Genomic DNA, 243,789 nt, shown 5'->3' on the forward strand with positions numbered 1-243,789 from the left:
TTGGATAAATACATGAGTGGATGTGGGTGGGTGTGAGTTGGACCTGATAGCTTGTGCTACCAGGTCGGTTGCCGTGTTCCTCCCTTAAGTCAATGTGACCTGACCTGACTAGGTTGGGTGCATTGGCTTAAGCCGGTAGGAGACTTGGACCTGCCTCGCATGGGCCAGTAGGCCTTCTGCAGTGTTCCTTCGTTCTTATGTTCTTATGTAACCACAGCCCAGCTGGTCAGGTACTGACTTGAAGTGTCTGTATAGCTCCCTCTTGAAGACAGCCAGGGATCTATTGGTAATCCCTCGTATGTATGCCTGGATCCTGACACTTATTGTAATAATTATTAACAGTAATAATTAGTAATTTACAGTAATGATAATTAACATAATTAAATTAACAGTAATAACTAATAATTAAAAAACTTACAAATATGTCTCTGTATATACAGTTTAGAAGTTAGTGCCCTTGACTGATGGTAAACATAGTCGACGATAACCTTCCAACCCAGTTGACCATCCAGGTTATTCAAACATTTTGCTTCCCAAATTTATCTATGATTATTTAGTCGACTTCACAGCACCCCATCCTTAACAGATTATACTGTATTTAATGTCAAGTTGAAATTGAGAACACACATTAACTTTATATAGAGGGTGCATTTTCATATACATTTTACCTGTATCAATTAGAAGGGAGGGAGGAGTTTGTCAGTCGGGAGAAATGGTAAAATATATCCAGACGCGGCTTTTTAAGGGTATCGTGCTCGGAGGAACTAGAGCTGCCCACCAAACAATGTGACTTGACTATGATGATGGGGATCTGGCTGCCTCAGGTGAACTTGTCTTAGTTTTCTTGTTTTTCGCTGTAACTTCTTGTTTATCTTTCCTGATAGTCTTAGTTTTCTTGTTTTTCGCTGCAACTTCTTGTTTATCTTTCCTGATAACACAAGCGGATTATATAGTGATATAACCAACAACAGTCCCGTCTCACTATGTTGCTTGAAGAGAATACTTTATTCCAGTTATTAACTCCGGAGGGTTAAAAATTCGGAATAACCCAAGTATTAGCGAAAAAAAAGAGCTGTTGGACTTTGTCCCTGCAGATGGAAAAATAAGGAGGAAATAATAAGAAAAGATCAGTTGACATTAATTTATTTAATAATTCTAACCTGAACAGTAAAAAAGACTAGCAAATGTCTCTTAGACACCCTGAGCGTCACAACTGTTTGGTGAGACATCAGTGAGATACTGTACGCATGTTCTTGTACAACCACCTGGAATCCTCTGGTGGGTAGTCCACCACAGGAGACTGGCCTTGATACTACAACTGTACGTATTTTAATAAAGACACATTACCCACGCTGGGACATCGGCCCCTTCTGGGGATAGACAGGCGAGTGAAGGCTGCCTCCTCTTAACTGCTCGGTGACTTGGGGCGGCAGGTGTAAGAGACTTTTTTTTTTTTTTTTATTCGCCGGTATTCTCCCGGCCCGGGTCTTTTCCAAGTAGTGGTGACCCGGCCTTGGCTCCCTATCTGGGGAGTGTCTCGAGACTTAAGTCTCCCATGGGAGGAGGTACAGTACCTCCTCATCTTTGGGACCAAGTGTCCCCAGGCCTAGCCACATTCCCCGCCCTCACAGGGCTCGTAGGGAGAAGCTAGGCCTCTGGTCTGCCATCTACCCCGCCTCAAAGGGGCTCGTGGGGATGGCAGTCTTATGAGCTGCAGATGGTAGCAAGCTCAGGCCTCTCTTGACCTTAAGTAAGAGACTTATTCGTTAAATAGTCGAGACTTTTCTCCACGTGTGGAGATGACACTTCAGTAAAGACAATAGTTAAGTAGTCAGATCACTATTTAAGTAGAAAAAATACGTGGTTGTGGACCTTGATTTTGTGTATAATCCATGGCCAGATTCATCAAAGGTAAGGTTTATACTAGGGATGGATGAGATGATACCAAGAGTTTTGCCGATATCGTTACTCAATTTTCGGCTGATACATAAGAACATAAGAAAGATGAAACACTGCAGCAGGCCTACTGGCCCATCCGAGGCAGGTCCAATTCTCCCACCGGGTTAAGCCAATGCCCTGACCTAATCAGGTCAGGTCACATTCACTTAAGGAAGGAACACGGCATCTGACCTAGTAGCACAAGCTAGTCAGGTCCAACTCGCACCCACCCACACCCACTCACGTATTTATCCAATCTATTTTTAAAGCTACACAAGGTCTTAGCTTCTTTGACGGTACTCGGGAGTTTGCTCTACTCATCTACAACTCTGTTACCGAACCAGTGCTTTCCTATATCCTTCCTGAATCTGATTTTTTTTCCAGTTTAAAACCATTGCTGCGAGTCCTGTCTCTGCTAGATATTTTTTAGCACACTATTTACATCCCCTTTATTAATTCCTGTTTTCCATTTATACACCTCAATCATATCCACCCTAATTCTACGCCTTTCTAGAGATTGTAGATTCAGGGTCCTCAGTCTGTCATCATAGGGAAGATTTTTGGTACATGGGATCAACTTTGTCATCCTCCTTTGTACGTTTTCCAGTGCATTTATATCCATTCTTTAATACGGTGACCAAAACTGCGCAGCATAATCTAAATGAGGCCTAACCAAAGACATATAGAGTTGAAGAACAACCTGAGGACTTCTATTATTTATACTTCTTGCTATGAAGCCAAGGATTCTGTTAGCTTTATTACGAACACTTATGCACTGGTGGCTTGGTTTCAGATTACTGCTAACCAGAACTCCTAAATCCTTTTCGCAATCCGCAGTATTAAGATCTACATTATTTAGTTTATATGTGGCGTGGTTATTTTCCTGTCCAACATTTAGAACTTTGCATTTGTCTATATTAAACTGCATCTGCCACTTCTCCGACCACTGCATCAGTCTATTCAAGTCATCCTGGAGTGCTCTAATGTCCTCATTAGAATGAATTGGACGGCCTATTCTGGTGTCATCAGCAAATTTGCTTATGTCGCTATTTATTCCCTTATCTATGTCCGATACTCTTGCTATTTTTTTATTTTATTTTTTAAAGTTATAATGATTATATTCAGTATATAAGGAAATGCTTATTTCACAATGGGTATTAAATAACACAGGAAGATTAAATAACTTAATTTCTCAGAAATGATGATGTCATTACTCACTACTTGACCCGTTGTGTTAGTTACTGGTTGTCAAAGGCATTTGATAGTATGTGTGTGGGGGGGAAGGGGGTAGAGGAGGAGCAGTGTAGTAGCAGCAGGCTGCGGCGGCGTAGTAGTATTAGTGTGGTTGTGGTCATGGTAGACTGCACCTACTGGCGTCTTCCAGCACCTGTAAGGCGTCAATGTCCTTCACGCACTTGCCCTTCTCGCCCAACACCTGCCTCTTTAACCTCCGGTTACCTGTGACATACCTGTGATCGCTTTTCAGGGTTTTTCTACCCTCTCAGCCCGGCCTGAGACCAGGCTTCATTAATGACTGCCTCAGCAATACTTGAACAGGATAAGCTCAACAGACGTGATAGGGCTCACTCTTCTGGATAAGGTTCGCTCCTCTTTAAGGAGGGTTGCCTTGATACTGATGAAGGGTTCTTGATCCAAGGAACTGAAGCAACTCCCTTTTGATTACCTCCCATTCCTCAGGAACAGCACGACCTTACGGTTTAGGGCTTTCTCGTGAATTTAATTATAATAAAGGTTAGCCATACTGGATAGGGAAGAATGTGGCGGTATTATGACTACCCTGAAGGCTAATTTGTTTGTCATTGTCATGGTGTGTGTTAGTTACCATTTGGTCCTAGGCACATGTCGATTAGACACTAGGCCTGTTGTATGCATGCATGTGTGTGTGTGTGTGTGTGTGTGTGTGTGTGTGTGTGTGTGTGTGTGTGTACTCGCCTAGTTCTCACCTAGTTGAGGTTGCGGGGGTCGAGTCCGAGCTCCTGGCCCCGCCTCTTCACTGATCGCTACTAGGTCACTCTCCCTGAGCCGTGAGCTTTATCATACCTCTGCTTAAAGCTATGTATGGATCCTGCCTCCACTACATCGCTTCCCAAACTATTCCACTTACTGACTACTCTGTGGCTGAAGAAATACTTCCTAACATCCCTGTGATTCATGTGTCTTCAGCTTCCAACTGTGTCCCCTTGTTACTGTGTCCAATCTCTGGAACATCCTGTCTTTGTCCACCTTGTCAATTCCTCTCAGTATTTTGTAAGTCGTTATCATGTCCCCCCTATCTCTCCTGTCCTCCAGTGTCGTCAGGTTGATTTCCCTTAACCTCTCCTCGTAGGACATACCTCTTAGCTCTGGGACTAGTCTTGTTGCAAACCTTTGCACTTTCTCTAGTTTCTTTACGTGCTTGGCTAGGTGTGGGTTCCAAACTGGTGCCGCATACTCCAATATGGGCCTAACGTACACGGTGTACAGGGTCCTGAATGATTCCTTATTAAGATGTCGGAATGCTGTTCTGAGGTTTGCTAGGCGCCCATATGCTGCAGCAGTTATTTGGTTGATGTGCGCTTCAGGAGATGTGCCTGGTGTGTGTGTGTGTGTGTGTGTGTGTGTGTGTGTGTGTACTCACCTATTTGTGGTTGCAGGGGTCGAGACTCAGCTTGTGTGTGTGTGTGTGTGTACTCGCCCATCTGTGGTTGCAGGGGTCGAGACTCAGCTCGTGTGTGTGTGTGTGTGTGTGTGTGTACTCACCTATTTGTGGTTGCAGGGGTCGAGACTCAGCTCGTGTACTCACCTATATGTGGTTGCAGGGGTCGGGTCATAGCTCCTGGCCCCGCCTATTCACTGGTCGATACTAATTCACTCTCTCCCTGCTCCATGATATTTGTCATACCTCTTCTTAAAGCTATTTATGGAACTTGCTTCCACTACTTCACTCTCCAGATTATTCCAGTTCCTGGCAACTCTAAGACTAAAGAAATACTTCCTAACATCCCTATGACTCATCTGGGTTTTCAGTTTCCAATTGTGTCCCCTTGTTTCTGTATCCCATCTCTGAAACATTCGATCCTTGTCCACCTTGTCAATGCCTCTTAGTATTTTATACGTTATTATCATGTCCCCTCTATCCCTCCTATCCTCTAGTGTCATCAGGTTGAGTTCCCTTAACCTCTCCTCATAAGGCATACCCCTCAGTTCCGGGACTAATCGTGTTGCAAATTTTTGCACTTTCTCCAATTTCGTGACGTGTTTGACTAAGTGAGGGTTCCATACTGGCGCTGCATATTCCAGTATAGGCCTTATGTACACTGTGTACAATGTCGTGAATGACTCCTTACTCAGATGTCTAAACGCCAATCTCAGGTTTGCCAATCTCCCATATGCTGCAGCAGTTATTTGATTGATGTGTGCCTCAGGGGACATGTTCGTTATAATGCTTACCCCAAGATCCTTCTCTTTAACTAACGTTTCCAGCTGTTGGTTTCCTAACCTGTACTCCGTCTGCTGTCTTTTGTGTCCTTCCCCAATCTTCATGACCTTACACTTACTGGGGTTAAACTCTTAGGAGCCATTTGTCGGACCATACTTGTAGTTTGTCCAGATCCCCTTGTAAGCTTAACTGATCCTCGCCCACTTGTATTCTCATCAGTTTCACATCATCAGCGAACAGTGACACTTCTGAATCTATTCCTTCCACCATGTCATTCACGTACACAAGAAACAGCACCGGGCCTACGACTGAACCTTGTGGACCCCACTCGACACATTCGCCCACTCCGACACTTCAGCACGTACCAACACACGTTGTTTCCTTCCTGTCAGGTATTCCCTGATCCATTTCAGTACTTTCCCCGTTATTCCTGCCTGCTCCTCTAATTTTTGCACCAGTCTCTTTTTGCAATCTAAAAAGATGCAATCTACCCATCCCTCTCTTCCTGTCTTCTGTTACCTTATCGTAGAACTCAAGTAAATTTGTGACAGGATTTCCCATCTCTGAAGCCGTGCTGACTGTCATGTATGAGCCCAATCTTTCCAGTGTGTTCCACTACTTTTCTCCTGATAATTTTTTCCATGACTTTACATACAAGTTAGTGACACTGGTCTGTAGTTTAATGCTGCCTGTCTGTCCCCTTTCTTAAAAATTGGAACTACATGTGCTGTCTTCCATGCCTCAGGCAACTGACCTGTTTCGATAGATTTACTGAAGATTGCTGCTAATGGCACACACAGTTCCTCTGATCCCTCTCTCAGTACCCATGGAGATATGTTATCTGGGCCCACCGCCTTTGAGGTATCGAGTTCATCTAGCAGCTTCTTCACCTCTACCTTGGTTATGTGTATTGTGTCCAGCGCCTGCTGGTGCACCCTACCTCCACAGTTTGCTGGAAGCATTCCTAACTCTATTGTGAATACTTCTCTAAATCTTTTGTTTAATTCATCACATACTTCTTGGTCATTCTTCGTGAGCTCCCCTCCTCCTTTCCTCAGCCTGATTACCTGGTCCTTGACTGTTGTTTTTCTCCTAATGTGACTGTATAACAACTTTGGTTCAGATTTGGCTTTAGATGCTATGTTGTTCTCGTATTGCCTCTGGGCCTCCCTCCTTATCCTTGCATATTCGTTTCTGGTTCTTCTGCTCAGCTCCTTGTTTTCTTGAGTCCTTTGCCTTCTATACCTTTTCCATGCTCTAGCACACTTGGCTTTGGCCTCTTTACACCTCCCATTAAACCATGGGCTCACTCTGGTCTTACCATTTTTTCTGTTGCCCTATGGTATGAACCTTTCCTCTGCCTCCCTGCACTTAGTGGTTACTATTTCCATCATTTCATTTACTGTCTTTCCATCTAGTTCTCTTTCCCACTGCACTTCATGCAGGAAACTTCTCATTCCTATGTAGTCCCTTTTTTTGAAGTTTGGTTTCTCTCTTTGTTCTCGTGCTGCTGCATTCTCCACTTTTAACTCTGCAAGATATTCAAAACTCAGGACATCATGATCACTAGCGCCAAGGGATCTTTCGTGGGTGATATCCCTTATGTCTGAACTATTCAAGGTAAATATGAGATCCAGCCTTGCTGCAACATCCTCTCCTCTCTCTCTGGTTGTATCCCTAACATGTTGATGCATGAAGTTCTCCAATACAGTCTCCAACATCTTAGCCCTCCATGTTTCTGGTCCCCCATGTGGCTCTAGGTTTTCCCAGTCAATCTCTTTATGATTGAAATCCCCCATTATAAGCAATTTTGTCCTACTCATATGAGTCCGCCTGGCCAATTCAGCTAGTGTATCCACCATTGCCCTATTGCGCACATCATACTCTTCTCTTGTTCTCTTGCTGTTAAGTGGTGGGTTATACATCACTGCTATCATCACCTTTGGACCACAAGTCTGAAGCGTTCCTACAATGAAGTCGTCTGTTTCCCTTCTTTCCATTCCTCCCATCTCCTCAAAACTCCACTGTTTTTTTTATGAGCAATGCTACTCCTCCCCCTCCTCTGTTCTCTCTGTCTTTCCTCATAATCTGATATCCAGGTAGAAAAATAGCATCTGTTATCATCCCTGTAAGTTTTGTCTCTGTTAGTGCTATGATGTCATGTGATGCATCAATGATGCTTTCTTGCCACTCTTCACTCTTATTTGTTATTCCATCTGCATTGGTGTACCATACCTTTAGCTTCCTTTCCATTACTGTATTTTGGGAGAGGGAAGAGGAGGGTACAGGCTGGGAGGGTGGGAGGCAGGGCACAATATTATGGGAGGCTGCTGTGATTGTGGCATTAGTGCTTGGGGGAGGGGGTAGCTATGGAGTGAGGTTCGTTTCTGTTTACTGTGTTTGGTTGATATGTGGTGGCAGGGGTTGAGAGGTTTCTGTAAGCATTTGTGTTTGATGTTCCCCCAAAGGCTGAGTTTTCCTGTCTGTCGTTGCCTGTCCTGTCTCTCTTTCCTTCCACTGGTTCTGTCTTGCTCTCATTTTCAGTTGTTCCCTTTCCTTTCGTGTTCTGTCTCGATTTAGGAACACTTTTTGATAATCTGGAGAGTCCTTTGACAGTGGTTTCTGTTGTAGTATCCTGTTCCTTACCACATCTGTCTTGAATGTCAATCTGATTGGTCGATTTTTTTCCCTCGAATACCCCCCAAGTCAGTGAAAATTTTCTACCTGAGAAATGTCCCTCTCTCCTGTTATTGCAATGATGTTCTTAATCTCTGTTTTCTCCCAATGCTTTCTTTCATTATATGTTTGCCTTTCAGCCTCCTGAAGCCCATGAATAATTATTGACCTCTCCCTCTCCTCTTCCCATTTCTTTTCCCTCTGTATCTCTGGATCTGATTTGAGCATCTCCTTTGCTGTTTCCCTAATCATCTCCCAGACACCATGATGGCCTGATATTACTGCTGCAAAAGACTGCCTAGATCCATCCCCTCCTTCAGTCCCCTCGCTGCCTGCTGATGTTCCCATTTCAGTCATCTTGCTCCTTTTGGACCTCATCTTTAGATCCTGCTTCAGCACATCCATTTCTTCCTCCAATCTCTGTATCTTTGCCTCAGCTACTACAGCTCATGATTCCCACTTCTTGCTCTCTGCAGATATTTGCTCTAGCATGTTATTGCAAAGCTCGTTTAACCTTTTCTCCCATTGTTCCATTTTGTTCTTGAGCCTTTCTACCCATTCTTCCTTTTCCGACCAGCCATCATCAGTTCCCTTGCCTTTACGTTCTCCCTTTTGAGAGCCCATTTTGTTTTTATCCTGTTGGGATGTTCTAGCTGCTTCAGCTTATCGTAAAAATGTGTGTGGTGGGGGGGATTTATGAGCTAATGTGTTAGGTTAGGTTTGTGTGTGTGTGTGTGTGTGTGTACTCACCTAGTTGAGGTTGTGGGGGTCGAGTCCGAGCTCCTGGCCCCGCCTCTTCACTGATCGCCACTAGGCCACTCTCCCTGAACCGTGAGCTTTATCATACCTCTGCTTGAAGCTATGTATGGATCCTGCCTCCACTACATCGCTTCCCAAACTATTCCACTTACTGACTACTCTGTGGCTGAAGAAATACTTCCTAACATCCCTGTGATTCATCTGTGTCTTCAACTTCCAACTGTGTCCCCTTGTTACTGTGTCCAATCTCTGGAACATCCTGTCTTTGTCCAAATTGTCAATTCCTCTCAGTATTTTGTATGTCGTTATCATGTCCCCCCTATCTCTCCTGTCCTCCAGTGTCGTCAGGTTGATTTCCCTTAACCTCTCCTCGTAGGACATACCTCTTAGCTCTGGGACTAGTCTTGTTGCAAACCTTTGCACTTTCTCTAGTTTCTTTACGTGCTTGGCTAGGTGTGGGTTCCAAACTGGTGCCGCATACTCCAATATGGGCCTAACGTACACGGTGTACAGGGTCCTGAACGATTCCTTATTAAGATGTCGGAATGCTGTTCTGAGGTTTGCTAGGCGCCCATATGCTGCAGCAGTTATTTGGTTGATGTGCGCTTCAGGAGATGTGCCTGGTGTTATACTCACCCCAAGATCTTTTTCCTTGAGTGAGGTTTGTAGTCTCTGGCCCCCTAGACTGTACTCCGTCTGCAGTCTTCTTTGCCCTTCCCCAATCTTCATGACTTTGCACTTGGTGGGATTGAACTCCAGGAGCCAATTGCTGGACCAGGTCTGCAGCCTTTCCAGCTCCCTTTGTAGTTCTGCCTGATCTTCGATCGAGTGAATTCTTCTCATCAACTTCATGTCATCTGCAAACAGGGACACCTCAGAGTCTATTCCTTCCGTCATGTCGTTCACAAATACCAGAAACAGCACTGGTCCTAGGACTGACCCCTGTGGGACCCCGCTGGTCACAGGTGCCCACTCTGACACCTCGCCACGTACCATGACTCGCTGCTGTCTTCCTGACAAGTATTCCCTGATCCATTGTAGTGCCTTCCCTGTTATCCCTGCTTGGTCCTCCAGTTTTTGCACCAATCTCGTGTAGAACTGTCAAACGCCTTCTTGCAGTCCAAGAATATGCAATCCACCCACCCCTCTCTCTTGTCTTACTGCTGTCACCATGTCATAGAACTCCAGTAGGTTTGTGACATAGGATTTCCCGTCCCTGAAACCATGTTGGCTGCTGTTGATGAGATCATTCCTTTCTAGGTGTTCCACCACTCTTCTCCTGATAGACTTCTCCATGATTTTGCATACTATACATGTCAGTGAAACTGGTCTGTAGTTTAATGCTTCATGTCTGTCTCCGTTTTTAAAGATTGGGACTACATTTGCTGTCTTCCATGCCTCAGACAATCTCCCTGTTTCGATAGATGTATTGAATATTGTTGTTAGGGGTACACATAGCGCCTCTGCTCCCTCTCTCAATACCCATAGGGAGATGTTATCTGGCCCCATTGCCTTTGAGGTATCTAGCTCACTCAGAAGCCTCTTCACTTCTTCCTCGGTTGTGTGCACTGTGTCCAGCACATGGTGGTGTGTGAGTGTGTGTATGTGTGTATGTATATATGTGTATGTGTATGTATGTGTATGTATGTGTGTATGTGTATGTATGTGTGTGTATGTGTATATGTGCGTGCTACTCTTTTGAAGATTATAAAAAATTTTCACAATCAATTCCTTATTAATATACACTAGTATATACTATATAATATTTACTGTGTACACTTGTGTTTGTGTGAGTGTGTTTACTAGCTTGTCGTACTTTGAAAAAGAGGGGGGGGGGCACGTTAACACACTACTGTTATTGTTCTTGATTCACCGGTACTCTCCCGGCCTGGATCTTTGTTGTTCTTGGTTCACCGGTACTCTCCCGGCCCGGATCTTTGCACACTAGGCTACGTTACTTTTTTGAAGATTGTAGGATTATTTCTTACTTAATTCCTTATTAATATATACTAATATTTATTATAATAATTACTGGTGAACACGTGTGCTTGTATGTGCGTACTTGTTTACTAACTTGTCGCTGTCGGGGGGGGGGGGCATTAGGCTACACAACTCTTCTGAAGATATTTAGATAATTTACTAAATATTATCAGGGTTACCACTATCTATCTCCTGGCACTCAAAGTTAGGAAGAGAGTGATGGTATAGCATACAACCAGCAGGGCGAGGAGACACAAAGACTTTAGACACTAACCAAAATTAACCACACATAGGCAAGTGATGTCGTCTGCACAACAATGGAGGTTCCTGCTGGTCGGCTGCTATCAACTCCTTCTCTTTTGTAACTCCTGAGGAACTTTATCATGCATTCAAGTTTTTATTTTCTTTTTCTTTTAAGACTTGGTATTCACTCTTTTTTCTTTAGTACAGTATTATGGTCATAACAAAACTGATGATATTAACTACATTCACAACACCAACAGCTGGGGATTGACTCCCCTCAAGGGAGGTTCCTTGACGGTAGTGAGGGGCTCTTGATCTAGGGAATTGGATCTGTGCTCCAGTTCCCTGAATTGAGCCTGAATACCTTCCATCTCCCCACATGCACTGTATAATCCTACGGGTTTAGTGCTCCCCCATAATTATAATAATAATAATGGGGATTGACTAATTTTTTCTTACTTTCAGTATTTACTTAATCACTCGTTTATGACCTTATCACTACACTGCTGCTATAACCGACCAATATCTGTATTTATTAATATTTCAGATCACACCGTTAACCCAATTAACTGTGTTTGGATATTTTGTGCCAACACTGCAGCCAGCAACGTCATCAGCTGACTGCTACCCTCCCTCACCCTTACAATTTAAATTGTAAAATTCTTGATCTTATCACATTATTCGCACTCTTGAAAGCTGTTATACTCTTGTAGGTATGTTCACTGATTCACTCACGTACGATGACCGCTAATAATATCTTAGGACAGCCACTAGAACGCTAAATCCTGGGAGCACTATTTAGCGATACTGCTTCACGTGTGTGTGTGTGTGTGTGTGTGTGTGTGTGTGTGTGTGTGTGTGTGTGTGTGTGTGTGTACTCACCTATTTGTACTCACCTATTTGTGGTTGCAGGGGTCGATTCACAGCTCCTGGCCCCGCCTCTTCGCTGATTGCTACTAGGTCCTCTCTCTCCCTGCCCCATGAGCTCTATCATACCTCGCCTTAAAACTATGTATGGTTCCTGCCTCTACCACATCACCTTCTAGGCTATTCCATGGCCTGACTACTCTATGACTGAAGAAATACTTCCTAACATCCCTTTGATTCATCTGAGTCTTCAACTTCCAATTGTGACCTCTTGTGTCTGTGTCCCATCTCTGGAACATCCCGTCTTTGTCCACCTCGTCTATTCCGCGCAGTATTTTATATGTCGTTATCATGTCTCCCCTGACCCTCCTGGCCTCCAGTGTCGTCAGGCCGATTTCCCTCAACCTTTCTTCATAGGACAATCCCCGTAGCTCTGGGACTAGTCTTGTTGCAAACCTTTGCACTTCCTCTAATTTCTTGACGTGCTTGACTAGGTGTGGATTCCAAACTGGTGCTGCATACTCCAGTATGGGCCTGACGTAGATGGTATACAGAGTCTTAAACGAATCCTTACTGAGGTAACGGAACGCTATCCGTAGGTTTGCCAGGCGCCCGTATGTGTGTGTGTGTGTGTATGTGTGTATGTGTGTGTGTGTGTGTGTGTATGTGTGTATGTGTGTGTATCTGCGTATGCGTGCACGCACTCGCGCGTGCGAAATTGGAGAAATTATAAGCAAAATTTGTCACTTTTGCATGGAGGAAAGTGCTGCTGGCAACTTTTACAAGTTCAGAATAGTAAGTCAGGTAGTGAGTAGACTTGGGACAACACCCTATTAAATTAATAGTCTCTAAGACTCCACCGTTCCTTAGATCAAACCTGAGTTCCTCCCGTTCTCCACATGGTGTGTCGCCCTTACGGGTTTAACGCTTCATAACAAGCCAAAGTGGTGACGTTACTTGCTATTCTGAATGATTGCATAGGGAATATTCCGAAATTTGTGCCGGGGAATATTCCCTACTTGTGCAGGGAAATAGTTACCACTTTTTCAAGGAGATCCCCTCAGTGGAGGTGCTTGATGCCTACGAGAGGCTCTTGATCCAAGGATCTAGAATTGTACTACCTTGGATCTAGCCCGAATGCTTCTGTTTTCCCAAGAGCTATGTGACCCTTACATGTTTAGCGCTTCATTCTGATTAAAATAGAATCTTCACTAGTACAGAAATATTTTGGTGTTCAGGGAAATATTCCCCGCTTGTTTAAGGAAATATTTTCCTTGTGCTCAGGGAAAATATTTACCACTTTTTATTGGTAATATTTACCACATGTTCATATAAGTGTTTATTTTTAACGCGGAGCAATATTCATAATACAAATATATAACTACGTCCTCACTACCCTCGCCAAGTGCCAGGTCAACCAAACTGTGGTAGCTACGTGGCTTGTGTGTGTAATGGCCCATGACTTCTGGTATTTCAGATAGTATGTCTCTTTTATTTCAAATAGTATCTGTCTCTTTTATTTCAAATAGTATCTGTCTCTTTTATTTCAAATAGTATCTGTCTCTTTTATTTCAAATAGTATCTGTCTCTTTTATTTCAAATAGTATCTGTCTCTTTTATTTCAAATAGTATCTTTTTTATTTCAAATAGTATCTGTCTCTTTTATTTCAAATAGTATGTCTCTCTTATTTCAAATAGTATCTGTCTCTTTTATTTCAAATAGTATCTGTCTCTTTTATTTCAAATAGTATGTCTCTTTTATTTCAAGTAATGTCTGTCTGTCTCTTGACTATCTAGTCCACCAAGTATTTTCTACTTGATAACAACATCCCCCTTTTGATCTTCTCTTCTGGGGTTGTTAGGATCATCTTCAGTTTCTTCTCGTAGTCAACTTCCTTAATTCTGATAGTTTTCTTTACTTGTTTGATCTTACTCCAAGACGGACTAACATACGAGTATTTCGTATATAGAGCCTTAAAGAATTCTTGCTAAAGTTTTTGGAAGCATTTGCTGCTCAGATATTTGAACCCATCTGTACATATTGTTACTTGCTTTTTCAAGATTTTATATATATATATATATATATATATATATATATATATATATATATATATATATATATATATATATATATATATATATTCATACATTACATGCATACATACACGAAAGTGCTCCAACACCCGTACGTTCTTTAGCTTCCTTCGTGGGCGATAAATCGTCTCTTTAACTGTAATTTTCATGTCATCTTCGTGAAAATGTTATGCATACCTCTGTGTGTGTGTGTGTGTGTGTGTGTGTGTGTGTGTGTGTGTGTGTGTGTGTGTGTGTGTGTGTGTGTGTGTGTGTGTGTGTAAAAGTGTGTGAAATTACTCATTTCCAGTTACAAGAAAATAGACTCGTGGCGCTGTCTCCAGTGTTTGGTGACTTATTTTTATAGTTTTTTTGTGGTTGAAGCACCAACTACTGTACCTCCTCTTGAATATCATTCATGCAGTCTGCCACACAGTCTGTAAAGCATGTATGTACTGTTGCAGTGATGAGTGGACGTGTATGTACTTAGTATTGCAATGTTCAATGGATGTATGTTACTAGTGCAAGGATGAAAAGAAATGTGTGTACTAGTGGAATGACGAATGGATGTATGTTACTGTTAGAGTTATGAATAGATGTATGCTACAATTGCAGTGATGAATGTATGTGTGTGCTGTTGCAGTGATGAATAAATGAAAGCTTGAAATATATTTTAAGAAATCCTATCAGCAAGTAATTCATATTGTCCTAGTAAAACGAAATCACCAGTATCTAATTGAAGCCGCGAATGCCCACTCACTTGTTGGCGTTTGCCATACCATGGTGAATGAACTCTTTGAGAGTTGGAAATAAATGGTATGGAAATAAATGGTATAAAATACCGACACAATGGAAATATAAACACATATGCAGTATAATGTGATCCTTTATTGACTACGTTTCGCCCACACAGTGGGCTTTTTCAAGTCACAAACAGAACTACCTGGGGTGGAAGGAACGTTCCTTCCACCCCAGGTAGTTCTGTTTGTGACTTGAAAAAACCCACTGTGTGGGCGAAACGTAGTCAATAAAGGATCACATTATACTGCATATGTGTTTATATTTCCATTTCCTCTTTGAGAGTTAACGATACGATATCACCCATATGGATAGCTATATTTGTATGTCGGAATCATGTCACCACTGTGAGTTCCATACTGGTGCTGCAGACTCAAGGATAAGCTTGAAATATGCCGTGAATAGTGTCGTAAGTGACTCCTTGTTGATCTTGCAGTACGCTAACCTTAGATTCCAGCTTCGCGTTTGTTGGTGTAGTCATTCAGTTGATCATATTTTTGGCAACTACAGGTGTACCACATGGACAGTGGATGCATACATGACTACCTATCAACTAAATTCATTGTAACGATGGATAAATATTATAATTGCTTTGCATATGTATGTTTTTCCATGAAATTCAAATTTTAATAATTATCACAGTTCGTATCACAAGCAATATAAATATTTGGGAGTTGCACAAGAAGAGAAAAATATAGACTGCTTTACTTGTATGTTTGATTGGTGTATTTTTAATTATTAAATAACCATATACTGTAAGCATAAAAATTATTAGAATATTTTTGGTAGGTAAGACACGTAGGCAACAGTTAGGTAACTTTATTCAGAAACGTTTCGCCTACGCAGTAGGCTTCTTCAGTCGAATACAGAAAATAGGCAGGAACAGTAGAGATGTGAAGACGATGTAATCAGTCCATCACCCTTGAAGTCGTAGATTTGAGGTTGTCAGTCCCTCAGCCTGGAGAAGTTCAGTTCCATAGTCAGGAACTATATCAGGAATTATTTTTCATTACCCAGTCAGACATACTATTTAATATTTAATCCTATTTATATAAAAATGTTTGATGTGGTTGAATACGATTTGTATGTGACCGGAAGGATTATAATTTTGATTATTTTGGGAACTCTCGGAATATAACCTCAGTTATTTTATGATAAATAAGACACATGTGCACCAGTTAGTTTATCCCCTTAGTCTGGAACAATGTTTCAGACTATGGAGCAAAACTTTGTCTCCAGGCTGAGGGACTGACCACCTCAAAACTACATCTTCAAGGGCGATGGACTGATCATATCGTCGACACACCTCTACTACTTCTACAGCCTCCTCTGTATTCGACTGAAGAAGTCTACTGTGCAGGCAAAACGTCCCGGAATAAAGATACCTAACTGTTGCACATGTCTTACTTTTCAGCTTGTCGGTATTGTATACTATTATCATATTTGATTCTTTTATAAACGGTAAGAATGCACTATCGAATGATTTATGAACTGTAAGAATATGATCTACATTTCCTCTTATGTGTAAGAATGTAATCCCAATTATAATTATTTTGTTTTATAAAACGTTTATTCACCATGTATATTTTTACAGCATTATGAATGAAAGCTTCAACTACTGACCAGTTATAATTTAAAGCATTTGTACATATTTACAGACAAAATATACGAGCAAATTCTGGCTATTATTGATAAAATCTACGTCGTGTGGCCTTACTGATTTGTAATGTTTATAAGCATCATACAACTTTTCCAGTTGAAGTTAACTCAAGTGACCTTGGAAGACGTCAGCGCTAGAAAGATCAAAGAGAAGTCACATAGTGAAAACCAGTGAGACTGAAATGGTGTTGGAATCTGTATTTTTTTAAGAGAAAAGAATAAAAACATTTGACAAAAGTTTGTGATTTTGGGGGTGTAACTTGATGGTGGAAAACAACGAGGGTAGCCGTGGGTAAAGGTGAAACTCGTTAATTGTAAAATAAGCTATACACATTTTGGGAAATTACTATGCGCAGATCCTTGTTTTTAAAAGGAGTGTAGAACCTAGCTTCGCTGCACAAGCGGACGTTTAACCACTTGCGTGGTCATCATCTGGTGACGACCCTTGTCAAGAGACACTTGTCCTGCTTCCTGACGAGCAAACCACTATCATCAACAAAACCAGTGTGTGTTTAGTATCTCCTATATTTATTATCTTGTGATACTTCATGAGCACAATCTCCGATGTAATGGGTCCTTCAGTATGGCATGTATGACATGCATGTTGCGTGTACCCTCAGCATGGTCAGGCATCGTAAGAAGTGTGTGACACTTCTGTTTTGGTTTGTTACTCCTTTCTCGTACCCTTTCCCTCCTACACATTGACTAACTTCATTCTTTCATAATATTTATCAGTTTTTCCTGTACCTGGCTTAGCCTCCCTTAACTTAATAATGGTCAGCCTGTGGGATAATAATGGTTCCAGATAGCGTAGCTTGGTTTTCTGTCTTGAAGTAAATCATGATGTAGGCAGCACATAAGCTACTCTATACCAGCTGTATCTCCTACTCCGTCTTCATCTCTTGACGTGACATTAAAGTAAACTGGCATCTCTGGGCTTCAGTCAAACTTTAGCTGTAACACAGTTTCACTTTTCCTATTCATTCATGTAGAAAGTTTTCCTCTCCATGTCCAATCCATTTATCATTTACGTGGAGTTGCTTCCTGTAACCCCTTGTCCTGGGCCCCCTGGAGTCCTCCGCGGGGGTAGGAGCCCCTTGCCCAGAATGGACGACCCCCCCTGGGAGTGGGGGTCGTCAGAACCACCTTCCCCTCCTCCCATTCCTCGGCTGGTGTACCAGCTGCTGCTGCAGGTAGAACTAGAGCTGTCACTATATGTGGCTGCTGCGGCGCTCCTTTATGCCTTTATGTTAGTCTTCCTTAACTCTGAGTGCCCACGTATTGTGGAGAAGAATCCCAGAAAGTTCAAGATTGATGGCGGCGAGCTAGCGGCGAGGAGGACCTTCATCGAACACACCAAGGAGGAGGTTAAGGTATGTCACTCTCTTCTACTTTCCTCTCGAGGAAGCCTTTTCATGTAACTTACGGTTTTCATAATTCGAGTACTTATAGGGACGTCAGGGAAATTCAGGGCAACTCTCTCGATGTTAACTATTCATTTTTTATTGTTACGAGTTATTTAAACTTTGTGATATTTTTTTTCTTGTGTAAGTGGTTGTTTTTAGTTCTGAGGGTTAATTTTAGTCTATGAGTTTTAGTGTGTATGAGTGTACTGTATATATAGCTGCCTTCTTATTGACGACAGTACTGAAGGACGTAGTATCAAGTTTTCTGTGAGTAATAACTTCCTTCCGGAATGTAAGGTCCTACTGTATATTCACTATCCTCTACCTTTCCCTCAAAGGAGGTTTCTTGACGCCATTGAGGAGCTTTTGATCCAAGGTATTTTACTTGCCTTCCTCTTCCTCGGATCGATCCTGATGGCCTCACATTCTCCCCAGACGCTGTATAACACTTATGAGTTTATTGCTCCCTCATGAATATAATAAATTATTCTTCCTTCCCAAGGGAAATGTATTCACCTAATTGTGGCTGTGCTTTTACTGTGGTAAAGTGATGTGGAAGTAAGTGCGAGACTGCACACCGGTACACTTATATGCCTTATACCTTTGAAGAGTTTCGAAAATTTATTATCTACTCTCTGAGCCCGGCCATGGGCTGCACACAGCTCACGTTACACATGTCCTGTATCCTTCCTGGGATGTTCAGAGCCTCAAAAGCACAAATAACCCGCACATATGAGAAAGAAACTTACAACGTTGTCATAAGTTTCCCTCTCGTACGTGCGGGTTATTTGTGTATTGTTCCAGTCACGGTATTGTGCATTTTTATTCTTCATAAGCTCCAAAACTTGACTCTTCGTCCTAAGATGTAATGTAACCTTTATTTGTCATATTTTCTAGACTCTTCAGGACAGGTCCTGTCACCTGTCCGTCTCTAACTTTCGTTGACCTGACAATATAGAATTACATTGAGCTTAAGAGCTATAAAAAATTGCAGACTATTTGCATTACATACATTATTATTATTACTTTCATAGAGAGCATTAAAACCAGTATGGGTTGTTCTTCAACTCTATATATCCTTAGTTAGGCCTCATTTAGATAATGCTGCACAGTTCTGGGCGCCATATTGCTGAATGGATATAAATGCACTGGAAAACGTACAGAGGAGGATGACAAAATTGATCCCATGTATCGAAAATCTTCCCTATGAGGATAGACTGAGAACCCTGAATCTGCACTCTCTAGAAAGGCGTAGAATTAGGGGGGATATGATTGAGGTGTATAAATGGAAAACAGGAATAAATAAAGGGGATGTAAATAGCGTGATGAAAATATCCAGCCAAGACACGACTCGCAGCAATGGCTTCAAGTTGGAAAAGTTCAGATTCAGGAAGGATATAGGAAAGCACTGGTTTGGTAATAGAGTTGTGGATGAGTGGAACAAACTCTCGAGTACCGTCATAGATGCTAATACGTTGTGTAGTTTTAAAAATAGGTTGGATAAATACATGAGTGGGTGTGAGGTGGACCTGACTAGCTTGGGCTACCAGGTCTGGTGCCGTGCTCCTTCATTAAGTGGAAGTGCCCTGACTAGGTGGTCATTGTTCTAGTCCGGGGAGGGGTGGCATGGACCTGCTTCGCATGGGTCAGTAGGCCTGCTGCAGTGTTCTTTCTTATGTTCTTATGTAACGCCTGGGGAATTGGGAGACATTCAGATTTGATTCAAAGACGGGGAGGACATCAAGGACGGGAGGTTCCTTGATGCCACGTACACCTCGCACGCTGTTGTGTACTGTACCACTTCTTTACCAGACATTGTACCACTTTGTTGTCAGACACTATACCACTTCTCTGCCAGACACTGTACCACTTCTCTGCCAGACACTATACCACTTCTCTGCCAGACACTATACCACTTCTTTGCCAGACACTATACCACTTCTCTGCCAGACACTATACCGCTTCTCTGCCACACACTGTACCACTTCTCTGCCAGACAGTGTACCACTTCTCTGCCAGACACTGTACCACTTTTCTGTCAGACACTTTACCACTTCTCTGCCAAACACTATACCACTTCACTGCCAGACACTATACCACTTCACTGCCAGACACTATACCACTTCACTGCCAGACACTATACCACTTCTCTGCCAGACACTATACCACTTCTCTGCCAGACACTATACCACTTCTCTGCCAGACACTATACCACTTCTCTGCCAGACACTATACCACTTATCTGCCAGACACTATACCACTTCTCTGCCAGACACTATACCACTTCTCTGCCAGACACTATACCACTTCACTGCCAGACACTATACCACTTCACTGCCAGACACTATACCACTTCACTGCCAGACACTGCTGGATACTATTAGCTGCTGCATTAAATATCAGTCATAACACTGACTACACACTATAGTACTAAATCCTCCTTGCATGACAAATTACATTGCTCACGGTAGCACATCACAATACTTTATTTTTATACAGTCTACCAGTGCTCTCTGAGGAATAATAATAATAATGTATACAGTGTGTAACTTCACGAATTCTGTACACTTCACGACACCATCATTTCACACTTAGGTATCAACCTGTCCTAAAACTGTCAGATTCTTACATTTCTTAATGTACGTTATTCAGGTTTGACTGGGTTAATTTTTTTTTTTATTGAGGAAATTTAACCAGTTATAACATACAATAACACAAGTGATATATAAAGGCGATCAAGACTTAATCCATGAATAGAAAATGGAGACCCACTGAGCAGACTGCAAGATAAAAAGAATTATGCATACAATTCAATGTCGACCTCCTTTTACAAACGATCTTCGGCGAAAGTAAAAAAAAACTTACGTTGCATGGGTGCTGCTCCTGACCCTCCCACCTTACATTAAGCATAACCATGCAGTTTCCTGGGGCACTCAGATACAAAATTCTGGTCTGCATCTCATCCACCAACCTATCTTCATTTTACAATCCTAGGTTTATTTTTACTTGATTTGCAGTATTAATTTTTGAACACTCCATGTAAACTTAAAAATTATTGTACTGTTTTCTTTACTTTAGGATAAGTTGCATAAACCTATAAAAATAGATATTAGAAAAGCAATTTGAAAAAGGCAGCAACATTGTGCAACACGGTGGCTGAGCAACAAGAGTAAGAAACGTTCAGAACTGCAAGTGTATCACTGTAGTGCGAGAATGAATTGTATCGAGACACATGACCCTAGCTGTCACACTTTCTAGACTGACTCTCACTAAAATATCACACTATCATCCTAACTGTGTACATGTCCAACATAAACTCTGTTAGTGATCTTAGCAATGCAGATACTGGTTGGTTGTTTAATATTACTCTGGATATATCGAACCCTTACTCACATTATTTAGTGTGTCTACTCTCTGTAAATCAAAGTTAGAGAGTGGTAAATGTGGCTTAGAACATTTTCTTGTATCATTTTGTCTTCTCGTCTTCAGTGTCTTCTTCCTTTTTTCTGACCCAGTTTGAGTAAACATTAGAATAGACTGCATTAAAAAAAACGTTAAGTACTGTATTACTGATGGTACTATTTTTTCCTTTCTTTTCCAGTCCATGAAAGAACGTCTCAACTTAACGAAGAAGGACAGAGACGTTACAGCAAGACAGATTCCAGAAGAAGTGGTAAATATTACTCATGATATATGTTATGTTTTATATTCCTCACTTCTATATTTTAGACTATCGTACAATATAAAAATGTTTTTGGCAAATGATTATCTCGTTATCTTTATTCTATGTAGACTGTGTATAGCATTATTTATTTTTTTTATTGTGCTAAAACTCTAATTGTTACAAAGCTCCTGGGGAAATAATGAGGGGGGAGGGGGGAGGTAAGCAATCAGGTTTAATTTGAGAAAGGGGTGGGTAGGTCCAATTACTTGAAATCCAGAGCCTTTTAGCAACCTCAAGATATCTACCCATCCTTGAAGGGAGAATATTGTATGTTCCACATTGTAGTTTCTTCAGCTTTTACTGATATGCTAGAGTTATGAATTCTTCATTTATCTTTCTGGTTTTTGGCCTTGTAGCATAGTTATTAGCATAATTTAATATAGGTATTTTCACATCTTGCATCTTAGGACACCTGTAGAATTAAATGTATACAATAAATAATGTTGAATCTGGATAAAGCAGTCATCATTATTAAAGTGTTTACATAAAGTAGTATACTTGTAATGTGTTGATTTTGAAATATTTGCAGTACATAATGTGAAAAACATGAAAAATGACAGACATACAGTGGACCCCCGGTATTCGATGGCATTGGTATTCGATAAATCTGGTATTCGATGCATTATATCGCAAAAAAATTTCCTCGGTATTCGATACGATTCGTACGAGACCTGTCCACATGTGGCCTGAACTGCCCCTTGTGTGCCAGTGTTTACAAGCCAGCCAGTGTGCGCGCATCTAAGGATACATTCGGTACATTCCATATTATCCATATTATCACTGTGTTTGGTGCTTGTTTCTGCAAAATAAGTCACCATGGGCCCCAAGAAAGCTTCTAGTGCCAACCCTGTGGATTAGTGCCAACCCTGAGAATTAGTATGGAAATTAAGAAAGATTTTGAAGGGTTTGGGGCTAACCCTGAGAAGCCTATACCAGTTGTGGAATACATTGTGCCTACTTCAAAAATTAAGGAAATGTGTGCACAGTGGGTTGAAGTGCAAACCTTTATGGATGAAAATCACCCTAACACAGCTATTACAATGACAATGTTGTGGCCCATTTTAGACAAATCGTAAAGGAACGGGAGGTACAGAGCTCTATGGACAGATTTGTTGTGCGACAGAGGTCCAGTGACTCGCAAGCTGGTCCTAGTGGCATTAAAAGAAGAAGGGAAGTAACCCTGGAAAAGGACTTGCTACCTCAAGTCCTAATGGAAGGGGATTCCCCTTCTAAACACTAACACCTCTCCCCTCCTTCCATCCCATCAATCATCACCAGATCTTCATTAATTAAAGGTAAGTGTCAATTATTTTATTGTTATTGTAATTATTCTATTGCATTAAACTTAATATTTCATGTAGTAAAATTTTTTTTTCATACTTTTGGGTGTCTTGCACGGATTAATTTGATTTTCATTATTTCTTATGAGGAAAATTGATTCGGTTTTCGATATTATCGGTATTCGATGAGTTCTCAGGAACGGATTAATATCGAATACCAGAGGTCCACTGTATTCTCCTTTCAAGAAAAGGGGTGTCTTTATGCTAGTGAAGGAGTAGTGATCCAAGGAATTAGAGCTGTCCTCCTTGGATTGAACCTGATTGCCTATCATTCCCTTACTCATGTATGATCCCTACAGGTTTAGTGCTTTCCTAGCACCACATCCTTTTTCTTTTCAATCTTTCTTCTGCACTTCTAAACTTGTTTTGTGAAATATTTTTGTATCTATTCCTTATTTCTTAATGTATACAGTGGACCCTCGGTTATCTGCCGTAATCCGTTCCAGTAGGCCGGCCTAGAACCAAAATGGCCGATAACCAAAATAATTATTCCCCTAAGAATTAATGTAAATACAATTAATCTGTTCCAGACACCCAAAAATATTCACAAAAAAATAAATTTTTTAGAGATTAATTATAGTTTTACATACACAAAACAATGAGAACTAATAAAATAAATACTGTACATGAAGAATTAAATCAGTATTACATACCTTTATTGAAGACTGTTGTTGGCTTACGAAGGATAGGGAGGAGAGTTTGTTTGGAAAGGGAATCCCCCTCCATAAGGACTTCAGGTATCAAAGCCCTATCTGGGGTTACTTCCCTTCTTTGTCTTTTAATGCCGCTAGGACCAGCTTGAGAGTCACTGGACCCCTGTCACACAAAATATCTGTCCAGAGAGCTCTATTTCTGGTGTCTCTCTAAGATTTCCCAGAAGTGGGACAAGGTTCTGTCACTGAACCTGTTACAGATGTAGCTTCTTTCAACTTGGTCAGCTTGCACCCTAGTCCATATTGCACAAATCTCCTTAATCTCTGAAGGCGGCACCTCCTTCACTTCTTCTTCCTCCTCCTCTGAAGCAAGTTTCTGAGCTGTGGTCTGTTGCTGTTCCAGATGAAACTCTTGCAGCTCTTCAGTGGTTAGCTCTTCCCTGTGGTCCTCCACCAACTCTTCCACATCCTCACCACTAACCTCCAACCCTATGGACTTGCCCAGTGATACAATGGATTCCACAACAGGCATAGGGTCCTCAGGTTCAGCCCCAAACCCTTCAGAATCCCTCTCTTGGAGACATTTTGGCCACAGTTTTCTCCAAGCAGAGTTAAAAGTTCTGGAAGTCACTCCCTCCCAAGCCTTACCTATAAGGCTTATGCAGTGGAGGATATTGAAGTGATTCCTCAAGAACTCTCTTAGGGTCAAATCTGTGTCCGAGGTCACTTCAAAGCACCTTTGAAACATTGCTTTGGTGTACAGTTTTTTGAAGTTAGAAATTGCCTGCTGGTCCATGGGCTGGATGAGACAGAATTCTACAGACAATAGGTCTACCAAGTTTGGAGGATGAGCAGGAGCATTGTCCAGTACCAGTAGGCACTTGAGTGGCAATTTATGTTCCAGGAGGTATTTTTTCACACTCAGGTCAAATACATCATTCACCCACTCTTTGAAAATTTGCCTTGTGACCCATGTATTATTGTAAGCCCTCCACATCACACACAATTTACTCTTGAAAACATTGTGTTTCTTGAACACTATGGGATTTTCAGAGTGATACACCAGTAAAAGCTTCACTTTGAAATCCCCACTAGCATTAGCACAGAACAAAAGAATAATCCTGTCTTTCATAGACTTGTGTCCAGGCAGGGCCTTTTCATTCTGCATAATGTAGGTCCTCTTTGGCATTTTCTTACAAAACAGGCCTGTTTCATAACAAATGAACACTTGTTGGGGGAGGAATCCTTTAGCCTCTACGTACCCCTTGAAATCTTGCACAGATTTTTCAACCAAACATTTATCAGAACTTTCAGCCTCTCCATGCCTTACCACACTGTGTATGCCACTGTGCTTCTTAAGTCTCTCAGACCAGCCTTTGCTGGCCCTAAATTCACTAACAGAAGCACTTGTTTCGTTATCACATTTACTTCTTTCACAATATCAGCTTTCTTGATTTGTTATTTCTTTGCCAGGATGGAAGTGATGGTAGATTTGTTTTTCACATACATCCTGGCAAAGTTCCAACACTCGCATACCACTCTCAAATTTTTCAATCACTTCTCTCTTAAATTCCATCGTGTTTCTCAATTTCTTTACCACAGGAACTTTACTAGGAACTTTCTTTGGGGGCCATGCTTACTTATTTCACAGCTGCATTAATAAATAACAAAGAAAAACATTGATTTATAGCAAAATGTTTGGATGAATGAGCAGAAGATTCCTCACTCAGCCAGCGACACAGCTACACTGACTCAGGAATGCACGAGCGTCGCCGGCTGATAAGCGTCCAATACGGCCGATAAGCAAAATAACAACCAATAACTGGAAGCTGAAAAACCGGCCGATAAGCGAGTTGGCTGATAAGCGGAACAGCCGATAACAGAGGGTTCACTGTATTAGCCAGTTGTTTATTTAAGCTTATTGAATAGTAACCTAATTTTTGTTGTTACAGCCAGTGGATGATAACAGCCCACTCAAGATGCCTCAGGTAGTGACCCATGGAGCTACACGCTACAGCCGCCTCGTCAATGAGGCAGAAAGTCCTAATAGTGAATTTATTGAAAGAACTCTTGCTCAGCAACAGGTGCGTTCTATGCTTGTTTTTTATTTTGTTATACACTACTAGAAGCATTATTTTAAGTCTGTATTTTCTAATAGAACTGAAAGTGAAAAACGTGGTGCCACAGTAAATCCTTGATAAATAAGATAATAACTAAAACAGAAAATTTGACCACACACAGACTAGTATATATATATCCATTTATTGGGGTGTGCAATTTAAATAGCCAGAGGTGGACCAAATCCAATGTATCCCATGGCTGTCCAGTAAAGTTGTACCCTTAATAAAATGGACCAACTCTCTTAATTGCAAGTGTGTCCATTATAGCACAGGCTTCGTCCTAGACACATCCATTTTCACTGTTCCTGGGTAGCAGAGCCCGTGTCTCAGCCCACATCAGTTTGTTATTGTCAGTGTATGCTGTTATATACCATCCATCATCATTTCGTCTCCAATATTCCTTGGACGTAGTGTTTTTACATTACAGTACAATACTACTCTATAAAAGTACCATGTACAGTTTAATAAACAGTGGCCTCTTAATTAAGCAAGTAAAAATGCCAGTAGGTGTGTGACCTTGACTATTAAGTAAAAATTTGAATTAAGCTTAACTGTCTACTAGAAAAGTTTAGAAAAATACTGTACTCTACATACTGTAGAGTACAGTTAAAAGTACATTTAACTCTTGCTTTGCAGGTATAGGTACAGCCGTACTGTACACTACTGTCTTGTAATATTGTACTCTACTTTATTCTTAGTATGTCTGGTAGTCCATCAGTATAGCAGGCTAAATACACTTCATTGGGCATTTTGGTGTCCAGTAGTTGATTGATTAAGCAGACTACATCTGCTTAATTGAAACTTCCAATGTGACTTATTTCTACTGAAACAGATACCCCTTTTCCCCTATTAGTCCATCTTATGGACGTTTCCTTTGTGTGAATGTACACTAATTTCATATTATCCTGTGAATATGTTGTACGTATATGGTATTCACCGAGTACTGTTGACATGATACAATATGTTTTTGTTGACCAATTTTATGATGGTGAAAGTGTTGAATGATGATGAAAGTTTTTTCTTTCCTTTTGGGTTTATCTTTTTTTTTGGGGGGGGGGGTCACCCTGCCATGGTGGGAAACGGCTGACGTGTTAAAATAAAAAAAAAAATAATAATAAAAATATTTAAAGTAAGACTAATACAGGAACAGTGGGACACAGTTTGTGACTCCTGCTTGGTGGAACTGGAGCATTACTTTATACTTACAATACATACACCCTTAGTACACCACAGAATAGGTATTTCTTGTGCAAATTATTATATTGGGAGATATCAGCAAAAATAGTACATTTATTTTTGTCATGCATGACTTCTCTGCTTCCAGTGATGGAGTAAGGGTTAGGTTATTTTAGGTTGTGTTGTGTAAAAAGTTCTTTTACTGGGATTTTTTTTTTTTAACACATTGGCTATTTCCCACTGAGGGCAGGTGACCCAAAAAAGAAACACTTCCACCTTTTTTCACACTATCATTACTTGGAAGTAGCTACTCTTAACTCAGGCACTGCTTGGCTATTCTTATGGTGGTGTATTTACAAAATATCTAGATGATCCCAAATTGGCATATAAGAGGTTACAGACATGTAGATTGGCCTTGGCATTCATCACACATCATTTCTCCAAGCAAGTTGGGATTTACTAGGAAAAATATATTATAATTTGTTCTTAAAACTTATCAGTACTTATACTGTAACATGGTAGTCTATAGAAAAATGGGTTTTGCTGTGTGTAAATTGAGCCTAGAATCTCTCTTCTCTGAAATGCGGTATTGCCACTTAGCAGTGAATGACTTTAATTTATACAGAGATTTGATTTTTATTTTTTATTTGTGATCAAAAATTTACATAGCTTGGTACATGTTACTGGGTTCAGCCAATTGATGTATCTTTAAGTGAGGGCTTATTCTTTCTTTCTTTCAACACATCAGCCGTATCCCACCGAGGCGGGGTGGCCCAAAAGGAAAAATGAAAGTTTCTCCTTTAACATTTAGTAATATATATACAGGAGAAGGGGTTACTAGCCCCTTGCTCCTGGCATTTTAGTCATCTCTTACAACACGCGTGGCTTACGGAGGAAGAATTCTGTTCCACTTCCCCATGGAGGTAAGAGGAAATAAACAAGAACTAGAAAGAAAATAGCAGAAAACCCAGAGGGGTGTGTGTATATATATGCTTGTACATGTATGTGTAGTGTGACCTAAGTGTAAGTAGAAGTAGCAAGACGTACTTGAAATCTTGCAAGTTTATGAGACAGAAAAAAGGACGCCAGCAATCCTACCATCGTGTAAAACAATTACAGGCTTTCGTTGTACACTCACTTGGCAGGACGGTAGTACCTCCCTGGGCAGTTGCTGTTTACCAACCTACTACCTAGGCGAGGGCTTATTTATACTAAAAAAAGAAAACATGTTTAAGTGATTCACGTTAAATGAATGTTGGGAAATAAAATGTCTGCTGCACTTAAATTTTTCTTTTCATTTTTTATGTACTGCAGATGATTATGAACCAGCAAGATGGGCAGCTTGACCAGATAGCATCATCAATGGGGACTCTCAAGAACATGTCACGTCAAATTGGCCAAGAGGTCGATGAGCAAGCTGTGTAAGTGATGTCTTCTCATTAGTCTTTCTTATTATATGTACATTGGTACATAAATAATTACTATAAATGTACCAATATTTTGTCAAAATTGCATTAAACTTGTGTGGAAGTTACAGTGAAGATTTTACTTTATACAGTATATGTTTAGGGAGTGAAGAGAAAGGGTAAAAAAAATATACAGTACTGTAAAGTTGAAGTTTGTTAGAACACCAGAAATATGGTAAAAAAAAAAAAGAAAAATAATAAAAAAAATATATATAATTCAATATGGTCTTGCCAGTAACAAGAAGTTTTAATGAAATATAAAAATCTTAATATGAAATAAAGTTTATTAGAAAATATAATACTTGACTATCCATTGTAATATCCAATACATGGTTTAAAGAAATAAATATGAGATATTTCAACCATATTTCACACTCAAGTATGAGTGAATAACAGTAGTAGAACAGTACAATATAAAGTACAGGGAGGAGAGAAGAGAAGAGAATGAATGAGTACAGCCTCTCCTCACTTAACGATGGAGTTCTGTTCCTAAGACCACATGGGTTTGTGTCAACCATCTTTAATATTTTTTTTTTTTTAATGTTACCTTTGCACCATTTATAACATTTCTGGTATATTATTAAATGTTTATACAGTATTGTACTGTATATTGAAATAAACAGAATAGAGGAAATCAGCTCTAATATACATTATTTAGGTATAAATACTGGTCAGAGAGCCCATCGTAAGTCTGAGGTATTGGTAAATGAGTATGTCGCTAAGTGAGGAGAGATTGTATTTACAGCTGGGTGACAGAAGAGGGCAGAGGGGACTAATGATCAGCTCAGGTGACACCACAAGGTTGAACTGAGAAAGGAGAGGTATACAATAACCTTTAACCTTTTCAGGGTTGCCAGGCCCTCTCTGAGACTTGTTCTCAGGGTCGCCAAATTTTCAAAAAAAAAAATTAGTTTTTCTTATGAAAAGATAGAGAATCTTTTCCTGATCATAATGACACCAAAAGTATGAAATTTGAAGTAAAACTTACGGAATTATGCTCTCGCGAAGTTAGCGGTCTAGACGATGTTTACGCATCGGCGATTTTGCCCACTTTGAGCCCTATTTTCGGCCAATTCCACTGTACTAGTCGACAAAAATCATAACTATTTCGCTAGAACTCCATTTTTTTTCTATCGAATGAGTACAAGAAACCACCCATTTACCGATTTCAACTATCCAATAAAGTCAGAATTTAGCAATTTTGCCAATTTCACACAAATTTCAAAAGTTACCAATTTCCAAATAGGGCCCAGAATAAACAAGAAAGACATTCCTGGCACTAAAATAACATTTCCTCTGTTCATTAGTCACGTCCCCACGACCCTCTTACATTCTTCTGCTTTCCACTTTGAATTTTTATTCTCACAAAAAATAGAAAATTTACAGTTATGCAGACTACTGCATTAGTGTAGAAATGGTATAAATAATATCAGCGCACTTGTGAAAGAATATTAGACTCACCAGTTGACATGTATTGGACGCGTAGCATGATTTGTTTACTTTTGAACTTTGGTAAAAATCGAACATTTCTGCTACTTTGAGCTCAATTTCAAGGTACTTTTCATTGTTAAACCAGTCAAAATCATCTCAATTTCTGTAATATGTCTTCCATTCTATAAAATCAGACCAGGAAAACTAGAATACAACAATAACTACCATACGAAAATACAATGCAAAGTCGGTTTTAATCCAAAAACACAAAGTTTTTTTTTTCTCATTACGCACTGTGTGCTGCAGGATTTTTTTTTATACATGTACTGTGCACACTGACCACATAGACCCATTCTTTCATATGTAGGCCTACCAGCTTTCTCTCACTAGATTTGAGGGCGCTAGAATTTAGGCATACTAGTACGTCAAAAACCCTGGTGCGTAAGCAGTACTAGTGCGTCCAAAACCCTGAAAGGGTTAATAGACTGGTGGTACTGTAAAGGTTTTTTTTTTATTTTTTGCAACAAACCGGCTATATCCCACCAAGGCAGGGTGACCTAAAAAAAAAAAAACTTTCGATTTTCTTTTTAAATTTAGTAATTTATACAGGAGAAGGCATTACTAGCCCCACTGTAGAAATTGTTGGAATTAATAACATCAATCATCACATCACAGTAATGGTAAATATATGGTCAGTTTCTGTTAGGAAACATAGTTATTTAAGACATGGATACAATTGGTAAATCCTGGAAACAATACCATTAGGTTGTTTTGTATAGCAATTTTTTAATTTAAAACTGCATAATTAAAATGTTTGAAAGCTATAAATTTTATTTCTGCTTATTTTGGTGGGAATTTATCACATGTGGGTCCTTCCATTTAACATCTAGCATAGTGTGCGAATAAGGAGCATGTCTGCTACAGATGTAGGTAAACCATTGCTGGAATAAAAGAACTAGTTTTCAAGAAGAAACCGGACCACTACCTGTTGCAAGTACGTAATATATAGCCAGGGTGTGATAGTTGTGTAGGTTTGCAAGCTGCTAACAGCAACAGTTTGATTAACCAAGTAGTCAACAAGGAAGTGTAGTTACAGACGTGAAAATCCACATGTTGATTTCAGGGATCATTGTCACTGTGCCTGCCTGTTCTCTCACCAGGCATCCTAGTAGGTCCGAGCAGTCAAGCTGTTGGTGCTAGCAGCATACTCCTGTATATGCAGGCACCAACCCAGCTGATCAGGAACTGACTCGAGGAACTTATCAAGTTCGCTTTGGAAGATGGATCTCTTGGTAATTTCCCTTATATATGAAGGGAGGGTATTGAAAAGTCTTGGTCCCTTTACACTTGTTACCCTTGAAACTGGTCATAAGTATATCACAGGTATACAGTAAATATTGAAGTAAAGGCTGAACAGATGTAAGGATAGCTTGGCAATTTTGCTACCTCTATGCATTGTTATGTATAGGCACCTAATCTCCAAGTACCCAATGTTTTAAGAGAAAGAGAAATGAAATGCAAAATGTATTTGCATGATAATTTTTACATACATTACTTCACTCTTGCAGGATGTTGGATGATTTTGGTCATGAGATGGAGAACACTCAGAGCAAAATGGAAAATACACTTAGTAAAATGGCCAAAGTCATGCACTTGTCTAATGGTTTGTATTTTAGTATAAGTTTACTGTACTGTATTTTTATCATTAAGAAAATAGAAATAAGGAAGATGGAAACAAAAGTAAGTGATAAATGTATTATATTCATTGGGATTTAATATACAGAGAGAGACCTTATAGAGCATGCTTAAGTTTTTTTTTATTTGAATCCTATTCATTTTTGTCTGAGTTTATGCACTATAAGTTTTTAAAATGTGGCTCAGACATGAAATTTCTATTATGAACTAGAAAATTGTACAGTGAAATGTTTGTTGTTGTTATATGATGAAATGAGTGGTGTTATCCACCAAAACAGATCACCCACAGCAGTCTACTGTGCAAATGAGCTATAACTGACATGTCCACTCCTAAATATCTAAATACATTCAATTCTTCCATTCTCCCTCCAATCTGATGTTCAGTCTATCATTGCCTAGATTTTGTTATTCTTATTACCTTGCTCTTTTATATGTTCACTTTCAATTTCCTGTTACATACCCTCCCAAATTCATGTATTGTTCCAGCCTTTATAATTTTCCTTCAGAATCCCCTAAAAGAACTGTGTCATCATTAAAGAGCAACTGGAATAATTCACACGCTGTATCACTCATCAGCATTCAGTCACACACCCCTTCCCAACACCCTAGTGATTACTTCTTTTACAGTCCCATCTATAAATGTGGTAACCACAATGACATCACACATCCCTTGTCTAAGTACTACTTTCACTGGGATATAGTTCCCATCCTTCCTACATACCTAAACCTGAACCTCATTTTCTGCTTCAATATTCTTAACTGCTTTTAGTAGCCTACCTCATATGTACAGTGTCAGAGGATGCAAGCTCTGAAAGCAAGAGCTCTCGCCATTTAGCTGTGGGTGTGCATCACTCGGGCAACTTTCTCTTAACATTTCCAATATCTGCAACTAATATGCATCTAGACCCACAGACCCTTTGTATTGCAGGAGTTCTCCATCTTTTTGTCCCCATTCATATTGAGTATTAAGTATTTGCAGCAAAGTGATAGTTGACCAGGATGGTCTGCATAGTCTAAACTGCTCAAGTTACAAAGATTTGCATGTTGGACAAAATGAAGTCAAGGAGATCAAGAGAAGCCTTGCTATAGCCCTGTGCTCAGCCAAGTGAAAGCTTTGGGCTGTACTGCCCAACTACTTGTTAGTGCAAGCTGACAAGTAGAAATGAAGACAATGAAAGATTCTTTCTTACCATTATTTTCATTTTCACTAAGTTGCATGCTGTGGTTGTTAGATTCAGTAACACCAGTGGTAGTTTGTCTTGCAAACTCATTTCTGACAGATTTTCCTGAAATATTGTACATGCTGTAAAATACCCGTCGGTACATAGCATTTATATGACCTTCATACATAACTGTGAATTAGGTGCTTCTCTGCTAGGCCTATGTTTTACATACATTTGCTTCACTTTTCAGTAATTTGGAAATATGAACATTTTTGAGATAGAGGTCTGCCATCACAAATCCAGCATCATTGGGACCTGTAGTGTGCCGGATTATTGAGTTTGCCAGATTACAGAGTGGTAGGTTAGAATACACTTAATAAAGTTAACCAACTTGACTTGTACAAGAAAGATCATTGAACATCAGCAAAAATCAAACATTTCCGCTACTTTGAGCTCAATTTCAAGGTACTTTTCGTTGTGAAACCAATCAAAATCATATATTTCTGTAATATATCTTCCATTCTATCAAATGAGACCAAAAAATGAGAATACAACCATAAAAACCATACAAAAATATACTGCTGAGAAGTGAACTCCATTATTTATTGTCCGATTTTTTTCACTTTTGGTGTACGTTAAGAAGCATCTTTCCATCATACATTGCCCAAGTTTCAATAAGATAGCCCAACAAACAATTGGGAAAAAAAAAATTACCAAAAATCATAAACGGAAAGCCCAAGCCAGGTACTGGAAATAAGTCACTTTGTCTGACTTTTTTGGGTTATCCTTGGTTCTCTGTACATATGCTGCTATGTATTCAAATTCAAATTTTTATTTCTGTGCAAGTTTACAATGTGATTGACATGTTGTAGATAGGGAGTTTACAGTGTGTAATTACAATAATGATTTGCAGTGCAGAGAGAGCCACTATTGTGCCTAGGCATTATGGACAGACTAAATTTAATGGGTTACAGATGTATGATATTCTATGCAACTGTATTTGTGTATATCTGAATAAATTTACTGCTATTCTGCTGACTGAGTACAAGAAACCGCCCATTCACCTATTTCAACTACCCAATAAAGTGGTCAGAGATTGACAATTTCGCCAATTTCACACAAATTTCAAAAGATGCCAATTTCAGAATAGTGTCCAGAATAAACAAGGCAGACATTCCTGGCACTAAAATAACATTTTCTCTGCTCATTAGTCATGGCTCCAGGCCCCTCTTATATTACTCTTGCTTACCATTTGGAATTTTTATTCACACAAAAAAATAGAAGATTTACTGTTATGCAGACTAATGCACTATTGTAATAATTGTATAAATACAGTAATGTCAACCCATTCATGACAGCATACAGTGGACCCTCGGTTATCAACCGTTCCTCTTATCAGCCAGCTCGATGATCGGCTGTTTTTTCGGCTTCCGGTGATCAGCCGTTTCGGACATGTCCCTCTGCCGGCTGGGGTCGCTTGCGTGTCAGTATGGCTGTCTCTCTTGGTGTGTGAGGAAGCTTCTGCTCATACATCCAAACATTTCACTTGTTTTCCATTGTTTTTTATGGGTTTTTGCAGTGCAACTGCAAAATAAGTAACCATGGCTCCAAAGAAAGTTCCTGTGGTAAAGAAGATGAGAAATGCCATGGAATTTAAGCATGAAGTGTAGCAGGCATGCAGGGAATGTAGTAGGCATGCAGGGAGTGTAGCAGGCATGCAGGAAGGGTAGCAGGCATGCAGGAAGTGTAGCAGGCATTCAGGGAGTGTAGCAGGCATTCCAGAAACCAGCATTAGTCTTTAATAAATGTATGTAATACTGATTTAATTCTTAAAAAAAAAAAATATTTTTTGTGAATATTTTTGTCTGGAACAGATTAATTGTATTTACATTAATTCTTATGGGAAATATTATTTCAGTTTTTCGCCATTTCGGTTTTAGGCCGAGCTTTTGGAACGGATTACAGTCGATAACTGAGGATCCACTGTACTGGAATTTGGACTGGCCAGTCAAACACATATTGGATAATGACGTTTGCTTACTCTTGAACATCAAGAATCGAACATTTCAAGGTACTTTTTGTCTTGAAAGCAATCAAAATCATATCTATTTCTGTAATATATATTCCATCCTATCAAATGAGACCCCAGAAAAAGAATACAACCATAAAAACCATATGAAAATATACTGCTAAGGGGCAGCCAATAGCTGAGAAGTGAACTCCGTTATTTGTTGTCCGATTTCTTTCATTTTTGGTGTATGTTAAGAAGCATCTTTCCATCATGCATTGCCCAAATTTTTAGTTTACTAAAAATCATATATGGCAAGCCGAAGCCAGGTACTAAAAATAAGTCACTGACTTTTTTGGGTTTTCCTAGGTTATTTTTTTTATTATCACACTGGCCGATTCCCACCAAGGCAGGGTGGCCCGAAAAAGAAAAACTTTCACCATCATTCACTCCATCACTGTCTTGCCAGAAGGGTGCTTTACACTACAGTTTTTAAACTGCAACATTAACACCCCTCCTTCAGAGTGCAGGCACTGTACTTCCCATCTCCAGGACTCAAGTCCGGCCTGCCGGTTTCCCTGAACCCCTTCATAAATGTTACTTTGCTCACACTCCAACAGCACGTCAAGTATTAAAAACCATTTGTCTCCATTGACTCCTATCAAACACGCTCATGCATGCCTGCTGGAAGTCCAAGCCCCTCACACACAAAACCTCCTTTACCCCCTCCCTCCAACCTTTCCTAGGCCGACCCTTACCCCGCCTTCCTTCCACTACAGACTGATACACTCTTGAAGTCACTCTGTTTCGCTCCATTCTCTCTACATGTCCGAACCACCTCAACAACCCTTCCTCAGCCCTCTGGACAACAGTTTTGGTAATCCCGCACCTCCTCCTAACTTCCAAACTACGAATTCTCTGCATTATATTCACACCACACATTGCCCTCAGACATGACATCTCAACTGCCTCCAGCCTTCTCCTCGCTGCAACATTCATCACCCATGCTTCACACCCATATAAGAGCGTTGGTAAAACTATACTCTCATACATTCCCCTCTTTGCCTCCAAGGACAAAGTTCTTTGTCTCCACAGACTCCTAAGTGCACCACTCACCCTTTTCCCCTCATCAATTCTATGATTCACCTCATCTTTCATAGACCCATCCGTTGACACGTCCACTCCCAAATATCTGAATACATTCACCTCCTCCATACTCTCTCCCTCCAATCTGATATCCAATCTTTCATCACCTAATCTTTTTGTTATCCTCATAACCTTACTCTTTCCTGTATTCACTTTTAATTTTCTTCTTTTGCACACCCTACCAAATTCATCCACCAATCTCTGCAACTTCCTAGGTTGTCTACACACATGCTGCTATGTATGATAATGTATGTAGAGTAAATAGCTTTTTTGTTTGTTTTATGGTGCATTACAAGTGTATATCACAATTAGCCCTGTGCTATACTCTGTTTTCTCTAATATAAGCCGTAAGACAAGGATAGGAGGGTGGTACTTGTATCGTATATCCTCTTCATACCTCCGTCAAACCGCTCAGTATTATGCCAAATATTATTCATTCTGCAGTATTTAACATTTTTATGTTACTTATATTGTTTATTATGTCATATTAGATCAGTTGTGATAGGCAAATAAGCTGTAGTTTTGATATTAGCGTAATAAAGCATATTCCCCTGCATCACGAGACTAAGCTCACGGCAACCGACTGGCTTCAAAGCCACCACATCTTTAATGGACAATGTACTGTGTATGTGCTTTACACAACAAGATTTCTTTTATTCATTGGAACTATGGCTAGGGCTATAAGTAAGCAGGTTATAACAATAAATGAAGAGAAAGAAATTGGAATGACTTGTGCAGCAAGTAGCACCACCAAACAGTAGCAGCAGGTTGGTGTGGCGACTCTGGAAATTTGAAATTATGCTAGCCGAAATTAGTGCTGAATAACTGATGGAACCGGATGTCTCATTGCCGGATTTATGATGGCGGACCTGTAATAAGTATTGAAATTAATGTAGGTGAATATGCTATAGAACTTTTGGTATAGTGTACTCTATAACTGTCCCTTGTAGTAATTCCTATTTATAAATATTTAAGTTTTTTGACTATGCCTCAGAATTGTTTTTATATTGCAGATCGACGTCAGTGGGCTGCAATTGGTGCACTTTCAGGAGTCTTAGCTGTAGTATTAATCCTTTTCTTTGTACTTTGAATTTATGTATAAAGGTATACATATACAAAAAATAGGTTATTGTTTGTATGAAACTAACACAAAAGTATTTTGAGCATTTATTTAAATGCTGTAGAACCCTAGTTATTTGCACAGATTTAGAATGTACTAACCTAAAACTTTTATTTATACTTTGCTAAAGATTTTAAAATAGAAATAGAAGATAAAGTGCTATTTAAAATTTAAATAATGCAGTAAAATTATCTTAATAAATTTGGTATTTATTTTAATCAGGAGGAAGTACAAAACCTGTAGGGATCATGCGACTCCTAGGGGATGAAGTAATCAGGATAAGTCCAATTGTTTGGATTCAGAATCCCTCACTAGTACCAAAGCACCTCCCTTGAGGGGGACTAGGCTTCGTAATATAAAAACATTAGTACTGTGGATTATAAGTTGAAGAACAAGGGCTCAGCATTGCTATTACTGTTATATAGCATACTAACAAACAACTGCAGATCACAAACTGCTTGTTTGGAGAAAGTAAATCTAGTGAATTTATTATATTTTATGCTGTTAATTAATGTGGCTAAAAGAAAGCAGATTTTGTTCATTGTGCTTTATAAAAATAGATGCTATTTAAGGCCATTAAATTAGGTTTAAGCTTTCTAGGTATGTCGAGGTAAAAATTAAACTATGACTTACGGAATGTTTCTGGAAATACACATCACACTAATAGTGCTAAATTTGTACAAATCTTTAATTGCTGGAAATGTATATTATATTGAAAAACCAGCACTAACCCTGTACAAATCATACTGCTCATGGAAATTGTGATAGTTGAAAGATCAGTGTTTTTTAAATGTTTTACTTTATAAGAATGAATTTGCATGTAAAATTTTATTATGTTCCAAGTGATAAAACACCATCATAAATTTTTAATATCTGTCCAGCTTGTATTTATGACTGAACTAATTTGATTCCAATCATAAATACAAGTTTGACACAGTGTAGTAATTTTTTTTTAACACACTGGCTGTCTCCTACTGAAGTAGGGTGACCCAAAAAAGTAACGCTTTCACCATCATTCATACTATCACTGTCTCGCCAGAGGTACGCAGATATGACAGCTCAGGTGACCCTCGAAACAGCAAATATCCCCACCCCTCCTTTAGAGTGCAGGTACTGTACTTCCCACCTCTAGGACTCGAGTCTGGCTAATTGGTTTCCCTGAATCCCTTCACAGAATTTTACTGTATCCACAAAAAGAACTAAATTTTTAAATATTGTAGTAGAGAGCCATGTGAAGAATTGGAAAACATTGAACCAATAGGTCAGAAATTCTTCTGGAATATAGAGCTAAATTTTTGAGAAATTGAACAGCTTTCTGCTATAAGTGTGGAATCAGCCAGGTCATGATGGCTGTGGGTTTCCAGGCCACTAGCACAAATAGCCTGGCTAACCAGGCAGTTAAGAAGGTCTGGCCCCAGGCTGGGCTGCAGGTGTATGTGAGCCCTTGAAACCTCTTATAGGTATATGAATGTCCTTGCCCCCCAAAGAAAAATTTTAATTTTATGTTTTATCACTTGTAAAATAGTACCATTTTAAAACTTATTTTGAGAGTAAATATTTCCGGATTCATTCCTTAAGCCTCGGTACTCTCGTACAACTTTTCAAGGAATTATGTCTCTCCACAATAATAATGAAGTACTTTCCTAATTGGATATGCCTTGATGTTGGTGAGAGAGAGAGAGACTTGATCCAAAGGAATTCTACCTATCCTCAGATTGGATGTGATTGCTTCTAATCCCCCAGGCACTGTATGTCTCCTATAGGGTTTATACTCTCTTTTCTTCCCATAAACTGGATTGTTTTATAAAAGATATGACTTAGTTGTGTGCCATTGAATGTTTGTGATCAATAAATATTGAAAACTGAGTGATAAAATGTGCAAAAAGGCAAAGGGTTCTGCTATATAAATGATTTTTGAATATCTTCATAGCTTATAAAATCTTTATCAGGAGAGCATAAATATTTTGTAATTGAAAATATTGAATGGTTTATTTGGATATGCTAGTTTGTACAGTGTAACTTAAGTACCATATGTGGTAATTTATTAGGAAGTAGATTTTTTAATATGTTTTAGATATAGTCTAGGTCCACATTGTGACCCTGTTGTCTTCCTGTGTACTGTAACTTAATCCTATATTGACTTCTTTTCATTTGCTTGAAGCTCTATAATTGTAGCAGCTTTAAGATTTTTAAATCACATTATATAATTTTTAATTATATGATTTAATTTTAGCCATTGCTACTTCAGTAACTTTTAATTAAATCATAATACTATGTTTTTATATGGGTTTTGAGTGCTGCAGTGAGGTGGCCATTAAAGGCAGTGGAGATGTCCTGTTTGAGAGCAATATGATGCAGAGAATTTGGAGCATAGAAATTAAACTGATACAGGGTCACCAAGGATATAATTCAGAGGGCTGAGGAGGAATAGTTGCCAGAGAGGATAGGATGATTATATAAATTTGGAGTGGAAGATAGAAAAGGTATTTACCCCAGGAATGGTTGGAAGGAGGAGATAAGAGAGGCTTTTGAGTTTTAGGGGCTTGAACATCCAGCACAGCACATTTGTACAAGTGAATACAAACAAGTGGTTTTTAATGAACATGCTGTTCCAGGACTTGAGTCCTGGAGGTGGAAAGGGCAATGCCTGAATTCTGAAGGAGTGATAGGGATATTGTGAGCAGAGGGTAATCTGATATGTGACCTTAGCACACTTCTGGAAAAATGACTATTGAGTAAATGTTGGTGAATGTATTTTCTTTAGGTCACCCTGCCTTGGTGGGAGATGGCCATCGAGTTATAAAATAAATAATTTATATACAATGTATACATATAAATTATTTTATAACTCAGTGGCCATCTCCTGCCAAGACAGGGTGACCCAAAGAAAACACATTCATCAACATTCACTCATTCACCTTCTTTCAGAAGTGCTAATAATTTATGTATTATATACACACACAGGCTTGAACTCTTTAATTTGCTGGGTTAGGTTCCTGGGAGATGACTCAAATCATGAAGCCATGAATAGGAAATTTTGTATATCCTAGTTTTTTTTTAATTAGCTGTTTCCCCAGGAAGCTAGGGTAATCCATGAAGGGAAACACATTTAGTAGATGTCTTGCCAGAGGTGCAGGTAACACAGTTCAGATGCATTGTCCTCCACACACCAGCACCCTCCTCTCCTTCCGAGTGTACATACTGTATTTCCCACTTCCAAGGCTCAGGTCCAGCATCTCTTCATATTAAGTCTCTTTCACTTCCCTCCAACCCTTCCTGGAATGATCCCTACATTTCTTGCTACCCTGTATTTATACACCCTCTTCACTACCTTATTCTGCTTCATCTTGAGTGGCCTCCACACTTGGCATTTTGGAGTTTTGTAACTCCAAACATTTCTGTGGCCCCAGTTCTGCACATAATGTTTAAACCACACATTGCTCTCAACCATGACATCTCCACTTGCTTCCAACTTCATTGATGCAGTATTTGAAGACCATGCCTTCTCACATGTGTTGTATCGCTATACAGTGGTACCCCCGAGTTTCGTACATAATTTGTTCCAGAAGGCTGTTCGACTGCCATTACCAAACGAATTTATTCCCGTAAGGAATAATGTAAATTAAGATTAGTCTGTTTCAGACCTCCAAAAATACACTTACATAATTGTCTGAGTTGGGAGCAGTATGAAACTCAGGGTACCACTGTACTTTGATATAATTCCCTTCCCCTCCTTACTTTCCACAGATGCCTCAACACATCCTTTCCCCTGCATCTGTTCTATGGTTTGCCTTGTTTATCAGTTTAACAATGAGATGTTGAAATATTAAGAAAAAAAGTTTATTTCTATAAATATTGATATATATTTTATTTTTTAAAGAAACTATGAATATGAAAAGTTCATCAAAAGCTAAAAGTTCAGGCATTTTTTTTTTCCTCTGTATACAATATAGTTTTCAGAATTGCCCACATATTGGTTACCTTGTTATTCATAACATTTATCCAGTTGCTATAAATGAATAAAATGTCAGAACCATTTCTGGAACAATTTACCAAAAACCTGCACTTAAAAAGAACCATGTGATGATTCATTTCGTCCTGGACCATTGTCAAGTCACATGTTGAGAGTCTGCAATGGTCCAGGATGGACCAAAAGGTTGTCAGAGTTCTTCTAAGTGTAGGTTTTTTGTGCATTACAAATGTTTCAGTGAAAAGAGTTCTATATGCTTAGGTTAAGCACTATTACAGCTTTTTCAGTGTATATCATTTACATATTAGGTAAACAGGTCACTATGCAATGTGTGTGTATAATATACATATATACACACACAGTGGTACCTCGGAATACGAACTTAATTCATTCCAGAAGGCTGTTCGAGTGCCAATACTGAATGATTTGTTCCCATAAGGAATAATGTAAATTAGATTAATCCGTTAGACCCCCAAAAATACATTTACAAAAGCACTTGCATAAATGTTCGAGTTTTCAGCTGTTCGTGTCCCGAGGTACCACTGTATACATATATATATATTCAAGCAGTGTCTTGCTCTTCTGACATCGGGATACCATACAATTTTCACGAGGATAAATTATACACTAATGTCTGTTCTGTTAGTTTTTACCTAATCCATTTGTACTTTGTGTATGTTCATTTTATTTGTTTAAAGACCTCACATATACCGAAACCATTTATGCGTTGTTCATTTTATATACATATATACGTATAAATGAAACCACGAAACGAGTGGTAGTAGGTTGGTAGACAGCAACCACCCAGGGAGGTACTACCGTCCTGCCAAGTGAGTGTAAAACGAAAGCCTGTAATTGTTTTACATGATGGTAGGATTGCTGGTGTCCATTTTTCTGTCTCATAAACATGCAAGGTTTCAGGTATGTCTTGCTACTTCTACTCACACTTAGGCCACACTACGCATACATGTACAAGCATATATATATATACACACACCCCTCTGGGTTTTCTTCTATTTTCTTACTAGTTCTTGTTTATTTCCTCTTGCCTCCATGGGGAAGTGGAACAGAATTTTTCCTCCGTAAGCCATGCGTGTTGTAAGAGGCGACTAAAATGCCAGGAGCAAGGGGCTAGTAACCCCTTCTCCTGTATATATTACTAAATGTAAAAGGAGAAACTTTCATTATTCCTTTTGGGCCACCCTGCCTCAGTGGTATACGGCCGGTGTGTTGAAAGATATATATATATATATATATATATATATATATATATATATATATATATATATATATATATATATATATATATATATATAATATGAACTCATTCTTTTAAGTAGAGATTGGTCAGGAACTGTAGATTTATGTTGTGTTAGTATGTCAGTGGTTGGCAAATAGGACACGACAAGGGTTGGTGGGTAAAATGGAGGTGGGCGAGAAGGGAGACACTTGCCAAGTGCTGGTGGCCACATTCAGCTAGTGAGCTGCAACACTACAAACACCCTCACACTTGATACTGTCTTCATTTCCTACCCTCTTTCACACCAACCTACTCTCGTATATAAAATAATGTTTAATAGTGAAAATTAACAGTACTGAATGTAATAAAATCTGAAATTAGATCAGAAATATTTTGGCTTGGGAATGTAGTAATCTACCTTGCCTTATTTCTTATAAGAAAATAGGCTTTTAATTGCAAGTTGACAACTTGCAATTAATTTTTTGGAATACATTAACATTGCCTAACCCTACTATGCATCGTGTAGAAACCGAATACTCCACATTGAAATTGGGTTTAAAGCTCCGAGTTTGTTGACAAGTATTATTTCAAGAGACTGGCAGTATTCAAATATTGCCTCAAAATCACATAATTTGATGAAAACGTAGAAAGTTTTGGAATACGGTAAAAGGTAAGGCCAATAGGTAGTTAGGACTGTGTTTACAGAGAGACCTTTATTACAGTTTCTTGCAGGACTGGACCTTATCAAGCATACTCATTACAGGTTTACTTGAAGTCCAGTCCTGAACAAAATGCAATAAGTTTTTCTACCATTGTAACTGGAATTGAGTTTTAAATTTTTGGGGTTTGAATACAATCATGATTATTCTTAATTGTTAATTAAGCTATTAATCTTGATCTAATGAGTACTTCAGGAATTTGAAATTAATGGCATTATTGGGTGTATCACATAACCCTATGACAATAACAGTACATCCATAGGGATGTGCTAACCTCATAGGGGGTCATGCAGTACCCAAGGAATGAAAGGTTAAGATCCAAGAAGACTATTTGTTCCCTAAAATAACTAGAAATAATTTTCTTAAAGATAGTGTAGAAGTTCATGGATTAAGGAAGGATTGCAACATTTTGTAATGGTTTATGGGGATTTAACCTAAAAATATATACGTATTGGCTCTTAGTGGCAAAGTCTGAGATTATATCAGATACCAACTTTTTTTCCAAAGCATGTGTCATTGCTTAGTAATGATAATTTGTGACCATTTTAACAAAAAAAATATTGATGAACTATTTTGTATGTAAAATGTTTACTGTTCTGTTGTACATACAATGGTATGTTTATAAATTTAAAAGCTTGGTTTTTATAATAGATCATACATTGAAATTTACATGTAATATTTGTTATTGACACCCTCAAAGTTCTTTGACACTGGTGAGGGGCTCCTGATTCAAGAAGTTGTACCTGGCTTTCCCTTCCTTCCATCAGATCTAATTGCCTCCCATTTCTCCAAGGCTCTCTATGACCCCCCTTTCCCCCCAACAGGGGTCATATAGAGCCTTCCATGAAGTATTAGGGGTGGCATTCATTCATTCATTAGAGATTCGCCGGTACTTCCGGCCCGGTCTTCTCCATATGGCGACCTGGCTATTTAGGGGTGGCATAACTGAATTATATTCATGAGGAAGTGCTTCACCCAAAGTCATACAGTGCCTGAGCAATGGGAAGCAATCAGAGGGTTCTAAATTCTTCAGATTAAAAGCCCTTCACCAGCCTTAAAATAATGCCCCTGAAGGATGGCAGTAGGACTGGAATAATATGAGGCCATACTTTGTGTTTGGAAGATGACCAATTCAATAAAGTGTGTGTGGAAAGGTGCTCAACTCTCAAATTTTTATAAGATATAGAATAACTAGAAATACAGTAGTAGTGTTGTGTATAGTCTTTGTATGTGACTGGATTTTAGAATGCTCTTTGTTCAAATGGGTTCACTGCTGTCCTGTTTATATTATACAGTATATTATTGTATGTTAATTGACACAAATCCACAGTTAATTCTTTGCAGTTTTTATTACCTTGCAAAAAAAAAAAAAATGCCTGGATTTGCTGTGTTTTGTATAAATGAGCTCTTCCCAAACAAAAGTGAAATGTATGGTTATATGATAGTTGTAGTGCAACAGAATCTTATTGGTTAATCTCGATGCATTAAAAAAAAAAAAACAGCCAGACACATTTGCTTGCATGCACATTGTTAGGGTACAATACAGCATACATACATCTTATATTTGACAATTAAGAGTTAAGTTGGGCAATTTTTACCAGAAAAAACTTCAGGTTTCTTTAAGTAACTAACACAATGACAGTAATCTCTAAAATGAAAATTAAATGGCTCTAATATCAGTTAGATTTTAACAGGATTAAGCTTATACAGTGGAACCTCAGTACTCGAACTTAATTCACTCCAAAAGGCTGTTTAAGTACCGAACGAATTTTTCCCAACCAATTTTCTTTTTGGTTGGCTGTTATCACTAATCTTTATAGGCCCTATCATGACTTGTTTATACAAATATATATATAAAAAAAAAATAGTTTCCAGTGAAGTTCTGGTAGGTTGAGTGCTGAGCAATTTTTTATCGAACAAAGTGTTTGAATACCAAGGTTCCACTGTGTATTTACAGTGTGGTGCCAATCTCGGACAAGATTGCAATTTATCCTTATCAACATTCCATATTATTGCTTTTATAAGTTGTTTCAAACGTGGCAGCTAAATTAATTTTTCAAGCCTTTTTAATCTGCTAATATCAAAATTTTATCACCAGTATGTGGTGCTTAATTTACAAATATTCTATTAGCATGCTTGTACTACATTGACTTTCAGAATCGGTTTACTTCTTTCTAAAAGCTAGAATTTAGTACGGCAAGGTACTATTGTATTTGAACACAAATGTGGTTTCAGGCTCCTGGATTTTAAATACCACATACAACTAAGACAAACCCTCTAGGTAATGATTGCATCAAACTGTGTGATAATCCTTCCCACAATGGGAAAAAATATATGTGCATGTACACACAATATCCTAATGCCAACCTGTTCTATTGCTGCAACATTATACTGAAGGCTGTATATACACAAATATCTAAAGACTAATCTATATCTCTCTCTCTCTCTCTCGCACACAATTTTCATTGTATTGCCACAAAATAGACCAAGGTAAACGAGGCTTATTGCACATACCTTCATTTTTATATACGTTACCATTTCACACTGAATAGTTAAAATACTTATGTTTGTTAGTCTTAGGTGCAATGAATAATTTGTGGTATTCCAAAAAAAAAAAAATTGCATGGTTATTATACGTATGGAGGCCATAGGTGCTTAAGATTTATAAATTCATAACATATGTCTGAACTGAGAATAATTTATATCTAACTTTACATTAACTTTTTTTTTTATAAGGTGCAGTGAGAGCTAAATCAATAACACAGTCTGAGGAAATATTAAATTTCAGACATGCGCAGTTTAATTTAATATGTACCAAAATGAAGTACAGCTGCATATTTAAAATTAAAAGATTTTCTCATATTGCCTTTATATAGATCACACTACAGTGAACATTACAAAATTAGACATACAGCAAAATAACAATAATTTAATACCAGGAAAGTTATTTTACCATATATCTAATTGCGTGTTGTTCACTACTTCGAGATTTATTCACTATTGTGAAGTTGCCACAGTGCTGTATAGCCCTTGTGGTTTAGCACTTCATTTTGATTATAATATGAACTTGCCTAAACTTTTCTTTAGCTCAATTTAATATATGTAGGTGAATGCATTTTAGAGAAATGGTGATAAAATTCTTAGATTTGAATGATGACAATGTGCCACTACGTGTCAAGTTATGCAGATCTCTACTCAACACACTTTATTGTACACCATAAATAAAGTACTGTACATTAATTTTTGTTTCGTTTTTATCAACAGCTGTCTCTTACCAAGAGGCAAAAAAAAAAAAAAAACCCTTGCACCATCAGTCATTAACCCTTTTGATGTTGAACCCAGTGTCAGTCCGTAGTACTATGCCACGAGGTCAGCTCACTCAGATAAGCTGTAAATTTTGGCCTAGATATAAGAGAATGGGTCTATGTGCACCACCAAAAAAAAATCCTGCATTATTATAATCAAAAAGAAGCGCTAAGCCACAAGGGCTATACAGCGCTGCAGGGCAGGAAGGAAGAGAGGGCATCAGGTGGCAAAAGGGAGGTGGATGAGTAATAGGTTACGGATAACAGCGGAGCAGTGGATGGTGAAAGGGTAAAGGGCAGCAAGAGACTGAGCTAAGTGCATATGGTATCATCATCAGAGTTTGTGGAGTAAATCAGTCGTTGTCAAGAAGTCAATGAGAGAGTCAGGATTAAAGGAGGGTCCATCAGCAAGAAGGGAAGGTAAAGAGAGAGTAGTAGAACGAAGACGGCGTTGGAGGTAAATTCTGCGTGCTCGTTGATAGAGAGGGCAGTCTAACAGAATGTGGCTAATCGATACTGGAACTTGACACTGCTCACAGAGAGGTACAGGGTTCCTCTCCATGAGATACCCGTGAGTAAGACGAGTGTGGCCAATGCGAAGACGGGAGAGAGTGGTCTCCCAACCACGGCACTGATGACAAGAAGACGGCCAGTAACCTATGCTCGGTTTAATAGAATGAAGTTTGTTACCAAGCAGAGTTGACCAACGTTGTTGCCAACGGGCGCGAAGGTGGGCAGCTATTGTAGCAAAATAGTCCAGAAATGGAACACCTCTATATGAAATTGGTAGGTCATGTACTGCTGACCGCGCAGCAGTGTCTGCCTGTTCATTGCCCTGTATGTCAACATGACCAGGGACCCAACAAAAAATAATATCTTTATGCTTCATAGAGATACGGCGTAGCCAAAGTTGGATACGGAGAACTAGGGGATGAGATGCATCAAATTTTCGTATAGCCTGTAGAGCACTAAGGGAGTCTGAGACTACTACAAATGATGACACAGGCATAGATGCATTATGAATAAGTGCTGCAAGAATGGCATACAGTTCAGCAGTAAAAATGCTAGCTGAAGATAGTAAATGCCCCCGCACGACGCTGTCTGGAAACGCTGCTGCAAATCCGACGCCGTCTGAACACTTAGAGCCATCTGTGTACACAGCGGTGGCATGAGAATGGGAGTGGAAGTGATCAAGAAAAAGAGCGGGAAGCCACCGTAGGCAGTTGAGCTTTCGAGCAAGGGAGTGAGAAAGAACAGACCCGAACAGCTGGAACTTCCCAGGGGGGTAGGGAAAAGTGAGATGCTACATGAACACATAAAGGTGGTAACTGAAGGGAAGACGAGAGTGAATGTAGGCGAAGAGAAAAGGGACGGAGCAAACAGGGGTGTCGAACGAATAAAGAATGTCTACTAATATCGGTGACCATTCTATAAATGGAAGGATTGTGTACATCGTGAGAGCGTACATAGTAGCGAAGGCAATGGGCATCACGGCGATCAGACAAGGATGGAACATTCGCTTCTGCATAGAGGCTCTCAACAGGGGAAGAGCGAAAAGCACCAAGGCACAAACGTAGTCCTTGGTGATGGATAGAGTTAAGGCTAGAGAGAGTAGCAGGAGAGGCCGCGGAATAAATCTGGTCACCATAATCGAGTTTCGATAAAACGAGGGCTGAATGTAGGCGAAGCAGAGTTCGACGATCAGCTCCCCAGGAAAGATGAGCAAGGGTTTTAAGAAGGTTTAGCCGGCTGTGACAAGTTGCCTTAAGAGAGGTAATGTGAGGTTTCCAGGATAACCTACGGTCAAAGAGAAGGCCTAGAAACCTGACTGTATCACGTTCGGGGATACGGGAGCCATAAAGATACAAAGGATGATCGGAGATAACAGAGCGTCTAGTGAAAGTAATTTGGTGAGTTTTGGTACTTGAAAATTTAAACCCATGCGTGGTGGCCCAAGTGGAAACACGGTCAACCGCATGCTGGAGAGAAACTGCAATAAGATGACAGTCAGCGCCTGCACAAGCAATAGCGAAGTCATCAACATAGAGTGATGACCAAATATTGGGTGGAAGAACAGAGGCCAAATCATTTATAGCAAGGAGAAAAAGTGTTGTGCTTAGAACACATCCCTGAGGGAAACCTTCAGCTTGGACGAAGTCCGGGGAAAGAACATTATTGACTCGAACACGGAAATGTCTGTCAGTTAAAAAGTTCTTAAGGAAGGATGGTAGATTGCCTCGGAGGCCTAAGGAATGGGCCTGGGCCAAAATATTATACCTCCAAGTTGTGTCATATGCCTTCTCAAGGTCAAAAAATATGGCAATAACCGAGTGATTATTCGCAAAGGCATTACGAACATATGTATCCAAGCATAGTAAGGGGTCTATGGTAGAAAGACCCTTACGAAAGCCATATTGACTAGCGGAGAGACTGTTGTGTGTCTCTAAATACCACATTAAACGTCAATTTACGAGACGTTCCATCACTTTGCAAACTGCACTAGTAAGAGCAATGGGACGATAGTGGGAGGCATCATGTCCTGTAGTACCCGGTTTGCGGAAAGGGAGAACAATGGCAGATTTCCACAGCTGGGGAAGAACTCTTTGTGCCCAAATAAGATTGAAGAGGTGTAAGAGGACTACAAGGGCTGACCGATGTAAATGTTGTAACATACGAATATGAATGTCCTCAGGCCCAGCTGCCGATGATCGGCAAGCTGAGAGCGTTGCCTCTAGTTCTTGAAGTGTAAAAGGCATATTATACTGTTCTTCTCTGAGAGAAGAAAAGTCCAAGGGTACTAACTCTCTGGCAGACTTTGAGGAAAGAAACGAGGGGCATAGATGGAGCCCTCGGGAAATACGGACCAGATGTGTGCCAAGTTCAATGGCAACGTCGAGAGGGTTTGCTACATCAACACCAGCGACCCGTAGAACAGGAGCCGGGTCAGGAGAGTATTTACCACTCAATTTCCTCACTTTTTTCCAGACTGCACTCATAGAAGAAGCAGAGGTGATGGTGGAGACAATCTCTCCAGCAAGTGCGTTTAGCGTCACGGATGACACGGCGAGCGATCGCACGCTTCTGCTTAAAATCAAGAAGTCTCTCAGTGGTTCTATTGTACCGGTACCTGCCCCATGCAGCGCGTTTCAAACGTACTGCACGAGCACAAGCAGGAGACCACCAAGGCACGCATTTCTGAGAATGCCTGCCCGAAGTTTGGGGTATAGAATGAGAAGCTGCGGTTAAAACGGAGGACGAGAAGAGGTGTAAAAGCTCATCGATGGAGGACGAAGAAGGAACCTCTCTAAAAACAGTTAGGTGTGAGTAAAGGTTCCAATTTGCCTGATCAAATTGCCAGCGGGGGATGCGAAGAGGTGGTGAATATGAAGGGGAAGTAAGAATGATTGGGAAATGATCGCTGTCATGTAAATCCGGGAGAACAGACCAAGTGAAGTCTAATGCGGCGGAGGAAGAGCAGACTGAGAGATCGATGCAAGAGAGAGTGTGAGTTCGAGGATCAAAATGGGTGTGAGTACCTGTATTTAAAACATGGAGGGGGTGGGTGGCAAGAAAAGCCTCTAACTGAATGCCACGGGAGTCACAGTGAGATCCCCCCCAGAGGAAATGGTGGGCATTAAAATCACCAAGTAACAGAATCGGTGGCGGTAATGACGAAACAAGAAAGGCAATATCCGGAATAGATAATGCCCGAGAAGGAGAGAGATATAGAGAACAGAGCGTATACCACCTATGCAAGTGGATACAGGCTGCTGTGTAATGCAGCGAAGTACGAACAAATAGCTGATGGAACGGAATATCAGTGCATAGAAGAAGGGCACTTTCATTAAAGGTCCCATCAGGAAAAGGATCTGAAGAACACAATAAATTATAGCCTGAGATGGGAGAGATAACAGCAGAGTGTAATTTTGGTTCCTGTAAGCAAACACCAACAGGGGAAAACTGGGAGAGTAACATCTGAAGCTCACCCCGATTACCCCTGAGGCCGCGTATATTCCACTGTAAATAGGCCATGATTGGCAATGATAAAGATACCTGAAATCCGCAGGTAAGGGTTCCTATGGACTAGAGGGGTTAGAAAAGTCCACATGCGGAGGCAGTGGAAAACGTTCAAGCAGTGAAGGAATGGTGCGCTGTGAAGAAAGGAGTTGCGCAGATGGAGCAGAGGAGAGAGGAGGAGTGGAGGGTGGATCAGTGTCCATTGATGGTTTGGTCTCTGCAATATATTCAGAGATTGCTTCAAGTGTTTCAGAATTCAGAGAGGTCGTATGGGAGACAATATTGGAAATGGTAGGGGGAGGATGAGTAAAGATTGGAACTGTATTGGACTCTACCAAGGTAGGGGGGGGGACAAAAGGGTGGAGGGAACTGGAGAAGCATGGAAGAGGCAGAAACCTGGGAGGTGGCAGAAGAGGAAGAAACTTGGGAGGGAACAGGGGAGGAAGGTACAGTACGAGGAGGAGGGTGAACCTCTACACTTGTAACAGAGCCAGTGATACACAAATAACCCGCACATAAAAGAGAGAAGCTTATGACGACGTTTCGGTCCGACTTGGACCATTGACAAAGTCACACTGTGTGTGACTTTGTCAATGGTCCAAGTCAGACCGAAATGTCGTCGTAAGCTTCTCTCTTTTATGTGCGGGTTATTTGTGTATCGTTCCAGTCACGGTATTGTGCCCTTTTTTTGTTATTTATAGAGCCAGTGAGAGGGGAAGAACCAGGTACAGAGACAGGGAAGGTAAAATGAGGAGGTGGAAGATGGGTAGGAGGTGTTAACGGACCTTTTTTTGACTTTTGAGAAGTAGAGGGACGATTGGGAGGAGGTGTCATACGAGATCTCGTCACTACTGAGGCTTGTGATAGAGAACACGAAGAAGCAAGATCAGACTAAGGCGTTGAAGTAGGGACGTCTGAGCCAAGGACAGCAAAAGAATTAGATACAGGAGTGACTATGGGAGAGGTAACCACAGAGGTGGGTGCAGAAGATGGGATACCAGAAGTGGGGGGACGTTTTGAAACACGGGAATAAGAAACACGAGGTAGTCTCCTTTGGAGGCGGAGATGAGAAACTGCCATGGCATAAGGGAGACCTTCTGCCTCTTTGAGGTAACGGATTTCCCGCTCGTTTAAGTAGACTTGACAACGGCGAGAGTACAAAGGGTGAGCCTCATGACAATTAAGGCAAGAGGGAGGTCGATTGCAAGACGTATTAGAATGGTCATTGGCACCACAGACTGGGCATTTGGCGATAGATCTGCAATATTTCGCTGGATGGCCAAATCGCCAGCAATTTCTACACTGTTGCGGTGTAGGGATCACCTTTCGAACTTGTAACCTATGTCCTGCTACATAAACTGAGGATGGGAGTTCACGGCTGTCAAAAATTAAACGAGCCACATTGCTAGGGTATCGTCTCTGCCCACGGGCAGGAAGAATGTAAGTGTCTACCTTGAGGATTGGGAGATCTTGGAGTACCAGCTGTTCAAGAATGTCAGTGCCACATGTCTGGAAATTTTGTTGAACTATGGTATGGGGCAGAATGACGGTACCACTACAAGAATTGAGGGAATGATGTTTTTCAATAGTGACAGGAACAGTATCGATATGGGAAAGACGAGAAAGCTCATGAGCCTGGGTAGCATTCTGTACGGTGATGATGCGCGTACCGCTCTTAAGAGCATGAAAAGAAATATCTTTACCAACATGGCGTAGGAGTGCCTTGCCAATACTGTGGTCAGAAAGATAGGCAGTAGAGGAAGTTGGTCATAAAGTGAAGAATTTAGTCCATTGTGCAGTTTGAAACTGAGCGTGGAAAGGTAGTGAAGGACGTGTCGATCTTTTCTGAGAAGAACGAGAAGGTGGAGAAGTATCATCAGCAGGTAATTGTCATTGGCGTATAGGCGTGGGACCAGAGTTGGTCTGACGTGAAACGGGTCGGCGATTCGAAAATTGCCACACCGTAGAGGGAGAGGCCGGAAGCATAGTCAGAGGAGAGCGAAGGTCAGATAAATCTAAGGAATCAGTCGAGGCCTCAGTACCTGAAGCGGGTGAGGAAACGGCACCGGCAAGAGGTACAGAGGCATGAGGAGTGTCCGAAGAGTGGTCCAAAGACGAGGTGGGGTTAGAACGGGGTGCGGTATCAAGAAGGGGCCCGGGGGTAGCAGGTTCATGGACTAGGGCTGCCATGGTTAGGTTACTTCTTTCTTTTTGTTTTTAAGAAAAAAAAAGAAGAAAAGAAAATAAAAATAAAAAAAAGAATAAAAAAAGGGGGGACCGGGGAGGGATAGTTCCTAGGAGGAATGAAAGGGCCAGAAATCTCCCTCCGTGCCCAAGAGGACCTCAGCACCGCAAGTAGCGCAGATGCAGCATGGAACCCGTGCCATACCCTACCCATCATGCCAGTAAACCGGCAATCCGGGACAACAATCTCACATCTGCCGAGCTACCTCAGTGGACAAAAGAGAGGGCGGCCGGAAATCCGCCACAAAGCATACCTCCTTCGGCCACCACCCCCGGAATCCGAAAGGTGGCTTCCAGAGATACACCCGTCACCCGAGAGACACCCAAAGCCACCCTCCGGGATACCGGAGAGGGATCGGGATATCCCCAGGCAATCCAGATTCCACGGCAAACTACGCCACCGCCAAGAACCTCAACGGAATGGGATGGACCCTGGTACCCTTTCCCCTACCTAGGAACTAGCGTGCCTGTGAAAAACAAAAAAAAAAAAGGAAGGGGAAGAGGAGGAGGAAAGAAAAAAGGGGAGGATGGGATAGGGAACGGGGGATTGGGGGGTAATTAGGTTCGGTCTGAGGAAGGAGACTGACAGGTCTAATTCCTCAGACCAAGAGCCTCTTCACCATGCCAAGGAGCCCCCCTTGAAGAGGCCATGTCAGTAGAGATATTTCATTTCATGCTCTCAAGAGCAGTACGCGCATCGTCACTGTCCAGAATGCTACCCAAGCTCATGATCTTTCTCTCCTTTCACATATTGATACTATTCCTATCACTATTGAAAAACATCATTCTCTCAATTCTTGTAGTGGTACTGTCATTCTGCCCCATACCAACAGAATTTCCAAGACGTGGCAATGACAATCTTGAACAGCTGGAACTCCAGGATCTCCCAATCCTCAAAGTAGATACTTATGTCCTTCCTGCCCATGGACGGAGACGATACTCTTGCAATGTGGCTCGATTAACTTTCGACAGCCGTGAACTCCCGTCCTCTGTTTATGTCACAGGACATCGGTTACAAGTTCGAAAGGTGATCCCTACACCGCAAGTGCAGAAATTGCTGGTGATTTGGTCACCCAGCGAAATATTGCAGATCTATAGCCGAATGCCAAGTCTGTGGTGCCGACGACCATTCTAATACTACGTCTTGCAGTCAACCTCTCTCTTGCCTTAATTGTCATGAGGCTCACCCTTCGTACTCTCGCCGTTGCCAGGTCTACTTAAATGAGCGTGAAATCCGTTGCCTCAAAAAAGCAGAAGGTCTCCCTTATGCTATGGCACTTTCTTATCTCCGCCTCCAAGGGAGACTACCCAGTGTTTCTTATTCTCGTGTTTCAAAACGTCCCCCCACTTCTGGGGCCCCATCTTCTGCAGCCTCCTCTGTTGTTACCCCTCCCATAGTCACTCCTGTATCTAATTCTTTTGCTGTCCTGGGCTCAGATGTCCCTACTTCAACACCTCAGTCTGTTCTGACATCTTCGAGTTCTCACTCACAAGCCCCAGTATCGACAAGATCTTGTACGACACCTGCTACCAATCACCCCTCTATTTCTCAGAGGTCCAAAAAATCCCCTTTGCTCAAATCTTCCTTGCCCCCTCCTTCGCTTCTTCTGCCCCCAAATTTTTACCTTTCCAGTCTCTGTACCTGGTTCTTCCCCTCTCACTGGCTCCATTGCAAATGTGGAGGTTCACCCCCCCTCCTCGTTCTGTGCCTCCCTCCCCTGTCCCCTCCCAAGTCTCTCTCTCTCTTCTGCTGCCTCCCAGGTTTCTGCCTCTTCTGTCCCCTCCCACACTTCTCCAGTTCCCAACACGCTTTTGTCCCCCCTACTTTAGTACAGTCCATTACTGTCCCAATCTTTACTCGCCCTCCTCCTATCTCCAATATTGTCTCCCATACAACGTCTTTGAATTCAGAAACACTTGACGCTATTTCAGAATATATTGCAGAGACTAAACCTTCAATGGACACTGATCCACCTCCTGTTCCTTCTCTTCCCTCTTCTCCATCTCCACAACTCCATTCTTTGCAATGCTCCGTTCCTTCGCTGCTGGAACGTCTTCCGATACCACTGCACATTGACTTTTCTAACCCCTCTAGTCCGTAGCTGCCCTTCCCTACGGATTCCTGGTATTTTCCTCATTGCCAATCATGGCCTATTTACAGTGGAATATCCGCTGCCTCAGGGGTAATTGGGGTGAGCTTCAGATGTTGCTTTCCAGGTTTTTTCCTGTTGGTGTTTGCTTACAAGAACCAAAATTACACTCAGCTGTTTTCCAACCTATCTCTGGCTATAATTTATTGTATTCTTCGGATCCTTTCTCAGATGGGACCTTTAATGAAAGTGCCCTTCTTCTACGCAATGATATTCCGTACTGTCAACTATTTGTCCATACCTCGCTGCATTACACTGCAGCCCATATCCACTTGAATAAGTGGTTTACAATATGTTCTTTATATCTCTCTCCTTCTCGGGTATTTTCTATCCCAGATTTTGCCTTTCTTGTTTCATCCTTACCACCACCACTTGTGTTACTTGGCGATTTTAATGCCCACCATTTCCTCTAGGGGTGTCTCATTGTGACTCAGGTGGCATCCAGTTGGAGGCTTTTCTCACCTCTCGCCTCCTCCATGTTTTGAATACGGGTACTCCCACCCATTTTGATCCTCGTACTCATACTCTCTCTTGCATTGATCTATCGGTCTGCTCTTCCTCCACTGCACTAGACTTCGCCTGGTCTGTTCTACTGGACTTACATGACAGCGATCATTTTCCAATCATCCTTACTTCTTCATATTCACCACCTTTCCGTAGCCCTCGCTGGCAATTTGATTGGGCAAATTGGGACCTTTACTCGCAACTCACTGCTTTTAGTGAGGTTCTTTCTTCATCCTCCATTGATGAGCTCCTACACCTCTTCTCGACGTCAGTTTTAACCGCAGCTTCTTATTCTATACCTCAAACCTCAGGCAGGCATTCTCAGAAGTGCGTGCCTTGGTCTCCTGCTTGTGCTCATGCAGTACGTTTGAAACGCGCTGCATGGGGCAGGTAGTAGTACAATAGAACCGATGAGAGACTTCTTGATTTTAAGCAGAAGCGTGCAGTCGCTCGCTGTGTCATTTGTGACGCTAAACGCACTTGCTGGTGAGATTATGTTTCCACCATCACCTCTTGCTTCCTCTATGAGTGCAGTCTGGAAAAAAGTGAGGAAATTGAGTGGTTAATACTCTCCTGACCCGGCTCCTGTTCTACGGGTCGTCGGTGTTGATATAGCAAACCCTCTTGATGTTGCCATTGAAATTGGCACTCATCTGGTACATATTTCCCAAGGGCTCCATCTATGCCCCTCGTTTCTTTCCTCAAAGTCTGCCAGAGAGTTAGTACCCTTGGACTTTTCTTCTCTCAGAGAAGAACAGTATAATATGCCTTTTACACTTCAGGAACTAGAGGCAACACACTCGGTTTGCTGATCATTGGAAGCTGGGCCTGACGACATTCATATTTGGATGTTACAACATTTACACCAGTCAGCCCTTGTAGTCCTCTTACACCACTTCAATCTTATTTGGTCACACGGAGTTCTTCCCCAGCTGTGGAAATCTGCCATTGTTCTCCCTTTCTGCAAGCCAGGTACTATGGGACATTATGCCTCCCACTATCGTCCCATTGCTCTTACTAGTGCAGTTTGCAAAGTGATGGAACGTCTGGTAAATCGACGTATAATGTGGTATTTAGAGACACGCAACAGTCTCTCCACTAGTCAATATGGCTTTCGTAAGGGTTGATCTACCATAGACCCCTTACTACGCTTGGGTATGTATGTTCGTAATGCCTTAGCGAATAACCACTCGGTTATTGCCATATTTTTTGACCTTGAGAAGGCATACGACACAACTTGGAGGAATAAAATTTTGGCCCAAGCCCACTCCTTAGGCCTCCGAGGCAATCTACCATCCTTCCTTAAGAACTTTTTAACTGACAGACATTTCCGTGTTCGAGTCAATAATGTGCTCTTCCCAGACTTTGTCCAAGCTGAAGGTGTCCCTCAGGGATGTGTTCTGAGCACAACACTTTTTCTCCTTGCTACAAATGATTTGGCCTCTGTTCTTCCATCCAATATTTGGTCATCACTCTATGTAGATGACTGCTATTTCTTGTGCAGGCGCTGTCACCTCATTACAGTTTCTCTCCAGCATGCGGTCAACCGTGTTTCCAATTGGGCCACCACGCATGGGTTTAAATTTTCCAGTACCAAAACTCACCAAATTACTTTCACTAGACGCTCTGTCATCTCCGATCATCCTTTGTACCTCTATGGCTCCCGTATCCCTGAACGTGATACAGTCAGGTTTCTAGGCCTTCTCTTTGACCATAGGTTATCCTGGAAACCTCACATTACCTCTCTGAAAGCAACTTGTCACAGTTGGCTGAACCTTCTTAAAACCCTTGCTCATCTTTCATGGGGAGCTGATCGTCGAACTCTCCTTCGCCTACATTCAGCCCTCATTTTATCGAAACTCGATTATGGTGACCAGATCTATTTAGCGGCCTCTCCTGCTCCTATCTCTAGCCTTAACCCCATCCATCACCAAGGATTACGTTTATGTCTTTGTGCTTTTCGCTCTTCCCCTGTTGAGAGCCTCTATGCAGAAGCGAATGTTCCATCCTTGTCTGATTGCCGTGATGCCCATTGCCTTCGCTATGTACGCTCTCACAGTCTCTGCAATCCTTCCATTTATAGAATGGTCACCGATATTAGTCGACATTCTTTATTTGTTCGCCGCCCCTGTTTGCTCCGTCCCTTCTCTCTTCGCCTACATTCGCTCTTGTCTTCCCTTCAGTTACCATCTTTATATGTTCATGTAGCATCTCACTTTTCCCCCCTGGGAAGTTCCAGCTGTTCGGGTCTGTTCTTTCTCACTCCCTTGCTCGAAAGCCCAACTGCCTAAGGTGGCTTCCCGCTCTCTTTTTCTTGACCACTTCCACTCTCATGCCATCGCAGTGTACATACACAGATGGCTCTAAGTCTTCTGAAGCGTCAGATTCGCAGCAGTGTTTCTGGACAGCGTCATGCGAGGGCATTTACTATCTTCAGCTAGCATTTTTACTGCTGAATTGTATGCCATTCTTGCAGCACTTACTTGTATCGCATCTATGCCTGTGTCATCATTTGTGGTTGTCTCAGACTCCCTTAGTGCTCTACAGGCTATACGGAAATTTTATACACCTCACCCACTAGTTCTCCGTATCCAACTTTGGCTACACCGTATCACTACCAAACATAAGGATATTGTTTTTTGTTGGGTCCCTGGTCATGTTGACGTACAGGGCAATGAACAGGTAGACACTGCTGTGCGGTCAGCAGTACATGACCTACTAATTTCATGTAGAGGTGTTCCATTTCTGGACTATTTTGCTGTAATAGCTACCCACCTTCACACCCGTTGGCAACAACGTTGGTCAACTCTACTCGGCAATGAACTTCATTGTATTAAACCGAGCATAGGTTACTGGCCATCTTTTTGTCATCAGTGCCGAGGTTGGGAGACTACTCTCTCCAGCCTTCACATTGGCCACACTCGTCTTACTCATGGGTATCTCATGGAGAGGCACCCTGTTCCTCTCTGTGAGAAGTGTCAAGTTCCAGTATCGATTAGCCACATTCTGTTAGACTGCCCTCTCTATCAACGAGCACGCAGAATTTACCTCCAACGTCATCTCCGCTCTACTATTCTCTCTTTACTTTCCCTTCTTGCTGATGGACCCTCCGTTAATTCCGACTCTTTCATTGACTTCCTGATGACTGATTTACTCCACAAACTCTGATGATGATACCTTTTGCACTCCCCTCAGCCCTTTCTACCTCAATCTCTTGCTGCCCTCTACCCTATCACCATCCACTGCCCTGCTGTTCTCTGTAACCTATTACTCATCCATCTCCCTTTTGCCACCTGATACCCTCGCTTCCTGTCCTGCAGCGCTGTATAGCCCTTGTGGTTTAGTGCTTCTTTTTGATTATAATAATAATAATGAAAATTGTCCAGTGTCCAATTTTTTTTTCCTCATAAGAGAATCTCTTTCTGAAGGTAATAAAACAAAAAGTAAGCAATTTGCTGGAAAATTGACGAAAGTGTGCTTTTATGAATATTGTTGTGTCTGCGGTATTTATGCATCGGCGATTTTCCCACCTTGAGTCCTATTTTAGGCCAATTATATATATTGTTCCAGCTGACCAAATTCTTAGCAGTTTCACTATATGTCTTCCATTTTATCGACTGAGCACAAGAAATTACCCAATCAATTATTTCCACTACCCAGTAAAGTGTTCAGAAATTGGTAATTTGGCCACTTTCACACAGATTTAAATATATGCCAATTTCAAAATATGGTTCAGAATAAACAATGCAGGCATTCCTGGCACTAACACTTCCTTAGTTCATTACAGGGGACCCCTGGATTACATTATTATTATTATTATTATTATTATAATTATTATAATCAAAAAGAAGCGCTAAGCCACAAGGGCTATACAGCGCTGCAGGGTAGGGAAGGAAGCGAGGGTATTGGATGGCAGAAGGGAGGAGGGATGATCAGTATGTTACAGAAAACAGCGGGGCAGGGGATAGTACGGGGGTAGAGGGTAGCAAGAGATTGAAGTAGAAAGGGCTGAAGGTATCAGAATTTGTGAAGTAAGTCAGTTGTTGTCAAAAAGTCAATGAGAGAGTCTGGATCAAAGGTGGGTCCATCAGCGAGAAGGGAAGGTAAAGAGAGAGCAGCGGAGTGAAGACGACGACGGAGGTAAATTCTGCGTGCTCGTTGATAAAGTGGGCAGTCCAACAGAATGTGGCCGACTGATAATGGAACTTGACAATTCTCACAGAGAGGAGCAGGGCGCCTCTCCATGAGATATCCATGAGTAAGACAAGTATGGCCAATGCGAAGACGGGAGAGAGTAGTCTCCCAACCTCGACACTGGTGATAAGAAGACAGCCAGTAACCTATACTCGGTTTAATAGATTGAAGTTTGTTGCCGAGCATAGTAGACCAACGTTGTAGCCAACGGGTGTGAAGTTGGGAAGATATTGCAGCAAAATAGTCTGTAAATGGAATACCTCTACATGAAACTGGTAGGTCATGTACTGCTGACCGCGCAGCAGTGTCTGCCTGTTCATTGCCCTGTACGTCAACATGAACAGGGACCCAACAAAAAACAATATCTTTATGCTTGGTAAAGATGCGGCGTAGCCAAAGTTGGATACGGAGGACTAAGGGGTGAGGTGTATCAAATTTCTGTATAGCCTGTAAAGCACTAAGGGAGTCTGAGACAACCACAAATGATGACTGCACAGGCAATAGCGAAGTCATCAACATAGAGTGATGACCAAATATTTGATGGAAGACTAGAGGCCAAATCATTAATAGCAAGGAGAAAAAGTGTTGTGCTCAGAACACATCCCTGGGGGACACCTTCAGCTTGGATAAAGTCAGGGGAGAGCACATTATTAACCCGAACACAGAAATGCCTGTCAGTTAAAAAGTTCTTAAGGAAGGATGGTAGATTGCCTTGTAGGCCTAAGGAGTGGGCTTGGGCTAAAATATTATACCTCCAAGTTGTGTCATATGCCTTCTCAAGGTCAAAAAATATGGCAATAACTGAGTGGTTATTCGCAAAGGCATTACGAACATACGTATCCAAGTGTAGTAAGGGGTTTATGGTAGAACGTCCCTTACGAAAGCCATATTGACGAGTGGAGAGACTGTTGTGTGTCTCTAAATACCACACTAAACATCTATTTACTAGGCATTCCATCACTTTGCAAACTGCACTAGTAAGAGCAATGGGACGATAGTGGGAGGCTTCATGTCCCGTAGTGCCTGGTTTGCGGAAAGGGAGAACAATGGCGGATTTCCACAGCTGTGGAAGAACTCCTTGTGACCAAATAAGATTGTAAAGGAGTAATAGGACTGCAAGGGCTGACTGATGTAAATGTTGTAGCATACGAATATGAATTTCGTCGGGCCAAGCTGCCGATGATCGGCAAGCTGAGAGCGTTGCCTCCAGTTCTTGAAGTGTAAAAGGCACATTATACTGTTCTTCTCTGAGAGAAGAAAAGTCCAAGGGTGCTAACTCTCTGGCAGACTTCGAGGAAAGAAATGAGGGGCATAGATGGAGTCCCTGAGAAATACGGACCAGATGATTGCCAATTTCATTGGCAACATCTAATGGGTTTGCTATATCAACACCGGCAACCCGCAGAACAGGAGCCGGGTCAGGAGAATATTTACCACTCAGTTTTCGTATTTTTTTCTAGACTGCACTCATAGAGGAAGCAGAGGTGATGGTGGAGACATAATCTCGCCAGCAAGTGCGTTTAGCGTCACAGATGACACGGCGAGAGATCGCACGCTTCTGCTTAAAATCAAGAAGTCTCTCTGTGGTTCTATTGTACCGGTACCTGCCCCATGCAGCGCGTTTCAAACGTACTGCACGAGCACAAGCAGGAGACCACCAAGGCACGCATTTCTGAGAATGCCTGCCCGAAGTTTGGGGTATAGAATGAGAAGCTGCGGTTAAAACGGGGGACGAGAAGAGGTGTAAAAGCTCATCGATGGAGGACGAAGAAGGAACCTCTCTAAAAACAGTTAGATGTGAGTAAAGGTTCCAATTTGCCTGATCAAATTGCCAGCGTGGGATGCGAAGAGGTGGTGAATATGAAGGGGAAGTAAGAATGATTGGGAAATGATCACTGTCATGTAAGTCCGGAAGAACAGACCAAGTGAAGTCTAATGAGGCGGAGGAAGAGCAGACTGAGAGATCGATGCAAGAGACAGTGTGAGTCCGAGGATCAAAATGGGTGCGAGTACCTGTATTTAAAACATGGAGGGGGTGGGTGGCAAGAAAAGCCTCTAACTGAATGCCACGGGAATTACAGTGAGACCCCCCCCCCCAGAGGCTGTGTTGGGAGCAGTTCAATTTTTGAGGTTCCACTGTAAATACAATTAATCCGTTCCAGACACCCAGAAGTATTAAAACAAAATTTTTTTTACATGAAATATAGATGTAGTACATAAACAATACAATGGGAAATGATGAATGAAACATTAATAGCATAACACTTACCTTTATTGGTGATTCTTCTTAGTGTATGGAAGACTGGAGGAGGGGAGAGATTGGATTAAGTTACTGTTTGGAAGGGGAATCCCTTTCATCAACACCTCAGGCACCAAGTCCTTTTCTGGGGTTACTTCTCTTCTCTGTTTCTTAATACCACTAGGACCAGCTTGAAGTCACTGGAGCCCTGTCTCGCACAAAAAAAAGTGTCCAGAGAGCTCTGTTTCTGGCGTCTCTTTAAAACTTCCCTAAAATGGGCCAAGACTTTGCCACTGTACAAGTTGCCAATATGGCTTGCAACAGTCTTGTCAGGGTGATGTTTCTCCATAAATCTTTCCATCCTACCCAACATTTCAAAAATCTTAATTTCTGAAGGCAACTTTTTCCATCTCTTTTCCTCCTCCTCTGCAGCAATATTCTGAGCTGCAGTCTGTTGCTGTTCCAGCTGAAGCTCTTGCAGCTCCTCAGTGGTTAGCTCTTCATTGTGGTCCTCCACCAACTCTTCCACATCCTCCAAACTCACATCCAACCCCATGAAAGTCCCCAATGCCACAATAGATTCCACAATTGCCATAGGCTCATCAGGGTCAGCCCCAAACCCTTCAAAATCCCTCTTGTGGACACAATCTGGCCACAATTTTCTCCAAGCAGAGTTCAAAGTTCTGGTAGTCACTCCCTCCCAAGCCTTACCTATACGGCTTATGCAATGGAGGATACTGAAGTGATCTTTCCAAAACTCTCTTAGGGTCAAGTGTCTGAGGTCACATTAAAGCAACTTTGAAACACTGCTTTGGTGTAGAGTTTTTTAAAGTTTGAAATGATCTGCTGGTCCATGGGCTGGAGGAGAGGAGTGGTATTAGGGGGCAAGAACTTTACTGTGATGAACCCATACTCCTCCAGAATTAGGTCATCCAAGTTTGGAGGATGAGCAGGTGCATTGTCCATTAGGAGGCACTTTAAATCCAATTTCTTTTCCAGGAGGTAATTCTTCACTCTGGGGCCAAACACTTCATTGAACCACTCAACGAAAATTTTCCTCGTGACCCATGCCTTATTATTAGCTTTCCAAAACACACACAATTTACTCTTCATAACATTGTTTTTCTTGAGTGCTCTGGGATTTTCAGAATGGTACACTAGTAAAGGCTTCACTTTGAAATCCCCACTAACATTACTACAAAACATGAGCATTAGCCTGTCTTTCATAGGCTTATGTCCTGGCAGTCCCTTTTCCTCCTGAGTAATGAAGGTCCTCTTTGGCATTTTTTTCCAAAAGAGGACTGTTTCATCACAACTGAACACTTGTTCAGGTTTTAATTGTTCAGTCTGTATGTACTCCTTGAATTCACTTACGAATTTTGTAGCTGCAATTTTGTCCGAACTGGCTGCCTCGCCATGCCTGATCACACTGTGTATGCCACTACGGTTCTTGAATCTCTCAAACCAGCCTTTGCTGGCCTTAAATTCATAAATATCAGTACTCGTTGCAGGCAATTTCTTTACGAGATCGTCATGCAACTGCCTAGCCTTTTCACAAATAAGCAACTGCATAAGACTATCTCCTGCTAATTGTTTCTAGTTTATCCACACCAGTAATGACTTCTCAACATCTTCGAGTACTGGTGATCTCATTTTTGTCAGCATATTTACCCCCTTTGCAACAACAGCTTCCTTGATTGCCTTTTTCTTGGCCATGATGGAAGCTATGGTTGTATGGGGTTTCTTATACATCCTGGCCAGTTTGGCCACACGTACGCCACTTTCATATTGTTCAATGATGTTATTCTTAAATTCAATCGTATTTCTCACCTTCTTTACCAAAGGCCTGGCACTAGGAGCTTTCTTTGGAGCCATGGTAGCTTATTTAGCAGTTGCAAGCACTAATATGAATGGTAAACTCACTGGTAAACGATGGTACACTGGCTGGGAAGGGAGGGTGAGGCGGCTCGGAGCCATGTGTACGCGTCTGGGACAAATGACTATTTGCGAGTCAAACGACGATTCGTGAGTCAATGTTTTGACGAAAATAACATCATGATTTTTTAAAATTACGACTTTCGAGCCTTACGATTATCAAGGGTCCACTGTATATAGTGTACACTTACTGCATCGACCCAATCTCTCATATCTAGGCCCAAATTTACCGCTCATAGCTTATCTGAGTGAGCTGAGCTCATCACACAGAACTACTGCACTGACACTGGCTTCAAAGCCATAGAACTACAGCACAGACCCTCAAAGGGTTAAGAGGACAGGCACTACCCTTACCTCCACCAAGACAACTCTGGCTAACCCATTTTCCTGAATCTCCTCATGTTACCTTGTTCACACTTAACACCACATCCATTAAAAATATTTGTCCCCTCTGACTCTTCTCTTAACATTTTCTTTTTTAACACATCAGCCGTTTCCCACCAAGGCAGGGTGACCCAAAAAGAAAGAAGAGACTCATAATTCAACATTTCACCATCATTCATACATAATCTTTCCAGAGGCATTCAGATAAAACAGTTTAGATGTCACTCCAAACAGCCAATATCCCAAAATGCAGGCATTGTACTTCCCACCTCCAGGACTCAAGTCCAGCTAACTGGTTTCCCTGAATCCCTTCACAAAATATTACCCTGCTCACACTCCAACAGCTCTTCAGGTCCCAAAAAAACCATTTGTCTCCATTCATTCCTAACATACTCATGCACTCTTGCTGGTAGTCCAAGCCCCTTGCCCACAAAACTTCCTTTACTCCCTCCCTCCAACCTTTCCTAGGGCGACCCCTACCCCGCCTTCCTTCTATTATCAGATTTATATGCTCTCAAAGTCATTCTTTGTTCTATCCTCTCTAAATGACCAAACCACCTCAACCCCAGACATATATATGTACATGTATATATAATATATATGTCTACAGAGTGTAGACACTCACTTCTTGACATTACTGACAACACATCAGTTATAATTTGCAAGCACATCTCCCTTAATTCTTGCTGTGAATCTACTATCCTTCAGCAAACAATTGTACAATGCAACTATCACGTGTAATGAAGACATTCTGAAGCAACTCGAGCTCCAGAATCTCCCTATCATTAAAGTTGACACTTACTCCCTGCCCATGGGTGGAGGTGCTATTCTTGCAATACAGTGAGGCTAACTTTGGATAGCCATGAATTGCCACCAATCTGTTTACAAAGTGGGACAATGCTTACAAGTGCAGGGTGATCCCTACCCAGTAACAATGTAGAAAATGTTGGTACTTCAGCCACCCAGCAACATACTGCAGGTCAGTGGCAGAATGCCCTATCTGAGGTGCAGTTGACCATTCAGTCCATCCTGCAGCCACCCCCCCCCTCATCTTAACTCCAAGAAGGCACACCCTGCCTATTTTGCTGTTGCCCGATTTTCTTAAGAGAAAGGGAGATCCATTGTCTTAACCCTTTGACTTTCGCAAGCCCCTTTCTGAAACTCATTGTCGCAAAATTTTTGGAAAAAACAAAAATTATTTTTTCTTGTGAAATGAGAGAGAATCTTTTCCCGCGAATTTAGCGGTCTCGGCGACATATACACATTGGCAATTTCGCCGACTTTGAGCCCTGTTTTTGGCCAATTCCGTTGTTCCAGTTGACCAAACTCATTGCTATTTCTTTAGAACTCCATTTTTTCTATCAGTTGAGTAGAAGAAACTGCCCCTTTACCGATTTGAACTACCCAATAAAGTGGTCAGAAACTGGCAATTTGGCAAATTTCACACAAATTAAAAAAGATGCCAATTTCAAAATAGGGTCCAGAATAAACAATGTAGACATTCTTTGCACTAAAATAACATATCTGTTCATTAGTCACATCTCTAGGCTCCTCTTATATTACTATTGCTTTCTATTTTGATTTTTTATTCATACAAAATATACAAAATTTACTGTTATGCAGACTAATGCATTATTGTAAAAAGGGTATAAATAATATCAGTGCACTAGTGAAAGAATATAAGACTCCCCAACTGACGTGTATTGGACGTGTGGTGTGATTTGCTTACTCCTGAACATTGGTAAAAATTGAACATTTCCGCTACTTTGAGCTCAATTTCAAGGTTGTTTTCATCGTGAAACTAATCAAAGTCATCTCTACTTCTGTAATATGTTTTCCATTTTATCGCCTGAGACCATGAACACGAGAACACAACGATGAATACTATACGAAAACGCACCTCAAAGTCAGTGTTTTAATCCAAAAAAACGGTCTTTTTTTTTTTTCTCATTATGCACTGTGTGCTGCAGGATTTTTTTATGTGGTGCACACTGACCACACAGACCCATTCTCTCACGTGGGCCTACCAGCTTTCTCCTCCTTGATTTGAAGCCGCTAAATTTACGCGTATTAATACGTCCGAAACAGTGGAGCGTAAGACGTATATATACGACCAAAACAGTCAAAGGGTAAAGAGAAAGAGGGCTTCTCTTATGCCATGGCAATTTCCCATCTCTGCCTGCAAGGGAGACTCCCACAGCTCTCTTATTCCAGGGTTGTTCGACAGCCCCAGACATCAGTGGTACCTACTTCCACAATTGCCTCTGTGCCCCTTACTTCCGCAGTCAACTCTCTCTAACCCCCTTTTATGGTCCTGGGTTCTGAGGTTCCAAAATCATCACCTCTTACTGTCCCTACTTCTTCACCTTCCCACTCATATGTTTTGTCTCAGCACCCCCTCCAATCTAAACTGACACCTCATATCCCTCCTCCTAAGTCTACATCTTCATTTACGTAAGTCCAAATCTCTCTCAACCTCCAAACAACATGACATTCCCAAATGTTATTCTTTCCCTATCTGTTCTGGAGGTTCATCCACCTCCAAGCACAGTTGCTCTCTTGCCTGTCCCTCTAGAAATTTCTTCCTGCCAAGACACCTCTACTCTTTTTTTGGCATCTTCCATTATCTCTCTACTTTACTCAAACTACATCCCCCTCCGCCGCCAAGCTCTCTCCGTCTTCTCTCTCATCCGAAACTATTGAAGCCATCTCTGTATTTATCGAGAAGACAACACCTATGATGGACACTAGTCCACCCCCTGCTACTTCACATTCTCACCTTCCATGCCTTTCTTCATGCCATCCCAATACTTCACTCCTTACTAGCTTCCCAATGCCTCTGCATGTTGACTTTACCTATCTCCCTGGTCATAGACACATGCAAAATGTTACTATTATGCTCTGTTAGATGATCATGGCTTATTTACAGTAGAATATTCGAGGCTTTGGGGGTAATCGGGGAGAACTTCAGGTGTTGCTTTCCCAGTTTTACCCTGTTTGTTTGCAAGAACTAAAATTGTGCTCCACTGTTTTCCGTCCTGTCTCAGCATATCTTACACACATTCATTGGAACCTTTTCTTGATGGGACTTAACTCTTTCAGGGTCCAGATCCCCAATCTGAAACTTGTCCACTAGGTCCAAGAATTTAAAAAAAAAAAAAATTATATTTTAGGAAATGGTAGAGAATCTTTTTCTGAAGATAAAACAAAAAGTATGAAATTTGATGGAAAAATGATGAAATTATGCTAGTGTGAATTTTGCTGTGTCAGCAATATTTATACTTAGGCGACTTTGCCCAATTTGAGTCCTATTTTAGGCCAATTAGTACATTGTTCCAGTCAACCAAATTCCTAGCTATTTCACTTGTATGCCTTCTATTTTATTGACTGAACACAAGAAACTGCCCAATCAACTATTTCAACTAATCAAGTGATCAGAAATTGGTAATTTGGCCAGTTTCATACAAACTTCAAAATAGGGTTGAGAATAAACAATGCAGACATTCCTGTCACTAAGTAACATTTCCTCTGTTCATGAATTACATTTCCTGGCTTTACACATGAATTCCATTTTGATTTTTTATTCACGCAGAATTTTTATTTACACCAAAAAAACGAACAGATTTACTGTTATGCAATGTTGTAATAATTGTATAAATAATATCAGCGCATTCGTGAACACACATCAGACTCGCCAGTTGACATGTATTGGATGCATCATGTAATTTGTTTACTCTTGAACATTGGCAAAAATCAAACATTTCTGCTACTTTGAGCTCAATTTCAATCTATTTTCAGTCCTAAAACCAATCAAAAATCATCTCTGTTTCTGTAATATATCTTCCATTCTATCAACAGAGACCAAGAAACTGTGAATACAACCATAAAAACCATAGGAAAATACACCACAAAGTTGTTGTTTTAAACCAAAAACACAGTAGCAGTTTTTTTTTTACATTATGCACTGTGTGCAGCAGGATTTTTTATATGGTGCACACTTACCACAGACCCATTCTCTCATGTTTAGGCCCAAATTTATCGCTTACAGCTTATCTGAATGAGCTGAGCTCATCACATAGTACACTACTGCACGGACCCTGGCTTTAAACTCGCAGAACAACGGCAGACCCTGAAAGGGTTAATGAAAGTGCATTTCTTGTGTGCCATGGTATACCACATTCTTGGGTCTTTGTCCATACTTTGCTGCATTACACTGCAGTCCACACCTACTTGGACAAGTGGTATATAGTCTGCTCTTTATTTTTTTCTCTTTCTTGTCCATTATTTATTCCGGATGTGGCAACTCTGATTTCTTTCCTACCTCCTCCTCTTATTAGGAGATTTTAATGCTCATCATTTCCTCTGGGGAGGGTCTCACTGACTCATGGTGATCAGTTAGAGGCTCTTCTCACTTCTTTTCTCCTCTATGTTTTAAATACAGGTACTCCCACTCATTTCAGCTCTTGCACTCAAACTCTCTCTTGCATAGATCTCTCAATTTGCTCCTCCTCAAATGCACTAAACTTTATCTAGGCTGTGTTCCCTGATTTACATGACAGCGATCATTTTCCTATCTTCTCATGTAAGTATTCTCAACCTCCTCGTAGCAGTTGGAATGGGTGAACTGGGGCATTTACAAGTAATTTTTGTCCTTGGTTTTAACCGCAACCTCGAATACAATCCTTTGGTCTCCTACTTGCACTTGTGCAGTGCATTTGAAAAGTGCTGCAAAGAGCCAATATCATTACAATAGGACCACAGAATGACTCCTTGATTTTAAGCAGGCAAAGGCAGTTGCCGGACGTGTCATCCGTGAAGCTAAACACACTTGTTGGCATGATTATGTTTCTACTGTCACTTTGGCTTCCTCTATGAGTGCAGTTTGGAAAAAAAGTACGGAAAATGAGTGGCAAATACTTTCCAGATCCAGCTCCTGTTCGAGTTGCTGGTGTGAGCATTGCAAGCCCTCCTGAAGTTGCCACAGAAACTGGAAATCATCCTGTCCTTATCCCTCAGAGGCTCCATCCCATGCCCCTCATTTCTCTCTTCCAAGTCTGCCAGAGAGTTACTGCCTTTATACTTTTCCAATTGCAGAGAAGTCTTATAATGTGCTTTTTACGCTTCTGGAACTAGAATCAACACACACTGCTTGCCGATCGTCAGCAGATGGGCCCGATGGCATTCATATTTGTATGCTTCAGCATTTACACCCGTCATCCCTTCATACTCCTCTTACGTCTTTTTAATCTTATTTGGTAGCAAGTTCTACTCCGACTGTGGAAAACTGCCAGGTCTGCCTTTTCACAAACCAGGTACGTACTTCGGGCCATGATGCCTCACACTATCGTCCCATTGCTCTTACTAATGCATTCTGTAAGTTGATGGAACGTCTAGTAAATAGACATTTGGTGTGGTATTTAGAGAGAGAGTCTCTCCACTAGTCAATTTCACTTTTGTAAGGGCCACTCCATTATCAACCCCTTACTCCACTTAGATACCTATGTTTGTAATGCCTTTGCTAGTAGCCACTCCATTATTGCAGTCTTTTTTTTTGTTCTTGAAAAAGCATATGACACTACTTGGAGATATAACATCTTGGCCCAAGCTCATTCTTTAGGCCTCCGAGGCAATCTGCTACTCTTTCTTAAAAACTTATCTGAAAGACATTTCCATGTTCTGGCTATTTCCTTTCCCTGGACTTTGTCCAAGCTGAAGGTGTCCCTTGGGGATGTGTTTTCAGCACCACTTTTTCTACCTGCTATAAATGATCTGGCCTTTATTCTCTCATCTAATACTATTTGGTCATCACTTTATGTTTATGACTTTGCTATGGCTTGCAGGTGCTGACCGTCACCTAATAGCAGCCTTCGGAATGTTGTCAACTGTGTTTCCCATTGCTCCACTACTCATGGGTTTAACCCTTTGACTGTTTTCAACGTATAAATACGTCTTACGAGCCAATGTTTCTGACGTATATATACTCAATAATTCTAGCGGCTTCAAATCAAGCGGAAGAAAGCTGGTAGGCCCACATGTGAGAGAATGGGTCTGTGTGGTCAGTGTGCACCACATAAAAAAAATCCTGCAGTACACATTGCGTAATGAGAAAAAAAAAAACTGATCGTTTTTTTGGAATAAAACGCCGACTTTGAGGTGTATTTTCGTATAGTATTTATCGTTGTACAGTGGACCCCCGCATAACGGACGCCTTGCATAGCGGACAATCCGCATAGCGGACGCTTTGATCGCTAAAATTTTGCCCCGCATAGTGGACAAAAACCCGCTCAGCGGCCTTCGTCCGAGACGCGTCCAATGTGCGGCCTGAGCCACGCTCACATGTTCCGCGGGTGGCATTGTTTACCAGCCAGCCTCCGCGGTAACATCCAAGCATACAATCGGAACATTTTGTATTATTACAGTGTTTTTGGTGATTTTTTTCTGGAAAATAAGTGACCATGGGCCCCAAGAAAGCTTCTAGTGCCAACCCTACAGCAATAAGGGTGAGAATTACTATGGAGATGAAGAAAAAGATCATTGATAAGTATGAAAGTGGAGTGCGTGTCTCCGAGCTGGCCAGGTTGTATAATAAACCCCAATCAACCATCGCTACTATTGGTGGTACAGCTGCTGCTGCTGCTGTATCACCGTCAGCTGCTGCTGCTGCTGTATCACCGTCAGCTGCTGCTGCACTGTCAGCTGCTGCTGCTGTACCACCGTCAGCTGCTCCTGCTGCTGTAGTACCGTCTGCTGCTGCTGTAGCATCATCTGCTGCTGCTGTAGCATCGTCTGCTGCTGCTGTAGCATCATCTGCTGCTGCTGTAGCATCGTCTGCTGCTGCTGTAGCATCGTCTGTTGCTGCTGTAGCATCGTCTGTTGCTGCTGTTCCACCGTCAGCTGCTGCTGCTGCTGTAGCATCGTCTGCTGCTGCTGCTGCTGTAGCATCGTCTGCTGCTGCTGTAACATCGTCAGTTGCTGCTGTAGCATCGTCTGCTGCTGCTGTAGCATCGTCTGTTGCTGCTGTAGCATCGTCTGTTGCTGCTGTTCCACCGTCAGCTGCTGCTGCTGCTGTAGCATCGTCTGCTGCTGCTGCTGCTGTAGCATCGTCTGCTGCTGCTGTAACATCGTCAGTTGCTGCTGTAGCATCGTCTGCTGCTGCTGTAGCATCGTCTGTTGCTGCTGTAGCATCGTCTGCTGCTGCTGCTGCTGTAGCATCGTCTGCTGCTGCTGTAACATCGTCAGCTGCTGCTGCTGCTGCTGTAGCACCGTTGTTGGTGTGGCTTATTGAGAATACCAAGAAACAATTAACCCCAGAGGATTTGCCACCCAGGATAGCCCAAAAAAGTCAGTGTCATCGAAGACTGTCTAACTTATTTCCATTGGGGTCCTTAATCTTGTCTCCCAGGATGCAACCCACACCAGTCGACTAACACCCAGGTGAACAGGGAAAATGCCTGGAACTAGTGCTCATATTGGTGAATTTAGAGCCAGCAAAGGTTGGTTTGAGAGATTTAAGAATCGTAGTGACATACACAGTGTGATAAGGCCTGTTCTGGAAGAAAATACCAAACAGGACCTACAGTACTCAGGAGGAAAAGGCACTCCCAGGACACACTGTCTCATCAGTCATTGCTGCATCTTCAATAAAGGTAAGTGTCATTTATTCTTCATTTAGTAGAGTAGTACATGCACAATATATATTGTGCATGTACTACTCTACTATTGTGCATGTATCCTTCTCTTTGTGTGTAGGAAAATGTATATTTCATGTGGTAAAATTTTTTTTTTCAAACTTTTGGGTGTCTTGCACGGATTAATTTGATTTCCATTATTTCTTATGGGGAAAATTCATTCACATAGCGAACATTTCGCATAACAGCCAGCCCTCTTGCACGGATTAAGGTCGCTATGCGGGGGTCCACTGTATTTGCATTTTCATGGTCTTAGGTGATAAAATGGAAAACATATTACAGAAATAGAGATGATTTTCATTACTTTGACGATGAAAATGACCTTGAAACTGAGCTCAAAGTAACGGAAATGTTCGATTTTTACCAATGTTCAGGAGTAAATAAATCACACCACACGTCCAATACACGTCAACTGGGGAGTCTAATATTCTTTCACTAGTGCACTGATATTATTTATACCATTTTTACAATAATGCAGTAGTCTGCATAACAGTAAATTTTGTATTTTTTTGTATGAATAAAAAATCAAAATAGAAAGCAATAATAATATAAGAGGGGCCTAGAGATGTGACTAATGAACAGAGCATATGTTATTTTAGTGCCACGAATGTCTACCTTGTTTATTCTGGACTCTATTTTGAAATTGGCATCTTTTTTAGTTTGCGTGAAATTGGCCAAATTGCAAATTTCTGACCACCATATTGGGTAGTCCAAATTAGTAAATGGGAGGTTTCTTGTACTCAGCTGATAGATAAAATGGAGTTCTAAAGAAACAGCTATGAGTTTGGTCAACTGGAACAATGGAATTGGCTGAAAATAGGGCTCAAAGTCGGCGAAATTGCCGATACGCATATGTCGCCGAGACCGCTAACTTCGCGGGAGCATAATTCCATGAGTTTTCGACCAAATTTCGAACTTTTGGTGTCATTACCATCGGGAAAAGATTCTCTATCATTTCATAAGAAATTTTTTTTTTTTTTTCAAACATTGAGCGACATAGAATGACAGTTTCAGAAAGGGGCCTGAAACAGTCAAAGGGTTAAATTTTCTGGTGCTAAAATGCACATTATTTTCACCAGACATTCTGTTGTCATACTCTATTGTATATGTATGGCTCCTGTAACACTGAACATGACAGTTAAATTTCTTGGCCTTCTGTTTGTTTGCTAGCTGTCCTGGAAACCTCACTGTACCTCCCAGAAAGCAACTTGCCATAGCTGGCTGAACCTCTTTAAAACCCTTGCTCCTCTTGTGGGATAGGGGGGGGGGGTTGTTGAACTCTCCTTTGACTGCATTCAGCCCTAATTTTATAAAAACTAGACTATGGCGACCAGATATATTCTGCTGCCTCTCCCACGACTTTCTAAATTTGATCCTATCCACCACCAGAGATTATGTTTATATCTAGGTGCTTTTCACTCACCTGTCGAGAGCCTATATGCAGAGGTGAATGTTCCAGTCTTGAACAATCGACATTTTGTCCGCTCTCGTGACTACGATCCTTCTACATACGGGATAGTAAACATTAGTGGAGGTCCATTATTTGCTCACCACCACTTTTTCTCTTCGTCTTCACTCGCTCTTGACTTCTTATCAGTTCACCCCTTTATATGTTCATCTAACTTTTCCCCCCTGGGAGGTTCCAACAGTTTGAGTCTGTTCTGCCCCACTGCCATGCACAAAAGCTCAAATACCTACAGTTGCTTCTCACTCCCTTTTTCTCAACTACTTCCACTCTCATTCTTATGCGGTTGCAGTTTACACTGATGGTTCTAAATCCTATGATGTTGTCAGGCTTGCGGCAGTGCTCCCAGACAGTGTTGTGCGAGGTCATTTATTAGACTTAGCTAACATTTTCACAGCTGAACTGTATGTAATTCTCATAAGAATTATTTGTATTGCATCCAGGCCTACCTCAAAAAATTTAATTCGCCTCATCCCCTGGTTCTTCGTGTACAACATTTCTAGCAAAAACAAAGAAATCGTTTTCTGGTCATGTTGATGTTCAGAGCAATGAGCAGGTGGACTCTGGTGCACAGTCAGTGGTACATGACCTTCCAGTTTCATATACAGGAGGGCCCCACTTTACAGTTTCACTAATGCAGAGGTTTTTAATTATACCCATTATTTATTCAGACTTCCTATTATGAATATATTCACCATTCACTATAAGCTAAGGATGAAAATATTTTAAGGAGAGTAGTGTGTGTACTGTATATGCATTTTTTTAGGCCAAGCTGTATTACTCACTTAATATATGATAGTGTAAACGTGTTACCAGGCTTTTATATACATTTTGAAGTGAATAAAGGCTGTGATTCACTTTACAGCAGTAGCCTGGAACCTAACTTGCTGCATAAGCGGGGGCCCTCCATAGAGTATTCCATTCTCAGACTATTTTGTTGTAATCTCTAGCCACCTTCACAACCATTGGCAACATCGTTGGTCTGAGTTGATTCATAACAAATTACATTCTATCAAGCAAAGTTTAAGATCCTGGCCTTCTTATCATTGATGCTGTGGTTGGGAGACTACTCTTTCCCATCTTCACATCAGGTACACATGTCTCACTCCTGGGTATCTCATGGAGAGGTGCCCAGTTCTAATCCATGCGAATTGTCAGGTTCCAATTTCAGTTGGCCATGTTCTAATGTCCTGTCCTATCAGCGAGCATGCAGAATTTACTTCCGACATTGTCAACTCTTTACCTACCTTAGTGCATCTTCCCTCCTAGCTGATGGCCCCACTTTTGACACAGACTCCCTCTTTGACAGGAGTGGATTTATTATACAACCTTATATTATACTTCCTTAAGGAGGCGTGGGGCAAATTTCCTAACTCGCTTATTTACCGTCCGATTTTGTTCAGTTTTGGTACACAAGACAAAGTGTTCTCACTCTTTCTTGAAAATATTTATCAAAAATATACCTCAAACAACAACTGAGAAAAGACTGATTTACTGAAATTGCCCTTGGGGCAATACTTCATTCTTATATGGGACTACGTAAGGTGGTTTTGACACTTGGTGCCGAGAGTACAATGCTAATACTTATTTTGACCAATAGATTTCCTCTAAATACCTTACCGTTATTTCACAAAAAAATAAAGTTTGTTAGTTCTGGAATATTGCAAAAAAATCTGCCCTTTACTCCCACATAACTCCCAAAGTATTTGGAATATTTTCAAAAACTCAACAGTCAAAATAAGAGAAATCATTATTCTACAAAATGTCTGAGAATATTATTCCATTTAATTAAGTAATAAAGGAATTATTTGTTGCCCTAGGTGAATAAGTTACTTCCGAGATATCGGCCGGGAATGCCGGCCGGCCCCCCGTCTCAAAAAAAAAAAAATTTTTTCGCGAAAATCGCGTTTGTTTGGGTGTATTTCTTAGTAAACTGATGTTCTAGTGCAGTTATCCTCTTCAAAACACCGTTTTCTCTTACTCGGAGACTAAAGAATGGGACATGGAGAGGAGTAGCTCAATATTTATGGAAATATTCCCGATAATCTTTCGTCATATTATGGCCTATTTTATTCAGCCTAGAGTATATAACATGTTTGTATGTTATTTAGAGTGTTTATTATATCATATTAGATCAATTCTGATAGACAAATAAGCCGTAAAGTTGATATATAAGCTGATATAAGCGTAATAATGGGTGATTCCTGGCTGGCACCTGGAGCGGTGGAACACTGCCGAGCGTTCCCATCTGGTTCCCGGCAGTCACTAAGTCTTGGGATAAGTCCCGCCTACTATTTTATGATGCCAAATAGTCAGTTATTATATTAGAAAGAATAATGCAAGAAAAGGCGATAAAAAACAAGAAAATAACTCCAAAAAATATATAGGCCGTGAGCAGACTCGGTACCAACATCGCCGTCACCATACCTGATATAAATGACTATAATTTCTTGTAGAAACGTCGTAGAACATTCATTCTGGTACCATTGTGTTGCCAAAGAGTTGAGCTTTTTTTCAGTATATATAACTCAATATCCATATTTTTTCGATTTTTCGGTGAGCGCGAGCGGCAAATTGCCCTACAGCCCCCTTAAGCACTCCTCACCACCCTTACAAACTCTACCTCCGTTATACTCTCCGCCGTTGCTAGTTTCTGATGAAGTGTATTACACAGTTCATACACCCTACCCTGCAGTGCTGTATGACCCTGGTGGGTTTAACACTTAATTTTGTTTATAAATTTAGCAGATACCCACTGATACTGAAACTCTGGCACATCTTAAGTGGTAATGTGTTTATATATCTTACTGGCCAACTACTGTATACATAATGTATACATCAGTTGCATCCAAAAACTTATGAGCTTCATCTTTCATGAGATTGAATTATACAATGTTTTTGCTGAGGAGCATCTCATAAATACCTTTGATTATTCACAAGTTTTTTCATTGTGTCCATTTTGTTTTTAAACTTGGGGTAAGACCACTATAGAATTCTTCAATATATGCTCATTGGATTTCCCATGACCAAATCAGCTTTTTTCTATACATTCTTTATGAAAATAAACTTGAATGCAATCAGAACACTATTTAAATTGATATAAAAAACTGATTCTACAATATTTTTCACCCCAAAAGCAATTTCCTCTGACATATCAGAGTTCCATAAACATTTTAATGCTGTATTAACAAAGTTAACTGATGGGGAATAAAGAACCATAGTTGATCTATACTCTTATAATAATATAATTTATATTTTATTTACCAGTATATCAGATGGTAATACATTATGCAATTTAATTATATAGAGAATATGTTTTAATAATTTCACCACACTGCTGCACAGATAATCAAACATACATCTTAGCAATATGCAAATTCAGTAACTAAGACAACCTAAATGTATTGCAATGTATATAATGCTAAACATGAGAACTAAATATGCTTATATGCATGTACAGGTACTCAAAGCTTCATAACTAAAAATAGGCAAGTACTAAACAATTACACAACTGAATATATTTTTACATGAGCAGAATTATACAGCTCAACTATAGAAAAAAAATACCAAAGCATCTAAAAACAGTAACTCATATTATGGTTATAAATCAAACTTTGAACAAAAAATTCATAGCCCCTGCTGCTTGTAATCCAACATCTGAAGAAAATATACAAGAGCCTGTAAATCAAACAATTCGTTTTATCACATCTTCAAGATGCCTTTGAGTAAAACCATGATGCAGTGCTCATAAAAGAATGAGCATTAGGACAGCACATTTTTTTTTTACTTTACTCTGAGGTTCCACAGCTTAAAGAAATCTGTTATACCACAAAAATTATCAGCTATGGTAACAAATAATTATACACACTTCAAAATAAAAGTGCAATGATCAGTCATTAAGCATAAACAAAAGCACTTAACTTTCCACAACAATGCTACAATTGCAGGAACCAACTCACCTCCAAGGTTTTTGATAACACTTCTCCACATTAGCTGGAGTAAGGAAGAAGGCACACTAACATGCACAAATGCAACTGGAAACCTTACCAAAACATTAGCATTATGCCAAAAATTGTTTAGTGTGACTATTGGGAGGTATATAATCTTGAAGTGAATCTGAATAGATTTTCCTGCTTGTGTATTTAACTTTCATATCAGTCAAAATCATAGAAATTGCAGAAATGGGACCAAGGTTGTACTCTATCAGCAACATGTAAACATTCCCTATAAGCAAGGAAATAAAAGAATTATCACAGTCAGTATTAATCTGTGATCTCTAGACCTAAGCACACAGATTATCTTTTAGAAAGATGCACAAACTTAGCTCTGGACTCGAGGCACAACAATGTCTCCAGGATCTGCATAAAGTGTACAAGAAACTGACGTATCAGCATCAACAACTGCATACTGAAAATGTATAATTGGCTTAATAAATACTATAATTACATATGCTTGATTACCTATTTGAGACAAGACAGCATGCTATTCTATATATTCTCTCTAATGCAAGAAATTTCCCCAGTTGTAGAATCTGGACAGGCAAGAAAGTATACAGGTACTGTGGTAAGGATTTAATACAGTGTATAACTATAAAGTTATACCTATCAAAATACAGCCAACAGCCAAACCAAATATATAAATTTAAAGCCTTTTCCCTCAACTATGCACAAGATATTCATGGCACAGAAACTAGGGTAGTATATAGAGGACAGGTCCAATGAGGGCTTAAGGAATACAGAAAAGGCAAAGTTCAGTTAGAATAGTTTTGGGGTCTTCTCTGTTATGGTCACTCTGGGTAAAATAAGTGAGAAAATAATCTCTGGTAATTATTCTTAGTGGCCATCCCAATCCCTGCCACAGAACGTGTATGTTCAAGAACCTGTGAAATTCATAAAATCATTTGCTTTCTAAAATAAAAGATGGAGAATTACCAAAGGAGCTACAGGTTTTCTGGTTTTCAAATTGATTTCCTCAAGTTTGTGATCTTTCATATGTTATATAAAACTAACAAATTATTGAATTGGCTTGTAAGATTTCCCCTAATATCTGTAAAATTTTTAATCTAAACCTAAGAATTATTTCTAACAATAGAACAAACCATTTCACTTGAAAATGTTTAACATCTCCAAACATGGCATGACGTATAGTTACTAACTGGCTCTATGTAGTTTTACAGCATAAAATATTTCCTAAGCATTTACTCTTATTAAATATAAACTTAGAAAGAGCTATTTCTTTCAGACAGCAACCTTCATTTCATTCCTGTACATTCATTTTTAAAAAGAAAAAATGGATTCGTATCACTTCATAGAAAGGTCAATGAAGTGCACTGTCATGAAATATTAATCAGTGCAATCCCACAAAACTTCACAATTTTGAAATACATATACTATTAAGACTATGAACAATTATTTTTTTACTGAAATCAAAAGAAAAAAAATTAGCCAACAAATGTCTTGAAAAAAGTTACTGAACTCTTGAAAAATGTGTAACTTCCTAGCTTTTTTCATATTTTAAAATTCTCAATTATTATATTTATTCCAAATATACAGTGACACGCATAGAGATTATAAATTCACAGACCCTAGAAATTAAGAAAGGCATTCAATAATACTTGTATATTCTTTAATGCTGTTGTGTACTGCACTATCACACACAGGTGAGTAATGACCATCCCCTTAACAAAAATTATAAATATTGAAAATAAAATAGGTTTCATAAATCGCATTTTATCTGTATTAAAATAAGGAATCCTGCATGCTATATTTTGATGAATACAAATTTAAGCAATTCAAGAGTACACTACATTACTAATTAAAAATAAGATTATTTCTCTGATGAATGAAGAAACTTATGACAAGTGATAATAGTTACAAATTATTAAACCTTGACATGAATCTTTTTTCTATAGCATAAATTTGTTTTTCTACTTTCATAACATAGCTCCTAAATTAGATTTTTCTCTTTTTATTCCATGGAAGTCAATGCAACTTTGCTGATGATAATTTTAAGATGTTATATTATTTGAATTTATCGCTAGCAAGGAGTTGTAGCTTTTAACACTGCTAAGCAACACAAATTTTTACTAATGAATTCTATACATATAAATCTTTTATATTAACCCTCAAAATGGAAAATTGAGCTATGAAAAATATTCCAAGTAAACACTGTCCTTAATTATACATATTACAAACTTTCATTTTTGGCTATCTCTAAGATGACTAATGAGTGGCGCACTGAACACCACGGCGGCCATCAGAATCGTCACTATCACTCTCATCACTTGAGGATCCTCCTGTGCCTGCGCCACCCTCAGCTCCACCACTACCATTACTAGTACTTCCTGCTGCTGCCATCTGAGTAGGAAAAATATATTCCACCTTACCTTTTGCTTTGTATAAGAATTTTTTATATTGGCTGTTAGAGGATATCTCCAGATCAATGCCTGTGATATCATTATACGTATACAGTTATCCCTACAAATTCACTGTATAAAATTTAAATACGAGGAATCTGATTCTTCAGTGTTTTAACGATAAAGTCTTTTGCGAATACTTTTGAAAATTAACATTTTTATGATAGCCATTTTCTTAGGGTTCAGCACATGACCCTTAAATTCAAAACCAACAACAGAATTTTGTTGATAACGTGCTCACTGGATTTCTCTATGGAGATTTTTTCTTTTAGAATTAAAGTATTAATGATTAGAGTAATATTTAAAGATATGGCTTTTGAAACACAATGTGAGCCTAAATTGGGTGCAAAAGTTGTGATATGGACAGCATTTAGTGGTACAGTATTCACGGTACATCTAGAAATGTAGCCCACGTGAATTTGTAGGGAGCACTGTACAACCAAAGTGACTACATACCATGTTTCTCTGCATAATACATGATGATATCAATTAGACAAGAGAGTTTAAATGACTGTCCAACTAATTTTTATTCTCTTTTAAGACAAATATTATAAACGAACTTTTAAAAGCATTCAAATCTGATAATTTCCTATCACTGACTACCTTATAAAATCAACAATGGAGATCAACAAATGGTTTTTTATTTTGCATATTTTACTAACAAATGTCCTTTGTACCATACATATTTCCAATAAGTACTGCTTTGGTACTCTAAAACCAGTAGTTGGCAGCTGCCTCGTATTTTGCAATACTGTACTTTCATAGGCATTTGGAAGTTGAAAACCCAGTGTTTTGAAGCGTCTAGATAATGGAAAGGATGGACAAAAGAGGATGGAAAAAAATGGAGAGGAGGAAAGGGAGTATGAATGCTTATCAGATTTGATCTGAGGAAGAGGAAGGGTAGCTCTAATTTCTTGGATCAACAGCTCTTTGACAGCATTAATTAAAGCATCCCTCGAAGGGATACATTTTCTATTGGCTTTCAATTATTACATTCTGTAGTTTAAATTTGCAACTTGACCAAAGCAGATACAACACTGGAGTCTGTGACAGCTGTAACTGGACAGTGTATCTACCTGTAGCTCTGGCTCTAAATATGCCAAGAGGTTTGTATTGCATTAAGAGATTAAAGCAGTTACATAAATTTTGCGGCTGATGTATTAATAAAAATAAATAATACAGTAATTAGCAAATGTTACACAAAAAAGTAAAAATGTAGTTGTGTAAGCCAACTAATCTACAAACGGTGTGTGAAAAGGGTTTTGCATATATTTCTATACTTGTGAGAAAATGTTACCATACATAAATGCATTCATAAGCTTTGCTTATTGCTAAATTTTTTTCTTATGTCCTATGTGAGCACAAATGAAGGCAACTCCAGCAAACTATAATATGAAAGTACTAACTAGACATGAAGTCATTGCATTAGGGTGATGAGGAAGATATATTAATAGTATACCTGTCCCTTACTACAGTGCAGCTCTCAAAATTACTTTATGAAAGATAGTACTTTACTCTCATTCTGAACTGAATGACTGAATAAGATGGGAATATGCAATAAACCAATTTGTTCTACATACTAAAGATATGCAGAATTACAGGTCTTGGTAAATCATAAGAAATCCTCCCTCAATACACCATTCTCATCTACATGTGATGCATACATCTTAATTTTTCTAGTACAGTAAGTCCTCGACTTACAAACATGCTGTGAATCTTCTGTAGTGCATATATCATTGTTAACCCTTTGACTGTCAAGACCCCAAATCCTGAAGTGTCTGTGTTGCAAAATATTAAAAAAAAAAAATCTTATGAAATGATAGAGAATCCTTTTCCGATGCTAATGACACCAAAGTACGAAATTTGATGGAAAACTCACGGAATTACACTCTCACAAAGTTAACAATATACGTATACTCATCAGTGATTTCACCCACTTTGAGCCCTATTTTTGGCCAATTCCATTGTTCCAGTCGACCAAACTCATAACTATTTCCTTAGAACTCCATTTGGTCTATCGACTGAGTACAAGAAACTGCCCATTTACTGATTTCAACTACCCAATAAAGTGGTCCAAAATTGGCGATTTGGCCAATTTCATGCAAATTAAAAAAATGCCAATTTCAAGATAGGATCCAGAATAAACAATGCAGACATTCCTGGCACTAAAATAACATTTTCTTTGTTCATTAGTCATATCTCCAGGCCCCTCTTATATTACTCTTGCTTTCTATTTTGAATTTTTATTCACACAAAAAATAGCAGATTTACTGTTATGCAGACTCCTGCATTATTGTAATAATTGTATAAATAATGTCAACCCATTCGTGACTGCGTATTAGAATGGCTAGTTGGACACTTATTGGACGGTGATGCCATTTGTTTACTCTTGAACATCGGCAAAAATCAAACATTTGCGCTACTTTGAGCTCAATTTCAAGGCCCTTTCCATCATGAAACCAATCAAAATCATCTCTATTTCTGCAATGTCTTCCATGCTATCAAATGAGACAAAGAAAACGAGAATACGACCATGAATACTATATTAAAATACACCTCAAAGTCAGCATTTTAATCCAAAAACATGGGCAGAGTTTTTTTTTCTCATTATGCACTGCATGCTGCAGGATTTTTTTATATTGCACACACTGACCCATTCTCTCACATGTGGGCCTACCAGTTTTCTCCTGCTTGAATTAAAGCCGCTAGAATTTTGGCGTATTAATATGTCAAAAACACTGGCTCATAGGACGTATATATACGACACCGATAGTCAATGGGTTAAATTATTGTGTATATCATTACTATACACAATACAGGTCTCTGTGTTCATAAGTTGAAAACTTCCTGTATCATGAATATTATACACAATTTAGCAGGTCCCCAATGTGTTTTTAAGTTGAGGACTTACTGTATTCTGCTAGAAAATAAGAAAATTATGAAATAACTTCTTCTCTGTCTCAACCACAATCATTATCATCAGAGATTGAAGGTGTTCACAAACGTGAACACCTTCAATCTCTACATTATTGTGCTATCCTTTGTTTATTACTGAACCATGAGACCTGGTAAGCACAAAAGTGAGGAAAGGAAAAATTTGGTGAAACTGGATGATAGTGAGGTTACTGAACATGCTTGCTCAGTGAGTTAACTGTGCGGGACGTTCAGAAGAACAAGATTAGTGTGTTTAGGCCAACAGTTAAAAGAGTGCTAAGGTGTAATGTATAGCAGCAGTTCATACCACCAATATTTTAATGATGAAAATTTGCCTTAGCGAGTATAAGCAGTAATGGAATATGGAATATGTGAAACAGTGAATATGAAAACAAGTGTCTTGTACTTTAGTGGGGAAGTTAGCAGTGTATAGTTCTTAGCTGTAAGTATGGGTTGTTTTGATAGGCTTAAGAGGCACAGGTTGCAAATGTTTAGTTGGTGGGAGAGGCAGTATCAGCAGAACACAGTACAGCCTTTCCTCATTCAATGACGGAGTTCCGTTCCTAAGACCATGTCAGTAAACAAATTCATCGCTATGCGAGGAGCATGCTATAATAGTAGTGGGTTTGTGTCAACCATCTCTGATATTGTTTTAATGTCGCTTTTGCACCATTTATAACATTTTTGGTATACAGTGGACCCCCGGTTAACGAACTTTTTTCATTCCAGTAGTATGTTCAGGTGCCAGTACTGACCGAATTTTTTCCCATAAGGAATATTGTGAAGTAGATTAGTCCATTTCAGACCCCCAAACATACACGTACAAACGCACTTACATAAATACACTTACATAATTGGTCGCATTTGGAGGTGATCGTTAAGCGGGGGTCCACTGTATTTTTAAATGTTTATACAGTAGTGTACTGTATATTGTAATAAACAGAATACTGGAAATCAGCTTTAATACACATTATTTAGGTATGTATACTGGTCAGAGAGCCTGTCGTAAGTCCGAGTCATTGGTAAACGAGTACGTCTACAAGCGAGGGGAGGCTGTATATACCATAGCTATACACCAAGGAGTTGCCATAATGGAACAGCTGCCAAACAATGGAATGTTTTACAGAAGATAGTAGTAAGTGCTACAACGTCTGGAAACTTTAAAAAATTCTACAATAAATTAAATACTGAAAAACAGACACAAGCTCCTGCCACTACAGAGTAGGTACACTTAGCAGCAAAAAATGACCTCTCAAAAGTAGATTGTTGAGGATAAGGAATACTTGCAAGAGCAGGCTTTTAATGGTAAAAGAAGCCATCATGTTTTGGAAGATGTTTCAAAGAGCATCTAAAATCCTGCTACTGGCTATAAGGCAGCTACATACATGTTTTTCTCTTCTGTGCAAATACCAAGCTCATGGTTAAATCAAATCAATGCTAGTAGAGTACATCATTTCCTTAATTCCCATGAGCCTATAAGGAAAGATAAATTTTTTGAGAGGTCTCATACAAAGGCCTAGGTCAGCAAATCCATTTTAAATAGATGGTTGAATGACTGTTTTCCAACTGGAGTTAAGGCTTATATAAACTCTTTGACTGTCGCGGCCGTATATATACGTTTGCGAGGTACCGTGTTTGACATATATATACTCATAAATTCTAGCGGCTTCAAATCAGGCAGGAGAAAGCTAGTAGGCCCACATGTGAGAGAATGGGTCTGTGTGGTCAGTGTGCACCACATAAAAAAAATCCTGGAGCACGCAGTGCATAATGAGAAAAAAAAAACTCCGACCGTTTTTTTTAATTAAAATGCCGACTTTGTGGTCTATTTTCGTATAGTATTTGTGGTTGTATTCTCGTTTTCTTGGTCTCATTTGATAGAATGGAAACTATATTATAGAAATGGAGGTGATTTTGATTAATTTTACTATAAAAAGAACCTGGAAATGGAGCACAAAGTACAGGAAATGTTTGATTTTTGCCGATGTTCAAAAGTGAACAAATGATGTCATTGTCCAATAAATGTCCAAATAGCCATTCTAATACGCAGTCATGAATGGGTTGATGTAATTTTTACAATTATTACAGTATTGCAGTAGTCTGCATAACAGTAAATTTTCTATTTTTTGTTTGAATAAAATTTCAAAATAAAAAGCAAGAGTAATATCACAGGGACCTGGAGACATGACTGATGAACAAAGAAAATGTTATTTTAGAGCCAGGAATGTCTGCATTGTTCATTCTGGACCTTATTTTGAAATTATCATATTTTTTAATTTTCGTGAAATTGGCCAAATTGCAAATTTCTGACCATGTTATTGGGTAGTTGAAATCGGTAAATGGGCAGTTTCTTGTACTCAATCGATGGAAAAAATAGAGTTCTGAAGAAATAGTTATGAGTTTGGTTGACTGGAATAACGGAATTAGCCGAAAATAGGGCTCAAAGTGGGCGAAATTGCCGATTTTTAAATATCGCCGAAGTCGCTAACTTCGCGAGACCGTAATTCCGTCAGTTTTCCATCAAATTTCGTTTTTTTGGTGTCTTTACAATCGGGAAAAGATTCTCTATCATTTCATAAGAAAAAATAATTTTTTTTTTTCGAATATTTTGCGACACCAGAAGCAACTTCAGGATTTGGCCCTTCGACAGTCAAAGGGTTAAAGCCAATTAGTTTCCTCTGTAGCTCCCTCTCCCTCCTCCTAGATAATGTTCCCTCACCAATCTGACCTTGGTGAATTGTAGCCCAACACTGATTATTAATTCTAATTTTTTTTATCACACCGGCTGTCCCCCACCAAGGAAGGGTGATCCGAAGTTTTTTTGTTTTTTTTTTAATCTAGTAATTTGGACAGGAGAAGGGGTTACTAGTCACTTACTCTCAGCATTTTAGTTGCCTTTTATGACACGCATGGGTTACAGAGGAAGAATTCTTTTCCACCTCCCCATTACAATACAATTATTAATTATTCAATTCAAGTTTATTCTCTATAAGGGTTACAATGTGGGGTTTACAGGTTTGGGGTATTGTGTGGTTTACATGTTATAAAATACTAATTACAGAGGGGGCCACTAGATACCTAGCATGGCTAGGCATTTTGGGCAGACTTCGATTAATTAACCCTTAAACTGTTCAAACAGATTTACGTTCACATGTGTAGTGCTCCAAAAGTAGATCAAGTTTTTTTACACGTTTTCAAATGTAAAAAAAAAAAATCTACATTTTTTTACACACTTTCAAATGTTGAAAAAACGTAGATCTACGTTTGGACAGTTTAAGAGTTAAACTGTAACTATATTTATGGGGAAGTGGGATTGGGGTAATTAGGTTTAACCCTTTCAGGGTCCGTCCCGTAGATCTACGGCTTTACGTTCAGGGTCCAAACCGTAGATCTACGTCATGAGCTCAGCTCACTCTGATAAACTGTGAGTGGTAAATTTGGGCCTAGATATGAGAGAATACATCTATGTGGTATGTGTGCACCACATAAAACAAATCCTGCAGCATACTGTGTATAACGAGAGAAAAAAAACTGAGACCATGATTTTCAATTAAAACAGCGACTTTGCAGTGTTTTTCGTATGTTTTTTATAGTTGTATTTGTGATTTCTTGGTCTCATTTGATAGAATGGAAGACATATTACAGAAATAGAGATAATTTTGATTGGTGTTAGCACTGGAAATGGCTTGAAATTGAGCTCAAAGTGGCGGAAATGTTAAATTTTTGCCGATGTTCAAGAGTAAACAAACGACCTCACACGTCTAATACACGCCAGCTGGTGGGTCTAATATACATTCACAAATGTGGTGATGATATTTATACAATTATTACAATATTGCATAACAGTAAATCTTCTATTTTTTGGTGTGAATAAAAATTCATTATGTGAATAAAAAATCAAAATGGAATTTATTTGTAAAGCCTCAAAACATAACTAATGAACAGAGGAAATATTAGTTTAGTGCCAGGAATACCTACATTGTTTATTCTGGACCCTATTTTGAAATTGGAATATTTTGAACTTTGTGTTAAATTGGCCAAATTACCAATTTCCGGTCACTTTATTTTGTAGTTGAAACAGTTGACTTGGCGATTTCTTGAGCTCAATCGATAGAATAGAAGTAATACTATTGAAATAGCTAAGAATTTGGTTGACTGGGATAATGTAATTGGCCTAAAATGGGAGTCAAAGTCGGCAAAATCGCCGATTTGTAAATATCGCTGACACATCAAAATTCACAAGAGCATAATTTCGTCAATTTTCCATCAAATTTCGTACTTTTTGTTTTATTACATTCACAAAAAGATTCTCTACCATTTCATAAGAAAAAATATTTTTTTTTTTTGAAAATTCTTGGACACTGGGGCACCACTTCAGATTTTGGCCTTGGACCCTGAAAGGGTTAATCTGAGGAAAGGAAGGGCAGCTCCAATTCCTTGGCTCAAAACCCCAACACTGAAGAAGAGTTCCTGTATCCTCAGGCAATTTCCATACTACAGCTACCTTAAAAATCTATCCCATGTACTCCTATGATGTACTTCCAAGTACTCCCTTATATTACATGGTACACACAATCCACTTTATTTGGATAAGACATGAAAGTGAACAAAGAATAACTCTGGAAGTGATGAACTGAGTATAATGATGCTTAATGTATAGAAAGTATCAAGGAGGCATTTCATGAGGTCAGGGAGTAAATCATCAATGCCTACTGAAAGTTTTGTCAAGAGACTGTGACTGGCTTCAGGAGGTGGCAAAGACAGATTGGGAAGTCAGTTGGGAAGGAAAGGTTGAAGATATACAACAGGAAGAGATGAAATAACTGCTAGTGTTACATGACAAGACTTAACAAGACTGAAAGCTGAAAATTAAGGTTGAAGAAATTTCTGATGAGCCTCCTACAACCAAATAGAATCAGATAAACCTGTTACAAATAATTGATATAAACTTATATTATGCATAGAATAATGAACACTTCTCCACCCCCAAAATAACCACAAAAATCTGTTACAATAACAGCAACAACTACAGTCAGTCACAACAATAGTAAGACATACAGCCACTACCACAGTCAGCACCAGTCACAATAACAGCAACAACTACTGCCAGCACCAGGTCAGGTCAGCCTCAAAGCAACCAACACCTCACTTGAAACTGCAACAAGTGCAATGCTTCATATCCAGTGAAGCCTATAAAGTAACTATCCTTCTGATTCTGTTATCCTCAACATCTGTATCTGTGGGACTGCCAAGAACATTATACTTGTGAGCATAAAGGGATGTCACTGTACACATCTTCAATATACAGTGGTTCCTCGAGTTACGATATTAATCCATTCCAGAAGACAATTTTAAATTATCTCAAAAATTTTTTTAACTCAAACCCAAAAATACATGGTTTTATCATAATTTGTTCCAAGACACCATAACACACCCACCTGCCCTTGGATACTTTTTGTTTAAACACACTGAGATTTTCTGAGTGATAAACAAGCATAGGCTACAGCTTGAAATATCCTGAGGCACTGGCTTATGCCCTGGCAAAGTGGCAGGGTAGGCAGATTGGTAAAAGAATTGTAGACATAATATTTACACTTATCATTGCTGTCTCCCACCATCCACATCTAGTACATGTATGGTCTCCCTTCCTCACCTCTACCTATGAACTCCTTCATCCCACTCTCAACACACCCTCCACCATCTTTCCATTTCAGACAAGGAAGCAGGCATACCACAACAGACAAAGCAAGGCAGGGCAGATAGGGAAAGGAAGAGCAGGCAGGCAGGTACATAGGTAGACTGGTAAAGAACTGTAGACTTAATATTAGCACACTCATCACTGTCTCCTACCTTCCGGTCTGATATACGTATGGTCTCTCTCCCTCCCTCCACCCAGCCTCCCATTCACCCTCCATCATCACTATTTAAGACCTTTTCATCACCCTGTCTTGTCTCTGGGCTGAGACTCATCCATGCTTGCCAATGATCATATGCATATCTTTTCGAATTTTTCATTGCAAATTTTTTTACGAGGTTAAATCATAACTCAAAATTATCTTAGCTACCTCTAATGAGGTTTCATTCTGCTTTCAGAGACTGTACATAATACAACACTAAAAGACAACTCTTAAAAGCACCAGCCCAGAGTATAACAAAGCAGTAGGAGCCTCACAAAAAACAACCAAGCTACTTACAAAAAAAAAAAAAAAATCTAACCTAATTTCACTAATAAATATTAAATGTGCCTCGACAGACAAATTTCAAAAGTAATTTATAATATCAGAAGAATGTTAGGCAATGTAAATGAGAGTACACTTACATGGATGCAAACACAATGGAAATAAAAAGTGCTAGGCTGTACTGGAAACAAACTAAATGGAATAGCTCTGGTAAGCATCCCGAATGAAACATGCTTATACAAGACAGCCTCCATGTTACAGTATAAAATGATGAAATTGTGGACCTCAGAACTAAAATGGGGACAAAAGAAAGGAAATGCTATTAAGTGCCAGACATAAAAAAACATGACAAAATCCATTACCATTAGACAAGGCCAATGTTCCCTCAAATTTTTTTCTCTATGTGCAGAATGAATTTTATCATGTGTACAGATACTGAAGCAATGTGTGGATGTGTGCTACCAAAATAAATAATCTTTACAGAATTATGAAGCAGTGTTTAGTTACCATACATATGTAAAAACTTTAATGAATAGAGGACAACTTTTACCCAAAATGAACAGCACACACCCAACAGAAGATGACATCAATGAGGCGGTGTACAACCTGAATAATTAGTGTGGCACATAACTGGCTGCTGAGCAATCATGCAGCTGTATAGCATACACCTGCATAACTGCTCAGCACTATTATTGTCTTTGCAGAGGCACACAGACTCAATAGTTCAGATGACACTAAATAGCAAATATCTCAAACCCCTCCTTTAAAGTGCAGGCACTGTACTTCCCACCCCCTGAAGATGCATAAAAAATAATTAAAATAAATCAAACAGGAGGACAACATACTAAATTAGGCAGCAGTCTAAGGAAATACAGGAGTCAACATTTAACCCCTTGACTGTCGCAACCCCAAATTCTGAGGTGTCTCCTGGTGTCGCAAAATTTCCGAAAAAAAAAAATCTTATGAAATAATTGAGAATCTTTTCCTGATTATATTGACACCAAAAGAACAAAATTTGATGGAAAACCGATGGAATTACGCTCTCGCAAAGTTAGCGACCTCAGCAATATTTACAAATCAGCGATTTCCCCCACTTTGAGCCCTATTTTCGGCTAATTCCATTGTTCCAGTCAGCCAAACTCATAGCTATTTCTTTAGAACTCCATTTTTTCTATCGATTGAGTATGAGAAACTGCCCATTTACTGATTCCAACTACCCAATAACGTGGTCAGAAATTTGCAATTTGGCCAATTTCACGAACATTAAAAAATATGACAATTTCAAAATAAGGTCCAGACATTCCTGGCTCTAAAATAACATTTTCTTTGTTCATCAGTCACATCTCCAGACTCCTTTGATATTACTCTTGCTTTCTATTTTGAATTTTCATTCAAACAAAAAATAGCAGATTTACTGTTATGCAGACTCCTGCATTATTGTAATAATTGTATAAATAATGTCAACCCATTCATGACTGCATATCAGAATGGCTACTTGGACATTTATTGGAAAATGACATCATTTGTTTACTTTTGAACATTGGCAAAAATCAAACATTTCCCCTACTTTGAGCTCCATTTCAAGGTTATTTTCATAGTAAAACCAATCAAAATCACCTTTATTTCTATAATATGTTTTCCATTCTATCAAATGAGACCAAGAAAACGAGAATACAACCATAAATACTGTATGAAAATAGACCACAAAGTCAGCATTTTAATTAAGAAAAACGGTCATTTTTTTTTCTCATTATGCACTGCGTGCTGGAGGATTTTTTTTTATATGGTGCACACTGACCACACAGACCCATTCTCTCACATGTGGGCCTACCAGCTTCTCCTGCTTGATTTAAAGCTGCTAGAATTTATGAGTATATATATACCGGCAGGCCGGACTTGAGTCCTGGAGATGGGAAGTACAGTGCCTGCACTCTGAAGGAGGGATGTTAATGTTGCAGTTTAAACTGTAGTGTAAAGCACCCTTCTGGCAAGACAGTGATGGAGTGAATGATGGTGAAAGTTTTTCTTTTTCGGGCCACCCTGCCTTGGTGGGAATCGGCTAGTGTGATAATAAAAATAAAATAATAATAATATGTCAAACACGGTGGCTCGTAAGACGTATATATACGAACGAAACAGTCAAAGGGTTAACATGGTCCTGATCTGGGCATTCGTACTACAACATTTTCAATAGTGTAACCAAATTTTAATAAATGCCCAAAATATTCATGAGAAAAAGCATCAGGGCATAATCTATTCCGCAGAGCGACCTGACACCTTTATACATAGATTAGACAGGTTGTGGTCTCACTGGACCTAGTGTACATAGACTAAGCATTAGGATTAGTTTGCCAGAAATGCACTGCATATTGGTGGCTGTCTTTTGTACTTAACAATGTTGTATTACATGTAAACCACATTTTTATACTGCATAGAGAGATAAAAATTTTGAATTTGAATTGAATTTGAACTAGTGTACTAGTGGATGTGTCTTGCATAACAGCACTTCTCAATATAACTGGGATGATATGGTGAGACAAAGCAATTTTTAATGTTTTTGGAGGGAGAAAATTCAAGTTGACAAATATGGCCTACAATGCAGAAGAAATACAGCTTGATAATTATCGTTCACAATTTGAAACCACGGGTATATACATGTATATATGATTAAAAGTGAGAGAATAATTGAGATACATTGAAGCAAACAAAATAATTGATGAGCTGACAAAGAAACAATGAACTATGGTAGAAAGAAATACAAAGAGGAAATATTTTAAGGCAGAACATGATAAACAGGAGTGGGGAATTCGCAACGCAAGCTAATGAGGACAGAACAAGATGCAGTAGTATGCAAGGAACTTAGTGATACAGAGATGAAAGTGATGTGTCAAAATAAAATTTTTCCAAGATGAATAACAGAAACTCAATAAAGAGACAGACATGCAAATCTGAAACTGAGTAGAACTATTAAATGTAGCAAACAAAAAAGTGAAAGAAAAAATAAAAGGTAAAGAAAAGGTCCTCCCTCAGGCATTAAAAAGATAACTGCATATGGCTTCAGGCTACTGAAGGAAACTGCTGACAGTGACTGAATGACTGTTTTCAGCTGCAATGAAAAAATTATCATTAACCCTTTGACTGTTTTGGTCATATATATATGTCTTACGAGCCAGTGTTTCAGACGTATATATACTCAATAATTCTAGCGGCTTCAAATCAAGCGGAAGAAAGCTGGTAGGCCCACATGTGAGAGAATGGGTCTGTGTGGTCAGTGTGCACCACATAAAAAAAATCCTGCCGCACACAGTGCGTAATAAGAAAAAAAAAACTGATCATTTTTTTCGATTAAAACGCCGACTTTGAGGTGTATTTTCGTATAGTATTTATCGATGTATTTGCGTTTTCATGGTCTTAGGTGATAAAATGGAAAACATATTACAGAAATAGAGATGATTTTCATTACTTTGAAGATGAAAACGTCCTTGAAACTGAGCTCAAAGTAGTGGAAATGTTCGATTTTTACCAATGTTCAGGAGTAAACAAATCACACCACGCGTCCAATACACGTCAACTGGGGAGTCTAATATTCTTTCACTAGTGCACTGATATTATTTATACCATTTTTACAATAATGCAGTAGTCTGCATAACAGTAAATTTTGTACTTTTTTGTATGAATAAAAAATCAAAATAGAAAGCAATAATAATATCAGAGGGGCCTAGAGATGTGACTAATGAACAGAGGATATGTTATTTTAGTGTCAAGAATGTCTACCTTGTTTATTCTGGACCCTATTTTGAAATTGGCATCTTTTTTAGTTTGCGTGAAATTGGCCAAATTGCCAATTTCTGACCACAATATTGGGTAGTCCAAACTGGTAAATGGGAGGTTTCTTGTAATCAGCTGATAGATAAAATGGAGTTCTAAAGAAATAGCTATGAGTTTGGTCAACTGGCACAAAGGAATTGGCTGAAAATAGGGCTCAAATTCGGCGAAATCGCCGATACGCATATGTCGCCGAGACCGCTAACTTTGCGGGAGCGTAATTCCATGAGTTTTCGACCAAATTTCGAACTTTTGGTGTCATTACCATCGGGAAAAGATTCTCTATCATTTCATAAGAAAAAATATTTTTTTTTTTCAAAAATTTAGCGACATAGAATGCCAGTTTCAGAAAGGGGCCTGAAACAGTCAAAGGGTTAAGGACAGAGAATGGAAGGGATATGAGACAATATACAAGGGAAACCTTTAGTGCACATTTCACTCAAAGGGCCTTTATCAAGTACATATCACAGAGCACATCTCATAGCACACAGTGAGGTCAGGGTAACCAGGTCAGGTAAAAACACACACAGCACTGCAATAAGCCCACCAGCCATGCTAGGCACGAGAAAGAGGTATCAAAATAGAAAAGTATTGTAGCAGGCCTTATGGCCCAAGTGAGGTTTCCTATGGTGATCTAGAACAAAGCGAGCAATGGTTCCAGCCAAGGAATAGATCCTCCTGTCGTGTTCAATAACGTTGGCAAATTCAGTACAGGTTTCAAGACATCTGCAGTATTTTTTTTTTTTTTTACTTGGAAAACAAGTACATGGCCTTGTCTTACGTAATGAGTTGGGAATCAGTGTTAAAGTGCATAATGCACGAATTTTTAGCGTTGTTTATTCTGCAGGCATATTTATGGCCCTGAAGGTATGTGGTTTCCTCAATATAAACCTTATTACAACTGCCACATGATATACTACTGCAGACCCCTGGATTCTTTGATGTGTATTAGGTTTAATAATTCTGGAAATTTCTAAGACAAGTCTCAGTGGCGATCACTTCTAAGTTGGATTTGCAGAGCACAGGAGATTGTGTTTATCATGGATCCAAAGGGCAAAATGAGTATGTTCAGTTTCTATTTCTCTCCTAGCCTTCCACAGAGGCTTGAGGTGACAGGAAAATATGATAAGGTGGAAATTTAAGGTTAGTAAAGACTTTCTTGATATATTCTTGCTTTGTGTGTAGAAATTCTTCAGTGCAGGTCCTGAGAGTGAGAAGCAAGAAATTGATGATAACTCCTTTAGTTTTTAGACTGTGGTGGAAACAAAAGTGCGTAGGGTCATTGTAGGTGATGCATTTAAAGTACTCACCTACTTTGGTAACATTCAAAAAAAAAAAAAAAAAAAAAAAAAGTACATCTAAGAAGGTTAGTGTGTTATCTCTTTCTTCAAGAGTAAACTGGACTGGAGGTTTGATTTCATCAAGTTGATCCCTGAAGTTTGTAAGGGTAGTACCTCAGTACATAAACCATGTGATGTATTGAGGAATAATTCCACAAAAGTGTTTGAGGTAAATATTAGCCACAAGACACTGAGTGGTGAGCCCATGGCCATACAAAATTTCTGACTAAATCCACAAAATCTCGAACAGGTAGTGGGAAATGAGGACTCTCGGTTAAGTGACTACACAGGATCAATTTAAAGAAAGAGGTCATGTCCTGGTTTGCCAATTTCTTATTCCTGATGTGACAGAATCAGGAAATGAGATCTCTAGAATGAAGAGGATGAGAGTGGCTTATAGTCTACCTACATGGAGTGTGTTCCAGGAGTCGAAGCCTGCCCGGCCTGGTCAGTGGACAGGATTTTAGTCAAAGCTCTGGTAAATTTGTGTGGGGTAACCCTGATACCTGATGTAACATGGCATGAAGGAATATTAGGTTTGTGTGTTTTTGGAGCCCTCATAAATGTATGTATGCTGAAAGTTGACAAGTAGGGGATAGCATAATTTTTTGCCATTTGGAAAGAACGAAAAGGCACAATACCGTGACTGGAATAATACACAAATAACCCGCACATAAGAGGAGCTTATGATGACGTGACTTATGGTCCAAGTTGGACTAAAACATTGTAAGCTCCTCTCTCCTATGTGCAGGTTATTTACGTATTTGTGTAGCATATTCTCTGAGCCGTTTGTGTAGCATAATATTCTCTGGGCTTCATTCAGAAATTTTCATATCCTTCAGTAGTGTCTAAGCCAAGATGATCTCTTAGATGCTGTGGTCACGAAATATCTATTATTTATATGCAAAAGGTGTACTTGTGAAGTGAACCGTCAAACTAATAAGGTGAAAAAGGTGGGTGGTACACTGGGGCATTGTAGAAACATAGAATGCTACCCCATAAAGCAAAAGGGGAAACTTATGAGTGTATTGAGGTACACTCTTACATGGGTGTGAATATTATACAGAGATTAAAATAAGGGTCGGAAGTGAAAAGTGGGTCATAATAAGCGTGTATGCACCTGGAGAAGAGAGGAGTGCAGAGAAGAGAAAGAGATTTGGAGAGATGCTAAGCAAATGTATAGGAACCTTTGAACCAAGTGATAGAGTAATTGAGGCATTGTAGAGACATAGAATGCTACCCCATAAGGCAAAAGGGAAAATTTATGAGCGTACTGAGGTACACTTCTACATGGGTGTGAAGCGTGGGTTTTTTAAATGTTGCAGCAAGGAGGAGGCTGGAGGCAGTGAAGATGATGTTCCTGAACGCAATGTTTTGTGTGGTTATACAGAGATTAACCCTTTGACTGTTTCGGTCATATATATACGTCTTACGAGTCACCGTTTTTGACGTATATATACTCTTAGATTCTAGCGGCTTCAAATCAAGCAGGAGAAAGCTGGTAGGTCCACATGTGAGAGAATAGGTCTGCATGGTCAGTGTGCACCATATAAAAAAATCCTGCAGCACGCAGTGCATAATGAAAAAAAATAAACTCCAACCACTTTTTTTAATTAAAATGCTGAATTTGTGGTCTATTTTCGTATAGCATTTATGGTTGTATTCTCATTTTCTTGGTCTCATTTGATAGAATGGAAAACATATTGTAGAAATAGAGGTGATTTTGATTGGTTTTACTATGAAAAGAACCTTGAAATGGAACTCAAAGTAGGGGAAATGTTTGATTTTTGGCGATGTTCAAAAGTAAACAAATGATGTCATTTTCCAATAAATGTCCAACTAGCCATTCTAATATGCAGTCATGAATGGGTTGACATTATTTATACAATTATTACAATATTGCCGTAGTCTGTGTAACAATAAATCTTCTATTTTTTGTTTGAATAAAAATTCAAAATAGAAAGCAAGAGTAATATCAGAGGGGCCTGGAGACGTGACCAATGAACAAAGGAAATGTTATTTTAGAGCCAGGAATGTCTGCATTGTTCATTCTGGACCCTATTTTGAAATTGTCATATTCTTTATTTTTCGTGAAATTGGCCAAATTGCAAATTTCTGACCACGTTATTGGGTAGTTGAAATCGGTAAATGGGTAGTTTCTTGTACTCAATCGATAGAAAAAATGGAGTTCTAAAGAAATAGCTACGAGTTTGGTCGAATTGAACAATGGAATTAGCCAAAAATAGGGCTCAAAGTGGGCGAAATCGCCGACTTTGAATTACGCAAGAGCGTAATTCCGTCAGTTTTCCATCAAATTTCGTTCTTTTGGTGTCATTACAATTGGTAAATGATTCTCTGTCATTTCATAAGAAAAATAAAGTTTTTTTTTTTTTTTTTTGGGGGGGGGGGGGGGGGGGGGATTTTTACGACACCAGGAGACGCCTCAGGATTTGGGGTTGCGACAGTCGAGGGGTTAAAATAAAGGATTAAAATAAGGCAGTGAAGATGTTGTTCCTGAAGGCAATGTTTTGTGTGAATATTATACAGAGATCAAAATAAGGGATTAAAATAAGGGTCGGATGTGAAAAGTGGGTCATAATAAGTGTGTATGCACCTGGAGAAGAGAGGAGTGTAGAGGAGAGAGAGATTTTGGGAGAAGTTAAGCGAATGTATAGGAACCTTTGAACCAAATGAGAGAGTAATTGTGGTAGGGGACCTAAATGCTAAAGTAGGAGAAACATTTAGAGAGGGGTGTGGTAGGTAAGTTTGGGGTGCCAGGTGTAAATGATAATGGGAGCCCTTTGACTGAACTTTGTATAGAAAGGGGTTTAGTTACAAGTAATACGTATTTTAAGAAAAAAGAGGATAAATAAGTATACAAGATATGACAGTAGTTTGTTGGACTATGTATTGGTAGATAGACAAACAGAGAAACTAAAACCTAACAAATCCCCAGGCCCTGATGAACTGTTTGCAAGGGTGTTAAAGGAATGTAAAGAGGAACTTAGCATACCTTTGGCTAATCTTTTTAACATATCACTACAAACTGGCATAATGCCTGATAAGTGGAAAATGGCAAATGTAATACCTACTTACAAGGCAGGTGACAGGTCCTTGGCTTCGAACTACAGACCAATAAGCCATACCTCCATAGTGGGAAAATTTATGGAATCAATAATTGCCAAAGCAATTCGTAGCCATCTTGATAGGCACAGATTAAATGAAGAGTTAGAGGTTTCAGGAAGATGGAGGGAATATTTTGAGGAATTGTTAAATGTTGATAAAGATAGGGAGGCTGTGATTTCGTGTATAGGGCAAGGAGGAATAGCATCTTGTAGGAGTGAGAAAGAGCCAGTTGTGAGTGTGGGGGAGATTCGTGAGGCAGTGGGCAGAAAGAAAGGGGGTAAGGTAGCTGGGATTGATGGGATAAAGATAGAAATGTTAAAAGCAGGAGGGGATATAGTTTTGGAGTGGCTGGTGCTATTATTTAATAAATGTATGGAAGAGGTTAAGGTACCTTGGGATTGGCACAGAGCATGCATAGTTCCTTTGTATAAAGGAAAAGGGGATAAAACAGAGTGCAAAAATTATAGGGAATAAGTCTGTTGAGTATACCTGGTAAGTATAATGGTAGAGTTATTATTGAAAGACTTAAGAGTAAGACAGAGAGTAGGATAGCAGATGAACAAGGAGGCTTTAGGAAAGGTAGGGAGTGTGTAGACCAAGTGTTTACAGTGAAACATTAGATAAGGGTAAAGAAGTTTTTGTGGCATTTATGGATTTAGAAAAGGCATATGACAGGGTGGATAGGGGAGCAATGTGGCAGATGTTGCAGGTATATGGTATAGGAGGTAGGTTACTGAAAGCATTGAAGAGTTTTTACGAGGATAGTGAGGCTCAGGTTAGAGTATGTAGGAGAGAGGAAGATTATTTCCCAGTAAAAGTAGGCCTTAGACAAGGATGTGTGATGTCACCATGGTTGTTCAATATATTTATAGATGGGATTGTAAGAGAAGTGAATGAGAGGGTCTTGGCAAGAGGTGTGGAGTTAAAAGATAAAGAATCAAACAATGTGAGAGTTGTCATAGTTGTTCTTTGCTGACGACATGGTGTTTTTGGGAGATTCTGAAGAGAAGCTGCAGAGGTTGGTGGATGAATTTGGTAGGGTATGTAAAAGAAGAAAATTAAAAGTGAATATAGGAAAGAGTAAGGTTATGAGGATAACAAAAAGATTAGGTGATGAAAGACTGGATATCAGATTGGAGGGGGAGAGTATGGAGGAGGTGAATGTATTCAGATATTTAGGAGTGGATGTGTCAGCAGATGGGTCTATGAAGGATGAGGTGAATCACAGAATTGATGAGGGAAAAAGGGTGAGTGGTGCACTTAGGAGTCTGTGGAGACAAAGAACTTTGTCCGTAGAAGCAAAAAGGGGAATGTATGAGAGTATAGTTATACCGACACTCTTGCATGGGTGTGAAGCATGGGTGATGAATGTTGCAACAAGAAGGCTGGAGGCAGTGGAGATGTCATGTCTGAGGGCAATGTGTGGTGTGAATATAATGCAGAGAATTCGTAGTTCGGAAATTAGGAGAAGGTATGGGGTTACCAAAACTATTATCCAGAGGGCTGAGGAGGGGTTGTTGAGGTGGTTCGGACATGTAGAGAGAATGGAACAAAACAGAATGACTGAGTGTATAAATCTGTGGTGGAGGGAAGGCAGGGTAGGGGTCAGCCTAGGAAGGGTTGGAGGGATGGGGTAAAGGAGGTTTTGTGTGCAAGGGGCTTGGACTTCCAGCAAGTGTGCATGAGCATATTTGATAAGAGTGAATGGAGACAAATGGTTTTTAATACTTGACGTGCTGTTGGAGTGTGAGCAAAGTAACATTTATGAAGGAATTCAGGGAAACCGGCAGGCCGGACTTGAGTCCTGGAGATGGGAAGTAGTGTCTACATTCTGGAGGGGTGTTAATGTTGTAGTTTTATAACTGTAGTGTAAAGCACCCCTCTGGCAAGACAGTAATGGAGTGAATGATGATGAAAGTTTTTCTTTTTCGGGCCACCCTGCCTTGGTGGGAATCGGCCGATGTGTTAATAAAAAATATATTACACAGAGAATTCGTAGTATGGAGATTAGGAGATGCAGTTACTAAAAGTACTATCCAGAGGTCTGAGGAGTTACTGAGGTAGTGTGGACATTTTGAGAGGATTGAGCAAAATGGATTAACTTGGAGGGTAAATAAATCTGTAAAAGAAAAATAGGATAGAAATCATCCTAGAAAAGATTGGAAAGAGGGGGTAAAGGAGGTTTTGTATACGAGGGGCCTGGATATCCAACAGGCGTGTGCGAGCATGTTAGGTAAGAGTGAATAGAGGCAAGTTGCTTTTATGATGACATGCTGCTGGAATGAGCACAGTAACTTTTTTGAAAGTAACTCAGAGAAACCAGTTAGCTGGACTTGAACTCTAGAGGTGGAAAGTACAGTGCCTGCACTATTAAAAGGGGTGGGGATATTGCAGTTTGGAGGGGTATCTGAACTGTAATATCAACGTGCCTCTGCCAAGATGGTAATGGAATGATTCTTTTTCAGGTCACCTTACCTCAGCACAACGGACGGTGTTAAAAAAAAAAAAAAACAATGTCCAAGTACAATACCTCTGCCTTTATCAGCACACAAAAGCCGAAAAAAAGGCAGAATATACAGGGAAACCTTTAAAGTAAAATGTTTCACCCACAGAGGTTTCATGAAGTACATTACATAAAGAACACATTTTATACAACACAGTGAAGTCAAGATAAATAAGTCGAGTAATTGCAAGAGTGCCGAGTATGTTCATTCACCCACCAGATCCATGGCAAGCATAGTCTCCTCTGTTCTTCACAAATCCAACACAAACATATCAGTGGTCACCACCAAGCCCACCAAAAATTACCTAAATGATTAGACCTAATACATAACCAAGATAGGCAAGGATGTAAAGTATATCATGTGGCAGATTTAGATTTAACTACATGCCTTCAGGAGCACAAATAAGTATGTAGAAGTGATACAGCTAATGATGCATATATAGTGCATTGTAACTCATTCCTATCTCATGACTAAACTTCATTTTCGAAAGCATAGATGTTTTGAAGTGTCATTTATTAAATGCCCCAACAATACTGAACAAAACAAGGAGATGTGCAGTACACCTTAGGTAGACTCAACATTCACATCGACCTAAATCACCACAGGAAACCTAACATGGGCAGCAGTCCTGCTGTAGTGTTTCTTTAGTCTTGCTGCTGTTCCTTTCCTTTCTTTTACCTTGATGTTCTTTGTATATAGAGCCCCGTAGAAAGGTGAAACATTACACTTAAAAGGTTTCCCTGTATACTGTGTCCTATTCTTTCCACTTGTCACCTTGTTGCTTATGTTAACAAAAACACAGATAATGAGGATCAGCATCAGTAACACTGACATTTTTTTTACAGTTTCAACAATTAAGAATACACAGAGCATGGATATATTGAAAAATAAGCGAAAGATGAGAAACTGGCCGTTATGAGTCACTTTCACTCAGGCCAAATACAAGGAAGGATACTGAAGTATTAGGGACAAAATTGTAAGGCTAGAGCAACAATTATAAAAGACTTGAAGAAAAAATAAAAAGATGAAATTATAAGAATATATTGAATACCAAAAAAGCAAAATGATAAAGGAAGTGATAAGGACAAGAAATTTTTTTTTAATAATATGGCCGTACCCTCCAGGCTAATGATATTTCAAGAAAAGCAAGCTAAAACAAATGAAAGAAAAAGACCGAGAAACTTGCTCATAATTTTTTTTTATATACAAACTTAGATGGAATAATCTCAAAAACCAAGAAGCCAAACACAGCAGGTGTAAGTAAAACCAAACTGAAAGAAACATTACAGATGAGGCAGCATTTGCGGGCAATTTACTCAGTTTGGAAATGAGAAAAAATAAAAAGGGAAAACTTAATAATTTTGGTGAAAAGAATCACTTCATGTTGTATAAATTAAAATACAAAAAATGTGTAAAAGCTGATTCAGAAAAAAAAAACAACTTTAAAACCCATAATTGTGAATCAATATAAATCAACATTAACTGCCAAGTCCATTTGTTTCCCAGGTTCTTCAACTTTTCTCTCCAAAACTTTCTCATTCTCAGCAAAATTTGGTGATAAAAACTCACGCATTCTATTATTTTTTCTTCTCTTCTTTTAAACTGCCTAACCTTCCCTTTAACCCTTTGACTGTCGCAACCCCCAATCCTGAGGTGTCTCCTGGTGTCGCAAAATTTAAAAAAAAAAAAAAAACTGATGAAATAATAGAGAATCTTTTCCCGATTGTAATGACACCAAAAAACGAAATTTGATGGAAAACTGACGGAATTATGGTCTCGCGAAGTTAGCGACCTCGGTGATATTTACAAATCGGCGATTTCGCCCACTTTGAGCCCTTTTTTCGGCTAATTCCATTGTTCCAGTTGACCAAACTCATAGCTATTTCTTTAGAACTTAATTTTTTCTATCGATTGAGTACAAGAAACTGCCCATTTACCGATTTCAACTACCCAATAACGTGGTCAGAAATTTGCAATTTGGCCAATTTCACAAAAATTAAAAAATATGACAATTTCAAAATAAGGTCCAGAATGAACAGTGCAGACATTCCTGGCTCTAAAATAACATTTTCTTTGTTCATCAGTCATGTCTCCAGGCCCCTCTGATATTACTCTTGCTTTCTATTTTGAATTTTTTTTCAAACGAAAATTAGAAGACTTGCTATTATGCAGACTACTGCAATACTGTAATAATTGTATAAATAACATCAACCCATTCATGTCTGCATATTAGAATGGCTAGTTGGACATTTATTGGACAATGACATCATTTGTTTACTTTTGAACATTGGCAAAAATCAAGCATTTCCCCTACTTTGAGCTCCATTTCCAGGTTCTTTTTATAGTAAAATCAATCAAAATCACCTCTACTTCTATAATATGTTTTCCATTCTATCAAACGAGACCAAGAAAATGAGAATACAACCATAAATACTATACGAAAACAGACCACAAATCGGCATTTTAATTAAAAAAAATGGTCGGAGTTTTTTTTTTCTCATTATGCACTGCGTGCTCCAGGATTTTTTTTATATGGTGCACACCGACCACACAGACCCATTTTCTCACATGTGGGCCTACCAGCTTTCTCCTTCTTGATTTGAAGCCGCTAGAATTTATGAGTATATATACGTCAAACACGGTACCTCGTAAGACGTATATAACGGCCGCGACAGTCAAAGGGTTAACCCTTAAACTGTCCAAACGTAGATCTACATTTATGTGCAGGGGGCTCCAAACGTAGATCTACGTTTTTGTTTACATGCTTTCAAATAAGAACATAAGAAAGGAGGAACACTACAGCAGGCCTTTAAATAGGGAAAATAAAGGTCGGAGCGCTACGCACGTGAATGTAGATCTACGTTGGACAGCTTAAAGGTTAACCTCTTTTTCTCTATAAATACTTTACTTTTCATTTATCATTTTTACAATGCACTAAGTCACTAAGAGTCATATAAAGTCAAGGTAATGGGAGGCAATCAGGTTTGATATGAGAGAGAATAAGTCCAGTTCCTTGAATCAAGATCACCTTGCTATCATCAAAGCATCTTCCTTGAGGGGTTTATATTGCAAGAACTTTCCGTATATTCACTTTTTCTCCCTTACTATCTTCAGTCTCATCATTTCAATAATTATTCCTCTTCCCACTCACCCCTCCCATAAACACAAACCTCTGCTGTACACTCAATCACTACATTCTTAACCCTTTCGGGGTTTCGGCCGTACTAGTACGGCTTACGCGCCAGGGTTTTTGACCTATGTACCAGTATGCCTAAATTCTAGTGCCCTCAAATCTAGCAAGAGAAAGCTGGTAGGCCTACATATGAAGGAATGGGTCTATGTGGTCAGTGTGCGCAGTATAAAAAAAAAAATCCTGCAGCACACAGTGTGTAATGAGAAAAACTTTGACCGTGTTTTTTGGTTTAAAACAGCAACTTTGCACTGTATTTTCGTATGGTATTTATGGTTGTATTCTAGTTTTCCTGGTCTTATTTTATAGAATGGAAGACATATTACAGAAATTGAGATGATTTTGATTGGTTTCACAATGAAAAGTACCTTGAAATTGAGCTCAAAGTAGCAGAAATGTTTGATTTTTGCCAAAGTTCAAAAGTAAACAAATCATGCCACATGTCCAATACATGTCAACTGGTGAATCTAATATTCTTTCACAAGTGCGCTGGTATTATTTATACCATTTCTATACTAATACAGTAGTCTGTATAACAGTAAATCTTCTATTTTTTGTGAGAATAAAAATTCAAAGTGGAAAGCAAAAGAAATGTAAGAGGGGCCTGGGGATGTGACTAATGAACAGAGGAAATGTTATTTTAGTGCCAGGAATGTCTTTCTTGTTTATTCTAGACCCTATTTGGAAATTGGCATCTTTTGAAATTTGTGTGAAATTGGCAAAATTGCTAAATTCTGACCACTTTATTGGATAGTTGAAATCAGTAAATGGGTGGTTTCTTGTACTCATTCGATAGAAAAAAAACGGAGTTCTAGCGAAATAGTTATGATTTCTGTTGACTAGTACACTGGAATTGGCCGAAAATAGGGCTCAAAGTGGGCAAAATCACCAATGCATAAACATCGTCGAGACCCCAAACTTCGCGAGAGCATAATTCCGTAAGCTTTCCATCAAATTTCATACTTTTGGTGTCATTATGATCAGGAAAAGATTTTCTATCTTTTCACAAGAAAATTTATTTATTTTTTTTTTCAAATTTTGGCGACCCTGAGAACAAGTCTCTGAGAGGGCCTGGCGACCCTCAAAGGGTTAAACTTAACCCATTTTTGTTCAACCTTCTCATTAGTGGTATTCTCTAGACCACTTTTCTTCCAACACAGGTTTCTGTCACCTAAAGCAATTTTTGCTCAAAGTGATTTCACTTTTATACAATGATCCCTATTTCCAGAAGCAATTTAATACATTTGGTATAAATTCCACTCTTAAGTGATCACTCAACTAAAGCCCCATGTTTTAACATTATTATTGGAAATATCATTAAAAAAAAAAATTAAGGCATAGGAAAAACCAATGAGCGTATTTTTAATAATATCCTATGACTAGTTTCCAGTTTAAGTCTGGACCAGGTAAGAGGGAAGACAGAGTACAAGATAGGTACATATGTATTCACAAATTAATAAAATTGGCACTTCATGCTATATAGACAGGCTAGTTGGTTGGTGGTGGGAGGGAGGGATAAGGGTAAAATGAACAATGAATATTGGTTACGAGTTTTTCTCGTACTCATTTTGTACATGGCTGTTTGGAGACTCCTTAGTATGCTCATAATTTTGATAAATACAAGTAAAGAATTAAATTTTCCTCTGATTTTAGTTTCATGTTAACTGTATAGGAAGTACGACTGAATTTTACTGTACTTTTTTCTCTGCTGTCTTTTAGCCAAATTCATTTCTTGTATTGTTTATGGTTGTTTGGTACACATGTGGCAGGTTCATATTTTTTTTTTAGTAAACATTTGCCAAGAAATGTTGAATTTGCAAGATCTCTGAACATATCCTTATGATTGACATGTTAGACTGGGCTCACTTTAAGTGTCATGAGCCAGCAACACATCAATCACAAAGTGAAGGACATCTGTAGTTACTCATACCTCCCAATACCTGTCCCTATCTTCAGGTAATGCATTCACTTTTCTCTGACCCACTGACACCATTCTCCTTGTACTCCATCTGCCTCTTACCTTTACTATCACTAAATAATGATCTGACATGTCAGTCTCTCTCAAAGCCTTCATATTAAAAAAATATACTCAATCTTTTATCTATAAACATACCATAGCAAACTGCTGTCATTGTGTATTTCATACATGTAAGCTTATTTATCTCGCTCTCTTTTTTTTTTTTAAATGTGTTGCCTATTACCAAACCTCTTTGTACACAATTCAATTAGAGGCTTCATTAGCATTTATCTCAAGCAATTTGAATTTACCTACTACACTTCTACAACAGTCATTCCCATTATAACATTAAGGTTTCTCACAACAATTACAGGTATTTTTCTCAGGTTGATTCTGAGCAGAACACTGCCAACAACAGTGATGGAAAGAGACATGTTGCACAACATGTTTTTACTGGACCAAAATTTTGCTCTGTATAAAGCCTTATGAAGTCAATGATGCTTGATAAAAGCTCTATACAAAATACTGTCCCAATAAAAGGCTGTTCTGCAGTGTATGCCTTTTCTTCACAATTATCCTCTGGCTGGTTCAAACTTCCTTAAATCTTTGCTTGACACATCCAAATATCTCTCCTCTAACCACTTCCAGGTACATAAATACCTATTAGAATCTGCTTTTCACATCCCATGTTTATTATCCACATAATTCTTCATTTTAAACACTTACACCCCTCTTTCCTTTACATGTTTTTTTTTATTTAATTATTGCTAATCCTCCTTTAGTTCTAGCTCTCTTAGGTACACCTGATTTAATCCTATATACTCCTTCCCCTTGATATGGACTGGTATGGTAGAAAAGGTTAGTAGCCCCTTGTTACTAGCATTTTACTCACCTATGATGTGTGAATGGAAAAGGGATTCTAACCCGCTTCCAGATGAAATTTGAAAGTAAACAATACAATGTCAATGTATGTACGTATGTACATATTCACATACATTAGTGTATAATGGATGCAAGTAGTAGATGCATAATTTACCCGTTATCTTGCACGTTCATGAAACAAAATAAAGACCAGCTATTCTTCTAATGAATAACATTAAACAGGATCTGTTTCACACTCATTAAGTATATTATATTCCCTAAACTTAATTCCAATTATAAATACTATACTGTACAGAAATTGAATACATTTAAAAAGATAAATCTTAATGAGTGAAGTCTGTGAGGTAGCATGACTAGTGTCTCTTTAAATAACAATGTATGATGAAATCATTTAATTCTAGACATTTTTTGATAAAAATATCAATGTATTTTCCAGTAAAGTTTACAAGTTTTAAGTTTGCAAAAAGACAAAATGTAATCACCTTAGGACATGTTTAATGTTATTGTTGCAGTCCTGGGACCTCGTGTGACATTAGTGACCAATACTGTTCTATTAAACATTTCTTAAAGTGCAAAATGGTATAGTGATATCAACAAGATGTAGAAAACGGCACTTATGTACATTTCATATTTATTATAGGAAACAATTCACCACTAGTGACTTCATTAGAACAGAAGAAGCCACTAGTGGCAAAACATTTCCTCTAATCAATGTCCTGAATCAATGTCCTGAAGTGTAGTCTTTAACCCTTAAATTGTCCAAACGTAGATCTACGTTTGCACGCGTAGCACTCCAAACGTAGATCAACGTTTTATTTTTCATTCCTTCAAATTTGGCACAACAGGCTTGAGTTACCTAGACATGAAAGAATGGGTCTGTGCACTCAGTGTGTGCACTATTAAAAATATCTGGGAGCACTTAGTACCTTGTGGGAGCACCAGTTCAATTGAACGCCAGCTAGAGCAAATAACGTGGCAAACACCAGGGATTCATTGATGCCATGTTGCATTAACACTCCCATTTTAAGAGGAAAGTAAAAACAGGTTAGATAAATACATGAGTGTGGTGGGTGTGAGTTGGACCTGACTAGCTTGTGCTACTAGGTCTTATGTCATGCTCCTTCCTTCAATGGATGTGAAGTGACTAGGTGGGTCATTGGTCTTAGCCAGGGGGTTGGAGGGTGGCATGTACCTGCCTTGCATGGGCCAGTAGGGATGCTGCAGTGTTCCTTCTTTCTTATGTTCTTATGTATTCGGCAAGCTGGCCGGGTGGCTTGCTTTGGCTGTTTCTCTGTCTATATCTCTATCTGTCTATATCTCTATCTGTCTATATCTCTGCCTATCTCTATCTCTGCCTATCTCTATCTCTGCCTATCTCTATCTCTGCCTATCTCTATCTCTGCCTATCTCTATCTCTGCCTATCTCTATCTCTGCCTATCTCTATCTCTGCCTATCTCTATCTCTGCCTATCTCTATCTCTGCCTATCTCTATCTCTGCCTATCTCTATCTCTGCCTATCTCTATCTCTGCCTATCTCTATCTCTGCCTATCTCTATCTCTGCCTATCTCTATCTCTGCCTATCTCTATCTCTGCCTATCTATATCTCTGCCTATCTATATCTCTGCCTATCTATATCTCTGCCTATCTATATCTCTGCCTATCTATATCTCTGCCTATCTATATCTCTGCCTATCTATATCTCTGCCTATCTATATCTCTGCCTATCTATATCTCTGCCTATCTATATCTCTGCCTATCTATATCTCTGCCTATCTATATCTCTGCCTATCTATATCTCTGCCTCACATGTACACATAAGTACAGTTATTATACTTAGTGTAAATTACCTAGGATAACCCAAAAATTCCAGGCAAAGACAGAGATATATAGAGAGACAGATAGACAAACATGTTTGTGTGCATCAGTGACAACAAACAAAGCCAGGGTTCCCCGAGCACCCATTTAGCAAATGTCACCGAGCTGATAACAGATGTCATAACACAATTCTTCAAGGAGTGCGATATACATATACTCCAGGCAGACAGAAAGACAGATAAACAGAGACAGACATACAGGCAGGCAGATAGAAACAGATAGGCAGACAGATAAATAGCCAGAGAGACAAGACATGTTTGTGTGTAACAGTGATAAATACAGCGAGGGTTAGCTGGAGCAGTTCACATTTATCAAATGTCACTGGGCTGTCAACAGTATAAGGATGCCTCTCATAACACCATGCTTCAAGGTATATGCCAGGGTATCTAAAACATTGCTGGGACCTATAAATACTTCATATATATTTCTAGACAATAGTAAATAACCCTGGCAGGTGTAAATGTTCAGAGCAAAGACTGGCTATGAAATTACAAGAACTATTATAAATTGTAATTATCAGAACATAAGAAATATATAAATTAAAATAAAAACGAGAAAAAAAGGAATATCGGCAACACTTCTGCAAGCGGCAGTTGATGCTGCCGACAGGTGAGCATTCAGAGCCAATCCTATAACATGTAGAAAAATGTGCTCTTCATTTTAAAAGAAAAAAAAAGAAAAAAAAAAGGAGAAAAAAAAAAAAATTATTTTTCAAAATATTCGGAGCACCACGAGTGAACGTAGATCTACGTTTGGACAGTTTAAGGGTTAAAGCTTAAAATTTGTAAACTTTTATATCCAAAGTTTACAAATTTTAATCTTTAGAGACTACAACTCTACTATACTCAATCATTGCAAAGTATGCTTTCCTTTAGTATGTATATACCAGAATATAACTACGACGCATATCAATCAACTCCTGACTTTTTTGCCAAAAATCCTCACTTATTTAAATATCTCATGTACAAGTCTACCCAAGTTTTTTTAAGGGACTTTAATAAAGGTCAAATAGTTCAAATATGAATTATAACCAAAACTAAGAAAAATTACTGAAAAAAATATTGCAAAAACTTCAAATTTTTTTGTGACAAAACAAAAATAATCAACCCAAACAACTGATAAGAATAAAGGAGTACTGCATCTACCAACCTGCTCATGCTAAACAGGTCTTACTCTTATCTTATCTAACCATTACACTTGGACCACCAGCAGAAAGCACTGCAGCAATCCCACAGACCCATACTCATATTCGACACATGCTTAGTAAAGAATGGTAGGTTTGTTATTTGTCATGTCTTTTTTTTTTTTTTTTTATACACATAGGTTTGACAAGGTTAAGGATCTCTAGCTTTATTGACAAGCTATTTACAGGTTAAGGATTCCTAACTTTACTGGCAAGCTAAGAGCTGTTACCTACATCAGCTCATTTGAAAGCATTTTTATTGTTATGAGACATACAAGTAGGGAACAGGATAAAATTGGAGCCATCTGTGGGCCAGCATTTTCATGTGATCAATGACTATCTCGTTGACATCATTATGCTGTATGAATGTGTTCCATACTAGAGTCATCCTGGGTATATATGATCTCAGATGGAGTGATGTTCTGGAGAAGGGTACAGCCAGAGTGAAGTTGCTGCTTTCTGCCCGTCTTGTGGCATAAAAGCTTGTTTCACGCTGTCCTCGAAGTGGATCCAAGTGTGGTACTTTGACAATAATGGCAGAGTTATCCACAACTAGTATGCACCAGTGGCTGGTGGGCAGGGAAAGGATGGGAGTCAAGGTTGGCCATGGAGATGGATGGGGAAGGGACGGGAGGGAGGACTGGGGGGATAGGTAAGTAACATTCTCCTAATTCTCTCCTTAACCTAGCTCTGCTAACTGTACTACTCACTCACCCTCTCTCTCTCTCTCTCTCTCTGTGTATCTGTATCTATCTCCATCTCTATATCTCTCCATCTCTATCTCTCTATCTATATCTATCTCTCTATCTCTCTCTCTATCTCTCTCTCTATCTCTATCTCTCTCTCTCTCTATCTCTATCTCTACATCTATCTCTCTATCTCTACATCTATCTCTATCTCTACATCTCTCTCTCTCTCTACATCTCTCTCTCTCTCTACATCTCTCTCTCTCTCTACATCTCTCTCTCTCTACATCTCTCTCTCTCTACATCTACCTCTCTCTCTACATCTACCTCTCTCTCTACATCTATCTCTCTCTCTACATCTATCTCTCTCTCTACATCTATCTCTCTCTCTACATCTATCTCTCTCTCTACATCTATCTCTCTCTCTACATCTATCTCTCTCTCTACATCTATCTCTCTCTCTCTACATCTCTCTCTCTCTCTCTCTCTCTATCTCTCTCTCTCTCTCTCTCTCTCTACATCTCTCTCTCTCTCTCTCTCTCTCTACATCTCTCTCTCTCTCTCTCTACATCTATCTATCTCTCTCTCTACATCTATCTATCTCTCTCTCTCTCTACATCTATCTATCTCTCTCTCTACATCTATCTCTCTCTCTACATCTATCTCTCTCTCTCTCTCTCTACATCTATCTCTCTCTCTCTACATCTATCTCTCTCTACATCTATCTCTCTCTCTCTACATCTATCTCTCTCTCTCTACATCTATCTCTCTCTCTCTCTACATCTATCTCTCTCTCTCTCTACATCTATCTCTCTCTCTCTCTACATCTATCTCTCTCTCTCTCTACATCTATCTCTCTCTCTCTCTACATCTATCTCTCTCTCTCTCTACATCTCTCTCTCTCTCTCTCTCTACATCTCTCTCTCTCTCTCTCTACATCTCTCTCTCTCTCTCTCTACATCTCTCTCTCTCTCTCTCTCTCTCTACATCTCTCTCTCTCTCTCTCTACATCTCTCTCTCTCTCTCTCTCTACATCTCTCTCTCTCTCTCTCTCTACATCTCTCTCTCTCTCTCTCTCTCTCTACATCTCTCTCTCTCTCTCTCTCTCTACATCTCTCTCTCTCTCTACATCTCTCTCTCTCTCTACATCTCTCTCTCTCTCTACATCTCTCTCTCTCTCTCTCTCTACATCTCTCTCTCTACATCTCTCTCTCTACATCTCTCTCTCTCTCTCTACATCTCTCTCTCTCTCTCTCTCTACATCTCTCTCTCTCTCTCTCTCTCTCTCTACATCTCTCTCTCTCTCTCTACATCTCTCTCTCTCTCTCTACATCTCTCTCTCTCTCGACATCTCTCTCTCTCGACATCTATCTCTCTCGACATCTATCTCTCTCTGCACCTATATCTATATCTCTCTATATCTACATCACTATACATCTCTATGCCTATATCTATATATATCTATTATATCTCTCTCTCTCCACAAAATTAACTTCAGCATTCTTCTCTATACCATAATAAATTGAACAATAATATGTGTTTGCATTATTTAATGCACCCATGATTTGCATTTTTTATTAATAAAAGACAAAATATTGGTTATTACTGAGAATGAGAACAGTGGCCAACCTGGCAACTTTACAGTGATCCCACTGCATTGTAAACAAACCCAGGGAAGAGGGGATTTTCCACTACTCATAAACTTGATATATTTTTGGTTATCTGTGATACATTCCACAAATTCAACCTAAGGAGGGAGGATTCGAAGTCTTTCAAATGTAGCTGACCTGGAGTCTGACCAACACAAATGAAACTACTGGATATTAATTACATTTATTTGTATATCTAAGGTGGAATATGGTTACAGTGTGATTTTTTCCTTTGATATACCAAAGTAGTAAGCATTCAATGTGTGGTATGCTTCAATATGTAAGGATTTCAACCTCTTAAAATTATTACTGGTCCTCATGAACAGGTCAACCCCTAAATCTGCTTAAAAATTTGGCCTTAAAACCTTTACCTATATGTACTTGAGTAAATATACAGGGTGTCTCAAAATGATGGACCCAATTTCAAAGAAGTATACTTCATGAACCATCTTTTTGAAACACCCTGTATTTAGTATTAGTTTCCAATATTCTAAACTAGATACAGTATCAGTATATATGGAAAAAATTCAGGAATTCCTTTTCCTTTATTTTTTTACCTACAAGTTTATGTAGCTTAAAGGATGGCTTCTAAACCGAAACACCTTGCTCAATTAACAGAACACAAACACGAAGGGTATTGTAATTAAGTACTTATGCTTCTTCACCATGGTGTAGGTATACTTGAGTAATGTCAATCAATATAGAAGCAAGGTAATATACTGACAAATGTAAGATGTATTTAGTATTTGTAGAGCAAGTATCCACAATCTAAAGAAGCATATGTCTCAATTCAGGAGTTTATAGTTGTTTCAGAGGGCATATATTTACTTTTAATACACAAATATATCTCTTATGTGCAATTACCGAAGTGAAGCTGAAGGCTTATATGTCGGCACTCTACATGAATATCAGTCGCTGTCTGAGCTTGAGTCCTGGTGGAGAGAATACAATTACAGTTACTGGAACAGTACACCAGTATGGAAGCAAGGTATCAAATAACTCAAATATTACAAATATTCATATTCCTCAAAGACCAAAAATTCACATGCCAAACAAACCACTGTATGGGTTGGGTTAGAACCCATGGCATGTGGGTTGTAAAACTCCAGGCCAGTACATAAGCCACTGGGCCAGCTGGCTACAATAAGATTCATCTAACTACGTATACCTTTACACCATAGTGCGGTTAGCATGAGCCCCACAGTGACCACAAATGTGATCATAGTGGGGCCCATGCTAACCTCCCTATAGTGTATAAGCATACCTAGTTAGATGAATCTTACTGTAGCCAGCTGGCCCAGTGGTTTACACACTGGCCTGGAGTTTTACGACTCACTCGCCATGGATTCTAACCCCACCCTTACGGGGGTTTGTTTGCAATCGTGTTATTGTGATTTCGAGATTCACATGCCAATACTACAGGTTCCAGTCAGTTTATGATTTCTGCTAGTTACGTCACTAGATATAATTTGTCAACAAGCTTTAATGAACACTATTCCAAATGATCAAGTTTAGTAGGGCAAAACTCTTTGAAACAAGAGATAAACATCCTTCAGTGAACCTATAGTCTATACTATTATACAAATGCATTTTAATGAAGGAAAATGGCAAGAAATATTAACATTGTATCCATGGATAATGTGAATCTCCAATGAATTAAATGAATGCCAAAATAAGGCACATCTTGTAAACACTGCTTATTTTCCTTCCATCTGGTGCATTAAGCCTAATTTACCTAAAAGAATGTTCTATACAAAGTTCTGCTAAATTCTGAATTTACAACTAATTCTTTAAGATGTTAATGAAAAATTATCCACAGACAAAATTCACCTAAGACTTCACGAATACACAGTACAGTAGATTTATACTTTTATTTGAAATTGTTCAAAAACTGTCAAAATTTCAAACCACCATTATTCAATTTGAGGTGGTTTTTAAGCACTTCCTACCTACAACATTAAATTTCTAAATCAACTTTTTTTCTTACATGTCAGCTTTAACACTTCTGCCAAACTAATTAATCTCTCTCACAGCCAGTTAGAGGCATGGCCAGGAGCTGAGACTCAACCCTTGCAAACCACAAAGAGGAGACAACAATTAGGCAAGTATACACAAAATGATAGAAATGGAGACAGTAATGCCTTTTTTACTCTAAGTAACAGCACCACACCCTCTGGTCCAGTGGTATTTCATGGCAAGAGTAAACAGCTAGATAAACAAAAGGAAAGAAAGAAAAATATACATAAAGCTTTATACAACATATTGTACGTAAGAGATATATACGAGAAGAAACCCAACAATCTGTCACTGAAACATTCTAATTAAGATAGCAATCCAGCATACCGATTTATCTTCACCCTTACCCCAAAACAAAAACTAGGAAAGACAGAAGGCAGCTTGACAATTTTGGTAAAAGAATCTCTACAAGCTATAAGAATTATAATAAATTCTAGTGACAAACTGAACAAAGTTAAAAACATCATAACTGCAAATGCATACAATCCACTGTTTAGCAACATAAGGGAAAAAGAAGATGATTTGATCAACAAGGAACTACACAATATACTAATAAAACTATTTATGAAAAGTAACTGTGAAAAAGGAAAAATCACTGTCAAGAGGAATTCTAACTAAAATAAGACTGGACATCTCAACGTTGAAATGGCAAATATGGTAAATGAGCAGTAAAATTCTTCAACATAATGACTGTTTTATTTATGCATTAGCACATTAACCCTTTCAGTGGCCATCACATGGAACTACATCACTGAGGCCAGGGGTCTTCATGTAGTTTTATGTCATGAGCTCAGCTCACTCAGATAAGCTGTGAGCAGTAAATTTTGGCCTAGATATGAGAGAACAGGTCTGTGCTGTGAGTGTTTACCTGGAGTTTACCTGGAGAGAGTTTCGGGGGTAAACGCCCCCGCGGCCCGGTCTGTGACCAGGCCTCCTGGTGGATCAGCGCCTGATCAACCAGGCTGTTGCTGCTGGCTGCACGCAAACCAACGTACGAGCCACAGCCCGGCTGATCAGGAACTGACTTTAGGTGCTTGTCCAGTGCCAGCTTGAAGACTGCCAGGGGTCTGTTGGTAATCCCCCTTATGTGTGCTGGGAGGCAGTTGAACAGTCTCGGGCCCCTGACACTTATTGTATGGTCTCTTAACGTGCTAGTGACACCCCTGCTTTTCATTGGGGGGATGGTGCATCGTCTGCCAAGTCTTTTGCTTTCGTAGTGAGTGATTTTCGTGTGCAAGTTCGGTACTAGTCCCTCTAGGATTTTCCAGGTGTATATAATCATGTATCTCTCCCTCCTGCATTCCAGGGAATACAGGTTTAGAAACCTCAAGCGCTCCCAGTAATTGAGGTGTTTTATCTCCGTTATGCGCGCCGTGAAAGTTCTCTGTACATTTTCTAGGTCGGCAATTTCACCTGCCTTGAAAGGTGCTGTTAGTGTGCAGCAATATTCCAGCCTAGATAGAACAAGTGACCTGAAGAGTGTCATCATGGGCTTGGCCTCCCTAGTTTTGAAGGTTCTCATTATCCATCCTGTCATTTTTCTAGCAGATGCGATTGATACAATGTATGGTCCTTGAAGGTGAGATCCTCCGACATAATCACTCCCAGGTCTTTGACGTTGGTGTTTTGCTCTATTTTGTGGCCAGAGTTTGTTTTGTACTCTGATGAAGATTTAATTTCCTCATGTTTACCATATCTGAGTAATTGAAATTTCTCATCGTTGAACTTCATATTGTTTTCTGCAGCCCACTGAAAGATTTGGTTGATGTCCACCTGGAGCCTTGCAGTGTCTGCAATGGAAGACACTGTCATGCAGATTCGGGTGTCATCTGCAAAGGAAGACACGGTGCTGTGGCTGACATCCTTGTCTATGTCGGATATGAGGATGAGGAACAAGATGGGAGCTAGTACTGTGCCTTGTGGAACAGAGCTTTTCACCGTAGCTGCCTCGGACTTTACTCTGTTGACGACTACTCTCTGTGTTCTGTTAGTGAGGAAATTATAGATCCATCGACCGACTTTTCCTGTTATTCCTTTAGCGCGCATTTTGTGCGCTATTACGCCATAGTCACACTTGTCGAAGGCTTTTGCAAAGTCTGTATATATTACATCTGCATTCTTTTTGTCTTCTAGTGCATTTAGGACCTTGTCGTAGTGATCCAGTAGTTGAGACAGACAGGAGCGACCTGTTCTAAACCCATGTTGCCCTGGGTTGTGTAACTGATGGGTTTCTAGATGGGTGGTGATCTTGCTTCTTAGGACCCTTTCAAAGATTTTTATGATATGGGATGTTAGTGCTATTGGTCTGTAGTTCTTTGCTGTTGCTTTACTGCCCCCTTTGTGGAGTGGGGCTATGTCTGTTGTTTTTAGTAACTGAGGGACGACCCCCGTGTCCATGCTCCCTCTCCATAGGATGGAAAAGGCTCGTGATAGGGGCTTCTTGCAGTTCTTGATGAACACAGAGTTCCATGAGTCTGGCCCTGGGGCAGAGTGCATGGGCATGTCATTTATCGCCTGTTCGAAGTCATTTGGCGTCAGGATAACATAGGATAGGCTTGTGTTAATCAAATTTTGTGGCTCTCTCATAAAAAATTCATTTTGATCTTCGACTCTCAGTCTGGTTAGCGGCTTGCTAAAAACTGAGTCATATTGGGACTTGAGTAGCTCACTCATTTCCTTGCTGTCATCTGTGTAGGACCCATCTTGTTTAAGTAGGGGCCCAATACTGGACGTTGTTCTCAATTTTGATTTGGCATAGGAGAAGAAATACTTTGGGTTTCTTTCGATTTCATTTATGGCTTTTAGTTCTTCCCGCGATTCCTGACTCCTAAAGGATTCTTTTAGCTTAAGTTCGATGCTTGCTATTTCTCTGACCAGTGTCTCCCTGCGCATTTCAGATATATTGAGTGTGCAGAGCATTAAAAAATAATCATCTCACGTTGGTGCATAATGGGAAAAGAAAAACTGACTGTGTATTATGGTTTAAAATAGCAAATTTGAGGTGATTCCTCAGATAGTTTTTATGAGTTTATTGCCTTTCTTCACATCATTTGATAGAATGGAAGACAATGTTTAAAAAGAGATGAATCTGGTTGGTCTCGAGACAAAGTTGCTTGAAATTGAGCTCAGGGTAGCAAAAATATTAATTCTTTTTCTGATTTTCCAGAAGATGGGTAAGGCTTCCTTACATCCCCCCCTAGTCTGATTCAATTTTTGGAACACTGTAAACCATGACCAATAATTCCTGGTTATATTTTATTTATCAGGAATTAAAGTAAATCTTCTAATTTTGTGTGTTTATGAATTAAAATGGAAAGCAAGTGTAATACAGGAAAGGTCTGGGGACATGACTAATGAGCAGAGGAATTGTTTTAAATCCAGGAATGACTATTGTTTATTTTGAACTATTTTTAAGTTGGTATTTTTTTTTTAATTTTGTGTAAAATTGGCCAAATTACTGACTTCTGTGCACTTTATAGGGTAGCTGAAACAGTGTAATGTGCTTAACATTTCTTGTGCTCAATCAATAAAATGGATGGCAGACTTGTGAAATTGCTAAGAATTTGGTTGATTGGAGCAATGAAATTGCGCCGAGCCCACTAACTTTGCACCTACATAATTCCACAAGTTTTCCATCATATTTCGTACTTTTGGCATAATACCTTCAGAAAAAGATACTCTACCCTTTCAGAATATTTTTTTTTTTTAATTTCAGGGGTCTGGACATTGAAAGGGGTTAAAGAAGCAATACATTTGAAAAGAAAGAGACATTTCCAATACTAGACAGTACAGTATATACCAGAAAAAGAGGAAGACATTCTCACCATAAACAAAACCTGAGTAAACATATTTCTGATTTTTTTTTTTTTTAACCTCACTGGCCATCCCCCAATAAGGTAACATGTTTCTAATTATGACAATAATAGTATATACAATAATGACAAGATGAGGAAATTCCTTATGTTGGTATTGTATACTAGTACTGTAATGATTGCATTAGTTTAGATTTCACAAAAGCTTTCATTAAATTTCCTGATCCAAACACTGCAGAACAGAAGTAATAAAAGGCAAACTATTACAGTGGATGAACATCCTCATGAAGTTTTTAAAGAAAAAAATGCCGAATTTTAAGCTTTTGTGACAATCTGTGCAGGAGTTAACTGGGAAACAAAAGAATGCTGACTGAGAATGTTCTTAAGGATCATGTGGTATCCACAAATGCAATTATAATAAAAAAGAAGCACTAAACCCATTAGGGTTACATAGCATTCACAGATGCAATAAAAACAAGCATGGTGCTACAAGAATTAATGCTTTTCTTTTAATACAGTGGTACCTTGACTTATGAATTTAGTTTGTTCCGTGACTGAGCTCGTAACTCAATTTGCTCATACGTATATCAAATCAATTTTCCTTACTGAAATTGAAATGCCATTAATCCGTTCCAGCAGAATTCCTGGCTCTTGCGAGGCAAGAGAAAATACTTCAATTTAACACTAATATCAACTCCATGGCTTATTTATCTATCACAACTGATCCAATCCTAGGTAGTAGATTGGTAAACTGCAACCGCCCAGGGAGGTACTACCGTCCTGCCAAGTGAGTGTACAACGAAAACCTGTAATTGTTTTACATGATGGTAGGATTGCTGATGTCTTTTGTCTGTCTCACAAACATGCAAGATTTCAGGTATGTCTTGCTACTTCTACTTGCACTTAGGTCACACTACACATACATGTACAAGCATATATATATACACCCCTCTGGGTTTTCTTCTATTTTCTTTCTAGTTCTTGTTCTTGTTTATTTCCTCTTATCTCCATGGAAGAGTGGAACAGAATTCTTCCTCCGTAAGCCATGCGTGTTGTAAGAGGCGACTAAAATGCCGGGAGCAAGGGGCTAGTAACCCCTTCTCCCGTATAAATTACTAAATTTAAGAGAAACTTTCGTTTTTCTTTTTGGGCCACCCTGCCTTGGTGGGATACGGCCGGTGTGTTGAAAGAAAGAAAGAACTGATCTAATATGACATAATAAACAATATAAATAACTTTTTTTTTTTTAAGTCGGCAGTCTCCCACCAAGGCAGGGTGACCCAAAAATTAAGAAAATCCCCAAAAAGAAAATACTTTTATCATTCAACACTTTCACCTCACTCACACATAATCACTGTTTTGGAGAGGTGCTCAGAATACAACAGTTCAGAAGCATATACGTATAAAAATAAACAACATATCCCTCCAAACTGCCCATGTCCCAAACCCCATTTCCAGGACTCAAGTCCAGCTATATAAAAATAACTGGTTTCCCTGAATCCCTTCACTAAATATTACCCTGCTCACACTCCAACAGATCGTCAGGTCCCAAATATCATTCGTCTCCATTCATTCCTAACACGCTCACACATGCTTGCTGGAAGTCCAAGCCCCTCGCCCACAAAACCTCCTTTACCCCCCTCCCTCCAACTTTTTCGAGGATGACCCCTACCCCGCCTTCCGACCTTCCCCTACAAATTTATACGCTCTCCATGTCATTCTACTTGATCCATTCTCTCTCTAAATGACCAAACCACCTCAACAACCCCTCTTCAGTCCTCTGACTAATACTTTTATTAACTCCACACCTTCTCCTAATTTCCACACTCCGAATTTTCTGCATAATATTTACACCACACATTGCCCTTAGACAGGACATCTCCACTGCCTCCAACCGCCTCCTCGCTGCTGCATTCACAACCCAAGCTTCACACCCATATAAGAGTGTTGGTACTACTATACTTTCATACATTCCCTTCTTTGCCTCCATAGATAACGTTTTTTGTCTCCACATATACCTCAACACACCACTCACCTTTTTTCCCTCATCAATTCTATGATTAAACTCATCCTTCATAAATCCATCTGTCGACATGTCAACTCCCAAGAATGTATCTGAAAACATTCATTTCTTCCATACTCCTCCTCCCCAATTTGATATCCAATTTTTATCTAAATCTTAAATCATTATTTAAATCATTTGGAGAGATATGTTGTGTATTTTTATACGTATATGCTTCTAAACTGTTGTGTTCTGGGTACCTCTGCAAAAACAGTGGTAATGCGTGAGCGAGGTGAAAGTAATTTCTTTTTGGGGATTTTCTTTCTCTTTGGGTCACCCTGCCTCGGTGGGAGATGGCCGATTGTGTGTGAGTGTGAGAGTGTGAGAGTGTGAGAGTGTGAGAGAGTGAGAGAGTGAGAGTGTGAGAGAGTGAGAGAGAGAGAGAGAGAGAGAGAGTGTGAGAGAGAGAGAGAGAGAGAGAGAGACAGAGAGAGAGAGAGAGAGAGAGAGACAGAGAGAGAGAGAGAGAAAATCACCTTACTCTTTTCTATGTTCACTTTCAACTTTCTACCTTTACACACACTCCCAAACTCATTACCTGGAGTTTACCTGGAGAGAGTTCCGGGGGTCAACGCCCCCGCGGCCCGGTCTGTGACCAGGCCTCTAACCCACTAGTCCACTAACCTTTGCAATTTTTCTTTAGAATCTCCCATAAGCACAGTATCATCAGCAAAACGCAACTGTGTCAATTCCCATTTTGTATTTGATTCCCCATAATTTAGTCCCACCCCTCTCCTGAACACCCTAGAATTTACTTATTTTACAACTGCATCTATAAATATATTAAACAACCATGGTGACATTACACATCCCTGTCTAAGACCTACTTTTACTGGGAAGTAGTCTCCCTCTCTTCTACACACCCTAACTTGAGCCTCACTATCCGCATAAAAACTCTTTACAGCATTTAGTAACTAACCACCTATTCCATATACTTGCAACATCTGCCACATTGCTCCCCTATCCACTCTATCATATGCCTTTTCTAAATCCATAAATGCAATAAAAACTTCCCTACCTTTATCTAAATACTGTTCACATACATGTATATGCTTCAATGTAAACACTTGATCTACACATCCCCTACCCACTCTGAAACCTCCTTGCTCATCCGCAATCCTACATTCTGTCTTGCCTCTAATTCTTTCAATAATAACCCTACCATAAACTTTTCCTGATATACTCAATAAACTTATTCCTCTATAATTTTTACAATCTCTTTTGTCCCCTTCCCTTTATATAAAGGGACTATACATGCTCTCCGCCAATCCCTAGGTACCTTCCCCTCTTTCATACATTTATTAAACAAAAATACCAACCACTCCAATACTATATCCCCCCGCGTTTAACATTTCTGTCATGATCCCGTCAGTTCCAGCTGCTTTACCCCCTTTTATTCTACGTAATGCCTCATGCACCTCCCCCACACTCGGATCTTGTTCTTCTTCACTCCTAAAAGATGGTATACTTCCCTGGCCAGTGCATGAAATTACCGCTTCCCTTTCTTCATCAACATTTAAGAGTTCCTCAAAATATTCTCGCCATCTACCCAAAACCTCCATCTCCCCATCTACTAACTCCCCTATTCTGTTTTTAACTGACAAATCCATTCGTTCTCTAGGCTTTCTTAACTTGTTTAACTCACTCCAAAATTTTTTCTTATTTTCATTAAAATTTCTTGACAGTGCCTCTCCCACTCTATCATCTGCTCTTCTTTTGCACTCTCTCACCACTCTCTTCACCTTTCTTTTACTCTCCATATACTCTACTCTTCTTATAACACTTCTGCTTTGTAAAAACCTCTCTTAAGCTAACATTTTCTCTTTTATCACACCCTTTACTTCATCATTCCACCAATCACTCCTCTTTCCTCCTGCACCCACCCTCCTATAACCACAAACTTCTGCCCCACATTCTAATACTGCATTTTTAAAACTATTCCAACCCTCTTCAACCCTCCCACTACTCATACTTGCACCAGCCCAACTTTCTGCCAATAGTTGCTTATATCTCACCCGACCTTCCTCCACCCTTAGTTTTTATACTTTCACCTCCCTCTTGCTTATGTTGCCATTTTCCTCTTTTCCCATCTACCTCTTACTCTAACTGTAGCTACAACTAAATAATGATCCGGTATATCAGTTGCCCCTCTATAAACATGTACATCCTGGAGCCTACCCATCAACCTTTTATCCATCAATACATAATCTAACAAACTACTTTCATTACGTGCTATATCATACCTTGTATATTTGTTTATCCTCTTCTTCATAAAATATGTATTTTTTATTACCAAACCTCTTTCTACACATAGCTCAATTAAAGGCTCCCCATTTTTATTTACCCCTGGCACCCCAAATTTACCTACTACTCCCTCCACAACAATTTTTCCCACTTTAGCATTGAAATCCCCAAACACCATTACCCTCACACTTGTTTCAAAACTCCCCACACATTCACTCAACATTTCCCAAAATCTCTCTCTCTCTCTACACTTCTTTCTTATATATATTATAATAATTATAATAATAATAACAATAATAATAATAATAATAATAATAATAATAACAATAATGAGCTTCAGAATGCTGCCAACTCAGTGCACTGTTTACCTTGCCGTGCAAGCATTTCTCGTGTTTTACTTGCATTTTATTTAATTTATTTATTTGATTGATTGATTTGAACATGATACAGTGGTTAAGTGTAACATGCCAAAGCCCCTTGTATGCAGAGCATTATGGGCAGGCTTAAAATTAACTTAAGATTAACTACTAAGCAATGATATATTCAGTGGTAAACATTATTGTAAACAAATAACAATTAAGCACAAATGAGTATTTCAAAGACAGGTCATATGGTCATTTACTATGTTGCTGAGCATTCAGTAGAATGGAGTAATCTGTGAGGTAATGTAATTAAAAATAACAAAGTTTGATTGGGTCACAGGTATTTTGTGCAGTTATTTTGCCAATTTTTTTTTTTTCTAACTATGGGTTCTAAGAAAGTAAGTGCAAAGGACAGTGCTGATCTCGAAAAACTCGTATGTTGGGACACTCGTAAGTCGAGGTTCCACTGTATGTCATTATGTGAAGAGTGGTGGCAGCCACCCCCGAGGTAAAAATAATCATCACTCTGACCTTATCTTCCCATTCTTGCCCTTCTGAGGTCTTAATATAAGAGAAAACAGAGTTTTTGTGAGGCTAACTGCACTAGATCATTAGTCTCAAAAAGGAAACACTGAAACAAAAGCAATTTTCTTGTGTTTTTCTATGATTTCATGTTTTAATTCAAAAGACATCATCATCCTCCTCTTCTAAGCACTATCCTTTGCACTTACTTTCTTAAGACCCATGGTTAGAAGAAAGAAATTTGGCAAAATAACTGCGCAAAAAGCACAAAACACTGGGATGCCGGGTGGATGTTGTGGCGTTTGCTGCGCCAACTAGTAGCAGCGTATCTGAAGCTTGCTTGTAACTTGGATTTTGGCTTGCAACTCAAAGCAAAAAATCGACCGAGCGACAGCTCGTAACCCAGAAAACTTGCAAGTTAGGGCACTCATCAGTCAAGGTACCACTGTATTTCTAACTTAAATGAATCACTTGCCAGAAGGAATATAAAACTATACAAGTCTGTTTATAAGACACTATACAAAATATACAATAAAAATTACTAAATACCTACAAAAAACCTTGATAAAGGGAACAAATACAATTACTGATAGATCATACACTATAATATAGAAAGTGCCACATAATGAAATGGGAGGAAACAATAAGAGATAATATGAAGCATATGGATTGTGATAAAATTTTAAAAACTTTAAAGCAAGGGATCTAGGAGTCATCACTGACAAAAGATCATCACTTGAACATCCTATAAACGAAATATTGAGAAACACTCAGGTTACACTGACTAACTATATAACTTTCTTTCTTTCTACACACCGGCCGTATCCCACCGAGGCGGGGTGGCCCAAAAGGAAAAACGAAAGTTTCTCCTTTTACATTTAGTAATATATAGAGCAGAAGAGGTCACCAGCCCCTTGCTCCTGGCATTTTAGTTGCCTCTTACAACACGCATGGCTTACGGAGGAAGAATTCTGTTCCACTTCCCCATGGAGGTAAGAGGAAATAAACAAGAACAAGAACTAGAAAGAAAATAGAAGAAAACCCAGAGGGGTGTGTATATATATGCTTGTACATGTATGTGTAGTGTGACCTAAGTGTAAGTAGAAGTAGCAAGACGTACCTGAAATCTTGCATGTTCATGAGACAGAAGAAATGGACACCAGCAATCCCACCATCATGTAAAACAATTACAGGCTTTCATTTTACGCTCACTTGGCAGGACGGTAGTACCTCCGTGGGTGGTTGCTGTCTACCAACCTACTACCTAGGAACTATATAACTACCATTAGATTTATCAGACTGGTACTCACTTTGGTGAGTACTGGGAAATTAAAAAAAAAAAAACCTGCTCATAATGCATGCTTTGCCAAAATTGAAATATGCAGTGATGGTGTGGTTCCCACACAAAAACAAACCTGGACAAAAAGAGTCAAAAGACAAACTGCAAAATTAGTTACAGTAGACCCTTATTTAACATAAGAAAGCAGGAACACTGCAGCAGGTCTGTTGGCCCATACTAGGCAGGTCCTTTACAATCCATCCCGCTAACAAAACATTTGCCCAACCCAATTTTCAATACTACCCAAGAAATAAGGTCCGATAACTTTTTTTTTTTTTTTTTTTCAACAAGTCGGCCATCTCCCACTGAGGCAGGGTGACCCAAAGAGAAAGAAAATCCCCAAAAAGAAAATACTTTCATCATCATTCAACACTTTCACTTCACTCACACATAATCACTGTTTTTGCAGAGGTGCCCAGAATACAACAGCTTAGAAGTATATATGTATAAAAATACACAATATATCTCTATTCACAATATAACTCTATCCACTAATATATGCAAGTCCCGTTCAAATCCAACCCCTCTCGCTCGTGTATTTCTTTCTTTCTTTCAACACACCGGCCGTATCCCACCGAGGCGGGGTGGCCCAAAAGTAAAAATGAAAATTTATCCTTTTACGTTTAGTAATATATATAGGAGAAAAGGTTACTAGCCCCTTGCTCCCGGCATTTTAGTCACCTTTTACAACACGCATGGCTTACGGAGGAAGAATTCTGTTCCACTTCCCCATGGAGGTAAGAGGAAATAAACAAGAATAAGAACTAGAAAGAAAATAGAAGAAAACCCACAGGGGTGTGTATGTGCGCGCTTGCACATGTATGTGTAGTGTGACCTAAGTGTAAGTAGAAGTAGCAAGACATACCTGAAATCTTGCATGTTCATGAGACAGAAAAAAGGACACCAGCAATAATACCATCATGTAAAACAATTACAGGCTTTCGTTTTACACTCACTTGGCAGGACGGTAGTACCTTCCTGGGCGGTTGCTGTCTACCAACCTACTACCTAATGCGAGGATTATGCTCAGTGTGTAAAAATAAAATTGGGTTAAATATATCTATGCAGCATTTATCATAAAAAGTCCACATTTGTTGACAAAGTTGTAATAGAAATATGAGCATACCACACATATGCCAAAATAAAGCATTTTAAAAAATAAATGCTTTTGATACACAGATAAACAAATAATTGTATAACAAAAATATACTATTTGAACACATTCATAAGAGATAAAGGGCTGTATCTCTCTTAAATGTTACCAAGTGCTATCATATTTATTTATAGAAGAGGAGTTAACCAGAGAAACCAATTACAAGTGGGGGAAGGGGAGATGTTTAGACCATTTTCGCATAAAATCCACCGCTATACCCGTAACCAATTTAGATGGTTTTTCTACCCACAAAGCTTGTCTTGGAGCCAGTATTTCCTTTTTCTGTTTGACTGCTCAACCTGGCTGCTGCTGTTGATAGCCTGCTGAGTAACATAGCCCTCACTGGTTGATCTGGCATTTCGCTAAGGTAGTATTCTAATTGCCTCCTGATCATTTCTATACTTGCTCTAGCAATATTTCTGATATCTGCTGGTAGCAGGTTGAATAATCTTACACCAGGGATGGTAGTACAACGTTTTCTCAATGTACTCACAGTGTCCTTCCTTGCGAGGACCCATTTTACACTTCCTTCTGTAACTCTCACTCCAGTACAGGTCGGCCATCACTAATCCAGCAATCAGTAATCCAGCACTAATTTCAGCTAGCATGATTTCAGATTTCCGGGGTTGCCACACCAACCTGGCCCTACTGTTTGGTGGCCCTACTTGCTGCATAAGTCATTCCAATTTCTTTTTCTCCATTTATTGTTATAACCTGCTCACTTTTAGCCCTAGCCATGGTTTTAATGAATAAAAAATGCTTCTCACTCTGTAAAGCACATACACTGTACATTTTCCATAAAAGATGAGGTAGCTTTGAAGCCACTGTTGGTCGCCATGAGCTCGGGTCACTCAGATAAGCTGTGACCGGCAAATTGGGGCCTATATGTGAGAGAATAGGTCTATATGGTAAGTGTACACTATATAAAAAAAATCTTGCAGCACGCAGTGCATAATGAGAAAAAACTGTGACCGTGTTTATGGTGTAAAACAGTGACTTTGTGGTGTATTTTTGTACGGTTTTTATGGTTGTATTCTCGTTTTTTTTTGGTCTCATTTGATAGAATGAAGATATATTACAGAAATAGATATGATTCTGATTGGTTTCACGATGGAAAGTACCTTGAAATTGAGCTCAAAGTAGCGGAAATGTCGGATTGTTGCCGATGTTCAAGAGTAAACAATGTGTGTCCAACGGGATGGTCTAATATGCAGTCATGAATGGGTTGACATTATTTATACAATCATTACAATAATGCAGTAGTCTGAATAACAGTAAATCTTCTATCTTTTGTGTGAATAAAAAATTTAAAATGGAAAGCAGATGTAACATAAGAGGGGCCTTGAGATGTGACTAATGAACAGAGAAAATGTTATTTTAGTGCCAGGAATGTCTGCATTGTTTACAGTGGACCCTATTTTGAAATTGGCACCTCTTGAATTTTGTGAAATTAGCCAAATTACTGATTTCTGACCACTTTATTGGGTAGCTGAAATAGGTAAATGGGCAGTTTCTTGTACTCAATCAACAAAATAGAAGAAATACTAGCAAAATAGATATGAATTTGGTACACCAGAACAATGGAATGAACGAAATCTAGGTGTAAAGTGGGTGAAATCACCGCTGCATAAATATCACTGTTGGGTTAAGTGTATTCTACTCTAACCACTATGTAACTATAAAATCACTAATGCAGCACCCTACAGGTCTCGATGACACCGGATTAGTGATGGTCAAGCTGTATATTGTTATGGAAGTGAATAATTGGAACTAGGACCTCAGGTACAGTGGAACCCCGGTTTCAGGCAATAATCTGTTCCAGAAGATTGGCCTAAATCCGAAATGACCTAAAACTGAATCAGTATTTCCCATAAGAAATAGTGTAAATGCAATTAATCCGTTCCAGACACCCAAAAATATTAACAAAAAATACATTTTTTAAAGATTAACTATAGTGTTACATACACAAAACAATGAGAAAGAAATGCAGTAATTTTAATAATAGATGAACATTACATACCTTTATCGAAGACTCTTGTTGGCATATGGAAGAAGGTGAGGAGAGAGGGAGGACTGATTATTGTTTGGAAGGGGAATCCCCCCTCCATTAGGACTTTAGGTATCAAAGCCCTCTCTGGGGTTACTTCCCTTCTTTGTCTTTTACTGGCACTAGGACCAGCATTGTCATTGAACATGTAGCAGACATGGCTTGCAACAGCTTTGTTCGGGTGATATTTCTCCACAAAACTTTGCACCTCTCTCCACTTTGCACAAATGTCCTTAATCACTGAAGAAGGCACCTTCTTCCCTCTCTCTTCCTCCTCCTCTGAAGCAATTTCCTGGCCACTCACATTCAACCCCATGGACTTCCCAAAGCCACAATAGATTCCACAACAGGAGTAGGGCTGTCAAGTGTGTGTAGGGAAGTGCCCTGACTGGTGTGCAGGGAAGTGCCCTGGCTGGTGTGTGGGGAAGTGCCCTGGTTGGAGTGCGGGGGAAGTGCCCTGGCTGGAGTGCAGGGAAGTGCCCTGGTTGGAGTGCGGGGAAGTGCCCTGGTTGGAGTGCGGGGGAAGTGCCCTGGCTGGTGTGCGGGGACATGCCCTGGCTGGTGTGTGGGGACATGCCCTGGCTGGTGTGCGGGGACATGCCCTGGCTGGTGTGCGGGGACATGCCCTGGCTGGTGTGCGGGGACATGCCCTGGCTGGTGTGCGGGGACATGCCCTGGCTGGTGTGCGGGGACGTGCCCTGGCTGGTGTGCGGGGACGTGCCCTGGCTGGTGTGCGGGGACGTGCCCTGGCTGGTGTGCGGGGACGTGCCCTGGCTGGTGTGCGGGGACGTGCCCTGGCTGGTGTGCGGGGACGTGCCCTGGCTGGTGTGCGGGGACGTGCCCTGGCTGGTGTGCGGGGACGTGCCCTGGCTGGTGTGCGGGGACGTGCCCTGGCTGGTGTGCGGGGACGTGCCCTGGCTGGTGTGCGGGGACGTGCCCTTGCTGGTGTGTGGGGACGTGCCCTGGCTGGTGTGCGGGGACGTGCCCTGGCTGGTGTGCGGGGACGTGCCCTGGCTGGTGTGCGGGGACGTGCCCTGGCTGGTGTGCGGGGACGTGCCCTGGCTGGTGTGCGGGGACGTGCCCTGGCTGGTGTGCGGGGACATGCCCTGGCTGGTGTACAGGGAAGTGCCCTGGCTGGTGTGCAAGGACGTGCCCTGGCTGGTGTGCAGGGACGTGCCCTGGCTGGTGTGCGGAGACGTGCCCTGGCTGGTGTGCGGGGACGTGCCCTGGCTGGTGTGCGGGGACGAGCCCTGGCTGGTGTGCGGGGACGTGCCCTGGCTGGTGTGCGGGGACGTGCCCTGGCTGGTGTGCGGGGACGTGCCCTGGCTGGTGTGCGGGGACGCGCCCTGGCTGGTGTGCGGGGACGTGCCCTGGCTGGTGTGTGGGGATGTGCCCTGGCTGGTGTGCAGGGAAGTGTCCTGGCTGGTGTTCGGGGAAGTGTCCTGGCTGGTGTGTGGGGAAGTGTCCTGGCTGGTGTGTGGGGAAGTGCCCTGGCTGGTGTGTGCGGGGAAGTATCCAGGCTGGAGCGTTCTTTCTGAATTTCTATTGTGTTTCTCGCCTTCTTTACCAAAGGGCTGGCACTCTGAACTTTCTTTGGCCCCATTGTGGCTTATTTCACAGTCGCAATCAACAAAAAAAAAAACTGAAACAATGGATAAAGCCATGAAGTACTGTGGACCCTCGACCAACGATGGCATCGTATAACGTTAAATCCGACTAGCGATAGATTTTAACGCAAAAATTTTGCCTCGACTACCGCTAAAAAACTTGACCGACACGATTCGTTCCGTTCGAGACGCGTCGACATGTGGCCTGCGCAGTGTTTACAAGCCAGCCACTGCAGTTGCATCCAAACATACAATCGGAACATTTCATATTATCACAGCGTTTTTAGTGATTGCACCTGCAAAATAAGTCACCATGGGCCCCAAGAAAGCTTCTAGTGCCATCCCTGTGATAAAAAGGGTGAGAATTAGTATGGAAATTAAGAAAGATTTTGAAGGGTTTGGGGCTAACCCTGAGATGCCTATGCCAGTTGTGGAATCCATTGCGCCTACTTCAAAGATTAAGGAAATGTGTGCAAAGTGGGTTGAACTGCAAACCTTTATGGATGAAAATCACCCTAACACAGCTATTGCAAGCCGTGCTGGTGACTATTACAATGACAATGTTGTGGCTCATTTTAGACAAATCGTAAAGGAACGGGAGGTACAGAGCTCTATGGACAGATATGTTGTGCGAAAGAGGTCAAGTGACTCAAGCTGGTCCTAGTGGCATTAAAAGTAGAAGGGAAGTAACCCCGGAAAAGGACTTGACACCAAGTCCTAATGGAAGGGGATTCCCCTGCTAAACGCTAACACCATCCACACTCTCCCCTCTTCCCATTCCATCAATCATCACCATCTCTTCAATAAAGGTAAGTGTCATATAATTGTACATGTCTTCTTCAGTTTGTGCGTATTAAAATTAATATTTCATGTATAAATAACAAAAAGGCACAATACCGTGACTGGAACGATACCCGGGTGTTGTGCATGTGTCTTAATTTCATCTTGTCGGTATTATATACAATTCTTGTACTACTACTACTACTACTACCTCCACCTCTTCCTGCCTATATATAGCCGTTCTGCTCCACCTCTGTTAGTGTGACTTTGTCAATGGTCCAAGTCGGACCGAAACGTCGTCGTAAGCTTCTCTCTTTTATGTGCGGGTTATTTGTGTAATATTTCATGTGGTAAATTTTTTTTTTCAATACTTTGGGGTGTCAGGAACGGATTAATTTAATTTCCATTATTTCTTATGGGGAAAATTAACTTGACTAGCGATAATTTCGACTAACAATGAGCTCTCAGGAACGGATTAATATCGTTGGTCCACTGTATTCCTAATCCAACGAGAGAGACGTGCAGACCGAGTGTGATACCCATGAGAAAGACTATCACTGGTCAGTGGTGATGCATCTCATACGGCCTATATCCAGGAGCACGGCTGATATCAGGAGCAAAATTTCACCAATAAAAGTGCTCAATTTCCGAATTGGCCGATTTCCGTGACTGCCTATAACCAAGGTTCCACTGTACTTCATTATCAGGAATCTCTGTTTCCTTTGCTCTAAGATTACAGTGCTAGGTATTTTCGAAAGTTCAAGTATTTTAAATGCTTTATTATTCAGAGAAACTGGTTAGCTGGACTTGAGTCCTGGAGTGACAGTTAAAATGTTTTTTTCTTTGCAGTCACCCTACCTTGGTGGTAGACGGCCAGTGTAAAACAAAAATTATTTCTCCCTCCTTGAATGGAGCTGTCAATACCGAACAATATTCTAAATTAGAGAGCACTGGTGACAAACAGTCCCCCCACTGGAGCTATTTCTCTTGTTTTGAAAGTTCACACTATTCACCATGTCATTTTTTTTTTTTACTTTAGCAACATTTGCCTTAGTGTTCTCTAAAAAGTCACCTGATACTGTTACATATATCGAAATCTTTGACATTTTTCTATTGGTCTATGTGATGGTTCTCCTATTTTGTAATCTATCGCAAGTGAACATCTCATTATATTCCTCTGCCAACTGCAAGATTGCATCTGATATATAGTTTTTTTTTTTTTTAACACACAGGACATCTCCTTCCGAGGTAGGGCGACTCAAAAAATAGAAAACATATCAATCATTACTCAATAGTTGTCTTATCAGACATTTGCAGAGATAGTAATTCAAACAACACTCTGAACTGCAAGACTACTACCCATACTTCAGAGAGAAAGCACTGTACTTTCCCTCCATGGCTCAAGTTCAGATAACTGGTTTTCCTGACTCCCATCATCAATGTTATCTTGCTCACATTCCAACAGTACATCATGTGATAAAAACTCCTCTTCCACATTCATTCTGATCTAAGACAAGTCTGCTGAATGCTGATGCTCCTATCACTTTAAAGCCTCCTTTAACCCTCCCTTTAACCCTTCCTGAGACCTCATCCCCACCTTCCAAACCAGGTTTATACACCCTCTTATTCATCCAATTCTGCTCCATCTCTCCTTAATACCCAAACCACCTCAACTTCTCCTTCTCAGCCTCTGAATTATACCTTTGGTAACTCCATGTTCTAATTTCTACATTCAAAATTCCATGCATATGGTATTTATACCACACAATGCTCTCAAATGTTAAATCTTTGCCTCCAGCCTCCTCCCTGATGCAAGATTTAAAGTCCATGCTATACACCTACATAGAAGTGTTGGTACCACTATATCCTGCTACATTTTCCCCATAGTCAGTCTTCATGTTTTCATTCTTTCCACATATGCCTCAACACATCACTTACCTTTTTCCCCCTTGTCTACTGTCTGGTTCACTCATCTTTCATGGACCCATCTGATGACATGTCCACTCCCAAATATCTGAATACATGTATATTCACTTCCTCCATACTCCTCCTTCCAATCTATTAATTTTTCACTGCCTATTCTTTTCGTAGCCCTCATCATCTTTCTCTTTCCTACATTTGCTTTAAATTTCCTTCATTACATACTGTCCCAAATTCCTCCATCTACTTGCAATTTTTCCGTCTTTTTACAGAAGCATCTTACATGCTTACTTTAGTATCATCTGCAAGGATGATACAAAACTATGGTTATACCTATGTCTGCTATGAGAATGAGACCACACCTGTTTCATGGAGAAGTGCTAAACCTGTAGGAGGTCATACAGCACCAGAGAAATGAGAGGCAATTAGATTCAATCCAAGTGAGGGAAAAAGTTCTAATTCTTTGGTTCAAGAGCCCTCTACTGCATCAAAGCACATCCCTCAAGGCTACTGCAGATTGGGAGAGAGACTGCACAAGCCAAAGGTGTGCTGCCCACCTCAAGACTACTACAGATGGTAGGAGGAACTGTGTACTACCCAGCTCAAGGCTATTACAGTTGGTGGATGACGGGTGAATACAAGAACTGTACAGTAAGTTAACCATTGAACAAATATATTAATTAACCAATAGACTTTTGAACAATACACAAAATGTTAGTAAATATTTAACAAATTTTTCATACTTACCAGGTTAACAACTGCATGTGAAATATAGAAATATACATGTATATATACGTACACATATATGGGCAAAGACTCACCCTACGACGTCTGCGATCTGTCCGTCGTATGTGGTGCCATAGAACCATCAGCATCTGCGTGTCCAATCCAGTGAATTCTTCATAGCGCTCCTTATGACGCTTCCTCAAATTTGATTTTACAGTCTGAAAGATGTAAGACTTTTTAATAAAAACAATAACACAAAGTGATTTTCAAAGGGATTTTCTTTCTTTTTTGGGTCACCCTGCCTCGGTGGGAGACGGCCGACTTGTTGGGGGGGGGGGGGAAATAGCAAGACAATTACCTTAAAGCTTTCCAACCACAACAAAAATTAACCCTTAGGTGTCACCCTAGGAGAAACTGTCAAAAATCTAAAATGTGAAAAATTCCATAGCATACAGGATAAAGTTTCAAAATATTTTATACACGAATAGAATATGGTATTAATATACCAAAATACATGTAATTGTCTAATTTAGAAATCTAAATGTAAAACTTTCATGAAAACTGCTTCAGGACTAACTACTTTAAAAGTCAGAATATATAGTTATGTAAAAGGCAAAGCAGTACTGCCATCTATAAATGGAACTATTTCACAAATTTTTGGAGAAAAAAAAAAAGTGAGCGATGTCATATTACATACTTAACCCCTTGACTGTCGCAACCCCAAATGCTGAGGTGTCTCCTGGTGTCGCAAAACTTTTGAAAAAAAAAAAAAAAAAAAAAACTCTTATGAAATGATAGAGAATCTTTTCCCGATTGTAATGACACCAAAAGAACGAAATTTGATGGAAAACTGATGGAATTATGCTCTCACAAAGTTAGCAACCTCGGTGATATTTACAAATCGGTGATTTCCCACTTTGAGCCCTATTTTTGGCTAATTCCATTGTTCCAGTCAACCAAATTCATAGCCATTTCTTTAGAACTCCATATTTTCTATCAATTGAGTACAAGAAACTGCCCATTTACCAATTTCAACTACCCAATAACGTGGTCAGAAATTTGTGATTTGGCCAATTACACGAAAATTAAAAAATATGACAATTTCAAAATAGGGCCCAGAATGAACAATGCAGACATTCCTGGCTCTAAAATAACATTTTCTTTGTTCATCAGTCACGTCTCCAGGCCCCTCTGATATTACTCTTGCTTTCTATTTTGAATTTTTGTTATAACAAAAAATAGAAGATTTACTGTTATGCAGACTACTGCAATATTGTAATAATTGTATAAATAATGTCAACCCATTCATGACTGCATATTAGAATGGCTACTTGGACATTTATTGGAAAATGACATCATTTGTTTACTTTTGAACATCGCCAAAAATCAAACATTTCCCCTACTTTGAGCTCCATTTCAAGGTTCTTTTCATAGTAAAACCAATCAAAATCACCTCTATTTCTATACAGTGGACCCCCGCTTAACGATCACCTCCAAATGCGACCAATTATGTAAGTGTATTTATGTAAGTGCGTTTGTATGTGTATGTTTGGGAGTCTGAAATGGACTAATCTACTTCACAATATTCCTTATGGGAAAAAATTCGGTCAGTACTGGCACCTGAACATACTACTGGAATGAAAAAAGTTCGTTAACCGGGGGTCCACTGTAATATGTTTTTCATTCTATCAAATGAGACCAAGAAAACGAGAATACAGTGGACCCTAGACCAACGCTGGCATCGTCTAATGTTAAATCCGACTAGCAATACATTTTAACGCAAAAATTTTGCCTCGACTAGCGCTAAAAAACTCGACCAACGCAATTCGTTCCGTCCCAGACGCGTCTATGGTCCCATGGTCCCATCCAAACATACAATCGGAACATTTCATATTATCACAGCGTTTGTAGTGATTGCACCTGCAAAATATGTCACCATGGGCCCCAAGAAAGCTTCTAGTGCTAACCCTACAGCAAAAAGGGTGAGAATTACTATGGATATGAAGAAAGAGATCACTGCTAAGTATGAAAGTGGAGTGCGTGTCTCCGAGCTAGCCAGGTTGTACACAAAACCCCAATCAACCATCGCTACTATTTTTTTTTTTTCAACAAGTCGGCCGTCTCCCACCGAGGCAGGGTGACCCAAAAAAGAAAGAAAATCCCCAAAAAGAAAATACTTTCATCATCATTCAACACTTTCACCACACTCACACATTATCACTGCTTTTGCAGAGGTGCTCAGAATACAACAGTTTAGAAGCATATACGTATAAAGATACACAACATATCCCTCCAAACTGCCAATATCCCAAACCCCTCCTTTAAAGTGCAGGCATTGTACTTCCCATTTCCAGGACTCAAGTCCGACTATATGAAAATAACCGGTTTCCCTGAATCCCTTCACTAAATATTACCCTGCTCACACTCCAACAGATCGTCAGGTCCCAAGTATCATTCGTCTCCATTCACTCCTATCTAACACGCTCATGCACGCTTGCTGGAAATCCAAGCCCCTTGCCTACAAAACCTTCTTTACCCCCTCTTTCCAACCCTTTTGAGGACGACCCCTACCCCTCCTTCTTTCCCCTATAGATTTATATGCTTTTCATGTCATTCTACTTTGATCCATTCTCTCTAAATGACCAAACCACCTCAACAACCCCTCTTCTGCCCTCTGACTAATGCTTTTATTAACTCCACACCTTCTCCTAATTTCCACACTCCGAATTTTCTGCATAATATTTACACCACACATTGCCCTTAGACAGGACATCTCCACTGCCTCCAACCGTCTCCTCGCTGCTGCATTTACCACCCAAGCTTCACATCCATGTAAGAGTGTTGGTACTACTATACTTTCATACATTCCCTGCTTTGCCTCCATAGATAACGTTTTTTGACTCCACATATACCTCAACACACCACTCACCTTTTTTCCCTCATCAATTCTATGATTAACCTCATCCTTCACAAACCCATCCGCCGACACGTCAACTCCCAAGTATCTGAAAACATTCACTTCTTCCATCATGTACTAGCCTCGTGTCAGGACCTGGGGTTGATAATCTCTACTGATAAAACAAAGATACTCAATAGGCGTCCTCCTCGACAGAGAGGCACAGTTCGTCAGATCCAATTGCATGATGGGTCTCTTCTAGAATATGTAAGCAGATACAGGTATCTAGGCTTTGAGGTTCCACTACTTGGACCTGTTGTAACAAGACTTTGTCGCCAATACAAAGAACGACTAAGAGCACTTAGAGTTGTGGCAGGGCTTCACCCCAGGTATGGTGCTAATGTTAAAATTGTGAAAATGATGTATCTTGCTTATATTAGATCATTGGTTGATTATGCTGCGCCACTACTTGCTCTTGTGTCTGACTGGAAGCTTGGAGGGCTGGAAAAACTGCAGAACGAAGCAATGAGGATCATCCTAGGATGCTTTCGTACTGCCAAAATTTTAAATATGCAAAAAGAACTTGATATTCCAAGCATCAGAGATCGTGTTACTGAAAGAAATATCCTAATTGGGGTTAATATGCTCAGGCAAGCCCATTCAAACCCCTGCACAGAAGCCCTCCAAACTTTCCTCAGCACTGGTGAACACTCCTCCAGATGGATCGAAAAAACTGGAACCGACCTCCGCATGAATCAGATACATGATCTATGTCAAGTAAGCCAACAGCGGCACTTCTCTGCTCCATGGAATATTACCCCATTCCAAACTACCATTCCTCCATTTCCCCCCAAACTACTTCTTAAATCACAACCAAAACTTCGCCTTGAAGCCAAACATGAGGCCTTAAGCTGTATTGATAACTTAGTCACACAGCACACACTCTCGCAAATTATTTACGTTGATGGTTCTGTTCACCAATCCACTGGTGCAGCTGGTAGTGCTGCTGTTGTCGTACAGAGTGATGGCTCTCTTAAAGAAATTGGAGCACGCATCAATAATTGGGCCTCTACCCTTCAGACAGAACTGTTTGCCATACTCCTTGCACTGAAATGCATCAATGTATCAAAGATTGACAGTTTAATTGTAACTGATTCTCTGTCATCCATAAATGCTCTCAACTCATTAAGCATAAATTGTGGCATGCTTGTGTCAGAAGCCAGACACAGGTATGGTAGGATTGTGGACAGTGGAGTCAGAGTGCACATGCTGTGGATTCCATCTCACATTGGTCTTCAGATGCATGATAGAACTGATAAATTGGCTAAGCTGTATGCTTTCAAAGAGGGAGTAGATTACAATCTTGGCTTGTCAGGTAGTAGTTTGAGAACAATAATACGAAAAGAACTTCAGCTGAATTTTATGGACTTAAGGCACAGGGAGATTGACACCAGTGAGTCCATCTATCATCATTCTATCATGCAGGAGGAGCCACATGTCTATGGTGCATCCAACAAAATAAGCAGACTCTTGGATGTCACTACCGCCCGGCTCCGGCTGGGTTACAAGTATCTTTGGCAGGTTAAATCACCACCACCAGATGTAGACCAAACGAAATGTAAACTTTGCCAGATGGATTATTGTCACACCCTGCGTCATTATGTACTGGAGTGCGATAAAATTAATGAATTTAGAAACAACTCACTCAGAAGTGTTCAAGAAATGGCTAAGTATTTTATCCACAGTGGTATATTACAGACCATTCTGGAGAAATACCCTGACTTTGCTAGCTGTAAATAAAGCATTACCACACATGTGCATGTGTGTGTGTGTGTGTGTGTGTGTGTGTGTGTGTGTGTGTGTGTGTGTGTGTGTGTGTGTGTGTGTGTGTGTGTGTGTGTGTGTGTGTGTGTGTGTGTGTGTGTGTGTGTGTGTGAGTATGAGTGTGTGTGAGTATGAGTGTGTGTGTGTATGAGTGTGTGTGCATGTGTGTGAGTTTGTGTGTGTGTGTGTGTGTGTGTGTTTATGTGTGTGTGTGTGTGTGTTTGTGTGTGTGTGTGTGTGTGTGTGTGTGTGTTTATGTGTGTGTGTGTTTATGTGTGTGTGTGTGTGTGTGTGTGTGTGTGTGTGTGTGTGTGTGTGTGTGTGTGTGTGTGTTTATGTGTGTGTGTGTATGAATTTGTGTGTGTGTGTGTGTGTGTGTGTGTGTGTGTGTGTGTGTGTGTGTGTGTGTGTGTGTGTGTGTGTATGTGTGTGTGTGTTTATGTGTGTGTGTGTTTATGTGTGTGTGTGTGTGTGTGTGTGTGTGTGTGTGTGTGTGTGTGTGTGTGAGTGTGTGTTTATGTGTGTGTGTGTATGAATTTGTGTGTGTGTGTATGAATTTGTGTGTGTGTGTGTGTGTGTGTGTGTGTGTGTGTGTGTGTGTGTGTGTGTGTGTGTGTGTGTGTGTGTGTGTGTGTGTGTGTGAGAGAGACAGAGACTCAGCAATCAACATTTGCACCAATAACTCACTACAGTTGTGACCGGGTGTGGAAGTGTGAATTGCTCATTACTCTAAAATTTGTTCATGATTGCAGCCATGTATAAACGTAAGTAACCATTCTTACAGTATTCATTACCTTTGTAACTTGTGAGTTCATTACCTTGTACCTAGTTCAGCCATCAAAACTTTGGAGCCCGGTCCCTGGACCCATTGTGTACCCCTGTAATCTGTAAATACCTTTGTAACTTGTCATGATTGTGACTAGACCTACCTGGAGTTCATTACCTTTGTAAATTGTGAAATCATTACCTCTGTAACTTGCTCAACTATCAAAACTTTGAGGCCCAGTCCCTGGACCCATTATGTACCTCTGTAATCTTTTGACTACCGCCCACAGGATGGGTATGGGGTGCATAATAAACATATTAAACTAATAACCATACTCCTCCTCCCCAATTTGATATCCAATTTTCTGTATCTAAATCATTTGATACCCTCATCACCTTATTCTTTTCTATGTTCACTTTCAACTTTTTACCTTTACACACATTCTCAAACTCATCCACTAACCTTTGCAATTTTTCTTTAGAATCTCCCATAAGCACAGTATCATCAGCAAAAAGTAACTGTGTCAGTTCCCATTTTGAATTTGATTCCCCATAATTTAATCCCACCCCTCTCCCGAACACCCTAGCATTTACTTCTTTTACAACCCCATCTATAAATATATTAAACAACCATGGTGACATTACACATCCCTGTCTAAGACCTACTTTTACCGGGAAGTATTCTCCCTCTCTTCTACATACCCTAACCTGAGCCTCACTATCCTCATAAAAGCTCTTTACAGCATTTAGTAATTTACCACCTATTCCATATACTTGCAACATCTGCCACATTGCTCCTCTATCCACTGTATCATATGCCTTTTCTAAATCCATAAATGCAATAAAAACTTCCCTACCTTTATCTAAATACTGTTCACATATATGCTTCAATGTAAACACTTTATCTACACATCCCCTACCCACTCTGAAGCCTCCCTGCTCATCCGCAATCCTACATTCTGTCTTACCTCTAATTCTTTCAATTATAACCCTACCGTATACTTTTCCTGGTATACTCAGTAAACTTATTCCTCTATAATTTTTACAATCTCTTTTGTCCCCTTTCCCTTTATATAAAGGGACTATACATGCTCTCCGCCAATCCCTAGGTACCTTCAACTCTTTCATACATTTATTAAACAAAAGTACCAACCACTCCAGCACTATATCCCCCCCTGCTTTTAACATTTCTGTCATGATCCCATCAGTTCCAGCTGCTTTACCCCCTTTCATTCTACATAATGCCTCACGTACCTCCACCACACTTACATTCTGCTCTTCTTCACTCCTAAAAGATGGTATACCTCCCTTGCCAGTGCATGAAATTACCGCCTCCGTTTCTTCCTCAACATTTAAAAGTTCCTCAAAATATTCTCGCCATCTCTCTCCCCATCTACTAACTCCCCTACTCTGTTTTTAACTGACAAATCCATACTTTCCCTAGGCTTTCTTAACTTGTTTAACTCACTCCAAATTTTTTTCTTATTTTCATTAAAATTTCTTGACAGTGCCTCTCCCACTCTTTCATCTGCTCTCCTTCTGCACTCTCTCACCACTCTCTTCACCTTTCTTTTACTCTCCATATACTCTGCTCTTCTTATAACACTTCTGCTTTGTAAAAACCTCTCATAAGCTACCTTTTTCTCTTTTATCACACCCTTTACTTCATCATTCCACCATTCACTCCTCTTTCCTCCTGCCCCCCACCCTCCTATAACCACAAACTTCTGCCCCACATTCTAATACTGCATTTTTAAAACTATTCCAACCCTCTTCAACCCCCCCACTACTCATCTTTGCACTAGCCCACCTTTCTGCCAATAGTCGCTTATATCTCGCCCGAACTTCCTCCTCCCTTAGTTTATACACTTTCACCTCCCTCTTGTTGTTGCCACCTTCCTCTTTTCCCATCTACCTCTTACTCTAACTGTAGCTACAACTAAATAATGATCCGATATATCAGTTGCCCCTCTATAAACATGTACATCCTGGAGCCTACCCATCAACCTTTTATCCACCAATACATAATCTAACAAACTACTTTCATTACGTGCTACATCATACCTTGTATATTTATCCTCTTTTTCATAAAATATGTATTACTTATTACCAAATTTCTTTCTACACATAGCTCAATTAAAGGCTCCCCATTTACATTTACCCCTGGCACCCCAAATTTACCTACTACTCCCTCCATAACATTTTTACCCACTTTAGCATTGAAATCCCCAACCACCATTACTCTCACACTTGATTCAAAACTCCCCACGCATTCACTCAACATTTCCCAGAATCTCTCTCTCTCCTCTACACTTCTTTCTTCTCCAGGTGCATACACGCTTACTATAACCCACTTTTCACATCCAATCTTTATTTTACTCCACATAATCCTTGAATTTATACATTTGTAGTCCCTCTTTTCCTGCCATAGCTTATCCTTCAACATCATTGCTACTCCTTCAGCTCTAACTTTATTTGAAACCCCTGACCTAATCCCATTTATTCCTCTCCATTGAAACTCTCCCACCCCCTTCAGCTCTGTTTCACTTAAAGCCAGGACATCCAGTTTCTTCTCATTCATAACATCCACAATCATCTCTTTCTTATCATTTGCACAACATCCACGCACATTCAGACTTCCCACTTTGACAATTTTCTTCTTATTCTTTTTAGTAATCTTTACAGGAAAGGGGGTTACTAGCCCATTGTTCCCGGCATTTTAGTTGACTTTTACAACACGCATGGCTTACGGAGGAAAGATTCTTATTCCACTTCCCCATGGATATAAAAGGAAAAGTAATAAGACCAAGAACTATTAAGATAAAATCAAAGAAAACTCAGATGAGTGTGTATAAATAAACGTGTACATGTATGTGTAGTGTGACCTATGTGTAAGTAGAAGTAGCAAGACATGCCTGTAATCTTGCATATTTATGAGACAGACAAAAGACACCAGCAATCCTACCATCATGTAAAACAATTACAGGCTTTCGTTTTACACTCACTTGGCAGGACGGTAGTACCTCCCTGGGTGGTTGCTGTCTACCAACCTACTACCATCGCTACTATTATGGGCAAGAAAACGGCAATCAAGGAAGCTGTTCTTGCCAAAGGTGCAACTATGTTTCGAAACTGAGATTACAAGTGATAGAAGATGTTGAGAGACTGTTATTGGTGTGGATAAATGAAAAACAGATAGCAGGAGATAGCATCTCTCAAGTGATCATATGTGAAAAGGCTAGGAAGTTGCATGACGATTTAATTAAAAAAATGCCTGCAACTAGTGGTGATGTGTGCTAATGCTAGTGGTGATTGCAAAGTGAAGCCTTTCTTGGTGTATCACTCTGAAACTCCCAGTGTGTTCAGGAAAAACAATGTCCTCAAGGACTTGACACCTCAAGTCCTAATGAAAGGGGATTCCCCTTCTAAACACTATAACACCATCCACACTCTCCCCTCCTCCCATCCCATCAATCATCACCAGATCTTCATTAAAGGTAAGTGTCAATTATTCTATTGTTATTAATCTATTGTTATTGTTGTTATTGTAATTATTCTATTGCATTAAACTTAATATTTCATGTGGTAAAATTTTTTTTTTCATACTTTTGTGTGTCTTCCACAGATTAATTTGATTTCCATCATTTCTCATGGGGAAAATTAACTCGACTAACGATAATTTTGACTAACAATGAGCCCTCAGGAACGGATTAATATCGTTGGTCGAGGGTCCACTGTACAACCATAAATACTATACGAAAATAGACCACAAAGTCGGCATTTTAATTAAAAAAAAAAAAAAGGTCGGAGTTTTTTTTTTCTCATTATGCACTGTGTGCTGCAGGATTGTTTTTATATGGTGCACACTGACCACACCGACCCATTCTCTCACATATGGGCCTACCAGCTTTCTCCTGCTTGATTTGAAGCCGCTAGAATTTAGGAGTACATGTATTTATATGTCAAACAAGGTGGCTCTTAAGCCGTATATATATGACCGAAACAGTCAAAGGGTTAAAACTAACAATTTTGAGTATGGGGACAGGGAATGTAGCACGAGACCCTACATCTCTGCTAATACTTCTAAGTGAGGGCACAGGGAAGAGAGGGAAAGGGCTCACTGTTCATTCTGGATCAAAATGTGACGTTTTTTCTTATTCAGATCAAGTGTTATTAATGAATATTAACTCCAAATTAGGCTTAAAATTTTCAGAAATTTAAATGTACTTTTACATTCCTGCCTGTCTCTCCAGAACTTTATTCTTAAATTTTGTACTGATGAAAATGCATACATATTTCATTATTACTATACAGTAAATTAAATATAAACATTGAATAAACACAAGAAAGAAATACTGTAATTCTGATGACTGATTAGTAATAAGATACTAGAAGTCAAGTGATATCCCTGCAAATACGTACATGTAATGGTCACTAAATATTGGTTACAAAGATGCATGTTGTGTGGCTCTTAGGAAATAATTTGCATCACTGATTATCAATGATGCAAAAGTCAGGGCTGGTGCAATGGGCATCTGCATAGTCTTATCTAGAAATTATGTAAACTAAAAGCAATTCAGAGCTCAGGAAGTAATGGTAATATTATATGATCAACTATGTAAAGAAAAGGAGGAGTTATAAGTGTTTAAATGAAAGAACTGTGTGTATCAGAATAAAAGAGGGATGCAAGATGTGTGTAGAAACAGAGATTTTGGGAAGTGTTAAGTGAATGTTAAGGGAGTTCTGAACCAAGTGAGAGAATAACGGTTGTAGGGGACATTAATGTTAAAGTATAAGACTGTTGTGTATGGACTAGTAGGCGAGTTTGGAGTGCCAAGGTAAGTGATAATAAGGACCTGTAAATGAATTACATATGGAAAAAGGTTTGGCAATACAAATAAATGAGATATGATACAGTGCAGGTGATCACTGGAAGTGACAGCCCAGTTGACAAGATCATGTCAAATATAAATAACAAAACTAAGCCAGCTCAGTGAATAAAATTCAAATACTGTACCAACAAAAGGCTGCTACTACCTCCAACACACATTTGTAAAACTTGAGGGTATACATGAAATAAGAAAAGGCTCTGATTAAACCACATCTTTTTATGGGAAAGGATGTATACTGTACAGTATGCACATGAAGATGAACTTGTTTTAAAACAGCTTGAATGATGAATGGAAACTTATAATAGGAGGAACTGCAGTAAGCCTACTGGCCCATACTAGGCAGGTCCAACTCATACCCACCCACACCTACCCATGTATTTGTCCAACCTACTTTAACCCTTTGACTGTTTTGGTCGTATATATACGTCTTACGAGCCAGTGTTTCAGACGTATATATACTCAATAATTCTAGAGGCTTCAAATCAAGCGGAAGAAAGCTGGTAGGCCCACATGTGAGAGAATGGGTCTGTGTGGTCAGTGTGCACCACATAAAAAAAATTCTGCCGCACACAGTGCGTAATGAGAAAAAAAACTGATCGTTTTTTTTGGATTAAAATGCCGACTTTGAGGTGTATTTTTGTATAGTATTTATCGATATATTTGCGTTTTCATGGTCTTAGGTGATAAAATGAAAAACATATTACAGAAATAGAGATGATTTTCATTACTTTGACGATGAAAACGACCTTGAAACTGAGCTCAAAGTAGCGGAAATGTTCGATTTTTACCAATGTTCAGGAGTAAACAATCACACCACACGTCCACTACACGTCAACTGGGGAGTCTAATATTCTTTCACTAGTGCACTGATATTATTTATACCATTTTTAAAATAATGCAGTAGTCTGCATAACAGTAAATTTTGTATTTTTGTATGAATAAAAAATCAAAATAGAAAGCAATAATATAAGAGGGGCCTAGAGATGTGACTAATGAACAGAGGATATGTTATTTTAGTGTCAAGAATGTCTACCTTGTTTATTCTGGACCCTATTTTGAAATTGGCATCTTTTTTAGTTTGCATGAAATTGGCCAAATTGCCAATTTCTGACCACAATACTGGGTAGTCCAAATTGGTAAATGGGAGGTTTCTTGTACTCAGCTGATAGATAAAATGGAGTTCTAAAGAAATAGTTATGAATTTGGTCAACTGGAACAATGGAATTGGCAGAAAATAGGGCTCAAAGTCGGCGAAATCGCCGATACGCATATGTCGCCGAGACCGCTAACTTCGCGGGAGCGTAATTCCACGAGTTTTCAACCAAATTTTGAACTTTTGGTGTCATTACCATCGGGAAAAGATTCTCTAACATTTCATAAGAATTTTTTTTTTTTTTTTTTTTTTCAAAAATTTAGCGACATAGAATGACAGTTTCAGAAAGGGGCCTGAAACAGTCAAAGGGTTAACACTACATATTTTAGCTGCACTGGCGTGCTTTCAGGGGTGATTTTACGATGCACATTGCTCATATATGAAAATCTAGTACTATACAAATTTCTTACTTGTTCCAAATTAGGCAAATCAGGATCTTCTTCACAAGTAGGAACCCAGATCTTAATATCATCATCAAGGCCACTAGTTGCCAATACTGGGATGTGGGGGTGTGGTTCCAGGACATTTACCTAAAAATATACATACTCTACACTTACGTAAAAATGACCTGTATAAAAAAATGTCAATCTAAAGATGAAATATAAACCTTACCTCAAATATGCCCATCAGGTTCTAATAAACTTTGAATACTTCAAAGATTTCAGTGCAAATATAAATACTGCTAAGATCTAACATTTTTTTTAAAGAATATAAAATCCTTAATTCTAATTTTATATCATTATTTTTTAACACACTGGCCATCCTATTTTAATGACTTAAAAAGTATATTATTTTTTTAGTTTGACAAGGATTACTTTAAAAACCAACAATACTTACCACCCCATTTTCATCCCCAGGCATACACTGAACAATGGCTTCAGTTTCCCGATGCCAGAAGAATATGTTACCACAGTCAGAGCCAGATATCACATACTGGCTACCAGGTCCAAAGAAATTAACGCCCTTAACTGTAATATAAAAAGAACAATAAAAAAATACAAGTATCTGCTAGATAGGTAAAACAAAAAAAATAATTTCAGTGGAAAACATCACAGTAATGTATTTAAAAATAATACAGTAACAAAATTTTAATTAGACAAACTACTGAATTATCAGAAATGAAGTGCATCACAGCTCAGTAATTGTGATTTGGCTCAAAACTGAAGGACCCGGGTTCAATCCTGGAGTGGTTGGAGATGGACATGTTTTTTACACTTGCTGCTCTGTTCAACCCACAAGTACCTTATATGTGGTTGCAGGTCGCATCTTAGTTCCTGGCCCCACCTTCCAACTTGCCACTTGACATATTCACTTCCTTCTAACCTCATGATAAGTAGATCTGCTTTAGCCCTACATGCACTCCTAGAAGCTTCTGCTATGATGTCAATGGTCACTTTGTTGTCTTTGTAATTCTGCCTCAGATGGTAGGCAGTACATCACAGCAACTACTTTGTTGGGTTCCCCAATCTTAGCAGAGCCCACTATGAAGTCATTTGCCTCTTGTCCTGTTTATCCCTATTACCTCTTCAAAACTCCACTGATTTCTGATTAAAATTGCCACTCCTCTGCCTCTTGTATTTCCCATGTCTTATCTAATCACTTGGTACAGGTCCGCCATCACAAATCCAGCATCACTGGGACCTGTAGTATGCCGGATTATTGAGTTTGCCGGATTACAGAGTGGTTAGGTTAGAATAAACTTAATAAAATTAACCAACTTTACTTACACAAGAAAGTTCATTGAACATAGGCAAAAATCGAACATTTCTGCAACTTGGAGCTCAATTTCAAAGTACTTTTTTGTCATGAAACCTATCAAAATCAATATCTACTTCTGTAATATACAGTGGAACCTCTGCTTATGAATTTAATCCATTCCATTACCTTGTTTGTATCCTGATTTGTTCGTATGCTGGGTTAATTTCCTTCATTTAAATTAATTGAAATACCAGTTTGGAGGGATATGTTGTGTATCTTTATATGTGTATGCTTCTAAACTGTTGCATTCTGAGCACCTCTGCAAAAAACAGTGATAATGTGTGAGTGTGGTGAAAGTGTTGAATGATGAAAGTATTTTCTTTTTGGGGATTTTCTTTCTTTTTTTTGGGTCACCCTGCCTCGGTGGGAGATGGCCGGCTTGAAGAAGAAGAAGAAGAAAACAACAAGAAAATAACAACAAGAACAAGAACAAGAACAACAAGAACAAGAACAACAAGAACAACAAGAACAAGAACAACAAGAACAACAAGAACAACAACAAGAACAACAACAAGAACAACAAGAACAACAAGAACAACAACAAGAACAAGAACAACAACAAGAACAACAAGAACAACAAGAACAACAAGAACAACAACAAGAACAAGAACAACAACAAATTAATTCATTCCAGGGGAATTCCTGCTGTTTATCTGGAGTTTATCTGGAGAGAGTTCCGGGGGTCAACGCCCCCGCGGCCCGGTCTGTGACCAGGCCTCCTTAGGTCAGTGTCCCAGGATGCGACCCACACCAGTCGACTAACACCCAGGTACCCATTTTACTGATGGGGAACATAGACAACAGGTGGAAAGAAACACGTCCAATGTTTCTACTCTGGCTGGGAATCGAACCCAGGCCCTCACCGTGTGAAGCGAGAGCGTTAACCACCAGGCCACCAGAGTCAGGAGGAATTACAAAATAGTACTTCAATATGATGCTGCGGCTTATTTATCTATCACAATTCATCTAATATGACATAAACAATATTAATAACATAGAAACATGTTGTTTTAATCTTAGTTCGAGACATTTACCAGTTTGACCATAATAAACTTTATCGCAAATTTTACAAGGAATCTTATAGACATCCGTCAGCATTTTGAGGGGAATTCTTTACCAAAAGTTTTTTTTACTGTATCAAGACTTTTAAATACAACTTTGATATTAAAAGTCTTAAGAAGAGAAGGCATATCAACCAAGTTTTCATGGTAAGGGAGAACCAACACATTTTTAGTTGAATAAGGCTGGTTGTCCCTTTTTGGATTGTAAAAAGTATTTCTAGCAATTTTAAAAGATTTATCAATTAAGTTTCTTGGGTATTTCAAATCATTAGCTATTTCATAAATTTTGGATATTTCCTCATCTACGAACTCTGGACTACAAATACGTAAAGCTCTCAAAAACATTGATGAGAAAACAGACAGTTTAACTCTATCTTGATGTGAAGAATAATAGAATACATAGGAACAGTTATTTGTAGGTTTTCTGTAAATTTTAATTCATTATTACCCTTAATAATTAAAACATCTAGAAAAGGCAATGAGTTATTTTCTTCAAACTCAACAGTAAAGTTTACAGAATGGGCTAAGCTATTTAATTTACCAAGGAAATGGTATATATCTACATTCTTGGGCATAAGACACAAAATATCATCAACATATCTGAACCATTTAGCTCTATTAGGGAGGATTGTGTTAAGCAGCCTTGTTTCAAAAAATTCCATGTATAGGTTACTAAGAACAGGTGAAAGAAACGTAATTGATAAATCTTTTAAAATTGCTACAAATACTTTTTACAATCCAAAAAGGGACAACCACCCTTATTCAACTAAAAATATGTTGGTTCTCCCTTACCATGAGAACTTGGCTGATATGCCTTCTCTTCTTGGGTAGAATAGTTTGTTTGGGTTGTGTGAAGGACCTGTCTAGTTGGGCCAGCAGGCCTGCTGCAGTGTTCTCTTTCTTATGAGTCGCGTGTCAGGTGTGGCTTTGTTGTGGGATGTGATAGCGAGGTGTGGTCTAGACCCTTTATATGCCTTCCTCTGATGCATTACTTTTATTGTTCCTTGATAATGTGAGTAGTCACGAAAGTGCTTGGAATTTCTATATTCTTTCACAGTGGTTGTTTTGCATATTTTGTAATCACCTGTTTACTGTGATCTTATTGCATTATTATTATTATATTGTATTATTATTATCATTCTTTCTTCTTTCTTTCAACACACCGGCCATATCCCACCGAGGCGGGGGTGGCCCAAAAAGAAAAAGGAAAGTTTCTCCTTTTACATTTAGCATTTACATTTAGCAGTTTGGAGGGATATGTTGTGTATCTCTATACGTATATGCTTCTAAACTGTTGTGTTCTGAGCTCCTCTGCAAAAACAGTGATTATGTGTGAGTGAGGTGAAAGTGTTGAATGATGATGAAAGTATTTTCTTTTTGGGGATTTTCTTTCTTTTTAGGTCACCCTGCCTCGGTGGGAGACGGCCGACTTGTTTGAAAAAAAAAAAAAAATGTATGTGTAGTGTGACCTAAGTGTAAGTAGAAGTAGCAAGACATACCTGAAACCTTGCATGTTTATGAGACAGAAAAATGGACACCAGCAATCCTACCATCATGTAAAACAATTACAGGCTTTCGTTTTACACTCACTTGGCAGGACGGTAGTACCTCCCTGGGCGGGTGCTGTCTACCAACCTACTACCTAGGATTATTATTATTATTATTAATTTAAGGAACTGGAGCACAGATCCAGTTCCCTAGATCAAGAGCCCTTCACCATGTACTAATAATAATTATTATAACAATAGTAATAATAATATAATAGTAATAATGATAGTGGTTTTCTTCATTCCAATCATATTATATGTAAACACACACTGTAACCTTTGCAAAGAAATAAATCTTTCTTTTCTTTCAACACACCGGCTGTATCCCACCGAGGCGGGGTGGCCCAAAAGGAAAAACAAAAGTTTCTCCATTACATTTAGTAATATATACAGGAGAAAGGGTTACTAGAAACTTGCTACTGGCATTTTAGTCGCCTCTTACAACATGCATGGCTTACGGAGGAAGAATTCTGTTCCACTTCCCCATGGAGATAAGAGGAAATAAACAAGAATAAGAACTAGAAAGAAAATAGAAGAAAACCCAGAGGGGTGTGTATATACATGTATGTGCTTGTACATGTATGTGTAGTGTGACCTAAGTGTAAGTAGAAGTAGCAGGACGTACCTGAAATCTTGCATGTTCATGAGACAGAAAAATGGGTGACACCATTTAGGGGGTGACACCATAGAGCCTCTAAAAAAGGTGGTATTAATGACCAAAACAGTGCTGCACCAACATAAGAGAAGAATCCTTCATTTCTATATAGCCTATTATACATTAACAAAGTACAAATAAGCCTATACAGTGGACCCTCACATAACGATATTAATTGGTACCCGAGAACGAATATCGTTAAGTGAGTTTTTTAACGTTATCCGAGGGAAAATGTTAGCATTAAAAGTATTGTTATGCGAATTTAACATTATGTGATGCCAACGTTATGCGAGGGTCCACTGTATAGGGAAAATCATTGATTTTGATGATGTGATAGATGATTTTGCATAATTGAAGGCAAGAAAATGTAAGAACAGATTCACTGAGATGTTACCTGTACTCAAGGTCAAATTGGAACTAGCGTTTCTCTGATATTGCAATGTTTTTCTTTATTTTTCAAGTTTTTTATTTTTTTTTTTTTTGCATTGTTGACGATGAATAAATGTAGGATCTGTCGCCTGTACTCAAAGTGGTATTTGAGTTTGTTTCCTCAATATTACTACAATTAATTTTATCATTAATAAAGTTGAGGAGTATTTTCCTGTTTGGTTTATGGCCCTTAAACGTTCTCATTGCTAAACATTAGTCACTGACTGGGCATGCAGTAGCGACATAACTGGAGTTTACCAACCCCCGCCCTTGAATTTCATGGGGGTGACACCAAAGATGCTGCCCCGGGTGACACCAGAGGTTCTGCCCCAGGTGACACCAACCATAGCGACGCCTCTGATTTAAGGAACCTTCCTTGAGGGGAAAGTACGCATCCTGAAATTTCAGTTGAATCCAGAAACAAAAAATCAACTGAACGACAGCTCGTGTCCTGAAAAGTTTGCATCAAATGAGACCAAAAAATGAGAATACAACCATAAAAACCATACGAAAATATACCACTAAGAGGCAGCTAATGGCTGAGAAGTGAACTCCGTTATTTATCGTCCAATTTTTTTTTATTTTTGGTGTACGTTGAGAGGCATCTTTCGATCATATATTATTTACAAAAAATCATGTATGGTAAGCCCAAGCCAGGTACTGGAAATAAGTCACTTTGACACTTTTGGGTTATCCTCGGTTCTGTATATATACGCTGCTATGTATGATAATATATGTAACTGTATTTGTGTATACCTGAATAAACTTACTTATTTCTATTCTTTCTAATGAATACAAGAAACTGCCCATTCACCTATTTCAACTACTTAATAAAGTGGTCAGAAATTGGCAATTTTGCCAATTTCACACAAATTTCAAAAGACGCCAATTTCAAAATAGGGTCCAGAATAAACAATGAAGACATTCCTGGCACTAAAATAACATTTTCTCTGTTCATTAGTCATGGCTCCAGGCCCCTCTTATAATACTCCTGTTTACCATTTGGAATGTTTATTCACACAAAAAATTGAAGATTTACTGTTATGCAGACTACTGCATTACTGTAATAATTGTATAAATAACGTCAATCCATTCGTGACTGCGTATTGGAATTTGGACTGGCAGGCAGACATGTATCAGACAGTGATGTCATTTGTTAATTCTTGAACATCGCCAAAGGATCGAGCATTTCCACTACTTTGAGCTCAATTTCAAGGTACTTTTTGTCGTGAAAGCAATCAAAATCACATCCATTTCTGTAATATATCTTCCATTCCATCAATCGAGACCAAAAAAACGAGAATACAACCATAAAAACCACATGAAAATATACCGTTAAAGGGCGGCTAATGGCTGAGAAATGAACTCCATTATTTATGGTACAATTTCTTTCATACCATACTGCCCAAGTTTCAATAAGATTGGCCAACAAACAACTGAGAAAAAAATTATTTACCAAAAATCATTTATGGCAAGCCCAAGCCAGGTACTAGAAATAAGTCACACTGACTTTTTTGGGTTATATTATCCTAGGTCCTTTACACACATGCTGCTGTGTGAGATAATCAATGTAGAGAAAATAGCTTTTTTGTTTCAGTTTTATGGTGCACCACAAGTGTATATCACAGTTAGCCCTGTGCTATACTCCATTTTCTCTAATATAAGCCCCCAAGACAGGGATAGAATGGTACTTTTATCCCATATCCTCTTCATACCTCCTTCGAACTGTTCGGTATTATGCCAAATATTATTCATTCTGGAGTATTTAGCATGTTTATATGTTATTTATATTGTTTATTGTGTCATATTAGATCAATTGTGATAGGCAAAAAAAGCCGTAGTGTTGATATTAGCGTAATAATAAAGCATACAGTGGACCCCCGCATACCGTTGGCATCACATAACGTTTAATCTGCATACCGCTCGCTTTTATCGCAAAAATTTTGCCTCGCATACCGCTCAAAAACCCGCTCACCGCTGTTCGTCCGAGACGCGTCCAATGTGCGCCCTTAGCCAGCCTCACATGTGCCGCCAGTGGCATTGTTTACCAGCCAGCCTCCGCGGTAACATCCAAGCATACAATCGGAACATTTCGTATTATTAGTGTTTTTGGTGATTTTATCTGCAAAATAAGTGACCATGGGCCCCAAGAAAGCTTCTAGTGCCAACCCTACAGCAGTAAGGGTGAGAATTACTATAGAGATGAAGAAAAAGATCATTGATAAGTATGAAAGTGGAGTGCGTGTCTCCGAGCTGGCTAGGTTGTATAATAAACCCCAATCAACCATCGCTACTATTGGTGGTACAGCTGCTGCTGCTGCTGCTGTACCACCGTCAGCTGCTGCTGCTGCTGTAGTACCGTCTGCTGCTGCTGTAGTACCGTCTGCTGCTGCTGTAGCATCGTCTGCTGCTGCTGTAGCACTGTCAGCTGCTGCTGTAGCACTGTCAGCTGCTGCTGTAGCACTGTCAGCTGCTGCTGTAGCACTGTCAGCTGCTGCTGCTGTTGTACCACCGTCAGCTGCTGCTGCTGTAGTACCATCTGCTGCTCCTGTAGTACCGTCTGCTGCTGCTGTAGCATCGTCTGCTGCTGCTGTAGCACTGTCAGCTGCTGCTGCTGCTGTTGTACCACCATCAGCTGCTGCTGCTGCTGCTGTAGTACCGTCTGCTGCTGCTGTAGTACCGTCTGCTGCTGCTGTAGCATCGTCTGCTGCTGCTGTATCACTGTCAGCTGCTGCTGCTGCTGTAGCACCGTTGTTGGTGTGGCTTATTGAGAATACCAAGAAACAATTAACCCCAGAGGATTTGCCACCCAGGATAACCCAAAAAAGTCAGTGTCATCGAAGACTGTCTAACTTATTTCCATTGGGGCCCTTAATCTTGTCTCCAAGGATGCAACCCACACCAGTCGACTAACACCCAGGTGAACAGGGAAAAATGCCTGGAACTAGTGCTCATATTGGTGAATTTAAAGCCAGCAAAGGTTGGTTTGAGAGATTTAAGAATCGTCGTGGCATACACAGTGTGATAAGGCCTGTTCTGGAAGAAAATGCCAAACAGGACCTACAGTACTCAGGAGGAAAAGGCACTCCCAGGACACAGTGTCTCATCAGTCATTGCTGCATCTTCAATAAAGGTAAGTGTCATTTATTCTTCATTTAGTAGAGTAGTACATGCACAATATATATTGTGCATGTACTACTCTACTATTGTGCATGTATCCTTCTCTTTGTGTGTAGGAAAATGTATATTTCATGTGGTAAAATTTTTTTTTTCATACTTTTGGGTGTCTTGCACGGACTAATTTGATTTCCATTATTTCTTATGGGGAAAATTCATTCGCATACCGATCATTTCGCATAACAATGAGCCCTCTTGCACGGATTAAAATCGCTATGAGGGGGTCCACTGTATTCCTCTGCATCACAAGACTGAGCTCATGGCAACCGACAGTGGCTTCAAAGCCACTTTATCTTTTATGGACGATGTACTGTGTATGTGTTTTACACAATGAGAATCATTTCTTTTATTCATTGGAACCCTAGCTAGGTCTAAAAGTCAGCGGGTTATAACAATAAATGGAGAAAAAGAAATTGGAATGACTTATGCAGCAAGAAGCACTGCCAAACAGTACCAGCAGGTTGGTGTGGTGACTCAGGAAATTTGAAATTATGCTAGCCAAAATTAGTGCCGAATAACTGACGGAACTGGATGTCTGACTGCAGGATTTGTGATGGAGGACCTGTATAATGCTGGAAATATGGCATCTGATATTTTTGCAGCCTTCACCAGCATGATAACTACAATGCTCAGATTACCTCAGTTATACATTCTTTCAACATTACTTGTTAGATAATTCATCTGTATTTGTGTACCACACTTTAGGTTACTTTTTCCTTAGCATACACTGGTTTGTGTTGTTTACTGTTTCTGCATGTTGCTCATCCGACATGTGTGGGAGAGGTAGAACTGGGGTTGGTGTATTTACCACTACCAGGGAAGAGGCCAAGGATAAGACTGTAGGCAGTTAAGGGAAGGGTGGGCAATTAGTGTTGGTGATAGTAAAGTGGGGACTGGCCCAGGTTAGAGCCAGCTGATTAAGGGGTTTGGGTTGCATCTCTCAGAGTTCTTCGACTTTACGTGCTCCCTCCTCCTGGCCCCTCATCTGCTGCTCTTTTCTGTGCCTCTTCTGTTCCTTCTCCATCATAGTCATGTCCCAGACCACGTATACAGTGACTGTAGCCACTCCGCCGCATCTGAGTGTCAGTCTGGCTGTGTGTCTGGGTGAGTGAGCAACACAGCCAGACCGACACTCAAATGCGGCGGAGTGGCAAGCGAACACACCCAATACGGCCGATTTCTGAGTTGCCAGTCGAAATCCAGGATAGAATTTTGGCCAAAAATGTGGTCGAAATCCAATTTGGCCGATATCCGCATCAACCGATATCCGGGGTCCACTGTATAAATAATATCAGCGCATTTGTGAATGCACATTAGACCCACCAACTGGACATGTACATATTGGAGGAGTGACATGATTTGTTTACTCTTGAATATTGGCAAAAATTTAACATTTCTGGTACTTTGAGCTCAATTCCAAGCTATTTTCAGTCCTGAAACAAATCAAAATCATCTATTTCTGTAATATATCTTCCATTCTATCAAATGAGACCAAGAAACAAAGAATACAACCAAAAAGACCATTGCAAGTTTTTGTCTCAATATGCACTGCGTGCTGCAGGATTTTCTTTATTGGTGCACACTTACTGCATAAACCCATTCTCTTATATCTAGGCCCAAATTTACTGCTCACAGCTTATCTGAGTGAGTGGAGCTCATGGCACAGTACTAAGGCATGGACAGCGACCACAAACTAGTAGTATGACAGCATGGACAGAGAAGGGGTTAACAAAAGCCTTAGGTTGGTTTTCAATTGAAGTGTTTTGCATCAAAAAGCAATGTACACCCAGCTAGATATTTTATTCAGGGAAACCGGTTATTTTTATATAGCCAGACTTGAGTACTGAAAATGGGAAGTACAATGCCTGCACTCTAAAGGAGGGGTTTGGGATATTGGCAGTTTGGAGGGATATGTTGTGTATCTTTATACATATATGCTTCTAAACTGTTGTGTTCTGGGCACCTCTGCAGAAAAAGTGATTATGTGTGAGTAAGGTGAAAGTTTTGAATGATGAAAGAATTTTCTTTTTGGAGATTTTCTTTCTTTTTGGGTCACCCTGCCTCGGTGGGACACAGCAAAAAAAAAAAAAACTCAAAGCATTACTATAAACAGGTTTATCTTGAATTTAATTTTTCTTTTGATTTTTAACTAACTGCATTTATGGTTATTCAGCACATCTGGATTATTCATATTTTCGATGCATGTATGTTCAACATATTTTTTTGGTAAACAGTTAAGATATGTGGAATTTGCAATTTCAGAATGAATCCCTATATTATAATAAGTTCACTCCCCCTTACACTATTGATCAGGAATGCAACTATTGCATAAAATGAGAGAGACTTGAATGTGGTCATATCAGTCAATTTTGTAGCAAACACTGATATCACGAAAACAAAAATGAAGTCAATGAAACACTGGTCTGATCTTTGGAAACTGGTCTGATATTCAGAAATCATTTAAAGAAAAATTATATGTAAAAACCAAACCAAAATTCATATTGTTGGAAGCAAACTGGTAACAGTAATTCTGTTCCCATTCAGTAATATACTGTACCTGTAGCATTGTTGCGGTGGCCGGAGTACCTATGGACAGCATCAGCACCCTCTGAGAGTGACGTATCAAATAAGTAAATATCGTCGTCATTGTATGATGCTAATATGGCATCACCATTTCCGCTATAAACAGCACACGTTACCGTTGGTGTTGGTGAAGCCTCATACTGAAAGCAAACACAATGATCAGCAAACAAAATATTCATTTACACTACACACTGTATCCATTATATTTGTACTGCTGCAACAACATGCAAGGAACCTATAGTGACATAAAAACTGACGGTGATGACAACGAAATGGACTATTATTTTTTTATTATCACACTGGCCGAATCCCACCAAGGCAGGGTGGCCCGAAAAAGAAAAACTTTCACCATCATTCACTCCATCACTGTCTTGCCAGAAGGGTGCTTTACACTACAGTTTTTAAACTGCAACATTAACACCCCTCCTTCAGAGTGCAGGCACTGTACTTCCCATCTCCAGGACTCAAGTCCGGCCTGCCGTTTCCCTGAACCCCTTCATAAATATTACTTTGCTCACACTCCAACAGCACGTCAAGTATTAAAAACCATTTGTCTCCATTCACTCCTATCAAACACGCTCACGCATGCCTGCTGGAATAAATATGACAAAAGAGGGACCGGCATTCAAGTACCAGACCTGCTGCCAGACGTGAACCAGACATGAGACGTTTTCCACTACAATGAAATAACTGACCTCCATATCAACTGCACCAGTGTTCAACGGGAAGACAACATGGCAGAAAACCTGATCAACAAAACTCCAAGGAAATGACAGGTCTGTAGGACTTTTTTCTTCAGTGCCAAACAAGGGAAAGAATTGAGCATTTAAACATGGCTGACCGGCATCCAAACACCAGCTACTGCCAGACGTACAACTAGTGAAGTGAAATTTTCATCTTTACTGACGTTCATCTGATGACTGTAGCATCATATCTGTACCACCATCATATCACCTGTACCAGTGCTAACGAGAGGGAAACACAGGAGACATCGTCAAATTAACAGTACAAAACTCCAAGGTTATAGGACGGTTATCCCTCGGTGCCAGTCGTAGGAAAGAAGTAAATAGGTAAACAGTCAAGGTTAATGTTTTAGTAGCTGACCTATATTCAACTGACCAGTGTACAGTGAGAGAATCATAGCAGAAAATGCCAAATATATCTATAAACTCAAGGAAAGTCAGGTTGTAGGTGGCGTTTACCTCCCTCAGTGTTTTAAAAATGGCCGAGTCAGCAGACCAGGTCAGGCAGTCAACAACACGACACAACCCCTGATAAATGGAATTGAGGAGGATTTGGAAGGATAAAACCATTGATTAAACCTTTCTGGTCTACCAGAACGGAAAAGAGCTAGAAGTTAATAGGTGAAGCCAGACTGTGAAGTGAGGTGGGAAGGGGAGTATGTAATAAGGGGTTAACTGAAAGGGGCCTGTGAAGTTAAGGGAAAAGTCAGCAGTGAAGAGGGTCTTGAAGAAAATTTACTAGTAATTCAGTGGTGATTGCTAAAGCAGATACTAAGTGTACTAGGTGACTGGAAAAGAGAAATAAATATTACTGTATATGAGTAAAAGAGCAAAGAGTGAAAATGGCAGGCATTAGGGGGTACAGGCTGCCATAATTATATTTATCTTTCTTCTTCAATTCCATGAAGAAAGAAATCAGTCATGGGGGCTGGAAAAGGTGAATGGAGTAACAGCGCCCTGGACAGTAAAAGCCTAACAGTTGCCATCCTACCAGAAAAGTAAATGTCACTATCGCTGCAAGGTATGGCAACACCACATACCCAAACAAAAACAGTGGCACACAGCTCTTAACCCTTTGAGGGTTTTGGTCATACTAGTACGTCTTACGCGTAGGGGTTTTTGACGTACTAGTACTCAAATTCTAGCGGCCTCAAATCTAGTGGGAGAAAGCTGGTAGGCCTTCATATGAAAGAATGGGTCTATGTGGTCAGTGTGCACAGTCTAAAAAAAATCCTGCAGCACACAGTGCATAATGAGAAAAAAAAAAACTTTGACCATTTTTTTTTAATAAATCAGCGACTTTGCAGTGTATTTTCATATGGTATTTATTGTTGTATTCTAGTTTTCTTGGTCTCATTTTATAGAATGGAAGACATATTACAGAAATTGAGATGATTTTGACTGGTTTTACAATGAAAGGTGCCTTGAAATTGAGCTCAAAGTAGCAGAAATGTTCGATTTTTACCAAACTTCAAAAGTAAACAAATCGTGCCAAGCGTGCAATACACATCAACTGGTGAGTCTAATATTCTTTCACAAGTGCACCAATAATATTTATACCATTTTTTACACTAATGCAGTAGTCTGCATAACAGTAAATCTTATATTTTTTGTGAAAATAAAAATTCAAAGTGGAAAGCAAAAGAATATAAGAGGGGCCTTGAGACGTGACTAATGACTAGAGGAAATGTCATTTTAGTGCCATGAATGTCTTTCTTGTTTATTCTGGACCCTATTCGAAAATTGGCATCTTTTGAAATTTGTGTGAAATTGGCAAAATTGCTAAATTCTGACCCCTGTACTGGATAGTTGAATTTCATAAATGGGTGGTTTCTTGCACCCATTCGATAGAAAAAATGGAGTTCTAGCGAAATATTCATGTTTTTTGTCGACTAGTACAGTGAAATTGGCCGAAAATGGGGCTCAAAGTGGGCAAAAACGCCGATGCGTAAACATCGCCGAGACCGCTAACTTTGCGAGAGCATAATTCCGTAAGTTTTCTATCAAATTTCAAACTTTTGGTGTCTTTATGATCGGGAAAAGATTCTCTATCTTTTCATAAGAGAAAATAATTTTTTTTTTTTTTAAATTTGGCCGACCCTGAGAACGAGTTTCGGAGAGGGCCTGTCGACCCTCAAAGGGTTAATGTAGCGCTCTTAAGTGGTGATATCCAAATTAATCCAGGACCTCAAACTATTGTGCAGAAGCAAAGCAGACAGATAAATGACGGTCTAGTAGCTAGGAATGATAACCTTAACTCCATATGTAATGCATACATAGGTCAATGTGAGACAATACAGCCATTATTATCTCAAACACTACCAAACAGGTGCATACACTGTACTAAAGTACACATGAAAAACAGAAAAGGCACCTTATGTAAAATGTGCAAGGGGTGGGTGCATGATGGATGTATGTACAATTATAGCAACGGTGCCAGAATTCATTTTGTGTGTAACAAATGCACTTTGGCACAGTTACCCTTTAGCAATGATGACATTGATTTACCTAATTTTAATACAAATGACCCATTGCCATATATTGATGATTATAATTGTTTTATGAAAACAGGCCTTCACTTTATTCATGTCAATGCAAGATCACGTCTTCCTAAATTGGCAGAGATTAAGATTCTAGCTAACAAAATTAGGGCGGCAGTTATAACCATCTCTGAATCCCGGTTGGATGATACGGTGACTGACGACAAGGTCAAAATAGAAGGTTACAATATAAAATGCTTAGATAGGAACAGAAAGAGTGGTGGAGTATGTCCCTATATTAGAAATGACTTGGCTTACAACCCAAGACCTGATTTAAATAACAATAAACTGGAGATTCTATGGTTTGAAGTGCTGCTTCCCAAGACTAAACCCATCTTAGTAGGAACTAGTTACCGCCCTCCTACCCAGGACCAGTTCTTAGAAGACTTTTCCAGAGTACTGTCCGGACTTGAAAATAATTGCGAGACAATAATACTGGGCGACTTCAATATCTGTTTTCAGCAGCAAAATAACGGGCTATGCAAAAGGTATAAGCAAATTCTAGGTTTAAATAGTTACATTCAACTAATTAATAAACCAACCCGGATCACACAGTTCTCAGCCACCCTAATTGACCACATACTTTGTAACCGCACTGAGAACATTAGTCAGTCAGGCGTCATTACCACAGGTCTTAGTGATCATTTCATCATTTACTGCACCAGGAAAATCACTAGGGATAGGATAGGCCTACACAGGACAATAAAAATGAGGTCAACTAGAAACTACAGTAAAGAAACACTGGTAAATAGGCTACACAATTGTGACTGGACAGAGATAAGTTGCACGGACGTAAACGATGCCTGGGAAAAATTCAAAACAATGTTCAGTACCATCCTTGACAATATTGCACCAGTTCAAGAGGTTAGGATTAAACGAAGAACTGAACCCTGGATGACTACTGAGATATTAGATATGAAATTCAGAGACCAGCTGCTAAAAAGATTTAAAGCAAACAGACAGGATATTGCAGCACTAAATGAATTCCAAAGGGTGAGGAACAGTACAGAGACTTATAAAAGGAGCAAAGGCAAAGCACTATTGCTCAAAAATTGAAGAGTATAAGCATAACCCCAGAAAACTCTGGCAACAACTAAAACAGTTGGGGTATAGCCATAAGCCAGTAGATAGGTCTAACATAGTACTCACTATCGATAATGAGGTATGCCATGAAACATCTAAGGTGGCAAATTGCTTTAATTCCTACTACACATCTGTTGCATCAACACTAGTAAGTAAACTACCAGCTGCATCAAATACCTTTAACACAGACTGATAAGTTTCAAGCATACTAAACCAATAAAGGGGTAACCCCAAACAGTTGTCAAGTAGTAAGTGTTTCTCATGACTTTATTCAAAAAGAACTAAGCAGGTTAAACCCAACTAAGAGCACAGGCCCTGATAACATCCCGTCTAAGTTCCTAAAAGATGGTGCTTCTGAACTGTCAATCCCTATTGCTCACATAATAAATCTATCAATCACCACTAATACCGTACCTGAGGGGTTCAAGGAGGCCAGAGTTACTCCTATCTTCAAGAAAAATAGTAGGTCTGATGTCAGCAACTATAGGCCTGTTAGTATACTCGGTATAATATCCAAAATTCTAGAGAGGGCGGTGTACTCTCAAGTAGTTAAGTACCTTAATGACAACAACATTCTCCATAGCTATCAATCGGGCTTTAGAAGATCTTACTAAACCGACACCTCCCTAATTAATCTGATGGATTACCTGTGAACTGAAATGTCAAAGGGGAACCTCATAGGTATGGTAACCTTAGACCTGCAAAAGGCCTTCGATACTGTCAACCACAATATATTATGTAAGAAACTTCAAGCTATCGGTATAGGTTCTGTAGACTGGTTTAAGTCCTACCTTAGCAACAGGAGACAAACTGTCAAAATCAACAAAACGGAATCAGAACCCCTGCCAATAGCATGTGGAGTTCCCCAAGGTAGTATTCTAGGTCCCTTATTATTCTTATGTTATGTCAATGACATGCCTATCAGTGTCAAGTGCAAACTCCTACTGTATGCAGATGACAGTGCCCTGTTAGTGTCAGGTAAAGACCCACAAGATATAGCTAATGTTTTAACACTGGAACTGGAGTCCTGCAGCAAATGGTTAGTAGACAACAAACTATCATTACACCTAGGGAAAACTGAAGCCATTCTCTTTGGCACGAAACATAAACCGAGAAGGGTAAATAATTTTAATGTCCAGTGTAATGGGGAGCCCATCACTTTGGTTTCATCAGTAAAATATCTGGGAATCCCTTTGACCCATGCATGTCAGGAGAATTGATAGGGAACAGTGTAGTAAAGAAAGCGAATGCCAGACTGAAGTTCCTGTGTAGACAAGCACAGTGTCTACCTACTGAGGCTCGCAGGACCCTATGTCTAGCCCTTATACAATGCCATATGGATTACACTTGCTCTTCATGGTACTCTGCCTTGATAAAAAAAACTGAAAGATAGACTGCAAATCACCCAAAACAAAATTGTAAGATTCATCCTGGGGCTGGGACCAAGAGAACATGTAGGCCAGGATGAATTACAGCAGTTGGATATGCTGAATGTTGAAGACAGAGTAAAACAACTGAAGCTAAATCATGTTTATAAAATTGCTCACAAACAGTGTCCAGAATATCTTGCTGTCAATTTTGTCAAGGTTGGGAACCAAAGCAATCATAGTACTAGGGGGAGAGAGCACAACTTTGTAGTACCCACAGTCATTGGCCAGGCTTCAAACACTTTTTATTGTACAGCAATAAAGGAATGGAACAGACTACCCGCACATGTCAAAGCCAGTAATAGCATGAACCAGTTCAAGAAGAGTGCCAAAAGGTGTCTGATGAATGTAGCTACAGAAAGGGAGGGGAGTGATTTTCTATTTTTTAGCTAACATAAGTATAAATTTAACTTTATTCCTAGTAATGACCCTTGTATTGTAGATAGTCTTAATGACCCTCGGGTAGTAGTCTTTTTAGTATGAGGGAGGTGAAAGTGTATAAACTAAGGGAGGAGGAAGTTCGAGAGAGATACAAGCGACTATTGGCAGAAAGGTGGGCTAGTGCAAAGATGAGTAGTGGGGGGGTTGAAGAGGGTTGGAATAGTTTTAAAAATGCAGTATTAGAATGTGGGGCAGAAGTTTGTAGTTATAGGAGGGTGGGGGCAGGAGGAAAGAGGAGTGATTGGTGGAATGATGAAGTAAAGGGTGTGATAGAGAAAAAGGTAGCTTATGAGAGGTTTTTACAAAGCAGAAGTGTTATAAGAAGAGCAGAGTATATGGAGAGTAAAAGAAAGGTGAAGAGAGTGCAAAAGGAGAGCAGATGATAGAGTGGGAGAGGCACTGTCAAGAAATTTTAATGAAAATAAGAAAAAATTTTGGAGTGAGTTAAACAAGTTAAGAAAGCCTAGGGAAAGTATGGATTTGTCAGTTAAAAACAGAGTAGGGGAGTTAGTAGATGGGGAGAGGGAGCTATTAGGTAGATGGCGAGAATATTTTGAGGAACTTTTAAATGTTGAGGAAGAAAGGGAGGCGGTAATTTCATGCACTGGCCAGGGAGGTATACCATCTTTTAGGAGTGAAGAAGAGCAGAATGTAAGTGTGGTGGAGGTACGTGAGGCATTATGTAGAATGAAAGGGATTAAAGCAGCTGGAACTGATGGGATCATGACAGAAATGTTAAAAGCAGGGGGGGATATAGTGTTGGAGTGGTTGGTACTTTTATTTAATAAATGTATGAAAGAGGGGAAGGTACCTAGGGATTGGCGGAGAGCATGTATAGTCCCTTTATATAAAGGGAAAGGGGACAAAAGAGAATGTAAAAATTATAGAGGAATAAGTTTACTGAGTATACCAGGAAAAGTATACGGTAGGGTTATAACTGAAAGAATTAGAGGTAAGACAGAATGTAGGATTGCGGATGAGCAGGGAGGCTTCAGAGTGGGTAGGGGATGTGTAGATCAAGTGTTTACATTGAAGCATATATGTGAACAGTATTTAGATAAAGGTAGGGAAGTTTTTATTGCATTTATGGATTTAGAAAAGGCATATGATAGAGTGGATAGAGGAGCAATGTGGCAGATGTTGCAAGTATATGGAATAGGTGGTAAGTTACTAAATGCTGTAAAGAGCTTTTATGAGGATAGTGAGGCTCAGGTTAGGGTGTGTAGAAGAGAGGGAGAATACTTCCTGGTAAAAGTAGATCTTAGACAGGGATGTGTAATGTCACCATGGTTGTTTAATATATTTATAAATGGGGTTGTAAAAGAAGTAAATGCTAGGGTGTTCGGGAGAGGGGTGGGATTAAATTATGAGGAATCAAATTCAAAATGCTGATGATACTGTGCTTATGGGAGATTCTAAAGAAAAATTACAAAGGCTAGTGGATGAGTTTGAGAATGTGTGTAAAGGTAGAAAGTTGAAAGTGAACATAGAAAAGAGTAAGGTGATGAGGGTATCAAATGATTTAGATACAGAAAAATTGGATATCAAATTGGGGAGGAGGAGTATGGAAGAAGTGAATGTTTTCAGATACTTGGGAGTTGACGTGTCGGTGGATGGATTTATGAAGGATGAGGTTAATCATAGAATTGATGAGGGAAAAAAGGTGAGTGGTGCGTTGAGGTATATGTGGAGTCAAAAAACGTTATCTATGGAGACATAGAAGGGAATGTATGAAAGTATAGTAGTACCAACACTCTTATATGGATGTGAAGCTTGGGTGGTAAATGCAGCAGCGAGGAGACGGTTGGAGGCAGTGGAGATGTCCTGTCTAAGGGCAATGTGTGGTGTAAATATTATGCAGAAAATTCGGAGTGTGGAAATTAGGAGAAGGTGTGGAGTTAATAAAAGCATTAGTCAGAGGGCAGAAGAGGGGTTGTTGAGGTGGTTTGGTCATTTAGAGAGAATGGATCAAAGTAGAATGACATGGAAAGCATATAAATCTATAGGGGAAGGAAGGAGGGGTAGGGGTCGTCCTCGAAAGGGTTGGAAAGAGGGGGTAAAGGAGGTTTTGTGGGCGAGGGGCTTGAATTTCCAGCAAGCGTGCATGAGCGTGTTAGATAGGAGTGAATGGAGACGAATGATACTTGGGACCTGACGATCTGTTGGAGTGTGAGCAGGGTAATATTTAGTGAAGGGATTCAGGGAAACCGGTTATTTTCATATAGTCGGACTTGAGTCCTGGAAATGGGAAGTACAATGCCTGCACTTTAAAGGAGTGGTTTGGGATATTGGCAGTTTGGAGGGATATGTTGTGTATCTTTATACGTATATGCTTCTAAACTGTTGTATTCTGAGCACCTCTGCAAAAGCAGTGATAATGTGTGAGTGTGGTGAAAGTGTTGAATGATGATGAATGTATTTTCTTTTTGGGGATTTTCTTTCTTTTTTGGGTCACCCTGCCTCGGTGGGAGACGGCCGACTTGTTGAAAAAAAAAAAAATATGATGTTATCTTCATTATAGAATAATAAGAAAATATTATAACCTTTATATTATAATATTAAGGTAAAGAACCCCAATGGAAATAAGTCACTCTGTCTGGCTTTTTTGGGTTATCCTAGGTTCTCTACACATATGCTGCAATGTATGATAATTCTATGTAACTGTATTTGTGTATACCTGAATAAACTTATTTACTTACGTATCCATTACTAACATTTTTTACTAGTTGTGCTCACCCTACCATACAAAGTTAACTGACTACCCAAAAGTGTCTGCATTTAATAATCAACAAAAGTTTTTGAAGATTCAAGAGAAAGTAATAAATTCCATGTTACACATTAACCCTTTCAGGGCCCCCAAGCCCTCTCAGAGACTTGTTCTCAGGGTCGCCAAAATTTCAAAAAAAAAAAAAAAAAAAATTATTTTTTCTTATGAAAAGATAGTTTTTTTTCTAAACATTATAGGCTAAACAAAAAATTTTTACCATCAATACTTACCGAGATATGGAGGCGTGAAGTTTACAGAAAATGCCCCATATATGGTAACATCGCTGACTGCCGTCACCAGGTATTACTTTATTTTGTTTTTTAGGTACTATTTTCTATTATTTTTTAATTTTTTTTTCCCAAGTAACTTTTATGGTCTGTGAGACCAATATGAGCACTAAGTTTTTCTCTATTTACTACACAACTGCACAAGCACTGTTGTCCTTATATTGTTTATAATTGCTGTTTACATACACAAACGATATAAAATGTTGTTTATTACTATTTTTCTATATTTTATATACACATATACAGTCACAGGGAATGTTTCTAGAAGTTCTGCAGCCTGTGGAAGTCTCTGAAACATGGTGTCATGCACAGTGGTGTTTTACACTCCTCACACATAAAACGAGTGTCTCTGCGTTGTGAGCGTTTTTTTGTATGTGCACAGACGTAAAACCTCTTCTGAGCCTTTTTCTTGAAAGCAGTAGCAGGCAGTTTTACTAGGAAGTGATCACCATGCTTCAGACGAGAAGGTAGTTGTTGATAATTTAGTGGGCGATCTATTGCAGGTGTTGTTCCTTGGTACTTGAATACTATTTGTCTGATGACAGAAACAGAATTCGCCATATGGTGGTTTGTTTCTGGTCCTCATCTTATACATATTATAAGCATTGAGCACAGAAATGTCCAGAAGATGGAAAAAGAGTTTTATGTACCACTTATAACTCTTGCGAACACAATCAGCAAACCCAATCTGCATGTCACATTTGTCCACTGAGCGCATATTGAGGGTGTAATCAATCACAGCTGCAGGTTTTAGAATGGGTTCATTGCTCTCTCTATGCTGCCTGCCAGTGTTTGTCATTTCGTTAGGGTGAACTGATGACAACAGTGTGACATCTCGTTTGTCATGCCACCGAAATGCTATGATGTCATTGGTAGCAAACGCCTGCACCTCACCTCTACGAGTGCCAGCGTCAAACCTGGGCATGTTTACGATTTGCATGCACTGTGCCACACACATCTGCCATGTTCACTCGCAAAAAAATCACTGAGTGAGGGGCTTGTGTACCAGTTATCAGTATATAATATATGCCCCTTACCAAGGTATGGTTCTATCATTGTTCTAACCACATCACCAGAGATGCCCAATAACTTCCTGGTACTTTGCAATGTATAACTTCCAGTGTACACAATAATATCCAATACAAGACCACTAACAATCACAAAGCACAAACAACTTTATACTGAAGTGTTTCCTCTTGCTTGGTATGTACTGCTTGAATGAGTGCCTTCCTTTGAACAGAATCAAAGATTCGTCAATTACAAGCTTCCTGAAAGGATAAAAATACATACTGAATTTCTCTTTCAGATACACAAACACATTCCTAATCTTATATAACCTGTCGTTTCTGTCAGGCCTGGTTTTGTCTGAGAAGTGAAGCACACGTAATAGTAGCACAAATCGATTCACTTCCATTATATCACTGAAACCTGGGGTTGCAATCAGGCAGTCTGTTGACCAGTATGATTTCACACTGTGCTTATATACATGTGGCATAAGCATTATTGTGGCAAAGAAAAGATACATCTCAGTCACAGCTGTCTCCTTCCACTTGTGTAGCCGTGAGCTTGGTGAAAGTACTGTGTTTTCCATGGTGTACTCGTAGTATCTGTTGCTTTCCCTGACAATAATTTCCATCAGGGGTTCGTCAAAGAATAACTCGAAACATTCCAGTTCAGTGGCATTGTTCCCCAGTGTACAACATGGCCGTATTCCACTTTGGCTTTCATCAAACTGGTGGGGATTTGGAACAAAATTGACAGCTTCCTGCCAATCCCAGGTGCGGTCTGCTGGTGGGTACTGGACATTGACAGGTGGTTGTGGTTGTGGAGGCTGGTGTGGTGGGTGGGTGGGTGGGTGGGTGGGTGGGGGATGGTGGCCATTGTTGTAGATCAGCTGAGGCAGCAGCGTGGGTGCCAGCATGGCCCACTGCTGGTGCCTCATGGCCGGCACCACCACCACCACCACCATGCACATTTTCCATCCCAACTGCAACACTATCATCGTCATTTTCACTGTCTGTTCCTGTTGTATAGCCACGGGATGTACTCCTTCCCCTTGGAATGGCATATGGCACACTACCAGAGCGCATATATCGTCATATAAACTGACGCTTCACTGAAGAATATTCCAATTCACTATTGCTACTGGAAGTGTTTTCAAGAGCTTGTAGTTCATATTCACTATAACTATCATCACGAATGCTCACATCTGAGATTTGGGAAAATAGGAATTTCCTCTTTGATTCTGGTACAACTGAATGTGAACAAGACGGCCCAGCAGAAGAGGTGGAAGGCTGAGGGTCATCTGGGTTTTCCTCACTATTACCGATATTATGGTCATTAGTTTCGGTCAAAACCTCACCAAAACCTTGAAACTCATCTTCACTGGCACTTCCATCTGTATTAGAACTGTAACTGGGGAACAAAAGTGCCCCAATTCGCCGAGGAGTGAGCAATGTGGCAGATGTTGCAAGTATATGGAATAGGTGGTAAGTTATTAAATGCTGTAAAGAGTTTTTATGAGGATAGTGAGGCTCAGGTTAGGGTGTGCAGAAGAGAGGGAGATTACTTCCCGGTAAAAGTAGGTCTTAGACAGGGATGTGTAATGTCACCATGGTTGTTTAATATATTTATAGATGGGGTTGTGAAGGAAGTAAATGCTAGGGTGTTCGGGAGAAGGGTGGGATTAAATTTTGGGGAATCAAATTCAAAATGGGAATTGACACAGTTACTTTTTGCTGATGATACTGTGCTTATGGGAGATTCTAAAGAAAAATTGCAAAGGTTAGTGGATGAGTTTGGGAATATGTGTAAAGGTAGAAAGTTGAAAGTGAACATAGAAAAGAGTAAGGTGATGAGGGTATCAAATGATTTAGATAAAGAAAAATTGGATATCAAACTGGGGAGGAGGAGTATGGAAGAAGTGAATGTTTTCAGATACTTGTGAGTTGACGTGTCGGCGGATGGATTTATGAAGGATGAGGTTAATCATAGAATTGATGAGGGAAAAAAGGCGAGTGGTGCGTTGAGGTATATGTGGAGTCAAAAAACGTTATCTATGGAGGCAAAGAAGGGAATGTATGAAAGTATAGTAGTACCAACACTCTTATATGGGTGTGTAGCTTGGGTGGTAAATGCAGCAGCGAGGAGACGGTTGGAGGCAATGGAGATGTCCTGTTTAAGGGCAATGTGTGGTGTAAATATTATGCAGAAAATTCGGAGTGTGGAAATTAGGAAAAGGTGTGGAGTTAATAAAAGTATTAGTCAGAGGGCAGAAGAGGGGTTGTTGAGGTGGTTTGGTCATTTAGAGAGAATGGATCAAAGTAGAATGACATGAAAAGCATATAAATCTATAAGGGAAGAAAGGCGGGGTAGGGGGTCGTCCTCGAAAGGGTTGGAGAGAGGGGGTAAAGGAGGTTTTGTGGGCAAGGGGCTTGGACTTCCAGCAAGCGTGCGTGAGCGTGTTAGATAGGAGTGAATGGAGACGAATGGTACTTGGGACCTGACGATCTGTTGGAGTGTGAGCACGGTAATATTTAGTGAAGGGATTCAGGGAAACCGGTTATTTTCATATAGTCGGACTCGAGTCCTGGAAATGGGAAGTACAATGCCTGCACTTTAAAGGAGGGGTTTGGGATATTGGCAGTTTGGAGGGATATGTTGTGTATCTTTATACGTATATGCTTCTAAACTGTTGTATTCTGAGCACCTCTGTAAAAACAGTGATAATGTGTGAGTGTGGTGAAAGTGTTGAATGATGATGAAAGTATTTTCTTTTTGGGGATTTTCTTTCTTTTTTGGGTCACCCTGCCTCGGTGGGAGATGGCCGACTTGTTGAAAAAAAAAAAAAAATATTCATATTCAAAAATGTTTTTTGTGAACACAATGATTCAATTATATTCCTGTCAACAATGGATAAAAGGTTCAAAGTGATTGTTTCAGTTATGATGTGGGAGTAAGGTGAGTAAGTGTGTACCGAGTATTTAGCATTCAGTCTAGAGTGATTAAGTGGCTTTTGAGAAGAGTCTTAAATTGATTTTCAGACTGGGTTACTTTAATATTTTCTGGTAATGAATTCCATATTTTGGGGCCCTTTATGTGCACATTTTTTTTACACAGTGTGATATGGACACGAGGTATATCAAAAAGAGATCTGTGTCTTGTGGTCATATGTCCTGTTTAGGTTGGCGAGGAGAAGTTTGAGTGGAGGGTTTATATTTGCGTGTATTGTTCCGTGTATGTAGTAGGCACATGAGTAAGTATGGATGTTCTTAATGGTGAGCAGATTCAGACTTTTGAAAATTGGTGGAGTATGCTGGCGGGAGTGGGAATTTGTTATCATTCTTACTACTGCCTTTTGCTGGGTTATTAGGGGTTTTAGGTGACTGAATGTTGTTGATCCCATGCACAAATTCCATATGTAAGATAAGGGTATATGAGTGAATGGTACAGTGCCAGGAGAGCTGATTGTGGAACGTAGTACCTTATCTTTGATAGTATGCCTACAATCTCGAAGATTTTCTTGGTGATTTGTTGTGTGTGTGTCCGGAACTTAAGGCTACTGTCAAGGTGGGTACCTAGGAATTTTCCCTCTGAGTCTTGTGACTGATGATCCATTTGGCATTATGTTAATTGAATCATTTACAGCTTTGTTTTCACTCTGAATGAAATAGGTTTTGTCAGTGTTCAGGGTAAGTTTGTTAGTCATCATTTTTTTTTTATTATCACACTGGCCGATTCCCACCAAGGCAGGGTGGCCCGAAAAAGAAAAACTTTCACCATCATTCACTCCATCACTGTCTTGCCAGAAGGGTGCTTTACACTACAGTTTTTAAACTGCAACATTAACACCCCTCCATCATCCAGGCAGATATTTTCTGTAATTCAGCATTGACTGTGTTTGCTAGTATGACTGTGTTTGGGTGGGAAAAGACGTATGTAGTGTCATCAAATAATATGGGTTTGAGTAGCTGTGATGCATTCGGTAGATCACTGATGTAGATGAGAAAGAGGAGTGGTCCAAGGATGCTTCCTTGTGGGACTCCTACTGTGATTGGTTGGGTGGAAGAGTTTGCATCATTTGCATACACATATTGAGTTCTGTTACTAACGTATGATTTTAGGTAGTTGAGGGAGTGGCCTCTGATATCAGAGTGCATTAATTTGAAATACAGCAGTTCATGGTCGACTGTATCGAAAGCTTTACGTAAATTAATGAAAATGCCCATCGGGACTTCTTTCTTTTCAAGTGCGGTATATATTAGTTCTAGCATGTGTATGATAGTTATGTCACTACTGCATGACCAGTGACAAATGTTTAGCAATGAGAATGTTTAAGGGCCATAAACTGAACATGAGAATACTTCTCAACTTTATTAATGATAAAAAAAATAATCTTAGTAATATTGAGGAAACAAACTCAAATACCACTGAGTACAGGTAACAGATCCTATATTTATTTATTCATCTTCAACAATGCAAAAAAAAAAAAAAAATACTGTAAAAAACTCGAAAAATAAAGAAAAACACTGCAATATCAGAGAAACACTAGTTCCAATTTGACCTTGAGTACAGGTAACATCTCAGTGAATCTGATCTTACATTTCCTTGCCTTCAATATGCAAAATCATCTATCACATCATCAAAATCAATGATTTTCCCTATATAGGCTCATTTGTACTTTGTTAATATATAATAGGCTGTGCAAGAAAGGTATGAAATACCGACAATATATAAGTTTAGACACATGCAACATCTGGATATCTTTATTGTTGACGTTTTGCCATCCAGTGGCTTTATCAATACAGATTCTAGGACATAATTAGAAGACAGTAGAACTATATACAAAAGATGAGGCAATCAGTCCCTCAGCCTTGGAGTTAGTGGTGGAGGACAATCTCCAGCCACTGGATGGCGAAACGTCAACAATAAAGATATCCAGATGTTGCACATAATAGGCTATATAGAAACGAAGGATTCTTCTCTTATGTTGGTGTAGCACTGTTTTGGGCATTAGTGTCACCTCCTTTAGAGGCTCTATGGTGTCACCCCCTAAATGGTGTCACCCAGGGCGACTTGTCATCCCCCTTACGACACCCCTGGGTAGTTTCAAATTTAGTTTGGATAAATACACGAGTGAGAGAGGTTGAATATGAGTGGGACTTGCATGTGAGTAAATAGAATTTTTTTTTTTTTTTTTTTTTTTCAACAAGCCGGTCGTCTCCCACCGAGGCAGGGTGACCCAAAAAAGAAAGAAAATCCCCAAAAAGAAAATACTTTCATCATCATTCAACACTTTCACCACACTCACACATTATCACTGCTTTTGCAGAGGTGCTCAGAATATAACAGTTTAGAAGCATATACGTATAGAGATACACAACATATCCCTCCAAACTGCCAATATCCCAAACCCCTCCTTTAAAGTGCAGGCATTGTACTTCCCATTTCCAGGACTCAAGTCCGACTATATGAAAATAACCGGTTTCCCTGAATCCCTTCACTAAATATTACCCTGCTCACACTCCAACAGATCGTCAGGTCCCAAGTATCATTCGTCTCCATTCACTCCTATCTAACACGCTCATGCACGCTTGCTGGAAGTCCAAGCCCCTCACCCACAAAACTTCCTTTACCCCCTCTTTCCAACCCTTTCGAGGACGACCCCTACCCCTCTTTCCTTCCCCTATAGATTTATATGCTTTCCATGTCATTCTACTTTGATCCATTCTCTCTAAATGACCAAACCACCTCAACAACCCCTCTTCTGCCCTCTGACTAATGCTTTTATTAACTCCACACCTTCTCCTAATTTCCACACTCCGAATTTTCTGCATAATATTTACACCACACATTGCCCTTAGACAGGACATCTCCACTGCCTCCAACCGTCTCCTCGCTGCTGCATTTACCACCCAAGCTTCACATCCATATAAGAGTGTTGGTACTACTATACTTTCATACATTCCCTTCTTTGCCTCCATAGATAACGTTTTTTGACTCCACATATACCTCAACGCACCACTCACCTTTTTTCCCTCATCAATTCTATGATTAACCTCATCCTTCATAAATCCATCCGCCGACACGTCAACTCCCAAGTATCTGAAAACATTCACTTCTTCCATACTCCTCCTCCCCAATTTGATATCCAATTTTTCTTTATCTAAATCATTTGATACCCTCATCACCTTACTCTTTTCTATGTTCACTTTCAACTTTCTACCTTTACACACATTCTCAAACTCATCCACTAACCTTTGCAATTTTTCTTTAGAATCTCCCATAAGCACAGTATCATCAGCAAAAAGTAACTGTGTCAATTCCCATTTTGAATTTGATTCCCCATAATTTAATCCCACCCCTCTCCCGAACACCCTAGCATTTACTTCTTTTACAACCCCATCTATAAATATATTAAACAACCATGGTGACATTACACATCCCTGTCTAAGACCTACTTTTACCGGGAAGTATTCTCCCTCTTTTCTACACACCCTAACCTGAGCCTCACTATCCTCATAAAAGCTCTTTACAGCATTTAGTAACTTACCACCTATTCCATATACTTGCAACATCTGCCACATTGCTCCTCTATCCACTCTATCATATGCCTTTTCTAAATCCATAAATGCAATAAAAACTTCCCTACCTTTATCTAAATACTGTTCACATATATGCTTCAATGTAAACACTTGATCTACACATCCCCTACCCACTCTGAAACCTCCTTGTTCGTCCGCAATTCTACATTCTGTCTTACCTCTAATTCTTTCAATTATAACCCTACCGTATACTTTTCCTGGTATACTCAGTAAACTTATTCCTCTATAATTTTTACAATCTCTTTTGTCCCCTTTCCCTTTATATAAAGGGACTATACATGCTCTCCACCAATCCCTAGGTACCTTCCCCTCTTTCATACATTTATTAAACAAAAGTACCAACCACTCCAACACTATATCCCCCCCTGCTTTTAACATTTCTGTCATGATCCCATCAGTTCCAGCTGCTTTACCCCCTTTCATTCTACGTAATGCCTCACGTACCTCCACCACACTTACAGTCTGCTCTTCTTCACTCCTAAAAGATGGTATACCTCCCTGGCCAGTGCATGAAATTACCGCCTCCCTTTCTTCCTTAACATTTAAAAGTTCCTCAAAATATTCTCGCCATCTACCTAATACCTCCCTCTCCCCATCTACTAACTCCCCTACTCTGTTTTTAACTGACAAATCCATACTTTCCCTAGGCTTTCTTAACTTGTTTAACTCACTCCAAAATTTTTTCTTATTTTCATTAAAATTTCTTGACAGTGCCTCTCCCACTCTTTCATCTGCTCTCCTTTTGCACTCTCTCACCACTCTCTTCACCTTTCTTTTACTCTCCATATACTCTGCTCTTCTTATAACACTTCTGCTTTGTAAAAACCTCTCGTAAGCTACCTTTTTCTCTTTTATCACACCCTTTACTTCATCATTCCACCAATCACTCCTCTTTCCTCCTGCCCCCACCCTCCTATAACCACAAACTTCTGCCCCACATTCTAATACTGCATTTTTAAATAGAATTATCAAAGCATATTGCTTGGGTAGCGTTTATTCTGTGAGTGGGTTGGATCTGTGAAGGACCTGCCAAGTACATGTATAGGCCAACAGGCCTACTGCAGTGTTTCTCCTTTCTTATGTTCTTATTGCTTGGGTAGCATTGAAAATTGGGGTGGGCAAATATAATGCTAGTGGGATAGATTGTGAAGGACCTGCCTAGTATGGGCCAACAGGCCTACTGCAGTGTTCCTACTTTCTTATGTTCATATGTTCTTATAACATAAGAACATAAGAAAATAAGAAAGGAGGAACACTGCAGCAGGCCTGTTGGCCCCTACTAGGCAGGTCCTTCACAATCCATCCCACTAACAAAACATTTGCCCAACCCAACTTTTAATGTCACCCAAGAAATAAGCTCTGAACACTCTGGGAGTTTCAGAGTGATACACCAATAAAGGCTTCACTTTGCAATCACCACTAGCATTAGCACACATCAAGAGAGTAAGCCTGTCTTTCACAGGCTTATGTCCTGAGAGTGCCTTTTCCTCCTCAGTAATGTAGGTCCTGTTTGGCATTTTCTTCCAAAACAGGCCTGTTTCATCACAATTAAACACTTGTTCAGGTTTCAGTCCTTCACTGTCTATGTACTCCTTGAATTCCTGCATATATTTTTCAGCCGCTTTTTGGTCCGAACTGGCAGCCTCACCATGCCTTATCACACTATCTATGCCACTACGATTCTTAAATCTCTCAAACCAACCTTTGCTGGCCTCAAATTCACTCACATCACTAGTTGCAGGCACTTCCTAGCCTTTTCACATATGATTGCTTGAGAGATGCTATCTCCTGATATCTGGTTTTCGTTTATCCACACCAATAACAGTCTCTCAACATCTTCTATCACTTGCAATCTCTTATTCGAAAACAAAGTTGCACCTTTGGCAAGAACAGCGATGGTTGATTGGGGTTTCGTATACAACCTGGCCAGCTCGGAGACACGCACTCCACTTTCGTACTTAGCAATTATCTCTTTCTTCATATCCATAGTAATTCTCACCCTTTTTGCTGTAGGGTTGGCACTAGAAGCTTTCTTGGGGCCCATGGTGACTTATTTTGCAGGTAAAATCACTAAAAACGCTGTGATAATATGAAATGCTCCGATTGTGTGCTTGGAAGCGACTGCGGTAGCTGGCTTGTAAACACTGGCACCCATGGGAGAAGTGAAGTGTGCTCAGGCCACACGTGGACGTGCCTCGAACGAATCGCGTTGGGCGAATTTTTAACGCTAGCCGAGGAAAAATTTTTGCGCTAAAATGTATCGCTAGCTGGATTTAACGTTAGGTGATGCCATCGTTAGCTGAGGGTCCACTGTACTTACATATATCCTTTCTAAATCTAAACTTGTCTAATTTAAGAACAGAAGAACACTGCAGAAAGCCTATTGGCCCATGCAAGGCAGGTCCTTATCAAAACGACCTCTACCCAAAGCCCCTCCCACTCATATATTTGTCCAATCTCTTTTTAAAGCTACCCTACTGGGAAGACTGTTCCACGCATCCACAACTCTCTTAGAAAGCCAGTACTTACCTATGTCCTTTTTAAATCTAAATTTTTCCAACTTAAATCCATTATTTCTAGGTCTTACCTGGTTCGACACCCTCAGTACTTTATTAATATCTCCTTTGTTTAAACCCGTCATCCACTTATACACTTCAATGATATCTCCCCTCATTCTATATCTCTCCAGAGAGTGGAGATTTAAGGCTTTAAGTCTATCTTCATATGGGAGAATCCTTACACAGTGAATCATTTTAGTCATTCTTCTCTGTATGTTCTCCAATGAGTGTATATCCATCCTGTAGAGAGGAGACCAAAACTGAGCGGCATAATCCAAATGAGGCCTCATCGGTGAAGCCCGTGAAAGTTGAAAACGCGAACGTTGAGGGAGACCTGTATATACAGTGGACCCCCGCATAACGATCACCTCCCAATGCGACCAATTATGTAAGTGTATTTATGTAAGTGCGTTTGTACGTGTATGTCTGGGGGTCTGAAATGGACTAATCTACTTCACAATATTCCTTATGGGAACAAATTCGGTCAGTACTGGCACCTGAACATACTTCTGGAATGAAAAAATATCGTTAACCGGGGGTCCACTGTATAAACATGTACATATATGTGCAGTGTGACCCAAGCGTAAGTAGAAGTAACAAGACGCACCTGAAATCTTGCTTGTTTATAAGAAAAAAAAGACACCAGCAATCCTACCATCAGCTTTTGTTTTACACTCACTTGGCAGGACGGTAGTACCTCCCTGGGTGGTTGCTGTCTACCAACCTACATACTGTATATTTTTTTTTTAACAAACCGGCCATATCCCACCAAGGCAGGGTGGCCCAAAAAGAAAAACAAAAGTTTCTCTTTTAAATTTAATAATTTATATGGGAGAAGGGGTTACTAGCCCCTTGCTCCCGGCATTTTAGTCGCCTCTTACAACACGCATGGCTTACGGAGGAAGAATTCTGTTCCACTTCCCCATGGAGATAAGAGGAAATAAACAAGAACAAGAACTAGAAAGAAAATATAATGCAGAGAATTCGTAGTTTGGAAGTTAGGAGGAGGTGCGGGATTACCAAAACTGTTGTCCAGAGGGCTGAGGAAGGGTTGTTGAGGTGGTTCAGACATGTAGAGAGAATGGAGCGAAACAGAGTGACTTCAAGAGTGTATCAGTCTGTAGTAGAAGGAAGGCGGGGTAGGGGTCGGCCTAGGAAAGGTTGGAGGGAGGGGGTAAAGGAGGTTTTGTGTGCGAGGGGTTTGGACTTCCAGCAGGCATGCGTGAGCGTGTTTGATAGAAGTGAATGGAGACAAATGGTTTTTAATACTTGACGTGCTGTTGGAGTGTGAGCAAAGTAACATTTATGAAGGGGTTCAGGGAAACCGGCAGGCCGGACTTGAGTCCTGGAGATGGGAAATACAGTGCCTGCACTCTGAAGGAGGGGTGTTAATGTTGCAGTTTAAAAACTGTAGTGTAAAGCACCCTTCTGGCAAGACAGTGTTGGAGTGAATGATGGTGAAAGTTTTTCTTTTTCGGGCCACCCTGCCTTGGTGGGAATTGGCCAGTGTGATAAATAAATAATAAAATAATACCTAGAGGGGTGTGTATATATATGCTTGTACATGTATGTGTAGTGTGACCTAAGTGCAAGTAGAAGTAGCAAGACATACCTGAAATCTTGCATGTTTATGAGACAGAAAAAAAGATACTAGCAATCCTACCATCATGTAAAACAATTACAGGTTTCCGTTTTACACTCACTTGGCAGGACGGTAGTACCTCCCTGGGTGGTTGCTGTCTACCAACCTATATATTGTATATATATAAAAAAAAAAGTTAGGCTTATCTTGGAGTATGCAGCACCAGTATGGAACCTAAACTGATAAAGCATGTTGAGCATGCACAAGAATGCAACAAGACTGGTTCCTGAGCCAAGAACATGCACTATGAGGAAAAGCTAATGGAATTGAACCTAACAACACTGGAGGACAGAAGAGCCAAGGAGGCCATGATAATATACAAAATACTCAGGAATTGGTAAGGTAGACAGGGATAGGCTGTTTGAGAAGCGAGACATGGGAACTTGGGAACATCACTCGAAGTTAAAGTCACAGATGAGCCGCAGGTATATTAGGAAGTATTTCTTCAGTCTCAAGAGTGGTCAGGAAGTAGAATAATTTTGGCGAGGAAGTGGTGGAGCCAGGCTCCATACATAGTAATAGAAGTAGGTATGACAGGGTCCATAAGGCAAAGAGTCAATCTGACAAGTGGTAAGTTAAGAGGCAGGCCCAGGATCTGAGAATTGACTCCTGCAACCAAAGAGAGGCAAGGACAAATAAGCGAGTACGTATGTTTGTGCATGCATGTGAGCACACCCCCCTTCACCAACACACACACACACACACACACACACACACACACACACACACACACACACACACACACACACACACACACACACACACACACACACACACACACACACACACACACACACAATTATAACCAACTGGGTTTTGCTACGTGTAAATTTTACTTAATGTCACTTTACTTACGAATACCTATCACTGCTCTTGCAGGGGATTACTGTATAAGAAGAGAAATGTTTAACATATCAACTAAAATTTTCTCATTTTAGTACTTACCAGGTGACGAGGGCAATACTTAAAAACTGGGAAACTTAGATTCCCACAACGTCGATCATAAACTCGCACAAACTGATCATGGCCGCTGACGCAAAACTGATTCTCATTGACAGGATGTGCATGGATGCTGTACAGGGAAATACGACTACCAGATACATCTTTCACCAGAGCAACCCTGAAAGACATTAACATCAATTTTATTTCAATATGAAAAGGTTGGAGGGAGGGGGTAAAGGTTTTGTGGGTGAGGGGCTTGGACTTCCAGCAAACATGTGTGAGCGTGTTAGATAGGAATAAATGGAGACGAATGGTATTTGGGACTTGATGAGCTGTTGGTTATATTGTGAGAAGGGTAATATTTAGTGAAGGGATTCAGGAAAACTGGTTATTATAGATTTAGCCAGACTTGAGTCCTGGAAATGGGAAGTACAATGCCTGCACTTCACCTCTTTCAGGGTCCAGAGGCCAAATTTCGAAGTGTGCACCAGGGTCCATGAATTTTCAAAAAAATAATTTATTTTTTCTTATGAAATGGTCGAGAATATTTTTCTGAAGGTAATAAAACAAAAAGTACGAAATTTGATGGAAAATTGACGAAATTATGCTCTTGCGAATTTTGATGTGTCAGCGATATTTATGCATCGGCGATTTTGCCGACTTTGACTCCCATTGTAGGCCAATTACATTATTCCAGTCAACTAAATTCTTAGCTATTTCACTAGTATTATTTCTATTCTATCGACTGAGCACAAGAAATCGCCAAGTCAACTGTTTCAACTACAAAATAAAGTGATGGGAAATTGGTAATTTGGCCAATTTAATGCAAAGTTCAAAATAGTATTCCAATTTCAAAATAGGGTCCAGAATAAACAATGCAGGCATTCCTGGCACTAAACTAACATTACCTCTGTTCATTAGTTACGTTTTCAGGCTTTACAAACTAATTCCATTTTGATTTTTTATTCACAAAATTAATTTTTATTCAAACCAAAAAATAGAAGAGTTACTGCTATGCAATATTGTAATAATTGTATAAATAATATCACCACATTTGCAAACGTATATTAGACTCACACGTATTAGACGTGCGAGGTCATTTGTTTACTCTTGAACATCGGCAAAAATTTAACATTTCCGCTACTTTGAGCTCAGTTTCAAGCCATTTCCAATACTAAAACCAATCAAAATCATCTCTATTTCTGTAACATATCTTCCATTCTATCAAATGAGACCAGGAAATCGCAAATACAACTATAAAAAAAATACAAAAAAACACTGCAAAGTCGCTGTTTTAATCGAAAATTACAGTCTCAATTTTTCTTCTCTCATTATGCACTGTGTGCTGCAGGATTTGTTTTATGTGGTGCACACATACCACAGATGTATTCTCTCAAATCTAGGCCCAAATTTACCGCTCACATCTTATCAGAGTGAGCTGAGCTCATGGCGTAGATCTATGGTTTGGACCCTGAAAGGGTTAAAGGAGGAGTCTGGGATATTGACAGTTTAGAGAGACTTCTAAACTGTCATATCTGAGCACCTCTGCAAAGATAGTGATTATGTATGAGTGAGGTGAACTTGCTGAATGATGAAGAAAGTATTTTCTTTTAGGGGATTTTTCTTTCTTTTTTGGGTCACCCTGCCTCGGCGGGAGACAGCCAACTTGTTGAAAAATAAAAAAATGAATATTCAAAAGTGTAAACAATACCCAGTGCTACCATAGATTTGTCCCGAGTACAGCTGTAACTATCTGTATGTAGCATTATGTGAAAAACTAGACGAGGTCATGTTAAAAGCATAACCAGTTAGTGATGAAATCTTCTTCTCTTCTTTCAACAAACTGGCTGTATCCCACTGAAGCAGGGTGGCCCAGAAAGAAAAACAAAAGTTTCTCTTTTTAACTTTAGTAATGTATACAGAAGAAGGGGTTACTAGTCCCTTGTTCCCAGCATTTTAGTCACCTCTTACAACACGCATGGCTTACAGAGGAAGAATTCTGTTCCACTTCCGTGGAGATAAGAGGAGAGAGACAAGAATAAGAACTAGTACAAAAATAGAAAATAATCCAGAGGGGTGTGCGTATATAAATGCTTGTACATGCACCTGTAGTGTGACCTAAGTGTAAGTAGAAGTAGCAAGATGTACCTGAAATCTTATATGTTTATAAAACAAAAAAAAAATCACCAGCAATCCTACCATCTTGTAAAACAATTACAGGCTTGCGTTGTACTCACTTGGCAGGATGGCAGTACCTCCCTGGGTGGTTGCTGTCTACCAACCTACTACCTAGGATTAACAGTTTTTTGTTTTTTTTAACAAGTCGGCCATCTCCCACCGAGGCAGGGTGACCCAAAAAGAAAAAAAATCCCCAAAAAGAAAATACTTTCATCATCATTCAACATTTTCACCTCACTCACACAATCATTGTTTTTGCAGAGGTGCTCAGAACACAATAGTTTAGAAGCATATACGTATAAAGAATACACAACATATCCCCCTAAACTGCCAATATCCCGAACCCCTCCTTTAAAGTGCAGGCATTGTACTTCCCATATCCAGGATTCAAGTCCAGCTATATAAAATAACCAGTTTCCCTGAATTCTTTCACTAAATATTACCCTGCTCACACTCCAACAGCTCATCAGGCCCCAAATACCATTCGTCTCCATTCACTCCTATCTAACATGCTCATGCACGCTTGCTGGAAGTCCAAGCCCCTCTCCCACAAAGCCTCCTGTACCCCCTCCCTCCAACCCTTTCGAGGACGACCCCTACCCCGCCTTCCTTCCCCTACAGACTTATACGCTCTCCATGTCATTCTACTTTGATCCATTCTCTGTAAGTAACCAAACCACCTCAACAACCCCTCTTCAGCCCTTTGACTAATACTTTCATTAACTCCACACCTCTTAATTTCCACATTCCAAATTTTCTGCATAATATGTACACCACATACTGCTCTTCATGTCATTCTACTTTGGTCATTTAGAGAGAATGGATCAAAGTAGAATGACAGAGAGCATTTAAATCTGTAGGGGAAGGAAGACAGGGTAGGGGTCGTCCTCGAAAAGGTTGGAAGGAAGGGGTAAGGGAGGTTTTGTGGGAGAGGGGCTTGGACTTCCAACAGGCGTGCGTGAGCGTGTTCGTTAGGAGTGAATGGAGACGAATGGTATTTGGGACCTGACGATCTGTTGGAGTGTGAGCAGGGTAATATTTAGTGAAGGGATTCAGGGAAACCGGTTATTTTTATATAGCCGGACTTGAGTCCTGGAAATGGGAAGTACAATGCCTGCACTCTAAAGGAGGGGTTCAGGATATTGACAGTTTGGAGGGGTATGTTGTGTATCTTTATACGTATATGCTTCCAAGCTGTTGTGTTCTGAGCACCTCTGCAAAAACAGTGATTATGTGTGAGTGAGGTGAAAGAGTTGAATGATGATGAAAGTATTTTCTTTTTGGGGGTTTTCTTTCTTTTTGGGTCACCCTGCCTCAATGGGAGACGGCCGACTTGTTAAAAAAAACATTGCCCTTAGTCAAGGACATTTAATTTTCTGACTTTAGTTACCTAGTATGCTGCTCTTGTCTAATATCTATGTTAAGTACTACTGCATCTTCTCCAGCAGATAATACAACATGTGGGGAGGTAGGAAGTGTTGCTAATTTATGTGCTGGACCATGGTGCTTGGCTAACTTGCGGGTGGATTTGCACACGCCTGTTGACGAGAGCTCTGCCAAACGTACTTGTCCATCACGCGCACAAGATACAATGTGTGTGTCTCCGCTTAATGGTAGGAACTTACTCTGAAAAAGAAAAAAAAAAGGAAGTTGGAAAATATTCCAAATACTGAAATTAAAACAAAATAATGGCAAGAAGCATATGCATATTGTCAGTACTGTCTTGCTATTATGAACGTTGAGAAAAATAAATTAAATAAATGCGGTACAGGGGTGCCCTGCTTTAGCACTTCGTTAATGCAGTGGTTTTCAGTTATACCTATTTGTTATTTATTCAGACTTCCTACAACAGATATATTCACCACTCACGATAAGCTAAGGATGAAAATATTTTTAGGAAAGTAATTTGTGTGCTGTATATGTATTTTTTAAGTCCTAGCTTTACTGCTCACTTAACCCCTTGACTGTCACAACCCCCAAGCCTGAGGTGTCTCCTGGTGTCACAAAATTTAAAAAAAAAAAAAAAAAAAAATTCTTGTTAAATGGTAAGAGAATCTTTTCCCGATTGTAATGACACCAAAAAAAACGAAATTTGATGGAAAACTGACGGAATTACACTCGTGCGAAGTTAGCAACCTCGGTGATATTTAAAAATTGGCGATTTCACCCACTTTGAGCCCTGTTTTCGGCTAATTCCGTTGTTCCAGTCAACCAAACTCATAACTATTTCTTTAGAACTCTGTTTTTTCTATCGATTGAGTACAAGAAACTGCCCATTTACCAATTTCAACTACCCAATAATGTAGTCAGAAATTTGCAATTTGGCCATTTCAAGAAAATTAAAAAATATGACAATTTCAAAATAAGGTCCAGAATGAACAATGCAGACATTCCTGGCTCTAAAATAACATTTTCTTTGTTCATCAGTCACATTTCCAGCCCCCTCTGATATTACTCTTGCTTTCTATTTTGAATTTTTATTAAAACAAAAAATAGAAGATTTACTGTTATGCAGACTACGGAAATACTGTAATAATTATACAAATAATGTCAACCCATTCATGACTGCATATTAGAATGGCTAGTTGGACATTTAATCAACAATGACATAATTTGTTTACTTTTGAACATCGGCAAAAATCAAACATTTCCCCTACTTTGAGCTCCATTTCCAGGTTCTTTTTATAGTAAAACCAATCAAAATCACCTCTATTTCAATAATATGTTTTTCATTCTATCAAATGAGACCAAGAAAACGAGAATACAATCATAAATACTATACGAAAATAGACCACAAAGTCGGAGCACTGCGTGCTCCAGAATTTTTTTTATATGGTGCATACTGACCACACAGACCCATTCTCTCACAAGTGGGCCTACCAGCTTTCTCCTACTTGATTTGAAGCTGCTAGAATTTATGAGTATATATGTCAAACACAGTACCTCGTAAGATATATACAGTGGACCCCCGGTTAACGAACTTTTTTCATTCCAGTAGTATGTTCAGGTGCCAGTACTGACCGAATTTTTTCCAATAAGGAATATTGTGAAGTAGATTAGTCCATTTCAGACCCCCAAACATACACGTACAAACGCACTTACATAAATACACTTACATAATTGGTCGCATTTGGAGGTGATCGTTAAGCGGGGGTCCACTGTATATATATACGATTGAAACAGTTAAAGGGTTAATATATGACTAGTTATCAGGTATTTATAAACATCTGAGAGTGAAAAAAGGTTATGTTTCACTTTACAGCAATTTTTGCTTGACAGCAGTAGCCTGGAACTTAACCTGCGGTATAATTGGGGCCCTCCTGTACATATAAAAATCTTGCAGTGACATTAGGCAAAGAAATTATACAACTAGAACACACCAACTATTGTTTTGTGTTAAGCAAGATACAATATTGCATCACCAAATTGTTATTATATTACTCCTAACTATTAAGTCTTTCTTATTACTACCAATATTATCGAGAATACTATCCTCCACTGAATTTGTACCTCTTTAATTATACATTAATACCAAGATAAATGTGCCCCCAGTAATCATACAAAATTATTTTAAATTGGTATAAAATATTTTAATTGTTAATAATAAGAACCCATGTACTAACACAGACCCCAGAGTCCCACTGGTGATGAGCCTGCTCAGCCTTCAGCTGACATGGGCCAAAGAGTAAGCAACAAAATTCTAAAATAGAGCACTATAAATACAAATGACTGAAAAATATGATTTTTCCACATTGTTTCCATTACAATGAGAAGCATGTTATAAGTAATAACTGACCTGGAATACATTATTTCGATGGCCACTGTAGAATGTGATCAAAGCTTTTTCTCTGGCCCAGTCCCACACAGCAATCTGAAAGTCATCTGAGCCACTGGCTAATCTAGTTCCAGTGGTATTAAAGCTTAATGCATTGACACATCCCCGATGAAACTCCATTTTGTACATTAACTCAAGGCGTTTAGGCACATGGAGGGAGTCATAATAATGGTGGCCGAACAAGATTGATGTCTGATGTTTAGCTCTCCCACCTAACTGCCTGCAAATCGAGGAATACACAACTGTATTGATAATTTCTCACCAACATGCTTAACAGCAATGCTTTAATTCCAGTGCTAAATACAATAACTATTTTTTTAAGAACCAAATTATATTTATATCAAAAAATTGATAATGCAATGATAAATAGTATTAGGACATTCAACTAAATATCACTTCATTATGGGACATGTGTAAATGTTAGTTTTTACCCGATTAACTTTTGCTAAAAATTTAAAATGTGCATGTTGCCGAGTACCTTAAAAATTAAATTTTATTCCAATTAAATTTTCCATAAATTTTTGTATTTTAATTATTTTTGCCAATAGGCTCCCATGCATTTTGATAAGAAATATACAAACCTACAGCCCAACCCCTAATATCATATATACATTCACAGGATAGTGAGTGAATGACCATGAATTTGTTTCCTTGGTGGGAGATAGCTTGCATGTTAAAAAAAAATTAAAAAAAATTTTTAACAAGTAAGCCGTCTCCCACCGAGGCAGGGTGACCCAAAAAGAAAGAAAATCCCCAAAAAGAAAATACTTTCATCATCATTCAACACTTTCACCTCACTCACACATTATCACTGTTTTTGCAGAGGTGCTCAAAACACAATAGCTTAGAAGCATATACGTATAAAGACACACAACATATCCCTCCAAACTGATAATATCCCGAACCCCTCCTTTAGAGTACAGGCATTGTACTTCCCATTTCCAGGACAAGTCCGGTTATATAAAAATAACTGGTTTCCAGGAATCCCTTCACTAAATATTACCCTACCCACACTCCAACAGATCGTCAGGTCCCAAATACCATTTGTCTCCATTTACTCCTATCGAACACGCTCATGCACGCCTGCTGGAAGTCTAAGCCCCTCGCCCACAAAACCTCCCTTAACCCTTCCTTCCAACCTTTATAGGGACGACCCCTACCCCTCCTTCCTTCCCCTACAGATTTATATGCTCTCCATGTCATTTTACTTTGATCCATTCTCTCTAAATGACCAAACCACCTCAACAACCCCACTTCAGCCCTCTGACTAATACTTTTATTAATTCCACACCTTCTCCTAATTTCCACACTCCGAATTTTCTGCATAATATTTACACCACACATTGCCCTTAGACAGGACATTTCCACTGCCTCCAACCGCCTCCTCGCTGCTTCATTCACAACCCAAGCTTCACACCCATATAAGAGTGTTGGTACTACTATACTTTCATACATTCCCTTCTTTGCCTCCATAGATAACATTTTTTGCCTCCACATATACATCAATGCACCACTCACCTTTTTTCCCTCATCAATTCTATGATTAACCTCATCCTTCATAAATCCATCCGCCGACACGTCAACTCCCAAGTATCTGAAAACATTCACTTCTTCCATATTCCTCCTCCCCAATTTGATATCCAATTTTTTTTTTATCTAAATCATTTGATACCCTCATCACCTTACTCTTTTCTATGTTCACTTTCAACTTTCTACCTTTACACACACTCCCAAACTCATCCACTAACCTTTGCAATTTTTCTTTAGAATCTCCCATAGCACAGTATCATCAGCAAAAAGCAACTGTGTCAATTCCCATTTTGTATTTAATTCCCCATAATTTAATCCCACCCGTCTCCTGAACACCCTAGCATTTACTTCTTTTACAACCCCATCTATAAATATATTAAACAACCATGGTGACATTACACATCCCTGTCTAAGACCTACTTTTACTGGAAAGTAGTCTCCCTCTCTTCTACACACCCTAACCTGAGCCTCACTATCCTCATAAAAACTCTTTACGGCATTCAGTAACTTACCACCTCTTCCATATTCTTGCAACATCTGCCACATTGCTCCCCTATCCACTATCATATGCCTTTTCTAAATCCATAAATGCAATAAAAACTTCCCTACCTTCATCTAAATACTGTTCACATATATGCTTCAATGTAAACACTTGATCTACACATCCCCTACCCACTCTGAAACCTCCTTGCTCATCCGCAATCCTACATTCTGTCTTACCTCTAATTCTTTCAATTATAACCCTACCACACACTTTTCCTGGTATACTCAGTAAACTTATTCCTCTATAATTTTTACAATCTCTTTTGTCCCCCTTCCCTTTATATAAAGGGACTATACATGCTCTCTGCCAATCCCTAGGTACATTCCCGTCTTTCACACATTTATTAAACAAAAATACCAACCACTCCAACACTATATCCCCCCCTGCTTTTAACATTTCTGTCATGATCCCGTCAGTTCCAGCTGCTTTACCCCCTTTCATTCTACGTAATGCCTCACACACCTCTCCCACACTCACATCCTGTTCTTCTTCACTCCTAAAAGATGGTATACCTCCCTGGCCAGTGCATGAAATTACCGCTTCCCTTTCTTCGTCGACATTTAAAAGTTCCTCAATATATTCTCGCCATCTCCCCATCTACTAACTCCCCTACTCTGTTTTTAACTGACAAATCCATTCGTTCTCTAGGCTTTCTTAACTCGTTTAACTCACTCCAAATTTTTTTCTTATTTTCATCAAAATTTATTGACAGTGCCTCTCCCACTCTATCATCTGCTCTCCTTTTGCACTCTCTCACCACTCTCTTTACCTTTCTTTTACTCTCCATATACTCTGCTCTTCTTATAACACTTCTGCTTTGTAAAAACCTCTCTTAAGCTAACTTTCTCTCTTTTATCACACCCTTTACTTCATCATTCCACCAATCATTCCTCTTTCCTCCTGCACCCACCCTCCTATAACCACAAACTTCTGCCCCACATTCTAATACTGCATTTTTAAAACTATTCCAACCTTCTTCAACCACCCCACTACTCAAACTTGCACCAGCCCACCTTTCTGCCAATAGTTACTTATATCTCACTCGAACTTTATACACTTTCACCTCCCTCTTGCTTGTTGTTGCCATTTTCCTCTTTTCCCATCTACCTCTTACTCTAACTGTATCTAGAACTAAATGATGATCCAATATATTGGTTGCCCCTTTAAAACGTGTACATCCTGGAGCCTACCCATCAACCTTTTATCCACCAATACATAATCTAACAAACTAAAATATATTCACTAATAAAGAATGGTTTGTAAGATTTATATTAAGGTGCCTCAAGTTACTGAGTGATACAGTCCATGTTACTATACAATTTCCTAACATCACGCACTGAAAGGTAAAGATACCGGTAAGACATGTTTGGACAGTTTTACAGAAGTTTAAAAGGAAGGTATTTACCATATAGGAATTTTTCAAGGAAATCTTCAATAAATGTTTTGCATCAGGAATAAAAATGCAATAAAGATAAAATATAATGTTTTTACCTACTGTAGTAGACAATGTTCCTCTTCACCCATCTGACCCAAGTGATTGGTACTATAACATTAGTGTAGATTTCTCTGCCTGCCCACACCCCTTCCATGCAACCCCTAAACCAATTCTAAACCAACTGCCTACCCCTCTTTCCTTCCATGTCAGCTGATCATCCTTCCAAATAGTTTCTTTACAAAATAAATAAATAAATAGATTTACATATTTATTTAATTAACAATCAAGCCATCTCCCACCAAGGCAGAAAAAAAAAAAACACTCACTATCATTCACTCAATAACCGTCTTATCAGAAGTGAACAAATGTCACAAATATGACAACCTTCTAAACTTTAACATCCTTACCACTCTTTTAGAGTGCAGGCACTGTACCTCCCACCTCCAGGGTTCAAGTTTAGCTAACAGATTTTCCCTGAATCCCTTTACAAATGTTACCTTGCTAACACCACTCCAGCACTTCAATATATGAACAAGTAAGTATTTGATCATTCACTAATAAAATCACTTGTTGGAGCCCAAGAAAGAAAGAAAAATCTCTAGATCATCTAAATTTTGAATTATCTAAACACCCCCAAATGCTTTAATCAAGCACAAATTTCCTTACAAAGTAACAGCCTAGATACCAATAACTCTGTAAAAACCAACTATCTAACCTTTGAATAATTTGCTCAACAAAATTCCACTTATGTTTGGGATAAGGTCGGTCTTGAATTCTTTTAATTTCTTTGGCAATGGCTTCTTCAGTATCCCTTCGCTGTGATTCATCTTCCAAACTATCCCGAGTGCTTCTTCTCTGTCTTGTGTCGTCTGAATCGGAATCTGTATCTGACAGTAGGCCACCAAATATAGTTTGACGATTGTGAATTCTTTCTCGACGACGTTCTGACACTGGTGAATCATCTATGAATAATAATCACATTAAGACTAATATTTAAAATCCACAGACATCAATTTTTCAAAAATTAAAAAATATTTTAAACACTCCCACTTATCACACTCCACAGTGGAAATTTTAATGGTAGAAATCCAAAACAATGACAATAAAAAAAACCTCAGAAGCAAGTGAAAACAACCCAGTTTAACAACATATGGGAGAAAAGAATGACAAGAAAAATGAAGGACTCCAAAATATGGCAAGAGAAATAATAAGGGTGAAAGTAGAAAAGTAACCATTGAATGTGGGGATGGTTTCAACCACTTGATAGATAAGTGGTAGAAATGCGAACAGAGTGGTGAAGACATTATCAACCAAATTCCTCGATGTAACAATCGTTTTGTTTTTTTATCAAAAACATTAAAGAAGGAACCTGAGTTTGAGAAGGCAACAGTCAATGCTAGAACTGTATCTTGTTTTTTCTGCCTTGAAAGTTACGTTAGATTTTGTAGTTTTCAGGCATCCATTTCTTTTTTCATGTATCCCAGTTGTATATGATTTCAAATTTGTGACATGAATAAGATACACAAAGGCACACTAAAGATTTTACTAAGAACTTATGTCAAATCAACAATGACACAGTATGAATAAACCAAATATTCTGAATGAACTGTCTTCAAATAATATATTGTGTTGCAATTTACACGTCTTACCAGTGCCATCATTATCTGTATTGCCACTTGCTGCACTTCCAGTTTCCATAGCTGAAGGACTAGTTGGCTCCATGTGATCTGTCTCTGTGTCTCGGCTGGTGTCTGCACTAGTCTCGTCCATTTCTGAGGCAGGGCCAGTAGTTATAGTGGTAATGGACTTGCTTATGAGAGTATCCCCAGTGTCATTGGTTGTCCTGTCGTTGACACTACTTGCACCCCTCTCGCATAGTGTGTTGTCGCCATCATCATCAGAGTCTGATTCAATGACCCTCGTCCGGTAACTCCTTGACCTTCTCGCCCTTCTACCAAAGACGACGGAACTTTCTCCATCTTTTCTGTCATTTTCAGATTTCACTTTTTTACTTGCTTCCTCATCAGATATCTCTGATCTTTCAATAGGAATGCTTAAGTCTTCTTTACTATCATTGTGTTCTCTTTTGTTATTTCCATTTTGTACCACAGTATCACTATCGTCCTTTGTGCAACAAGCTTCACTTAGATTCGTTAAGGAGGTCTCTGCTTCCTCTGCCATCTGGAGACCAACTAACTACCTGCAAATATAATTTACATTAACATCAATTGTTATGAAATTCTCAAGAAACTTATCTGGAGGATCAAACAAGCTATCAATCTATTTAACATTTTTAATTTGTCTAATATGAGAGATGAACGTGTAAAGACAAGTCACAGACTATGAAATGCAAGTTGTACAAACTGAAGCACTTAAAATACCCCCACTGGCCAATATAAGGGTAAGAAAACTACACATACACACAAAAAAATAAAAGATAAATATTTCTTACCACCAGAAACAAAAATAAAAGGCCATTTTTGTAGTAAAATTAGTACAGAAAAGACTAGAAAGTTTTCTTTGCAAACAGTGGGGAAAATATTGGAATGGGATACAAGAAGGTGATTACTACAACCACCGAAAATAATAAAAATGGTAAATTAACCCTGTCACTGAGTAGTCCATAGAGGTATGTAATAAACACCAGGTTCACAGATCTAAGTTTGTAACTCAGCTCCCTCTGATAACATATGATCAGAAAATTTTGGCCTAGACATGAGAGGATGGCTCTGCAGTCAGTGTGCACTGTTTAAAAAAAAAAAAACCTGCCCTATGTGGTGTATGTTGGTTTCAAAATAGCAAATTTGATGTTTTTTTCTAAGATTTTTTTATGGTTTTATTGGCTGTTTCTTGGGATTATTTGATAGAATTGAATATATACTGAAATGGAGATGATTTTGGTTGGTGCCAAAGCTGAAAGTAGTCTGAAATCAGGCTCAAAGCAACAGAAACCATTTGATTTCTGATGATTTTTCCTATGGACAGATAAGGCCTTTCCTTACACTTCCCTGTCTATTTTATGGGTATTTAGTAGGTCCAATTACAAATATAAATATTTATTGCCTTGTAAGCTTACAAAGTGTGGTTTACACGTTATAAGATTTTAATTACAAAAATGGCCACTATCGTGCTTAGGCACTAAGGGCAGACTAATAACTAATTACTCTATTTTGATATAGGTCATATTTGAGCAGTACATTTGAATATGTTAGGTACTTAGATACATTCTCAGTTAGGTACATACATAATTAGATTTTAAGTAGTTAGGTAGTCAAATCATTAAATTATTGGGACACCCTAAACCATGATCAATCATTCCTGGTTATATTTTAACATACAAGAAATAGGGTAAATCTTCAATTTTTGCATGCTGATGAATTCAAAATGGAGGACAAGTGTAATATAGGAGACCCTCCTATGCGAGGCAGTGTATGTAGATGCATACCATGCAATTTTAGATCAATGCACAATGCTTAGTTCTTCCTTCTTTCCATTGCCCCATTTTGTCTCTGGATATTTATCATGGCTTCCAAACTAAGTGCTGGTAAAGTAAGATTAAACCTTTGACTGTCGTAAGCCCCTTGCTGAAACTGTCATTCTATGTCGCAAAATTTTTTGAGAGAGAGAGAAAAAAAAATTCTTATGAAATGATAGAATCTTTTCCCAGTGGTAATGGCACCAAAAGTACAAAATTTGGTCGAAAACTCACGGAATTATGCTTCCGTGAAGTTTGTCGTCTCGGTGACATATACACATCGACGATTTCGCCGACTTTGAGCCCTGTTTTGGGGCAATTCCATTGTTCCAGTTTACCAAACTCGTAGCTATTTCTTTAGAACTCCATTTTTCTATAAGTTGAGTACAAGAAACTGCCCATTTACCGATTTGAGCTACCCAATAAAGTGGTCAGAAATTGGCAATTTGGCCAATTTCATGCAAATTAAAAAAGATGCCAATTTCAAAATAGGGTCCAGAATATACAATGTAGACATTCTTGGCACTAAAATAACATATCCTCTGTTCATTAGTCATGTCTCTAGGCCCCTCTTACATTACTATTGCTTTCTATTTTGATTTTTTATTCATACAAAAAATACAAAATTTACTGTTATGCAGACTACTGCATTATTGTAAAAATGGTATAAATAATATCAGTGCACTAGTGAAAGAATATAAGACTCCCCAGTTGACGTGTATTGGATGTGTGGTGTGATTTGCTTACTCCTGAACATTGGTAAAAATCAAACATTTCCGCTACTTGGAGCTCAATTTCACAGTCGTTTTCATGATGAAACTAATCAAAATCATCTCTATTTCTGTAATACGTTTTCGATTTTATCACGCGAGACCATGAAAACGAGAATACAACGATAAATACTATACGAAAATACACCTCAAAGTTGGCGTTTTAATCCAAAAAAACGGTCCTTTTTTTTTTCTCATTATGCACTGCGTGCTGCAGGATTTTTTTTTATGTGGTGCACACTGACCACACAGACCTATTCTCTCACGTGGGCCTACCAGCTTTCTCCTGCTTGATTTGAAGCCGCTAGAATTTATGCGTATTAATACATCCGAAACAGTGGCGCATAAGACGTATATATACAACCAAAACAGTCAGTCAAAGGGTTAATAATGAAACTATGCCTATTACAAAATAACTGGAGGTTATCGAGATGCTGAAGTGCAGTGTGTGCATCCTGGAGATGGCATAGGGTGTTTGGTGTTAGAGAATCAATGATCTCGTCAATCTGAGACAATTTGGCATAGGTAAGGGCTTGTGCAATGAGTAATCCTCAGTGTGACATTAAAGATAAAGATTTTATTTCCTTGTAAAGGTTACAAAGTGTAATTACAATTTTGGTTTAATAAGTACAAGGAGAGCCACTATCATGCCGGGGTATTTCGAGCAGATTAATCTTAGTATATAATAACTACTTAACTCTAGATAAGATAATAGTGGTTAAGTCTATTAAAATCTTATTTAATATTAATACTAATGTGAGGTAGTCAAGGTGGAGGTTTATAAGAATAATAATCTTGAAGTTGCACATAAGAAAAACAATATTACAATTCATGGTTCAAGCAGTAATATTTCACAGATTAGCAGACATTTAATAAACTAGAGGTCACATTGTGAAAAGAATAAGGAACAGATCCATAGCCAACCTCTCCAGACACATCAACATGTTAAGCATCCTGAAATAGCCTTGAAGGCAAGTAACAATTTTTTTTTATTTTTTTTTTTTTAATTAATACATCGGCCATCTCCCACCAAGGCAGGGTGGTCCGAAAAAGAAAAACTTTCATCATTCACTCCATCACTGTCTTGCCTGAGGTGCACTTACACTACAGTTATAAAACTGATATTAACACCCCTCCTTCAGAGTGCAGACACTGTACTGCCCATCTCCAAGGCTCAAGTCCAGCTTGCCAGATGCCCTGAATCCCTTCATAAATGTTACCTTGCTCAAACTCATAAGAACATAAGAAAGAAGGAACACTGCATTGGCCCATGCGAGGCAGGTCCAATTCACCCACCGGCTTAAGCCAATGCCTTAAGGTAGTCAAGTCAGGTCACATTCATTAACCCGTAAACGGTCCAAACGTATATATACGTTTTTACCGCTAGTGCCCCAAACGTATATATACGTTTTATGTATCCTACATTTAACATTGCCACGATAAGCCTGAGTCGCCTAGACATGTGAGAATGGGTGTGAGCACTCACTGTGCACCATATTAAAATAATTGGGGATGCCTGGGTACCATATGCTCTTTTTTCCTATTAAAAAACAACAATGTTTTTTTTTCTCAAAAAAGTTGGGGCAGTACGGTAGTGAACGTATATATACGTTTGGACCGTTTATGGGTTAAGGAAAGAGCATGGCAACTGACCTAGTAGCACAAGCTAGTCAGGTCCAACTCTCACCTACCCACACCCACTCAAGTATTTATCCAACCTATTTTTAAAACTACACAACGTCTTAGCGTCTATGATGGTACTTGGGAGTTTGTTCCACTCATCCACAATTCTATTACCAAACCAGTGCTTTCCTATATCCTTCCTGAATCTGAATTTTTCCATCTTAAATCCATTGTTGCATGTCCTGTCTATGCTAGATATTTTTAGTACGCTATTGACATCTTTATTAATTCCTGTTTTCCATTTATACACCTCAATCATATCCCCCCTAATTCTACGCCTTTCTAGAGTGCAGATTCAGGGCCCTCAGTCTATCATCATAAGGAAGATTTCTGATACATGGAATCAACTTTGTCATCCTCCTTTGTATGTATGTTTTTCAATGCATTTATATCCATTCTGTAATACGGTGACCAAAACTGTGCAGCATAATCTTAATGAGGCCTAACCAAAGATATATAGAGTTGAAGAACAACCTGAGGACTTCTATTATTTATACTTCTTGATGTGCAGCCAAGGATTCTGTTGGCTTTATTGCAAACACTTATGCACTGTTGTTTTGGTTCCAGATTACTGTTAACCAGAACTCCTAAATCCTTTTTGCAATCAGTAATATTAAGATCTACATTATTTAATTTATATGTGGCATGGTTATTTTCCTGTCCAACATTTAGAACTTTGCATTTGTCTTTATTAAACTGCATCTGCCACTTCTCCAACCACTGCATCAGTCTATTCAAGTCATCCTGGAGTGCTCTAACGTTCTCATTAGAATGAATTGGACGGCTTATTCTGGTGTCATCAGCAAATTTGCTTATACAGTGGACCCCCGCATAACGATCACCTCCGAATGCGACCAATTATGTAAGTGTAATTATGTAAGTGCGTTTGTACGTGTATGTTTGGGGGTCTGAAATGGACTAATCGACTTCACAATATTCCTTATGGGAACAAATTCGGTCAGTACTGGCACCTGAACATACTTCTGGAGTGAAAAAATATCGTTAACCGGGGGTCCACTGTATCGCTATTTATTCCCTCATCAATGTTGTTTACGCAAATTGTGAACAACAAGCGGCCCAACAATGACTCCTGTGGAACATTGCTTGTGACGTGCCCCCATTTATGCAAACACTCTGCTGCCTATTTGTCAACCATGCGTCTACCCAGGAAAAAATTTCTCCTATTCCATGTGCCTCAAGTTTCCTCAATAGCCTCTGGTGTGGAACTCTATCGAAAGCCTTACTGAAGTCCATATACACAATATCATATTCATTACCATGATCTACCTCCTCAAATACCTTAGTGAAAAAGAGTTAGTAAATTCATAAGACAGGAATGCCCCTTTGTAAAACAGTGCCGAGATTTATTAATCAATTTATGCCTTTCAAGGCGGCTACGAATTGCCTCGGCAATTATTGATTCCATAAATTTTCCCACTATGTAGGTAAGGCTTATTGGTCTATAGCTCGAAGCTAAGGCCCTGTCACCTGCCTTGTAAATAGGTATTACATCTGCCATTTTCCACTTGCCAGGCACTATGCCAGTTTGTAGTGATATATTGAAAAGATCAGCCAAAGGTATGCTTAGTGCCCCTTTACATTCCTTTAAAACCCTTGCAAACAGTTCATCAAAGCCTGGGGATCTGTTAGGTTTTAATTTCTCTATTTGTCTGAGGACCATGTCACTAGTTACCCAATTGTGCATAGTTTATCATCCTATTCTACATAATTTATTATTTCTGGAATTTCATTAGTATCTTCCTGAGTAAAAACAGAGAGGAAGTAGGTGTTAAAAAGTTTACATATATCCTTATCACTGTCATTGATCTGACCTGAGTTACTCTTAAGTGGGCCTATCTTAACCTAATCTTACTTCTGTATACCTGAAAGAACACTTTTGGGTTAGTCTTCGAATTCCCTGAGATTTTAGCCTCATAATCCCTTTTTGCTTTTCTTACCCTTTGTTTTACTTCTCTCTTTAACCGAATATATTGATTTCTTAACTGCCCTTTCCATCTTTTGATATGCCTATATGTGCCTCTCTTTTGACCAATGAGATGTTTTAACCCTTAAACTGTCCAAACGTACATCTACGTTTTTTCAACATTTGAATGTAAAAAAAGTAGATCTTTACTTTTTTTCCATTTGAAAAAGAGTAAAAAAAACTCTGATCTACTTTTTTTTTTATGTTTGAAAATATGTAAAAAAAAAACATAGATCTACTTTTGGAGCACTACGCATGTGAACCTAGATCTGCTTGGACAGTTTAAGGGTTAATCTATTGTTTATCCATTTGGGATCATTATTGTTAGATCTAATTTCCCTACTCGGAACAAAAGTTGTCTGGGCAGCTAGCACTATACAGTGGTACCTTTACTTACAAGTGCCCAAACTTACAAGCTTTCCCAGTTATGAGCCGTTGCTCGGTCGATCTTTTGCTTTGAGTTGCGAGCCAAATTCCGAGTTATGAGCGAGCTTCAGATAGTCCACCACTAGCTGGCGGTGTATCTGAAGCCAAATCCAACCCAGAGGATTGTCAGGTACTTTATCCCATCCCACATGCTCTTCCAAGACATAACTGGAAGAATAATACTTTCACACTAATCCCAGATTGTAGTGAGGCAATGTCTGGTTCTCGTATAAATCCAAGGAAGAGGTAACCTCCATTTCAACACTCAGAGGTTTTCCAGAAACATTAAGGTGGGTGTAGTAGTGATGGTGGTGGGTGTAGTAGTGATGGTGGTGGGTGTAGTAGTGATGGTGGTGGGTGTAGTAGTGATGGTGGTGGGTGTAGTAGTGATGGTGGTGGGTGTAGTAGTGATGGTGGTGGGTGTAGTAGTGATGGTGGTGGGTGTAGTAGTGATGGTGGTGGGTGTAGTAGTGATAGTGGTGGGTGTAGTAGTGATAGTGGTGGGTGTAGTAGTGATAGTGGTGGGTGTAGTAGTGATGGTGGTGGGTGTAGTAGTGATGGTGTTAGGTGGAGTAGTGATGGTGGAGGGTGGAGTACTGATAATGGTGAGTGGAGTAGTGATGGTGGTAAATGGAGTAGTGATAGTGGTGGGTAGAGTAGATATGGTGGTGGGTGGAGCAGTGAAGGTGGTGGGTGGAGCAGTGAAGGTGGTGGGTGGAGCAGTGAAGGTGGTGGGTGGAGCAGTGAAGGTGGTGGGTGGAGCAGTGAAGGTGGTGGGTGGAGTATGTATACAATATTTCTTATTTATAAATACATTTTGTAGGTAGTAGGTTGGTAGACAGCAACCACCCAGGGAAGTACTACCGTCCTGCCAGATGACTGTGAAACAGAAACCTGTAACTGTTTTGCATGATGGTAGGATTGCTGGTTTCTTTTTCTGTCTCATAAACACGCTAGATAACAGGGATATCTTGCTACTCCTACTTACACTTTGGTCACACTTCACAGACACGCACATGCATATATATATACATACATCTAGGTTTTTCTCCTTTTTCTAAATAGCTCTTGTTCTTCTTTATTTCTTCTATTGTCCATGGGGAAGTGGAAAAGAATCTTTCCTCCGTAAGCCATGCGTGTCGTATGAGGCGACTAAAATGCCGGGAGCAATGGGCTAGTAACCCCTTCTCCTGTAGACACTTACTAAAAAAGAGAAGAAGAAAAACTTTATAAAACTGGGATGCTTAAATGTGCGTGGATGTAGTGCGGATGACAAGAAACAGATGATTGCTGATGTTATGAATGAAAAGAAGTTGGATGTCCTGGCCCTAAGCGAAACAAAGCTGAAGGGGGTAGGAGAGTTTCAGTGAGGGGAAATAAATGGGATTAAATCTGAGTATCTGAGAGAGTTAGAGCAAAGGAAGGGGTAGCAGTAATGTTAAATGATCAGTTATGGAAGGAGAAAAGAGAATATGAATGTGTAAATTCAAGAATTATGTGGATTAAAGTAAAGGTTGGATGCGAGAAGTGGGTCATAATAAGCGTGTATGCACCTGGAGAAGAGAGGAATGCAGAGGAGAGAGAGAGATTTTGGGAGATGTTAAGTGAATGTATAGGAGCCTTTGAACCAAGTGAGAGAGTAATTGTGGTAGGGGACCTGAATGCTAAAGTAGGAGAAACTTTTAGAGAGGGTGTGGTAGGTAAGTTTGGGGTGCCAGGTGTAAATGATAATGGGAGCCCTTTGATTGAACTTTGCATAGAAAGGGGTTTAGTTATAGGTAATACATATTTTAAGAAAAAGAGGATAAATAAGTATACAAGATATGATGTAGGGCGAAATGACAGTAGTTTGTTGGATTATGTATTGGTAGATAAAAGACTGTTGAGTAGACTTCAGGATGTACATGTTTATAGAGGGGCCACAGATATATCAGATCACTTTCTAGTTGTAGCTACACTGAGAGTAAAAGGTAAATGGGATACAAGGAGAATAGAAGCATCAGGGAAGAGAGAGGTGAAGGTTTATAAACTAAAAGAGGAGGCAGTTAGGGTAAGATATAAACAGCTATTGGAGGATAGATGGGCTAATGAGAGCATAGGCAATGGGGTCGAAGAGGTATGGGGTAGGTTTAAAAATGTAGTGTTAGAGTTTTCAGCAGAAGTTTGTGTTTACAGGAAAGTGGGTGCGGGAGGGAAGAGGAGCGATTGGTGGAATGATGATGTAAAGAGAGTAGTAAGGGAGAAAAAGTTAGCATATGAGAAGTTTTTACAAAGTAGAAGTGATGCAAGGAGGGAAGAGTATATGGAGAAAAAGAGAGAGGTTAAGAGAGTGGCGAAGCAATGTAAAAAGAGAGCAAATGAGAGAGTGGGTGAGATGTTATCAACAAATTTTGTTGAAAATAAGAAAAAGTTTTGGAGTGAGATTAACAAGTTAAGAAAGCCTAGAGAACAAACGGATTTGTCAGTTAAAAATAGGAGAGGAGAGTTATTAAATGGAGAGTTAGAGGTATTGGGAAGATGGAGGGAATATTTTGAGGAATTGTTAAATGTTGATGAAGATAGGGAAGCTGTGATTTCGTGTATAGGGCAAGGAGGAATAACATCTTGTAGGAGTGAGGAAGAGCCAGTTGTGAGTGTGGGGGAAGTTCGTGAGGCAGTAGGTAAAATGAAAGGGGGTAAGGCAGCCGGGATTGATGGGATAAAGATAGAAATGTTAAAAACAGGTGGGGATATAGTTTTGGAGTGGTTGGTGCAATTATTTAATAAATGTATGGAAGAGGGTAAGGTACCTAGGGATTGGCAGAGAGCATGCATAGTTCCTTTGTATAAAGGCAAAGGGGATAAAAGAGAGTGCAAAAATTATAGGGGGATAAGTCTGCTGAGTATACCTGGTAAAGTGTATGGTAGAGTTATTATTGAAAGAATTAAGAGTAAGACGGAGAATAGGATAGCAGATGAACAAGGAGGCTTTAGGAAAGGTAGGGGGTGTGTGGACCAGGTGTTTACAGTGAAACATATAAGTGAACAGTATTTAGATAAGGCTAAAGAGGTCTTTGTGGCATTTATGGATTTGGAAAAGGCGTATGACAGGGTGGATAGGGGGGCAATGTGGCAGATGTTGCAAGTGTATGGTGTAGGAGGTAGGTTACTGAAAGCAGTGAAGAGTTTTTACGAGGATAGTGAGGCTCAAGTTAGTTAGAGTATGTAGGAAAGAGGGAAATTATTTCCCAGTAAAAGTAGGCCTTAGACAATGATGTGTGATGTCACCGTGGTTGTTTAATATATTTATAGATGGGGTTGTAAGAGAAGTAAATGCGAGGGTCTTGACAAGAGGCGTGGAGTTAAAAGATAAAGAATCACACACAAAGTGGGAGTTGTCACAGCTGCTCTTTGCTGATGACACTGTGCTCTTGGGAGATTCTGAAGAGAAGTTGCAGAGATTGGTGGATGAATTTGGTAGGGTGTGCAAAAGAAGAAAATTAAAGGTGAATACAGGAAAGAGTAAGGTTATGAGGATAACAAAAAGATTAGGTGATGAAAGATTGAATATCAGATTGGAGGGAGAGAGTATGGAGGAGGTGAAGGTATTCAGATATTTGGGAGTGGACGTGTCAGCGGATGGGTCTATGAAAGATGAGGTGAATCATAGAATTGATGAGGGAAAAAGAGTGAGTGGTGCACTTAGGAGTCTGTGGAGACAAAGAACTTTGTCCTTGGAGGCAAAGAGGGGAATGTATGAGAGTATAGTTTTACCAACGCTCTTATATGGGTGTGAAGCATGGGTGATGAATGTTGCAGCGAGGAGAAGGCTGGAGGCAGTGGAGATGTCATGTCTGAGGGCAATGTGTGGTGTGAATATAATGCAGAGAATTCGTAGTTTGGAAGTTAGGAGGAGGTGCGGGATTACCAAACTGTTGTCCAGAGGGCTGAGGAAGGGTTGTTGAGGTGGTTCGGACATGTAGAGAGAATGGAGCGAAACAGAATGACTTCAAGAGTGTATCAGTCTGTAGTGGAAGGAAGGCGGGGTAGGGGTCGGCCTAGGAAAGGTTGGAGAGAGGGGGTAAAGGAGGTTTTGTGTGCGAGGGGCTTGGACTTCCAGCAGGTATGCATGAGCGTGTTTGATAGGAGTGAATGGAGACAAATGGTTTTTAATACTTGACGTGCTGTTGGAGTGTGAGCAAAGTAACATTTATGAAGGGGTTCAGGGAAACCGGCAGGCCGGACTTGAGTCCTGGAGATGGGAAGTACAGTGCCTGCACTCTGAAGGAGGGGTGTTAATGTTGCAGTTTAAAAAACTGTAGTGTAAAGCACCCTTCTGGCAAGACAGTGATGGAGTGAATGATGGTGAAAGTTTTTCTTTTTCAGGCCACCCTGCCTTGGTGGGAATCGGCCAGTGTGATAATAAATAATAAAAAAAATAAAAAAAATTTTATTTCAAAACCCGTAACCAAGAAATTGGGGTGGTTTTTTTGGGGGGGCTGGATTAATGGCATTTCAATTAATTTCAATGAGGAAAATTTATTTGATATACGAGCAAATTGAGTTACAAGCTCAGTCACGGAACGAATTAAACTCGTAAGTCAAGGTACCACTGTACTCTGAAACCTGTCATACTGGCAACCAACACTACCTACCTGACCCATAGTCAGGTCATCCCAATTTAGCCTACCCAGGCAATTTCTCAGTCCCATGCAGTTGGCCAAGCGAAAGTTTGGGACAAAGACTTGATTGCAGTTCTCTGGGTAATTCCATGATATGTTGAAACTAAGTGATTTATGATTGCTTTCCCCAAGCTCATCATTAACATGCTCGCACACAAAACCTCCTTTACCCCCTCCCTCCAACCTTTCCTAGGCCAACCCCTATCCACCAGGAGGCCTGGTCACAGACCGGGCCGCGGGGGCGTTGACCCCCGGAAGTCTCTCCAGGTAAACTCCAGGTACCCCGCCTTCCCTCCACTACAGATTTATACACTCTCAAAGTCATTCTATTTTGTTTCATCCTTTCTACATGTCCAAACCACCTCAACCTGTCCTCAGCCCTCTGGATGATAGTTTTGGTAAACCAGCACCTCCTCCTAATTTCTAAACTGTGAATTCTCTGCATTATATTCACACCACACACTGCTCTCAGACATGACATCTCCACTGCCTCCAGCCTTCTCCTTGTTGCGACATTCACCACCCATGTTTCACACCAATATTAGAGTGTTGGTATAACTATACTCTCATACATTCCCCTCTCTGCTTCCATGGACAAAGTTCTTTGTCTCCACAGACTCCTAAGTGCACCACTCACCTTTTTCCCTTCATCAATTCTGATTTGCCTCATCTTTCAAAGATCCATCTGCTGACACATCCACTCCTAAATATCTGAATACGTTCACCTCCTCCATACTCTTTCCCTCCAATCTGATATCCCATCTTTCATCACCTAATTTTTTTGTTATCCTCACCACCTTACTCATTCCTATATTCACTTTTTATTTTCCTCTTTTACATACCTAACCAAACTTATCCACCAACCTCTGCAACTTCACTTCAGAATTTCTCAAAAGCACAGTGTCATCAGCAAAGAGCAACTGTGACAACTCCCACTTTGTGTTAGATTCTTTATCTTCTAACCCCCCACCTCTTGCCAACACCTTAGCATTCACTTTTCTTACAGCCTTATCTATAAATACAGTGGTACCTCAGTATACGTCCTTAATCCATTCCAGGACCTTGGACTTGTACCAAACAAATTCTCCCACAAGAAATATAGGGAAAACGATAAATCAGTTCTCATGAAAAAAATCCTATTGTTATTGGCATATTATACATTGATGGGGTTTTATAAAATAATTTAAACACTGCTTAATACTAAAATACATACATGTACATAAATACAAAAGAATTAGATGAAATAAATGCAAATTTAACCTCACTTTACTTTGCAGAAAAGAGTCGAGTGCCTACTAGGATAGTGCTGAGAAGGGAGGAGGAGGAAATGTTATTGTTTGGAAAGAGAGTCCACTTCTCTTTTATGTCTTTTCCCTATTTGAACCTGGTTGAAGCTCACCAGGTTTGACTTTTACTAAAAATCTGTCCAAAGAACCTGGTTTCTGCCTTCTCCTCAGGATGTTTCAGAAATGTGACATTGTCTGGTCATTTCAGACAATGCTATTACGGCTTGTTTGGGCTTTGTTGGGGTGGTACTTCTCTGCAAAGTTTTTGATGTCTATCCATTTGGTGAAGATTTCCTTGATTAATGAAGTAGGGGCTTCCTCTATCTCCTCTTCCAAGCCTGAAGAGAGAGCATCCATCTTAGTCTTGTGCTCCTCCTCCTTAAGTTTCTGCAGCTCCTCAGTGGTCAGCTCTTCCCTGTGCCCCTCCACAAACTCCACATCATCATCACTCACATCCAGACCCCATGGACCTGCCCAGAGAGACAATATCCTCCACTATAGACACAGCCTCAAAACCCTCAAAGCAGCCATGGCTTTGTATTGAGAGAGAGGTAAACAAGGTTAGCGCATGGTGTCGTGACTCATTTTGACCCATGCAAGTTCTAGCACGTGAGTCGTATTCCAAACAAAGGTCGTATACTAAGCAAAAATTTTCGCATCCAAACAGGATGTATACCAAGTTGGACTTATTCCAAAGTGGATGTATACTGAGGTACCACTGTATACTGAACAACCATGGTGACATCACACATCTTTGTCTATGGCCTACTTTTACTGGGAAATAATTTCCCTCTCTCCTTCATACTCTAACCTGAGCCTCATTATCCTCGTAAAAACTCTTCGACAATTTCAGTAACCTACCTCCTATTCCATACATTTGCAACATCTGCCACACTGCTCCCCTATCCACCCTGTTATATGCCTTTTCCAAATCCATAAATGCCACAAAAACCTCTTTACTCTGATCTAAATACTGTTCACTTATATGTTTCACTATAAACACTTGGTCTACATACCCCCTACCTTTCCTAAAGCCTCCTTGTTCATCTGCTATCCTGCTCTTCGTCCTACTCATAATTCTATCAATAATAACTCTTCCATACACTTTACCAGGTATACTGAACAGACTTATTCCCCTATAATTTTTACACTCTTTTGTCCACTTTGCCTTCATGCAAAGGAACTATGCATGCTCTCTGCCAATCCCTAGGTACCTTACCCTCTTCCATACATTTATTAAATAAAAGCACCAACGACTCCAAAACTATATCCCCACCTGCTTTTAACATTTCTATCCCTGCAGCCTTACCCCCTTTCATTCTACCCACTGCCTCACGAACTTCTCCCACACTCACAACTGGTTCTTCCTCACTCCTATAAGATGTTATTCCTCCTTGCCCTATACATGAAATCACAGCTTCCCTATCTTCATCAACATTTAACAGTTCCTCAAAATATTCCCTACATCTTCCCAATACCTCTAACTCTCCATTTAATAACTCTCCTCTCCTATTTTTAACTATTAAATCCATTCGTTCCCTAGGCTTCCTCAACTTATTACGCTCACTCCAAAACCTTTTCTTATTTTCAACAAAATTTGTTGATAACATCTCAACCACTCTCTCATTTGCTCTCTTTTTACATTGCTTCATCACTCTCTTAACTTCTCTTTTTCTCTCCATATACTCCTCCCTCCTTGCATCACTTCTACTTTATAAGAACCTCTCATATGCTAACTTTTTCTCCCTTACTTCTCTTTCTACATCATCATTCCACCAATCGCTCTTCTTCCCTCCAGCATCCACTTTCCTGTAACCACAAACTTCTGCTGAACACTAACACTACATTCTAAAACCTATTCCATACATCTTCGACCCCATTGCCTATACTCTCACTAGCCCACCAGTAGTTGTTTATATCTTACCCTAACTGCCTCCTCCTTTAGTTTATAAACCTTCACACCTCTGCTTCTACTTTCCTTGTATCCCATCTGCCTTTTACTCTCAATGTAGCTACAACTAAAAAGTGATCTGATATATCTGTGGCCCTTCTATAAACATGTACATCCTGAAGTCTATTCAACAGTCTTTTATCTACCAATATGTAGTCCAACAAACTACTGTCATTTTGCCCTACATCATATCTTGTATACTTATTTATCCTCTGTTTTTTTTTAAATATGTATTACCTATAACCAAACTCCTTTCTATACAAAGTTCAATCAAAGGGCCCCCATTATCATTTACACCTGGCACCCCAAACTTGCCTACCACACCACACCCTCCCTAAATGTGTCTCCTACTTTAGCATTTAGGTCCCCTACCCATATTTACAGTAATAAAGTAACCATGCAGATGACCCCTTACTAGAGTTCAGGTATTTCAGAGAGCATCATTATCAACAATGGTGAGAAAAACTATTATTTTATGACATTAAAATTTTTTGTTATAGCTCTTACGTAGGTACGAAAAATGCAACCCTGTTTTTCCTACGTTTTACAGTCCATAAATCACAGAAATCATTAGAAGCGCAGTTTTCAGGGAAGTAACCAACATGAATTATCATCATCCACTGTATCACACAACAAACGTAAGCCATCAGAATTATCACAGACTCAAGAACAACACACTATGCCCTACTCAAATGACTAAACATTTTAAATATTAATTACACTACTAAGGGTTTTTCCATGTATTAAACATGGTAGACCTATCTTTGTAGCTTTATTTTATTGTCTTCAAAAATAAATTACTTATTTTCATGGTCACAGTGGATGCAAACATTTTTTTTTATTTGAAAGAAATTCACCAAAACTAACACTGTTGAAACAAGATATGAGAGGCAGCATGCAATACAGAAACTAAAACATTACTGAATAACAAGACAATAATTAAAATGCAACACCACTAGCATAACTCTGCTTTCGTAACTACAAATTATCACAGCCAAAATGTAATGGAACATTGAATCAGTGGGAATAATAATGGGATAACAGACCAATCATGGGGATAATGTGAGAACCAACCATGAGGCCAGTGGGAGAACCAACTGTGGGGCCAGTGGAAGAACCACAGGGCCAGTGGGAGAACCAACCATGGGGGGCCAGTGGGAGAACCAACCATTGGGGCCAGTGGGAGAACCAACCATGGGGGCCAGTGGGAGAACCAACCATGGGGGCCAGTGGGAGAACCAACTGTTGGGGCCAGTGGGAGAACCAACCATGGGGGCCAGTGGGAGAACCAACCATGGGGGCCAGTGGGAGAACCAACTGTTGGGGCCAGTGGGAGAACCAACCATGGGGGGCCAGTGGGAGAACCAACTGTGGGGACCAGTAGGAGAACCAACTGTGGGGACCAGTGGGAGAACCAACTGTGGGGACCAGTGGGAGAACCAACCATGGGGGCCAGTGGGAGAACCAATCGTGGGGGGCCAGTGGGAGAACCAACCGTGGGGACCAGTGGGAGAACCAACCGTGGGGACCAGTGGGAGAACCAACCGTGGGGGCCAGTGGGAGAACCAACCGTGGGGGCCAGTGGGAGAACCAACCGTGGGGGCCAGTGGGAGAACCAACCATGGGGGGCCAGTGGGAGAACCAACTGTAGGAGCCAGTGGGAGAACCAACTGTAGGAGCCAGTGGGAGAACCAACTGTGGGGCCAGTGGGAGAACCAACCCTGGGGCCAGTGGGAGAACCAACAGTGGTGATAACGGGAGACCAATCAAGGGGACAGTGGGAGAAATAACCATGGTGATAATGGGAGATCAATCAGAGGGACAGTGGGAGAACAACCATAAAGACAGTGGAAGAACCAACAATGGAAATAATGGGAGACCAACAATGGAGATAATGGGATATTAAAAATGGGATACTATGAGATTAACCCTTTGAGGGTCCATGCCATAGATCTACGGTTTTACGTTGAGGGTCCAAACCGTAGATCTACGTCACGAGCTCAGCTCACTCTGATAAGCTGTGAGCGGTAAATTTTGGCTTAGATATGAGAGAATACATCTATGCGGTATGTGTGCACCACATAACACAAATCCTGCAGTACAGTGTGTAATGAGAGAAAAAAAACATACCGTAATTTTTTATTAAAACAGCGACTTTGCAGTGTTTTTTCGTATGTTTTTTATAGTTGTATTGGCAATTTCTTGGTCTCATTTGATAGAATGGAAGACATATTACAGAGATAGAGATGATTTTGATTGGTTTTAGTACTGGAAATGGCTTGGAACTGAGCTCAAAGTAGCAGAAATGTTAAATTTTTGCCGATGTTCGAGAGTAAACAAATGACCTCACACGTCTAATACACGCCTGCTGGTGGATCTAATATACGTTCACAAATGTGCTGACATTATAATATTGCATAACAGTAAATCTTCTATTTTTTGGTTTGAATAAAAATTCATTATGTGAATAAAAAATCAAAATGGAATTCATTAGTAAAGCCTGAAAATATAACTAATGAACAGAGGAAATGTTAGTTTAGTGCCAGGAATGCCTGCATTATTCTGGACCCTATTTTGAAATTGGAGTACAATGGACCCCCGAGTTTCGTGATTAATCCGTTCCAGAGAGCCTGCCAAAAGTCGAAATTCAAAAAACTCGAAACCATTTTCCCCACAAGAAATAATGGAAATAAAATTAATCCGTTCCTGACATCCAAAAATATTAAAATAAATTTTTTTTTTCGAATTAAATAAAGATTTACATATTGAAATCAATGAGAAATCAAGTACATACATATGAAAAATAATAATAACATTACACTTACCTTTACTGAAGACTTCTGGGTGGATGAAAGATGGGAGGAGGGGATAGGAGGAAGGTGTACACTATTGTTTGGAAGGAGAATCTCCTTCCATTAGGACTTCAGGTATGAAGTCCTTATCTGGGGTTACTTCCCTTCTTTTAATGCCACTGGGAACAACTTTAGTCATTGGACCCCTGTCGCACAAAGTATCTGTCCAGAGAGCTCTGTTTCTGGTGTTTCTTTAAGATTTATCTGAAGTGGAACACAACACTGTCATTGTACATGTTGCCAATAAGGCCTGCAACAGCTTTGTTAGGGTGAAGTTCATCCATAAACGTTTGCACTTCAGTCCACTTTGCACAAATGTCCTTAATCTTTGAAGAAGGCACCTTCCTCTATCTCTCTTCCTCCTCCTCCTCTGCAGCAGTTTCCTGAGCAGTGATCTCTTGCTGTTGCAGATGAAGCTCTTCAGTGGTTAGCTCTTCCCTGTGGTCCTCCACCAACTCTTCCACATCCTCACCACTCACCTCCAACCCCAGGGACATCCCCAATGCCACAATAGATTCCACAAGTGGCACAGACTCCTTAGGGTCAACCTCAAACCCTTCAAAATCCCTCTCTTGTACACATTCTGGCCACAATTTTCTCCAAGCAGAGTTCAAAGTCCTGGAAGTCACTCCCTCCCAAGCCTTACCTATAAGGTTTATGCAATGGAGGACATTAATCTTTCCAGAACTCTCTTAGGGTCAATTCAGTGTCTGACGTCACTTCAAAGCGCTTTTGAAACACTGCTTTGGTGTACAGTTTTTTGAAGTCTGAAATGACCTGCTGGTCCATGGGCTGGAGAGGAGTTGTATTAGGGGGCAAGAACTTCACGGTGATGAAACTAAACTCCTCCACTATTTGCTCTTCCATGTCTGAAGGATGAGCAGGAGCACTGTCCATTACCAGAAGGCACTCGAGTGGCAATTTATTTTCCAGGAGGTATTTCTTCACACTGGTGCCAAACACTTCATTAAACCAGTCTAGGAAAATTCCCCTTGTGACCCATTCCTTATTGTTAGCCTTCCACATCACACACAAATTACTCTTGGCGACACTGTTTTTCTTGAAAACACTGGGGTTTTCAGAGTGATACACCAGTAAAGGCTTCACTTTGAAATCCCCACTAGCATTACCACAAAACATGAGTTAGCCTATCCTTCATAGGCTTGTGTCCTGGGAGTGCCGTTTCCTCCTGCGTGATGTAGGTCCTCTTTGGCATTTTCTTCCAAAAGAGGCCTGTTTCATCACAATTAAACACTTGTTGGGGTTTGAATTCTCCAGTGTCTACGCACTCCGTAAACTCCTGTACAAACTTGCGAGCTGCTTTTTTGTGAGAACAAGCAGCCTCACCATGCCTTATCACACTGTGAATGCCACTACGCTTCTTAACCCTTTGACTGTCGCGGCCGTATATATACGTCTTACGAGGTACCGTGTTTGACGTATATATACTCATAAATTCCAGCGGCTTCAAATCAAGCAGGAGAAAGCTGGTAGGTCCACATGTGAGAGAATGGGTCTGTGTGGTCTGTGTGCACCATATAAAAAAAATCCTGCAGCACGCAGTGCATGAGAAAAAAAAAAACTCCGACCATTTTTTTTAATTAAAATGCCGACTTTGTGGTCTATTTTCGTATAGTATTTATGGTTGTATTCTCGTTTTCTTGGTCTCATTTGATAGAATGGAAAACATATTACAGAAGTAGAGGTGATTTTGATTGAGTTTACTATAAAAAGAACCTGGAAATGGAGCTCAAAGTAGGGAAAATGTTTGATTTTTGCCAATGTTCAAAAGTAAACAAATGTCATTGTCCAATAAATGTCCAACTAGCCATTCTAATATGCAGTCATGAATGGGTTGATGTTATTTATACAATTATTACAGTATTGCCGTAGTCTGCATAATAGTAAGTCTTCTATTTTTTGTTTTAATAAAAATTTAAAATAGAAAGCAAGAGTAATATCAGAGGGGCCTGGAGATGTGACTGATGAACAAAGAAAATGTTATTTTAGACCAAGGAATGTCTGCATTGCTCATTCTGGACCTTATTTTGAAATTGTCATATTTTTTAATTTTTGTGAAATTGGCCAAATTGCAAATTTCTGACCACATTATTGGGTAGTTGAAATCGGTAAATGGGCAGTTTCTTGTACTCAATCGATAGAAAAAATGGAGTTCTAAAGAAATACCTATGAGTTTGGTTGACTGGAACAATGGAATTAGCCGAAAATAGGGCTCAAAGTGGGCGAAATCGCCGATTTGTAAATATCGCCAAGGTTGCTAACTTCGCGAGAGCATAATTCCGTCAGTTTTCCATCAAATTTTGTTTTTTTTTTGGTGTCATTACAATCGGGAAAAGATTCTCTATCATTTCATAAGAAAAAATAATTTGTTCTTTTTTTTGAAATTTTGCGACACCAGGAGACACCTCAGGATTGGGGGTTGCGACAGTCAAAGGGTTAAATCTCTCAAACCAACCTTTGCTGGCCTTAAAATCACAAACATCACCACTCGTTGCAGGCATTTTCTTTACAAGATCGTCAAGCAACTGCCATGCCTTTTCACATATTATCGACTGTGTAACACTATCTCCTGCTAACTGTTTTTTGGCAATCCACACCAACAATAACCTCTCCACTTCTTCGATAATTTGGGATCTCTTTTTTTGTCAGCATATCTACCCCTTTTGCAACAACAGCACACTTTATATCTTTTCCCTTCGCCACGATCGAAGTGATGGTTGAATGAGGTTTGCCATACATCCTGGCAAGTTTTGTAACACGCAGTCCACTCTTATATTTTTCAATGATTTCCTTCTTGAATTCGATCGTGTTCCTCATTTTCTTTACCAAAGGGCTTGCACTAGCTTTCCTAGGGCCCATGTTGACTTATTTAGCAGTTGCAATCACAAAAAACAATGGATTATTACGTATGTACCCACAGGGTGATGGTCACATGTTGGTAAATAATGGCACACACAGCGTGAATGGTGTGGGAGACTGGCTTTGTGTGTGCGGTGACGGGCGGACGGGTACCAGACGGTCGCCGATTCACGAGTCTAATCACAAAACTCGAGGCCAAATTTTGCCGAAAAAACTTGCCGAAACTCAGATTTCACGAAACTCGATGCTACCGAAACTCGAGGGTCCACTGTATTTTGAACTTTGCATTAAATTGGCCAAATTACCAATTTCCGATCACTTTATTTTGTAGTTGAAACAGTTGACTTGGCAAATTCTTGTGCTCAATCGATAGAATAGAAGTAATATGTACTAGTGAAATAGCTAAGAATTTGGTAGACTGGAATAATGTAATTGGCCTAAAATGGGAGTCAAAGTTGGCAAAATCGCCGATGCGTAAATATCGCTGACACATCAAAATTCGTGAGCATAATTTCGTCAATTTTCCATCAAATTTCGTACTTTTTGTTTTAATACCTTCAGAAAAAGATTCTCTACCATTTCATAAGAAAAAATAACAAAATTATTTTTTGAAAATTCTTGGACACTGGTGCACCCTTTGGAATTTGGTCTCTGGACCCTGAAAGAGCTAACAATGAGGGATAATAAAAGATCAAAACTTTTACCCCTTTAACTGCACAAGTCAAATTTGTGATTTGCGATGAAATTTCTACACCGTGCAAGTTACATTTTCACTTTGGCTGTCTTTTATTATTATTAATCCATACTACGAGCCTAGATCTGAGAGAGGTGGAGGTAAAACATCACCCAGTAGGTACTATCACTATCACCTTCCACCCAAAGCGAAGGATATTTCAGCTCCAAAACCATATATTTTAAGCACATTTTTTGAGAGTTTTACTGGAAATAACATAAGGAGACTTAAGACAAATGAGCAATATCACGTGTTACATATAAAATATATACAGTAATAGTTATACTCCTAGGTAGTATATTGGTAGACAGAAACTGCCCAATGAGGTACTACCATCCTGCCAAGTGAGTGTAAAACAAAAGCCTGTAATTGTTTTACATGATGGTAGGATTGCTGGTGTCTTTTTTCTGTCTCATAAACATGCAAGATTTCAAGTATGTCTTGCTACTACTACTAACACTTAGGTCACACTACACATACATGTACAAGCATATATATACACACCCCTCTGGGTTTTCTTCTATTTTCTTTCTAGTTCTTGTTTATTTCCTGTCTCCATGGGGAAGTGGAACAGAATTCTTCCTCCGTAAGCCATGTGAGTTATAAGAGGCAACTAAAATGCTGGGAGCAAGGGGCTAGTAATCCCTTCTCCTGTATAGATTACTAAATTTAAAAAAAGAAACTTTTGTTTTTCTTTTTGGGCCACTCTGCCTCAGTGGGATACAGCCGGTTTTGTCGAAAAAAAAAAAAATAGTTATACAGTGGACCCCCGGTTAACGATATTTTTTCATTCCAGAAGTATGTTCAGGTGCCAGTACTGACCGAATTTGTTCCCATAAGGAATATTGTGAAGTAGATTAGTCCATTTCAGACCCCCAAACATACACGTACAAACGCACTTACATAAATACACTTACATAATTGGTCACATTGGGAGGTGATCGTTAAGCAGGGGTCCACTGTACTACTAATTTATTTACTATAGATGAAAAAATGAAGTACTATATACTGCAAGATTTTCACTTTCTGTTGTGTTAATTGCAGAGATAACCATGCTACATTATAAAATTTATGCAAGTGTTTCATTCTGTAGGTTTCACCCAAAATGTACACCTACCATCCGACTTACGACTGAGTTCAGTTCCGAGAAACCGGTCGTAAGTCGAAATGGTCCTAAGTCGAATTTTACTACTGAATATCAACAAAACATTCTTGTAATGACTATTTTATTGTTTTATTTGGTATTTCATGTTTTACTTTACTTTTTATGCTGTTAGTACTGTATTTTATACTGTAAGGTTCAGAATAAACACTGTGTACAACACAAATAGTTGTTTATTTCCCAGAAATTTGGCATAAAAAACATGGTCATAAGTCGAGTGGTTGTAAGTCGGATGGTAGGTGTATATAAAGTATTTGAAAACAATAAATCACTGAAAAAATCTGTCCTTTTGCATGATGGTAAAATTGCTGGTGTCTTTTTCTGTCTCATAAACATGCAAGGTTGCAGGTATGTCTTGCTACTTCTACTTACACTTAGGTCATACTAAACATGCATGTACAAGCATATATATACTAACCCCTCTGGGTTTTCTTCTATTTTCTTCCTAGTTCTTGTTCTTTTTTATTTCTGCTTATCTCCATAGGGAAGTGGAACAGAATTCTTCCTCCGTAAGCTATGCGTGTCATAGGAGGCGACTAGATGCTGGGAGCAATCGGCTAGTAACCCCTTCTCCTGTATAAATTACTAAAAGGAAGTACTTTATAAAATTGGGATGTTTGAATGTGTGTTGATGTAGTGCAGATAAGAGAGAAGTGATTGCAAAGGTTATGAATGAAAGGAAGTTGGATGTCCTAGCCCTAAGCAAAACAAAGCTGAAAGGGGTAGGGGAGTTTCAGTGGGGAGAAATAAATGGGATTAAGTCAGGAGTATCAGAGAGTTAGAGCTAAGGAAGAGGTAGCAATACTGTTAAAGGATCAGTTATGGAGAGAGAAGAGGGAATATAAGTGCATAAATTCAAGGATTATGTGGATTAAAATATGGGTCGGATGTGAAAAGTGGGTCATAATAAGTGTGTATGCACCTGGAGAAGAGAGGAGAGTAGAGAGATTTTGGGAGATGTTAAGAAAGTATGTAAGAACTTTTGAGCCAAAGTGAAAGTAATTGTGGTAGGGGACCTAAATGCTAAAGTAGGAGAAGCATTTAGAGAGGGTGTGGTAGGTAAGTTTGGGGTGCCAGGTGTAAATGATAATGGGGAGCATTTGATTAAACTTTGTATAGAAGGGGTTTGGTTATAGGTAACACGCATTAAGAAAAAGAGGATAAATAAGTATACAAGATATGATGTAAGGCAAAATGACAGTACAGTGGAACCTCTACTTGCGAGTTTAATCTGTTCCATGACCTTGCTCGCAACTGGATTTGCTCGTTTGCAGAGTCAATTTTCCTCATTTAAATTAATTGAAATGCAATTAATCCATTCCAGTGGAATTCTGTGCTTCAATAATTTCGCTAATATCAACTCTACGGCTTATTTATCTATCTCCCTTCATCTAATTTACATAATAAACACTATAAATAACATAGAAACCTGATATATACAGTGGACCCCCACCTTACAAATGCATCGCTTTACGTTAAATCCTCCATACAAAGCATTTGAATGCAAAAATTTTGCCTCGCTTCACGATAAACTCGCCTTACGTGATTTGTCCGGGACACGTCCCATGTGTGGCCTCAGCGCCAGTGTTTACAAACCAGCCAGTGCGGTCACATCTACACATACATTCGGTACATTTCACATTATCCCAGTATCTACTCGCTCATGGAAATTTTGCTCACATATGGAAACAAAAAATCGACCCATTGACTGCTCATATTTGGAAAAACGAGCACGTGGATGCACTCGCAAGTAGAGGTTCCACTGTAGTTTGTTGGACTACGTACTGGTAGATAAAAGATTATTGGGTAGACTTTAGGATGTACATGTTTATAGAGGGACCACATATATAGCAGATCACTTTTTAGTTGTAGCTACAGCGAGGGTAAAAGGTAGACGGGATACAAGGAAAATGGAAGTAGCAAGTAAGAGAGGTGTTGGTTTATAAACTAAATGAGGAGGTAGTTAGGGTAAGATATAAACAACTGTTGGAGGATTGATGGGCTAGTGAGAATACAGGCAATGGGGTAGATGATGTATGGGGTAAATTTAAGAATATAGTGTTAGTGTTTTCAGCATAAGTTTGTGGTTAGAGGAATGTGGGTGTGGAAGGGAAATTGAGTGATTGGTGGAATGATGATGTAGAGAGAGTAATAAGAGAGAAAAAGTTAGCATACAAGAGGTTTTAACAAAGTAGAAGTGATGCAAGGAGGGAGGAGTATATGGGGAGAAAAAAGAGAGAGGTTAAAAAGAGTGGTGAAGCAATGTAAAAAGAGAGCAAATGAGAGAGTGAGTGAGATGTTATCAATAAATTTTGTTGAAAATAAGAAAGTTTCGGAGTGAGATTAATAAGTTGAGAAAGCCTAGAGAAAGAATGGATTTGTTAGTTAAAAATAGGAGAGGAGAGTTATTAAATGGAGAGTTAGAGGTATTGGGAAGATGAAGGGAATATTTTGAAGAACTTAAATGTTTATGAAGATAGGGAAGCTGTGATTTCATGTATAGGGCAAGGAGGAATAACATCTTATAGGAGTGAGGAAGAACCAGTTGCAAGTGTGAGGGAAGTTTGTGAGGCAGTGGGTAGAATGAATTGGGGTAAGGCTGCAGGGATAGAAATGTTAAAAGCAGGTGGGGATATAGTTTTGGAGTCGTTAGTGTTATTTAATAAATGTATGGAAGAGGGTAAGGTACCTAGGAATTGGCAGAGAGCATGCATAGTTCCTTTGCATGAAGGCAAAGGGGACAAAAGAGTATAAAAATTATAGGGGAATAAGTCTGTTCCATATACCTGGTAAAGTGCATGGAAGAGTTATTATTGATAGAATTATAAGTAGGACGAAGAGCAGGATAGCAGATGAACAAGGAGGCTTTAGGAAAGGTAGAGGGTGTCTAGACCAAGTGTTTGCAGTGAAACATGCAAGTGAACAGTATTTAGATAAGGGTAAAGAGGTTTTTGTGGCATTTATGGATTTGGAAAAGGCATATGATAGGGTGGATGGGAGGGGGGAATGTGGCAGATGTTACAAATGTATGGAATAGGAGGTAGGTTACTGAAAGCGGTGAAAAGTTTTTACAAGGATAGTGAGCCTCAGGTTAGAGTGTGTAGGCGAGAGGGGGATTATTTCCCAGTAAAAGTAGGCCTTAGACAGGGATGTGTGATGTCACCATGGCTGTTCAATTTATTTACAGATGGAGTAGCAAGAGAAGTGAATGCTCGGGTGTTGGCAAGAGGTGCGAGGTTAAAAGATAAAGAATAACACAAAGTGGGAGTTGTCACAGTTGCTCTTTGCAACTGAAGAGAAATTGCAGAGGTTGGTTGATGAGCTTGGTAGGGTATGTAAAAGAAGGAAGTTAAAAGTGAATATAGGAAAGAGCAAGGTGATGAGGATAACAAAAAAATTAAGTAACAGAAGACTGGATATCAGATTGGAGGGAGAGAGTATGGAGGAGGTGACTGTGTTGAGATATTTGGAAGCGGACATGTCAGAAGATGGGTTTATGAAGGATGAGGTGAATCACAGAACTGACAAAAGGAAAAAGGTGAATGGTTAACTTAGGAGTCTGTGGAGACAAAGAACTTTATCCATGAAAGCAAAGAGTGGAATGTATGAGAGTATAGTTATACCTACACTCTTGTATGGGTGTGAGGCATGGGTTGTGAATGTTGCAACAAGGAGAAGGTTGGAGGCAGTGGAGATGCCATGTCTGAGGGCAATGTGTGGTGTGAATATAATGCAGAAAATTAATAGTTTGGAGATTAGGAGGCGGTGTGGGATTATCAAAACTATAATCCAGAAGGCTGAGCAGGGGTTATTGAGATGGTTTGGACATGTAGAGAAGATGGAATGAAATAGAATGACTTTGAGAGTATACAAATCTGTACTGGAGGGAAGGTGGGGTAGTGGTTGGCCTAGGAAAGGTTGGAGGAATGGGGTAAAGGAGGTTTTGTGTGCGAGGGGCTTGGACTTCCAGCAAGCGTGCGCGAGAGTGTTAGACAGGAGCGAATGGAGACACATGGTTTTTAGGACTTGACGTGCTGTTGGAGTGCAATCAAGGTAACATTTATGAAGGGATTCAGGGAAACCGGCAGGCCAGACTTGATTCCTGGAGATGGGAAGTACAGTGTATGCACTCTGAAGGAGGGGTGGGTGTTAATGTTACAGTTTTGTAACTGTAATGTAGGCATGCCTCTGGCAAGACAGTGATGGAGCAAATGATGATAAGTTTTTCTTTTTCAGGCCACCCTGCCTGCCGATGTGTTAAAAAAAAAATTGTTCGCGGCTAACTGGGTGATGTATAACAAGGTTAACAATGGGTATAACTGATTACAATGAGATAATGGGTAATTACAATGAGATAATGGGTAATTACAATGAGATAATGGTGCATTATTATGTGATAATTGTGTAAAAACAAGGGAGATAATGGTAGATGAACAATAGGGCTAATGAAAAATTAACAATTGGTATAATAGGAAAGTAACAATAGTGAGTTAGTTTAATATCTTTATTATGCACACCATACCCATCATGTGGGCGGTAGTCAAAAGACTACAGAGGTACATAATGGGTCCAGGGACTGGGCCCCAAAAGTTTTGATAACTATAAAGGGGATAATAGAAGTTCAACAATGGGGATAATAGAAAATTAACAAAGGAGATAATAAAAGTTTAACTGGGATGATGGAATCTCTTGCTTAAGTATGATTCACTTTAAACCAAGGAGTCAGAGAAGATAAAAACAAGGTGGTGTATGGATCAACCAAATACAAGGAAGAAAAAGCCAAGTACATATACAATACAAGTAGGCCCCACTTATACAGGTTAGGTTCCAGGCTACTGCTGTAAAGCAAAAATCACAGTAAAGTAAATTGCAGCTTTTTTTCACTTTCAAATGAATATAGAAGCCTGATAACATGTTTACACTATCATATATTAAGTATGTAATATGGCTAGGCCTAAAAAATGCATATACAGCACACCCATTACTTCCCTTAAAATATTTTCATCCTTAGCTTATAGTGAGTGGTGAATATATTTATTGTGGGAAGTCTGAATAAATGAAGAATGGGGAATAACTGAAAACCACTGTATTAGCAAAACACTAAAGCCAAGTACTGTAAAGCAGGGCTCCCCTGTACAATACAAATTTATTTCAACATTATACAACTGTTTATACAGAAATGGGCGACACTTGAGAGGATGCTGAAAGTTCATAGTTACACAGAACATTTAGGAATAAAAGCAGAACAAGCAGAATATTTGTACACTGAAAGAAGCACTACTACACTGCCACCAACACCAATACACTTCCACCAACCCAGCACTAACCCATAGGATTACACAGTGCATGTGGGAAGGAAATGGAAGGCATTCAGGCTCAATCTGGGGATATGGAGAGTAGATCCAATTCTCTAGATGAAGAGCCCCTCAACCCTCGAGGGTTTAGTAATGACAAGAGACAGAGCTCAGTGGTAGCACCTTTAGCTCAACCAGAAGACCTAGGTTCGATTCCTGGGCAGGTAGAGATGTTGATCTTTGCTCAACCAGAAGACCTGGGTTCGATCCATGGGTGAGTAACAACGTTGGTCATATTTTCCTAAGCCTGTTGCCCCTGTTCACTTAGCAGTAAATAGCTGCACAGGTGTTAGTTGACTGTTTTGAGTCATATCCTCGGAAGGCTGCAGTGTAGCTCAGATAGGCTAGGCTGTGAAATAAGCTGAAGCTGTATAACAGCTTTTAGCTTGTAAATATAATGCTGTTGAGATAAAAAATGAAAGATTTGCATGTAGTAAGAGCAATGGGATCAAACAAGATCTCACCTTTGGTAAGAGGAAGGGAGCCTCCTGAGCAAGCCAATGATGCTCTATGAAACGTCACTGGACAGGAGACATACCAAACAGCTGGAAAATGGCAATCATAGTACTGGACAAATACTGAAGAAAGCAAAGCCAGGAAGCCTTAAATAGAGACTAACATCCATAACATATCATGGTAACTAAATACTGTACATAAATTAAATAAATAATACTATAAATAAAGTTTATTTCCAAAGGTACATATGTATGTCTAGGTGCTCAGTTAATTTGTTTATGGATATTTGGAAAAGGCCATAATTATATACAGCATTCCAGGCAACTTTAAATGAACTAAATTATTTATTAAAAGTATTACTGGATTAGTTTTTTAATCATTTAGGAAGGTCATGTTAATATTTTAAGAGGGATGGGATCTAAAAATACATAAATATATAGTTTACAATAACCAACACTTATTATAATACAGAACTCATGATGTATTTGCAGAATTCAATCTAAAGGGCCATAAGTGCAATTACGTCTACGATAACAAACATGTAATATATACCAGGCACTTCTATACGACACTGAGAATATTATCAGTATTAAAATACACAAAGGATAATAATAGTAGGCCACCTGCAAAGTCCATTGTAAACCAAGACAAGTAGAAATAAACATCATTGTAAACCAAGAATAGTAGAAATAACTCAGGAAAGGATGTTCAACAGGAATATTCCTGCTGCACAATATTAAATTCTGAAGAGTTTATTACTGTGCCACATTAGCAACCAATTTACACACTGAAAAAGCAGGCTGGGATAGCAAGGAACATACTCCACTGAATAAAAGAGTACCTGACATAGAGAAGACAGTCTGAGAGAAGATATGGAGCTGGTGAACAGTAAGAAGTACAGTTCCCCAAAATTTATTCCTCTGATAAATATTGGTTTCAATATGTCAACTACCTGCCTGAAGAGTACAAACTCTGCATGGTTAAGTTGGCATTATGTGAAACTTGAAGAAAATCTGACAATTCATTAAGAGCAATCCTAAAGTGAATGGTAATGAGGTTGGGAGATGGAGAAAGGCAGCCAGTAGTAACTTAGCAACTGTGAGGGAGAGCATTACCAAGGATGACAAAGCTTATTTGTGAAGTGTTCCTGCCACAGTATTTGTGACTTTTATTCTTTCTTAAGGAAGAAAAGATCAACAGGTGGAAATAAGCTGTGTACTAGACGTTCATAAAGAAGATACAGTATTGTGAGAAACATGTAACTCTGGTACACATTACTTTCAGAAATATACAAAAATTAATTAACAATACAGTAATATGTACACAGTAAACCCTTGATTTAACAGACTTAAATATAAGACAAAATCCACCAAGTCAAATGATTCAGAAATAATGGATAAAGTCTGTGGGTTCTCAATAAGGCTGTCAAGCAAATGAAAACTTCAACAGGATGGTATGATGATCCAGCTTCACTGGAAAAGAAAAAAAAAATCAACAGACAAAAAAGAGGGAGTATAAGCATGTGTGAGATGCCTAAACCAAGCAATGAAGAATATTTTGTTCAGACTGCAAATCCAGGAAGGTTAACCCAAACACTCAAGCAGTGTGACTTATTTCCATTAGGGTCCTTAGGTTTTTCTGCCAGGCTGGAACCCAAAATGGTCAACTAATTTCTAGGTAAACAGGGGAAACACACTTGCCCATGTCATCCCCAGTCAGACATGGCTAGATTAGATTAAACATACATCTGTTATATCTTACCTAAAACATATCATGTCAGCATCAGCAATATTAAAATAAATTTAAAACAAGAGTTAAAGAATATCTAATGAGCGAAGCTGCAGAAAGATGGGAAGCTACTTTCTACATGATTAACAACCATGCATTGATACCTGTATCAGTGTATTAGTGCATGGTTGTTAATTGTACAGAAAGTAGCTTCCCATCTTTCTGCAGCTTCATTCATTAGATATTCTTCAGCTCTTGTTTTAAATTTATTTTAATACTGCTGACCTTGACATGATAAGTTTTAGGTAAGATAAAACAGAATGTATGTTTAATATAATCTAGCCTTGCCTGACTGGGGATGACATGTGCAAGTGTGTTTCTTGTTTACCTAGGAATTAGTAGATCTAACAAACTGTGTATACAAGCAGTTGTTATAATTACGTCAGGCAATTTTAATTTTTTTGGTCTATACAGCCTCTCCTCACTTAAGAACGAGTTCCATTCCTAAGACCATGTCAGTAAATGAATTCGTCACTAAGTGAGGAGCATACTATAATGGTAGTGGGCGTGTGTCAACCATCTTTATTGTTTTAATATCACCTTTGCACCATTTATAACATTTCTGGTATACATGTATTTTTAAATGTTTATACAGTAGCGTACTGTATATTGTAATAAACAGAATAGAGGAAATCAGGTCTAATATACATTATTTAGGCATGTATACTGGTCAGAGAGCCCGTCACAAGTCCAAGGTGTCAGTAAACGAGTACATCGCTAAGCGAGGAGAGGCTGTACCTAGAAGAGCTTTTTTGCTTAATTGGGTGATAATTTATAGTGGGCAGAGTACAATATTAGGCAAGTTTTACTACATATACATTTTTGATGAATAAGACACTGCTAAAGATAAAGATAGTTCTATTTTGTATAAATTGTCCAAAAAAGATTTAGGTTTAGATTAGGTTACATTTGGTAATCTAACTTAACATAAGCCAATCCAAGTCAGCTGAACCCAACTCAAATCAGACTAACAAAAGTACAAAACCCAATGCAACCCAACCCAACCTAAGTATGCCCAAAACACAAACTAACCTATAAAATGGTTGGGCTGGGTTGGGTTCAGCTGAGTTGAGTTAGGTTAGATTACCTAATGTAATCTAACCTAACCATAACTAACCAAACCTTACCTAATGTAAACTAATCTGATCGAACCTAAATGAGCCTGAAATAACTTTTTGAACAATTTGCACAAAATCAAACCATCCCTGAGCTAATACTGTACACCGTTCAATATAAATTTTTGCCCAACTTTGCCAAAGCAAATTAAAAATGTTTTTTAATTATTCTAGTATCCCTATAAGTTAAATAAATGTTAGAATACATGTGCCAAAGTATGAGACAATGAAGACCCCAAAGGAAATAAGTCACACAGGCTATACTTGGTTATCTTAGGTAAAGTCTACACATTTTATCACCAAAATATGCCTACAAGTAAATGCAATCATGTTTTTACGATTTCATGATTTATTTACAATGTCTGCAAATAGTATCTATAGATCCCAGATTATTATCATGGGGGAGCACTAAACCCATGGGGATCATACAGCACCTGTGGATAGGGGGTAATGATAAGCATTCTGGCTTAATTCAGGGAAGTGGAGCACAGATCTAAGTCATACAGATCCCTGAATCAAGCATATCTTATATTTATATCTTTATAAGACAACCTGTTACCACACCTAAGAGAAACAAATTGGTAATTAATTTAATAGACTGCTACTTAACAGGTTATATTTTTATCAAACAAAAATTAAAATCAATTTTTTTTATTTTCAAAACATTAAACAGAAATAAAGCATAAATAACTAACTGAATGCCCATAGGAATCTAGACAATATAGCATACCTGAAGTATACCTGGAGGGGTTTCGGGGGTCAACGCCTCCACAGCCTGGTCTGTGACCAGACCTTGCAGTAGATCAGGGCCTGATCAACCAGGCTGTTACTGCTGGCTGCACATAAACCGATGTATGAGCCACAACCCACCTGGTCAGGTACTGATTTTAGGTGTGTCCAGTGCCTTCTTGAAGACAGCCAGGGGTTTACTGGTAATCCCCCTTATGTATGCTGGGAGGAAGTTGAACAGTCTTGGGCCCCTGACACTTACAGCAACATCCCTTAACATATTTGTGGTACCCCTGCTTTTTGTTGAGGGGATGTTGAATCTCCTGCTGAGTCTTTTGATTTTGTAGGGAGTGATTTTTGTGTGCAAATTTGGGACTAGTCCCTCTAGGATTTTCCAAGTGCATATTATAACGTATCTTACTTGCCTGCATTCCAAGGATCAAGGGACTTCAACTGTCCCCAGTAATTTTAGTGATTTATCGTACTTATACATGCCATGAAAGTTCTCTGTACACTCTTCAGGCCTGTAATTTCGCCTGCCATTAATGTACAGCAATATTCCGGATTAGAAAGAATAAGCGATATGAAGAGAATCATCATGGGCTTGGCATCCCTAGAGTTTTGAACGTTCTCTTTATCCATATCATTATCCTAGATGTGGTAGATACATTGTTGCAATCTTTGAAGGCGAGATCCTCTGACATTACCACTCCCAGGCCCTTCGCATTAGTTTTTCACTTTATTGTGTGGTTGGAATTTGTTTTACACTCTGATACAATTTTAATTTCCTCGAGTTTCCCCATATCAGAGTAATTGAGATTTCTCTTCATTGAGCTTCATGGAAATATAAACACTTAAGCAGTATAACGTGATCCTTTATTGACAACATTTTGCCCATGCAGTGGGCTTTATCAAGTCACAAACAGATCTACCAGAACAACGGCTTCAATAACATAGCTGAACCCCTCACCAAAAAACTTCATCGCTATCCCACATAAGAACATAAGAATCGAGGAACACTGCAGAAGGTCTACTCATATACTTATCCAATCTCTTTTGAAAGCTGCCCAAGTTTTTGGACTATCGCTCTGCTCAGAGGATTATCACATGCAGCTTTCTCCACCTGACCCAGCATTCTCATCCTATAAATACTCATATATGTTTCACCCAGGTAGATCTGTTTGTGACTTGATAAAGCCCACTGCATGGGCGAAATGTTGTTGATAAAGGATCACATTATATTGCTTAAGTATTTATATTCTCACTGTGTCAGTATTTTATAGCATTTCCACTGAGCTTCATATTGTTTTCTGCAGCCCATTTAAAGATTTGGTTGATATCCATTTGGAGACTTGCAATGTCTTCAATGTGCTACTGAAGGAAGTGCCAGATTTATTGGTATTTCCTTCAATGGCATACTCAATCGGGTATTGGGGTTAGACCATAAGTTCAACAAAATCTATGTCACACATCTGGAAAGACCAGAATTTTCTAGGGCATTTCAGGGTACAAAGATACTCCCTAGTGAGCCATTAGAGAGAAAACTAACTACATCTACAAGTATTATTTCAAACATATATACAAGAAAATAATACCAATGGAAAAATGACATCATAACCATAGTTCATGCTATAATGACAGCTACAGTACAGCAACAATATGTCAGTAATAGCAGAAGACTGCTGCTTGGTGAATTTTGCCCATTAATTATAGCTTGAATTTTACAATATTAAACTGGCATTTAAGGTAGAGATATTTTGTTGTGGAAATTGTAAAATATGCAATCTAACGTAACTCCCCTAACACAATGTAATGTAACAACCTTACTCCACTATTGGTAGATATTATTCTTTATTTACAGTGATACAACTCATTGTTAAATGCTGATTTGCTTAGACATGCTGCACAACCAACATAAGTGAACTATTTACATTAATATCTCCAAAAATAACAATTTCCATAATGCAAAATGTAGATTAATGCTTAAGTTCCACCAAACGGTATTAAACTACAGCCTCTTATTCAGGTTGGTTAATTCTGTAGAGTGTAATATGATGGTATTACAATACAGTACACATAATTTGTATCCAGAATTGAAAAATGACAACTGTACATAAATTCATCAACATAGAAATAAGTGACATTTTGTCTTTCTTGACGTGTCAAGGAGTAGCAATAGGCCTACAGTATACCAGGAATGTAAGACAATATAAAATGCCTGAAACACTGCATCGTCGACAAATATTAGTAGGTATAGCTACTTACAATGATAATACAACACTGTAGGTTACTATTAACTTTCTAACATCCCACAAAACAGCTTATCACAACATCAACCTGATCGTAAGTTAGAAAACGTAAACAAAGTGAAATGGTTCTTACTATTTATAGACAAAAAATTCCAGCATATCCCTGTGAGTGGGCAGGTGGGCAAGCTTTGAGGAAGCAGAGGCGGGCACACACGGAAGACCAGGGGTAAAGATAATGGAGGATGATAGATGTGAGGCAGGAGGAGGAATTACCACTACAGCAGCAGCAGTTCTAAGATGGTTTGTTGTCGTCGGCCTCAGTGAACAACTGCCAACTGCGATGTTAATATTTTTATTTTACTCATTTCCCAAATTCCACCTCAAGTAAGCATTACACAAAAAATAAACCGTTGAATATCGTTAGGAAAAAATATAATAAACGTATTGTTTTAAATAAGAGATGAGTATAATTGAGGATATTAATATTTATAAGGTATCAGCAATATCAGCTGGCTCTTCCCAGCTGATTGGTGAGACACTGTGCCCGCTGGATACAAAACATAGTCACTACCATATATACTGACAAATATATTTACATCATATATGAAACTTATCCTGTATAACTATAGTATGAGTGGAAAACCATCCTGTGTTTTGAGTACATTAAGTAAGCATAGTCAGCTCTTGTTTCAACTTGGTAAACATCACCTAGGTAAGGGTGGCTACCCGCATCTTGATACCCTATTTAGTTTGACTAATACTATACCTAGTATTTACTGTCATACACTCATTCATCTGTATGTTTACAGTAAAAATATAAATCTGAAAGAAAATCTTCATTTGATTATTTTTAGTAATTTATTAATGACCATAATTCCGTGTAATTCATTGTAGTACGTATTCTGTATAAATCATAGTTGATCGTAAGGTATTACATTATCATCCACTCATATTACTTAGAGTTAAACAAATAATATATTTACACAATAAACTAGAATATAAATCAAGGGTGGCTAAACTGTCGATCGTAATCTGCCAGCAGATCTCAGAGCAATTACAGGAAGAGTGATTCTACCTGGAGTTTACCTGGAGAGAGTTCCGGGGGTCAACGCCCCCGCGGCCAGGTCTGTGACCAGGCCTCATGGTGGATCAGAGCCTGATCAACAAGGCTGTTACTGCTGGCTGCACGCAATCCAACGTACGAGCCACAGCCCAGCTGGTCAGGTACCGACTTTAGGTGTTTGTCCAGTGCCTGCTTGAAGACAGCCAGCGGTCTATTGGTAATCCCCCTTATGTATGCTGGGAGGCAGTTGAACAGTCTCGGGCCCCTGACACTTATTGTATGGTCTCTTAAAGTGCTAGTGACACCCCTGCTTTTCATTGGGGAGATGTTACATCGTCTGCCGAGTTTTTTGCTTTCGTTGAAAGTGATTTTCGTGTGCAAGTTCGGTACTAGTCCCTCTAGGATTTTCCAAGTGTATATAATCATGTATCTCTCCCGCCTGCGTTCCAGGGAGTACAGGTTCAGGAACTTCAAGCGCTCCCAGTAATTGAGGTGTTTTATCTCCGTTATGCGCGTCGTAAAGGTTCTCTGCACATTTTCAAGGTCAGCAATTTCACCTGCCTTGAAAGGTGTTGTTAGTGTGCAGCAATATTCCAGCCTAGATAGAACAAACGACCTGAAGAGTGTCATCATGGGCTTGGCATCCCAAAATTTGAAGGTTCTCATTATCCATCCTGTCATTTTTCTAGCAGATGCGATTGATACAATGTTATGGTCCTTGAAGGTGAGATCCTCCGACATAATCACTCCCAGGCCTTTGACGTTGGTTTTTCGCTCTATTTTGTGGCCGGAATTTGTTTTGTACTCTGATGAAGTTTTAATTTCCTCGTGTTTACCATATCGGAGTAATTGAAATTTCTCATCGTTGAACTTCATATTGTTTTCTGCAGCCCACTGAAAGATTTGGTTGATGTCCGCCTGGAGCCTTGCAGTGTCTGATGTGGAAGACACTCATGCAGATTCGGGTGTCATCTGCAAAGGAAGACATGGTGCTGTGGCTGACATCCTTGTCTATGTCAGATATGAGGATGAGAAACAAGATGGGAACGAGTACTGTGCCTTGTGGAACAGAGCTTTTCACCGTAACCGCCTCAGACTTTACTCTGTTGACTACTACTTTAGTAAGTAAGTAAGTAAGTAAGTTTATTCAGGTATACACAAATACAGTTACATAGAATTATCATACATAGCAGCATATGTGTAGAGAACCTAGGATAACCCAAAAAAGTCAGACAGAGTGACTTATTTCCATTGGGGTCCTTTTATTTCCATTGGGGTCCTTTTGTGTTCTGTTTGTGAGGAAATTATAGATCCATCTACCAACTTTTCCTGTTATTCCTTTAGCACGCATTTTGTGTGCTATTACGCCAAGTTCACACTTGTCGAAGGCTTTTGCAGTCTGTATATATTACATCTGCATTCTTTTTGTCTTCTGGTGCATCTAGGACCTTGTCGTAGTGATCCAGTTGTTGGGACAGACAGGAGCGACCTGCTCTAAACCCATGTTACCCTGGGTTGTGTAATTGATGGGTATCTAGATGGGTGGCGATCTTGCTTCTTAGGACCCTTTTAAAGATTTTTATGATATAGGATGTTAGTGCTATCGGTCTGTAGTTCTTTGCTATTGCTTTACTGCCCCCTCTGTGGAGTGGGGCTATGTCTGTTGTTTTTAGTAATTGTGGGACGACCCCAGTGTCCATGCTCCCTCTCCATAGGATGGTAAAAGCATGTGATAGGGGATTCTTGCAGTTCCTGATGAGCACGGAGTTCCATGAGTCTGGCCCTGGGGCAGAGTGCATGGGCATGTTATTTATCGCCTGCTCGAAGTCATTTGGCATCAGGATAACATCAGATAGGCTTGTGTTTACCAAATTCTGTGGCTCTCTCAAAAAAAATTCATTTAGATCTTCGACTCTCAGTCTGGTTAGATGCTTGCTAAAAACTGAGTCATATTGGGACATGAGTAACTCACTCATTTCCTTGCTGTCATTTGTATAGGACCCATCTTGTTTAAGTAGGGGTCCAATACTGGATGTTGTGCTCGACTTTGATTTGGCATAAGAAAAGAAATACTTTGGGTTTCTTTCGATTTCATTTACAGCTTTTGGTTCTTCCCGCGATTCCTGACTCCTATAAGATTCCTTCAGCTTTAGTTCGATGTTTGCTATTTCTCTGACCAGTGTCTCCCTACGCATTTCAGATATATTGGCCTCTTTAAGCCGCTCTGTTATTCTTTTCCGTCGCCTGTAAAGGGAGCGTCTGTCTCTTTCTATTTTACATCTACTCCTCCTTTTTCTTAAAGGAATGTGCCTTGAGCATACATCGAGTGCCACAGAGTTAATCTTTTCTAGGCATAAGTTGGGGTCTGTGTTGCTTACCTGGACCTAGAGTTTACCTGGAGAGAGTTCCGGGGGTCAACGTCCCCGCGGCCCGGTCTGTGACCAGGCCTCCTGGTGGATCAGAGCCTGATCAACCAGGCTGTTACTGCTGGCTGCACACAAACCAACATATGAGCCACAGCCCGGCTGGTCAGGAACCGACTTTAGGTGCTTGTCCAGTGCCAGCTTGAAGACTGCCAGGGGTCTGTTGGTAATCCCCCTTATGTATGCTGGGAGGCAGTTGAACAGTCTCGGGCCCCTGACACTTATTGTATGGTCTCTTAACGTGCTAGTGACACCCCTGCTTTTCATTGGGGGGATGTTGCATCGTCTGCCAAGTCTTTTGCTTTCGTAGTGAGTGATTTTCGTGTGCAAGTTCGGTACTAGTCCCTCTAGGATTTTCCAGGTGTATGTAATCATGTATCTCTCCCGCCTGCGTTCCAGGGAATACAGGTTTAGGAACCTCAAGCGCTCCCAGTAATTGAGGTGTTTTATCTCCATTATGCGCGCCGTGAAGGTTCTCTGTACATTTTCTAGATCAGCAATTTCACCTGCCTTGAAAGGTGCTGTTAGTGTGCAGCAATATTCCAGCCTAGATAGAACAAGTGACCTGAAGAGTGTCATCATGGGCTTGGCCTCCCTAGTTTTGAAGGCTCTCATTATCCATCCTGTCATTTTTCTAGCAGATGTGATTGATACAATGTTATGGTCCTTGAAGGTGAGATCCTCCGACATGATCACTCCCAGGTCTTTGACGTTGGTGTTTCGCTCTATTTTGTGGCCAGAATTTGTTTTGTACTCTGATGAAGGTTTAATTTCCTCGTGTTTACCATCTCTGAGTAATTGAAATTTCTCATCGTTGAACTTCATATTGTTTTCTGCAGCCCACTGAAAGATTTGGTTGATGTCCGCCTGGAGCCTTGCAGTGTCTGCAATGGAAGACACTGTCATGCAGATTCGGGTGTCATCTGCTAAGGAAGACACGGTGCTGTGGCTACCATCCTTGTCTATGTCGGATATGAGGATGAGGAACAAGATGGGAGCGAGTACTGTGCCTTCTGGAACAGAGCTTTTCACCGTATCTGCCTCGGACTTTACTCTGTTGACGACTACTCTCTGTGTTCTGTTAGTGAGGAAATTATAGATCCATCGACCGACTTTTCCTGTTATTCCTTTAGCACGCATTTTGTGCGCTATTACGCCATGGTCACACTTGTCGAAGGCTTTTGCAAAGTCTGTATATATTACATCTGCATTCTTTTTGTCTTCTAGTGCATCTAGGACCTTGTCGTAGTGATCCAATAGTTGAGACAGACAGGAGCGACCTGTTCTAAACCCATGTTGCCCTGGGTTGTGTAACTGATGGGTTTCTAGATGGGTGGTGATCTTGCTTCTTAGGACCCTTTCAAAGATTTTTATGATATGGGATGTTAGTGCTATTGGTCTGTAGTTCTTTGCTGTTGCTTTACTTCTCCCTTTGTGGAGTGGGGCTATGTCTGTTGTTTTTAGTAACTGTGGGACGATCCCCGTGTCCATGCTCCCTCTCCATAGGATGGAAAAGGCTCGTGATAGGGGCTTCTTGCAGTTCTTGATGAACACGGAGTTCCATGAGTCTGGCCCTGGGGCAGAGTGCATGGGCATGTCATTTATCGCCTGTTCGAAGTCATTTGGCGTCAGGATAACATCGGATAGGCTTGTGTTAACCAAATTCTGTGGCTCTCTCATAAAAAATTCATTTTGATCTTCGACTCTCAGTCTGGTTAGCGGCTTGCTAAAAACTGAGTCATATTGGGACTTGAGTAGCTCACTCATTTCCTTGCTGTCATCTGTGTAGGAACCATCTTGTTTAAGTAGGGGCCCAATACTGGACGTTGTTCTCGACTTTGATTTGGCATAGGAGAAGAAATACTTTGGGTTTCTTTCGATTTCATTTATGGCTTTTAGTTCTTCCCGCGATTCCTGACTCCTATAAGATTCCTTTAGCTTAAGTTCGATGCTTGCTATTTCTCTGACCAGTGTCTCCCTACGCATTTCAGATATATTTACCTCTTTTAGCCGCTCTGTTATTCTTTTCCGTCGCCTGTAAAGGGAGCGCCTGTCTCTTTCTATTTTACATCTACTCCTCCTTTTTCTATCTTCCCAGCTTATATCGTTTAGGACTTGGTTTACTTGGTCCCACTTTATGTTCTTTTTATTGAAGTTGAATTTGGTAGTCTCCCTCGTGACTGATCACATTTTGTCGGTCTGGGGCTCCGCGCATACATGTCTGAACCTCGATTATGTTGTGATCTGAATATATTTTTTTGATATGGTGATATTTCGAATCAGATCATCAATGTTAGTGAAGATGAGGTCCAGTGTATTCTCCAATCTAGAAGGCTCTATTATTTGCTGGTTTAAGTTGAATTTTGTGCAGAGATTTTAAAGCTCGTATATGTGTGAGTTCTCGTCTGAGCTGCCTCCTGGTGTTATCACTGCAACATTATTTGCTATATACCTCCATTTTAGGTGCCTCAAGTTGAAATCCCCCAGGAGCAAGATGTTGGGGGCAGGAGCTGGAAGATTTTCCAGACAGTGGTTAATTTTCAACAGCTGTTCCTGGAATTGTTGGGACGTTGCATCCGGAGGCTTGTAGACTACCACAATGACTAGGTTTTGGTTCTCGATCTTTACTGCTAAAACTTTCACTACATCATTTGAGGCATTAAGCAGTTCTGTGCAAATAAGTGACTCTGCGATATATAGGCGAACCCCATCCTTTTGCCTGTTCACTCTGTCGCATCTGTATAGGTTGTAACCTGGGATCCATATTTCGTTCTCCAAGTGATCCTTTGTGTGGGTCTCTGTGAAAGCCGCGAACACTGCATTTCCCTCTGCAAGCAGTCCATGGATGAATGGTATTTTGTTGCTCGTTGCTGGCTTTAGACCCTGTATATCTGCAAAGACAATAACATTAGTTTATCTTTCTAATCTCAGACGGGGATCGGAATATGGGACAGATAGGTCGCTCCTGTCTGTTCTAACTACTGGACCATTACGACAAGGTTCTGGATGCTCTAGAAGACAAACAGATTGAAGATGTAATATACACAGACTTTGGAAAAGTCTTCGACAACTGTGACCATGGTATAATAGCGCACAAAATACGTGATAAAGGAATAACAGGAAAAGTTGGTAGATGGATCTATAATTTCCTAACAAATAGAACACAAAGAGTAGTAGTCAACAGAGTAAAGTCTGAGGCGATTACGGTGAAAAGCTCTGTTCCTCAAAGCACAGAACTCACCCCCATCTTGTTCATCCTCATATCGGACATAGACAAGGTCACAAGGATATAAGCCACAGCGCCGTGTCTTCCTTTGCAGATGGCACCCGAATTTGCATGACAGTGTCCTTTATTGAAGACACTAAAAGATTCCAGGCGGACATCGACCAAATCTTTAAATGGGCTGCAGAAAACAACATGAAGTTCAACAATGAGAAATTTCAATTACTCCGATATGGAAAACGTGAGGAAATTAAAACATCATCGGAGTATAAAACAAATTCCAACCACACAATAGAGTGAAAAACTAATGTCAAAGACCTGGGGGTAATCATGTTAGAGGATCTCACTTTCAAGGATCATAACATTCTATCAATCGCATCTGCTAGAAAAAATGACAGGATGGATAATGAGAACCTTCAAAGCTAGGGATGCCAAGCCCATGATGACACTCTTCAGGTCGCTTGTTCTATCTAGGCTGGAATATTGCTGCACGCTAACAGCACCTTTCAAGGCAGGTGAAATTGCTGACCTAGAAAATGTACAGAGAACCTTCACGGCGCGCATAAATGCGATAAACCACCTCAATTACTGGGAACCCTTGAAGTTCCTAAACCTTTACACATTAGAATGCAGGCGGGAGAGATACATGATTATATACACCTGGAAAATCCTAGAGGGACTAGTACCAAACTTGCACGCGAAAATCACTCACAACGAAAGCAAAAGACTCTGCAGACGATGTAACATCCCCCCAATGAAAAGCAGGGGTGTCACTAGCACGTTAAGAGACAATACAATAAGTATCAGGGGCCCAAGACTGTTCAACTGCCTCCCAGCATACATAAGGGGGATTACCAATAGACCCCTGGCTGTCTTCAAGCAGGCACTGGACAAGCACCTAAAGTCGGTACCTGACCAGCCGGGCTGTGGCTCGTACGTTGGATTGCGTGCAGCCAGCAGTAACAGCCTTGTTGATCAGGTCCTGATCCACCATGAGGCCTGGTCACAGACCAGGCCGCGGGGGCGTTAACCCCCGGAACTCTTTCCAGGTATTCTAAGTTTCAGTCTCATGTGGGCTATTATTGAGCATATATATATATATATATATATATATATACATATATATACATATATATATATATACATATATATACATATATATATATATATACATATATATATACACACACACACACACACACACACACACACACACACACACACATTATATATATATATATATATATATATATATATATATATATATATATATATATATATATATATATATATATATATATATATATCGACAATAAATGATCACATTATACTGCTTCTCTGTTTATTTTCCCATTGTGTCGCCACACAGTGGCTCATCAGTCCATACAAAGGAGAATCGTGAAGAGCAGGAGAATGAGGTAATCAGTCCCTCAACCTTGAGTCGATGTGGTCAGTCCTCAATAAAGATACCCAAGAGCTGCACATATGTCTAATTTATCAAAGTAGGTCTAGTTGCAGAGCCTGTTTGATCATCCCAGAGCCTGGCTCCATCAATGAACTTTTGAAGTAGTAAATGTGGCAACCAGCACTAACTGAGCATTAAAGATCGATCACAAACACAGACATTAACATGAACTTCGTACGCGTTTTAGATTTTTCCACGATAACTCAGTTTAAATGAGTTATCGTGGAAAACATGGCTTCTACTGTGGATGTTTACTAATGTTTGAAAGATAGAGCAACAATAACCGTGGAGTTAACTGGCATTTCAACTCTTTAACATTCACAGTTTTATACTGGCAATAAACTTCAAAATAATAATTTTGGGCGATCTTCAAAATGTAGCCGCTATCTCGAATTTCTGAGTAGCTCATCGACTGGATTTAAAAACGGCCCAATGAGAACATTTGTGTCAAGTTTCAAACTCTGTACAACATTTGACCCCTCAAGGAAGGTTCCTTGATGTTGGTGAGGGGCTCTTGATTTAGGGAATTGGATCTGTGCTCCAGTTCCCCAAATTAAGCCTGAATGCCTTCCACATCCCCCCCCAGGCGCTGTATAATCCTCCGGGTTTAGCGCTTCCCCCTTGATTGTAATAATAATAATAATAATGTACAACATTTGAAAAAGTGTCTTCTATTATCTTATGCTCTAGATGTAGACGTCTTGGGAACAAAATATTTGTGTAAAAAAAAAATATTGGAGGTAAGGTAGAAGGAAGGCGCATGGAGGAATTAAGATGCGTCAGTAAGTGGGTCTATGAAAGATGTAGTACCTTAAAGAGTAGATGAGGGGAAATAATATCGCTGGGGTTTTCAAGAACCTGCATCAACAGATGCAAAGAGGTAAATGCCTAAGAGTTGACAGAGATGTAAACACTTGTATGGTGGTGAGGCATGATCCTTCAATGTTCCGGCGAGGAGGCTGCTGGAGGGATTGAAGTTAGTATTTGGTGCTAATATTATGCACAGAATGGACAACAACAAAAACAGACGGTGAGCTAAAGTAAGAGGTATAATTTAAAGAAATGAATGATTGTTGAGGTGATCTGGTCACTTAGAAATGAGGCAAGTTAGATTGATTAAGATTTACAAGTCTGGGGTGAATGGAAGGATGTGTAGACGACGTTCCATGGAAGGTGTGAAAAAGGTCTTGAGAAATATAAGCTCTAACATCCAGTAATACATTTATAATAATAATAATAATAATAATAATAATATCTTTATTTACTCCAAGTACATGTACAAGGTATACAGGCCTAGCTGACATCAATGACATGCTACTATATAGAAAGCCGCTTGTTATGCAGATCATTTCGGGCAAATTAGATCAGTTTTGTCCCAGGATGCGACCCACACCAGTCAACTAACACCCAGGTACCCATTTTACTGATGGGTGAACATGGACAACCGGTGTAAGGAAACACCGGTTGTCTATGTTCACCCTCACCGTGTGAAGTGAGAGCTTTTGCCACCAGGCCACCAGGCCACCAGGCCACCGGGCCACCGGGCCACCAGGCCACCGGGCCACCAGGCCACGGGGGCACCAGGCCACGGGGGCACCAGGCCACCAGGCCACGGGGGCACCAGGCCATGGGGGCACCAGGCCACGGGGGCACCAGGCCACAGGGGCACCAGGCCACCAGGCCACGGGGGCACCAGGCCATGGGGGCACCAGGCCACCAGGCCACGGGGGCACCAGGCCACCAGGCCACGGGGGCACCAGGCCACGGGGGCACCAGGCCACCAGGCCACGGGGGCACCGTGGGGTAAGTTGTAAGCTCAGTCACACACTGGTTGCAATAAAGGTCCTTCGAGAGACTGAAAATACTTCAGAATTTCACGAATGTGACTTTTTCTACATTCTGGGTTAATTATTTTTGGGCTTTAATTTCCGAAACGAAGTGTCATTATTATAGGTGAAATTATTGTTGTGGTTAGTTAAGCCTGAAGAGTAGAGAGGCCTGTGTGGATGACCAGCTACTTCTAAATAAGTTTAAATAATCCTTAAACTCTTGATGTCAAAAGGTATCAACAAAGACATAGGTCTACTCGTGTTCACTGTCTCAATCTGTCACATACGCGACAGTTTTCATGCTGGGATGAAGGAACTTTAAAGAGTTATCGCTTAAATATCTCACCGGAATCGAGGGCATCACTTTCCATACTGATAATTATTTCTTGGGAAATGATGTGATTATATATATGTATATATATATTTTTTTTTTTCAACAAGTCGGCCGTCTCCCACCGAGGCAGGGTGACCCAAAAAAAAGAAAGAAAATCCCCAACAAGAAAATACTTTCATCATTCAACACTTTCACCACACTCACACATTATCACTGTTTTTGCAGAGGTGCTCAGAATACAACAGTTTAGGAACATATACGTATAAAGATACACAACATATCCCTCCAAACTGCCAATATCCCAAACCCCTCCTTTCAAGTGCAGGCATTGTATATATATATATATATATATATATATATATATATATATATATATATATATATATATATATATATATATATATATATATATATATATATATATATATATATATATATATATGCAATAAGATCACAGTAAACAGGTGATTTCAGAATATGCAAAACAACCACTCTGAAAGAATAGAGAAATTCTCTATTCTTTCAGAGTGGTTGTTTTGCATATATATATATATATATATATATATATATATATATATATATATATATATATATATATATATATATATATATATATATATATATATATATATATATATATATATATATATATATATATATATATTTCTTCTTTCAACATACCGGCCGTATCCCACCGAGGCGGGTTGGCCCAAAAGGAAAAATTAAAGTTTTTCCTTTCAAATTTAGTAATATATACAGGAGAAGAGGTTACTAGCCCCTTGCTCCCGGCATTTTAGTCGCCTCTTACAACACGCATGGCTTACGAAGGAAGAATTCTGTTCCACTTCCCTATGGAGGTAAGAGGAAATAAACAAGAACAAGAACTAGAAAGAAAATAGAAGAAAACCCAGAGAGGTATGTATATATATGCTTGTACATGTATGTGTAGTGTGACCTAAGTGTAAGTAGAAGTAGCAAGATGTACCTGAAATCTTGCATGTTCACGAGACAGAAAAAAGACACCAGCAATCCTACCATCATGTAAAACATTTACAGGCTTTCCTTTTACACTCACTTGGCAGGACGGTAGTACCTCCCTGGGTGGTTACTGTCTACCAACCTACTACCTAGGATATATATATATATATATATATTACAATAGAAGACGAAGAACTAATAAAGACAATGTTGTAACCAAGACAGATGAATAACTCCTCCAGATTTGTGAAAGTTTCAAGTCCCTTACAATCTGCACATAATCCTGACTAAGACGGATAAACAATTCTCTTTTTTCAATACCAAGAAGGCTATTTCCATCAAGGTCGTTTTTTATAGTTCTCTCCCAGGACCTACAACTTCCATGTGTCCATCTAACATTTGTGTGTCCTAAAGCCCAATGTAAAAAGATATTTGTATGCTATGTTCAAAAAACTAAATAAAACTAACCTCCTTACATATAATGTGTCGAGGAACTGAGCCTGAACATTTGTGTTAGCTAAGCAAGCTAACTCCTAGGTGTCTATTTTCGGCTATGTTGTAGAGGCAGAAAACTTAATTTAAATTCGGATTCTCAACCCTACAAGATTAGCAACTCAGAATAATCTAAGAAAAAGTAAAGCAGTGTGATTTATTTCCATTTAGGTCATCTGGTCCTCTTTCCCGGGATGCCACTCACAAAACACCGAGGTACCTACTTACTGTTAGGCTAACAGGGACAGTAGATGGTTGGAAACTTGTCCATACACGCGTCCAGTCTTTCCCAGAACTGAACTTAAATTCTTCGGTTTTCAACCGAACGCGCCATTAAGCTAACATGATGTACAACAGTGACAACAACAACAACAACAACAACAACAATAATAATAATAATAATAATAATAATAATAATAATAATAATAATAATAATAATAAAAATAATAATAATGGAAATAAATGAAGGACCCCAATGGAAATAAGTCACTGACTTTTCTTCTGGGTTATCCTAGGTTCTCTACACATGCTCCCCTCAAGGAAGGTTCCTTGATGTTGGTGAGGGGCTCTTGATTTAGGGAATTGGATCTGTGCTCCAGTTCCCCAAATTAAGCCTGAATGCCTTCCACATCCCCCCCAGGCGCTGTATAATCCTCCGGGTTTAGCGCTTCCCCCTTGATTGTAATAATAATAATAATAATCTACACATGCTGCTGTGTATGATAATTTATATAATTGTATTTGTTTATACCTGAAAAACTTACTTATAATAATCTTTATTTCTACAAGTATACGTACAATGTATACAGTAACCATTGGAAGGTTAATACAACATGATAAACTCAATACTGAAGACAATACACCACGAGTATAGCTTTGCTCCGGTAAGTCGCTACTAATGAATAATACAATTTCCCTTCCTACATCAACTCGTCCTTCTTCGGCCTTCCTAATTAAACCCGCCCCGTCTACATCAACTTAGCCTCAAATCACACCCGTCCCTCGAGTTTTCTAAATTAACTTCTGTTTATATTTCCCATACTTGTAATTCCCATGTGGTCTAGTGGCTAGGATACCTGGCTTTCACCCAGGAGGTCCGGGTTCGATTCCCGGCATGGGAACACCTTTAAGATACAAGATGGCAATGAAAATGCTGTGTACCATATTATTACATAATTCAGAGATAACGCACTCAGAAATAATCGAAGCATTTTATCCACAGTGGCATATTACTAACCATTCTGGAAATATACCCACTGTAAATATCACATAACCGCTTAACCTTTCTTTTGTTTACAAACATAGGTTCCTAAAATATAAGGCAATTTTTTTGTGACCTAATTTATGTCTGTATAAATAACTCATTACGATTGTGACCAGATATAAACATGTAAATAGTTCATTACCACTGTAATTTGTTCATCTATCAAAACTTCCCGGTGCAGTCCCTGGACCCATTATGTACCTCTGTAATCTTGCGACAGTCTCCCACACCATGGACATGGGGTGCATCATAAACGTATTAAACTACCACATAAAATTCAATCTCACTGCTACAACCCAGTCTTATATCCACAGTGACGTCGATTTAACAACAACTACAGTGGAAGCATCCCGTGTAATGTAGAGCTTGTAAAGTGAATTTAATAAGTAAGTTTAATTTACTTCACATTCCAACTCGTGTAGTCAGTGAGTGGTGAGAAACTTTTAGAAAAACACCACGTATCCTGAAGAAGAAAATTTTTATAATCAAGGGGAAGCGCTAAACCCGTAAGATTATACAGCGACTGTGGGGGAATGTGGATGGTATTCAGGTTTAATTCAGGGAACTGGAGCACAGATCCATTTCCCTAGATCAAGAGCCCCTCACCAGCATCAAAGAACCTTCCTTGAGGGGTGAAAAAGAAACTGAAAAAGAAAATAAATCTAAGTTGTCCGTAATGATCTGCACAACAAGGGGATTTCTATATAGTATGTAACTGATCTGCTAACATCCAGCGTAGGATGACTAAATTAATACATAGCATTAGAAATCTTCCTTATGAAGAAAGATTGAAGACTCTTAAGTTACATTCACTTGTTAGACGAAGAATGAGGGGAGACCTGATCGAAGTGTATAAGTGGAAGACAGGTATTAATAAAGGGGATATTAACAAGGTCTTGAGGATGTCTCTCCAAGAGAGAACCCGTAGTAATGGATTTAAATTAGATAAGTTTAGATTTAGAAAGGACATAGGAAAGTATTGGTTTGGAAATAGGGTAGTTGATGAGTGGAACAGTCTACCTAGTTGGGTTATTGAGGCTAGGACTTTGGGTAGTTTCAAATTTAGGTTGGATAAGTACATGAGTGGGAGGGGTTGGATTTGAGTGGGACTTGCACATCAGAGCTTATTTCTTGGGTAGCATTGAAAATTGGGTTGGTCAAATGTTTGTTAGTGGGATGAATTGTAAAGGACCTGCCTAGTATGGGCCAACAAGCCTGCTGCAGTGTTCCTCTTTTCTTATGTTCTTAGTAATTAATTTTTATAGTGGGCTTGAAGATGATAAATTATGCAATATCACAGTCACCAGCGAAATGGTTATCAAACAGATAGAACATAAGAACATAAGAACATAAGAAAGGAGGAACACTGCAGAAGGCCTGTTGGCCCATACTAGGCAGGTCCTTTACAATTCATCCCACTGACAAACATTTGACCAACCCAATTTTCAATGCTACCCAAGAAATAAGCTCTGATGTGCAAGTCCCACTCAAATCCAACCCCTCCCACTCATGTACTTATCCAACCTAAATTTGAAACTACCCAAAGTCCTAGCCTCAATAACCCAACTAGGTAGACTGTTCCACTCATCAACTACCCTATTTCCAAACCAATACTTTCCTATGTCCTTTCTGAATCTAAACTTATCCAACTTAAATCCATTACTGCGGGTTCTCTCTTGGAGAGATATCCTCAAGACCTTGTTAATATCCCCTTTATTAATACCTATCTTCCACTTATACACCTCGATCAGGTCTCCCCTCATTCTTCGTCTAACAAGTGAATGTAACTTGAGAGTCTTCAATCTTTCTTCATAAGGAAGATTTCTAATGCTATGTATTAATTTAGTCATCCTACGCTGAATGTTTTCTAAGGAATTTATGTCCATTCTGTAGTATGGAGACCAGAACTGAGCTGCATAATCTAGGTGAGGCCTTACTAATGATGTATAAAGCTGCAGTATGACCTCTGGACTTCTGTTGCTTACACTTCTTGATATAAATCCCAGTAATCTATTTGCCTTATTACGTACGCTTAGGCATTGCTGTCTTGGTTTAAGGTTGCTGCTTACCATAACCCCCAAGTCCTTTTCACAATCTGTATGGCTAAGTTCTACATTATTTAACTTGTAAGTGCTAGGGTTATGGACACTCCCGAGCTTCAGAACCTTGCATTTATCTACATTGAACTGCATCTGCCACTTTTCTGACCAAGAGTAGAGTTTGTCTAAATCCTCCTGAAGTTCCCTAACATCTACGTTTGAATCAATTATCCTACCTATCTTCGTGTCATCGGCGAATTTGCTCATATCACTAGTAATTCCTTCATCAAGATCATTGATATATATTATAAACAACAACGGGCCCAAGACTGATCCCTGTGGAACGCCACTTGTTACTGATCCCCACTCGGATTTAACCCCATTTATGGACACTCTCTGCTTCCTGTCTGTGAGCCATGATTCGATCCACGAGAGCACCCTTCCCCCAATGCCATGAGCTGCTACTTTCTTCAACAGTCTCTGGTGCGGAACTCTATCAAATGCCTTACTAAAATCTAAGTAAACAATATCAAATTCTTTATCGTGGTCAACAGCCTCAAAAGCTTTACTGAAGAAAGTTAATAAATTAGTTAGACAAGACCGGCCTCTTGTGAATCCATGCTGAGTATCATTAATCAAGCTATGCTTATCGAGATGGCTTCTTATAATCTCAGCTATAATTGACTCTAGTAATTTGCCTACAATTGAGGTCAGGCTTATTGGGCGGTAATTTGACGGTAACGACTTGTCCCCTGTTTTAAAAATAGGAATTACATTAGCCAGCTTCCACATATCAGACACTATACCTGTTTGAAGAGATAAATTAAAAATATTAGTTAATGGTTCACAGACTTCCATTTTGCATTCCTTTAGAACCCTTGAAAAAACCTCATCAGGACCCGGTGACTTATTTTGCTTCAGTCGGTCTATCTGCTTCACAACCATTTCACTAGTGACTGTGATGTTACATAATTTATCTTCTTCTGGCCCACTATAAAAATTAATTACCGGAATATTATTAGTGTCTTCCTGTGTAAAAACCGAGAGAAAATAATTATTTAAAATCGAGCACATTTCATTCTCTTTGTCAGTAAGATGCCCATAGTTATTTTTAAGGGGACCTATCTTATCTCTGACTTTTGTTCTATAGACTTGGAAAAAACTTTTTGGGTTAGTTTTAGAATCCCTAGCAACTTTAATTTCATAGTCCCTTTTAGCTTTTCTTATCCCCTTTTTAATGTCCCTCTTAATGTCAATATACTGATTCATAAGGTGACCCTCGCCTCTTTTGATACGCCTATAAATTCCTTTCTTATGCCCTAGTAGATATTTCAGCCTATTATTCATCCATTTTGGGTCATTTCTATTTGATCTAATTTCCTTATAAGGGATAAACGTTCTTTGAGCAGCATGTATTGTGTTCAGAAAACTGTCATATTGATAGCTCTCTTCGTTACCCCAGTCAACAGATGATAAGTGTTCTCTAAGCCCATCGTAATCTGCTAAGCGAAAATCTGGGACTGTTACTGAGTTATCCCTACTATCATACTTCCATTCAATTCTAAATGTAATTGATTTGTGGTCGCTAGCACCCAGTTCCTCTGAAACTTCTAAATTATTAACAAGGGATTCATTGTTTGCCAGAACTAAGTCAAGCAGGTTATTTCCCCTTGTAGGTTCTGTCACAAACTGCTTCAAAAAACAATCCTGAACTACTTCTAAGAAATCGTATGATTCTAAATTCCCAGTCAAGAAATTCCAATCAATATGACTAAAGTTAAAGTCTCCTAGAATTACTACATTATCGTGCCTTGTGGCCCTAACAATTTCCTCCCATAGTAGTCTCCCTTGGTCCCTATCTAAATTTGGGGGACGATATATCACACCTAAAATTAATTTTTCATGCCCCTCTGAAAATTCTATCCAAACAGACTCTGTATGTGTTACTTCAGACTTAATACCCGTTTTTATGCAACAGTTCAAGCGATCTCGGACATACAATGCCACCCCACCCCCCTTCCCGATACTTCTATCTACTTGGAACAATTTAAAACCCTGAATGTGACATTCTGCAGGCATGTCCCGACTTTTTGAATTAAACCACGTCTCAGTAATGGCAAATACATCTATGTTACCTGCACTAGCAACTAGTCTCAACTCGTCCATCTTATTCCTAGCACTGCGACTATTTGTGTAATATATACTTAAGGACCCTCCTTTCTCTTTATCATTCCTGCTCCTTTCTGTTATTCCACTAAACTTATTACTGTCCTTGTCAATTAGTGCCACTGGCTTTCCAATATCCACCTCATTTTGCCTATTACTAGTTCTCCTAGTACTCATGTTACTACCCTGCGACTTCACAGTTTTCCCGCCAAAACCCATACCACTAACTATTCCTAGTTTAAAGACCTAACAGCTCCCTCCACTGCGTTGGCCAGTGCTCCCACCCCACACCTAGATAAGTGAACCCCATCCCTGGCATACATGTCATTTCTGCCATAGAAGAGGTCCCAGTTGTCAATGAATGTTACTGCATTTTCCTTACAGTACTTGTCCAGCCAGCAATTGACACCAATTGCTCTGGACAACCATTCATTTCCAACTCCTCTCCTTGGCAAAATGCCACATATGACAGGTTTCCCACCCTTCCTCCTAATTATCTCTATTGCTGACCTATACCTGCTAATCAGGTCCTCACTCCTACGTCTGCCAACATCGTTGCCTCCAGCACTGAGACAGATAATAGGATTGCTCCCATTACCTCTCATGATGTCATCCAGACGGCTAACAATATCCTTCATCCCAGCCCCAGGAAAACACACTCTCTGCCTCCTACTCCTATCCTTCAAACAGAATGCCCTATCCATGTACCTAATCTGGCTATCCCCAACAACAACAATGTTTTTACCTTCCTTGGCGTCGTCCGTCGTGATGCTCCGAGTAGTCGACTCACATTCGCCAGGTAGCATTACACCACTTGTAGAATTCGTCAAGACGTTCTCGATGGTCTTCGTTGGGGTTTCTAGGGATGTCTTACTCACGTCTGCCAATGCTTCTTTGGTGCTCGTTGTGGCATTCCCAGCAGAACACTCACATTCGTCAGGTAGCACCGAGAATGAGTTGGAAGTTTCCACTGTAGTCTTCTGGTTTCTCGTTGTTTCCGCCTCTCCAACCGTTTTCTTGATCTTCAGCTTGGTTCCATGTTGCCCGGCCACTGACCAAGCTCCCCTCTTAACCTGGGGACTCACAACAGAAGGATTACTACGAATCCTCTTGTTCTCCTCCGTTAATCGCCGTATCTCCATCTTAGCAACTCTGAGCTCCTCTCTCAGCTGCTGGTAAAGTTGCTCAAGAGAAGGCATCCTTGTACAGATTCACAAGAGCACACAAACAGGTCTTCACAGAGCTAAGTACACGTCACCACTGAGAGTACACGTCACCACTGATGGTTTAAGCTAGGATAACCCAGTAGTCAATGTTGTTAATTTCCGGGGAGCTCCTTGAGAATTACATTAGGCATATATATAACCGTCAATAATACTCTACCTTTAACAATATTAACAATAAAAAGAAGCATAAAAAATAAAAATCTATTCTAGATTAATGTTACATCACGAACATAATAGCAATACAAGAAATAACTGTCTTTTCTGTAGCTATTATTATTATTATTATTATTATTATTATTATTATTATTATTATTATTATTATTATTATTATTATTACTGTTATTATTATGATTGCTATTATTATTATTATTATTATTACTCATGGTGAAGCGTTAAATTTACAATAGTAACAGAGCACCTGAGGAATGGGAGGTGTTCACCTTTCAGCCAATGGGATAAAGAGATCTTCACCGGTACTAAGGAATTATTACCCAGGTGATGTTAGTAAAACATATGTGAAGTTACAAGTGTGCCAGCTATAATATTGTGTGTGTGTGTATATATATACGTGCGTGTGTGCGTGCAAGTGTGTACTCAGAGTTGTATTTATGAGGGTCGATACTTCACCCCTCCTGTCCCTTCCGCACCTCCTAGACTACTTTTATCGGCATCGCTGAGTGGTCTCTTGCGCCTCATCATATCTCCTCTTGAAGCTGTGTATTGAATTTGCTTCCACCACTGCCTCATCCAAGTCATTCCACTTTTCAACCATCCTGAGACTAGAGAAATACTTCCTTACATCTCTATGACTCATCTACATTTTCAGCTTCCACCTGTGTCCTCTTGATCCTGGTCCCCTTAATTCATACAGTTTGTCCCTATTAGTCCTATCAGTTCCTCTTGAGATCTTGCTCCTACTCGTCCTTCTCTCCTCCACGGTCAACAGGCTCGGTTCCTTCTACCTTTCATCATAGCGCATCCCTTTAAGTTCTAGTACTAGCATAGTTGCAAACCTTTGAGATTTCACGAGTTTCTTCACATGCTTGACCAGGTGTGGGTTCCATGTTGGGGCCTAGTACTCAATGACTGGCGTAAAATATGTTGTAAGATTCCAGAGTCTTTATTTAAGCTCTTGAATGCTATTCTGAGGTTTGTTAATCTTGTAAATGCCGCTGATTCTAAGTGGTTTATGTGTTTTTCTTCCGATATACCTGGTGTGGAAATTTATTTGGTCCCTAAAGTTCCACAGGACAGATCCAGCATGGCCATACGGGACGGCTGAGCTGGATGGCCCTTATACCCCACCCAAACATGAAAGCATTCTCTCTAGTTGGCGATGGATTGTTGGTAGGCATGTATTTAATTTATAGATTTACTCTTCAGGGAAGGAGTAGGTAGTTTTACTGGTAGTACACTAATATTAGGATTATTGAGGCAACTGTAGATAATAATAATGTAGACCTAAGACCTTAACATAGGTAGTAATAGGCCGATAATGTAGGCAAACACTAGGATAAGTTAGCTAGGGAGAACTGGCAGCCCTAGTTTGAACGAAGAGACGAGGGTATGGAAGAGGGACCAGCTCGTTCTTCTTAAGACAGACACCAACTGTACAAGACGTGCCGTGATCAGCAGACGGCGCCCCCCACGTGTCTTCACATTTGAGACCTGGGGAAATCTGGTAGAGGCACCTCGATGTACCGTAGATGACCTCCTCCGTCAGGACCATGCAGTAAGACAAGACCTCCACTGTTTCTCGTAGATTTCTGGCCAGTGTCTGGGGAGATTGTGAGTTGAGTTTTATCTGTGGGCCCAGTGTGCAACAGGCAGAGCATGCCCAGTAAGTACCAGTGTCTCAAGGCAGTCTGGAAGCTAGTGTCCATGTCTGCATAGTTATACTAGGGGATACTTACCCTCTTGGATATAGGAATTTCTGAGGTGCAGGCAGGACACTAATAACGATTGAATATTGCAGGAATTATGGCTCCCGGTTGCACATGGTTTCTGAGGGAAAGTCCAGAGGGGCTAAGGCTAAGCTTAGGGAAGTTGAAGATCAGGATATATGCTGCAACACCAAGTAAGTTAGTCCTTTATACGTGCATGCAGGCGAGTTTCTTGCAACATCAATCATTTGTGAAAATCTGTCCTATAAGCCACTTGTGAGGCTGAGGTACCCACCTCAGAGCTCGGTGCCAACAGAGTTTGCCAGGGTAGGTGACTCACTTGGAGGCAGTCCACACAAATTTTCACACCTGGTGTTATAATCACCCTTCTTCCCTTTTCACTCTCTGGTATTAACAGCTTCTCCCGCCCATGCTGTACTCTATGTCCGATCTGCTCTCAACTTCTACAATTCGCACATTGTTGTATTCGTTCGGTTTGAACTTGAGAAACCACTTGTTTGAGCACAGTTCTAATACATCGAGGTCTCTCTGAAGGATATCGTTATACTCTCCTGTCCTTATTCTTCTCATAGTTTCACATCATCTGCAAAAATTAACACGCATGATTCAATCCCCTCCAGTGGGTCTTTCAGGTATATTTGTAACTAATGTCGAGCCTTGTATATCGCACCATGCCGCCTAGGCCTGGTGCTGCCGTCTGATGGGCTTAGTTCAAACGTAGACCTGAATCCACGAGTCACTGTTTCGCTCTCACTATCTAGGAAACACCCTTCCAGCAAGATATTCCCAAACTCACGCTCTTGCTGTAGGCTCAGCCTGGAATGGGATAGCATGCAAACACTGTGTATACTATGATACCCTAAGGCTCGTCTCTGAAGACTACTATTATTCTGCCAGATACTCCAGCATTCCTGGATATATATTAGGAACAGTAGTGGTTATAGTACTGATCCTTGCAGAACCCTACTCGTTGCCCCTCTCCCGTTTGCATGTCTCATCCTTAAATGTTGCTCTCTGCCGTCTCTCATTCAAGTATTCCCTAACAAATTGGGGCACTCTGCCTTTTAACCCTGCTTGCTCCTCTAATATCTGGACAAATTGCTTTCCAAGATGATGCAATCTGTCAGCTCGGTCTCTCTTGATTTATTTCTGAATCTCGTAAAAATCCAGCAAATTTGTAAGACGTGATTTTCTACCCTAAAACCCATGCTACTTTTCTGTAAGGATTCTTCTTCCTTTTTTTCATCTTTTTGGCACTTGACCTGACTGGAGAGACTATAATAATAATAATAATAATAATAATAATAATAATAATAATAATAATAATATTTTTCAACCAGTACATGATACAGACCTAGCTGAGATCAATGACATACTATATAGAAAGCCCCTTGTTATGCATTTGTTACTGGGTCACACAATGGTTCTGCTTCTTGTCTCAGCACCCATGGAGATATGTTTGGCACCATTGCTAGTGTATTTGGCTCACTTAGCAGTTTCATCACCTCTTTTGATGTGCTGACGCTTTCTAGCATCAGCACATCTGGCCTTACTACAGTGCATTCTGGTAACTCGCCACTTTGTTTTGTAAAGACTTTACAGAAGTATCACTTGATCCTTCACAGTTGTTGTGTCGTCCCTACACGGCTGTGGAGTAACTTTGGATCTGTTTTGGACCTTGATGCTTTGTCATTTTCAAAACGACTTTCAGCCTTTCTTCCTATTTTTCCTTATTCATTTCTGGCTCTCCTGCTTGTTACCCAGTTTTCTGCAATTTGATTTGCTCTAAATCTCTTCCAAGCTCTCCTGCTCTTCCCCTTATTGGCCTCCGGTTCCTCCCCTTATTGGCCTCCTGCTCCTCCCTTAATTGCCTCCTGCTCCTCCCCTTATTGGTCTCCTGTTCCTCCCCTTATTGGCCTCCTGCTCCTCCCCTTAATGGTCTCTTGCTCCTCCCCTTATTGGCCTCCTGCTCCTCCCCTTGGCTTTCTGCTTTCCTGATTGAACTATTTTCCTTGTTTCTTTCTTTCTTTTATGTTTGGAGCAAATCTTTCCTTTGCCTCTCGGCACTTTGTCTCTTTTACCTCTTGCATCCTCCTTGTTTGCTCTAAGGTCGCCAATCAAGTATTTCTTTTCTCCGCATCTTCCTTAAACTTGCTGAATTTCTCATCAAGTTCTTGCTCCTGAGTTATCCTTCTCGCTGACTCATCTAGTATCTTCACCCAGACTTCTAAGGTATATTTCCTCTTTTATCACACTCGTGTC

General features: G+C 39.6%; 2 protein-coding genes and 1 non-coding gene across 14 annotated transcripts; 2 read left to right on the top strand and 1 right to left on the bottom strand.

Annotated features, from left to right (window-relative positions):
* Nucleotides 1–16,939: 16,939 nt before the first annotated feature.
* LOC128698974 (syntaxin-6) lies at nt 16,940–38,082 on the top strand. The gene is made up of 6 exons (XM_053791460.2): nt 16,940–17,805; nt 21,440–21,511; nt 25,508–25,639; nt 28,166–28,272; nt 31,317–31,411; nt 36,774–38,082. The coding sequence occupies exons 1-6, from the start codon at nt 17,440–17,442 to the stop codon at nt 36,848–36,850; spliced, it is 849 nt and encodes a 282-aa protein (XP_053647435.2). The 5' UTR covers nt 16,940–17,439; the 3' UTR covers nt 36,851–38,082.
* A 38,072-nt stretch (nt 38,083–76,154) lies between these two features.
* LOC128698972 (DDB1- and CUL4-associated factor 8) lies at nt 76,155–221,518 on the bottom strand. Of its 12 annotated transcripts, none has more exons than XM_053791451.2 (13): nt 221,255–221,465; nt 215,249–215,329; nt 200,002–200,322; nt 187,217–187,767; nt 186,283–186,529; nt 182,020–182,278; nt 179,614–179,849; nt 176,049–176,223; nt 153,986–154,151; nt 143,639–143,769; nt 143,212–143,331; nt 131,367–131,489; nt 76,155–79,290 (listed from the first exon to the last, which is right to left on the bottom strand). In XM_053791451.2, the coding sequence occupies exons 4-13, from the start codon at nt 187,746–187,748 to the stop codon at nt 79,156–79,158; spliced, it is 2,124 nt and encodes a 707-aa protein (XP_053647426.1). In that variant the 5' UTR covers nt 187,749–187,767; nt 200,002–200,322; nt 215,249–215,329; nt 221,255–221,465; the 3' UTR covers nt 76,155–79,155. The 12 variants fall into 12 exon arrangements, 10 of the variants coding, with proteins under 10 accessions (XP_053647426.1, XP_053647431.1, XP_053647425.1 ...); XM_053791456.2 differs by having other exon boundaries at nt 221,395–221,409; XM_053791458.2 differs by lacking the exon at nt 200,002–200,322 and adding an exon at nt 111,546–111,613 and having other exon boundaries at nt 79,152–79,290.
* Nucleotides 221,519–233,977: 12,459 nt separating this feature from the next.
* Nucleotides 233,978–234,049, top strand: TRNAE-UUC (transfer RNA glutamic acid (anticodon UUC)). Its single transcript has one exon. It is a non-coding gene; the product is annotated as a tRNA-Glu (tRNA).
* Nucleotides 234,050–243,789: the final 9,740 nt, after the last annotated feature.

The sequence above is a fragment of the Cherax quadricarinatus genome, chromosome 55 (assembly GCF_038502225.1).
Source record: "Cherax quadricarinatus isolate ZL_2023a chromosome 55, ASM3850222v1, whole genome shotgun sequence".
NCBI lineage: Eukaryota > Metazoa > Arthropoda > Malacostraca > Decapoda > Parastacidae > Cherax > Cherax quadricarinatus.

Coding starts and splice junctions, on each gene's coding strand:
- LOC128698974 (XM_053791460.2), top strand. CDS start 17,440: ATGTCCAATCCATTTATCATTTACGTGGAGTTGCTTCCTGTAACCCCT. Junction 21,512..25,507: donor GACAGATTCCAGAAGAAGTG/GTAAATATTACT, acceptor TTGTTGTTACAG/CCAGTGGATGATAACAGCCC. Junction 28,273..31,316: donor GAGGTCGATGAGCAAGCTGT/GTAAGTGATGTC, acceptor TCACTCTTGCAG/GATGTTGGATGATTTTGGTC.
- LOC128698972 (XM_053791452.2), bottom strand. CDS start 187,748: ATGGCAGAGGAAGCAGAGACCTCCTTAACGAATCTAAGTGAAGCTTGT. Junction 143,770..153,985: donor CCACCGCAACAATGCTACAG/GTACAGTATATT, acceptor TTTATATTACAG/TTAAGGGCGTTAATTTCTTT. Junction 131,490..143,211: donor ATTTGCCTAATTTGGAACAA/GTAAGAAATTTG, acceptor TACATCTTTCAG/ACTGTAAAATCAAATTTGAG.